General features: G+C 45.0%; 11 protein-coding genes and 2 long non-coding RNA genes across 37 annotated transcripts in view; 8 read left to right on the top strand and 5 right to left on the bottom strand.

Annotated features, from left to right (window-relative positions):
• Positions 1–8313: 8313 nt before the first annotated feature.
• On the bottom strand, positions 8314–16080 carry B3GNT9 (UDP-GlcNAc:betaGal beta-1,3-N-acetylglucosaminyltransferase 9). Its single transcript, XM_031615491.2, has 3 exons — positions 15763–16080; positions 11154–11196; positions 8314–10423 (listed from the first exon to the last, which is right to left on the bottom strand). Exon 3 carries the CDS (start codon positions 10357–10359, stop codon positions 9115–9117), a length of 1245 nt encoding a protein of 414 aa, XP_031471351.1. The 5' UTR covers positions 10360–10423; positions 11154–11196; positions 15763–16080; the 3' UTR covers positions 8314–9114.
• A 2542-nt stretch (positions 16081–18622) lies between these two features.
• TRADD (TNFRSF1A associated via death domain) lies at positions 18623–34235 on the bottom strand. Of its 2 annotated transcripts, XM_031615310.2 has the most exons (5): positions 34103–34235; positions 32547–32706; positions 27052–27329; positions 24411–24597; positions 18623–23478 (listed from the first exon to the last, which is right to left on the bottom strand). In XM_031615310.2, exons 2-5 carry the CDS (start codon positions 32686–32688, stop codon positions 23171–23173), a joined length of 915 nt encoding a protein of 304 aa, XP_031471170.2. In that variant the 5' UTR covers positions 32689–32706; positions 34103–34235; the 3' UTR covers positions 18623–23170. The 2 variants fall into 2 exon arrangements, with proteins under 2 accessions (XP_031471170.2, XP_090005830.1); XM_090149704.1 differs by lacking the exon at positions 34103–34235 and having other exon boundaries at positions 27052–27469; positions 32547–32682.
• On the top strand, positions 33086–38708 carry FBXL8 (F-box and leucine rich repeat protein 8). 3 transcript variants are annotated; one of them, XM_090149702.1, is made up of 3 exons: positions 33086–33609; positions 35503–35733; positions 36269–38708. In XM_090149702.1, the coding sequence occupies exons 2-3, from the start codon at positions 35570–35572 to the stop codon at positions 37242–37244; spliced, it is 1140 nt and encodes a 379-aa protein (XP_090005828.1). In that variant the 5' UTR covers positions 33086–33609; positions 35503–35569; the 3' UTR covers positions 37245–38708. The 3 variants fall into 3 exon arrangements, with proteins under 3 accessions (XP_090005828.1, XP_090005827.1, XP_031471416.2); XM_090149701.1 differs by lacking the exon at positions 33086–33609 and adding an exon at positions 34125–34192; XM_031615556.2 differs by lacking the exon at positions 33086–33609 and having other exon boundaries at positions 34228–35733.
• Positions 38709–38731: 23 nt separating this feature from the next.
• HSF4 (heat shock transcription factor 4) lies at positions 38732–55786 on the top strand. 3 transcript variants are annotated; one of them, XM_031615555.2, is made up of 13 exons: positions 38732–38865; positions 41151–41259; positions 42047–42174; positions 43078–43202; positions 44675–44750; positions 46238–46302; positions 47356–47455; positions 47742–47866; positions 49450–49674; positions 50361–50466; positions 50787–50852; positions 51882–51969; positions 53114–55786. In XM_031615555.2, the coding sequence occupies exons 1-13, from the start codon at positions 38743–38745 to the stop codon at positions 53308–53310; spliced, it is 1533 nt and encodes a 510-aa protein (XP_031471415.2). In that variant the 5' UTR covers positions 38732–38742; the 3' UTR covers positions 53311–55786. The 3 variants fall into 3 exon arrangements, with proteins under 3 accessions (XP_031471415.2, XP_090005826.1, XP_090005825.1); XM_090149700.1 differs by having other exon boundaries at positions 51863–51969; positions 53114–53232; XM_090149699.1 differs by having other exon boundaries at positions 38733–38865; positions 41077–41259.
• A 1246-nt stretch (positions 55787–57032) lies between these two features.
• On the bottom strand, positions 57033–71513 carry DNAAF1 (dynein axonemal assembly factor 1). Of its 7 annotated transcripts, none has more exons than XM_090149694.1 (14): positions 71202–71459; positions 70918–71054; positions 70445–70585; positions 69837–69972; positions 67743–67834; positions 66720–66941; positions 65899–66065; positions 65502–65623; positions 64762–64976; positions 63526–63771; positions 62850–62959; positions 60106–60174; positions 57882–58242; positions 57033–57577 (listed from the first exon to the last, which is right to left on the bottom strand). In XM_090149694.1, exons 2-14 carry the CDS (start codon positions 71051–71053, stop codon positions 57480–57482), a joined length of 2115 nt encoding a protein of 704 aa, XP_090005820.1. In that variant the 5' UTR covers position 71054; positions 71202–71459; the 3' UTR covers positions 57033–57479. The 7 variants fall into 7 exon arrangements, with proteins under 7 accessions (XP_090005820.1, XP_031470817.2, XP_090005819.1 ...); XM_031614957.2 differs by having other exon boundaries at positions 71324–71447; XM_090149693.1 differs by having other exon boundaries at positions 70918–71145; positions 71324–71433.
• Positions 71430–77771, top strand: HSDL1 (hydroxysteroid dehydrogenase like 1). Of its 3 annotated transcripts, XM_090149697.1 has the most exons (6): positions 71430–71605; positions 72075–72338; positions 72958–73190; positions 73822–74267; positions 75866–76093; positions 76869–77771. In XM_090149697.1, the coding sequence occupies exons 3-6, from the start codon at positions 72971–72973 to the stop codon at positions 76968–76970; spliced, it is 996 nt and encodes a 331-aa protein (XP_090005823.1). In that variant the 5' UTR covers positions 71430–71605; positions 72075–72338; positions 72958–72970; the 3' UTR covers positions 76971–77771. The 3 variants fall into 3 exon arrangements, with proteins under 3 accessions (XP_090005823.1, XP_090005824.1, XP_031470818.1); XM_090149698.1 differs by lacking the exon at positions 72075–72338 and having other exon boundaries at positions 73108–73190; XM_031614958.2 differs by lacking the exon at positions 72075–72338.
• A 2134-nt stretch (positions 77772–79905) lies between these two features.
• On the top strand, positions 79906–105101 carry MBTPS1 (membrane bound transcription factor peptidase, site 1). The gene is made up of 23 exons (XM_031614895.2): positions 79906–79995; positions 80964–81456; positions 82813–83070; positions 83483–83686; positions 84024–84134; positions 85368–85477; positions 85859–85975; positions 86938–87005; positions 87614–87716; positions 88482–88633; positions 89422–89583; positions 90149–90293; positions 91331–91519; positions 92142–92314; positions 93219–93334; positions 94972–95128; positions 95987–96111; positions 97499–97576; positions 100152–100292; positions 101960–102091; positions 102576–102702; positions 103387–103517; positions 104288–105101. Exons 2-23 carry the CDS (start codon positions 81270–81272, stop codon positions 104482–104484), a joined length of 3183 nt encoding a protein of 1060 aa, XP_031470755.1. The 5' UTR covers positions 79906–79995; positions 80964–81269; the 3' UTR covers positions 104485–105101.
• A 1040-nt stretch (positions 105102–106141) lies between these two features.
• On the top strand, positions 106142–109928 carry SLC38A8 (solute carrier family 38 member 8). 4 transcript variants are annotated; one of them, XM_090149689.1, is made up of 10 exons: positions 106142–106468; positions 106991–107189; positions 107258–107402; positions 107509–107613; positions 107781–107838; positions 107963–108158; positions 108190–108367; positions 108450–108649; positions 108757–108808; positions 109754–109928. In XM_090149689.1, the coding sequence occupies exons 1-10, from the start codon at positions 106175–106177 to the stop codon at positions 109848–109850; spliced, it is 1524 nt and encodes a 507-aa protein (XP_090005815.1). In that variant the 5' UTR covers positions 106142–106174; the 3' UTR covers positions 109851–109928. The 4 variants fall into 4 exon arrangements, 3 of the variants coding, with proteins under 3 accessions (XP_090005815.1, XP_090005813.1, XP_090005814.1); XR_016470814.1 differs by lacking the exons at positions 106142–106468; positions 109754–109928 and adding exons at positions 109232–109532; positions 109669–109685 and having other exon boundaries at positions 106780–107189; positions 107686–107838; positions 107963–108077; positions 108220–108367; XM_090149687.1 differs by lacking the exon at positions 106142–106468 and having other exon boundaries at positions 106780–107189; positions 107686–107838; positions 107963–108077; positions 108220–108367.
• Positions 109919–165141, bottom strand: NECAB2 (N-terminal EF-hand calcium binding protein 2). 6 transcript variants are annotated; one of them, XM_090149681.1, is made up of 13 exons: positions 164885–165139; positions 157933–157957; positions 136327–136435; positions 123928–123953; positions 121820–121917; positions 113261–113397; positions 112287–112492; positions 112123–112202; positions 111501–111557; positions 111279–111391; positions 111033–111110; positions 110629–110720; positions 110340–110510 (listed from the first exon to the last, which is right to left on the bottom strand). In XM_090149681.1, exons 1-13 carry the CDS (start codon positions 165077–165079, stop codon positions 110482–110484), a joined length of 1245 nt encoding a protein of 414 aa, XP_090005807.1. In that variant the 5' UTR covers positions 165080–165139; the 3' UTR covers positions 110340–110481. The 6 variants fall into 6 exon arrangements, with proteins under 6 accessions (XP_031470792.1, XP_090005807.1, XP_090005811.1 ...); XM_090149685.1 differs by having other exon boundaries at positions 112287–112405; positions 164885–165134; XM_031614932.2 differs by lacking the exon at positions 110629–110720 and having other exon boundaries at positions 109919–110510; positions 112287–112405.
• Positions 165142–169655: 4514 nt separating this feature from the next.
• On the top strand, positions 169656–177437 carry LOC149916106 (uncharacterized). Its single transcript, XR_016470884.1, has 2 exons — positions 169656–169829; positions 177191–177437. It is a non-coding gene; the product is annotated as an uncharacterized LOC149916106 (long non-coding RNA).
• Positions 177438–180656: 3219 nt separating this feature from the next.
• On the bottom strand, positions 180657–201056 carry OSGIN1 (oxidative stress induced growth inhibitor 1). 4 transcript variants are annotated; one of them, XM_090149678.1, is made up of 8 exons: positions 200690–201056; positions 200585–200617; positions 200372–200481; positions 187339–187441; positions 185526–185662; positions 184985–185176; positions 184563–184654; positions 180657–183923 (listed from the first exon to the last, which is right to left on the bottom strand). In XM_090149678.1, exons 4-8 carry the CDS (start codon positions 187421–187423, stop codon positions 182933–182935), a joined length of 1497 nt encoding a protein of 498 aa, XP_090005804.1. In that variant the 5' UTR covers positions 187424–187441; positions 200372–200481; positions 200585–200617; positions 200690–201056; the 3' UTR covers positions 180657–182932. The 4 variants fall into 4 exon arrangements, with proteins under 4 accessions (XP_090005804.1, XP_090005805.1, XP_031470979.1 ...); XM_090149679.1 differs by having other exon boundaries at positions 200585–201056; XM_031615119.2 differs by lacking the exons at positions 200372–200481; positions 200585–200617; positions 200690–201056 and adding an exon at positions 191404–191536.
• Positions 201057–221797: 20741 nt separating this feature from the next.
• Positions 221798–224962, top strand: LOC149916105 (uncharacterized). The gene is made up of 3 exons (XR_016470813.1): positions 221798–223374; positions 224423–224667; positions 224758–224962. It is a non-coding gene; the product is annotated as an uncharacterized LOC149916105 (long non-coding RNA).
• A 6724-nt stretch (positions 224963–231686) lies between these two features.
• LOC149916104 (uncharacterized) overlaps positions 231687–232086 on the top strand; it is a gene marked incomplete at its 5' end in the record, with an annotated part of 6695 nt that continues 6295 nt past the window's right edge. The window contains 2 exons of the mRNA XM_090149610.1: positions 231687–231780; positions 231913–232051. Coding sequence (XP_090005736.1) covers positions 231687–231780; positions 231913–232051 — 233 coding nt within the window. The remainder of the gene's footprint in view (positions 231781–231912; positions 232052–232086) is intronic.

Genomic DNA, 232086 nt, shown 5'->3' with positions numbered 1-232086 from the left:
AAGTAGCATGTGCATAATACTTGGTTGTAACATTTGCACTACATACACTTTAATTACTTGATAAATGTTTATCTTCACTGAGGAGCATCTGTGTACTGGGCGTGAGTGGGGTGTGATGGTTATTTAATGTACGCTGCGCATAAAGCTTATTTATACAGTGGATGGAGTTGATCCAGCTTCCTGCACTAATACGTACTTGATGTGCTGAAACAATTTTTTTTCTGCCATGGCTGGTTTACTGATTTTTGTTTTTTTTTCATATGCAATTTCAAAAAATGCAATTCTGGAAGAGGTTATTTCTGTGATCGAATTACGTTTTAGCGACGAGGTTTGACACAGTATGTCTGGAAAAAATGGGTGAAGAAATAGCATTGCCTCATATCCATCCCTTCCCAATCCCCTTTTTTTCCTACTGTTTCCTTGGAGAGAGAGAGAGAAGTTGTATCTAAGAGAGAGAATTCCCCGAGCTCTGCCATCACCACAAACACCTTTTCTGTCACTTTTGATGTACGATTTTAAGTTATGCCAAAGGTTTAGCCAAAGACATCCTTCTTGTTTCACCTTCCTGTACATAGGCGCTAACTGCACACCCCACCCCAGCAGACAGGACATAGGCTTCTTTCTAGTTGGGAGATGCTGCTCGCAATGTGTTATCCCAGGAGGATACTTTAGGTTTATAGTTCTTTTATCAGTCTTATCTGGGGGAAATAGGTGGTCTGTCTTTGAAATATTGAACCCTTTTTAAAAATGGACAAGAGAAATGTATAATTTTATCCCATTTTTAATATTTTGGTGTAGCAACTTGTGATACATAGATGACAATTTTGTGAGTTTTACTATGTGTGTACAGATTTTGTAAATATGACATTTTTGTAATTTTAACTCCATGTACAGTGTAACCCTGTATAGTTTATCAATGAATGCAAGATAGGAAATCGAATGTTAACAAGTTTTGGATCTCAGACCAGTAGCAGGGATAAATGTGGTGTGTGTGTGAGACGTTCTTTGCCATTTAGTCTTCCTGTATACTGTGATACTCTAAAATGTTTTGCTAAAGCAAACAAAAAAAAAAGGCACGCGGGGAATCTAATGGATAAGGAAAAAGTTACTGTTTACCTTTATCCCTAGGTGTCACTCCTGTTGAATCCCTGTTCAATCTGTGCTGTCTCCCGTGATCATTGCTTGCTAAGAAAATTCTATGCCTCAACTTTCCTTTAGTTTCCTCTCTAATTTTAATTTCATTTTACATAGCCCTTCTGTAAATTAAATGGAATAATAATGAGCATGTACACTGTAAGAAAAATAAAACAAGACTCTCAGTTATTATTTTTGTGTTAAATACAGTTACTGGGTGTTTTTGTAATAAAACCATGGATGTTCCTGCTTTTTTTTTTTTTTTTTTTCCCCTTATCAGTTAGTCCTTTTATTTTCATGCCTTTCAGGTGTGATATTTGAAATACCTTACTGGCATCCCTCCTTTTACAGCCCATTCTCCAAAGCAGCAGTACAGATAGGAGCATACGTAGCAGCCTTTGTCTCAGCAGGCACCTGAAACAGAATCACCAAGGTGTTGTTACTTCCCTTGAAATGGGGGATGAGAGTCTTTACAGTGCTGTAAATAACTTGCACTGTGTTTAATGAATGCTGTCGTTCCACCTACATGAGCTTTCAGGTATTTCCCTCAAATGGATCAAGTTTAAAGGCTAAACACCTTGTCTAATGTCTGCAGTGAGAAGAGCAGACCTGATTTCTCCTGCAGCTTGTTTGCACCTTGAGGTTCTTCTGCAGAGAAGCTGAGAGCTTCCTGCAGGGCAGGTGCTTCTCCTGCAGGTGGAGAAGTGCTCAGTTGTGCAGCCTGCCCTCCTGGAATGTGAGATGGCTTTGGTCACGCCGTGCTTACTGTGCTCTCAGAGAACTTTGGGATCTCTGACTGGAGATGCTGTGGGCACTTATGTTCAATACTAAAACATGATCGTACTGCTAATAATTTCAATAACTTCAATAAATCCTTTTCTAACAGTGACTTGGTTTTAGCTGCAGGAGGAGAAATTCTTGATGGAGCAATTTGAGCAAAGGCTACGCAAATGCTTCCAATGTCCACCAGCTGTAGTTCTCCAGGAGTGGGAGGTCAGGACTGTATAGCCCAAGCTATTTAACAGCTTCAGTGCTCCCATTTCACTTGAGGTACTTGGGTGAGTCAAAAAAAAATATATATATATATATATACACACATATATATAGTAGATAATTAAATGTTCCTTCTTAATAACTCAGAGACTTCTCAAGGTCGATCTTGAAGCATGGAAGAAAACTTGCTTTGAAAAATCTTGCTTGGGCACTAAGAAGAACACAGCTCATTAATTTAGCGTGAATTGTTCTTATTTCCTTTGCTCCCTGTTGTAGCCTTTCGATTTGCTGGCAATTTCTTCTGTAAGATGAGAGAGCTTTTTGTCCATTAGAAGATTACCCTGGCCCCTAACCCTGTCTTTAAGATCTATTAAGAGCACTTTGCTGTTTTGCAGAGCTGGGCAAGAGGAGGAGAGAAGGAGTCTCCAAAGATAATTTATCAGTGAGGAATGAAAACACTTTCCCCTCATTGCTTGGGTTTGGCTTGTTCTTTTTGGTTTCAATCTGCAGTTTCCTCTCAGATGGGTATGGAGAGAGAATGTAGGACAGCTCCTCTGGGTCTTGTTCACTTACCCTTTGTAGGTGCAGCTGTTCATAGCTTGTTTGTCTGAGATGGTTTGCTTTGTTTTCCACTGTCTGGAGTAAGCTAGGCCAAGCAGTGCCTGTACAGATGCCTTAGGGCAGCTAGTGTGGAGCCCTGAGGCCTTGTTAGCATGAAGAGCTGAGGAGCAGTGGGGCACTAATGACAAGTTCAAAGTGCTGGGATGGAATGAGAATAGAGCCTGAAGGTGAGAGCGCATGCACACGTTTTTCTGCTGGGCTTTGAACATTGCAGTGTTTTCCACAGTGTTTCACTTGTTTGTGGTTAACAAAGCTGATCTTGGAGCCCTTCTGGCTGGAGATGAAACTGACCTTCCTTCCCATGCCCATAGGACTGCAGGCAGTTGCTGATCTCCTGGGAGTGTTGCAAGCAGTGCCACTGGATATCACCAGCACCCTCTGCTCCCAAAAACAGTTTCTGTCAAGAAAACTGAATATTCTGTTGTCAGGAACTGCTGCGCTTCTAATTCTTAACAGATTCTTAAAATGAGCCAACAGTGTGCTAGGTGGCCAAGAAGGCCATCCTTGCCTGCATTAGAAATAGTATGGCCAGCAGGAGCAGGGAGGTGATCATCCCCTGTACTCAGCACTGGTGAGGCCGCACTTCAAGTACTGTGTTCAGTTTTGGGCCCCTCAATACAAGAAAGACATTGAGGCCCTTCCAGAGAAGGGCAACAAAACTGGCGAGGGGTCTGGAGCACAAGTCTTACAAGGAGCGGCTGAGAAAGCTGGAATTGTTTAGTGTGGAGAAGAGGAGGCTCAGAGGAGACCTCATTGCACTCTACAGCTTCCTGAAGGGAAGTTGAGGAGGATGAGGAGGGGTTTGGCCTATTCTCCCAGGCAACAAACAGGACCCGAGGAAATGGCCACAAGTTGTACCTGTGGAGGAGGTTAGATTAGACATAAGGAAGAACTTTTTCTCTCAGAGTGGTCAGGCACTGGAATGGCTGCCCAGGAAGCTGGTGGAGTCATTGTCCCTGCAGTGTTCAAGAGGCTTCTGGATGAGGAGCTATGAGATATGGTTTATTAACTGGTAGCAGTGGTGATGGGAGGACGGTTGGACTAGATGATCTTGCAGGTCATTTCCAACCTTGCAGTTCTATGATTCTATGATTTTGCTGGAATAGCTGTCAGGTGGTATGTGAGAACTGATTTGTGCATTAAGGTCATTCACATTCCATCAGAACTATAAAACAGAACCTTTTGTGGGGCTCAGTAACTTCACCAGAGGTGATCCATCCTTTTAGGGCTGGCTGGGCACTTTGCTGGCAGAGGAAAGCAGGGGTGCTGGAGCCTGGTTTTGGAGTTGTGAAGATACAAATGTTCTGAGCTAGCTCAATTATTTCATGTTAACTTTTGACCCAGACACCTCAGCTGTTTTCCCTCCTATAGTGTGGTTGCACTGACACAGAGGCACTCTTCTGTGTCTTGGCTGATCAAACACAGCTTAGCACACCACATGCAGCCAGGTGAAAATGTTGCCACCTGTGTTGTGGGGTTAATGCAATACACACCAGCTCTGGTTTGTGCTTTTTATGCAAGGTATGGCCCAGGATGTTCCAGAGGTAAGGTAAGGGTGAAGCAAAATAAGAGGCAAATGAAAATGAGGCTTTCTGAAAAATGGAACTCTTGAGCATAAAATAGCATCAAGAGTTAAGGAAGTATGGGGCCAGACTTGAATTCTTTTAACGCGACCTTTTCCATCCCCTAATTCATTCCCCTGTAAATGCTATTAGCTCAGTCGTTTTAAAGTACATGTATTGTAGTCTTGGAAGCAAGTTTTAAGTGTCTTAACATTTCAGACCTATGTCACAGATTCCTGCTAATGTTTAACCTTTAATTCCATTATTACTACCCACTGGAGAGTGTTTAATACCAGTCTCACACACACACCAAAAAACCAACCCCGTAATGACTACAAATAAGCATTCCCATCAAGTACATAATCAAAGCAGCCTGAATCACTTAGTTCCCTCTTCACCTCTGCTGGTTTGGGTGAGCTGCAGGAGAGCCTTGGGACGGCCAGCGCTGGTGGGGAGCTGCTGCGGCCTTGGAGGGACTCAAATGCACTCATGCTTTGGGTTTTAGTTTTCCCTCTCATTCCTCAGTTCAGTTTTCTGTAAGGCTGAGAAAATGATGGGAGACTGAATTTGAAAGTTCACTCGTTTTGACCAATTTCAGTGGGCTTAGCAGCATCCTTAGGGAAATGCATGGGGCTGACTTTCAGGGCTGCTGAGACCTGCAGCTCCAGCTGGAAGATACAACCCAAAGGTGCAGCAGTTCTTCAGACTGACATTCTTCACCTCCGGAGCCTGCAGGTCTCTCAGTGCTCTCTGGGCAGTGTTCTTGGTTCTCACATTCAGCATTTAGCTCTGAGATGTTCAATTATTTTTTTTTTCTGCTTGATGTTGCAGTTGGGCTCTGCTTCTGAGAATCTGCTGCAAGAAGATGAATAATTAAGCTGCAGACAAGGAAGCATGGTATTTTAGCACTCCATTGCTTCAGAGTTGTCCTTGGCTTTCTTTTTTATGGTGTCTAAGCCAGCAGTGGCCTGATCTAATGACAGATCTTGGCATTCCCTACCAGTTTATGCCTTCAGAGATGCGTTCAGAGGTGCTGAATGTGAGGCTCAAGCCAGCTTTGCTCCTTATAATGACCAAATCTGGCTGCTTATGTACAGTAGGAAAAAAATGACTTGTGTGCAGGACTCTGGGTTTCAATAAAACGTACCCTACTGTGCTGTGTTAGCTTCGGAGTCTGCCTGCTTTCCTTGCTACTGGTGGTGCCCGCAGAGGAATTTCTTATGTTTTCTTTTCTCGTCGTGGGTTATGGTAATGAACGGAACTGCCAAGCACGGCTTTGCATGAAGCCCCACCTGGTGCAATGAATTAGCCACTTCATAAACCTGCCCCGAAATTTCCTTCTGAAATGGACCGTTTTGGGTTTCCAGGAGGTGTCAGGAGGCTTTGCAGAACTCGAGTTGATGAGATGATCTATATTTATTCTGCAAATTTTGCTGTGCTTAGAGGGGTAAAGCAGAATGGTCACTGCCTGCTTTTTGTGCACTTAATGCGGGAGTTAATGGGTCTTTGTGCTCTCCTTGCAGGCAAAAAAAGGTTTGTATGGGAAGTCAGGCTCTTCATAGGAAATGCATAGTTAGTTCCATTGCTGCAGCTGAAATTAGGTACTGGAGTTTGTGTCTGAGCACCTGGAGGTAACAGCTTCATTTCAGAGCAGCATTTCAGTATTCCTCCCATGATCAGTGCTGCCAAAAGATTGGGTCAAGTGTAAGATTTTAAACGTGTTTCCTCCTTGAGCCTGTCTAGTCTATTTTTAGCACTGTAGTTGCTGTAAGTATCCCAGTTTTCCCTTCCTGATGCAAAGCACACAGCAATGTGCTTTTTATGCATCTTGCAATCTCTGCCTACAAGGAAGATAACTGATCTGTCCCTGTAAGATGATCTTCTGCATGCTCTGCATTTCCCTGACAAGCTCCACCAGAGCATTCAGAGCTGAGGATCCACACCTAGGAGCTCTCTTCAAAAAGGAGGACAGCAGAGGATCTTTCATCCTCGTTCTCATACACACCTAGGATCTTAGGGCTTTCTGAAAGAGAAGCTCTCTAGTCAAAGGCTTTTTGCCTGCAGTGACAGTAAGCAGAATTTAATAAACTGCAGTGGGTACAGCTCTGCCCTCTGGTATTTCCTCAATGCATTACTTATGCTGGCATTTGGGGTCTGTAAACTTCCAGCTCCACTGCAGAAGCAAATGGAAACTTTTAAACTGGGTTAAACGGGCCTTGCAGCAAAGACTGGCAAATAGAAGCAGATGTACCTTTCGTCAGTAACATCAGATTTATGCTGATTGGACAAAGACATGAGCTGTTCTACAGACAGAGGCAATGCAGGAAGCAGCCTGCCCTAGGCCTGTTTCTGCCAGCCACCAGGAGTGTGCCAGTGCAGGTGGCTCACAGAATTGCAGATGGGAGGGGTTGGAAGGGACCTTGGATGTCATGGAGTTCCAGCCCCCTTGCCCTGGGTAGGGCTGCCGGCCGATGAAGTGCTGTATTAAACTGCTGCTTCGATCTGGGACAAAATGTGTTCATTGGTGCTGTGCTGTGGGCATGCTGTGGATCTGAAGACGTTACAGAGGGAGGAGTCAAACGTTACTGCATCTCCGAGCTCCGAAGGAAGATCTTAATAAGGATTGCTGAACCTGACTGGCTGCTTTGTAGTCACGAGGTAAGCTGTGTTTATTTTTCTAGTGTTACCATCAAGTGATGTCCAGCATAAGGAAAGACTTACCAAGTTGTCCAAAACAATGAATACTGTGTTTCACATTGCTGCCTTCATGAAAAAGATGTGTTGGTTGTGTGCGTGTGGAGATGTACTTGATACACTCACTCTGACAATTGGAGGCATGCCTGCATGCTGTCCTTTAATCATGCTATAAGGAATTTCCCAGGCTGTAAACTAACCACAACACATTTCTCTACAAACTCCTAATTCCGTACATATCGCACATGGTAGCAGATGGGTACAGCTGGCATTCACCCACCAGTGAAGCTCTGGCTCATTCCCACATATTACTCCTTGTGCAGCTCATGTGAGAATTCTGTATTTCAGGATCTTTCCTGAAAATACCCTTATTCTGCTTATGGCCCTTTGATTCCTACGTAGACAACCTTTCCCTGGAAATACATTATTGTAAGGCTTGAACTCTGAAGATGAAGGTAACATGTAAGACATTACAAATATCAGTAGGTATGACCAGTGTGTTTTCCTTCATAGTGTGCCCAGCTGATACAAGAACAAAGTCAGCCTACAGCCAGATGAGAGGAAGGATGTGCCCAGGTCTGAATGCATCTGTACTGCAGGCTCTGATGAAATTAAAGCCGCTTCCCGGAGATTTACGACTGACTGCCATTTCCTCTGAGGCTGTGTGGATGTGCCCTCCTGGTGAGGGATGGCATCTGGAGTTCTCTGAGGGATGGGGGGGAGGAGGGTTGTTGAGGGAGAAGAAATTACAAAAGGATTCGCAAATACAGCTTCAGAGAGGAATCCAGTTCTGAGGGATGTACTGTTTGATATCCAAGGAAGGGATGTTCCTTTATGGTAATCTGCTGCTAGAAAAACAAATTGCTTTGAACTACTGACTGTTCTTTGAAAGGCTAAGCAGCCTAGCGTTCTTATCTGATACTTAAAGTACTTATGAAGTTATAGATTAACTGAAACATGGAAAGTCCTTTACCAACAGAAAGCATACTGGTGGGTTTTTTTTCCCCAAAAGTTTAGAAAGGCTTTTATTCTGAAGCCCTTTTGTCTGAAGAGTGCTTTCTCCCTTCACATGACACCCACAGCAATGCTGAAAGTCTTGGCTGCTCTTTGCAGTTGACAGTACACCAGGAAAAGCACTGAGCTCCAGAGAAGCCAGCCCAGTCCACTGACAAGATTTCCTTTAGTTTGAAGAAGCTCTCAAAAGTGATGCAAGCAGCAGCTCTGTGTGTTTTTCACCCTCACAAGCAAAAGGCCAAAGGATCTCTCCAGATGCAAGCTTTCCGAAGGTCTGCATTAGACAGTGAGAGAGAGATCGGGTGCTGCTGGAAAGCTGTGAGTTTTCACGGAGTGCCAATCAGCACAGTGTAGAAAGTCTGATCTCCCTAAAGTGCCAAAAGATGGTCCTCTGAGTCTTGACAGTGTCAGCGGAGCACGAATTTGAACTCATGTTGCTACAAAGAATGCTTCGTAAATCCATCCCTTCCCTGTCATTTACCCACCTGTCTTCTGCTCAACTGGCCTGGTCACCCTAAGCTTATTTTCTTCTAGTCCATGCTGTCTGCGTCAACTCAATAGCTGTTCTTTTCTGGGGCTTACAGAAAGCCAATCAGGCAGTGATAATTTCATCTGAGCACCCGCTGAGGACAGCTGATTTCCTTAACTCTAGTTAACCATGTTAGTTTGGTTGTTTCTCATTGAGTCTGAATAACTCCAGCCCTAATCAAGGTAACAAGCTGCCAATGATCTCTGTGCTCCTTGGCTTCATCTCTTTCCCTCATCCTCCTTCCATTTTGCACATTTCTAACACTGCTGAAAAATCTCCGTGGATTGCGTTTTGCAATGTCTGTGCACAGCGATCTGCTAAGCACTACTGCAATTCTAATAAATAATAATAAATTAAACATATCGTTATGATTGTTCGGACACATAAATGGAGAAGGATCTACATGGTGTGTGTGAGCAGATGTGGAATTCTGGCAAATTCCTGCCATAGTTTGTCTTGTAAATAGGCTGCACTAAGATACTCCTAAAGTCTTTTCATTTGGCTGCAAGCCCTCCAGGTTCCCTTTCTCAGCCAGTTTGCCACTTTTCTGCTGCCAGTCTGCATGCATTAACTGAGGGGTGGTGATGTCTGCATTGCAATTTGTGCTTTCCTTTTCCACTGGAAAGGCTTCTTCACTTGCCTCTTCTGAGTACAGGAAAGCCTTGGGCTGTGGAGCAGGTTCCACATGAGCCAGATCTCAGCAACTTTCAGACTGTGAACTACCATCAGGTCCTTGTAAAAACAGGGGTCAAATGTCTGTAGGTGTGGGGCCGCAGAAGGCTTGACAATACCAAAGGTCTTGAATCCTTCATGCAAAATGGGTTTGAGGCTGATTCTCTGTAAGCACATGCCCAGAAAAACATCATCGATGGGGAAGAGTTCTACCTCTCCACAAGCCCTGGACAGCTTCCTCATCGTGCAGCTGGACAGCAGGAAACCTCCTCCGCCTGCATAGGCTGGGTAGATGCTGAGGCCATACATGGTCTCTGGGATGTAGTATTTACTCTTCCGGGTGCGGATGGGACGGGCATTGTAGATGATGTCCCCAACGAAGAGGTCCTCAGCGGGGTTGTGTCTCTCGAGGAAGTCAACAATGTTCTCGATGTTAACAAAAACATCAGCATCACCTTTAAAAATGAATTTCACATTGTGGCAGAATTCAGCAGCCCAGTTCAGGAAGTGGATCTCCTTCAGGGTCAGGTTGAAGAAAGTGTCCATGAAATCCCAGAGTAAAATGTCCCGGTACGCCTGACTCTCCTGCTGCATCAGAGTTTCCCACGTTGCCAGTGATGTCCTATTCTTTGGTGTCCCCAGGAGGAATACTCTCAGAATCTGCTCCCCGTTCACCAAACCCTCCCTGCCCCAGGTTTTCCGGACAATCTCTCGTCTGTCAAAGTCTTCAACTACTGATTTGATAGCAATGAGCAGAAAGGGGCCACCAGGTATTCTCCTGCATTTTTTGGGCTGGTTAATGAGGAGGTTGAAGTTCCTGTTGTCCTTGTGTAGGAGGTAACGCTTGAAATTGAAGGCAGAATCGGCTGATGGGGCTGGGGTCTGGACCCTGCCATTAGCCACTTCTGTTTGTCTAGTGATAGGAATTAATGGGGGTCTGGGTACTGTTGCCTCAGTCGGTGTGGGTCTCCAAGGTGCTCTGGGGTCAGAGAATATTCTCTGTGTTACTGAAGGCTTCTTCTGTGTCAGCTCCTTGTCCCCTTTGGGGGCTAAATACTCCAGCTGGGTGTAGAGCAGTGAGCAAAGTGCTACCACCAGGAAAAGGGTACAGATCGCATCCCCCTTGAGATGAACTCTCATTGTCCCTGCGGTCTTCCTGGGGCTGCTAAAAGCTGTGGCTGAGCTGTCCAGCACAATCGTCCATCTGTAAGTAAATGCGTGGCATGTCAGCAATGAGGATTTACAAAACCAGCCTGCAAGTTCATTTTACTTATGCAAACACCAGGGCACGTTAAGGAACTCACTGAAAGACACACAGGTCACAAACCTAACACAGATCTCGGTGCTGTAGCTGTGACTTGGGTAGGTAGGTGTTCAGACACCCCAACACCCTGAAATACAGCATGAAACCAGCCCTTTCTCCCCCCTCCCTCTCTGCTGAGTGCTTTATACCATTTCAGAGACTTCTCCAGTTAGGAAGGTGGAGAATAATGGACAACACCATGCTTCCAGAAGTCTTTAGACTTCAATTTCTTCTGCCGTGGTCCCTCGGTGAATGGGCAGATGTTCTGCGGCAGCATGTCTGGTTGGGCCATCACTGAGTTCTTCCCTGAACGCAAAGTGAGCTCTCCTGAACCAGCTATGATCTGTGCCTTCAGAAGGAATGCATTAGGCACGCTCTTGAATGCACATGGGGCCTCTTTACCGCCAGTAATCTTTATAAAATATTAAACTATTCTGAATAATTTCTCTTCCATTACTAAGGTTGGAAAGGCCATGCTGCCTCTGCCAACTTGCTCCTAACCAGTAAGTGAGAAGCGTGCAGATAAATCCCAGTGCACAGAAACACAGCAGAGACTGGCATTAGGAATGCTTCATTTGCACATGAGAGATGAAGCTGCCCTGTGCTATGCAAGATTTGATTCCCCACTTACGCTCTTCCCAGAGATCTTCTGTCTTATTCGATCAGTCCTTCAGCTGCAAGGAAAAAAAGAGAGTTAGAAGAAGGGGGAAAGCAGGAGGCGAATCTGGCTCAGGGGAAGAGCTGTTGGTAGCCTCACACATACGTGACTACATATCTTGCCCGTGCTGTGTTAGTAAAAAATATCTTTGAAGATATTACAGTTTTCTGTTATCATCTTTGAACTAGCTGAAGTTCAGCTGGCTGAGTGTTTGTGAGAGCACTGCTTCTTGGCTGGATTCTGGCCTCAGCCAGGATCCCCTTTAGCTCAGTGGCATCCTTTTTCAGCAAGTCCTTTCTCCCTGTCATGGGTTGTATCACTGGCTGTGATGCTAGCTGTGAATTTTGGGTTGGCCATAAGATAACCTTTTTAAAACTCAAAATGAGATGGACAAGCCTGTAATTATGAAGCAGGAAACCAGTGGCACAGCGTTACTCCCAGAGATGTAGTCAATGTGAAAAAGGCAAGTTGATTTCTTGGCTATTTCCATTGCAGTTGTTAGATGCAGGTTTCTTGGGGCTCTTCATTTGAACATTTTTTCATTGCTACTTGACCCTGTCTCCAGTTTACTCTTGAAGTGAAGAGCAGTTTGTCATCCTATGGCACCAGTTATCTTTTCCCCAAGCACAGCTTCAACATATACACTAACCTCTGCATTGCCCCCACTCTTCTCCCAGTGTTACTTTCACATGTGGTTTGCTTATGCCCCACTAAGGCTCTTTGTGTCCCAGGTAGATTTAAAATCATTTTCTCCCAGCTCTCCCAAACTCGCATGACTTGTGCTAGCAGGGTATGCCATCACGGCACTCCAGAGTGAGCAGATGATGCGCAGCTCTGGGCAGGATGGATCTTGGGTGTCTCTGCTCATCTCTTTCCTCATCTTGACAGCAATTTTTTCCCTCTTTCTATACAAAAGTTTGATCTTATTTCAGATGTCAGGCTCCAGATGGTAATTAGGGAGCTGGATAAAAGTCCTGGCTCTTTCCCGTGTTTAATTTTGTCAGCTACGGTTTGGAATGAAATAATGGAACTCATGATTTCCATGACTTACAGATTTATCCTGCCAGCATCTCCAAATCTGGCAAAAAGGGCCCGCAAAAGAAGCCAATAAAAACCCTGAATTGTTTTAAGCCTGGGCTGATAGCCCAGATTTTCTTCTGTGTTTTCATTTATTGTAAGAAAAGAATCCGAAACAGCGATTTTCATGCTGAACTGAAGCAGTTCGGTGCTGAACATCCAGCCTTCGAAGCGATCCCTTGATCCAGTGATGTGGGTTTCCCAGTCAGTGATAGTTATTTCCTTCTTCTGAGAGAAATGCCCTCAGTCATCACACAGGTGTCATCTCTGTGCTGTCCCTGAGTTCAGAGCAGCTGATGTCTGTGGCAGAGACTGTCATGTCCCAAAGCCAAAAGGGTTATTCATCCTCCTTGGCACCGGGGGCGAAAATAACAATAACAATTACAGGGCTTTCAAAGTGAGCAGGAGATGTGTGATGCCAAACAATAGAGCACATCCTTATGCCACTGGCCTGATGAGTGGAGAGCCCAGCTGCAGCGATTCGGGGCAGAACAGGAGGGTCCTGGCAGAGGTGGGGCCAGAGGGGTGGAGGTGCAGGGCAGGAGGGCTGGGGGCATGCAGCTGCTGGGGCAGTGGGGAGAGCCGGGGGGACCAGCTCCTGCTTTTTGTATATTTGAAAGATTCTGACAAGTAGCCAAGGGAGGCTGCAATAAAAAACTTTTAAAAGATGATTTAAAAAATAAAACCTGCTCGCCCTTCATTCTCACTTGAATGACGTGAAGCTTTGGGCTCATCCTGGAAATGTTCTTCTCTTGCAGCGGCTGCCACATCTCCATTACTTGGCGCTTCTGCTCACACGTGGGGAAAAGCCTTTGGATGCTGCTCCTGGATCTCAGTCACGATGGCGTGGTGATTCTGGCACACTGCTTTGCGCTGGAAGAGTGGTGACTCAGCCTGCTCGGCCTCGGGAAAAGCAGCTGTGATAGCAAAGCAAGCTGCAGATGTGCTACGTGGAGTAAGGGGATCCAGAACAGCCAAGCATAAAGGTGGTCAACCCCAGAGCACGCTGCCCAGCAAGTGTTTCCACCCAGGTCTTCTCCCTCTCTGCTGGAAGATTTGGGTTGTGCAAAGAGAGGGGCTGGGCTGCTGATGGAGATGCCCTACCTGCTTCAAAGAGCTAAATGAAGCGCTGGGGGCTCTCTGAATTTCTGCAGTCCTCAGAGGAACTTGGAAAATCTTGGGTGTTGTGGGTGTTTTGAGGCAGCACTTGAGATTTGGGCTGTTTGTTTTTGCTTTGTGTTGCTTGAACCTGTTTGATGGGAACAGCACCCAGCGCTGGGCTCTGCCAGCAGCAGGGTTGTCCCCCTCCCAGCTCTTTTGCAGCAGCTCTCATTGCGTGTAACTGAAGACCAGAGAACAGTTTTAGGAACCCGACAGCAACTGCACAATGTCCACCGTGAGCAAACCTGCAGGTGGGACTGACGTGGGCCTCCAGCAGAAGGAGAGCATGATGCTCTCTGTGCTTCTCTGCTCCATCTCCTTTGTCAGCTCTGCCCGCTGAGGCGGTGGAACCGTTCCTGTGCCACATCTGCCCATGTTAAAGCCATGCAACACCTCTCACCTCCTGCTTATGGTGACACTGCTCTCAGCCCAGTGCTGCTGTTCTGATGTGGAATTCCAGCCCCCAGAGAACCTCACAACAAATCCTGTGGGAAGAGGCAGTGCTTCTTGGTTCCTCAACCCTGCCTCATCTGCCAAAGTGACACTGGCCAGCTCTTGTGCTGGTAAACCACGTGTCCTGGTGACCACGTCCTGTATATCAGGTCCTGAAAGCGCTGAAGACCTCTGGGACCCCAGAGGACATTTCTCAAATTTCTGGGCTGTTTGGCAGCTGTGGGGATTTCAGCAGCAGCTCACTTGACACAGCAGGTTATTAGATTTTCTATTCTTCTTTCAGCTTCTCCCCCCGTGCTGCCCCTCCCCTTGGCCCAGCTCTGGGAGCAGACTCTCACTCCACGCCAGGCAGACGAACAGAGCTCCCATTCACAGCACTGCTCCCAGGTGATGCTGCCTTTCCTGCAGTCCTTCCTCTCCTGCTCACAGCCACGTTGGCCTCCAGCAGCCCATGGGGATGCCAGGAGCATCCTGGGCTCCTTGAACCTCCTGCTGCTTTGGAACACAGCAGATTGGTCTCAGTGCAAGTCTCACGCAAGACTTCATTTTGCATCCCTTGGGCGTCTGGCTCTGTTGGGTGCTGCAGGAAAACATGAGCACCCAGTGCATGAAAACATTTAGTAGTTTGGGCTGGTTGTGCAGCCTTTAAAAGGAAAAATAACAGTTCTGTGTGTCTGACTGGGAGAAGAAGCACTCTTTATTTGTTGTTTGGCTGTCATGTAACAAACTCTAGTTCTGGCATTACTTCTTTTTTGTTCTTGTTTCTTTGATTTAGTTTGGCACAAAAAAAAACCAAAAAAAGAAATCATCAAAGCGAATGCTGTTAGCGGCCTTGGTGCCAAACAAGCTCTGTGTGTGTGTGTGTGTGTGTGTGCGCGCGCGCGCCTGCCTGCCGCAGGATAGCTGTGGAGAGTCCCATTTGCAGCTCTAGAATTAACAGTGGTGCTGAGCAATCTGAGCGTCTTGCCCAGAAGACGGGGCAGGCTGAAACAAAGAGACACCCTTTGGCACATTGCTTAGCACAAAGCCCTACAAAAAACAAGTAAGAAAAACAGTCTCTATGCTGCCTAACCAGAAAAAAAGCCAGTCTCATTCCATTCTGAACTCCCTAAACAAAGTGAAAGCAGGTTTAATTAGCTGGATGTCTCAGAAGAGCTCTCCTAGGGGTTGGGAGCTGGAGCCAAGTGAAGGCAGTGTGAGGCCACCCGGTGCCCATGAGCAGGCAGCATCCCCACTGCTATGGGGCAGGAGCCCCTGTTTCTCTCCCAGCCTGCCCCAGTGCTGCAATGTGGGGCTCCATCGGCTCCTGTCTGACCGCTCCCATTGTATGACAGCCTCCTGCAGCCCGGCCTGGCGGGGCACGAGGAGATGGTAGATACACGGCGTTGGTGTGGCTGTGGTGTCACACCTGGACGGCACTGTGAGAGGCAGCTCCACAAATGGGCTGACAGGACGGCACGAGCTGCCGAAAGTTCCCGCAAGTTGTGCTCAGCAACTTCCTGCCTCATTCTGCTCTTTCTCTTCCAATTTCCCACGTTTCTCTCCCAGCACGCAGCCATGAGAGCCCAGGGAGAGATTCCCGTCCTCTCGCAGGAGAGAAGCAATTTTCCCGTGCATCGCGCTGTGGCCGCGGAGAAACCCCGGCAGCCGTTCTCTAAAAGCCCCAAACTCTGTGTGTGACAGCGACCGGAGACACGCAAAGAGCGGGGCGAGGGCTGCGCGTTCGGAGGCTGCGATGGCACGTTTGGGGTTCTGCAGGCAGACGCGTCTCAGGAGCCACAGTGCAGAGGGAAGAGCTGGCAGAGGGGAGCGCGGCAAAGAGGAAACGGGAGAACTCCCATCGCTCGCGGCACGGCTCTGCCCCGATGGAACGCACGCAACGTCTACTTACATCCCATTTGATAGCGCGGATCCCGCGTCCCCTCGGTACCGTCCCGGCAGCGAGCTGCCAGGCAGGCACATCTGGATGTAGTTAGCGGAAGACATTCTTCAGCCTTTCAGCAAAACCGAGGCAATTCTGGCCGAGCCAAGCGAGGCTCTCCCCTGCACCCGCGCCGCGCTCACGCTACCGCCCCCCCCGCACGTCCGCGTGGTGCCGGAGGGGCTCCGCCCGCGGGGTCCACCACGAAGGGCACCGTCTGCCCGAGCGCGGTGGGGTGGAAGGAGCGGCCGCACCGCGGAAGGAGCTGGCGGCGGACCCAACGCCGGCACGTGACCGGCAGCTGTCCTGCGGCACAGAGCGCAGGGACGGGCTGGGGGTCCCCTGGGTTCTGCTCTTTTTCTGGCTAAAGCAACCAGGAAAAAGAAAAAAGAAAAAGTTTTGTTTTTTTTTTTTTTAAATTGTAACCATTATTTTTTTTTAATAGGATTTTTTCTTTCCCTCCCACAATTTGGCTTTTTTGTTTGTTTGTTTTGTTGTTGTTGTTGTTGTTTTTTTTAAATCCCGTTATGATTATTTACCTCTGCAAAGGTTGCAGAAACTGAGGTTGCGTTCAGGCCAAGAAGGAAACTCAACCTGGCGTTTGTTCCTTTATTTTATCAGGGAAGTGATGGGAGGGGATGGAGAGCTGAGCAGAGGCTGAAGGCGGATCATGGAATCCCGAAATCATTAGGGTTGGGAAAGACTCTAAAGTCATCGAGTTCAACCGTCCTCCTACCACCAATATCACCCCTGCCCACGTCCCTCAGTGCCACATCCCCACGGCTGTGGGACACCTCGTGGGACGGTGACTCCCCCCTTCCTGGGCAGTTGTGCCACTGTCTTGTCACTCTTTCAGAGCAGAATTTTTTCCTAATAATCCAACTACACCAAACTTCCCTGAACACCAAGCTAACATCCCCACCTTCTTCTTATTATTTTAAAACTCTGAATTACTTCGACACAAAAAGGTTTTAACAGGAGCTGAGTCTGAATGGTTGTCACCACCTACCCAACAGCAGTTTCTGTTTCTGTGTCTTGGATTCTCTGTTTCTGCACTGGACACACTGACCCACTCATCTTCACTGGGCTGGAGAGTACCCAGTGGGACCTCCAGAGTATGCCAGCTTTTTGTTTATGCCAAGCTTTTCATAAAAGTGTGGTTTTGAACTATTTGGTTGTTTTAAAAAAATCCCTGCGTGGCTGAAGGTACCTCCCTCTTTCTCCTCTATTGCAGCAGCCCCAGCCTATCTACCTTTCATCCCTCCCCTGGGTGACAGTCCCGGAGGTGAGGAACAGACCGGTGTCCCTTGCTCGGAGCTGTGTCACTCTGTAACAGTACTGGGTCGATAATTCGGTCAGTGGTGCTGTGTATGCAGTGCCTTTCTGCCTGCCGTAGGGCAGAGCCCTGCTGCCCATCACATCCCTGGGGGAGCCAAGCTGTGCCGCTGGGAGTACAGCACAGTCATAAATGAAGGAGGGCCGATCTTGGGATTTAAAGCACTGTCTGAGGTTTCAGTGTGTCAGAGTCAAATACTGCTCTGCTCCAGTTCATGGCTAAAGGAATTTCCCCGAGTGCAGCTGTCAGGTCAGCCCATGGCTTCCTGTGCAAACACACTGCAGAAGACGGGAAGTCCAAGCGCAGCAGCTTCCCTGCAGTGGGCTGCTGCCCCTGAGAGCACTGACCACGAGCGGGGCCCTCTGGGGCAGCAGTGGTGCTGTGTGCTCGGTGCAGCCCCACAGATGTAGCAGCACTGGAGGGAACACGGGCAGTGCTGCCAGATGGCACTTCGGGGTGAACCCACATGAGCAGGCTCACCCATGAGTCGCTTGAAAATCACAGAATCACAGAATCACAGAATCGTAGGGGTTGGAAGGGACCTCCAGAGATCATCGAGTCCAACCCCCCTGCCAAAGCAGGATCCCTACACCAGGTCGCACAGGTAGGCGTCCAGGCGGGTCTTGAATATCTCCAGAGAAGGAGACTCCACCACCTCCCTGGGCAGCCTGTTCCAGTGCTCCGTCACCTCACCTAAAGAAGTTCTTGCGCACATTGGTGCGGAACTTCCTATGCTCCACCTTCTGGCCATTTCCCCTTGGGGAAAAAAAAACAGTCTGGCCTCGCCACTTTGCCCCCCACACCTTAGATATTTATAGACCTGGATCAGGTCCCCTCTCAGTCTTCTCTTCTCAAGGCTAAACAGACCCAGATCACTCAGCCTTTCTTCATAGGAGAGATACTCCAGGCCCTTCACCATCCTTGTGGCCCTCCGCTGGACTCTTCCCAAGAGATCCCTGTCTTTTTTGTACTGAGGAGCCCAGAACTGGACACAGTACTCCAGATGAGGCCTTACCAGGGCAGAGTAGAGGGGGAGGATCACCTCCCTCGACCTGCTGGCCACGCTCTTTTTAATGCACCCCAGAATGCCATTGGCCCTCTTGGCCACAAGTGCACACTGCTGGCTCATGGCCGACCTGTCGTCCACCAGGACACCCAGGTCCCTCTCTGCAGAGCTCCTCTCCAGCAGCTCATCCCCCAACCTGTACCGGTGCATGCGATTATTCCTCCCTAGGTGCAGGACTCTACACTTGCTTTTGTTAAATGAAAACGCCATGCTGGCTTTGCTGGGTTTTGACTTGAAATTGCAGCCATGAACTTTCAGGTGGGCACCGGCCTTGGGGCAGGACTCTATTCTGCATCCATTCTGCATCCAGAGACTTCAGCTGGATGCTGCTGTGACAGCTGGTGGTAGCTGGTGAGGCCAGAACTTCAGAACCCTTTTCTTCTCACCACCATATGAAGTGTTTAAAAAGAAAGTCTCTCAGGCTCTTTTTGTCAAAAGTATATGTTTATTTATAAAAGAGGATGGAAAAATAGACCAAAGTGCTTTTTTTTTTTTTTTTTTTTTTTTTTTTTCCTATAGAGGACAGTACCGTGGAGGCTGAATGTCCCAGACCTGAGTATGCATGGCTTTGCAGCCCACAGCTGCAGATGCTGATCCCAATCTGATGCTGCATATTGTGGAAATTTGGAAGTAGAAGGTCAGCAAGGGATTTTTCCACTGATGACTAAGGGACCTGACCACAGATCTCCAACTGATTTAAATTAGTCAAACTCCTTCACTGGCTTTAAAAGTTAAGCCCAGTGAAATCCAGAGAAGAAAAAAAAAGGTGCAATTTTTTTACTTCTGGCCTTAAAAACTGCCTCACCAGTTGGACCTATTGCTGTGCAAAAGCCAAGTGGCCAGACTCAGCTGTGGGAAGCAGAGCACCTCACCAACCCCACTCATCCGCCCTGCTGTGTTGGTCAGACTGAAGAAACCTCCTCCATCCCCATTCCAGCACTGCCTCGGATTCAGATGTGCAATGCCACGGGTTCGTAGCTACGTATGAAGTTTCAGTTAAACTAAACAAGTGAGTTTGGGGCCCCTCAGTGCCCTATGTGCCATGTTAGGTTCCTGCTCTGAGGTATCTCTGGAAAGGCAGAGCTGACCCTCTGACACACTGGGATGTCTCCTCTGTGCTGAAGCAGATTTTTCAATGAATGGCAAAAAGGAAAAAAAACACAATTCCTTCACACGAGGAGAAGAACTTCTGCCAGAGCAGCTTCCTCTCCAGGCACTCTGACTTCCCCAAACAGGTGGTTTCCCTCACCCTACACACCTTTTGATCTTAATGTTGTCCAGATCTTGATATTTTCTGCTGCAATTTCCCCCAGTTGTGAAGCAGATACAGTACTGAGACTTCCTGTGAAACTTCAGGAAACCATTTTAGCTGGGGGCTCACCTGAAGCTCTGTAACCCACAGTGCTCAGACATGAGCTTCCCATTCTGCATTAAAAACAATCCACATATCTGCCTCTGCAAGTGTATGGAGCCCTGGAAAGTGTTGCTGCAAGCAGTCGACTGGCATTTGTTTTTAATTTGACTTGCTGTGAAAAACTGGAAGTGAATTTTGTTATTTCTTTTCGATCTGGCTCACGATTTTCCAGTGGTTCCAATCACTAACATCAAAACCCTGTCCTTTTTGTGTCAGCTCGTCCATAGGCAGCTGCAGCGTGTGAGAACTAAAGCTGGCAGAAAGCACCTTCCCTGCCCTGCTTTGATTGATCAGCTGGGATGATGCGCAGGCTTTTTCAGCAGTGTATTAAAATCTATGGTGTGTTCTTCACCATCACCCAAGAGGCACAATGCTGGCCTTTGGCTGGCCCTGTCCTGCACAGCAGTCCGATGTGTTCCTTTGTGCCGTTTTACACCTGGGTGCTCCCTCTGTTCACCTTCTGAGCAACCTCATGTTAAAGTCTGCACACTTTGACTTCCACTGCCTCTTGCTGCCCAGCTGTAGCTCCACTGTGCCAAAACAACTCGCTCAAATCCTCCTTTGGATGCGTTTTTATTCCTTCTGGCAGACTGAAAGGAGCCTCCTTCAAATCTGAAACACTGCTAAAACCACAGAAACAGTCTGCACCACAACAAAAGCCCTCTTGGATCCTTCCCTGGACGCATGTTTTGGCCTGGTTTCTGCTCTTTGTTTTATTTTTTGTCTATCATTTCACTTTTTACACAGAACTGATAACTATCTTCATTTGCTTTTAATATTGTGGCCCGGTTTGATGCATGTTTGATCATCTCCCCCAGCAGTATTTTTTTCAGGCATATCTACACATATGGGAAGAGTTGCCATGGGATGCGGCCCAGTCCAGCTGCAGCTCTGCTCTCAGCCCATCTCACATGCTAGACATCAGCTGATCAGCATAAGTAGTACTGAGGGAGGGTCACCTGCATGTCTTGGCACCTGAGTAGGGGCAGTGTGCAACAGCTTTGCCCAGGAAAGGAAGAAAGCCAGCGCCCAGCACTGAGTGCCTGCTTTCCAGCAAGTATCCCCAACATGTTATTCTTCCTCTGGTCTCACTCACTGCATTGCTATCAGAGGTAAAGATTCTAATTTCTTCCACAAACCTCTGCTAATGTTTTTTGTTTGTGAGTGCTCCTTCCTGTCCTGTGTGCTGTAAGTCCCCTTGTCCTGGCATGCTGGTGCACAACAGCTATAAAATCTTCTGGATAAAACAGGCCCAAGTCCAGAGTCATGCCCTAACCACATGTCAATTCGATGCAAATGACACTGGGTTCTCACATCCTACAATTTGTCTGTTTCATCACAAGGCATCTGTGAAAATTGCCTCTATGTGCCAGATGACACAGAAAAACCCCAACTCTTTTAGCAGGAAGGAGTCTGCTTGAGACCAGAATCAAATGTGCATTGCACATAACATACGACTACTGGTGTACCTGATTTCTGAAAAGAAGGAGCCAGGAGCTCCAGCACTTAATGGCACTTTAGGGAGGGAATCTGTGAGTAAGAGGAAACACACAGGCCAATTGCTAGCAGAGGAATAAAATGCACAAGGTTTGCATTATAAAAAAAAAAGAAAAAAGCATTCATGCTTAGTGCTCTGTAAGTAAGAAAGTTTTTGTACTTGAAGTCGATGCTGAAGAATGAGCCTTTCTCATTTGGAGTGCTAAGAGATGATATAGAAGCTTTTATACACCAATGAGCCACTGCCTTACCATTGTGCGAACACTGAGCACGTGAATATCGATAGGCTGAGAACTTAGAAATATTCATTACCAATGAGGCAACAGACTGTGCATAGATCATGTTTTCTGAAAAGCCATTTGTTGCAAAATAAAGAGCAAACACTGCTGCTCTTACAGTAACTTTCAAGTTTCTGATTTTTTTTTTAATACCATTGGCCAGGTGGGCTGCTGCCAAACAGAGTTTCCCAGCCAGGGAAAGCTAAATGCTCCAAAGTACAGTCCCACTGCAGCCTAAACTAACAAAGACCAGCATCACTGTGCTGGTCCCAAAAGGAAACATGGCAGAGATACTAATTTTCTTTTGGGAGAGCACTGGTACTTCTGGAAGGGAGAGGACAGGACACGGAAAACATTCTTCTCTGTCTGACATAACTTCCACCACCCTCCCATGGATGGGAAGGTCAAAGAGGAAGAGAGTTAACAGAGGCATCTAAGTAAAACTGTATTAGTAAAAAATAAGGAATATGTCAAAACTGGTTGTTGTGCTTTACACGACCTGTGTTGAGCTAGAAACTTGTTGCTCCGTGCTTTGGTATAGGCAAAGGTATAAGCTCTGCTCTGTCGCAGCCTGCATCAACACACCAAGGGACAGCAGGCTTATCCCACTGGAACTGAAAGCAGGAATCAGCCCTGAGTTTTGGGTACTTTCTCTTGTAAGAAATATTTTGCCCTCAAAAGCAAGGCAGGTAGGTCCAGCCATGGGACCTGATGCCCAAGTGTCACACAGCAACAACACTGTTGTTATTGGAAAGGCTCTGTGCAAATCCTAACACTCAAGATGCACAAGCGAGTAACCCTCTCTGGTGAACTCAGCAGGCCAAGGACAGGTTGAGCAAAGGCACTGGCAGCCAGCTGGTTGGAGAGGCTTGCTCAGGGGGGTCTGGCTGGTATTTGATGCTGCAATGCACCATACAGCAGCAGGTTCAATCAGTGACCTGTAGGTAACTTGCTGACTCTAAGGCTGTATATTTTTCTTGCAGCACTGTGTTTTTCTTTTCACAAACTCCTCCAGGCTGGTGAGAAGTGCTAGACGTGAGGCAGTCAATATATTTTTGTACACCATAGTCCTGAAAGAGCTGGGAGTCATTCTCTGAATTTGTGCTTATCCACTGTTTGTTCAGCGCCTGAAGTCTGTTCTACAGCAGCAATCTTGTGCCCTGTGGAAGATGATGACTGCCTTAGGTAAAGGGGAACCTTCACGTGGTGAGATGTGGGAAGGAACGACACTGGGGTAGAGCAGGACAGGTGTACTTGCTGCAGATGGTCCTCATTTGAATAACAAAGAAAACAATATAAACTTGACTTTTTTCCTTTTTTCCTTTGTCTTTACATAGTTTCAAGCCTGAAGGCATAAATATCAATATAAGACAATATATTGCAGTTCTCCAGGTGATGGCCCTGGGCCACATCTGAGAAACAGTGGCTTTGCTTCCCAGGGAAATTCTCTGAGATGCCTTCCTTGCTTTTCACCTTCTCCCACCTTTTCTAGGGCTTGTTAACTTGCCTGGCTGCTTCTCTGTGACATTTCAGTCCTGAAGGAGGTCAGGCTGAAAGCCTCTCTCAGTGGTTCACAGGAAAGTGACATCTACTTCTGGAAACAAAGAAATAAGGAACATCAGAGCCCCATGTTGGCTTCTGGGAGCACAGAAACTCTGCCCAGAGCACTCCCTTCAGCACATAAACCTGCAGTGATTTTCAAGGCATTACATTCCCAGACGCTGGCAGCAGTCTCATACACTAGCTAAAGCAAGAAAGCCCTCAGCAATGTCACTACCCTTTGGGCTCTAGGAGTCATCCTCATTGGAATGAAGGCCCAAGAGCTCCTCAGACAAGCTGGTGAGACCATTTTCTTCCAGAGCAGCAATCAGTCGTGCTATCGTTGCCTTCTTCCCCTCTGACTGGATAAATCGGAGAAGCATCTGATAAGCTTGTTCATAAAGTCCCTCTCGGTCGTATTCGTGGGCCAGGTTATCAATGACAGGATCTCGCAGGGCCCGGCAGTTCTTCTGCAAAGAACGGCCCACTTGCTTCCACTTCTTGGACACAAGCTTGGCAAATTTCTGGTGGTCATCTGGTGTGAGCGTTCTATTGTCTGAAAGGAACAGAGGGCAGATTAAATATAGGGTTTCATGGCTGATGTGATATAGGCAGGGTCAGTCCAAGGTTTGCTCAGTGTTCTATAAAGCTGGGAGACTGTTCAGAACTCACAGTGCATTGTTAGACAGCTGTGCTGCTGCTCTGCTTGTCTGCTGGTGTTTTAACACCTGGCCAGCACTGTGTTAGAAGCAGAAGTGCAAGTGCAGTGAGGCTTGCTGCGGGCAGGGGCTTCTGCACCCTGACACAATCCTCTAACACTGGAAAGAGAAAATCAACTGAGCAGCACCAATGGCTTGGGTGGCACCTACCTGCTCCCAGCTGTCTGCTCTGGCATGTCTGGCCTCCTGTCAGGCTCAAACCATTTCCCCTCCAAAATCCTTCCTTGACATCAAGGTATCTGGGCTTGTCCCTACCTAACAGGTTTTTATTTTTCTATTTTTCCTGGACTTTGACAGAGCTCAATTTTCTTTGACAGACATCCTCTTTGTTTCAGCCTTTCAAAAGCAACTCAGACCAAGCCCCCTGTTCCCTGGCTACATATCCTTAAAGTACTGAAATGCAGACATGAGCTCTCTCCTCAGCTGTTTAGCACTGGGGACTGTTCACACACCTTAAGCACACTTGGAAAAGACCAAGCTGATTTCAGACTAAAACTGCTACACGGGACCATCTGAAAGCTTTTTGCAGTGGACATCGCTGGAAACAGATGGTGTACTGCAGGGAGCCTGGACTAAGCAGGCCAGCAAGCCACCCCAGGACAAAAATAAGCCAAGGCCTGATCTGAAGGAGTGTAGCATTACTATTGCAACTCCTTCTCCACAGGATGCTGGGAGATCCTTAGTTTATCCGAGGTAGACTTCACCACATGGTGACATTAATGTTCCCTTCTGGCCTTTGAGATTCACTGGCTTAGTTCTCATTACTCACCAAACTGCTGTCCCTGAAAAAGAAATGTGACTTGTGGGGAAAGGGGGCTGCCTTGAGAAGGTAGAGACAGGGAGTTCGGTGACATGCAGTCCTTGGAAGGCATGTTGTTGTTGATGTTGTGGTGAAGAATCAGGCTCTTGAGGCGTTCCTCCAGCTCTGTGATCTCCTCATCCCGCAGGCGGTCAGGCTGTAATGCAAACAGCATTGATGATTTATGCCAGGTTCACCATCTCACAAAGCCGCAGGTATTTAGCCGGAGGCAGGTTTTCAGTATGGCTTAAGATCACAGTGTTGAGAGAGAAGCAATGAGATTGCTATAGCTTGTGTTGTAAATTGGACAAATAAGATAGCCTAATGGAGTTCTGGCACAAAGTCTGTGCTTTTCTACCTGCAGTGTGATATGAAATGGGCAGTGTCCCCCTCCTGGGTCTGTCACATGCATCAATGACTACTTACCAGCTGCACAAAACTGTTCCTAGTCCATGTTTATTTTCAGAAGCCCACTGCAAGAATTAAGGCTGTAGAGCTTCTCTGATTTACTCCACATGAGAGTCAGACCCACAAAATAGGGTGAGCTGATATAACAGCTCATGGCCACCAAAGCAGGAGCTCCTGCTACTCTCCTTCTCCCTGCCTTCCCCTCTTATACTTAAGTGTTGTTCCTAGTGTCTCCTGCAACCTCTTCAAGCCAGTTCTTCTTGCTAACCGAGATAAAACAGATGTGATATCCAAAGAGAAAGTAAGGAGAAATGGGATAAGAAAATAATGCAGAGCACATCTGAGCAGTCAAACTCGGCGAGTGCTCTGACTCAGTTTCGTGTTTAAGCTCGCATACAACAGGTTGGTACCCAGCACTGCCCTGAGCCGGTGACTTGATTTTTCTGGCTGCTGCGCTGGTAGGCAAAGGTCAGGCTGAGTCAATTCTGGGGAACAGACAATAAGCCCATTTCTCTTGTCCAGTCAGCTAATTCAGCAGAGCGAGGGAGCAGCAAGCAGAACTTGAAAGGGTGTGTGTTATCACACGTTTGGTCCTGGTCCTGTTTGCATTTCATCTCTGCGCTTGCAGAAAAGCAGCCTGTCAGAACATACTCTCGTGCCTGATCTTCCTGTGGAGGCAGAGACTGCCTGATCCTAAGGACCCCTGAGAGGGAAGCAAAGCTGTCAGATATTGGTAGTTCCAGGTGGGAAAAAAAAAAGAGGAGAGGAAAAAGGCAATAAGCTTAATCACAGCAAGTGCTTTGGTTTTGTGGTAAGATGACAAGATCCCACTGTTAGAATCATAGAATCACAAGGTTGGAAAGGACCTACAAGATCATCTAGTCCAACCATCCACCCATCACCACTGCTACCACAGTTACTAAACCAGATCTCGTAGCTCCTCATCCAGATGCCTCTTGAACACTGCAGGGACAATGACTCCACCACCTTCCTGGGCAGCCATTCCAGTGCATGATCACTCTGAGAGAAAAAGTTCTTCCTTATGTCTAATCTAACCTCCTCCACAGGTACAACTTGCGGCCATTTCCTCGGATCCTGTTTGTTGCCTGGGAGAAGAGGCCAAACCCCTCCTCATCCTCCTCAACCTCCCTTCAGGAAGCTGTAGAGTGCAATGAGGTCTCCTCTGAGCCTCCTCTTCTCCACACTAAACAATCCCAGCTTTCTCAGACTTGTGCTCCAGACCCCCCACCAGTTTTGTTGCCCTTCTCTGGACAGGGCCCCAATGTCTTTTTTGTAGTGAGGGGCCCAAAACTGAACACAGCACTCGAGGTGCGGCCTCACTAGAGCTGAGTACAGGGGATGATCACCTCCCTGCTCCTGCTGGCCACACTATTTCTAATGCAGGGCAGGATGCCATTGGCCACCTTGGCCACCTGGGCACACTGCTGGCTCATGTTCAGCCGAGCATCAACCAACACCCCCAGGTCCCTTTCCTCTTCACAATCATCCAGCCACTCGTCCCCAAGTCTGTAGCACTGCATGGGGTTGTTGTGGCCAAAGTGCAGGACCCGGCACTTGGCCTTGTTGAACCTCATCCCATTCACCTCAGCCCAGCAATCCAGCTTATCTAGATTTCTCTGAAGGACTTCCCTCCCCTCAGGCAAATCAACACTACCTTCCAGCTTGATGTCATCTGCAAACTTACTGAAGGTACACTCAATACCTTCATCTAGGTCATCAATAAAGATATTAAACAAGATGGGCTCCAGTACTGACCCATGTTCTTGCTAGCAGGATTAGCCAAAGTGTGAGATGAGATCGACTCTAGATATCATCCTTGAGAGAGAGACATTGCTGTCAGAACAGCTGCCTGCTCCTGCTGGCAGCAGATGCTGCGTGTCCCCACTCTGTCACAAGCTGTTTGTGCAGCGCGTGATGTTTATGCTCGTGCTCATTTTAGGGACAGTTACCATTGCTGAGGATGAGATGTGTGAGGCAGGGGAGAAAGGTAACTCTGTGGTCCTTGAGAAAAGTGCCCAGATCTTTTCTGGGGAAGGACAGAGCTGTTCTCCATATTACAGTTGAGAGCTGAAGGAAGAAGTTGACAGCCCAGCACACAGCAGCAGAGCAGGTTTTGCACCCACTTTGCATCCTGTGCTACTGCTTCTCATCACTGCTTGGCTTCCCTCCCTCTCCCATTCACCTTTTCTCTGTAGATGCACTCCAGGCAGCGATCCTCATCCTTCAGCATGTTGTCCAGGTGCTCATTGCCAGCCTTCAGCTCCATTTCTAGAGGCACCGTGGTCACCGCCAAGGAGAGCTGGAGGTGGTTCTGGAGGGACTTCTGGAGCAATCCTTCTCGGTAACTCTGCAGGAAGCGGCGGCAGTTCTCCTGCTTGCAGAATTTGAGCTGGACTATCAGGTGTGGGTGGCTGCAGTGCACTTTGAGCATGTCCACACCATTCACGCTGCCGGTGGAGTCTGGCAGGGAGAAGTGAGCAGAGTCACTATCCAGGCACGAGACAGACAACCCAGACCCACTCCCATCCACCACCAAGCCTGCAATGGAGTAGCTTTTGAATCGTCTTCTCTCTGTGATAAAGTCCTCTGGGATGAAAAGCCTGTATATAAAACCAAGAGGAAAGGATTAAGTTTTTGCTGCCCTGTGACCATGAATCCCTGCAGCGTGGCATCCAGCGGAAGCTATTTGGTACTACAGCCCAGGTAACTATCCCAAAGCAGCCCACCGGGGGACGTTTTAAGTTCAAGGTTCTACTTCTAGGGCAGAAATGGTTAGATTAAAACAGTACACAACAGAGATACACATTTTATACAAAAAAAAGGCACAGTTCAGTTCAGTTCTGAGCCAGATTTCTGTCCCCATTGCTGGAGTTTCAGGCAGTGGTAAAGGTCCTGGAAGGAGACCTAGCATTTCTTCCCCAGCCCTGTGCCCACAGGTAGCTTCTGGCTTGATGCTTTCAGTGCATCTTGCAAATGGCAAATGACAGACCCAGCTACATGACAGACCCACCCCCAAGAATTTTGGCTGTCATAGAGGACGTCATTAAATTTCTTTGCACAAAGAATGAATTCACAGTAAAATGTCAGTGAGGACAAGGCAAGGATGTACCTTCTGAAGCCAGTGTGGATGGAGCCTGAGAGACATGGACAACAGAGGGAGGTCAGGCATTCATCCTTCCTTCTCCCAGCAGAGCTTAAATTCAATTAGCTGTGCACACTGACCTTGTCTTCTATGCTCTCTCTTGCAGCACTGGCCTGCGGGAGGTTGGCTGCACTGCTTCCGGCCTGTTGCTGGACAGAGCAGTAAGGATGGATCTGCTCAGACTGCCGTTGTATCAATGATTTCTAAACCACACATCATGGCATTATTTAAATGTGCCCAGAGGAATACTTAAGGCAAAGCAGACCTGCATGTTCTGCATTAGCTAGGACAAATGACCTAGCATTTAAAAATCTGTGCTAACAGTGGTATTACAGGCTTTACAGACTGCTGGTTGCATCAGAAGCTTTAGTTTGGACTAGATGCATAACTTGGACTATGTACTTAGGAGAAGCATTTTAATTCTGTTCAGGATTGCTGATCAGAAACGCCCTTTTATTTTTATTACTTCCTTCATGCTTTGTGTTTTATGCGTGCTAATTAAACAAAAGCTTGCATAACTGTGCAAGAGGGCAGCAACTTCAAAAGCAGCTTCTTTCTGAAACTTCTGACAGCTTCAGATTTCATGTCCTTTTTAGGTACGAATGAGCATGGCAGCATTTAGCATTACTGAGAGCTTTCCTTTAAATGTGTGAGCAGATGCACATTCCAGTGAAACAAAGCAGGCATAAATTGAGCCTAACTGGACAACTCTGTTGGGCTTCCTGCTGTTTCACATCTTTAGATGTGGAACTGGCCTGCACTAGACCAACTAGCCAGCTTTGCTAAATTGATGACTGCCAGAAGAAATTACATTATAATTGCATAAACCCAGTTAAACACTATGACCTCAGCTGTATGATAGGTAAAGAGCAGTGTGATAGCGGTTCTAGGTAAATATGATAAACTCTTCAAATTACTATTAGTCTACAGTCAGCTTGGTGCAAATGTAAGCAGAGAAACATACTTTTATGGCTATCTGTATCTGAAGACCTTTTTTTGATGTAACTAGGGCTAAGTACAACTGATGTTAATGTAATTGTGCCTGTTAAAGTCAGAAAAAAACTTCTGTTGGCTATCACTCATTTAAAAAATAGCCTTCAAAAAAAGGAAATCTTGTTTCTGTAGCAGAAATCAAGTATTTTTCATACCAACTGCAATCCTCCTACATAAATGTGTTTAAGTAAACATTCATAAAATAGGATCATTCACAAGACAGTTCAAGTTGGAAGGAAGCCCAGGAAGTCTCTAGGCCATCCTCCTTTGCAAAATAGAGTCAGTTCTGAAGTCAGACCAAGTTGCTGAGGGCTTTATCCATGCCAGGAGAGAGAACACAAAACTGGGCAACTGTGTCCTCGAGAGGAAAATGTTTGACCTGTTATCCAATGTCTACCTTGTTTCCATTTATGCCTGCTGTCTCTCATTTCCCACCTACTACCATCAGAGTGCATCGTTCTCTCCCTGCTAGCCTCCCTGGAGGTACTGGCAGGCTGGTGGCAGGTGCTCCCCAAATCCTTCTCTTCTCCAGGGTGAACAGGTCTGGCTCCTCAGCATCTCCTTACCAAGCATCTCAGTGGCCCCCTGATGAACTCGTTTCATGTTATCAATGTCTTTCTTGTACCGCAGGGCCCAAATCTGGGTGCAGTATTTTAGATGTGGTCTAATGAGTGCTAAGCAGAGAGAAATAATCATTTATCTTGATACACTGTATTTCTGGGTTGCCAGAGTTCATGTTTAGCTTGCTATCTACCAAGAGCCTCAGGTCCTTTTCAATAGAGCTGCTCTCCAGCCAGTCCATCCCCAGCCTGTTCTGCTGCTGGGGTTCCTCCTTCTCAAGGACAGATTCCTTTGCTACTACTGAATTTCATAGGATCCCTGCTTTCTCATTCCTTCAGCTTGTCCAGATCTCTCTGAATGGCGGCCCTGTCCCTGAGCATATATTGTCTTGTGCCCACTCTTCAGGATCATCTGCAAACCTGACAAGAGTCATAGTCTGAAGAGAGATGCCAGCCTTTCTGGGTAACAGGGCCTTCCTTTCTGACTTGGCAGCCTCAGCAGACGACAGATCTTTCTGAGCATGAATACAGACACTAAACCCCATGCTACTGCTGATCATAGAATGGCTTAGCTTGGAAGGGATCTGCTGGCTCATGTCCTGCTTTTCATCTACCAGGACCACCCACATCCTTCTCTGCAGGGCTGCTCTCAATGAGTTCTTCTCTCAGTCTGCACATTGCCCCAGCCAAGTGCAACACCTTCTATTCTGAAACACCTTCTATTCTATTTTATTATGTCAAATGCCCCACTCAGCTTGGTGTCATCTCCAAACTTGTTGAGGGTACACTCAATCCCACTACCTCTGTCATTGATAAAGATGCTGAAGAGCACCAGACCCAAGATGGACCACTAGGGAACACCACTTGTGACCAGCCTCCAGCACAGACATAGAGCCATTGACCAGAACCCTCTGGCTGTGACCATTCAACCAATTCCTTATCCACAGAATAGTCAAGCCTTCAAATCCATCTCTCTCCAACTCAGAGATAAAGATGCAGTGCGGGACTATGTCAAAATCCTTGCACAAATCCAGGTAGATAACATCAGTTGCCCTTCCTTTGTCCACTGATGTTGTCACTCCACTATAGAGGGCCACCAAATTCATCAGGCATGACCTGCCCCTAGAGAAGCCACACTGGCTGTCTTGGATCACATCTAGCACGTGCCTTAACAAGTCTCCCAAGAGGATCTGTTCTATGATCTTCCCATGCACAGAGATGGGGCTCACTTCCTCATAGTTCTCCAGGTCTTCCCTTCTCCCTTTCTTAAAAATGGGAGTGATGTTTCCCTTTTTCCAATAACTGTGGACTTTGCATGGCAGCCATGACTTTTCATTTATGATGGAGAGCAGCTTGGCAACCACAGCAGCCAGTTCCTTCAGAACCCTGGAATGCATATCGTCTGGCCCCACAAACTTGTACAATTCAGATTTGTGAGGTGGTCTCTGATTTGCTCTGCTCCTACAGTCGTAGGGATTTTGCTTCCCTGACTCCCACCTAGAAGTTCAGTGACACAAGAGGTGAAGGAAGCCTGACTGGCAGTGACAGCTGAGGCAAAGAACTTGTAAAGTACCTCACCCTTCTCCATGTCTGAGGAGGCCAGTTCTCCATTCTCCTTTACCAGAGGGGGTACACAGTCCTTCATCCATCCCTTCCACCCAATGTATCTGGAGAATCCCTTGTTGTTTTTCACATCCCTTGCCAAGTTTAATTCCACCTGTGTCTTAGCTTCCCTGATCCCATCCCTTCACATCCACACAGCATCGCTATACTCCTCCCAGTCCACCCATCCCTGCTTTCACAGCTTGTACTTTTCCTTCTTTCCCCTCAGTCACAAGGAGGGTGGACATGGTGGCTATGGAGCAGATCAGCACCATGCTGAGCCAGGCAGCCAACTGCTGCAGCAGCAGTCTGATGACTGTGGTCACCTTAAGTCCTACAATGGCCCCAGACTGCAAATCCAACTCAGTGTTGCTCAGGTCAAGGCAAGTAGCACTCATGAGAAAGCCTGGCCTTATGAAAGCCCAGAGCTTGCAGAAGCTGAAGCAAGAGTACACATCTTGTTCTTGAGAATGGAGATCCTGCTGTTCAAGTAGGTGGTGGAGGGCTCCTCTGAGTAGGCGTCCAGGGGCTGCAGTGGATTCCTGCTGGGTGCTGATGCCCGGCATGGAGCCATTCTGATAGGATGCTCTCAAGTCTGTGTCAGGCGTCTCCAAGACCAAGCCCTGCTGGTGGCCCAGGGATGGTTCCTGCTGGCACCTCAGCTGCCCCCACTCCTACTCAATGCCACCACGGCCTCATGCCCCATTTGGTGGCCTACATCACCACCACCTTGCACACTGATTATGAAATGTCTTCCTTTTTTTCCTCTCCTTCGTCCCCCCTGGCTCACCACCCAACAGACTATGTGAGAGAGCTCTGCATAAAGGCAGGAATCTCTTAAGCATAAACTGACTGTAAACCTTTGGAGAGTCTTCTAAGTAGCCTTTTAAGGAATAAATAAGCACAGACTGTGGCTGATGCAGAATCCTGATATAAGCTGAACACTGCAGGCAAAAGAGAAAATGTTCCCATGACTATAATCCATCCAGACAGATTAATAACTCTTATCACTCATGAAATGGGCACACAGCTGAACACACCTGAGTGTTTCTACAGCAATGAGTGTATGCTGATTAGATGAAGAGCAATAGCTGGACATATTGCTAACCCATTTCAGTTATGAGGGAGACATGTTAGTATGAATGGCAGTGAAGGTTTTGCATCCAGTTGCATACAAACTCAAATCACAGCCTGAAATTGTGAAAGAGAAAGACTAGATTGCATGAAATTGCAGTCATCCTATCTGTTAGCTGTGTCTTGGGTTTGCAGAGTAAGCACCAGAATTCCTTTCCCTTGAGTGGGGGATTAAAGAAAGGCTTGGCATTGCTATGTGAAGACATGAGACTTTCAGTTTGCCAATATATCAGAGAGGATGGGTACCTGCTAATGCCAGCTTCAGTGCCTTGAACACGCAGGGCTTCTTCTGGGAGCTTTCATAGAGATTTGGCAGGATGATAGTCTTGCACGTTGACTGAAGGAAGAGGTAAGCACTGCCAATCCAAGGAGTGGAGCTACCTGCCATCTTCAGCACCTGTATCAGCTGAGAGACCACAGAATAAATGGCCTGACATGAGGAGAGCATGAGCATGAAAAGATTACGCAGATTTGCCCTTGTTTTTTGAAGGAGATGGTGGTGTTGCTGAAGCAAGAATACTCTTTAAGGAGTTCACTGTTATTTTGTAAAGAACAGCAAAATGGAACCTGGTGGCCCGAAAAATTGGCAGCTCACAAAGCTCTGCATTCATTCTCCACTGGATTCCGTTTATTTATAGTCCAAAAATACTCCATGGCCTCATTTCTCCCCAGCACAGTAAGATTACAACCAAGATGTACTCTGGGATTGTAGATCACAAACTGAAAGTTGATTTATCTAAAACTTTACAGCAAGAAGGTGTATCAGATCATCCTGACCTCATGTGCAGCATCAGTAATCCCCATGGCCACTGTAAGGGCCTTGCTCTCTGTTTACATAGCTGTTGGGAAGCACGCATGTGCTCCAGAGACTCCAAACCTGCCAAATCAGCAAAAAATAATCTATGGTGCAAGGCCTCCAAAATCCTGAGAGCTACAGCACAGCAAGAGAAGAGATGCACAGAGGCTGATGCAAATCGTAACCGCAGCAGGATCCCATGTAGGAACCACACGATACTGCAGAGCTGCTGGCACACACAGTGCAAGCGCACAGCAGCCTTACAGGCCTCTCACACAGGCTGGGAACCTTCGTATTTCTCTTCATCAGCGTCAGTCAGGGACTCATAACCTGCTCCTAATAAAGCACAGCAGCCACGCAGCGCCCAGCAGTGCTGCCTTCACCCTGCTGCTGTCACTGTGGACTTCGACCAGCCCTGAGGCCGTAAGGTATTGGAAGGGGGATGGAATCAGTTTGGTCAGACAAACCCTTCGTGTGGTTCAGTGGGCATGCGGGACTCTTGGCTCTGCACTGGTAAGCTCTTGGGGATAACTCTTCATTTTAGGTCCTAGCTCTTTTATGATTCCTCTCCCCTTACAACAGCGCGTCCATCTCTCCATTCTCACCGTGCCCGTGCCTCGCTGGCCAGCTAATACAATCACAGGATAGTTTGAGTGGGAAGGGACCATAAAGGCCGTCTGCTCGCACTGCCTGCGCTGAGCAGGGACACCCACAGCTCCATCAGTGCTCACAGCCCCGTTCCCTGACCTTGGCTGCCCGCAGGGATGGGGCAGCACCAGCTCTCTGTGCAGCCTGAGCCACTGCCTCACCGCCCTGAGCGCGAAGAACTTCTTCCTTAGCTCCGATCCGAATCTCCCCTCCTTTAGCCTGCAGCCATCTCCCCGTCCTATCACTACAGGCTCTGCTGAACCGCCGCCCCCCACCACCGCACGGGCTCCCCCTCCCCGGCGGCCGCCCCCCCGCTTTCCCCCCCCTCCCTGCCCCGACGGCTCGGGGCGGCCCTTACCTCCCGCCGCCGCCGCCGCCCGGCCTCGGCGCCGCCGCTTCCGCCTCTGCGCGGCTGCGACGGACGCAGGGAGGCACCGCCCGCAAAGGGGTGAGCGGGGGAACCCCCCGTTGCGCTGCGGGCGGCGCGCTGCGCTCGGCCCCCTCGAGCCCCGGTGCGAGCCGCTCGGGGCGGGTGGATGGAGCACAGATGGGGGCGAGGGCTTCGTTGTCAGAGGAAACGACAACAGCAACAGCCGGCGGGCTCCCAGGAAGGAAGCGGGGCCGAGTCCTTCGGCCGCTGTCGCTCGTCGTTGGGGGAAGGGAAGGGGAAGCGCCGCTGTCGGTGCGACGATGGCAGATAGGACAGCTGCCGTGCGCCGCATCGCGCGCTGAAAAGAATGAGTCACGCTTCAAAGCGGCGAATTCTTGAAAAAACGCGGCCTTCTGCTCCGCTCGGAGTTGTGCCGTTTTGCATCGGAGGTCTCCGGCAGTTAAAAAGCGTGGCGGTGAAGTACTGCTGGGGCTCCGTGGCCTGGGGCCGCCTCTGGGATTCAGGCAGGCTGTGGGACGCGGCCGTTCCCCGGCGCTGTCCCAGGAACGGGAATGCTTGCAGGCCGCGCTGCTCTGCCGTTTAAAAATCCTGCTCTTGCTCACGATAGGGATTGAAAAGCTGTCTCGTGTCGGTGGTTTTATGCGGTGGTTTTAATTTAAGCAAAAAAAAAAATCTAGAAAAGTGGATGAAAAATACCATTATGTTCAGATGTTATCAATCTCAGCCTTTGTCCCAGGTGTTTATCGCTCACTTAGAAGGTCAATCAAAATGTGCTTTCCCAAGTCAGACTTGCATCAGTGGGGCTGATAATGAGTGGATTAAGAGTAATGAAACATTTCTGTCAAGCCGCCACGTCTTCTTACAGGCAAGGGTCACTGCAATAAAGCTGCCCCACTCTGCTCTGGGCCTTTTGTTTCGCAGTCGGTACAAAAATGGATGTGTGGGGCTGTTTTCTGTGTAGAGCTTCTGCTTGCAAAGAGGTTTTTTTCCCTTCAGTTTGAGAAATCTGTCTCAGCTTTTTGCATACCGGTGCAGCAGCACTAGAAAATTCTCTTGCATTTTTATTTCTTACAGTAGCAAAGTCCTTGCTGTGGGAAAATGCACTTTTTTCCCTCCAAAGCCTTGATCTGACATCTTTAATACTTGAAGAGTATTTCCCGACTACAGAGGCTTGGTTGGAAATAGTGTGCAAACATTCAGCCAGTGGATTTCCTCTATTTTTGTGCTGAATTTCAAAATGTGGTGAAGTTTCAAGTTTAAAATAGTGCTGACCCCCCCACCCCGTGATCCATTTGTATTGGTTTGACTTTGTATGTAAGTACTAAATATCTTCTTTTTTATTATTATTATTATTTTTTTTTTAACAGGGTTGTTTGAAAATTCACTACAGTTTTGGAAGTTTCCCCAATTTTTGAACCCAACTGAATCAGCAGCATGCTTGCTCCAGCCTCTGACCCATGGAGCTGCATCCCAGAGGAAATCCTCATCCAAATTTTTTATTACCTTTCTCTTCGAGATAGATACACAGCCTTCCAGGTGTGCAAGCAGTGGGCTGGGGCTGTTTCTTCCAGCTCCGTTTGGCATTTCACGGAGATCAGGTATGAGGAATGGGTTTCTGAAGTGTGAGCATCTCTGCAGGTGTAACAAGAGCATTACGTATCAGTGCATGTGGACGATTTACAGTGCTGTGCTGTGACAAATAATTGATGTTAGCCATGATTTGTGGATGTTGCTACATTTCGTGACTAGCATTTCTTTGTATAACAGAGAAAATGGTGTTATGCAGTGTGGACTTTTATATTAACTGCTGGTGATGATTTGGGTGCTATGGGAATTATTACATTCTTGGGTAAGTTCCTTCAAGTTGCTCCTTGAAAACAGCAGGAGACAAAGTTATTGGGTAGTCATTCTCATGGTGGCACTTACCTCACCGCTGGTCTTTCTGGAGGCTGACGCCTCACTCCCCCTCACTTGGTCAGAGTTTGGCCTTACAGTGACTTGCCAGGCATCTGGTGAGGAGAAATGTGCGTGTGATCTGTTGGTATTTGCCAGAACACAGTGAAGGAGAGAATCTGCTCTGTGTTTGCTTGGTTTACCTTCCACACTGACTGACCTTTTGTTTTACCCTTCCAGCTGTGATTCAGAGGATGAGGAGGGCATGCTGCAGAGCCTGTGCCAGTTCCTCAGCCAAATCAAACACCTGAAGATTAGATTTGACCAATCCAAAGAGGTCAACCGCAGGAATGTGACACGCATCTTAGATGTGCTGGCAAAGCAGAACCACAAGCTGCAGCAGCTGTGCATTGCATGCCATGGGGAGAACCCCTATTTCTACTCTGGCCAGGACATCCTGCAGAGCATACGGAATATGTGCAATGCTAACAACCAGATAGATCTTCAGCATATTGATTTTCGAAATATGCCCTTTACTCTCGATGGGGAGCTTGTTGAACTCCTAGCTACCACCAACCCAAACTTGCAAAGTTTGTTTATCAACAACCGCACCCTGGTGTGCAACGTGGCACCAAACACCGTTAGGAAAGTTCTCAGTGTGTGTCCCAAACTCTCAGCCTTGGGGGTTTACTATGCCAGCCTGTCCAGTGATGTATTTCTGGAGCTGCTCAAGCCAGAAAGAGCAGCTTTAACTCATTTAGACATTTTCTGTGAGCGCCTGGACAAATATATCCCAGTCATCTCAGAAGAGCTGTGGGCTGCTGTCAGGCAAAAACATCCTCGACTCTGCGTAGACCTCGAATTCGATCATACGGTCCCTGGCTGCACAATACCACGGATCCTAAAGCTGAACATACCTGTGAACACGCTGCAGCTGAACACCTACAATTACATGGTAGATCAGATTAGGTTTGTCACCCAGAGCTACAGCAGTACTCTGAAGAAGCTGATGCTACAAACCACATCCTCGGAGGACTTGAATTCCTCGCTAGTAGAGCTGGCAAGGCACTGCCATAATCTGCTGGAGATCCACTGCTACTGTGTGGTCAGCAAGGAGGTGGTGGAAGCGTTCCTCACGCATTGCCCCCATCTGAAACAATACACTCTCAAGGTCACCAAGGAACGGCACCCCTGGAAACCAGTGACAGTTCGGTGACCGGGTCACTTGTTCAGCAGTTTGTTGTTCTCAGATGGCCATTCAAAGAAATTGAACTACCTATTTTTAATTTTTCGTTATTGGAATGGGGATGACAGGTCTTTTCTCTTCTTTGTGTTCTCTATTTAGCAATGTGGGAATGCCGAGTTCACTCTTTGTGGAATTTTACAGGAAATCATAGTGAAATTTAATTTTTATGTTATGTTTTAGGCAAATCTCAAAGTCAAGCACATCGCGTCAGGCTCCCAGCAACTATTTAGGCTGACAGTTAAGGAAGTGACAGCTTCAGTGCAGGTTTCTGTGTCCATCGGGGTCCTTAGCCACGTGGGTTCACCTATAGCAACAGGCAGTGGTCATCTGATGGAAAATGCCCTCCAACCTTGGTAATTTCTCTTTTGGCATTTCTGTGATGATGAGCTCTCCTGGTATCCAGGTATCAGGTAACCTCCACTTTGTAACGGTCTGAACAGGATCTGAGTTATGTTAGAAAATGTAAGTGGGAGAAAAAGCGCTTAAGAAGGAGCAGTGATAAGTTCATAAGAAAAGGCACGTAGCCTGCGAGTACCCTTCTCTGTCCTTTCTTTCTCAGAAATGCACATTTTCAGGTATTTGAATGCCTTTGGCAATGACCTATGCTTTCACTGCATTGTTAATGTTTCTTAGGAGAATCAACAGCGTTTACAGTTTTTCCTGTCTCAGTCAGCAGCAAATGGCAAAGATATCATGCGTCTGAATTAGGATGAGCGTGGTGGTTAGTTGTGCCAAGGATTTTGATGAACTGTGATTTGAGGAGTAGTTTCAGATTTTAAATGGTCCTGGCATACAGCTCCCTTTGCAAGCAAATATTTAGAGCAATCTAAAGGATTTTGAGTGATAACAATAAAGGCATATTTTCTCATAGTTACACGTGTAGCTGTTTTCATCAGCCACCTTTGTCAGCCAAGAGCTAGATCAGCTCTCCCAGCAGATGAGACCTGTAGCCAAGCCAACGTACAGTTCTGCCTTTTCACAACCTTGCTGAAGACATGCAGCTCTGGGCTCTTGGTCAGGCTGTGCTCACCTCCACCGGCCAGCCTTTGGGGCAAGAGAATTCCAAAATAACAACTATGTGAGTGTTCAGACAAAGGCGATGCAGCAGTACTGAGGCGTCCCGCAGGCTCCCAGTGGGTGGATTCAGCCCGCAGCCTTGCTGACCTCCCAGTGCAAGGTGCACAGCACGTGTTCCCTCTGCATGACGCTGCGTATTTATTCACAGCTCTGCGAGATCGGCTGCGGTGCATTTTCATTCTGTGTATTGTTCTCTGGGGCTGGTGATGCCATTGCATTGTGCTGAGTTTTTATGAGGGAAAGCAACACTGCTGATGTGACTCCCAGGAGCCTACTTTCTACTGGCCCGGGATAAAATTCAGTGGTTCATTCTCTGTCGGACACACACGCGTGCAGGGAGGCTGGCATGCTGACAGCGATGGGGTCGGTGTAGCTGGGACACTGGAAAGCTATGCAGGATTCTCCTGGCTCCCTGGTGATGGATGGCTACTCCAGCAATGTGCCGGCCTTCCTAACCAAGCTCTGGACGCTGGTGGAAGATCCCGAAACAAACCACCTCATCTGCTGGAGTACGGTATGTGCAGCCAATGCTGGGTTTCACTTTGAGTGCTTTAAGGGGTGTCTTAAAACCGAATCCTCTAAAAAATCCAGACTCTTTAGGAGAGAAAAGTTTTTCACCTTGCTTCAGTTCCCCAAAGTTTTCTGGAAAATGTGCAAAGCTATCACAGGATTTCAGTGATGGCTGGCTGATTTTACAAGCATCTCTTAGAAGCCTTTCCCCAGTGCTGTGCTAGCAGGCAGTAGGCTGCCATAAGGAGCCCTTGGACCACAAGCTGAAACATAAATGGATCTCAGATTGGCACTTTAAATTGCCCAGCATTTTGGAAGAACTTCGCTCACCTTTTCAGTTCATGTGATGGGTAGTGATGTGTGTATATTTGTCTGTACCACTCCTCTAGTGATAGATTGCTTTGGTTTGGCTTCTTATTTATCTCAGGGGCTTTAATTTACTTAAGTGCAATCAGTGGATAAAAATTATTAATCTGTCCCTCTCATAAAGTGTTTTGAAACCACATTGTGCTTTTGGCCTGAGTAAGGCTTGCTGCAAATGATGCAGTGATTTGTCTCCAGCAGGCAGCTATCAGATCAGTTGTGTGCATGAACATGGCCTCTGAAAGAAGGCATCTATTACAAAAGCAGATTTAAAAGGGGGGAGAAAAGCCTGAAGCAGTATTTTTGCCCTGTGCTCGTGTCCAGTACAGCTTTCATTCAAAACCTGAGATGGAATTTAAGCTGTGTTGTTATCCAGGGCTTTCCGAAGTTGGCAGTACATGGCCACACCACTTGGAACCACTGTGTTTTGAATAAGGACTTTCTAACTAAATATTAGTATGTATAAGCAGTCCCCTCTGTGTTACATGTGCAGTATTCCTGATGTCGGTTTCTGATCAGCTGTTATTTTGGACCTTCCATCACCACGCTCTGCTTTCCTGCAGCCAGATAGCTGTCTTCTTGGGTAAGATCTGATCTGCTAGATCAGAGAATCATAGAATCAGTTTAAGGTTGCAAAAGATCTCTAAGATCATCTGCGGATATCTGAGATTCCATGTTGCATCCTTTTTCCTGTCAGTGCTGTTAGAGCTGAGGGGCTGAGGGCTTTGCTAAGATTTCTGGACGTAGTCAGAGCTGTTGATAAATAGGACCTCAAAGGAGTGATGGAATAAACTGTCGCATAGCAGAGGGTCTCTGCCCTTGGGTCTGTCAAAACCGGCTGGGACAACCATCTGCCAAGACAGAGGGGCAGATTGTTAGTGAATCTCCTAAGCACTTGGCCAGTTTTGCTTCTGCTCTGTGTGGCAACGATCAGTGGGAATGACCCTGGTGATGGTCAGAGGGCACTGTTAAGGCAAGAAGCAAGGTTGTGTGTTGTGAGCATGCAGGGTTAATTGCTAGAGCAGGCAGAAGAGCCTGAGCACAGCGGGAGTTGGCGCTATATGCCAGTGGGGGTGTGTAGTGGGTGGTGGGTGCACAGCGGGACCCAGGTGAAAACGCATTGCCAGTTCTTCTGTCCCCTAAGAAGGTGATGTGGATTTGTGTTTGCAGAACACTTCAGGGCAGCTGCAGCACGGTGTGTCCACCAGGCAGGAGGCCAGCAGGGAAGGCACGTGGGCTGCAGTGTGCCTGTCTGTCATTGATCCCAGCCTGGTTTGCTTTGTTTTGCAGTCACAAATCCTGGTGATGCATCCTCAGAAACAGCGCTTTTAGCAAGTTAAAATGCATGTTGCTAGCCTGAACTGTTAAAGCATAACTGCTAAAACCTTATGCCACATTCAGCCACATTTGTGGCTGCCCTTGTGACTGTGTGCTTTCAAAAATAACTCAGAGAAGGCGTGAAGAGCTTCTGCATTCTTGGTAACAACAAGGATTTCACGTTTTGCTGTGTTCTTGTGCCATGTCTCCAGGCAGTGCTCCCTCCAGGGCCGCTGTGCTCTGGAGCAGATAGTTCACAGACAGACCTGTGTCAGCACCTTCATCGACTGTAATGGTAATTTCCGCTTTCCAAGACCTTCTCCAGACACCAGTGTCTTTCTGTGAGGTCTACACAAAAAAAAAAAAAAAGAAGCAACAATCCTGAGCTGTGAGCACTTGGGATGTAAAAGCCTGTAGATTTTTTCTCACACCTGAGGCTCTGAAAAAGCAGTCAAAAAGGATCAAAAATGTGTCTGTGCCAGAACTGAAAGAGGAACATCATTCACTGAAAGTTGTCACTCTTTGCCTGTTGTAGGACCTGAGGGAACCACCTCCTCCTGGCCTCCTCCTGCAGTCTTCTGACTGCCTCTGTCCTTATTGCCTTTGCAGAATGGCACCAGCTTCCATGTGTTTGACCAAGGACGTTTTGCCAAAGAGGTGCTGCCCAAGTATTTCAAACACAACAACATGGCCAGTTTCGTCCGGCAGCTGAACATGTGTAAGTTCAACCAGCATGGGTCTCATGGGATACAGGGAGAGTGAGAGAAAGCAAGGCTGGGATGGGAAGCATGGAAAGGAATTGTAGATAGAAACATTGGGAGCCCATGTATACACATTACTGTGACATTATTGATTTTGCCAACGAGAACATTCCTCTTAGACCCCTGGGAAGTGAAAGTCTTCTACAGAAGATCTGTAGATTCTTCCATAGATTCTAGCATGACATTTCTGTTAGATAAGCTGTGGCTAAGAAATTTCAGCTACCAGGTTCTCTGCTTTCCTTGATCAGTTTAATTGCCATATGGGGCTTTTTCTGGCAGCTCAGTACCGTGAAAGCTCCCTCAGAAACAGCTTCCTTTGAGTGTAGTGTGCCCACAGCTTGTCTGTTTTCACAGCCATATTGCTCAGCTAAGGTCGGACAGCATTTCACCCAGCAAACCATGCTAATTGCACACAATCACCGCTCAGCAGAGGTTTGCACGTGGCTGTTAGCAACACCTAGACCATGTTTGTATGAAATATGCATCTTCTGTGATAGTTTTCTGAAGTGTTACTTTCTTTCAGTCACTACTCCGTAAGTTCCTCAATAAAGTTTTCTCTTTGCAATTTAAGCATGCAGTAGCACTGTTGTTAATACGAGGCCAGTCTTGAGCAGGTGTAGATGTGATGTAGAAACCCTTGTAGAACTTCAAAGAGATATCCAACATAGATTTTCCTCACTTCTGGTGGAGGCCAGGAGGAGAGCATGGGCCCACTGACTCTCCACCCACACCCTTTCCACGCAGATGGCTTCAGAAAGGTGGTGAACATTGAGCAGGGGGGGCTGGTCAAGCCCGAGCGGGACGACACTGAGTTCCAGCACCTCTGCTTCCTGCAGGGCCATGAGCACCTCCTGGAGCACATCAAGAGGAAGGTGAGGGGCACTGGGCTGGAGGCTCTGTGATTGAGACGTGTTCATTGCGTGGATTCTGCCACAGCTGCTTTCCTCTCTTGACAATTCTCCAAAGGCAGATTTGGTTTTTTTGGAACACAGACTGGCATGCTGTGGACTGCTTGGCGTAATTCAAACATCACCTTGCAATGTGGTTTCTAGCCTGGGTTGTACATTCAGCTGTTGACAAGGGTCCTGTGAGCGCAGGGCTTGGCTGTCACCAGCTGTTGGCTTGTTTTGCTCCACTGCCCAGTGCCACAGATCTTTGTGCTGTGCAGCCAGGCTTGCTTCTGACCGTTCTGTCATTTTGAATCAGCGTCTCTTTTTCTAGATCAGTATGACACATCTCTTCCTGGATCCCCCAGCACTCCCCTCCTGTTGCTTTAGAAGCAATAACCTACTCCTGCCACCTGTTTACTGTCTTCTAACTTGCTCTTAGCCTCCAAGAAGGGCTAATTGACTTCAAGAAAGTTACCTATTGACTTCAGAAAGCAACTACAACAAAAACATCCTGGAAATCCAAGTGTAATATATCAGTTCAAAACAGTTATAGTTACATAAAATTGTAACAATTAATCAAATGACCTAGTTCCGCGCGTTCCTGTTCCTCAAAGTACCTTTTTTTCCGAGTTGATTTGAAGTACATCCCTAGTGGACAATATCCTACTGCCAACAGCCCTCTGTATGGAAGCACTTTTCCTGCTCTTTGCTGCATTTTATTTCATTGGCCCTTGCAGTAATACCCAGACTTCTGTGAGCACGTTGCCTCCCCATGTATGCCAGCATACCAGTCTGGCTTTGGGAGTCCTGCCCCTGAGCCACAGCCATTGCTCTATCTGTCCTTCTAGTGCTGGTGAAGTCCACTTCTGCCTTTTTCTTCCTTAGGTGTCAGTAGTAAAAAGCGAGGAGACCAAGATGCGCCAGGAGGACCTCAGCAGGTTGCTGTACGAGGTACAGATCCTGAGAAGTCAGCAGGAGAACATGGAGTGCCAAATGCAGGACATGAAGCAGTGAGTTGAACCCTACTTGGGCTGCTTCTTTGCAGGCATTTGCTTCTTGAGAGATGGTCTTTGGGAATGCTTGAAAGGAGGAGCCTAGCACAGCTGCCTCTGAGGGAGCACAGACTGAGCTAAGAATCTTCTCTTTGCTTAAATATCCTAACTTTGAAAAAATGAGTTTGTGTTATTTATGCATCTTCTTAGCAGTAAGTGTGAACAGAACAATTGCTGATACAGGGATGTTACCTTCAGAGTGCTGCATGAGGACCTGCTGCATCTGAACAGCTGACCTCAGTTTTGGTCAGAGGGACTGAGATGATAACTTGCGGATTTCTGTGCAGAGCTCCCAGTGAGCTACAGCATACAAACTAATCCTTAACCTCTCTGTCTTCTATGGCAGGTAGACATTATCTCTTCATCCATATTTTCCCTTTACAGATGAGATAAGCACAGAGGAAGCCACACAGGAAGGAAGAGTATTGGAGACTGACACAACTGTGTTTCCTCCAGATAGAAGTGAAGGCAGAGAGAGATATGTGACACAATGTCAAAGCTAGGAGAGTCTTTGGCAGAAATGCAGTGGTACCACATTCAACTATTTAAAGCCAGAAATCTATCACTGTTATCCTCCACATCCAATACATGTGACCAGCCAAAAGAATGTAAGGACACGAGAGCAGCTGTAGCATTTACATCTCTGGGCCCCTCTCTCTGTTGTGTAAGAGCAAGAAAGGTGTGTGCTGCACTTCTTGCATGTGGTCGCCTGACCTCCCAGCCACCTGAATGCGATAGCTCATCCTTTAATCCTTACTCAATTTATAATGCTTCCCACACTTGGCACGTACGTGAAATCACGCTATGAAGTCCAGGTACAGTCGAAATAAAAGAAGTTTTCCTCTAGGCTTGTTTCTTACTTAATTTTTAGGGAATTCCATCAGGGACTCCTGCTGTCCAAGCTACTATATAGGGGTAGCTACTTTGCTATTTCAAGCCACAGACCTTATCTTCCCAGCTATAGCATCAGTCCACATTAGGAAGATTATTACCACCCAAAGGATGTATAATGGAAGTATTTATAAATTATAACTATATGATAGGTTTTGCTGGCCTCATAGTTTTTCTTGCATTCATACACTTGAGATAAATTTGCTGGTGAAGGCATTTGCAGCACAGAACTGGCAGGGATTCAGAGTTTGGCCCAAAAATTTCACAAAAGAATCCAAACAAACATGCCCTCCTACTATCCTCCCATACATACGGTGGCTTCTCTTTACTTGCTTTTCCTCCAAATTTTGGTCTGTAGTTCAGAAATTGGGGGAAAACAAGGAAAAGAATCATGTGGCTGTGGCTGGAACATCTGCAAGTACCGAAGTCTGCAGTGACCCAAAGTGAGACTTTGCTGAGCTGAGTGCTGTGCATCGTGGCAGCACCATGGACTGTTGGGATGTTTCTGTGCTCACAGGACATTTCTGTTTCACTTTCAGGCAGAATGAAGTCCTTTGGAGGGAGGTTGTTTCTCTGCGGCAGAACCACTCACAGCAACAGAAGGTGATCAACAAGGTAATGATCATACAAACCAAAACTCACGTGGACTGCACAGTGTGTGTCCTTCTCTGATTTTTCTTGTCCCATCATCTTCTCCACACTCTGATACCACAGTATGTGTGTTTTCCCTTCTTTCTAACCGCATGATGTTCCTATGTGTCCTGTGGGCAATGGTCATTAACAATGCATGGAGCAACTTTTGCCCTAAGATTTTCATTTCACTGCCAGGCCATGCTGTGATGTTAGAAGTCACTCTTCCATTCAAGTCTTGAGCACAGCCCTCACTGACTGCCCCGTGTGATACCATCCTTGTTCTGGTGGTATTGGCCCTGATTGCTCTGTACAATACCATCCTTGCTCTGGTAGTCTTGATGCCTTCAGGCTTCCCAAGCCTTTCCTCCCCACACTGCTAGCACTGAAGCTGCAGCAGCAGAACTGGCTAGCCCTTTCCTCAATGGTAACCTTCAACATTTTGACAATTTAAAGGAGCTATCTCCCTTAAACTCTAGTGTGATCTGCTCGGAAGAGGCCTCTCCAGTGGTTCCAATATGGTGCTGATGTGACATGATGTGCATGTCACGTTTCTCAGTGCCCCCAGAGCCACATTCTGACCCTCACGTGGCATCAGTCATAAGACTAAATGGAAATGCATGAGGCTGTCCAGCCTTCCTCCAGCTCTGAGGCCAGACCAGCCACTCTGCTTGCTGTAGAGGCATTTATGCAACTGTTTTGTTACATTTAGCAGTGAGTAAGAGGCAGCTGTGGTATATCGTAATAATGCTCTCTTTGTTAGGAGGTCAAAGCAGAGCTTTAGCTTGAGCTGACCTGGGAAAACGTTGCTAAGTGATTCCTCTCCAAAGCCATCCTGCATCGTATTTGTTGTCAGTTCTATCAGCACTGAACTTCACAGGGCTGAAACACTCAACCAAAAGGGCAGAGACCTCCCTCCAGGGTCCAGGATGTCCTCTGGGAGGTTTCTTCTTTCCCTTGCAAAGATCTTGTTACATTTCATGGAAGGCTTTGAAGAGGCCAAGTTTCACTCCAGGCCTAGGAATCACACAATCATTAAGGTTGGAAAAGACCTCTAAGATTATCTAGTCCAACTGTCCACCTAGCACCAGTATTGCCCACTGCCCATGTCCCTCAGTGCCACATCTCTGTAGTTCTTGACCACCTCTGGGGATGATGGCTCCCCCCAAACCTCAGCAGCCCAATCTATTGTTGCTTGTGTACCTCCACATGCACGGTGCCTTACTGGATCGGGCTCCCAGAGTTCTGCATGCATTGGCACGAGAGCTCTGAGCACGTGCAACCTGCAGCCTTCGTGCACAGTGGACTAACATCCCAGAGTCCCGCTTCAGTCTTCCTCCTGCAATTTGGATCCCGTATTTCATGGCTGCTCCTGGCTTTGGGGTGGTGTCAGGAGGGAGGGATGTGTGAGATGGGAGTGAGGAGTGCTGAATCACTGCTGATTAACACCGGACTGTGATCTCTCCTGACAGCTGATTCAGTTTCTGTTTGGCCAGCTCCAATCAAGCCCTGGCAGCGCTGGGATAAAGAGGAAGCTGTAAGTACCCTGGTGTGGGGCGTGCACATAAAGCTGCCCCCTCGCTAAAATCACAAGCTCAGCTCGCGCAGGCGGGCGGTCACCGGACCGGGCACCATGGTGATGGGGAATGAATGGGCTGAACTGCCGAGTCAGACCTGCTGACATGCCCCATTCAGTGGCCTGTAGAGAATCACCGTGTCAGCTTATGACCTCTATTTGGGAAAGATGGGAACAGTCACCGGTGGGAGAAGAAAAGGCAGGGCCCCCGTGTTGGTCCTACGGGCAACCATTTTCCCACTTGTTAATGGGAGCAGGGCTGGGCAGTTGTCATAGACCGCTGCTGCGAAAAAAAAGCAAACCATTAGTGAGACTGTGCTGAAAGGGGCAGAAGAGCACAGAATGATTGGCACAGCAAATGTGTTGGCCTCTTTACAAAGAGGGATATCACTGATACAAGCCAGCTGCAGTTTGCACAGTGCTATGCTTCTACTTCCTTGGAAACACTAAGGTCCGTCTCCAGTGGAATGTATGTGCTGGTAGCACTGTGAATACCTGTGCATAAGGCTGCAGAGCAGAAGTCCAGAATGGAAAAATGTATAATGTTGCTGAGGCATAAGGCTTTCCTCACTGCAAGTTACAGAAATCTATTAAGCTTGTAAATCATTTCAAAATTATTTGTGCAAAGAGGGGCCCGGGGACTCTGCAGGGGTGTGTGCTAAGCTTCAAGTTTGCATTCTCTGCAGCCAGCTCTGACTGTAGGGACAGGTATTGCCATCATTTCTTCCTTATGTGGGAAAGAAGTTGTGCTCTGTATATTTCACTCTCCTCTTGCAAGTAAGACCCAAACCTTCTTTTCTCTGCATGGCTGCTAAAGGCCCTTTTTAATGGTGATGTCCTCTGAGACCTGAGCTCCCCTTCCTGCTCTGTGACACTGAACACAGGCGTACATTACAGATGAGGAAATAAAGAGCAGCTGGGAAACCCTTGGCTGAAAGCTGTTGCTTGTATGAGCAGCCAGGGACCGGCTGGTTGGTACGTACTGGGACAACAAACCTCTTGTTTCTCTTCCAGGCCTCTGATGCTTGACAATGGGTTATCAGCCCCACAGGTGTCCAAGTTCAGCCGGCATTTGTCTGCAGACGCCCTCCATGATGCCTATTTCATACAGTCGGTGGGTGTACTTCAGGGGATTTCTTTGGCCACGCAGGGAGGAATGTCTGAAGCAATAGTATGGTTGCTAGAGTAAGGAGCTTGGCAAGAGTGTGGCAGTGAAGAAGCGAAGAGGTTTGCAAAGCAGAGTGGCATTCATTAGGTCCTTGCTTGGGTAGGAGTTCTGGAAGATGGAGCTGGATGAAACCAGCAAGCTGCCTTTCCCCTTCTGGGGTCCGTGGAGAACCAGCTGAGGCTCTTTACTGTGTCAGAAAGAGAAACGTGTTTTCCTTTTGCTTTCCCCTTAGCCATCAACAGAACCTGCCTCCTGTTTGCACAGCCCTGCGGTGGCTGCAGGACCCATCATTTCCGACGTTACTGAAGCATCACCATCCAGCATAATAAATATGCAGTCCCCTCCTGATAACGACAGGTAAACGTGTTTGTGTGTAAAACCAAGGAGAATGGGGCATACTGGGGCTTGCTGAGAAAGTTTCCTCTTAGCTTTGACAAGGAGGAAACTGAATCAAACTGTACATCTTTCTGCTAATGAGAACAGAAGGGTTGCATCATGACTTCCGACATTTGACATCTTTTCTGTGAAGAGGTCCCAGCGACTTAGGAATTGAATGCAGGGGCATTTTAGTGCTTATCTCTTCCTGTCACAGACGTGCAGTGTATTTGGGGCTGGTATCAGAACAGCTACACGATGTCAGTGGAAACTATGCAGATTGGTGAGTCGTGGAAACAGTTTCTCAGGCTTATAGGCAAGAAACTGACCCTAGGAACTGCCTGTAAATCCACCTAATAATTGAGAACATCCCCACTAAAGTAGCTAGAAGCATTTAACCAGCTCCAGATAAAAAACTGTGTGCTGAAAGGCCTTTCTGAAGCAGAAGGATCTCAGCTAATTTCTGAGTGCCATCTGGCGGCCTTTGATCCGCGCTGTGTCTGTGCGGCTCCTCAGGAGTGTGACACTACAGCAGCAACGTGAGCTTCCACCACAAGAAGAAAAGATGACCTGAAAACAAATGCTGGGGAAGGCTGTGTAGTGTCACATACCATCCCATACATGGGACTTGTTCGTGCACTGTCTCACAGTGGAGCTGGTCTGTCAGGGGTGTAAAATAATACAGTTTGGTGCGGCTTCCCATGCCCTGTGCCTGTTGGTCTGTGTGCCGTTGGCTGCAGCTGTGCATCTTCACAGGGAGCTGGATGGTTTTCTGTCAGTGGCACAGAGTAAGTTTTGACGTGGGAAGTTATAATGTTTGAGCCTCCAGTGTCATATGTCTGGTAGGAATAGCATGGAGTGTTCCCACTTCAAAAAGACAAACCTCTGCTTCCAAACAAGTAAGCGTCTGGCTGGGGCTGTCAGACCCCAATAGCTTCTGTTCCAAATCCTGACTGGCCACAAGGTCCTGACCTGTGTCACTGAGATTTCTGGATAGCTCACTGGTCCAATGCTGGCTCCAGATGGTGAGATCTCACCGATCCCATTGCTGTTTCCAGGGTGGAGACTTCTCCTTAACTGTAGTCCCTCTCTAGCTAGTGCCTGCTTACCTGTAGTGAGTCCAGTACTCATCTGAAGAGTGATGAACATGTGAAAGTGTGTTTTCTGTATTTGCAAGACAATCTACTGGGTAAATTCATGATAACCTCGACTGATGTAGTGACTGAAGACATTCCAACTGAGCATGTTTCTGATCATAGAATCAAAGAATCATAGAATCGCCAAGGCTGGAAAAAACCTTCAAGATCATCCAGTCCAACCGTCCACCTCCCAACAATATTTCTTACTAAACCATGTCCCTCAGTACAACATCTCAACATTTCTTGAACACCTCCAGGGACGATGACTCCATCACCACCCTGGGCATCTCATTCCAGCCTCTTTACAGCCCTTCTGTGTAGAAGGATCCTTTACTGCATAGCACTTCCCAGATATTAGCAGCTCCTGCTGCCCTTCCCAGTGATGTGGAGCAGTGTGTGTGGAGCTAAGTGTTGTCTCCGCCGCAGGGAGAAGTGCCTCATGCTGATCAAGGAGGAGCCAGCAAGCCCCAGGGTGAAGGCCACCACTGAACCTGACATCCCACTGTCTGGCTGCCGGGCCTGCCCTGAGCCCCCCGTGCTCCCAGTTGCCATGGTGCAGTCTGTCCTGGAGGGCAAAGGGAGCTGTGGGGTGGCCCCCCCAGGAACCTCACAGCCCCCTGAGAGAAGAGGCAGGAGGGCACTGCTGGACAGGTGAGGAGAGCTGCAGCCCTGTGTTCCACAGATTTTCCCATTACTGGGGGAAGGGGAGGCTGACTTTAATCACATGCAGCTGGTGAGCTCTGTCCTGCACCCAGGAGAATTCTCTCGCTTGTTGGCTGTCATGCCTGTGCCCTTCATGCTCTACTGGGGCATATTTCTGGGATTAATGTAGCTGAAATGATATGAAATGAGGGTGACAGTGGGCTCTTAGACTTCTGAGATCCCCAAGTCCAACCCCAGCCCACCCCCACCATGCCCACTAGCCATGTCCCATGGCTCAGTTCAGCTGGCTGCCAGCTACACCCCCAGATCCTTTCCCTCTGTGAAACTTTCCAGCTGCTCTGCCCCAGCCCTGTAGCAATGCATGGGGATGTTGTGACCAAAATGCAGAACCCGCCACTTGGTCTTGTTGAACCTCTTCCAATTGGCTCAGCCAGTTCCTTCCTCCTGACTTGATGTCATCTGCAAACTTACCGAGGGTGCACTCCATCCCTTCATGCAGATCATCAAGAAAGATATTGAACAGGGCCAGCCCCAGCACCGACCCCGGGGGAACACTACTCATGAGTGATTGCTGGCTGTACTGAACTCCATTAAAAGATATGAAAGCCTCTTGGCTCTGCTTTGTATCCATGTAAGCCTTATCTATGGCAATGTTTTCTCTCATCTTTCCTCAGAACAGATATTTCAGACCCACTGGAGGGCCCCGACTGGAGCCTGGAGGGGCTGCAGCTGCTGCTGAGGAGCCAGCAGTATGGCCTGGAGTCTGCAGGCCTCCTGGATGTGAGTGCAGCCCTGGGCAGTAGGGAGGGACCTGTTAGGGCTGTGGGATGGATGAGGCTGTGGGATGGACGGGGCTGTGGGAGGGGTGGGCTGTGGTGCTTGTTCTTAAGTAGCCCTCTGCCACTGGCTCTGCTTGTTTCTGTTTCCTACGTCTCGTTAGGAGGTGCTTTCCTGTTACTGACACACTTTCCTCTGTCGGTGCAACTGAGTGAGAATGAATCATAGAGCTGTACCCCAGATCACAACTCCCTTCCCCACTTGCTCAATCTCTGCAAAATTGATGAGAGTTCCATGCCCTCACGGTGTATTTTTTCAAACAGGTCTTCAATCCCAACTTAGCAATGAGTGAGTGCAATTTGGCTGAAATGGAAGCCGGTCTGTCCCCGGTAAGAGATGGCTTTCTGAGATAACACCAGTGTAAACATGAGGCAGAATTTCCTGTAAGCAGAGCTCGGACCTAGCTAAGGAAATGCTATGGTGTAGCCAGAGCAGAGAGTGTGGTAATGCACACACATGGAAGAAATGAGAAGAAATCCAGTTTGGTGTTATTTGTTGGGAATTGATGTCGATGCAGACATTCCTAAAGTGAATATGGTGATTAAATAAAAAGTGAAGGAGATGTGAGGTTCCCAACTATTTTTCTGCCTCCATGTCTGGGGGTGGTTTCTTAGAGCCCTCCCTGCCAGTCGGGTGGGATACAGATTGAGTGTTTCTGCCGTGTCTACAGACATGCAAAGTGCAGTCTGCTCTAATGAAATGCCAGAATTCTCTAACCTTCCTTCATGATATCACTTGCCTTTGTAGGTTTGGGTTTATTAATTGAGAATTTACTAGGTAATCCCATTTCCTGAGGGCCTCTGCAGAGACAGGTAGTATTTGCAAGTCCTGCAGCAAGGGGAGGTCTCTTAAAATGGATTGCTGAGAGGAAGCCACAGTGCTCCAGTGCTTCACTCCTCATGTCCACTGAATTTTGCAACACCTAAGGGTGCAGCTTACCCTCAGCCTTGTAAGTCCTACAGAAAACTATGAGCGTACCAAAACTGTAATGTCTGCCAGCACATTGCACCTAGAAGCATAGTACAGCTGAAAGCTGGTTTTACGTGAAGATAACCACAAACAAATGGAAAGAAAAACACTTTCTGTGTTTGTTGCTGGCTGCAGAGGATGGTGGGTTTGCTTGGTGCAGCCACAGCAGCTCCAGCCTGGCCTCCTCATATGATGTGAGCTTCAGCACTAGTGGAGGATTGCATCTCTATCAGCAGATGAGTTTGGAAGCAGGGTGGGAAGCACAGCACACATTGCTGGCAGATGGTACACAGAATCAGTAAAGCACTGATTCTCAGAAGTGGCCTGATTCTAACAAGCTGCCCTGTCTTTGTATAACTGTACATCGTAGTTTGTATTTTTGCATCAAGATGCAGCGGCTCACGGTGGATCTGGAGAAGAATGCAACTGAGCTGAACTCAAAAGTGTTCAACCCATCGTTCAGCAATGCCTGCCCAGGTAGGAGCACTGGCAACTCTTGCAGACTTGGGGATGGGGTTGTAATTAAGGTGCTCTCACATCAGCAGCTGGGTGCAGAGCCCAGCACTAACCGTTTGCCACCCAGAGGGTCGTTTCACTTTCATGATTGCCATCAGCAACAACTACTGAGAAGAGGCAAAATATGGGAAATAAATTGAGATTTAACGTAACCAAATGACCTCTCTTCCTGCTTGGGTCCACATCAAATCTGCATCAATTTTGTTTTCTCTGCCTGTTCCTTACCACTTAGGAGCAATGTGGCAATCTAAGCGAACTGTTGGGGTGGAAAGAGCTGCATGGGCCTTGTGTTTCCTCTGGCTTCTGCTTCAGGGATGATCCCATAGCTGCCACCAGCATCTCTCTTTTCCACCAGACTTTTTTTTTTTTTTTTACCACTCCTCAAGGGAAATGTTCAACTGAACATCCCATCCCCCCTTAGCGATTCTGAAAAAGTGTGTCATTGACTTTTGGTATGAATCCAGAAGTGTTTTCTTGGCCATGGAATAGTGATATATTATGATTTTCATGTATTTGTCTGGGCTAGATCTGAAATAAAGTTCTGTTAGCTTTGTTCAGGTGCCAGTGCCACCTGATCCCAACATCTGCAGGGTTTTGATGTGTAATTCATGGACTTCCATCGTCCATCTTAAGCTCAGCATCTTACATGAACAACAAAGGCCCAGAAACACTGGAGAGAATTAGAAGAAGAAGAAGACTGAGGCTGAACAATACAAGGGGAGCATCTCTTGTGTGCAAAGCCTTTCTTGCCCACACAGCGTGTGATGCTGGAATAACAAGGCAATTGGTGGAGGTCTCCTATTGCAAAAGCAAGGAAAACAGACTGTTCTAGAGTGAAAGAAAAGCGTCTCTTACTTCTCAACGTCTCCTGTAAGGCATCTCAGTGTTCAGGCAGGACCCAGATAGGCCACCTGGAAAGAATTCCACAGATTTTGATGGGCTTTCGACTCCCCTGGACTCAAGCTTTTCCAAGCACTTTTTGCCTAGATCAATGTCCTTCCCTTCCTAGTGCAGCAGAAATTTGCCCCTTTTCAGTGCTACTTTCATAAATGCTTTAATGTGCCTTCCAGGGACTGAGTTTTCTGTTGTCTATTTGCATTTCTAGGGAAAGATGTCCTTCTTGAAAGCTCCCAGCAATTCCTCACTGACCGGCAGTCAGTCTTTGGAAACGACATCATTAGCTTACATGAAAGTTCATCGCTGTATATTCCATCTGAAAACATGGCTTCCTATCTGTCCTCCGTGGGTGTCCAAGGGGATATCCCCTTAAACCTGAGCTCTTCGACTGATAACAACCAATGATGTCTCTTCCAAGGCATCATCTCCCTCCCACCCACCCAAGCATCCACAGATTTGAATGTAAAGAAACAACAGCGACTCAGAAACCTACGAGAGAGTTGTTGTGCCCTTTCTTTTTGAGTAGATTGGAACGGTCAGTAGCTGTTGCACTGCACACCCTGTCCCTGGCTCTCAGAGTTTGCCCAGGATCATAGTTTTAGAACAAAATGCTGCTTCTGGTGCTGGTTCCTACGTGGAGCGGGAATGTGGTGGGAGCTGTTTTTCTTCAAAATGCTTTTACAAGTGTCAAACTTTTTAAGAAAATGGAAGTGAAAAGTAGCTTGAAAGTTCATCAGGAACCTCACAGAACAAAGCAGTCCCAACTGTGGGATGTTAATAGGGCAGCGTAGGTCAGCAAAGAGATGCATGACCCTTCTGAATGCCATTTTTTCAGTAGAAGATTAGTTTTAAGTGCCAGACCAGTGCTCTAAAAATATTCTATTATTACCTATTTTCTGTTTTTGATGGGATGTATTTGTGCCTCTCCCCTGTCTTCCCAGAATAAGCAGGAACATGAAGCTCCCTCAGGGTGTGCTGAAGATAGTTTCTGAGTGATCCCTCCAAAGAGGTGTCTTTGGCTCCCAGGGGAGCTGCAGGCATCATACACCCCACAACATCCCATCCTGAGTTGATGGTTGTTGGTTATTTTCCCCCCAGTTTATCTTCCGTAATGTAAAGGCAGGGCACCCCATGCTTTAATTCTTATAATAAGGGATGGAATCTTCTGCACACACAGTTTTTTATTTCCAAAGAGGACTGATTTATTCCTAGTTTTTGTGCTGGAGAAATACTTCATGTCCAGTCCAGTGGTATTTCTCCTTGGCCTTGACCTCCTCTATTTCCCCTGGAGATGTGTCTGTAGGTTTATTAATGTATGAAATCTGATGAACTGGTTTAATTGATTTGAGTCCCTTTTAAGAAGGACTCTCAGCTTCAGGTACTTTCTCAGTGTCCAACAGAGGCAGAAGAGTTACTCCACCATGTCCCAAAGACTTTTCTTCTGCCTTTTGTGCATCTGAAACCAGCTCCTACAGGCTCATTTAATCTTCCTCTTTCATGTGGTTTCTGACAACTGAGTTTCTCAACAAAGCAGAGCTTTGTTTTTTATTCTGTAGTTCTAATGAGAACGTATTTATCACAGTATCCTCTAATTGAGTTGTTTTTCCTTAAGAAAGCTACCCAAAAGCAGCAGGACAGACCCAGGAAATTCACCTAACTCAGGCCTTCCAAGGGCTTAGGCAGGGAGGTGTAAGCCGTGCCAGCACCATTTGAAGAACTGCTCTGCCAACTTTCACTACTGTGATGGTTCTTGGTACTAAACCATATTCCTGAGCGTCTAGAATGGTCAAGCAGCATCCACCCAAAAATAGTTGATCAGATGAACGTAGGCTCAAAATGTCCTAAATAAGATGTACGCATTTTAAATGGACTTTCCTGTCACAGCCGTTTGCTCCATCCATTTAGCAGCGTGAGCAGATGGGAACAATTCAGAGACCTCATTTTTGCCAGCTGGCTGCTATGAGGGGTGATGACCACCCTGGAGGCACTGTTTTGGCAGAGTGATGTTGTGAGAACTTCTGAATTAATTCCATCCACTGTTTGTCTGTTCAGGACTAAGGGAAAAACCTGGCAGCCCCCACTGGCCTGGTATTTAGATGGTGTTCTTGAGCATAGCATGGACAGTGTTTCTTTTTTGACAGATTTGTGCTTAGAGAGTCCATCTAGATCAGCCCACTTGGCACTGTACTTTGTCACTTCCAGCAATGGAGGTCTATTGAGTTGCAGTCCGGTTGCTTCCTTTCTCATGGGAAGCTGTGTGGTGTCTCTTCTCACGTGACAGAGTATGTTATTCTCGTTCAGGTTTTATGTCTTTCTTTGAACCTTCAGATGCTCAATTCCCTCATGTGAGCACTGAATGTATACGGGTTCAGTAAGGTATCTGAGCACGTGCATAACTTCAAACTTCTGAGCAGTTTTCCGCTATTTTTATGAAGTCTGTCACATGCCTGAAGTTGGACACGTGCATGGATGCCTTACTGGAGTGTCCATTTGTGGATGAAACACGAACCACCTCAGGAGAACTACTTGCAAGGAGGGGCAGCCCGAGCTGTGAGGGCCTGGCCCCACCTTACACTGCAGCACTTCCCTGCGGTACACAGACTGCAAGCACTGTGAGCAGCCGCTCCTGAGTGGTTCCTGGGATTTTCTTTAGGCTTTTTGCTCTACTGTCAACATGAGCTTGGATCTTGATGGAGAGAGGGTAACCTCCAGGAAAGCGTCGAGAGCCACTCCTGAAGAAGCAGGCTGGCGTTCCCTGGCTTGTTACATTGTTAAGTTTACTTGAAGATGATGTGCTGAGACTGCGTGTGTTTGGTGGTTTTTTTGCACTATGCTGTACATTTGTAAAGTTTTACAGAAAACAATAATTAAATACGTTTCCTTTTTCTCAATTAGTCTCATGCTGGCATTTTCTCACAATTTCCCCCTTACTCCTTACTCATCTCCCCCTTCCCATCTGAGGGGACTGGTAAGTGAAAATAACTTTCTGAAAGTTAACATTCGCTTGTGAGCTGATGCACTGGCTGACCCACTGATGGACTGTGATCATCTGTGTTAAGACTAATGCTCAGCTTTGTAAGGAGAAGACTCCTGTACGGCTGCTATAAGGCAGGCCTGCTCTCCGCAGGCACTTGCTCACCCCTCGCTATTCCTGAAGACCAAGGATTTTCACAGCATGCCTTTACTGGTGACAACTGGAAAATGGCTGAAGTTAACGTAACTGTGCCATCATCTTCCTTTGGCCATGGTTGTGCTTTGTGGTTAGCAGCAGTCCTCTCACCACCAGATGGCACCTAAACCCTAACTGCTTTCAACAAAAGCATAGTAACTTTTCCTTGAAGTGTGCATGCCTGCAAAGTCTGTTCCATTCTGTTTACTACAAATTATCACAGATTTAGACAAATATGAGAAAAGACATTCAGCTAAACTTGGTTTAACAAAGTCATCTCAACTCCTCACATTGCCATTGTTGATTCTATCATAATGTCAGTTTGTGAGGGTGAAGCCACCTCCATTATCCTGCCACTTAGCAGTGTTCAATAACCACTTTCATGCTAGGAAAATGTGAGCAAGAATGCCACAGCAACAGAATTGGCCCAGAGTTGGCCATTTCTTCAAATTATTATTTATTATTATTACTATTACTGTTGTTATTGTGGTGTACAGAGGAAGCACCACCCTCCAGTGATTCTCACTTCCTTGAATTTTGTTCTCTACATCAGAAGGAAAGTAAAAAATAAAAGGAGGGGGGGTGTGAGGAAATAGAACCCTTCAGGAGTTGCTGCTCTTCCACTGCACTTTGGCACAAAACTACCACTGTAGAATAAAAGAGAAGCTACTGAACAAATAATTCCTTTAGTCTGCTTTTCATACCAAATTTATCTACCACTGACTGGCTGGCTATTTTTGTTTCATCTTTTGTCAAAAGAAAAAAACATTAAAATGGCAGTCATCAGTAGATGTTCCAGCACAGATTGCCTTAAAAGGTAAAATCATATTTTCCATGCTCGGACATTATTTCTGCATTTGTTTTTGTGTAAACTATCACAGTGTCTTTGGATATTTGACCCTTAAAATCTTGGTTTGTCATTAAAGTCTACCCAGTATGTCGTGTATTGATGAGATGATAGCTTACAAGTAGAATCTTTATTTCGTTCAAATGACAGAAATGTGTTACAATATGGATTGAAACTAAGTAACAAACCATAAGTTACAGAAGAAACAGAAGATTTCTGGAAGGATGCAATGAAAAAGAAAGAACAGAGTGGAATTCAACCTTTAAACTGAAGTGCCCTCACTTTTACTGGTAGTGCAGCTGGAAAGCTGCCCCAAAGAGACAAGCACATTTGGAAGGGGGAACATGAGGCACTCCTTACCTGCCCTGAAGGTCATGTGTTGGAGCAACATCAGTTCTGAATGACTGAAACACTCATGTTTAAGGCAATGGGTTTTTATAATAAGTGTAAGGTCTGCTTTAACAAGCAGTTCCATTGCTGAACTTTGCATCTTGAGAACAACTGTACGCGGTCAGCCAGGCATGATGCTCCAGATATGATCTGTTGTATTGAAAGCCATCAGTTTAATCCCCTCTCACTGTCCATGTCATCATGGGGTTCATGAGAACACTCTTCACCTTCAGTCAGCAACTGTACTTCTCCATCACTACTGTTCTCTGTTAAAAGGCAAGTTAAAGGCAGGTGAAACTCGCTGGTGATTTCTAATTCTGGAAACAGAAATGTAGAGCCCAGTTTTTAAAAACCATTTAGATTAAACTCAGCAATGACTCATGTAAAAAAAAAAGAACATTTTAATTTTTAATTGATTGGGATTCCTATGTAAATAAAAAGAAGAGGTGATTGTTAAGTAATATTGTGGACTTTTTTTTTTTTTTCCACAAGAGCTCAACACAAGCTTAACGTTAACGTATATGTGCCACCCGTTTTTCTCTATGATTAATTGCATTGCTGTTATCTTACCAGAGCAAGCAATGGTGATCTTCCTGTCCCCTTCCCATTGGCTGGGGACATCTGCCTGACTGCAGACTGATGACAACAGTAGGTTATCAGTAGGTTGGGTGATAATCTCCTGTACCAAGACTTTACTGGGCTTAGCTGGTTTGTCTTTCTCTGAATAAGAAGGCTCTGTAAAGAATTCTTTAACAAGGGGTCTAAGGCACTCCTTTTCTTGCTCTTTATAGACCTTACGCACATCTGAAAAAATGGATGTTGCAGCTTCTCCTATTGAATCCTCAAATGTAGTTTTATTGCTTTCCTCTAATGCAGAATCACCATCATTTGTCATTTCAGAAATTATTTCAATCTTTCGGTGATATTCTTGCTGCAAAGGTAGAAAATGTAATTGAAAATATTATTATGTTAGATGTAACAACAAAAATAGGTAAATATCTCTTGGATCCATACATTGCTGGTCTTGATGTGTTTTTCTGCCAAAATGTACTGAAGATCTGCTTCATAACCATAGTTCTGTGTTTTTGTTCTGCAAACTGATCTTGGGTTAACTACGTCACACATTAGCTGTGAGCTGACCATAAGCTACTAATCATTCATAAAAGAAAATATCATATAGCAGCAATTCAGCAATAGCAATAGAAATTCAGTCTCTAGAAGTCTTTTCTTTTCCAAGTCATTGCACCAAAGTGAATATAAAGATTATATTAAAAAACCAGAGGATCCTAATCGAGTAGACCAGAGTAGCGCGGCCCTTTGATTTACACCATGCTGGTTAGTATTGAGCCAACCTGAACACAAATTTCTTTTTATATCAGACTGAATAAAAACAAAAACCCAAAAGTATATACTTCAAGAGCAAGTCACTGACAAGGGCAAGAGGATTCATGGGCTCAGATCTATTATTTTACCTTAATCACAACAAGAATTTAACTTTGACACTTCCAGTGCTCAGGAAATGACCTTAATTAAGAGGCTACGGGAATTTAAGGTTGGATTTCTAGGAAATACTACTTCTCTGAAAGGGTGGTCAGGCACTGGAATGGGCTGCCCAGGGAGTTGGTGGAATCCCCTTCCCTGGAGGTGTTCAAGGAACGTTTGGATGTTGTGTTGAGGGATATGGTTTAGCGAGAACCATTGGTGATAGGTGGATGGTTGGACTGGATGATCTTATAGGTCTTTTCCAACCTTAATTATTCTGTGATTCTGTGATTCTGCTAAAAAATTTATTCTGAAGTGGAGGGTTTAGGCAATAGAGCAGTAGGACCAAGACCAAGAGGTCTACATTTCACCACTGTGAGCAGTGCTTGCATGACTTACTTACACAATATACTGAACTTTGCTAGGACTTACCAGACACTGGCCAAACAGAGGGATCTGACATCTTTAACTAACTGCATTTAAGAACCAAATGCCTTGGGGAGTAGGGGAGTTGCCAACACATGCTTTATTAATCTTCTTTGTTCTCTGCTCTATTCCTTCTCTTATCTTCTATTTAACTGGAGGCTTTGTTGGCCAAGACATTTTGCAACATCGGTACAGCATGTAACCAGAAGAGCAAATGAAACCCATGCCTTACACAAAATTTTACAAGTCCCTCCAAGCTATTGCAGAACTGCATACTCTATCAGCCTACTTCCAGCACAGCAGGTATGAGCCCCCATCAGCACAAGAATCAAAGCTGTGCTTTTAATCTTTGTTGTTTTATTTTTCTTTTTCCTCTTCTGTTTCTGTCTATAGCCTTGTCTAACAGATTAGTCTGATCATGCTAATAAGAGCATGGACCAAGTGGACTGGCACTGCATTGTGTCTCTACAGTTTAAAGCGAAGCAAAAGAGTTTTGATCTCGTATTTTAAGTTGAAAGGTTTGCTTTTGTTCAGCAGTAGGCTACCTGGACAACCTATTCAGTCCTTTGCAGCTTATTAGTACTAGTGAAGTATACTTTATGAATAATCTTCATTTAAAAACTATATTATAAGAAACTAGTTTATTTAACTGTCACATTTCTTGATTTTAGTTTTTCATTCTCCAATTTTTGCAATGCAAAATTAAAAAAAAATCAAATTAAAAGAAAATTTACAAGAGGATAAAGAAGATCTGCCTAAACATCCATTTTAGTTTATAAATACACAACTGATTGTATCTCCCAAAACAGCATTTCACAACTTAGATTACCTTCCTTTTGCAAAACATCAGCGAGGCAAACTTCAGTGATACAATTAAGGATCTTACCTTTTGAATAAAGATTTCCTCTTCTGGAGTCAATTCCTTTCCATCTATGTCTTCTAAATCAGGTAGTTCCTGAAGACAATCACAAAGTCAGTGGGAGAAGTTAGCTCAAGTGAATAAAATATGACATCTTTATCTCCCTGGGAATATTTTTAATACAGTGCTGTTACAGGTAAGGGGCTGCAACTAGAAAAACTGGACTGTCATGCTGTCCAAGACGACAGTTTTCTGTGTTAAACATGTGGGAAACAAACAATTCATCTGTTTCCAGAAATAGTAAATGGGAAAGCGTTAATGCCAAGTGGAATGCTCTTTTCTACTATTCTGACTATGAAAAAAAAAAGGGGAAAAAAAAAAAGCAAAAAGAAAAAGAGGAAGAAAAATAGATAGACAAGAAGATGCTAACAAGATTTTAAAAGGAAATGTGGTTTACGTCTCTTGCCTGTCTCTTATCTATCAATAGACTTACTCTTAACTGTAATTCATCTTTTTGGTAAAAGCCAAAACAAGATCTTCTGACTTTCTGAAACAATTTCTCAGTAAATTCTGTTAACATAAATACAACTAATAAAACAATGTTTTACTGCGAATACCATGTAATTAAGGAAATGGAACTGGAAACTTGCTGAGAATTTTTTCCCTCAGACAGGATCAGTTCTTTCAGGTTTCCATTAGAAAACATTTTCTAAATCACATGCCAGTTGCTGACAATGAAAGCAAAAATAGAGGGTAAGATACAAACTGTCAGGTAGAATGTAATACCTTTCTAGCAATTTCTCAATGCAGGCTAATGCTGGTAAAAGCACCTCCTTTAGTACTGTTTTAGAGCTGACTGGTTTTGTATAGCTATTCACTTGGCACAGCAGCATCGGGATCATCTGATCTGCACAGTCTTGTATGTGAAGACTGTTACAGAAATAAAACAAAACTTCTGTTTCCTGATGTGGTTGTGGCTAGTAATGTCCTGAATTCACATCGTTTTAGAATAAAATAATGAAAAATGCATGCATTAAGATTTGGAGTTATTGAGGTTGGTGTCAGAAGGAAAATAGCTGTTAGTTCAAACACTGCCGAAGATTATGCATGAAAACCAGTTTGTGCACGTTTGACTTGTTTCTGCTCGACAGAGGGACGTCAGATCCACTGCACTATAAATCTTCCCCCACTCTTCTCACTTGTATTACTACTGAGACCATCCACGGACTCCAGTATACGAATAAAGAGTACAGTGCTTCTTCTGAAATTCTCATTTACAGCATCTTCAAAGCCATCCCCTGCTATGTCAGTGCTAAATGTCTCTGGAAAATCTGCAATAGCGTAAGTATTGGAGGCTGCTGCCAGAAGCTCCTGACATTAAATATCGGTTGTAGAACAGCATAGCATAGAACACTGAAATGTGTATTAGTATGAGATTTGTTGGGTTTTTTTCCCCTTCTGTAGAATTACAATATTCCTACTTCTTATGTGATGAAAAAAACTCAATGTAGGCATGCTGAAGCATTTCTTTTATACTGTGTTACACAATGGTGCCATACAGCACCAAGAAAAGAGCTTGTATTTCAGCCCTGAGGGTTCTGCTTATGAAAATCATATTGTATATACTTGGAATTGCTGCCAGTTCTCTCCACTATCCTTGTTAACTCTATTATCAAAAACACCTGAATAGGAAGATGCAGCAATAAGCCCTTACTGAAACAATGAGTTGAGCCTTAGAGTAATAGGATGGTTTTTTTTCCTAGAACATTAAGAGCACAGAAGAGATGTAACTGACTTTTCTACAGCATTTCAGAAAGAATTTACTTAGCAATGTTGCACAAGAGATATTAAGTACTCTGGAAAATCGTAAACTCAACAGTTTGCAGTTGTGTCATAATCTGGCACTGGCAGTAACTAGAATACATTAAATAATACTCCTTGCGCTCAAACTGTATTTCTCAGTGGTCACACATGTCTTTGTGGCTAAATGTGATGAAATGCTTAAATGTTTGCAACATCAGATAGAAATCTTAGAAAACAAGAATACATTAGAAATGCTAATCCTTTATTACCTACCCAAAACATGCAAATACTGCTTTTCTTGGAAATATGCTTGTAAGTTTTATTTTGAGAACTAATTATAATATCTAATATTAGGCTGCACAGAGAGGTTGTGGATGCCCCATCCCTGGAAGTGTTCAAGGCCAGATTGGATGGGGCCCTGGGCAGCCTGGTCTAGCATTAAATGAGGAGGTTGGTGGCCCTGCATGTGGCAGGGGGTTTGGAGATTCATGATCCTTGAGGTCCCTTCCAACTCTGGCCATTCTGTGATTCTGTGATCTAATATTACCAGCTAATGTTGACAATAATTGGGTGGCTATGTGTTCCTTATGTTTTTCCTATGATTGTTTCTCTTTTCAAATGAATACTTCATTGAACTTTTCCTTAGAAGGACATATTTACTCCCTAGATTCTTTCTATTGTGATTTCTATTTTTCACATGAAGGCCCTTGCTAACTCTCTCCACAGAGAATTCACAGACTTAGAAGTTCAACTTTGGGCTGTCTAATAACCAAAGGACAAAACAGACTTCAGTAACACTAGAAAATTCTTTCCATTTAATTTTTTTTTTCTCCTACTTTTCCTAATAGTGGGCCTTTCTTGGAAATCTGGCCATATGTTTTATCTAGCCAGGATGTAAAAGGAATTAATTTGGGAATAGACAACAACCAAACCAAAATCTGAATCTAATACTTGAATCTAATACATACATCAAGTCGAAGTTTCTCTGGTGTCTCACATTTGATCTGTTTGATTTCAGCATACTCAGCCAGTTCAGGAACCACAGCCCTTTCAGAAGCTGTCTTCTCTCTTGGAAGATCTAAGAAATAAAGATAGCTAGTTGAAGAGTACTAGCTGAATAAAAGACTTTGTATGCTGCAACAGTGAGCACTGTACAGGCAAACAGCCAAATCCAGTGCTTTGTCATAACCTTGGTCCCCTTTACATTTCATAAATATTTGTACTTTTCAATAATGCAATCCTATATTCATGTAAAAAAAAAGTATTCTGTGTGTGAAGGCACAGAGCTGTCTCTGAGTGATGCCCAGCTTTTGCTGGAAGAAATACCATACAGTCTGTGGGAGCCAGGGAAGCTTTTAAGCTCTCCTATACTGTCATTATGTTTAGCACATATGAGAAGTAGAATTCCACTTTTATTTATCAGAAGCTGCAGACTGGGCACTCAGAATAGTTTTATTTGTAATATTAAAATAATATTTTATCCAGAATTACTTGCTTTCCAGCCCATTGCTATGGAAATCTAATAGAATGTTCTTAGCTATGAATCAGTTGGTTGGAATCACAGGAAAGGGGAGCTACACTGAGTCTGTTTGGCTTATCATCTGTACTTCTCCAGTTGGTTTGATTCTTCACTCTGTACATTACCATCTATCTTTCTGTTGAAGTCTGAACATTTGTAAGAATTTGATTCACGTGCACCTTCAGAAATCTTTCCAGATGGGAAGTCAGTGTTATCTCCTCTGCCTGTTAGGAGTGTTATCACATCATCATGAGCATCAAAATGTTCGTTTCCAAATTTCTCTGTCTTCTCTTGAGTTTCTTGCTGTTCTGATAAATTTGATATCTCTGATGTACTGTAATTTTCATCGTTACCTGAATTTGCAGATGCTCCTATAGAAGAAATGAGTTCATTAGCACTGCTGAGTTAATCTATTGTTACTTATATAAATATCCAAACTGCATATGGTCTTAATAGCATAGTCCAAAATACACATCAAAAGCTCCTGGTTGCTTGAGCAGCTATTCACAAATCAGCAGTCTTCCTAGCATTGTGGGTTTTCCCATCTCAGTTCCCCTACAACTACAGTTTTCCAGCAAGATCTCAGCTAGAGAGTGCAATACAATAAATAATAATGCTAATTATGCTAAATTTGAGAGGACTCACCACATTTAAAATATATGCTTGCACATTTTGATGATCAGTATCAACTGCTGAAGTTATCATCTACTTTATGCAATCTACCAGCTTATTGCAAAACTTCTACTTGTTAGTCAACCATGTCTGACTTCAGAGCCTGTAAAATGTCAAAACGTACCACACAAATACTTCTCTACAGGGTAGTACTCCCTTATCACTTGGCTTCAGTCTTGTTTATCCTGAAGCATGCATGATGTCCTTGAAAACATTAGGCTGTGGATTATCAGTGGTCATAAACTTATAAATTTATTCTATCTTGAATAATGTGACAGAAAAATTAGTGGCATAGAAAAGGGCAGTAAATGAAACCTTAAGTAATTAAAGACCTTCCTCAAATTCCCTGCATTACCACTGCAGCGGATAGGCTCTAGGTTTAAGCACTTACAGTTAAAACAGCAGCACAGGGGTACCTGGAAGTGGACTTCTGGTTAAGGTGGGGTTGTGCTGGAGCCCCCAAGTGCCTGAATCCAGCTCCATTCTGCATCTTAGGGAAATACAGCTTTTCAGTTGCTACCGACCTCCACTCATGAATACTTATAATTGCAGTATATATTTTATAATAAATTATAATTGCAGTAAATAATACTGCAACTATTATTGCCCTGACTAGCATCTGCTTTCTCTGGTGTAGATCACAACAGCTGGAAAAGCTGTGGCAAACATCTAAAATATTAACCACAAACCTTCTATGATGTCTGTTGCACCTTCATTTCCATGTTTTGCACCTGCATCTCTTTCTTCTACATATTTCTGTGTCTTCTTTTCCAATGCTTTTTGCCTGATTGCAGCTAAAGCATCAATGCTATCTTGGATTTTTTTTCTCTCTCTAGTTTCCCATTTTTCCCTTTCTGCCTTCTCAGCTTCAAGCCCTCCAACAGCCCAGGCTTCTGCACAGGCTCTATCGAAAAGAAAAGAGCTCACTGTAATACAGCCAAAAAGCTCATTGCTCTGACAGAAGAGAAATTTAAAATAGTTTATAACAGCACAAAGTATTTTCAACAGAGAAAAGGAAGATAGGAACGGCAATCCTTTATGGAGCAGGGCTTCACCTGCATCTTTTCTTGCAAGTCAAACTGCAACATAAGAAATAATATTATCTAAGCATGAGTGATTACAACACCAGAGATTCATCAGGAGTTATGATCATGGCTCTGCTTTCCCAGACACCTGCTCAGTTTCTGTTGAAATTATGACTCGATTCTGCAGTTTGCAGACATTCTGTAGAACAATTCTGTTCAATACTTATTATTATTATTTTTTTTTAAGGTATGTAACTCTCTAGTATAATTCTACTGTAATGAAAGTTACCTGCCTGCAATAAATTAAATCAGTCTTCTTTTTTTTCCCATGAAAATATTTATAAAAAAATAGACATAGGATCATTTGAGCCTTACTGCTGTGCAAAGATGCCTCTGCTTCTTACCTATCCTTTGGGAATACTGGTCTGTCATCCAGATACGTTAGCTGTTTTAGTCGAACAGTAAGTGTTTTTCTATAATTAGTGATTTTCTTAATCACTTGATTTCCCATTAAATTCAGCACATGCTGGAGAAACACAAAAATAATTTTTAAAGCTGAGCTGTGAACAAACTAACAATCTAACAAACAAAAAGCATACAACTTGGATACGCACTGCCTCTAACCTTTCAAAAACAAATGGTAAATAAAACAGTTGCTGTAAGTAATCTACAAAAGGGCTAATAATGTTTAATAACAATTATTTTAGATCAAGACCCATTACATGCTGGACTACTTGACAAAACAACTTCATAGGATTCACTCATATACTTAATCCATACCCTCAGCTGTATTTGACTTACCAAATTAGGCATTGTCTCCAGAATAGTTACAATATTTGGATCACTTAAGTTGTTGTGGGAAAGATCGAGGACAGAAATACTTGGGCATTCTTGCAAGTGTTGTATGTCCTCCACTGTTTCTAACTTATTGTGAGCAATCTGCAGAGTGTTCAGGACTTTTAGACAAGCTGTCAGACAGAAAGAAAACAATGAAAGGAAAGCTGAGAGTCACTGCTTTACAGAAGATTTTCTGGAGCAAGTAGAATTTTCAGCGTCACTGTACTGAAACATGGGTAGCTTTTTTCTGAGTTTGTTGTTCTGCTTATACGTTTTTTTTGGCTATGCCTCCAAAGGTGCTTTTTTCACCTCAAGTTATTTGTTTTAACACTGGTTGGTTGTTGTTAATTCATGTTTCATACTAGTTAGTTACACAAAAACTTCTGGTTTAGATTACTCTTAATGTACATAAAAGAAAATATATACTTTAACAGATGTAAAAGATTTGGTATCACATCTGCAACTGCCAAAGCACATTGTAACTGTAAAGTAAATGGTAAAACACAGATTGACAGCCTGTCTGCAAAACAGGGAAGTACCGAGAGGAGGAAATACTAAACTGTTCCAGGTCTTTGTATTTAAGTAGTAACTATATGTTTTCTGTTTCCTCATATATTTAAACTGCAGAACTGTTAAACTAAAATACACAGATTTTACTCTTTGATAGTAGCCTTGTGGACTTTTGTATTGGATATTATAGTAATAATTTAAAAATGAAACTACTGTCAAATTTTATGACTATGGGCTTCTTGTAACTCAAAACATCCTTCACCAGCAGTCCTTACAGAGATTCTCAATAGTCTTGACATAGTTGTTACTTAGATTGAGGGAATCCAGCTTTTGTAAGGATTCCAGGTTTTCGATTTTGTTAATTAAATTGAGCTGCAAGTAGAGGCAGCGCAACTCTGTCAGAGCCTCCAAATTCTCAATTTTTGTTAAGCCATTGCATTCCAGCCACAAACACTTCAATCCAGTATACTCTTCAAGATTCTCCAGGCGGCCAAATCCTGCAGAAAAAAAGATGTTTCAAACTGAAATTGCATTGGCTAAAATTAAGTCATTCAAAGCGTAAATTCATTAAGCCAGTGCTGCTGAAACAGCCTGTGAGAATACCTGCATTAAAATTGATGGTAAGACTTCTAGCAATTTAATTGGCCCATTAAGGGAGAAAATGTACCTACAAGGTACCTATTCTGGTCTATATCTTGTGGAGCAGTTTAGATTCTTAAATACTGAGAAAATAGTAAACATAAAGTCAAATGTTGAAGATAGGTTTAGCATGTTGTGTTTATTTAAAACCATTCTCATGCCACCCTGAATAATCAAAAAAAACTGCTCAGAGATCAGAAAAGGGTGACCTGTTCTAGCAACTTTTACTTTCAGTAGTATTTGAGAACATACAGCATGTGTTTACTGTTGTTTTGTCAGTGCAGAAGTCCCAAAATTTGGTAAACAACTTTGTTACACAAACACATTTAAAAATAAAATATATGAATGTAAGTTAGATCAGTATTTTAAGACATCACTTCTCAGAGGCTACTGTTTTCTAAAAAACAGTGTCTCTTGATTCCTATCAATCTTTTGAATGAGTCTACAAAATGAATAAGGCCTATAATCAGTTCATTTTTCTACCTTCATATTTGCTCATTTTGTTTCACAGTTATACTATTATATCAAATTAAATTATGTTTCTCATTTAAAACAATGTTTAAATACCTACCTCACTTTAGTGAGCCATAAATTAGATTTCCTGCCAGAACACAGAATATTTAGAGTGATACATCTATACAATCTTGTACATGGCTTACCTTTATAATGCAAGTAAAGTGTATCATTTAAGGATGGGGTCAAGTACAATTTGTGCTGCTTACAAATGTCTTGCAGAATCTTTTTTGTCATTCTAAAAGAATAATAGGAAGCAGAAGCAAAAAAAAGTACTTCAGCACACATTCTGCTATCTTTTATAAAACAGATTTCAATGCAAAATAATTAATAGTTCTTTTATGCAAGAGAAATAGCTACGGCGTACAAGACTACACTCAGAGTGAAAAAGCTCTAGATTTTTTTAGATTTGTTTTCCATTCGTACCGGCCTGAAGTGTGTAACCAGGCTCTTCCTACTTCTGCTATAAAAAGAGAATGTAGGTAGGGTATGAGAGAGTTCATCTTCTTTAAAAAGAGCAGCATGAATTTTTGTTAGACTGGTTATTTCTTCTTCTGTCCTTTCCTCCATTTTTTGCTGCTTTGGTGCAGCATCTCTGCTGGTATAGTCAATAAGCAACACCTAGGACCCTGAGTCACCATTTCAAACTAGAAAATCAATAGTTATCAACCTAACATTTTGATGAAAGACTGACAGTCGGTAACGTTTTAGCACACCACTTTAATTGGCTAGGAATGCCAGAGCAGAAAATGAGTAGCATCAGTTAAATGGTAATTACTTAATTCTACTCATGAGAGGATTTATTCAAGTGAGAACCCAGAAAAGGATACCAAGGGAAGCCAAGGGCTACCGATGTGCAGGGACAGGGATAAATTTGCGGTTATTGGAGATCCTGTTCTAGAGAGCACTGAACTGACAGTTCCATGGAGGTGGTAGTCCTGTAGCACAAACTTTACAAAGAATAACTGGATACTGTTTTTGGAGGCCAGTCTACACAGCTAAACACAATTTTAGCATAGGGAATAAAATTGGGAACCCATCAAGAAAATATATAGTAAAACATTCTAAAGCTGAAAATACAGATTTCTTCCTGTTTAGAAAGATTAGATTCTTTTAAAACAAAAATCACCCAAAATATAACCTGTAGTAGATATCCTCCACTTAAAGAAATGTTGCAATAGATGGATATTATATGATCCAAAATTATTTTCCACTTCCAAGTCCCTTATTAATAGCCTGAACTTTGCATTTGTGGTCTTAAGTATTTGTAGGACTAAAACTTTTAACAGTAAGACTTCCTTGGCAAACAGGTATTTTCAAAACAAACAATGCCATGAGTAAAGGCAGTGAAGGTGTACCTTTCACGATGAACTTTTAGAGATTTTTCTGTTAGATATAGTTACTTACCATGCTGTAAAAGTCAATATTGCTGAAGAACAAAATTCTAATGCAGTAAACTGACTAGTTCTTGGGGCAATACCAAATATGATTGTCAGCCTGTTAGTGCTCTATAGGCTGAAATAAATCTCTGAAGGAATGAAAGATTTATAAATGTTGAGCAAAATCTCTAAAACATACTGTTTTCTTGCATTGTGAGCCCAAGTATGTTACTATACACAATGTACATGCAGCGTATTACGCTGATTTTCATGGAGCTATTTAGAGTAGCGTTTAATCAAATCATCAGCATCCTTAGGCAATTTACAGAACCATAAAATGTGTTCCTTAAGAATACTAATTATCACGTGCAGTTATTGCACTTCTGACATCATTCCTCATAAGAATTTAATTTTGATGCATGCCAGCCTGATTAGCCTGGGATAATGAAGTTACCTATCCAACTTAGTTCCTGGTAACTTGGAGGGCCTCTGTCCCTTCACATACCTCTGCCAAAAATTGTCCTGACAACTGTAATATTTACATTGAGATGAATTAATACAATGCATTCTTTGAATTCATACTGAGAATTAGTCAAATATGCTCCCACAAGAGTTTGCAGAAATTTGTCCAAATCCATTAAATAGACTACATCATACATTTAAAAGGTAGTTTGCTAAATAAAAAAGAAGTATAGATGCTGGAAATATCAACAATTCCTGAGTTATTGATTAATCTCAAGTTCATCTTCAAAATCATTTTCCAGAGTTAAGGTTAACATGTAGAGAGTGAGTGCGTGAAACTCCTACTGATTTCAGTGATGCCAAGGTTTAAATAAAAACCATCAATAAACAATATTTTACCTCACACAGCCCCCTTTTTCTTCTGTCTTTTGACTGAATGAGCTAGTTACTGACTTGTGATCACCAACCAATTTTTGTTCATTCCGTTGATCTGCTCTGGATGTACAGTTGATGGCTTTCTCTTCAGTTTTAACATCTTTGTGGTAAGAAAACAAGTTGCAGTTCAATATGGGTGGAGTAATATTGTGTCACTTTTCCAATCAGTTCAGAGAAATACTGAAAAGCACTTGAATATGAACTTCAAGAAAAGTTGCGTTCTAACCAAGATTTTTGCAGATCTTTTTAATTAAAATAAGCTCAACCTTCTATAGGAGACAAAATACAATAATAACTACTAACAAAATAAACTGCTGAATTATTGCATTTGTTTACATATGAAAGTCAGGCAGGACACTTAAGTCTTATTATAATGTACAGTGAGAATACAATACTGGCACCAATGTTTTATGATCTTGGACATCTACTGTATATTACATGTAATTAGCAACAATTAGAGTTAAACAAGACTGCTAAGGACTAATTTACATGCTAAGACTACTTTAACATGTAAAGATAATGGTGCATCATTCAACACAAAAGCTGTTTGTCTTGCTCTTCCACAGATTTACCTTTTTGTACTTTTTGGAGGGTGTCTCCAGTGCTATAGTCATTCAGGCTGTCTTTACTCTGCCTCTGGCCAATTGCATTTTCAATAGTTTTCTCTTCAGATTCTTGCTCAGAACCTTCTAGTTTTGCTTCTGGTCCTGACACTTAAGAGACAGTGCAAACAAGATGATTGTACACGGTCATTTAAATGTGACTTTAATTAAAAAATTAAAGGTAAGGCCGGATGTATGACTTCAATACATAAAGTGTACTTCCAGAAAAAGAAAATTCAAGAAACAAGGAATGTCGGCAGGGGGTGGGGGGGAAGGGCCGGTAAGCCTCAGTTACAGCAAGATGTTCAGTGAATTCAGCGAGGGAAAGAACAAATCCAACAACAGACTTTTATATACTCAACAACAGCTTTTTCTCAGCTGCATGGACTCAGCTCAGTAACTGCTCCCCTGTGCCTCCCAGCAGGACAGCTGGCAGAGCTCACCCCTGCTGACAGGACAGCCTTCACTCCGTGCGTGGGCAGCTTCATTTCCAGTGCTGCTCAGAGTCTCTCCCAACAGCTCTGGCGCAATGACTGCTCCTTCGTGGCCTCCGTCCAAGTCTCTGCTGTGTGACAGCATTCTGAGATACGAGATTTAGACAAGCCGTGTCAGGCCGCTGCGTGGCTCACAGCCCTACCGCCAGACACTACGTCCAAAAGCTACGGCAGGCCCTGTCAGAGGCAAAGGAGACCGGAACGAGCAGATTATGAAGCGTGGGGCTGCTCACCGGGACGCACCCTGCCGACGTGGCGCAGACCCCCCTCAGCACAGAGCAGCACAAAGAAGGCTGACCGAGGCGCTGAGAACAGGGACCTGCAGCCCTCACACAGAGCCCTCCGTTCCCTTTACCTGCCCCCGCAGCTCGGCTTCTGCCGGCAGCAGGGACACGGGTGGATGCCCGAGGCCAGCAGCCCGTCCGGGCCCGGCCGCGGGCAGCAGAAGCCGCACACCGAGCGGGAAGGAAGGGACGGGCGGACGGGCAGCCTCGTAACTCCCGCACCAACGGCCGCCGCCCAACGGCCGCCACCTCCATGGCAACGCCGTGCGCGCCCATAAGGCCCCGCGGCGGCTGGCGGCGCTCTGGTGACGGAGGCGCCGCGTCGGCGCGCGGGATCGCTGTGCTGCGGCGCGGTAGGGCCGGGGCTGGGCCGGGCCGTGAGCTCAGGCTGGGGCAGCACGCCTGGGCCGCTGCGCTGCGCGGGGAGGAGGGGCGAGCGGCGGGCTGGGGGGCTGGGGTCACGAACTGGGACTAAAAACGTGGCGTTTCCACGATTTCTTACAATCATAGGATGGCTCAGGTCGGAGGAGATCATCCAGTTCCAGCCCCACCCAGTGCCACCCCACCTCGGGCTGCCCGGGGCCTTGGGCACCTCCAGGAATGGGGCACCTGCAGCTTCACTGGGCAGCAGTGCCAGGGCCTCCCTGCTCTCTAAGTGAAGAATTCCATCCTCGCATCTAAGCTAACTCTCCTGTCTTTTAGTTTAAAGCCATTCCCCTTGTCCTATTGCTGTCTGCCCATATAGAAAGTTATATGCTTATAAGCTCCCCTCGAGTTCTAGAATACTGCAGTGAAGTCTCACCAAAGCTTTCTCCTCTCCAGGCTGACCAAACTTGGTTCCCTCAACTTATCTTCACAGGAGAGATGCTTCAGCCTTCTGATCATCTCCATGACCTCCTCTGGACCTGCTCCAACTACTCCATATTCCTCCTGTACTGGGATTCCCAGGCATGGGTGTAGTAGTCCAGATGGGATGTCATGAGGGTAGAGTAAAAAGGGAAAATCCCCTCCCTCACCCTGCTGTCAGCCCCCTGTTGATGCAGCCCAGGATACCATTGGCTTTCAGACTGCAAGCACACACTGCTGGTTCGTGTCCTGCTTTTCATGTACCAGGATCCCCACATCCTTCTCAGCAGGGCTGTTTTCAGTTATTTCTTTTCAGGTAGACGTTCCTGGCATTGTGCTGACCCAAGTGCAACACCTTGCAATTGGCCTTGTTGAACTTCATTAGGTTCTTGTGTGCCCCTTTTCTGTGCCTGCACAGGCTCTCTGGACAACAATGCTTCCTTCTATGGTGTCAGCTGTACTACTCTTCTCAATGTCATCAGCAAACTTGCTGATGATGGGCTTGATAGAATCAAATTGATCTTACTCTATATCTGTATTTTGATATTTGTTGCTCATGTTCTTCGTGGAACCTTTGCCATATTTTCACATCTAGAGGATTTAATGTGTTTTTTCTAATTATAAAGGGATCGTGTTTTTTTTTTTTTTTTTTTTCTTTTTTTCTGCTAGAAAGTACTGCTGACTGATTCCTGAAGTTGCTCCACTTCTATTATTTTTTGTGTTGCATCATCATTGATAGGTGTGAAAACTATTTCGCAGTTGCCGCTCCCTGGTGTAGCACACTTGGAATTGCTGAATCTCAGGCATTTGAAAAGGTTGAAGAGAAGATTATAATTGCCTGTGTCTTTTTCCTTTTAAGACTTCTGATCACCATGGCTGCAGTGGATCGCTTCAACCTGCTGTACAGAGAGATCAGTCATTCCTGCAGTTTTTACGTTGAGGCCCTGGCTATAGTTGGAGCTTGGTACACAGTCAGAAAATGTCTGACTCTTGTGTTTGACACTTACAGCATGCTCAGGCTTCATGTTATTCCAAAGCTGGTTGGTGAGATTGATATTGTCAAGCGGTATGGAAGATGGGCAGTGGTCACTGGTAAGAGACTGAAGCAGTACATTTGTATATGTTCATATGATTTGCTGGATGAGCTCAGAAGCTGGGGTCTGTATTAAGTCAGGCCACAGCTGCAAGGTGAAAACAAGTTAATTTGTCTGACTAGTGATGCTTGTTCTGCACCTTAGTAAATTCAGTTCCACGGGAGATAGGTAAACTCTGTGTGTTGACTGTGAAAGAATCCCAGACCAACTTTTCTCAGAAATCGCAGGGTATATCCCAAGCACGTATAAGAACGCATGAGGATGTGTAAGCAATCATGGAGCTGGCAGGCAGACCTGGTAGACAGAGGTGCAACCGATGTTCTGTTTTTGCTGTGAGAGTATCACATGCTCCCTTGCTCAATTTATCAAACAATTTAAGTCCCACACCTGACATCCTCTCCTTAAGCTTTTTGCTGTTGTCATAGACAGTATGAAACCTGTATTCATGTGGGATTGTAGAAGGTTGCTGATGAAATGATTATCTTTAGTGTTGTGGTTTGAGACAAACGTTATCAGTGCCATGTCATCTTCAGAGAAGGGAATAAAGCTACAGTTAAAATCTCTGTTGTAATAGAAGACTGGACTGGTTCTGACTTTCATCCTGACACTTTTTTGTCTTTTAATTACAGGTAGCACAGATGGTATCGGGAAGGCATATGCTGAAGAACTGGCCAAACGTGGTGTCAATATCATCTTAATCAGCCGAAGCAAAGAGAAGCTGGAGGCTGTATCTAGAAACATATCTGAAACCTATAAAGTGGAAACAGATTTCATAGTAGCTGACTTCAGTAAGGGGCGTGAGGCTTACCAAGCCATTAAGGAGGGCCTGAAAGATAGAGAAATTGGAATTTTAGTGAATAATGTAGGACTGTTCTATACGTACCCAGATTATTTTACTAACCTGTCTGAGGATATGCTGTGGGACATGATCAACATAAATATTGCCTCTGCTAACATGATGGTGCATATCGTGTTGCCGGGCATGGTAGAGAAGAAGAAAGGTGCAATTGTGAATGTCTCCTCTGCTTCCTGTTGTCAGCCAACACCAATGCTAACAATCTATGGAGCCTCTAAAGTAAGTTGGGCTGTGATGTTTTAATAGTATGCACTGAAGAGTAAAAGCATTATAGACTGTGGGGTTTGTTTTGTTTTGTTTTGTTTTTGTTGTTGTTGTTTTTTTTTAAAGCACATTTAGAAGAGGATATCAGAACTCCTGAGAAAGTTTTCTAGGTGTTTTTTTTTCTGCATATCACGTGTTATGTTGCAAACTTTCCCTTACCAGTAATGGGCTTTGAACCTACCTTGCTATGTAGGTTATGTGTGAACTTCAGCATAATTGTACTTCTAGGGGAAATGTCATCTACCTTGGAAGAATGATGTATGGGCCAGTAGAGGCGATTTTATGACCGACTGGAAGGCTGAAGAATTTGTTCGCTCTTCTGTAGCTGAGCTATGCAGAGATATCTCAGTGTACTTGGGTACTTGCAGACTGATTATTTGGTAGCAAGAGGGATTATATTCATGCACAAGCCACCGCTGTAATGAGAGCTATGGCAAAACAAACAAAAAAAAAACTCACACCACAATGCTTCAGCTAATACTAACTAGCAAGGTGGAGCAGGCAGCTTCTTACAGTATTGTCTGTACAATATCTGGGGAGAAAGGAAAAAGAACTTCCAGACAATTATTCCTCGGTAAAGCCAGCCAATAGTGAATAGGGCGGTACAGAGAGGTGATGCTAAATATATGAATGTGCATGAGGATGCAAACTTTGGCAGGATAATTTGCCACTTAATCCACAGAAGCAGGGGAAATAGTGGAAGGATCTCTTCCAGATCCAGCTGTCTCAACACAGCGGTTATTGCTTTGGGCAGATGGTTGCTGCCCTCTGCTGGAACCCAACACTCAAACAGCCTCATTCCAAGATCGCTCTTGCGAGGAATGTAGATGGTTTTACTCCAGGCAGAAGAAAGTACTTGCTATGTATGACTCCTTGCTGATTTTCTTCAGAGTGGAATCTGTCTTAAGATTCCTATCTCTCTGTTGCAGAGCATCTGTGCCTTGGTGATGCTACCTGTATGTAGACCTGAGCTACATCAAGGAATGGAAAAGAACAAAAACCAGAAGACTACTAAAAATTCTTACTTTAACTAGCATCGTTAATCTAGATCTGAGATCAGTAGTTTAAAGCATGGTCTATGAACAGTTACTTAAGCTGTTAATGAAAAGGGTACAAGTTGCTCTAGCTTCCTAAAGTTTTTTAGGAAGTTTGTTTAGCTGTGCCTGAACAGCTTAGGGTGTTCAGAGTGGTTGATTTGCTTGGTTTTGGTTTTGGTTGTTTTCCTAAAGTAGGTATAAGAGCATTTGTAAATGATGTTTTCCCAACAGTGTTTTTGGAAGGCCATTTGGGAGCAGAAACCCCTTCACTCGCAAATCGTTCTCTCTGAGAAATGGCCATGTAGCACAGCCCTAGCTTCAGCATGGCATCAGTGTTGTTCTCCTGATGAGACTGAGCCAAGCTAATTTCTCATCCTGATTCCCAGATATCAGGCTAGTGCTTTTTCATGTTTCAAGTATGCTACAGCTTTTCTGTAGTTTTAATAAAAATCTGCACTGGACTTCATTGTAAAAACAAACAAAACTGAATATCTTTTTCTGCTTTTGTTTTTCTAGGCCTACTTGGACTATTTCAGTAGAGCATTGTATTATGAATATGCTTCAAAAGGAATTTTTGTTCAGAGTTTAACCCCATTTGTAATTGCTACAAAAATGGTATCATGCAGTAGTGTTACATCAAAGAGATCTTTCTTTTTTCCTTCTGCTGAAGAGTATGCACGTCATGCTATTTCTACCCTTGGGTTATCCAAAAGGACTCCTGGTTACTGGAAACATTCAATAGAGGTAAAGGAATTCATCAAACTACTTAATGTTTGTCAGGAAAAAAAAAATAAGCTGTTTCGTTCCTTAGGAGCCTGAATGAAACTATGTCAGTGTTCTGGAAAAGTACAGCATATGCCATAGGACTAAAGGCATTGTGCAGTGTTATCTCACTCATTCCATTTAAAAGAACACGCACTCAGCCATGATTGTTTTTAGGATTAGAATACAATTGGGAATTGGATCTACTACAAACAAGAGTAGCTTCTTGCTCAGTGTTAATTTATGGGGTGTATTTCTACTTTGGGGTAGGTAAGGAAGATGGAATAATGCAGGAAAAAGTGCACATTCTTAACCAAAGCCACATGGATGCAGGTTCTCTGTATGACTTTGAATTTTGGGGAAGCTGGTGGGCTCTTACATCACCTTATGACATTACCTAGCTGATTGAGCCAGAAGGTATTGAAGTGTGGATTACTCCAAAGTAAAGACAAGAAACAGGAAGGATTTGTGAACTAAAGAAAGTAGGCAGTATTGCTGTTGAACAAAGTGCTTCATTATTTATTTGCAGAACTTGACCATTGTGCAAACTCCATACGCCTAAGTATGTGAACACACTCCTTCCAAAATGGCTAAATAACCTTACATTCAACTACTTAAAAGTTTTAGTTGCTTGTGTTCAAACAAGTATTGTACTTTAGTGGTAGTTTGAGAAACTGTTTATTTAATGGAATATATCTTAATCTGCTTGTTTCTTTCTTCTTTCTCTCTTCCCTTATCACCCTGTGCTTCTCCACAGTTCACACTGGGTGAACGTCTACCTGAATGGATCTGGGCATGGTTTGCACAATACTTCTGCAGAATTATACGCAAGGAAGCTTTAACACACAAAGCAAAATAGGAATATCCAGATGTTCAGTATAAATGAGTACAGGAATCTGATCAGAGTGCTACAAAATGGTCAAGTGAATCCTGGATTTACTGCAATTTATCCATAACTTGCTTAATAGTGTAACTAGTGTTACTTGTAACAATAACCCAGACATTAGAAGTCTGGATCCTACATCACTGTGCTAAGTTGCTCCTCCTCTGCATTCCTCCAGGACAAAGAGTTGATCTTGCATAGGTTAATCTCAGTTCACTTTGTTTGTAAGGTAATAGGACAGGAGCAGATATAACTTTAATTCTGATAGTAAATGACTGCCTTTTGTGTAGTGGTATGTAATCTTGATTTGTAATGTCAGCATAATTTGTGAATTCTCCAGCTCTGGTGATAATGGGCCCAAAACAAATCATGTTGTTTTGAAAAGACAGTCCTAGTCAATCAATATGCAGTTTATGAGTCTTCTGGTCTTTTCATGGCAGGTACTTGTATGTTTTAAGTGCAAATATTGTTGTTTTCGAACAGGGTACTTACCATACATCTTAATTTTGATAAAGTCATACTAATTTGGGGGTCGTTTAAATGACAGAAAAGGCCTTACAGAACTGCAAAGGATTTCAAAGATAACGTGTTTTTTCTTTCTTATTCTAAGTGTGAATGCTCTTGACCACGCTTTAAATATTCCTTCAACAATCCGAAACGTGGCTGAAGAATTGAAACATTGTAAAAATACATTAGCTAGGGAAAAATAACAAAGAAGTAGTGTTCTAAGAACAAAGGTTAGTTTCATATGACAATTAAAAGTTACTGAAGTCATGATTCTGTATGGCTGTTTTTATTTATATAAAAATGTGTGTATATATATTTATTAGATGTCATCTAGTATCACACTATTTGTATTTCTTGTAGAGTCTAAATTTCACAGCTATCCTTTCTTTGAACATATTTGCTGCCTGGAACAAGATGTATCTTAAGATTCAGAACATTCGTTCTGTATTTAATATCATCATTAGTACTGCTTCTATAACGTTACACTGAAATATCAAAATGATGAAAATAACTGTGCAGTATTTTATACACAGCACTGTCTTTAGGATAGAGCTTAGAGGCTCCTGTCAGGCTGTTGCACCTTTAAACAGATTCATTTCCCCTTAAATTTTTCAGAAAACAGTTTTTGTCTACCTTCACAGCCCAGCTGTGAAGAAATGAAACATCTGGGCAAATTTCCCAACGGCTGGTTGGCATTGTCCCCACTGCAAAACTGAAGTCCCAAAATTGTAAAGTAATGCCTCTTAGCTTCCACTGAGAAATATACAACAGATAGCTACAAAGAACACAATAACTCTGTTTGACAGAAAATTCTCATCTATAAAACAAACAAAAAAAACTTTTTCCAACATAGGTGCTGTCATTAGCTCTGCATTTTTTTGGTCAATGAACAAGAGACTCCATGCTGCACTTTTAACAACTTGCTCTAGGGGTGGTGACCACTGATGAAATGTGCCACCCACCCCTCACTGTGCTACATCCACCCTGTGGTTGCCATAAACATTCAGCAAACATCAGTGAATGTTGGTGCCATTTTTTTTCACATGGAGGGATTCGGTTGCATCTCTATGCCTCATCTGCACTTCTATGTCAGGCACCATTCTGTCAGACTGCCCTTCTGCTGCCATCTGTCACATGGCAACAACATGTAATGGGATATTGGTGGGAAGATTTGACCTCTGCTGCCATACCATCAACATCTGCCTCTGATGTTATGGGACAATAACTTAAAGTAGATGGCATTACTTTTGGAGCAGCTCTGATTGTGCTCCAGGCAAATAGCGTGCAGCAGGTAGCACATCTGCACCTGAACTCCAGCAGCACTGCCTGGGTGCTGGGCTCAGTGCACTGCAGGCGAACCTGCAAGCCAGCCTGGGAAGACAAATAAACTCTGCTCTATTGAGGCTCAGGTCTTCTGATCCTCGAGTGGGATGAACTCATTTCTGCTCATTTCTGTCTGTACAGCACTGCTGGGGGCACGCCTCAGTGCTGTGCTGAGCGCTGGGCCCCTCAGTGCAGGAAAGACATGGAGGTCCTGGAGTCTGTACAGAGAAGGGAGCGGAGCCGCGAGGGGTCTGAGCGCAGCGCTGTGGGAATGGGGTGGGTCAGCGTGGAGAAGAGCAGCTGAGGGGAGAGAGAGCTCATGGCTCTGCAGCCCTGAGGGAGGCTGTGGGGAGCGGATGTCAGCCTCCCAGGTGACAGCGATAGGGTGGGAGGTGGTGGTGTCACTTGAGGGTCAGGTTGGGTATTGGGAACAATTCCTTCTCCAAAGGAGTGATGCAGTGGCACAGCTGCCCAGGGAGCGGGGAGTCGCCGTCTCTGGAGGTGTCCCAGAGCCGTGGGGATGTGGCACTGATGGACAGCTGGGGTTGGACCTGAGAGAGCTTTTCCAATTTAATGGTTCTGTGATTCTTTATCACTTGTTCGCACTGCATTCTTGCAGCCCAGCACTCCGCTTTTTGGGGGAAGGAGGGAGCGGGGCTGACGGGAAGTGGCTCGTGCTGTCGGCTCATGCTGTCCGCAGCTGACCACACTCTCAGCTGTTTGTTTCAACTTATGTTGTTAGCACGCAGTACATCTGCAATGACTTACTGTACTTGAAAATGTGACTTAAAGAAGGCCGGGTGAAAAATACATTTTTTTTAATCGAAGACTTAAATGCCGTTATGAAGCTATTGCTGTATTCCTAGTGGGGCTTGCTTTGTCACTCCCCCCTACCAACAGCATATCCTAACATTCCCTCACAGGCATTAAACCCTGTTCAGTCATGCCCTCAAACACGATAACAAAGAATTATTTGATTTTATATTTATTTTCAGTACGCAGAACACAACTTTCCGCTTTTCGGTAAGACACACCACCACTACGCTGCCCCACACTCAGCAGCGCACTGCGCATGCGCCCGCCCCTCACGCAGCGCCCGGACTCTCGCGAGAGCGCCGAGGTAAACATTGCACAAAATGGCGGCGGCGGGCCCGGGGGCGGCTCCGGCACGGTGAGCGCGGCGGGCGGGGGAGCGGGTGGGACGGCGGCCCTGGCGCTGCTTCGTGCCCGGTGAGGCGTTAACAGCCCCAGTGGCGGTAGGGACTTACGGTGTGGCCGCCCGTGCCGGGCACTGCGGCCCGCGGGAGTGCTGGGCAGTGCATCGGGCTGTGGGGCAGCCCGGGCAGAAAGGTTTCTCTTCCTTCATCTTCTCACGGCCTTTCCACTGCCTGTTGCTGGTTCAGCGTTAGGATGCGTCGCAGTGTGTCTTGAGTTCCACCTTGGAACAGGACAGGAAGAAGCTGCTTCTCCATGTGAAAAAACATTTTCCACGTTGTTCTTTAATTTCTTGCTGTTACATTTGCAAACCCTGCCCGTTTTCTCAGGTGCCCGTGTTGTGGTTGCCACGGTCCTGCTCATGAAAGCCTGAAAGCCTTCTTTCATAACAATAACTTCTTTCAAGCATAGGAACTAAAAATCTGCTTGCTGTGTTGGTATTTCTTGTCCTTGCCAGGTGCAGGAATAGAGGTTCAGGCTGCTTCTCTTTGTGTCAAATTACATACCAGAGCACTATCTCCATGGTTCATGTTCCTGAGTAGAGAGAAATGACCCACCACCACGCTTCCTGAAGCACCTATAGACAGTTTCTATCATGCTTCATTTTGCTTTTATTTTTTCCTTGCATGGGCCTTGCGTGTCACTTGTTTTTATTCTGCTTCCATGAAGCAGAGAGTTCAGGGCAGTAGAGTTCAGTTCCTGTTATCTGCTTTATTGCCAAGTTAATACCTGAGTATCTCAGAGGTGCCTGGTGTGAACTAGAAAGAGACTCAAGTGTTCTTGAAAAGTTATTAAATGAAACGTGAGCAACTTTTTCTTTATTATTTCTAATGCTAACTGCTGAAGGAATCTGCCTGTTGTGCTTTTTCAGGCTATACGTTTTACATAAACGTGGATCTAACTATTTGCTGTGTTGTCTTGCAGGTCAGTTTGTAAACCACTTAGCTAATTCTTCTAGGGAGTTAACTCTGCTCTCTGAAATGGAGTACAGGACTCAGCTACCATATCGTGAGTGACCGAATCATTTAATACAAAATGGAGAAGAAACGTAGAAAGAAATGAACCTGCTTATTAGGCTTTACCTCAAAAGACAATGAAATCTGTACTTGCTTCGGACACAGCTTTAAGAATATCCAGTTGAATGGCACAGTGAAATCAGCGTTTTCTGAAATAAAAATGAACTAGTTTATAAAGAAGAAGAGTGTGAATTGAATATATGGAATTCTTGGAATGAAACCATTTTCTTCTATGACCATGAAGTTTGCAAACATCTGGTTTGTTCTGGTTGTTATTTTACTCTGTGGCAAAAAACACTTCAGTACCAGACTAGGGAATTCCTCTCATGAGGCTCAAATATGTCCTGGATGTTCTCGCCTGACTTTGAAAGTGGAGTTCACTTCGACAGTCGTGGAGCATGGTAATAGAGTTGAGCAGTAAAAAATAAATAAATCCATGTGTTGTTCAAGTTAATGTTAATGAATCATGATGTTTGTGCAATGGTAATATTCAGAGGCGCAGGTGGAGCTTCTAAATTATCTGCATTCAGACTGAGAAAGAATTTTATGAAGGTTCACGGTTTAACTGGACACAGAATTTGAAGAACAAGAAAAGAAAGGGGGTAATAAGGAGTACGTTAAAAGTGAAAATAGAGTATGGAGGTTCAGGTGAGCCAGAATGGTTACTTAGGTGTGGTTTCGTAGCTTTTTGTTTTGACACTCTCAGTGGAGTGAGAAAGACAAGGGGAAGTATGTGTGGTTTTGTTTTTTTTCTGTGAAAAATGTTTGAAAGCGATAATACATTAGTGGAAAAGTAGCAAAGTAAGTGCAGAGGGAGCAAATGAAAGGCAAGCTAAAGCTGGTATCAATCCTGAGAGGGAAAAGGATAACTGTAGAGAGGAGCAAATAAAATGGGTGCTGAATTGAATGTGATCTGCAGTGCTGAACAGAGCTAGCCACCAAAGTGTCAAAGGAAAGACAAATACCAGTGTATGAAGTGCAGTCTGTATTGGTGTGGCAGCTGTGTATACATGTAGAACTGTGGGATAAATGTAATATAGGTGTGCTGTATGAATGGCTAAGTGTTGTGGAGGAACGATGAACAATCGACACTGAACATTTGTAGTTCTTACAGAATGCACAGATGCCATTTTTGACATCTCTGCTGTGTTTGAAACTGTAGTTTCATGTAACAAACAAACTAATTTGACTCTATCAGAAGTCAGTGTCTAAATTGTCTTCAGTTTGTCATGGTAATAGATAATAGATCTGATCCCATAATGGAGCTGTGTGTGCGCCCGAGCATTCACACGCAATGTCAGTAATGGCATGTTGTCCATTAGCTAGCAGAGGGCTTGTTAAGGTGATTGTGGCAGTGCATGATGGGTCTGTGTTCTACCCACAAGTTACTAATCCAGATCGAGGGCTGGACTCTTGGGACCAGCGTTGTTCTCTGTGCATGTCAGAGTTGGTGTCAGTAATTTTCCTAAAACTCAATACGTTGTTCCCTCTCCTGTGCTCACCCCTGTCATTTCACTTTCCCATGCTATCACAATTCTGCCTTCATTTTGAAGACCTTTATCATATTTTAAGCACTTCATCGTGCAAAAACTGTATGTAGTACAGAAATAAATTTTAGGCCTGTAAAGCAAAAAGCAAAAAAGTGCCTCAAATTGTGATTATTTATTTTGAATAAAAAGGAAGAAATATTCAGTAACTTGAGTGCGTGAGTAAGCTGCTTTAAACATTGGTTGTGATAAACTGTACTCTTGTTCCAGAGTATATTGTGGCTTTTAATGGATACTTCACAGCTAAAGCTAGAAGTAAGTTTATTTCAAGTGCACTAAAAAGCAATGATATTGAGAACTGGAGGATTGTACCTCGCAACAACCCAGCCAGCGACTATCCGAGTGATTTTGAGGTGATTCAGATCAATGAGAAACAGAAGGATGGTGTACTGACGCTGGAAGATCATCCAAACATCAAGCGAGTAACTCCTCAGCGGAAGGTCTTCCGATCGCTCAAATATTCAGACTGTAAGTAATTTTTATGAGTTTGCATGAGATCTGCTTTGGAGAATTTAAGACTGGCTTAGCATTACACAAATGAAAAGTGCCCTGCAGTTTTTCTTTAACTTAAGTAGTCTACTCCTTTGCCTTTGAAATTATCGAGGTATCTTACTGTACCTTTCTAAAAGCGTGATGATGAATCCATCTACAGTGCAGAGACATTTCTTCTGCAGTAGTCAGTTAACAGTTTATTGGCCTCTATAGTAGGAAAAATTGAAGCTTTCACTAGCATTGAAGGCATTAATACAACTGGAAAAAATGGTTACTTGTTTAAAATCTTTGCCATAACAGCTATGATGTGGATACTTGCATAAACAAAATTTTTGTGTGTGTTTTTCTTCATACTTTTTTTTTTCTTCTTAATCTTAATTCTGTGTAGCTGATCCTATGTTTCACTGCAACGAAACCAGATGGACTCAAAAATGGCAGTCGTCTCGTCCCTTGAGAAGGGCAAGTCTTTCTCTAGGTTCTGGCTTCTGGCATGCAACAGGTCGACATTCAAGCAGGCGTTTGTTAAGAGCTATCCCTCGCCAAGTTGCTCAGACTTTGCAGGCAGATGTCCTCTGGCAGATGGGTTACACAGGTATGCTGTTGTTTGTTGGCTTAAGGAAAAATTACTTGGCTTACATGTATTAATCTCATTGGATGCCAGTTCCATAAAGGTTAGCAGTACTTTGTTTTGAGGTACACTGTTACAGAGTGCTCTTTGTGTGTGTGTGTGCATACTGTTCTTAAGAGGAAGTAGTTCTGTTTAGAATCTTTGGTTGAATTTCTGAAATGGAACAGGAAGTTTGCTTTAGAGCCACAAGTTAGTAAGTCTGTGAAGTGTGTAGTACACTGAACATAAAAGTTTTCATTCACTTGACTGAACATGTTAGTTATGAAGCTGAATCAGAAAAATCAGTCCTTTGTTGTCATAGGTGCTGGTGTAAGAGTAGCAGTGTTTGACACTGGACTGAGTGAGAAACATCCACATTTCAAAAATGTAAAGGAGAGAACAAACTGGACTAACGAGAGAACCTTGGATGATGGTGAGTTACTGTGTGCTGTTTCATACTGTAAAACTACTGTTGCTGATGGGGTGGCAACACATCTGCTAACATTTATTGAAGCTGTGTATCTTGAGATTTTAAGCTTAATTTTGCAGTATCAGGAAAGTTTTGTATGCTATCAAATTCAACAAATAATATAAAGACTCCAGGAGGATGTTGCTTGTGTCTCCCTTAAATCATATGTGGCATCTCATAGTACTTTTGGAAGAATGTTAGAGGAAGAAAAAATGCATTCTGCTGTTTCACAATGCGTTTGTGTTTCCATACTTAGAAAGAAAAATATTTTCCTTCTTCACTGTGCAGTCCTAAGCTAATTTGAGTGTTGGGAGCTAGCTGTACTGTTTTTTCTAATTTATATAGTTCTCATCAACAGATGCTGTGCTGGCTCATGCCAGTCAAGATTCAGAAAACCCTTTTATTTTTTGCAGCATGTTTGTGTTTGTTTTTCATGTGTCAACTGTAACTTGACCATATGCTTTCATAGATATTAATTTCATATGGTCTTAGTCAGTGCATAAGCTGGCAATTTCATGCATTTAGCATTCAGTGTATATGCATATCTTGCTTGGCCTTTAGTGCATCTCCATAGTTACATCATGCATGGTATTTCTTTGCATTGTGGTTGTGATGGCATTCTTTTGTTTGCACTTTCTAGTAGTACTGTGCCCAGATTGTTACTGGGCAGGCAGATGTTGAGTGTGTAAGTATAGTGCAAGCAGTCCCTGAAAGCAAAAGGCATGTTATTTTTTGAGGAGAGTGAAAAATATGCTTTCTTGTCTAATTTTTCATCCTTAACAAAGTGTGATTGTTGCAGAATTCAGATAAAAAAAAATCTTCTAAGAAGCTTACATAAACCTGTGTTGGCCTTGTATCTTATATTCGCCAAAATAATTTTGTTCTCTCATTATTGTCTTGTGTTAGTCTTGATGTCACTGGCAGCAATTAGAAGAGAGTGTATCACTCTGGGTTTCATCAGCTGGTTGTCTAGCTAGATAGTGCTGGTAGTTCTGACTCAGTACTAAATTTTGTCTCAAAACTCAGTACTAAAATTTGTCTCAAAAAGATGAGGATTGAACCATGTGTTTGCAGTTTGTTCTAAAGTCTGTTGTATTGATGTGATTTTATTATAGGTGTTGATTAACAATGAAAATGAATAAAAATGAAATGGTTTGGCTTCTAACATCTCGTTTTGTTACCTTCTGTCTGTGATAGGTTTAGGCCACGGAACTTTTGTAGCAGGTGTGATAGCCAGCATGAGAGAATGCCAGGGGTTTGCTCCAAATGCAGAACTGCACATTTTTAGAGTGTTCACCAATAACCAGGTAGCTGTTTTAAAGGTGTTTTAATGTATGTCTTTCCAGATAAATAATCCTTTTCTTGGGGAATGCTGCTTGTGCTTGTAAATGTTGATATATTTTCTTATTATGTGTGATACATATACTGTTTTTTCTATCCAAAAGGTTACCAAAAGATTTCTTAGAGTTTCCAAATCTGGTATATTCTTCAGAAATTATATGTGTGGAAGTCTCATCTGCGTAGTGTTAAAACAGTCTCATAAATATACCGAGCACTATAAATCCTAGTAGACCAGTGTTAGTTTTGTGCTTTATTTTTGTGTTGTTTCACCTCGCTCTGAAGCCTGTACTGTCATGGAGTTGCTGGATTTTCCAATGGTAGTTTTTACTTTCTTCTTTCTTACGTAGGTCTCATATACGTCTTGGTTTCTGGATGCCTTTAATTATGCAATTCTGAAGAAGATAGATGTGTTGAATCTAAGTATCGGTGGGCCAGACTTCATGGATCATCCATTTGTTGACAAGGTTAGTATGAGGAAGGAAAAGCTCCCATGGCCATGTTGTTTGTATCCCTGGACTTGCAGAGCTGCTTGTTTACCACAGCTCCTGATAAGTTCTGGTTCCGCAGTCAGTCCTGAGGAGTTTCGCGTGCATGAGAGAAATTCTGTTCAGGTGTACAGGCTCTTAGGTATATCTTCTGGGAATGGTAAAAAAGAAACCAACACACAAGTATTCACAGAGCTGCAGAAATATGCCTTTTTACAAAATGCTGCACATACTGCCAGGAGGCATGACTGACAAGCAGGCAACTAACTAGAGCCCTAGTGGAAGAAACTTAACTGAAATCCAGCCTTGCTTTTTCAAATCTCTGCATAATTAATTTATCTCATGCTATAAATGAAAATATCGTTAGGAACAAATAAGTAAGAAGTACAGATAGTCGATTCAGCTTTGTAATTAGAGACTTGTTTCAGGTTAAGATGGAATTAAGTATTTATCATTGTGTCGTGGTTCCCTGAATTGTTGATATGTACTTAAAAATCAGTAAGTGAATTATGTTAAAAGGACAAAATCTTTCTCTGAAAAAGGTAATAAGAGTGCTTAAAAAGTTCTTTTTTTTTTTTTTAATGAAAATCTACGTTGAAATTTAATTTGACAGTGACTTCAGTACTCACCCCTGAGTAGTTTTTGGAGGGAATTATTTGATTTGTGCTTCTGGAGTGTTTTCTTACAGGCAGTTTTTTCTTTGATGCTACCTGAGTAAGTACAGTTAGCAGTGAAGCTATGATGGCTGCTATTGATCACGTAATCTTAAGAATTGCTGGCACTTAGTACTATATATACCAGTGAGATGTATTTGTTTTGTAAGTCTCAGTAAGAGAGGTAGACCAATCAGTTGCTAACGTCATGCCCCATGCAGTTTGTGTTTGTTCTCAAAGTCCCTTCTTCGGCAGCAGAACATTATTAAAAATGTTTATTTTTTGTAGGTATGGGAACTGACAGCTAACAACGTGATCATGGTCTCTGCTATTGGCAATGATGGCCCATTGTATGGGTAAGTTTCAGAGATCACCTTAAAGAAAAACAAGTACGATGTTTTATGTTTTTGAAAGTAGTTGTGCTTGGACTGGAGGGTATTTTCTTCTCCTTTTTGCTATGATATATTTGTAGAAAGTGACCTAAGTCTGACATCCTCCTCTGTCTCGTCGTTTGCCTTAGAGTGCATTTTTGAATTAGGTGACTATTTTTTATTCAGGCAGTGAAAAGAAAAAGGAATGACAGAACTTTGACTGATACTGCTGCACTAGTGTAAGCAGACATCTTTGAGTACACATAAGGCTTAAAGAATGCAGAATGCTCAAGCCAGAATGCTTAGCGGTGTATTTCTAAAATAAATACCTAAAATCAGATTTTGTTGTGTCTGGAAGAAAAGTAGTTTGGTAGTCTGAGTTCTGGAGTTACTAAGTGCTTGAAAAGTTGCTTTTAGTCATAGAACATAACAATATCAGGTAAGACCAAAATTTGTTTCTGTGCGGGTTAGAAAGAATGGCTGACAAAAATTTGATGACAGTGTTTCTGTTTTCAGTATAAATTTATGGCTTTAATGGTGGTCTTAGTTTTTTTTTAGTAATTGTTGTCTTGCTAACTCTCAACTTGTTGTAGGACTCTCAATAACCCTGCTGACCAGATGGATGTGATTGGAGTAGGTGGCATTGACTTTGAAGATAATATAGCTCGTTTTTCATCTAGGGGAATGACCACTTGGGTAAGATACTTGCACAGTGGCCAGCTGCTTTTGTAGCTAGAATAATGATTTTAAAAAGGGAGCCTTTTTCAGAGAGATAATGTCATGCAGCTGATGTTTGTGGTATAAACAGTGATAAAAATTTATGTGGGATATCGGAATTGTAAGAGATTGATGAAAGACCTGAAGCAAGAAGCTTAATACTCATCATTTATCATTAAAGTTGATCACTTTTGACATTCTTGTTACACTTGTAAAGTGCCAAGTATCATTTGAATTACTGTGCCCTGTGTGGGCAGATCTCTGCTCTTGTCCTTTGTTTTACTAGAAAACTCTTAGCCTTTCCAGATGCTATATGTAACACTGTGCATATTTGATATCCCTGTTTGCAGTTGACTGTTGAACTGAGGTTCATGTACTGCACATGTGATTTTATATGAGAGTGTATTGTGATCTTGACTGAAGATTCTGACTTATTTCTTTCCTTTGTGCTGCTTCTCATTAGCCGGTAGCAGAGGGACTATTGTTTTGTCAGTAGTTTCATGCTTAACTTAGATAGTGGGGTGTTTGTTGACATACCTTTCCTGGGTCGATATACTGAGGAGTTGCTGTTAATGGTTTGAGTCTGTCTTTAGGTGTTCCTTGATATTCTGTGATGCTGAACCCTAGCTGATTTAGTGATAATTTTACTTCTGAATTATTTATATTAGTTAGTTTAAATACTTATATGAAACAGCCAGTGTTCATTATGTATCGGGACACTGATCCATCCATTTTCTTTCACAGGAGCTGCCTGGAGGTTACGGCAGAGTGAAGCCTGATATTGTTACCTATGGCTCTGGAGTGAGAGGTTCTGGTATGAAAGGTGGATGCCGCTCTCTTTCTGGAACGAGTGTAGCATCTCCTGTAGTGGCAGGTGCTGTCACATTGTTAGTAAGGTAAGCCTTTTAATAACAGTGCCTTAGAAGATACTGGTGCAGGAGGACTATAAGAAACATGGTGTTCTTCTAACCAAGACATGATTGTGTCTGACTGGCTCTATCTTTCCTGGGGAAAACCTGAGGACTGTTTTGAATAGTTAGGTATTTGAAAATATAGCTAGGGAGAACAGTTTTACAAAGTAATTTTGTTAAATGTTTAATGATATTTGGTTTCTTTTGTCTTTCCTGTTGTAAAAGAACAGCTGTTCAAAGTAGGCACCTGTAGCTGATAACTATCTGAATACTTGTTTTATAGTATGTTTTATGGTTATTACCCAGTTGTGTAACTCACCTACTGCACACGAAAGAGTTTGAAAGGAAGGTAGGAGTTACAAGTTTCTGCTTTGTGTTTGTTGCTTTTGCTACTTAAGGATAAGAAATTTTTTTGGAAAAAATCTGTCCAAAACCTCAAATGAGCTATGCAACAGAAGATTGCGTTACAAGGGCTTGGATTTTCAGAATCTTTTACTTACCAAATAGAAGTATAGTGACTACTGGTCATGGAGCATGCTGTAAAGAGAAAAATTGATACAACATTGGTTTTCAAGAGAAGTGTCATAAAATTGTCACTCCTGTTTCCATCTTCAATGGTTGCAGTGAGAAATCAAGTAGATGTTGTATGCAGCAACCTAATTTTTATTTGCATTTTCTTTAAATGAAACATAACCTTAAGGCAAAATGTAAACAAGACTAGCGAGAAATTATAATGAAGGCCACCTGAAGTAACCCACTGTTTCCCATTTCAGCACAGTTCAGAAGCGTGAAATGGTGAATCCAGCAAGTATGAAGCAGGCACTTATTGCATCAGCACGTAGACTTCCTGGAGTCAACATGTTTGAACAAGGACATGGCAAGTTGGATCTTCTGAGAGCTTATCAGATCCTCAACAGCTATAAACCACAGGCCAGGTTAATTTTAATCCTCAATTAATCAACAGTACACTATAATCTGCTATATTTCTTTAAGAGAGCAGATGATGTGCATGTAATACAGTTGAGCAATCTATGCTTGTGCAACAAAGTGAACTTGTATAGATCTTACATGATCAGGAAGCATGAATTTTGACAGGAGTGGCAATGAAAAATCACTGTGTTTTCTGTCCATGTTAGAGCTTGAAGTCTTAGAGCTAAATTTACTTTCCTTTCTAGGCTCAGTTTAACTCTCTGGTGTTATTCATAATGCAACATAGAACAAAATGGAACAGTAGTTACATCTTAGTTTTCTAGAAGAACAGTGTCACCGTGCTGAAAAGTTTGTTTTCCTTTGTAGGAAAACAAAACAAAACTCAAATCTGAAAAAAAAAAAAAAAGGGGGGGGGGGGAGAGGGATGCATTTGAGAAGCGAGATGAGCTGTGACTGGCATGTTTTATCAGTAATTTTTTCATATGTCAGTTTTGTGTAGTGCCTTGTACTTCTACTTGTTGTTGTTTGTTCTTTTTTTGTTAAATTTTGCCTCCTCTATCTTTCCTGTAGTTTGAGTCCAAGCTATATTGACTTGACGGAATGTCCCTACATGTGGCCTTATTGTTCGCAGCCCATTTATTATGGAGGCATGCCAACCATTGTTAATGTTACTATTCTTAATGGTATGGGAGTCACTGGGAGAATTATAGACAAGGTAAGACTGAATGTTCTTCCAAGACTCAACTGTGTTCATAAAAGCTTCCTAGGAAGGACTATGTCAGCTCATAAATTTGATAGAACATATAAGCGTTCTCATCAAGTATGGCAAGAGCAGGGGATGCAGAACGTTTGGTTTTAAAGGATGCACCTGAGCTAGATTTGTCCCCATGAGCTATCTGCAGGTTCTGGCAATGCACTGGTTTAAGGGGCATGTAGTGTTTTGTCTTTGTAAATCCAGTTTTGACTGACAGGTACTTAAAAATCTCTTTATATTCTCTGCTAGCATTTAAGATCTTCTGGATCTTTTGTGTGAGCATAAGAAATCTCTGAAAAGGATCCTGATGTTACATATTATGACTCTTGACTTGGGTCAAGGTGACCCGAATGTGTTGACTTCTCGAGGCCTGCTGCAAAATCTGTTGCTTTATGCCAATAATGTTGAATTTGTTGATTGACTAGGGAGAATTTTTTTTTAAAGAGTAAACATAAAAGAGATACGTGAACTGGGAAAGTCTCCTATTCCATGACTCTAGCCAGTGTAAATGAGCTTAATTTCAACATCTTACTGTGAATCCTGAGGTCTTTTGGTCTGTTTTAGATTTAAACTTACACTTAAGAGTATAGAAGCTCTTATAACTACCTGATGGTAATGTGCTTAGAGACAGCCATTGTAATCAGTCTGAGTCTCTTACACCCATAACCATTTTTGTAATAGAAAGGAAATTTCATAACTTTGCCAATTTTTTTTTTTTTTGTATAGGATGGCAAAATGTTAAACTGGGTGCACTTAGTGTGCTTTTCATAGATCTTCCTTGAGTCCTTCCTCTGGCTCTGGATCATTAAGGGATCATGGGATCCTTCCCAGGCGCTGGATCATCAAGGCTGTCATGATTGGGTTCATGCAGTGTCATCACACGTATCTTTTGGGTTTATGTCCATTTTGAAATTTGGCATAATCTTCAGAAGAATGAGATTTGATGATTCTGACTGCAAATACTGTTTTACCAACGTTCAATTTTCTTTCTTTCACAGCCAGACTGGCAACCCTATCTCCCACAAAATGGGGATAACATTGAAGTGGCTTTCTCCTATTCCCCTGTGTTATGGCCTTGGTCCGGATACCTGGCAATTTCTATCTCTGTAGCAAAGAAAGCAGCTTCTTGGGAAGGCATTGCTCAAGGGCATGTTATGATCACAGTATCATCCCCTGCAGAAAATAAAGTTAGTTCTGGTTTGTTTTCTTTGGGAGGATGGGGGGATTTGAGGTGATGGGGAGGAGGGATGAGGGTGGTAGTTTTAATTAAAATTCCTTCACTGCAAGCCCTTATTTGTATGGGGCATCTCTGGTCCTGTAATGTGAAGCATAAGTTAGATAGTGATCAAAGCACTGAAAAGTACAAATAATAATCGTTACAACTGTGTGCAAGATTAACCTTTGAATTGAATATGCTTTAGTGTTTTTAGAAAACGTGTCTGTGAGATTTGCGTTTATTTACTATGAATTCTGAGTAATGTGTTTTGAAAAAGAGGTGACTTAAATATTGTTTTGCCAGTACCCTAGTTAACTGTTCTTGAGACTTCAAGATTTTGAACAGTTGAACCAAATTACAGTTGTAGCATATTTAAAGTATTTTATGTTCTGAGTGGAAAGAAAAGCAGTTCGAGTGTAGAAAACGTAGTAAAGTGATTTAAGGTAGAAGTCATCTCTTGTTCTCCTTAGTTGGTGGTACTAGTGAGTAAAAATAGAGTAGATACCTCCATTTTTCCAGTCTCTTACAATCCGCAGTTGGTGAACGTTTATGTAAGGGGAAATAATTTCACAGTGGTTTGTTCTGTCCTTCAGTCTAAGAACGGTGCGGAGCAGACTTCGACGGTGAAGCTGCCTATAAAAGTGAAGATTATTCCTACTCCACCTCGTAGTAAGCGAGTCCTTTGGGATCAGTATCATAATCTCCGTTATCCACCAGGATACTTCCCCAGGGATAATTTGAGGATGAAGAATGATCCACTAGATTGGTATTTATCTCAGGTTCTATTAAATCAGTATTTCTTGATTGCATGTTAATGATACCTAATAACGTTACTGAATGCCAGAGAGCCCTGACCTTATTCGGTGTGGTGTGGAAGTTTCTTTTATAATAAATCCATGAACAATTCTTAGCTTCTGCATGCTTTTTCTTTGTGCAATTTTTTTTTTTTTTATTATTGCTCTCTGTGGTTTTGATTCATTTAAAATGAAAATGCTTTTTAAGCATTTAGGATGCAAGTTTTTTTGCTTTCATGGTGTAAATTTTTTCCTTTATGCCCTGATTTCTCCTGGGAATTGAGGGGAACACTTAATTAGCCACTTTGGCATTCACTTATCAAAATAAAGAGTGGCTGACCTGTAGACTTTCATGGATGGAAAGGGAAAGCATCCAAATGTACAAAAAATGTATAAATGTAGATTAATTGGATCAGTGAACGAGACTCACTTTTGTGAATCTGCTTGGAACATGGAGATAGGACGAGTGGAACTTCCCTTCTGAGTTCCAGAAATTACAGGTCATCCTGTGTGCTTCCTTCAGCTAATAGTTAAAGCTGTTCTTACAGACTCCTCAGCAAGGAGGAAGTCCTGTGAAAAATATATTATTTTAATGCAGCAGTGTTCCTGTGTGATGCGGTGCAGGCGTTCAGAACTGTGCTTTTTAAGGGACATTCTCAATCTTGTAACTTTGACTATATTATTACCTCTGTAGCACTTGGCACGAGTGTTAGGAAAAAAATTGCAAGAGGAGATGGTGCTTGGAAAACCACAGACTATGGTCTGTGTCCTTTTAGAAAAGGATCTAGGAAATAATCTGTAATTAGAGGATTTAAATCAGGCTTCTGCATACCAAATTTGAATGTCTTCAACATTTTTCTTCTGTCTTTTCCTAAGGAATGGTGACCATATCCACACAAACTTCAGGGACATGTATCAGCACCTAAGAAGCATGGGTTACTTTGTTGAGGTTCTTGGTTCCCCATTTACATGTTTTGATGCAAGTCAGTATGGTAAGCATGTGTTATTTATATGCTAATGTTAATTAGTGTAAAGTGTTGCTGCAAGGGTTTACTTAGGAGTCTGTTGAATTAGTACAGTTCTCTGTTGTTATCTTGAAAAAATGAGGAGAGAAGCCCCTCTGTTTTCAGTTATGTGGAAGCAGAACTCTATTTTCCAAAAGATTTTTTCAAGTCAAAATGAGGCATGGGTGAATTATAGACTCAAATTGAGAATGTCCATTCTGTTTTTTTTGTTTGTTTGTTTTTGTTTTTGTTTTTTTCCCCTCAGCAGTGATATTTTGAAGCATCGGTATTTGTGGATAGGTAAAGCAGTGGGGAATTACTACATTCCTGCTATATGCTAGCAGACCAGTGTGGTTTGTTTCTTCTGTGTTTGGTTTGGAGATGTGGTAGATTTGCCAGGCAGGGGGCAAACTGTCTGTGATCTTTTCTGCTCCCAGGTGACCCTCTAATTGACTAACTCCAGTAGGGCCATCTTCTCTTCTGGGCTAGGATGTTCTTCAGTATATTGTGAAGAGAGGGTGCAGTCTCTTTACAGATTTTTAGTTCTAGAAATATCAGTGGTAGGCTTTCCTTTTTCTTGATTCTTCAATAAATATTGTACCGTTGCTTTCTGAGTTAGCAGATGCACAGCTGAAGACAGCATATATAAAAGCATAATGAAGTAGTTTCTGTCCTGAGACTCCCAGATTGTTGAAAGGGCATCACAGGGACAAGTCTGCTTTGCACGGGTAGTTTTGTCAACCACAACTCACGTTTCTGCTTAGGAGAATGGAGAAACTAGGAGACTAGAAAACTTGGCTTTTGGATTGCTAAAATTGACTGAGCTGGGATATGAGTGCTTTCTGTGTCTGAAGAGTGCAAGTAGGTAGAGGTTAGAGGGAAGAGAACAGAAATGCACGTGGAAGTGGAATAAATTTGTTAAATGAAATGAAGAAAAAACTGGAATAAAAGGCTTCTAATCACAACCCTGGTAAAACCATGGTAAGCCTTCATTAGAAGCAGTGGGTGGCAAATAATGTAATTCAGAAATGTTCTTAATATGTTTATAAATAGAATTACTTCAGAGTTGTACTTTCATGGGAATAGATTTAACGAAGCAGGGAAATTTCTTCCAATCTTACGAACCGTGCATCACGAATGACGCTTTGGAATTAGAATAGGTAGCAGGACATTCTGTGTGATTCTGGCATTTGCTGGCACCTCTGAAACATGAATGATTTTGTCTCTTCAGACTGCAGTTAGTATACAGTGACACTATAGTTAAGGTAGCAGTGAGCAGCAGAGATATCTAAGTCCAGCCCCTCTGCGCTCTGGCTTCTCATGGAATGGCTTGGGTTGGCAGGGACCTTAAAGATCATCTTGTTCCAACCCCATCATCCAGATCCTTAACTAGCCAAGATTTTTGTTATCCTTGAGAGTGGAAATTCCATCACCTCTCTGGGCAATCAGAAAGTGAAGAAGTGAAATGGCTTGATATTTAGGAGTAAGCTACTTGTTTGGTTGGTTGGTTTGTTCTTTTCAGTCATGCAGAAAAAGTGCAAAACATTCATTTGTGTTAACTTCTGCATGGGTTGCAGTGATAGTAATCACATGAGTGTGAACACTGTTTTTGCTTTTATACACAGGGACTTTACTGATGGTGGACAGTGAGGAAGAGTATTTTCCTGAAGAGATCACCAAGCTGAGGAGGGATGTTGATAATGGACTTTCACTTATCGTGTTCAGTGACTGGTACAACACATCTGTAATGAGAAAAGTCAAGTTTTATGATGAAAACACAAGGTATCTGTTTCTTTCATTTCTATGGGAAATAAAATGTCATAGAATTGCTATTGGATGTACTGTCCTAAAAATTTCGAATGTGATAATTGTATTTAATCACCTGCACTGCTTCTTATACTGCCTCTAAGAAGAAGTACCTCAGGAGTAACACTGACCTTAAGCTGCAAAGCTGAAGGAGAATACCTCTCTACTTTATTATTATTGTGAACCCCTCTCTTGGTAGTAATGTAATCTTTTAAAGTCCAAGAAACCATTTACAATAGAAAGAAGTAAAAGATTGGAGACTAGCAAAGAAAAATGGATATATTTTTACTTTGGAGAACAGAATAAAAAGCAAATGCAGCTTGCAAACTGTATTACTGTACTGTGCACCTGATACTGGAAATGCTCCTGTATATTATATAAAGGGAAATAAACTAATATCAACAGTGGTGAAAAAGACCCTTGTAATTAATGTAGTTGTCACATGTTTCATGGTAAGCTTGAAAGATCTGCAGCTTGTGAGCAAGTAACACTTTGCTTCATTAGAAATAACTAGAAGCAAGTGACACGACCATGAGTTTTGCTTCATCATTGTTGAATAGATAAGCTAAGACTGATTTTTTTTTTCCTAGCAAATTTATTTGGGAAACTGGAATGTACTGAGAACTTCGCACCATTATTATTACTTCTGTTCAGAAGCATAGGTATCAAAGAGGGACAGCTGCTTGTGTGCTCCTGTAGTTAAATGAGGCTTTAAAATACAGTTCATTTTTTAAGGATCTTGGAAAAAATCTACATGTAAAGGATTTTTTGTAATACAAGCTCCAGGAGTGTATTCTGTATACTAATAAACTCTGTTACCCTCTCTATTTATAGGCAGTGGTGGATGCCTGATACTGGAGGTGCTAATATACCAGCTCTAAATGATCTGCTTTCTGTCTGGAATATGGCCTTCAGCGATGGGCTGTATGAAGGCGATTTTACCATGGCAAGTCATGAAAGTGAGTACTGGAGTCATTGTCTGTGCAGCCTATGAACAGTACCTTGTTTGGAGAATAGTTTCTGTGAGGATCAGCTTGAATGAGAGTCAAGGGAACTGCTTTGGGAGTGAGCGAAAAGAGTTTAATAAGCATGCTTAAACGATTACTTCCTATACTGATTCATTTTCAGATGAGATAACAAATGTTCTGATTACATAGAATCATAGAACGGCCTGGGTTGCAGAGGACCACAATGATCATTGAGTTCCAACCCCTGCTGTGTGCAGAGTCGCCAACCAGCAGACCAGGCTGCCCAGAGCCACATCCAGCCTGGCCTTGAATGCCTGCAGGGATGGGGCATCCACAGCCTCCTTGGGCAACCTGTTCCAGTGCCTCACCACCCTCTGGGTGAAAAACTTCCTCCTAATATACAACCTAAATCGTCTCTTTCTCAGTTTAAAACCATTCCCCCTTGTCCTATTACTACTCACCCTTGTAAACAGCCATTCCCCTTCCTGTTTATACGCTCCCTTCAAGTACTGGAAGGCCACAATGAGGTCTCCCCAGAGCCTTCTCTTCTTCCCCAGGCTCAATAAGTCCAGTTCCCTCAACCTTTCTTCATGGTTGAATTCCACATGCAGTTCATTGAATAATATTCTTCAGGTATTGTCTGTATGTACTATAAACTAGTTGCCAGGATGAGGCTTCAGTTTCATTATGGTTTTACTGTTGTGGTTAAATGAAAATTTGAAATGGCAGAGGAAGAAAATCAGTGGGGAGTTTCCCCACTGATTTTTCCTTGGAATATTCCAATTTAGACATGTGTCTCAGCAGCTTGAGATACTTTATAAATTCCTATTCTTATCATCTTTTGAATTGCAGTATCCTGAATTTAGTATCCTTTACTATTTTCAAGTTCACAGGGCATAGGCCCCATGACCTAATTGTTTTCAGACTTTCTAGGTCTAGCTAATGTCCTTTTTTTTTTTCTGACCAAGTCACTTGATGTTTTCATGCTTTGTTTCTAAATCTCTGTCTTCTGACCAGTTCATTGGAATGTGTATGTGAACACAGAAGGCACCAGAACTGAGGGCTCTGTGCACTCTCCAGTATTGATTGAAGGAGACAAGTTCTCTCTATGAATAATGAACATTAGTGTGAACTACTGTATTTCTTTTTGTGGTTGGTGAAGCTTTTCAGTTTAAAAAACTGTCCTAAACAGAAAGGTTTGAAAATGAGGTGAACCTGTGCTTAGGAATGCCTTCTGTGTGAATGCATGTACAAAATACACAAATCCAGAGAAGATTTCCTGGGAGTTTTTTTTCTATGCCTGTTCTGACAGCTTACTGAGTTATGGTGGGAAGGTTTCATTTTTTGTCTGTAAATGCAATGTTGTGTTGTCTTTCAGTGAATTATGCATCAGGATGCAGTATCGCGAAGTTTCCAGAAGATGGCATTGTAATTGCACAGACTTTTAAGGATCAAGGTACGCATTTTCTTTTTTCTCTGTGTTTTAAGTTGTATTTTGTAGTTGAAAGCAAAGTTACAAAATCTAAAGGTGTAAGAACTGTGGAGTGAAAAATTGAAAGGATAGAGCTGGATTGAGAATGTACTGAAGGAGGCCTGGAGTACATCTTCCACAACGACAGGCTGGAGGAGCTGTCCTTGTTCATCCTGGACAAGACACAGCTCCAAGGGGACTTAATTGCAGCCTTCCAGTACTTGAAGGGAGCTTGTAAACAGGAGAGAGACTGACTTTTTACATGGTATGACTTGGAGGAATGGCTTTAAACTAAATGAAGGGAAATTTAGGTTAGGCGTTAGGAAGAATTTTTTTTACTAAGGGGATGGTGAGGCCCTGGCACTGCTGCCCATAGAACATATGGGTGCCCCACCTCTCGAGGTGCACAAGGCCAGGCTGGATGGGGCTCTGGGCAGCCTGAACTGGTGGGAGGCACTGTGCCACAGCAGGGAGTTGGAACTGGATGGGCTTGAAGGTCCCTTCTATGTCATTCTATGATTCTGTTACAGGTATTTTTTCATTTTGTCTAGTTGGATATCTAATAGGAAGCTGCAATATGGCAGCATATATTTTTTATATAGTTTAGTTTTTATACAGTACAGCAATATCCAAATGTATATATGTGGTCTTTTATTATATTTGCTATATGTAAACACATCTGTCCCTGTGTGTATTGTGTGTGTCTTCAGGGGGAAAGGATTGTTCCTTGTCCATGTTTCTCACTAATTGTAAATGATATTGAGCTATGTCCATCCGCAGAATTAATCCAGTCATTGCCAAATTTGGTATGAGTGTTTGGGTAGCTGTTGATCTAAAGATAGAGGTAAGGAGGATTTTGTTAGACAAAGTGTCTCCTACTGGTATCTCCTAAGGGAAATGTTTTGGGCTCATAGGGAGGCTTTACTTCCAGACTGGAGGAGTTCTCTGTGCTTATCCTTTCTCTTTAGTTTTATTGTAGCATCTTATTTATGGGGTAGTAATTCAGAGCTGTAATGGCAGCAGGCAATTTAAAAAAAAAAAAAAAAAGTTTTTTTAAGAGCCAGTGGAGACATTTTCTGGAATAGTAAGGAACTCACTCATGTGAATCTTTTGGAGAGATCCCTGAAATGCTGTATGATGATGACATGGTTATCTTAGTACGGGAGAAAAAGAGAGAACAGTGTTTGACAGATAGCCTGCTGCACCTGCTTTCTCTGTTGAATCCTTTTCATTTCAGTTCATGAAACAAAAGAGCTCTGTGTTTTGATTCTGCTCATTGAAGTCAGTGTAAAAAGTAAAGGCAACCTAAAATACCTAGCATTTGAAGCTAGTCATCTTGTTTTGGATTTCGAAATTAGAGATGGGAAAACTTTAATCTAAAAACGGCTTTCATTTCATGAAGAAACTGAAATGGTTCTCTTGCTGTTCATGGCAGCCTTCAGTTCACTGGAGATATAATACCTGTGAGATACAAAGGGAGTTTACAGCTGTTGCCCTCTCTGGGTTTTGCTGCACGCACCCATCCATACTAAGAGGCTTCCTTTGGTTGATTTTTTTCATCTTTTCCATTCATTGATTGTCTGAATTACCATAGTAAATGTTTCGCAAACATGTTTTAAGTTGCCAGTTTATTATCCAGTTATTTGCCATACTTTCAGAGACAGACTTGTAAATGATACTTCAAAAATCGCTGTCTGTGGTGGTGATGCGAGTGTTTCAGAAGAGGCTGATCTGGGGAGCAGGGCAGGGCTGGGTGCAGTGACAGCTGGCTCTACCTCCTGGCTGCAAGAGTGCCTGGGGCGGGGGGCAGCTGCAATTGGCCCAAGTGGGGGTGAGGAGTGGAAAAGTCATGTTTCTTTTGTTAGTTGGGAATATGTATCCTTACTAGACCATACCTTTCTTTGTTTATAAATTGAAAGGAAAACAGGCAAAGTGCAAGGGAAAGCAGTGCTGCAGAGTTGCTGAAATGCAAGCCAGGCAGGCTTTAAGGCAGGCTTCCTCTGAATTGCTTCTGTAAACAAGTTCAGTCAGAGCCCTCATCTCACAGCTGCTGTTAACAGGCAGGTGTCATAGTTCATGGAGTGTCTCTATTCTCTTTTTTTGTTGCATAGTAGATTTTCTTATAGCAGTAGATAGACGTGACAGCAAATTAGTCAGCAAAGAGCAATATGCACTGTGACGGCTGATTTTTAAGATACTGCGTGTAGCCTTCTGTAGAAGGGCTAAAACAATGTAAAACGGTTTTTAAGGCAGATCACTTTGGTTTAAAACTCGTTCATGAAAATATTAGGATTTTTTTTATTCAAGAACATTGAAGATAATCCATGATGAAAGTTCTTTTTTCAGTTCTCCACAGAAGTAAGAAAACATCAGTATCAGCGGAAAGCTTCATGATCAGGGTCTTGCAACAGCTTCTTTTTTACTGTAACATAGCTTTTTAAAAAAACACTTCTCATAAATGTGTGACATGAAGAGTAGCGTGACAGCATTTGTAAGTTTGCGGTGTAGACTAGCTGGTGTTTCTTCTTGGGCAATGAAATTTGTGTGTGCTTTGCTTTAGGTCTTGAAGTTTTAAAACAAGAGACTGCTGTAATTGAAAATGTTCCCATTTTGGGACTTTACCAAGTTCCTTCTGAAGGTGGTGGCAGGATCGTTCTGTATGGTGACTCGAATTGCTTGGATGACAGCCATCGACAGAAAGGTGTGTATGCTTTGACACTCAGGAAGAAATATTTTTCTTAAGCAGCCAAGTGTCCTGTGGATTAGCAACAACTCCCACCAGAAATAAGTCTTTTCTAGGGAATCTCTAAACAATTCCTGCTTGGTTATTATCTTGTTTCTGCAGAACTGTGCTGAAAATGGTGTAATGTGCAGCTGGAACAAAAGAATGGTGCATGTTAAATGACTTCTGAGGAGTGGGAGCATTTTCCCCCTGTACACTTCTGACCTGTTTTTCCGTTACAGATGACCTAGGTGTTGATTTTAATGTTTTCTGTTTGATTGGTTGGTTGTTTGGGTTTTTCTTCCTTCCTTGCAGTGTTTTTGTTTTCAGGAACTGTGAATGCATGCTTGAAGTGAAGAGACCATTAGCAGATCTCTGTGCTTTTTTCCTCATTGCATTTCAGAATGTTACGTAGTGCTATGAATTTTGTTTTGCAATTTCTCATCCCTTTGCAATGTTCTCTTCTGTAACACCATAGCAGTGCCTCCTCTGCATGCTGTAGTTTATTGAGAGCATTTAGCCTAAGTGAAGATGTGGAGCTTTAGTAGAGAATGGTGCTTTGTGACTTTCCTAATGCTGTTAAATTCATTGTGATCTGTGGTACAGGAAAAAGGGGAAGGCTCTTAAATCCTTCAAAGTTGGCTTTTAAGTTGTGAACCAGCCACATCTCCTGTAGAGACATCGGTTGCTTTAACTGAAGTAAATTCCTCACATTTGTGAATATAAATCCTTAAAATCTGATTGACCTCTTTAACAATCAAAGGGGAGGGACACCAGGATTATGAAGATTAATTCTTGTTCCCAGCCAAGTATTCCGTGGTAGGAGAGGATCTAAGAAAAGTTGTTTGCTGTCAGTGGAAATAGGTGATAAGATGTCATTCCACTTCTGAAATGGAAATTTCAGACAACTGTGATGTTAACCAGGTAGAGTGCTTGTTCACCAGGCCTGGCTCTGGACGGAAGGCAGTAGTTTTTCAGGAGAAAATGGCATTGAAATGCAAAGGAAAACTATGATGAAGTATATTGTGATGTTGGTTCCCAGACTGGTCTATCCCATAGCCGCTTTTCCTTTAGCTGAGATGTAGCCAGAATCTTTTCCTTTTCTTTTTTTAGTTTATTTTTTCATATTAAGCTTGAGAAAGCAAAGGAATTACAGCTTTCCACTGAAAACACTACCTAGTTCTTAATTTTCTTTGCAGGATTTTATTTTATCCTCTTAAAGGGTTGCTTCTCTTTTTCCATCATAAAAATGTTAATGAATAATAACAGAAGCTCTCAGCTCCCCATGTTTCCAGACTGGAAGGCCCCTTAATTTTTTCAGGGAGTTGGATGGCCTTGCCCAAACTAGAATTCCTGTATTTGAAACCTGCCATTTTATGACCAAAAAGCCTGATTTGGTACACAAGACAAGAAGGTATTTTAAGAGTGAATAGATTATTTTTGTGTCTTTGTATTGATGGAGGAGGAGTGGTTGACAGTTGCATCGTGCTGAAATTAGGCTTAAAACTTCAGAAGGGGAATAACAAGAATGAGAAACTACTTGTGCTTCTGAATGTTACGATACACTACTTAACAGTAAGATGAGCCATTTGAAATGTAACTTACTGCACATTTTGTTCTGGGGTTTGGGTCTATGAAACCCACAGATTGCTTTTGGCTCCTGGATTCCCTCCTGCAGTACACTTCCTACGGTGTGACACCTCCAAGTCTCAGCCATTCTGAAAACCGACAGCGACCGCCGTCAGGAGAGGGCTGTTCTCTCCCAGAGCGGATGGAAGGTGAGAGCCTTATTTATGAACAGAGCCTGCAACTGATGGGATGTCTGAGTGGAATTTAGAAAGACCCACACAGGCCTTTGACAAGAAGGTTAGCTTGGGATGAGCTCTGATGTTTTACTAGAAGAGAGCACCTTCAAGCTTTAGGGATCTGTAGTGTTACCATCATGGTTTGACTAAAGAAAATGTTCTGCTCATAGAACTATTTTCAGTGCCTCCATTCTGGTAGGAGGTATTCTAGTTACTGGCTACAGAGTGTGCATAAAATCTGGTCTCACATGCTGGCCAGCAAAACTTGGCTTATTGTAGGGGCACAGTCTTACTGTTTTGTAAGGTACCCTTAATTAGAATTAACAGTTCTAACTCTGAGATTTAGCTGTGAGTCATTACTGTAAATAGCTCCTGACTTTACAGCAGCTCCATTTAGCTGTAGGCAAATGTTGGGAATTGTATTTCTGACGCAGTCTGTCTCTGCTGTGAATCCCAGGTAACCATCTCCATCGATACTCAAAGGTGCTAGAGGCTCACTTGGGAGACCCTAAACCCCGTTCCCTTCCTGCTTGTCCTCATCTCTCCTGGGCCAAACCGCAGCCTCTGAATGAAACTGCTCCCAGGTTAGTATACATTTGTCTTAAAATTCTATTAGAAGTCTGGCTTCCAAGTTCAGCTGGAAAATTATTTGTTTCACCCGCTTTTGAAAAGGACAGCTGGAATTCCTTTCCTAGAGAAAGACGAGATTGTAAAGAGGAAATAGTGATTAATGCCACTTCAGTGAATAATTCTGACTCACCTGATAGTTACGCTGTATTTTGTGAAACAGATTTTAAAAATAGCTTCACAAGTCAATGCCTTTTTATGATTGAGTGATTCCAACTTAAAGTTCAAGGGCTTGCTTAAATCCAAAGTGCATGCCTTTGAAATAGTTTACTGAAGCACTTCCTGGGACAGCTCTCCTAACTCTGCCTTCCAGTGTATTATTTGTCAATCTCTTGGAGGTAAATGCGTCAGCACATAGTCCATACTTGTCTGCAGAGCTCCTAGTGGTAATGTCTGCTAGTCTGCATGCAAGAAAGACAGTTGCTAATAAATAGGTGTTGATCTAATTGCATCCCTGTGACATCTGAATGGAACTTGGGAGGCCTGTAAGCTGCAAAATCCAAAGAGCATATGGGATTATCATTCAGGTCCAAGTTAGTGAGTAGCTGGTAGGTTTCAGCTGCCACTTTCTATGCATGTTTCTGCAAAATTCCTTGCATTACTGAAGTAAGTAGGCAGACATGTCTTTACATTTCTTCTAGCAACCTTTGGAAACATCAAAAGTTACTGTCAATTGACCTTGATAAAGTGGCTCTGCCCAGTTTTCGACAGAACCGACCCCAGGTGAGACCACTGTCCCCTGGAGAAAGTGGAGCATGGGACATTCCTGGAGGTATGTACTGAAAAATTTGAAAGATAGTATTTTAGGTCAAGGGAATACATGATTTCCTTCCAGTTGTGGAAAAAAATGCAAATGTCAGTATGGTTGTGTTGTAAAAGACTGACGGATGAAGTCTGAGAGAAATATTTTTGCTCACTTGAAAGGAGCTGTATGTGGCATACAGAGAGGAAGATTCTGATAAGTGCTCTTTGGCCAGCCCAGGTTTGTTTTGGCACCAGTAGTAGACAGCAGTAGTTCCTGTCCTTGGGAGCTGTGATGTTAACTCCTGCTGATGAGAATTCCTCGTGTGAGCACACAGATGGAAAAGCAGAGTCCAGAAGAACTGGAACAGTGCTTTGGGGAAGGTGTTACACTAACAGCACTTGGAACGGCTCCTTACAAGCTTGGTGCTGTGTGTCCAGCTGGAAGCCTCTTAAAGCCTCACACATGTTCTTTTCTCAGTCTGAGTTGCAAGTCTAAATGATGCCTTTAAAAAGGAAGGGTTGTGTAACTTGTCCTCACCGTGTGCTAGCGCAATCTCCAGAGCAGCAGCAGAATCACTTCTCTTACAGCACGAGGAACAGAAGGTTCTTGTTATAAGGGAAATCTGGGTTACGTTTTCACGTTCCCAAGTAGGTCAAGGTGGAAATGCCGGTACTTTTCTGTGAAGTTAGTTAGCATCCTGTCTTATTTCTGCTAATCGGCCTGCAGTTGTTAATCTTCCTGTCTAAAATGTAATCTGATTGTAGCTTGTGTGGCAACAAACCTCTTTGGCTCTCTAGGTATAATGCCCGGACGGTACAACCAGGACGTAGGACAGACCATTCCAGTCTTTGCTTTTCTCGGTGCCATGGTGGTTCTGGCGTTCTTTGTGGTGCAGATCAACAAAGCGAAAAGCAGGCCAAAGAGACGGAAACCGCGAGTGAAGCGGCCGCAGCTCATGCAACAGGTTCATCCACCAAAGACGCCTTCTGTGTGAAAGCTCTCACTTGCCAAAGATGACCTCCTTTTACTGGTTGCTTTCCTGGATAGTTGATCACTCCCAGCAAAGGTGCAGCAAATGTGGTGATCGTTCTGGCGATATACATCTGACATCATCTCACAGTCTTTGGCTTCTGGAGAGAAAAAAAGGACCTCAGCTGATCATTTGTACATAAAACTGCAGCTTTAAGCAGCCATGCCCACCAAAGACTCGAACGCTGTTGAACAGGCTGCTTAGTCACTACATATCCCATGAGGGAGAAAATGGACCTTTTTTTGTAAGCTGACCAAACTAAAATTTATTTGTTTAGAGGCTATTTTCTATATTTATTGTTGGGGAGGGCGGGGGGCAAAGTCACTTTAAGGACCTCTGCTAAGGAAACGCAAGTGCATTTTTTGGATAGGATGCAATTTTTTAGAATGGTTTAACGCTGAAGAGTGTAACTTCATCAAAGGAGGGAGGGGGCAGGAGAGACTAGTACAAATCAGTTTGACATAGTTCCGCAGTTTATTTTTATAAAGCCAACTACTATGATGTTTTGTAATTTTTGGTCATGATTTCACCATTGTTGGTGAAGCAGATTTTCAATAAATACGTTATCTCTATGAAGCTGAGACAGAGTACTGCATGGCTTTCTTTCTGCTGCCTGCCAGAGAGAGCAAATTGTTGAATAGTGAAACCTTTCACTCCTTCTCTTCTCTCCCCATGTGTCTTTGTCCTTAAAACAAATACGCACCAGGGTGATGGGGATTTTGACAGTCTGAAACAAGGTTTATTCACACCTTTGTACCTCTAATGGCAGAGTTAGACCTCAGACAAAGGTAACTGCACAAAAGTACTTTTTCCATCGCAGACAGAGAGGAAGGGCATCTGCGAAGAGGCCCAGCAGTGGGTGAAGCTGCCAGCCCAGCATGTGGCTCAAGGCCTGGGGGCTGGGGTGCCACAGGAAGTGGGAGAAGGGGGAAAAAAGTGCCAGCTAGGGAGCACCAAGGTCTGCAGAAACCCCACACGAGGGCTGCTGTGCTAGTGTGGGAGGTGGGCTGAATCTCTTTGATTTGCCAGGAGGAGGGAGCCTGGAAAGCTTTGGTGCCTCTGCTTCGGCACTAATGAGGAGGCTCACTCCTCTCATCGCAGCGCTAATGAGAGATTACAGCCCCTGTGCAGCCTTGAGACCAGAGTCAAGTTGCATCAAAGCCCCAGTCCAAATTAAGAGCCTTTCCCAGTGGCTGGTATTTTACAGCCCAGTGGCCAATTTCTAGATCATAGAGGCCAATTATTCCCAAAGCCTTTGGTGTGCAACTAATGAAGGTCTGGAAGACCCTTTCAAATGGTTCTAAGCCCTGTAGGCAGCTGAGATGTAATGGAGGTGGCAGGCACAATTAGCCATCCATAATTCCTCCTAGCAGCTGATTAAAGTCTCTTTATCCATCTTAGCAAGATCAGAAGGCCACATACTTGGGAAATCAAAAATGCATTAGGGGCTGTCAGCTGGTGCTGGGGACCCTGCGCTTTGAGCCTGTAGCTGGTGACATGTATCGATCTCGCGGGAGCTTTTGCACAGAGCCATGGCGTGTCCACCCCTTTCAGGTGATAGGCCCCTTGTCCCTGGGTCCCCAGCCTGGGGGCGATGCCCGTTCCCTTGGGTGGTCTCAGGGGAGTCCCCCCATGGTACCTCCCTGCCAGCTCCATGGAGGCGGGGGTCAGAGCCCCGCTCCCGCCCCCACAGGGACGGCTGGAGGGGGACAGAGTGGAACACACTTCTCTGGCCCAGTCCCAGCCCAGTCCCCTCCCGGGCCGTTGGGAGATGGAGGGGGGTGAGGGCCGACCGCTGCTGGGGCTGCGGAACACGGGCAGCGCTGGGCTCTCCTCTGCTGGCGCCGTCTTCATCATGCTCAAGTCTGCGCTGGGTGCCGGGCTGCTCAGCTTCCCCTGGGCGTTCAGCAAGGCTGGGGGTGCCGTGCCTGCCATCCTGGTGGAGCTGGTAAGGGAATGGGGGCTGCCCAAAGGGGTGGCTCTGGGATGGGGATGGGGGAGGAGGATGGGGATGAGGACAGGGAGGTTGCAGTGTTGGCAGTGCCTGTTTGGGCATTCCTGGCTCTGCTGGGATCCTGGTGCCTGAAAGGAAGCTGAGGTTGTGGCAGAAGTGGGATCAGGCTGAGAGCAGAGGTTCAGCTTTTCACACCATGTTTGTCACCGGAGCTCTGGGACCCTTCCTGCTGCAAGGTGTGCAGAACCCATGTCAGGACAAAGGAAACTGCTGCCACCCTTTGCACCTCTTAGACCAAAGTCAATTTGTACCTCAACCTAAAGCACGATTTCGTCGTTGGTCCCCTGCATATCCTGAAAACCTCAATCCAACCCCAAAGGACCACGTAGAACCGTTTCTTCCCCGCCTCACCCTTCTCTCTGAGGCCTGCCAAGAGGATGGGTCAGCACCGGGGCTGACCCAAACTCCGTCTGCGTGTCCCCATGAGGGGCCGGGTGCTCCCGCTGTGTCCCGCAGGGCTCGCTGGTGTTCCTGGTGAGCGGGCTGGCGGTGCTGGGCTACGCGGCGGCGCTCAGCGCCCAGCCCACCTACCAAGGCGTGGTGCGGGCGGTGTGCGGCCCGGCGGCGGGGAGACTCTGCGAGCTCTGCTTCCTTCTCAACCTCTTCATGATCGCCGTGGCTCTGCTGCGGGTGGTGGGCGACCAGCTGGAGAAACGTGAGCTGCCGGGGGCTGAGGGGAGGCGGGCGCTGCCCGCGGCGCTGGGTGCAGCTGTGTCCCCGCAGTGTGCGACTCGCTGTACCCGCCCGGCGCGCTGAGCGACGGCTCCCCGTGGTTCGTGGATCAGCGCTTCACCCTCCCGGCGCTCTGTGCCCTGGTCATCTTCCCGCTGTCCGTGCCCAGGGAGATCGGCTTCCAGAAGTACTCCAGGTACGGCCGCGTCGCCCCGTGCCCGCAGACCTCCGCGCTGGGGTGGCAGCCCGCGGGTCCCCCGGGCCCTGTTCCCTGCCCGCCCCCGATCGCCCCGTCCCCGCAGCATCCTGGGCACGCTGGCCGCCTGCTACCTCACGCTGGTCATCGTCCTCAAGTACCACCTGCAGGGTGGGAGTCTGGGACTCCCGCAGGCCGCCCGGCCCCCCAGGTAAGGCAGCGCTGCCGTCCCCCTGACCGCCCCGGTGGTGGCACGCAGCCCTCAGCCCTCCCAAACTGGCAGGTGGGAGGTTCTGCAGAGGGCTGGCTGATGCCCCCGAGGTCCCCTCTGCCTCCGGCACCTGGCATTCTTTGCTCTTCTGCCCCATCGTGTCGCAGGGCCTCCTCCTGGGCCTCCATGTTCAGCGTCATCCCCACCATCTGCTTTGGGTTCCAGGTATGTCCCCACATAGGGTGCTGCTGGGATGGGTTCCCTCTGGGGAGCTGCAGGCAGGAGGTGTCCCTGGAACACCACTGTGGGCTGCAGCAGGAGGGGAGGTGGCCGTGCTCTCCCCTTGCAGTGCCACGAGGCCTGCGTGGCCATCTACAGCAGCATGCGCAACCAGAGCTTCTCCCACTGGGTGGCCATCTCTGTGCTCTCCATGCTCATCTGCCTCCTCATCTACTCCCTCACTGGTAACCCCGGCACCGCCGCTTCCAGTCCTGGGGGTCTGCAGGTCCACCCTCCTTCCCGCTGCTGTGCCCCACTCCTGCTGGTGGCATGGGGCACTGTTATCTCCACTCTGGTGACGGCCTGTGGCCACCTCCCTGCCCGCAGGGCTCTATGGCTACCTGACCTTTGGTGAGGACGTGGCCCCCGACGTGTTGATGTCCTACCCTGGGAACGACCCTCTTGTCATCGTTGCCCGCCTGCTCTTTGGTGTCTCCATTGTCACCATCTACCCCATTGTGGTTCTGCTGGGACGGTGAGTGGGTATTGCTGAGCCATCCCTACCTCCTCGGTCCCTCCCACATCCCCCCGCTCCCTAACCTGTCCCCACCACTCAGGTCAGTAGTGCAGGACCTGTGGGCACACCCCAAGCTCAGGGCTACACTTATGTCTGAGAGGCACGAGCGACAGAGCCGGGTGGCGTTGACCATCTCATGGATGGCCGCCACACTCACCATTGCCTTGTTTGTCCCTGACATCGGCAAGGTCATCGAGCTCATCGGTGGCATCAGTGCTTTCTTCATCTTCATCTTCCCAGGCAGGCACAGGGAGGGGGAGGGATGGGATGCTGCAAGGCCCTTTTGGTCTTGCTGCTGGGGGCTCTGTACCCACAAGGTTGGAGCTGAGCACCTGTGCTGGTGGCAGGGCTGTGCCTGGTGTGCATGACGGGGACACAAGCCATTGGGGCACCCAAAAAGTGAGTGCAGGGGCACAGGATCCCCTGGTTGATGGTTGGGGTTCGGGGTCCCCATGGGAATATATGCGATGGGGTGGGAATCCCATGGGGGAGGGAGGGAGGGAAATTTGGGGCAGCACTTAATGTGGGACATGGGGGCTGTGGTGGGTTGGAGGAGTTGGTGTGAGGGCATTGCCCAGGTATAGGGAGGGCACTGGGGGTGTGCTCAGGTATAAAGGATATGCATGGGCATTGTGGGTGTGCCTGGGTGTCAGGGTTGCCGGTGTACCAGGGATATGCCCACGACTTGGAGAGGTGCACACACAGTAGAGATGTGCTCAGGTATCGGGGATGTATCCAGGTGCCAGAGCTGTGCTCATACACTGGGAAGGTGTCCTCTAATCAGGGATGTGTCCATACATCAGGGATGTGTTGTGGTTTCAGGGATGTGCCCAGGTTATCAGGGGATGTCCCGTGTGCCAGGGATGTGCCTGCAGGGGTGACTGGAAGGGAAGGAGGGCCCATGGAGCTGGGACCCCACAGCCCCAGGGTTTGGGTTGGAGAAGCTGGGGGCCAGAGGGGCTAACTGCTTAATGAAGGGTGGCCCTTGGGTACTTGCTGGGCACCGTGTGCCCATTGCTGTGCCTGGGACAGTCTGGGGAGATGACACCCACCCACCCCGTTCTGTGCTCCTTGCCCACCCGCTGCTGGTGACCTCATGATGGAGCAGCAACACAGCCTGGGGGTAAGTGTCACACCTGGGGTGCTCAGGGTGGCACCAGCCACTGAGTCTGTCCCGGTGGCAGTGCAGTGAGGACAATGGGGATATCCCAGGGGGTGGCAGCCAGGCTTCTGACCAGGCATTATGTGTCATTGCACAGGGGCTGGAGCAGCATGGAACCCTGCTGAGACTGATCCCTGCTGAAGCGGGAGCTGTTTCCCACATCCCCCCTCGTGTCTCCGCAGGGCTGTGCTCATCACCTGGGGTGTCGTCTCTGTGCTGGGGGGCACCTTCGTGTGCGGGCAGAGCGCTGCCCTGGCTGTGATGGGGCTGCTGCATTGAGGGGATGTGTAGCTCCATGTCCTCCCACGTCCCCCACCACCCTATCCCAGACACAGCCACACTGCAGCTGGCTCCCGTCATGGTTTATTCAGTATCATCAATTCTGTTGTTCTATCATTAATAAATGCTTGGGTAGAGGGGGGGACACCTTGTGAGGCCCTCTCATCCCCCCATGGGGCTGGGCAGGGTGGGGCAGAGTGTGCACAGACACAGACAGACAAGCACACACAGACTTATAGACCCCGGGGCTGGGGGAGCAGCCACCCTGGGGCCTGCAAGGCACCCACCTCCACTCCACTAGGGCCCCATGTGCCCTGCAGATCTCCATCCCTCTTCCCTCCCCTCTGTTGGGTCTACCCATCAGAGACCCCAATACACACTTTCTGCATACCGAGGGCTCTGCTCCCACCATATCCACATCATCACCACCCCTTCCAAGGCCCCAAAGAGCCCTCCCCATGTAGGAAGAGGTGCCCCAGGAGTGGGGAAGCTGAGGGTGAGGTGCTGCTGAAGGGGGACAAGGAGAGTTCCTTTGCTGCAGACAGGTGACAATCACACTCCCCTCTGGCCAACACAATGGGGGGGACAGCGCCTGGCAGGGGGTGGGGGGCACAGCCAGATCCCCGCACGGTCAGTCTTGGCTCAGGGTGCACCAGGCGGCTGCAGGGGAAATCACTTGGAGTCACCCAGTGTCACCCCAGCACACATCCCTCCAGCTCCACCACCCACTGTGCTCCCTGCTGCCCAGGGGTTGCTTGTGCCCCCACCCAGGTCCTACCTGGCACAGCCACGCTGGAGATGGCCTCAGGCTGGCTCAGCGCATCCACCTTGACATGCTGGAAGCCCTTGCAGGTGGCACTCTGCAGGTGCCTGTGGTGTGTTACAGCCCAGAATCACCATCCTGTCCCCCCCAAATCATCCCACGTTCTGCTGAAAAGAAGCCGAATCTCTGCTCCCTGTGCCCTCCCCCATGCCCCCCCATCCCTTGACCACCCAACCCCACTTGTCCATCCAGCCTGCCCAAACCCTGCAGACACATAGGGACCTCCACTCCTGCCACCAGAAAGGGGACAACAGACCCTCCCCCACATGTCCAAGGCATCGGCTCAGCCGAGCCCTGCTCTCACCCCACTAAGCTTCTCCAACCCCTCAGCTGGCAGCTACCCACCCATCCCACTCTACCTCTTCCAGTCCTCCTCGGTCTCCCAAAACTCATAGATGATGAAGGTGACTCCGTCGGGTAGCTTGACTGCAGTCACACTGGCAGTAGTGGGGTGAGGGTGAGCTGTTGTGGGCATCCCCAGGCCCCACAGCCTTCCCCATGGGGGCACCCCCAGCTGTTGTCCTGGCAGCCACTGAGGGTGCCCCCAGTTCCCAGCACCCCAACCTTCCACTGACCCCATCCCCAGTGCCCCCCCCAGTACCCACTGGAAGCAGTCCCGCTCCCCGGCCACGCTCTTCAGGTACTGCTTCAGGGAGCTGCAGAACTCGCCCAGGTGCTTGTGTGACACCGTCATCTCATCCCGCACCAGGAGGAGGTACTGGGGGGAGACAAAGCAGCACATGAAACCCGATGTGTGCAGCATCCCACCCAGGGACATCATGTGGGGGCATCGTGGGGTGATGATGGTGGCACGGCCTCATGCTCACCGTGCAAGCTGTGCTCTCGCTGTCCGACAGCCGCTGGTGCAGGTCAAACCAGAGAGTCTGCAAAGGGGAAAGGGAGGATGGGGCAGTGTGTCCCTCTGGGTGTCCACTGCTTGGGGACAGCCACTGAGAGAGCCCTGGTGCAGGAGGAGTGTTGCAGTGGTCTGGGGGCAGCAGTGCCCCATAAGCGGAGAGGGGAATGGAGTCACCTCCTGCCCCGGATACAGTGGAAGCTTGGAGAAGCCCAGCCTTCCCATGGGAAGCACCAGATGTGAGCTGATATCTGGGGACACGTGGCACAATGGAGACCTCGGTGAGGCATAGGCCAGGGACCTGGCACATGGCTCCACATCAACCCATCTGCCCTAGAGTGGCCCCAAACTGCCAACACTGCATTCCTCCCAAGAGAAGTCACTGTCCCACACCTTTCTGCAAACCTCGAGGGTTTTGGAAGCACCTCCAGCACCGCAGTATTCCCTCTGCCTGTCCCTAGATGGAGTAACGCTGCCTCTGTGAGAGGCTTCAACTCCTTCATCTATAGGAACATGGAGTTTAAGCAAAGCCCACAGCACTCTCGCCAATGGTGGAGGTGGCCAGGGTGATGCCGGGCAAGCGCAGTCCCTACCTTGTCCTCCAGCCTGCCAATGAGTGCGGCCAGCCTGCCGATCTGCCCCTCCAGCCCGTCCTGCCTGGGCTCGGGGGCACCTGCGGGAACACAGAGCAAAAGGTGCCTGTGGGCATCCACCCAACACCTGGGAACGTGCCGCTGCAGAAGGTATGTCCACTCACCGCTCTGGCTGCTCTTCCCGTGGCCCCGGGGCACGATCCGGCCGGGGGGCGCGTAGCTGGGCACAGGACTGTCATACCAGGACTCTGTCAGCGCGAGGCCAGCTGGGCCAGGGCACTGCCTGCAAGGGAGCGGGTGCTGGGGATGGGCCGGGCACTGCTGGGCAGATGTTTCACAGCCCTCTGATTCTCCGCTTTTTAGGCCACCCCTGATGCAAGAGATCAGTTTTTTTGTTTCCCCTCCCCCCCCCCCCAGTGATTTTCACCGTGAGAAAACAGCTCCAATGCCTTTCATGATGAGTGAGGTCCACACACCAGAAAACAACAACAGTGAAGACTTTCAGCAGCTCTCACTGTTTCTCACTTCCTTCTCAGCACTCTCAGCCAGCCTGTGCTATTCCTATCTGCTCTGCATCACACTTTGCTGGAACCTTCCACAATAGAGAGATGAGTGGGGAGACACGCAGAGCAGTCCTCCCAGTACAATCTGGGGACACTGCAGCACCACAGCACCCATGACCCTCTCAGTTTGCATACGTCGGAGCCACTTGGTCAGCATCCCACAGTGCCCCCAAATAGGGCTGTTTGGGCAATGCTGCAGGTACCCCTTGGTATTTCAGCCCTGGCTAAGATGAATCTTGAAGCAATCTCCTCCACCTTCCTCAGGCTCTCCCCTGAGGATGGGGAACAGGGATGGGGATGAATAGTGATGTGATGGAGGTGAGAGTGGGAACGGGATGGGACTGAGATGGAGATGGAGATGGAGATGGAGATGGAGACATCGTGGGCTGTCCCAGCACGTCCCAGACACAGCCACCATGTCCCAAGGGTGGCTTTGCTCAGTGAAAAGCCCCGAGAGCTCCTGGGGAAGCTGGGAAAGGCAGCTGCTCCACCAGTTCCTCTTACAGGGCCATGAGCCCTGTAGAAGTCCCTCAAAATGAGACCAGCTGAGAAGCTGGAGAGGAACCATGGCTGACCTGGAGGGGTTGGTCTGCTCATCAATGGCGTCCACGGCGCTCTCCACCGAGCTGAGCAGTGACTGGGTCTGGTTGGCCGTCTCCTTCAGCAGGAAGCGGGTGACAAACTGGTCCACATTGCTGCCGCTTTCATAGACCTGTGTGCAGGGACAACGCAGTGATGCTCAGCTGGGTCTGGTGGGAACCACTGATAGATCAACACGTGAGGTAATGAAACTAACCTTACTTCAGCCCTGCTCCAAACAGAGTTCCATCTCACCTTGTTCAGCCTCAAAGAGGTTTTCAAAGAGATCTGTCCCAATTGCTTTGAATTGAGCAAATTATTTTTTATTTCTGTGTGATAGAGGCTCCCGCGGTAATCCAAATCCTCTAGAGAGGGGAAATAAACAATGTTTTACTGGTACAACTGATTTTCTTAAAGCACTTGGAGTCTGTTCACCAGCACAGCCCTTCTGCTGCTCTGCCACGTGCTCCTCGCACCTCCCACGGGCCACTGGCACAACTGGTCTGATACCAGAACAACCAGATCGACACCAGCACAACTCTACCAACGCCAGCTCAACCAGACTGACACAAACCCAACCAGACTGACACCAGCCCAACCAGTCCAACGCTGTCCCAGCACCACCCTAACCAGCCCAACACCAGTCCAACTGGTCTCACCCCAGCCTATCTGGGCCAACATCAGCCCAAGCAGGCCACATCACATGATGTTACAGTGTCTGATAAATAATTGTCAGTAGAAGAGAAAGGCAGGGTGGGGTGCTGGGGCCATACCGATGGTGACCACCTGGTGTAAGTGGGTAGGACAGGAAAAGCAATGGCAAAACCCCATGTCAGCTCAGGCTGCCCATTTCACGATAGCAGCCCAGCAAAAACATCCAGAAGATTCCCAGTTGTTCTTCTGTGCTGCTGTGAAAAGGAGCAGGTGTTCCCAAAGAGGGCTTCAATGGGGTGAATTGAATGGTTTTCAGTGGGAGGCCCCAGTCTGCAAGAACATGGCGTGGGAACATTTGCTAAGCATTCGGGTGGGGGAAAGGATAGATGCATTCCCAAATATTCCTGAATTTCTGAACAATCTCCCAGTAATCACACTCATGCTAAGGAGGGGGATTAAATTGACAAATCTCATCGGCAAAAACACATAATTGCATTTGGGATCTGAACCCATTTCTTCAGCATTTCCCCCTCACCGCTGATTCCTCCCTGGGGCCTCACACATGGGAGCCTGTGCGAAACCAAGGCATAAATACATTAATCAGGCACTTGAGCAGGCTTGGCTATAATTACAGATGAGTTTTGATTAAGCCCCAGCAACCAGCCCTGCTCTGATTGCAGGTGCTGGGGCAAAGGCTGAGCTGCGCACAGTCTCTGTTATGAGGCTGGAAACGAATTGATCAAATAAACCAGGAGCTGTGCTGCAATTTGCCCCCAGTTCCCTGCTGCCCTCCAGGACTCTATTGCTTGCATCCTACCAGCACCACCACACAATTTCTCATCAAATCAGGCACACGAGCCCACTCCTTTTGGAAAACAAAAGGTTTTAAAAAGGTGTGGACTATACATGTGCTTTGTGTTGGTGTTCCCTGCCCTGGGACACCAGATTGCCTAACGAAGTATAAAAGTAATGTTCAGTTCTTAATGAGCCACAAATCTCCCTGTGGTGTTTCCACAGGTTTCACCTGTAGAAGTGTTCATCCTGAGAAGCTTGTCTCTGCCCTCTCCTGCAGTCACTGGTTTGATATGGTGGTCAGTGAAAGCCCACAGCCCTGTGATTCTGCTGTCTCCAGGGGAAGAACTGGCAGCACTGTGTCTTTGTGGGTACAGGTAAGCCATCAGGTTAGAAATGAGGGAGCTTAAAAAGCAGCTGCTTGCTGCTGAGGTAAACAGCTGATTGCAGAGCTTTTAAATCCCAGTGTGTTAAAGGTGATTTCAGGATGATTTTCTTGAACTGTGCTTTTCAAAACCTGAGCAGCTATAGAGCTCTGGGTGCAAGGAATGGGCCAAGGGGCTCAGAACATCCCAGGGAGTGCTCCCTCACAAGGATGAATCCGGGTTGTTCCTCAAGGCCACCCTTGTTTCCTCCCAAAAAACAGTTCTTTACCTCCATTAACACCTCAGTGCTTTTGAGGCCACTACAGATATGAGCAGGAGTTCCACGTGGGTCTGAAATGAAAATCAATGATTTTTTTCTCTTTTCCCTTCATTTAACGAATAACTGTGGCCATCTGCCAGCCCAGCTGTGACATTTGCACTCAGGAGTGTGCTCTGAGCTCCTCGGCAATCCCTCCAGCTCTGCTGGAGCAAATGTCCCCTTTGGCATTGTAGAAACAAGTCATTAAGATGGCCAACTCCAGAGGAATCCTTCCCATGGTCTTATTAAAACATTCGTTAGCCTGTCGTAGGGAGATGTAATGAGATTTGGTCTTATTAATTCCACCCCGAAGAGATATTTCCTTCTTCTTTTGCCCAGAAAGTTAAAATATTTATGGGGATAATAAAATAATTGCTGCTTTGTGACAGAAGATCCTGGAGGGGTGTATCTCAGAAGTCTTCTCTTTTTCATCCAACTGGTTCATTAGTTCAACACTAGAAAGGCTTTGGTACCAGAGATGCTGTCCTGCTGCACAGCATTGTGCTAGCAAGCCTGGTCTGATGGTGCTAATTAGCAGCAGATCCATGTTTGCATTAGAGAAGTGAATTGCAGAGGCAGAAGTCTGACAGGAGATGCTGAACCTTGCTTTACGCTGTGCTGGGCTTCAGTTTCTCCTGAGACTCACCATAAGAATACATTTTCTCTGCAGCTTGAAATTCTGGCACAGATGAAATAAAGCACCTTGCCACCATCTGCCTGTGGAAACCCAGGCTGTAATTTTGGTGCCATGAGCTCTTGGACTTGCTGACACTGGAGACAAACCTCCCTTGCTGGGTGTCAAAATAGGTCCCCAAAATAGGGCTACAGTAACCATATTCCTGCGGATATCAAATGGCTGAAAAAGGAGATTGTTGATGTTGTTGAGCATCTAAAATGCCTCTCTGCTGGCATTTCTAAAGGTCACCATTCATCTCGTTAAGACTCCAGGATGTGAAATATAAATGATGCTCACGGGCGCTGAGAGCCCCGTTGCAGCTCTTTGCCTTGCAGAGCCTCAGCACTGAGCCCCAGCATTTCCAGCACTGCCTCTGGGTGACAGTGGCCAAACTGGGTGACATTTGCTGAGCTCAGAGACCTGGCAGCCTCTCCAGTTGCTAAGAACACTGACCCCAGCTGAAGCACACCAATAGGGCCAAGGCTGTGAGCCAATGAGGCTGCTCAAGCAAAACCACAGTCCTATTCCTTTAATTGTTTCTTAAAAAAAAAAAAAATCCAAACCAACCTATAGGAAAACCTATTGGCATGGCCATGAAGCAGCTCTACCCAACCTCCCCCTGGGTTGTTGCAGGCTTATCTCCCACCACCCAACACTTCACAAATCAGGCATGTAGAGCAATGCTGCCTCAGAACAGCAATTCTAATTCCACACTCATAATTGCCTGCTTTCTTCCAAGAGATTTTGTCTTGTAATTAGAATAACACCCAGACCTTCCTCTTGCTCCTTCCCCACTCCGCGCTCTTAACTCCCTTCAGAAGTGGAGGCTGAGAGCTGATTGCCTGGCACGTAATCAGTAGCAGAAACCTGAGGAGAACAGACACTGAAATATTTGATAAATGAGAACATTACCATATGAAAGACCCTCAGCCTTCCTGAAACAGGGGGAAAACAAATGAGACAACTGTTCAGATAAAAGGAACTATGGCACTGCATAGATTTAAAAAATAACGATTATAAATTCCTCCCTTATAAATCCCATAACACTCTGCTGTTGAAGACCTCTCTCAGACTGCATAGGTTCCCCTCTCCAGCTCTGTTTTGAGGCCGGGGCTGGGGGCAGAGGGCTGTCCCCAGGGGAAGGCAGGACCCAATGAGTACAGCTCAGTGTCACTCCTCTTGACACCTCCTGTCACTTCCTGCAGTGCCTTTCCTGAGCACTTTACTGCAGTGTCTTTCTCCTTGTTATTAGAGGAACTTCCCATATACAGCATACACATCTTGATACATAGGATGCCACAGAATGGCCTTTTTACACCTCGTCCATGTAGTTGCCCTCTGATCACACAACTTATCTGACTTCACAAGCAATAGCCTTCAGGTAGGAGGGAAGGGAAGGGGAATCATAGAATCATAAAACGGCTTTGGTTTGGAGGTGACCTTAAAGATTTTCTAGTTCAAACCCTGTGGGCTGGCTGCCTCCCCAGATCAGTCTGCCCGGGACCCCATCCAGCCTGGCCCTGAGCACCTCCAGAGATGGGGCACCCAAGGCTCCCTGGGCAGCTGTGCCAGGGTCTCACTGCCCTCTGAACAAATAATTCTTTATTAAAACCTAGATTTCCCCTGTTTTAATTTAAAGTAATTTCCCCTTGTCCTATCACCGAACACCCCAGTAAAATGATGGTTTTCCCCCTGCTCACTTCAAGTACTGAAAGATCACAATGAAGTCTTCCCAGAGCCTTCTCTACTCCAGACTGAACAAGCCCACCTCTCTCAACCTTTCTTCATAGGAGAGATGAAGTCATCTCTGACCGTCATCACGTCCTCCTCCACTCCAACAGCTCTGTCCCTCCTGTACTGGAGGTCCCAGGCCTGGACACAGCACTCCAGATGGAGCCATTCAAGGGCAGAGTAAAGGGGGACAATCCCCTGCTCGTCCTGCTGCCACCCCTCTGTTGATGCAGCCCCAGATGCTGTTGGCTTTCTGGGCTGCAAGCACACACTGCTGGCTCATGTCCAGCTTTTCATCTTCCAGGATGCCCACATCCTTCTCAGCAGGGTTCTTCTCCCAGTCTGTACTCATATCTGGGATTGCCCTGACCCAAGTGCAATACCTTGTTGAACCTCATTAGGCTCTCATGCACCCACTTCTGAGCCGGTACAGTTCCCTCTGGATGGCATCTCTTCCTTCTACAAGTCAAATACATCACTCAGCTTGGAGTAATCTGCAAACTTGCTGAGGGAAGACCCTACCCTACAGGAAGTCTACAGGGGCACAGTCAGCAGGATCTCCAGAGAAGATGCTCTTGTCTCTTGCAGTAAGAAGGGTAACATGAATTTTGCAGTCACAGAGAGGCAGAGGAGCAGTGAAGAAACATATTAGTTTAAAAACAAGCTCCAGGAGAGCCCTTCTCAAGCTGCATTCTCCCTGCTGAGCTTGGCAGCCTGGCTGGAAGTGGCACGTGGCCCCACAGTCTGGCAAGGAGAGTGCTCTGGATGGCATTGCATGGAAAACTGCTTTCTGCTCTGGAGCCCAAGCAGGAAAGCTTGGGAAGATTCAGTTCCTGCAGAAGTGAAATACCCCCTTCTGCTAGGATTTCTGTTGAAATCTGTTCGGAAATTCCCTTTGGAAATACTTTCTGGGAGGCTGAATGAATGCCTTGTTTCCTCTTAGATTATTCCTGGAAAATACAGCTGCACAACTTTTACAGAAATCCACATCATTTAGTTGTCTTGCTATACAATTCAATATTGAAATCATTCAGCATTTCTGAACAAAAATATTTCATTCAGATTACAGGTCATTGGCTCTCACCAACCCATTTCCCAGGTGTCACTGTCAGCCCACGTCTTACACAGAAAGGGAAAGCAGGTTTTAGTTAACATACAGCAGAGTATGAGAAACTATATTAGGTGAAAGCCTCTTCTGAAAGGAGAATGGGAGGGAAAGGATCGTTTTAAGGGATACTTCTATTGATTGTTTAACCTTGAGATGTCGTCACTGAAAAAAGAAACATCATATCTGGTAAATTTAATTTTGGCATGTAAGAGTTCATTCAAGAGCACTATATATTGCTGCTCTGGACTGTGCAATGAAACAAAACAAATGCCACGTCCCTCCTTTTTAGCACTGAGTACAGCAGCAGACGGTGCATGGTGTTGCCTGCTCCTCTGCAGGCACTGCTGCTGGAGAAGGTGATGGGTAAGCCACAACTGTGCCTAGTGCTGTTTTTTTCTAGATGTTAATTGCAAGGCATGAGGAGGCATAATTGGGCTCCGAACCAGCTGGCTTTGGAGGTGGGTGTTGGGGGAGTGAAATCAGATGCTCTGCTGAACTCCTGTGCTGGGTGAGAGCTGCAGCAGAGCATCCTGCTCACAGACCCCAGGGAAATCAGGCACACAGTCATTTCCTCAACAATGGAAAGGATACATGACAGCAATTGGGCACTGGAATGCATTGTATTTGCATAAATTAACATGACATAGCTAATTTCTGTTGGCCAGTCTATCTGTGTTTCAATAAGTTGCTGATGGATCAGCTGTTGCCCACTTAGAGAAAGCAGACCTTTATGATCTCCAAGTTCTCTTATCTGAACTAGGGTTCTTGTAGGAAAGGTGGTTTGGGTGCAAGAGAGGTGTGTAACATACCAACGCTTGGGCTTTCCAGTGACCAGCACAGAATAACAGAATGGCCAGGGTTGGAAGGGAACACAAGGATCGTGAATCTCATGGATCATGGATCCCTGCCACATGCAAGGCCACTTGGGCTCTGGTATTTGCCCACCATGCCATGAAGCGTCCTCTGAGGGTTGTATGAGAACATATCCTGTTGTTGGCTTTTTTTAGATCTCAGAAGTTCATTTCCATTCTTTCCAATTTAACTTTGCATTCTGCACAGTCATTGGCAGTCACTGAACGCAGCGTGGTCATCTCCGTATTGGAAGATAATTACAATAACAGATCTTGTTTTGCTGTATGAGACTTTCCACCGCCGAATCTAATTACTGCTGATACTTTATGAGCTCCTCCAGCACAAGATAATTGCTGCTTTCTCTTCTTATGAACAAGAAATAATCACTTGTCTTTTAAGGTGAGAAATACAAACAGCAATTAAATGCCACGGTTATTGGCCCCTCTGAGAGCACAAGGCACCTCTCATCAGGAATGTGGCAATAAGGAAGTCAGGCTTTGTGTATTTTTGCAGAGTACTGTTAAGAACAGGGGAGAGAGGGAGAGAATTAGGAACATTTCCAACTGCTCCCATTGGGCACCAACACCTCCCTGGGTGCGCTGCAGTGCACTGCTGTGTGCTGTCAGTCTGTGCGGCTCTAACAAACCTGCAGCCAAAGGGTTGTACAGGGTGAATGTCACGAAGTCTCTGCAATCCTGAACGTTTCTGTGAAAACATGTCCAGAATTAAGGCATTGCTGCATGTAATTAAAGTTGTCAGGATGCCTCTGCTATCTAAGTACTGAAGATGAGTTTCTCTCCCACCTAAACCAGCTTATTTTCCATCTTTCTGTCTTTATTTTTTTTCCCCCAGCTCCTTCCTTGTACAAAGTGCCTGTTTTTTGAATAATTCATTGATCGGGTTTGTATCACTTTGTTCACAAAATCACTGCAGGGGCTGATGTTTTTCATGAAATCCTAATTTGCCAGCTCCTTGCTTGCCTTCCGAAAACAGTGAGGAGCAGCACTGCTTGGTTGACAACAGGTAACAGTGAAGTGCTGGGGCTGCCCTCCTCCCGCCTGATTGTAGACATCTGTCCATTTGCCCCCCTGCCCCCAAGGGGCCTCGCGGCCTCCGGTGGGTCAGAGCCCATGTGCATGGTGCTCTGCATCCCACAGCCCCTTCCCACTGATCTCTCGGAGTGTGACATCTCAGGGTTAGGCAGATAACCTTCAGACTTTGCAATTAGGGCAGGTGAATCCCGCCCCAGGTCACTGAATCAAGGGGGAGAACAGTGGTCTGATGAAGGCAGTGAGTTGGGACTATGAACAACAGAACTCTTGTGCAAGTTGGTACCCTGATGCTAATATTTCTAATTTACAAGCAGGGCATGATGTGCAGGAAAGTATTAGTCATATGTATTAAACTCTCATTCAGAAGCAGCGGTGGAAGGCAATACCAACATAAAGTTGGAGTGCATTTCTGAGATTTCTATTAGCATGGTAACATGTATTCGAAACATTGTTGGCAGATCTGACTGCCAGAAAATTTACTAATAATGAATATAAATGAAGCGTGAGTAGAGCTAGCAACTTAATTAGGAAAAAAAATGAACTACTGCAGTTTCTGGTTTTTTTTTTTTTTTTCTTCCTCTCTTACCAGTGTCTGGTAAAAATTCACAAACATTTCAATCAGATCAGAGTCTGGTCAAAAGTGTTTGCCTTCCTTTTATTATAGAAAGACACTATTATAGAAAGATACTAATGAGTGGATCTGCCCTTCCCATGTGACCCTCCTCACAAACATCCAAAGAGATGGATTACAATAGAGCAAGGAAATCATGCTCTTTACTCTAAATGGGAAACTGCAATTTTTATGAAGAAGACATGGTCTTTGGAGTGTACAAAACACATCCAAAGTGCATCATGATATCTCTGATTTTGTGCTGGAACGTATAAGCAGTCCTTTTTTTTTAACCTCCACTCCTTCAAACACACAGTGCTGCCAACCCAGGTTGTTGGTGCATGGCTATATGTGAACGCTGCCCTGCCAAGGAGCAGGGCAGAGCCGGGCACTCACGCGCTTGGTGTAATCCATTGCCTTCAGGATGGAGAGGTTCAGAGTCTCCAATGAGGCCAGGACGTCTTCGTAGTCTCCCATGTGATCGGCAAAATAGTCTGGGGAAAAAGGACGTGATGGGAAGAGTGGATGTACCTTAAATCCGAGGCCACACAACACAATAATATCTATTTACTGGAGGAAAGGAAAATCAGGGGGTGATTCCAGGTGTGTTCGCACTCCCCAGGCCCTGATCCTAAGACACAACTTGCCCTGAAGGGATGAGAAGGGTTTGCGTGAAGCTTGGATTATGGTAAAACAGAGCAGCTGCCATCAAAAATGACGCTTTCTTTCTTTCCCCACTTCTGCATTTGAACACTTCCTCTTGTTTCCAAGAGAGAGAGGGAGATCTCAAGAGAAATTCCCTTGACAGCCAAAGCATCCAAGTGACAAACAGATTTGTCCCAGTGAGGACTTGGCCAGACATCCTCCCCCTGCATTCCCATCCCCTTCACAGCCCCACATCACAGTGCCACAGTGTGTCCCCACACAGCCGAGGGCTCCGCCACCACTGACTGCAGTGTGGTTTCATCTGTGAGCTACAGAAACCCTAAGGCCAATGTCTGCAGTAACCACAGTGTGGGGCAGCACAGGCACCGAATGAACCCTTTGGGTACAACTGACACACGTGGCAGCTGACAGCTTGGCACCACCAGCGCTGCTCCCCAGCACTCAGGTTGAGGATTCACACCGCGGTGACACCTCTACTGAATGCAACAAGAAATACATGCCAGGAAGCGATCCCACTAATTAGGTTCTCTTGGCTTAATTAGCAGTGCCTATAGCTGTTTACAGCCCTCGAGACATCCAAGGGGAAGAAGATTTTGGCAGAGACAGGAATGTCACAACGTAATTGACAGCAGCTGTTTGCTGCTCCGCTCTGAGCCAAGCAGCATGTTCTCACTGCAGCATGCTTTTTTTTCTTGTTCCTCTTATTATTAGTTTAGTTGGGGAAAAATTAAAAAAAAAGTGTATGTTTTTAAAGGCAGAGGAAAACTCTTCTTATAAATTCTGAAATAAAAAGGTACTTTTCAGGACAGATGAGCTTTTGTGGGCAGAGCACGGCTCTTGAGAGCACTAACGATGTGGAAGGAGAGTAGTGTTGACTTTTGCAGCTTCCAGCTGTGCACTTCTACAGACTTAGTTTTATTCACTCACAGAACACCCAGGGGCAGCTCCTTCTGCCCTGCACTGCACTGCTCATCTGTGGGAGACAATGGGATGCTGTTGGAGTGTGCACTGCCCACCATGGGATGATGTACATCTCCACTCCCAGAGCATGGCTTGTGTTGCTGGTCTGTTTGCTGTTGCAATGGCAGTGTATTTTATTTAAATTGGAGGTGCATATGCAATTGGGTGAATCTCCCTTTGAGTTCAAGGTGCGCTCAGCTATGCAAGCTGCCCTGTCACTGGAAGCCCTCTCGGGTCAGGGAGCTCCACAAGCTGCCCAACCTGTCACCCTGAGAGACACTGCAGCTTCCACTGTTGCCACACTGAGGCCTTATACTTAAAATAATTCTTGGAAGAGCATCAAGTACACCAGAAGTGCTGGGCAGTGGTAGGTATGCAGCAGATAATGCATATAGGCTGGACCTTGAACCTTCCCCCTGCTTCCCACAGGACCTAATGGTTCATCTCCCTCCTTTCCTGGCAGCTTCCTTTCCTGCAGAGGTATGGGACAAACATGACTATGGGGTTCTTTTTAGTCTTGAATTTGTGATTCAAGGGATGTGCACCAAGAAGCAATTTGGTCAGCCTGCTATGAGACACAGAGTTTTGCCCAAAGATAAACACATTACAGCTATTATACACTACACTCTTGTTTTTCCTCCTGTCTAAGAGGGAATTGGCACAGGCTGTCCAGGGATATGGTGGAATCAGCATCCCTGGAGATGGTCAGGAAGAGGGTAGATGGCACACTGAATGATGCGCAGTGGTATGGCAGTGATGGGTCGATGGCTGGACTACATGATCTTTCCAATCTCAATGATTCTATGGCAGGAGCTGATGTTGGCTTTTAAGAGTTCTCATGCAACCTTCCAAAGCGTTGTGTGTAGGGCTATACTCACCACACAGCTCCTTCGTGTCCACATTGCTGGAAGAGGGGAGGACAGCCAGGGAAGGGAGAAGGAAAAAAAGAGAGAGAAAAAAGAATTGAATGTACAGGAGGCAAGAGATACGCTCAGGTTTCTCTTAGGGTGAGCACAGAAATCAGTGTATCCTGGCCGCAGGAACTGCCTGCTGTAACCAAAGCCATTAGTAGCAGAACTCCTCCTGTGGTCCCATTTGCTTCAAATTAAAGTTTTCTAATTTTATTTTTCTAAATGATCAGCTCTCCTGGCTCTGCCCGGCACCCATCCAGCTCCTCCTCCAAATGAAATTATGCAGTTTCTTAACATCTGAACATTTGGTTTACCTAATGACATCCCGGCAGACAACCCTGGGAAATAAGGATTAGCAGCAAGCTCTTCGCACCTCTGATCCCCTCAAATTATGTACACAGTTCAAGCTGGAGAGGTGCCTGGAACGATCTCATAATAGAATTGTATTTTATCAATCCATTAATGTTCTGGGAAGTCAGCTCCTTAACTCAGCCCTGCTCTGATCTGTTAACATAAGAGGGTTATGGAAAGAGATGCTCTACATCCCACTCTTGATGGCAGCAGCCTCCCCAGATCCTCCTGAAGCAATGTGCCCGGGCTCTTCCCACCCTCCATGGGCTCAAGTTCTCCTCTAACAAACAAATAGCGCATCCCAAACTGGAGTACATTACTGAGAAAAACCCATCATTCTATCCCTGGGGTTTTGCATTGCAGTAATTATCTTTTGCTTCCAAAAATGATCATTTACTTCCTTGCCTCCTGCTATCATATTATTTAACTTAACTGTGTTTGAATTTTAAGTTGGTTGAGAAGCTGCTTTTAATTTTAAGCAATCTTGCATTAAGAAGAAGCCTAATTAAAGAAATTATTGAAGTCATATTCAGACTAAAAAAAAAATACGCTCAGTTGAAGGAGAAATCAAATCATACACAAGGATGGCTCATGGAGTTTCCCAGGATGTTCCCATCCTGCAGGAGCAAACCATATCACAGCTGCTGCATCCTCGCCAGGTCACTGTTAGGATTTATCACCAGCACCAGCCCTGCACAGATGCACAGCTCCAGAATGGTTTACAAGGTGCTCCTGTAGGTCACTGCCTCAGTTATGAACGGGGCTATCTGGACTTCTGCAAGACATGTGACATGGCTCCACGCAGCATCCTTATCTCTAAATTGGAGAGTGATGGGTTTGAACGCTGGGTTATTCAGTGGATAAGGAATTGGTTGGGGGGTTGCAGCCAAGGGCTGCTGCCAACAGCTCTGTGTCCAGGTGGAGGTCAGACACAGGCTTTGTCCCTATACTGGAGGCCACCTCTATCTAGATCCTTTGCAAAACAGTTTTCTTCAACTGAAACAGAAAATCAGGAAAATCTAAGTCTTTTTGATTTCAGGCATTTCTCTCTGTTTTCCCATTGGTGAGGCTGCACCAGGGGGCAGAATGGCCTTGCACCACCAAGCTTACAGGGATGTCTGCCCATAAAAGCAAAGCTGTACCTGGAAAAGCCTTTGTGTCCCTGGGTTAGGGACCAAATTAGGAGCCAAATGTGAGAGCTCAGCTCACAACCTCCAGCCTCTCTGCTGAGCAACCCAAGCCACGGAGAACTCGGAGAACTCGTTTGGTCATCAAAGGGGATGTTTATTGCTCACTCTTTATGGCTCACTGTCACTCAAAAACATACTGTGATAATTCGAACAGATAAATCAATTGGCAACAAGGAAATAGTTTTCCTTCTCAGGAAGCACAACCAGAAACATAATGGGAGTTCAGAAGTTGTAAATACATCAAAATATCGTCTTCACAAGGCATTTCTCATGCAAATAGCTGCCGGATGGGCTGCTCAAACATCACTCAACACCTGAGTCGCTTCTGCTGCAGACAAAACTCCCTTTGCTGGGGCAGATGAAAGGGTTTGTGTTTGCAGCTGCACGGTTTGGTTGTTCAGTAGCATCAGAAACTGAGATTTTCTGAAATAATGGGCTGCTTTCATTTCCACCTCCAATTCACAGCTTTGGGTTTCTGCAAAGCTTCAAACAAGCACGGAAAAAAATTATCCTCTAGTGTTAACCACTTGCAAATCTGATCCTCATTTAGAAGAGACTAAACAACAACATGCACAGTTGAGAAGCAGTGCCACATCTGACAGTGCACCTCCAGTCCCAGCAGGAACAGCACTTGGCAGTCTCCACACCTCAGAAAAGGAAAATATATACCCAGATGCCTTGTGATGGCTTAGAGGTTGACCATGGGCAAACTGCTGTGGGTGTTACTGTTGGCTCTCTGGAGATGGTCACCTCCACACTACAGGAAAGACGTGGAAGACCTGGAGTGTGTCCAAAGAAAAGCAACAAAAATGTGAAGGGACTGGAGCACAGTCCTATGGGAGTGGCTGAGGGGACGGATCAGTGTGGAGAAGAGGAGATCAGGGGAGAGCTCATGGCTCTGCAGCCCTGACAGGAGGCTGTGAGGAGGGGATGTCAGCCTCTGCTCCCAGGTGACAGCGATAGGGTGAGAGGTGGTGGTGTCGTGTTCAGAGGAGGTTCATGTTGGACATTATGAACAGTGCTCTTTCCAGAAGAGCGGTGATGCAGTGGCACAGCTGCCCGGGGAGGTGGGGGAATCACTGTCCCTGGAGGTGTCTCAGAGCCATGGGGACGTGGCACTGAGGGACATGGGCAGTGGGCATGGTGGGATGGATTGGTGTTGGACCTGGGGATCTGAGAGGTCTTTTCCAGCCCTTATGACTCTATGATTCAAAGTGCTACTCAGCCATCAAGCTACCGCACAGCCCAGGTTGGGTTCTGTGAGCAAAGCTGCTTGCTGCATCCTTTCTGCCAGGCTGGGAGATGCTGAGTTCAGCTTGGGTCAGCAGACATTCCTCAACAGTAAGTAGGACATGTGTGTTACCTGTTGCCGCTCTCTCTGCAACATTCGTTTTCCACCCCATAAGATGCTGCTTTGCCAGCGAAACCGACCCCATACCAGGTCGGGGCCAAATGCTCACACAGACCCCAAGTATAGGTGAAGCAAAATGGCGTTTATTAAAATGTAGCAGGCACTTAAATATTCTCGTCCCGCTTTGTCTACACCCCTTGCATTCACGCTGTCCTATCGTGGGACAGCACCTGGCAAGCCCTGAGCATAGGGAACCTGACCCCGTCACACACCGTCTCCTCGCCACGCCTACTACAGTTACCAGAGCTATTTCAACTTTGCAAAGCTGGGAGGCATAATCTGCAGAGCAACAGATCCCAAAGCCTGGACCTCGCCCAGACACCAGCTGTGTTGGTGCTGGTGCCATGCCCCATAGCTTGCCACAGGGCAGCTCCCACATCAGTGATTATGGATGTCAGGGGAAATCTCTTCCCTGTGCAATGACCTGCAATGCAACTGCATTTGGCTTGCAGCATTAATAAACCTCATAAAAATGAACCGGAGAGTCTATAAAACTTGCTGAAGAGAATCTCTGATGTTCAAAATCATCACAGATGAATGTAGAGTGGAACTCCCTGGCTCTGGAAAAGCAAAAATTATTTTACAAGGATTGCTAATGTCTCCTTGGAGGCTCCATCCATGCAGCTCATGCCCCTGTGTCCCTTCCATGGCCAGAAGTGAGGGCTGAGCATCACCAGCCCAAGGCCAGGGCACAGTGCAGACACTATGTTCTGGCAGCAATACTGCCTCTCCTGCTGGCAATAAAACAAACCCGGGCAGTGTTTCAGGGTGGAGAGTATTCATCACCATGCTGTTTCAAACATGCTCATCCAACAGCACGAAGTGTTGAGCTTCCTTTTCCTTTTAGGGAATAATTGACAAAACATAAACACTGTTTGCTTAGAGAGTTCTTCCTGCTGCTGCATTTCAGGGCCAGGTCAGCTCCTGGCTCCCTCAACACACTGACTGCTATACAGCCACACACATCCACCAATGGATATACTAATGCCCTAGTGCCAGCCTGCTCTGTGCATGCCTCACACACCTCCCAGAACATAATTCCTTACCCAAAACAGCAGACCTGTGTCAGATATAGGGTGGTGAGGACCCCAGCTGCCTTCCTCCCATCCTTGGAAGCAGAAGACAGAGCCACCACCACCTATCCCCAGTGCATTCTATACGCCCCATTTAATCTTGGGAGAACCACATTTTCCATGCAGTGAACAACAACTTCTGCCTCCACTTGGCCACAGACAGCCAGGACCTCCTACCTCCTTCGTGCAAAATTAGAACTCTCAAAACAGTCATAAAAACTCTGAGCATGAGGAAGGAACACAATAAAATGCCTGCTTACAGTGCAAGTGATGGCCTGGAAAAACAGATTGATGCTACATGCTAATTTACTGAGCCTGACCCTAAGCAGAGCCATCACCTTAAAGAAAACAGACATTTAGTACCACATTGAACTTTCTGAAGTCTCGGTGTGTGCCAAACCTCTAATAGATTGCATGTAAATCCTCCTTTTTTTTTTTTTTTTTTTTTTTGAATGGATGACTTGATTTTGAAAACATCACTCTGCGCACAACTGCACCAAAGACAAGAAAAGGCAGGTTTAATTGCAACTTCAGGTAACTCCCAGGAGGAGGGTTGACACTTTGACATTGATTAAGCCTCGGATTATTTTCCTGTTTGCTGCAGGGAACACCTTTCAGGAGGGGTGCCCACACTGAATACAGGCTGTGTGTTCCCTGCCTGCTGTGACTGCTCAGCTTCCAGCTGTGGAGGACAGGAAAGGGCTGTGTGCACCCATCTGATCAAATGAGAGGCTGCTTATCCATGGTTTTATCCTCATCTTATATATTTTTTAGCTCAATATTCAAACCAAAGCATTAAATGAAAACCAATGAAATACTTTCCCTATTTTTGGGCAGAGGGGTTCTCTGATTTTGCACAAACTGGTAATGGTATCAGTCACCAATCTTTTTTGGGATGAAGAAACATAGAATCACAGAATCACTGAGGTTGGAGAAGACCTCTCAGATCCCCAGGTCCAACCTCAGCCCACCCCCACCATGCCCACATCCATCAGTGCCACATCCCTACAGCTCTGGGACACCTCCAGGGACGGTGACTCCCCCACCTCTTGGGCAGCTGTGCCACCGCATCACTGCTCTCGGGGAGAAGGAATTGTTCCCAATACCCAACCTGACCCTCAAGTGACACCACCACCTCCCACCCTATCGCTGTCACCTGGGAGGCTGACATCCCCTCCCCACAGCCTCCTGTCAGGGCTGCAGAGCCATGAGCTCTCTCTCCCCTCAGCTGCTCTTCTCCACGCTGACCCACCCCATCCCCACAGCGCTGTGCTCAGACCCCTCGCGGCTCCGCTCCCTTCCCTGTACAGACTCCAGGACCTCCATGTCTTTTCTGTAGTAAGGGGCCCAAAATTGAACACAGCACTCGAGATGTGGCCTCACCAGTACCAAATACAAAGGGAAATGTGTAACACTCTGCCTGCTTCTGCTTGATACATACGCCTGTACTCACCGGATGTGATTTCATGAGATGAACAGCTCTCATTAACTAATGCAGTGCCACCCGCCACATGCCAGCAGTGCAATCCTCTGCACTCAGCCTTCTCACCTCAGCTGTCTGCAGTCTTATGGATGTGGGCAATACAATGCATTTTTTCTTGCTTTTTCAAATGTTTTCTTACTTTCTCAAAACCACAGCTGCAAGGAACAGAGGAAGGACTCTGAGCAGCAGAGATGAAGGTTAGGATCCACGGCATACAGCCTGCAGGGAGCCAGCAGGAGAGCAAAGAACACCCTCCTGGCTTTTTAACCCACATCTTTGTTTCTCATGTGCTTCTCCTGCCACTAAAAAAGATGATGTAAAGAGCCTCTCTCCTGGTTCAGCCTCTGGGCAGCTGGTGCTTCCCCCAGCAGCAGCCAGATGCCCTCACTCCTTCAGAGAAAGCACATGGATAAATACACAATGCTGGAGTTTGAACCAAAAAGCTGCAATCTCTCTGAATGCCTGCATGAGTCAAACGCAAGCAGCTGGTTAGAACCAGATATCTTAGTCACTTCTGTTTTTAAGGCAAGATCATGGTGTTTTTCTGTTGTCTGGAAAAAGAAACATCTGATGCAGAGCAGCCCCACAAAATATGAAAAATATGAAGTCAACTCCAGTTCCAGCTGGGAAACTGGTTGGTGACACTGCTCGTGATGTCAGCGCAGCAAAGGCTGCCCACAGTCCTCATGCTGCTGCTGTGTTAGCTGGGCTCTGCCATGCAGAGGCTGCTTGGGAATGCCTGGAGGAAGCATTAGAGATAGCAACATACACTCAAATGTCTTTTCAGATGACCTGCTGTGCTGTTTTTCCAGCTTCCTGTTCCTCCTGAGGACATTCCCAGTGAGCTGAGCACCAATGTTGGCACCAAGCATTCCTTAACTCCTAGGAGAAGTTCAGCATAGTGTGGACTATGCAAGAAAGTTGCAGTCACAGAGGAGAATGGCCTAGAGCTCAGAAACATCTTGTACAAAGCCCACCAAGTGCCCAGGCTGCTGAGAGCCAGAAATTAGATCCAGACATATAATTTTCATGCAATCATTTTGTCCCTTTCTGAAGAGACTGGAACTGTCTTTTGAATAGGTTAATCAAAATCTCAGCTGATTATGTGAGCTGCAGTTTCTTTCCCAGAGAGCTAATTGAGAACATTCAATATACAGAAATTGGTTTCAATGCGTACATCCATCCCTGCAAGCGTGGGCTTTAGCTTCCAGACAAAACCAGCACTACACTGAATCAGGTTTGCAATGCAAACAGCCAAGATTAGGGAAGGAAAAACAGGAAAAAACACTCAATCATAATGAACATTCCTTGCCCCAAAGTGGAAGGGCTTTCTGTTCAGATCTGGGAGGACAGCTCAGCCCCTCTCTGCCTCAGTGCCCCCTCATCAGATGGATGCAGAACTCAAGCAGGTCTATGGAAGACAAAGTGTGGGTGGTAACAGAACCAAGAAACACAATGCCAGGAGCGGGAGAAACCCCGGCTGCTGCAGAATGAGAGGTACCAGGGCTGTCCAGTACTGGCCGGGCTCTGTGCTTGTCAGGAACAGAATCACAGAATCACAGAATGGCCCAGGTTGGAAGGGACCTCAAGGATCATGAATATCAAACCTCCCTGCCACACACAGGGCCACCAACCTCCACATTTTATACTAGACCAGGCTGCCCAGGACCTCATCCAACTTGGCCTTGAAAACCTTCAGGGATGCAGCATCCACAGCCTCTCCGGGCAGCTGTTCCAGCACCTCACCACTCTCATAGCAAAGAACTTCCCCCTGACATCCAGCCTAAATCTTCCCTCCCTCAACTTAAAGCCATTTCCCCTTGTCCTGCTGTTATCTCCCCTTTCAAAGAGTTGATTCCCCTCCTGTTTGTAGGCTCCCTTCAGGGAGCCTTCTTTTCTCCAGGCTGAACAAGCCCAGCTCCCTCAGCCTGTATTCGTAGGGAGGTGCTTCAGCTCTCTGATCATCTTTGTGGCCCTCATGTGAATCCTCTCCAACAGCTCCCTGTCTTTCTTGCACTGGGGGCACCAGACCTGGACACAGTACTGCAGATGGGATCTCATGAGGGCAGAGTAGAGAGGCACAATCACCTCCCTGGTCCCTGCTGGCCACCCCTCTGAGCTGGAAGAGCACACTGCTGGCTCAGGTTGAATTTTTCAGCCACCAGGACCCTCCAGGGATTTCTCTGCAGGGCTCCTGTCAAGGACTGCTCCTTCCAGTCTGTAAGGAACCTCGTGTTCTTGAGAGGATGGACCTTGAGCTGATGCCAAGTTCCATTTCTGCTTGGGTTGTCCCTCAGTGGAACCAAAAAGCACAACTTCAGTTTGAACACAATGAACTTCTTTACAAGCTGTTCTGTGATGAATATTCAGAACACGTTTTGAACTCCTTTGCCTTCATCTCCATTTTCACCAGGATGCCTTATTTCTCATATACATCCCCAAATGGTTTTTGGACACCCCTCTCCTGGAGACCAGCAGCAGCTCAGATTCCCAGCAGCACCTTACTCCTCCCTGTCTTCTTGGATTATTGTAGAACACTAAGCTTCACAGTCCTACATGCTTGCACAGACTCCAACTTAAAACTATTTTGATCTTTGGTTATCAGTGCAATCAAACTATCAAAGAAGCAGAACTCATCCACACAAGCAATTATTCTGGTCTGGGAGCTTCTGGCTGCACACAGCACAGCAATTAGCTCCATGTCACAGCCGCACATGGCATCTCACTTCTGCTCATTAGCACTAACACCATCCTAACAGCTTCTGCACAATTTAAATTGCGCAAAATACAGATGTGTCTCATCTTGTTTGCTCTGCTGCAAGCAGCCTGCAAGCAGCTGTGGAGCTGCTGTGCCCAATAAAGCTGGGCACATCTAAGGGGGCCTTGGCACAGCCCTGCACCACAAGGCTGCATGCTGCAGGATTCGGTGTAGACAAAGCCCAAGCACTGTTGTTCTTGCATTTGTCACAGTCCTCCAGAAAAAGTAGAAGGCTGGGGAAGCTGCTAAAGGCTTCTGAGAAGTAGTACTGCTTCTGTTAATTATACAGCGTGCACGCTCCCAGCTTTTCTAGTGCTTGCCACTGGAGAGAAGAGCTCATTTAGAGAGGGTGAAGAGGATAAAGCAATTAAAAGAATAGCTGTAAGCCTAGCTAGGAGATAATGAATGGTAGTGCAGCAGAATGCTAATGCTGTGTTCTGGCTCCCTGTGAATGGACATGTACAGCTCATCGGAGGAGTCCTGCTCCAGTGCACACATCTCTTCCCAAAGACTCTCCTCTGCAGCTATGAAAAATGTATGTGATACAAAAGGAATTGTTAAAATCCCCTGCTAGGGCTAAATTAGTTTGGTTAACAGCCACACCTGACCTCTCCTCTTCTGCCACAAGGGATGAGCATCACTGTGGGGACACAGCCCTGCTGATGGAAGTCCATGGAGCACTGCTAGCCCACCACCAGGTCAGACCCCCACATCTCCCTCCTCCCTCCAGGAATGGTTTTATGGCATGGAAGAGCCCCAGGGTACATACAAATACAATGAGACACTTAGTGTTAGGACAGGATTAGGTGTCCCTCAGGGGAGTGATGTCCTTTAATATCTTCAGCAGTCACATTGATAGTGGCATCAAGCACCCTTAGCAAGTTCATGGACAACACCAAGCTGTGTGGTGCAGCTGATGCACCTGAGAGACAGGATGCCATCCAGAGAGACATAGACAGGCTTGAGAGTGGGCCCAGGAGAACCTCATGAGGTTCAACAAAGGCAAGTGCAAGGTCTACACCTGGGTTGTGGCAACCCCCACTATTAGTACAAGCTGGAAGATGTAAGGATGGAGCACAGCCCTGCTGAAAAGGACCTCGGGGTGCTGGTGGGTGGCAGCTGGACATGAGGCAGCAGTCTGCCCTCACAGCCACACAGCCAACCGTATCCTGGGCTGCACCCAAAGCAGTGCAGCCAGCAGGGCAGGGAGGGGATGTGCCCCTCTGCTCTGTGCTGGAGACCTCGCCTGGAGCAGTGAGGTACTAATGGAGTCTGATCCTTGGGTTGCACCACAGGGCTGCAGTGGGGCAATGGCGGCCAGGAGAGTTACAAGCTGGCTGCAGGGCACGGTAGTATTTTCAGAAGATCTGATATCAGAGGAGCTCTGTGCTGCATGAACTCACTCCCAGTGCCTGGGCACCTGCCTGGCTTGCACAGCTGTCCCCAGCCCCACGTTGGTAAGAGGCTGCTGCTTTCCTTGGGTGTGCAATGCATACGGGCACACTGTAGTTCTGGAGGCTGTGCCCTACAGCTGCCCCGCAGCTCAGGGAACATCAGGAGGAGTAAACAAATGCAAATAGCGCAGCATTTCCCAGGTGAGAATGATTTCTAAAGCCTTGTTCTGCAGCTAAATCAAAGATCTATATGAATATATATATTTAAATGTGTGTGCATATGTGCTTGTGCATTATACACATAATTTGTGCATTTCTGATGACATTGATATCAGTGGTAACGTATCATTACCATCCCATTAGTTTTCAGGCAATTCCCCACAAAGCACTGCCAAAGCCTGGGTGAGCAGCCAACACCACAAGTGACAAATCAATCCCTGGCAGCGTCTTGCTTTGCCTCCTACTTTGAATGGGAAGAAGGAAGGCTGAAGGGAGTGTTCACCACGGAGAGGAAAACACCACTTGATCATCTCTTTTCAGCAACAGCAGGATTCTGAATATAAGTTGCCAAAAGCAATTGAAGTATGTGACAGATTTTGCTGTTCCTACTGCCAGATGCAATAACCAGCATGGATGAGGACAGCAGGAGGGCTTTGCTGCAGATAGGGAATTTTTCTACCTCTGCCAACACTACACACCAAGAATGCAATAGCAATATTGCTGTATTTTGAGCCAAGAACTGACCCTGGAGTAGGATCATGGAATATGGTGCCATCCCATAACTGCATCTACACAAAGCCATGCTCCTCACTCAGGCCCATCCAGCCACATCACTGATCTCCTGGAGACTTTTCCAAGGCCATCAGGAAGAATGAAGTCCCACAAATCCCTTGGCTGCTTTTGGGTGTCTCATTTTGGTTCTGCGCTCTCCTAACTGCACCCTGCTGACAACCAGGTGTTGTGCTGGGTGCTGTGCTCCCGAAGGAACTACCTCTCTCTGAGCCATGGCTGCTCCTGCATTATAGGCCAACCCCATCTTCCACCCACCTGCCCAACTATTCTGCTTTCCACACCCTTCTCAACCAAACCAAGTAAAGACACTAGCACAGATATGCATTTTGTCTACACAAGTAAGACAGTTCTCCTGCTCCCAGAACTGCTCCAGGAAATCAAGTCCACATTTTGCAATTTAAGTGGCGATAGCAATTACTAACAATCAGTAGGAACATAACTTTCTTCATTTTCCACTCTAGCTGTAAGGTAGTTTTCATGGAAAACTTTTCTCTGTACACCAAGAAAACTCAATGAGCAGTATGAGATGGGGGAAGTTAAAAAACAGCGTTAAAGATGAATTAAATTCCTCTTTCAAATAACAAATAATTCAAATTCAAATGGCCTTTTGGAAAGATAAACTTCATATTGTCCTCACATGCCTCAGCTTAGGAGCCCACATTCTTTCTAAGCCAAATGCAAACAGGCATGCCTAGGTGATGCTATGGATATCACCTGGATAAACAGGCACACAGAGAAGGAGGCAGCATGCCTCATTCACCTTTATGATAGTAAATGTTATTGATGGCTCACACTTCCAAATCTCATGGCTCTAGTGTTATTTTTTTACACCAAAATCCAAGGCACTCGGCTGCTCTCACAGCATCAGCTGAAGAGGAAGCTTTGGAATAGACGAGTCATTCCCAGCCCACGTTAGTGACAAAGCCCCTGAAGTTTCTCTAATTAGCTGATGAGTAGTATGTATCACACGGGTGTCGGGCACTGCTGAGCTTGGTGGCCACTACACACACAGGTAAGGCAGGGTCTGGAGGCTTCGCTCACCTGCTAGGCTTCGTTCACCTATGGGCTCTGCAATTAACCATGCTATTATTTTTCCAAGTGCTTGCTGCACTCATTTGAAATAAGATTCTCTTTTCATCTTCTTTACTTTGGGTGGATTTTCTCTGGAGGAATAGTTGTCTCTCTGGAATATGACTCAGTATTGGCTTTCATTTGGATTTCTGAGCAGCCTCATCAATGCAGGCTTTTGAAGTATGATTCCTCTTGGAAAAAGAAATAACCCAGCAGGCTGCATCTCTGTGCACAGTGGGGGCAGCCAGGTGCCTCACTGAGCCTCATCTTTGGTGCACTGTGAAACCAAAGCACACTTTGCTGCCTCCCACCCATCATGTCCCTGTGGGACAGTAAGTGTTGTATTGCTGTGGGATTCATCCCCATGTCTGGGCTCTGTGCAGACAGAAGTATGGCCACGTAGGCCCAGAACAGGGCAAGGTGCCCACAGTGAGGACTGCAGGGCTGGGAGGTAAAGAAAGCAGTGCAGGTCCTAAATCCTCTCTATTTGCTGTGGGCAAGATAGATGGGCAGGGTGGAGCTCGCAGATTCACACTGTTACCTTTTACAGTGCAGCAAGGCTTTTAAATGGAATGGAAAAGCAAAAGGGCCATTTAAATGTCCTCCAGGTAACACTAAGCATCACTTCAGATATCACAGAGATCAAACTGCATGAAAGAAAACAGCCTGGAAAACAAAAACAAACAACAAAAAACACAAAGAGAAAAGGAGCCACCATGACAAGACACAGACCCAGCAGAAATGGAGACTTTGCAATGTTTGGCAAAAGGGACTGCATGCCTGCATCCCCTCTGGGGCACCCAAACACATTGCCCCAGCTCTGTGGGATGGGGGGGAACTTACTTTGTGTTGTCTGAGTCGATGGTGTGGAAGAGCTTCTCGAGTTCCTCCTCGTTGAGCGTCCCATCAGAAAAAAAGGCCTGGAACTCCTCCAGGGACAGCTTCCCATCATCTGTAAACAGCAACACACAGTGTGAGGAAGGGGCAAAGTGATGTGAAACCAAGACCTGTTCCCACATGGGATCTCAGAGGGTCTCCAGCTGGTTCTGCAGGACCTGTCCTGCAGGCAGGGCCAATACACTGCACGGGGATTTCTGGGGTCTCCAGCAGCAGCAGGGACAGCCACATTGCTCCCGGGTGCAGAGACACTGGCTGTTTGCAACTAATTGGGTTAATTAACCCAAAGCAAGCCCAAAGAGAAAGAGCTTGCGAGCTGCATCCTAAAATTTAATTACATAAAATAAATGGAGGAGCATTCTGCCTGCCATATGTTCAGGATGCTCACTAAGGGATGTTTAACACACACAGAAAGGGCCTGGGCTGGGCTTAGTGACAGACTCCGCAGTAACACCTGCATTCCATCTTCTCCAACACCAGACTGGACAGAAACGCAAAACAGCAGCTAACAAACATAACACGGCACATTTTGCTTCAGCTGCCAACTGTTTAAACACATAAGGGCTGTGTAACCTTAATGTTGTGCCTTTGCTTTGGCAGGGAGGTGGTGACGTACAGGATCCATCTGCCTGGCCATACGGGACAGCTCACAGTGCCTGCTTGGCAGAGCTGCAGCACACAAAGGAATCATGGAATCACAGAATCATTAAGGTTGGAAAGATCACTAAGATCATCAAGTCCAAACACCAACACATCCCCACCACATTACTGAATCACGTCACTCAATGCACATCTCCGTGTTTCTTGAACATCTCCAGGGATGGTGCCTCCACCTTCTCTCTGGGCAGCTGTGCCAGTGCCTTACCAGGTATCGGAAGAATGAGATTTTTTTCCCCCTAATAACCAACCTGAAAGCCCTCTGGTGCATCTTAAAGCCATCACCTCCGGTCCTATTGAAGAAGTCACAAGGCAGAGGTTTAGCAGTGCTCTCCTGGGCACCAAGACCTGGAGCAGCAAGCAGCAAACTCACTGGCAAACTCCTTCTCACAGGTTTGTGTTGGTGCCCCCTCCAGCCATGAGAACACATGGGGTACTTTGCCATCCTCACCTCCTTGTGGGGTGGCCCTGGAGATGGCTGCTGTCGGTGGGAAAGGTGCTCTGCTCCCAACTCAGACCAAAAAATAACCTGCAGCTGTAAAGATCTGACCACATGTCGACTACCGCCAAGAGCTCCGCCATTCACAGCCTCAGAAGTTTGTAGATTGGAAACGCTGACAACTTTGCAGCAGGAGAAGATATCATTTATTATTTAACCGAATTAGCTATAAATCCTGTCGCTGCTTTCTCAGGAAATGATGCTCAAGGACAGAATTAGCCAACTTACCACATACACCTCAATAATTCTTCTCTGAACTAAATAAGTCTGCTGTTCCTAAAACAAATTTGCATTGCTAAATGCTAACCCACTTTCGCCTGCCTGAAGTTAGAGTGGTGATGAATTGACTCTTGGATATCTGTTTAATTGGCAATTACAAAAGGAACACAGCAGGAGAACAAAATCTCAAACAACCATGGGTGAAAAGGGTATAATTTTCTGAGCAGAACAGTGTCTACAGAGTGCCCTCGGCTGCGTTCCTTCTCCAAAACATGAACTCATTTCTGCAGAAAGGTTGCAGAATGATGGTGCACCATCCCCTAATACATTCCACAGGATCAGGGCTCACTGCCCAATGAAGTTCTGTCTCAGAGCACTGGGTACTCAGGCACTGTGGGCTTCAGTCCAGCTTTGGGACACATGTTCAATGGCAAAGAAAAGACCCAAACGTGAGAGCATCTGGAAAAAAGTACTTTGTTTAATGATAGCAGGTATATGAAGGCAAAAAAACAAACCATGTGGTGGGGGGAGATATTTAAGCAAGTGCTTATTGCTCAAAATATCCCAGCTGGAGCAGGCAGTGGTACTTGGATGCTCTTGCATACGTGGATGCACAATGGTGATGCTCTTTTGCATTTAGAGGCTGCGCCCAGAGCAATGGCCCCATTCACACGAGTCACATCCACCTCTGCACACAGGACAAGCAATGCCACCACGGTGCTCTGATTCAGTGTCCTCACCAGGAACAAGGGCTGATCAACCCTGACTGGCAACGACTGCATGTCTGTTAGCACCAAGCTCAAAAGGATAGTAATTATTCTGTTCCAGGAGGTCTGAACTGTTCTGTACTTTTTGCTGCAAACCTGAAATCAGCACTTGCTCACCTCAAAGCTATGCTTCCTCATGAAGGGCAGGCAGAGTTAATCTCTCAGGAAATTCTTTATGTCGGCTTGCTCGGAAAGAGAAACTGTAAAGTCAGGCGACTTTTTTCAGTAAAGTGCTTTAATCTGAGTTTACAGCCCACTCTCCTGCAAAAGACTCAGTAAATGGTGCTGGGAAGATTCAGGAAAAAGCATTTTCCTTTACCTAGTTTCTTTCTTATAACACGTCTATTTCACTTTACTCCTCCTTAGCTTTTCCGAGGTTTATTTATCTGGTTGCAAGAGTCAATCAGCGAGCAGCAGCCCCACGGCAGCCTGCAGCTCCAGCAGCACGGGGTGGCAACGTCACAGTGATGCACTGCAACAGAATCACAGCACAAATCTGTGTGCTGAAGGCTTGTTGCAGCACCAGTGTGGGAATGGCCCCGTGGCGTTTAAGAACACAAAGACCTGATGGGTGAGTGAGGGATCTAGGAGAAGAAGGAGGTGACAGTAAATTTCATTTGTCTTTTTGAAGACCCCACACAATGTGAATAGGGAAATGTGTAATTTTGACTGGCAAACAGTACTGGAGACATTAATTCCCCACTAGATAACACCATCAGCAGCAGCCAGCTTAAAGCTGATTGTTCTTTAGTGCAGCTTAAATACCTGCCTGCAAACATAGAAGGTAAAAGCAAGGCAGAGTAACGAGGTCATCCCAGGGCTGCATATCTATAATTGCAACACAGGCTGGGAGCAGCATGATACTGGAGACAGCAGACAGGGACAGCTTCAAGGAGCTTGAGTGATAAGAGAAAGCAGAGGGGCTGCGTTGTAGGAGGTCAGATTGAAGTGGTGAAAATCCTGTGCAGGGAGGATGGTGCACACAACACCATGGACACGTCTGTGATAAGAGCCAAAGGAGATGCTGCGCTTCAGGAACAGTCTTATCAACAGCCACAGCAAAGCAAGATTGTCCTGACAGCAGCAGTGTCTGCTCTCACCGAGGGTGGATACATCTCTGGAACCTGCTTTTCCTGAAAGCTGTTATGAGATAGGAACTCTCCAGTTGGATGAGCGTCTTACCACCAGGAGCTCTACCTGCAGGAGCTCCAGTGGAGGCATTTCAGCCTTTAGAACGCAGTTCTGCTTTGGGTAAGAAGGGTAATAGAAAAAATTGAGACTCTGCACCAATCTCGTTAAACAAAGTAAGTATCTATCAGACCCAGAGAAACCACGGCCACTTTTTCACACGGATGAGCCGACTAAAGGCCAGCAACCTGCTGCACCTGCTCACTGCACCTCCAAGGGGCGAAACCCAGTCCTGTGGGTCAGCACCTGAGCTGTCAGCAAGGGTGAATGCCACCAGCCAGAAACCGTGTGTGCAGGCACCGAGCGACTGAGGAAAGAGATAACTGGGCACAGCTGCTCTGCAATCATTCCTCCTGCAGTGCACCATCTTCTTCGCACTCCAGCTTCTCAAAATAATTCAATCACAGGCGAAGGCCAAAGCGAATTTCCAGCCACACAGAGCCATCAAAGTTAACACTAACTAGGGAGAGGAGGGTGTGATGGAGATCATCAGGCTGCCTTGCGGGGGTTTTACCATTGCTCCATTTGTCATTGTAACAACCTGACGAGTCCGGGAGCAGCTTTGGTGCTTTCTAACCCATGCAGTCAGACTGTTCCCACCCACTGATGAAACGGGGGAAAATAAAGCCAGGGCATAAATCCTCCAAACTACAGCAAGTGTGTTGGCTGAGTATTTGGAAATTCACTCAGATATACAAAGAGTTTAAAGCAACTACAAAGTAAGATACTGTTTGCTAAGTCCAGTTGGAACTGCTCATATATTACCTAGCAATATTAGAAATACATTTTGTTCCTTATTTTTATTACTGTATGGTCACTAAAATGCTTCAGTCCTGCTTATTGTTCAAGCTCCAACAGAACTATGGGTAAGAAAATCAGATTACTGTGACCTGTGAACAAAAACAACTGCTCTTTTTTTTTCTTTCTCTGAGTTATGTGTAGGTACAAAAGCCAGCAAGCCTGGCTTCAGAATGGGACCTTCATCCACCTGAGGTCAGTGGGAGGAAGAAATTCATTGCTAGGATTATGGAAATTTCCTAGTGAAAAGAACGCTTTAAATGACTCCAAAATCACCTTACTGCTCATGGCAGTTAGCTGTCACCCAGCCCAGATCTTTTGCCAAAGGATGACACCAGGCTGAGTTATGCACACAGATGTCCTGGAGTCAGACTGGTGTTCCCACCACCACCAAGTTCTGTTTGAAGCACTTCTGTATATTTCCTAACGGTGGCCGTGGCCGCTGATGGGAGCAATGAGTTGTTCCCATACAATCCCCTCGCATCTGGAAATGTTTACCTCCCATTTCTTCTCTCTCTGCACTCAGAGCGTTCCATAGAGAGACATAAGTCACAAAATAGCAGAGGACACTCCTCAGACAGCCAGCCCATTCCGTCTCAAGTTATCTACCCAGCAACAAAGATCAGCTCTCCTTCAGAAACTTAAGGTATCACAGAATTACACAGAATCACAGAATTGCCAGGGTTGGAAGGGACCTCAAGGATCATGAATCTCCAACCCCCCTGCCACACGCAGGGCCACCAACCATCCCACCTAATGCTAGACCAGGCTGCCCAGGGCCCCGTCCAATCTGGCCTTGAACACCTCCAGGGACGGGGCATCCACAGCCTCTCTGGGCAGCTGTTCCAGTACCTCACTACTCTCTCCGTAAAGAATTTCCCCCTGACGTCCAACCTAAATCTCCCTTCCCTCAGCTTAAAACCATTTCCCCTTGTCCTGCTGTCACTCACCCTTTCAAAGAGTTGATTTCCCTCCTGTTTGTAGGCTCCCTTTAGGTACTGAAAGGCTGCAATGAGGTCACCCCACAGCCTTCTTTTCTCCAGGCTGAACAAGCCCAGCTCCTTCAGCCTGTCCTCACAGGGGAGGTGCTCCAGTCCCCTGATCATCTTCGTGGCCCTCCTCTGGACCCTCTCCAACAGCTCCCTGTCTTTCTTGTACTGGGGGCTCCAGACCTGGACGCAGTATTCCAGATGGGGCCTCACAAGAGCAGAGTAGAGGGGAACAATCACCTCCCTGTCCCTGCTGGCCACCCCTCTTTTGATGGAGCCCAGGATCCCATTTGCCTTCCGAGCCGCAAGGGCACACTGCTGGCTCATGTTAAGTTTTTCGTCTATCAAGACCCCCAGGTCCTTCTCCACAGGGCTGCTCTCAAGCACTGCTCCTTCCAGTCTGTAGGGATGCTTGGGATTCCTCCGGCCCAAGTGCAAAACTCTGCACTTTGCTGTGTTGAACCTCATCAGGTTCACCCGGGCCCACCTTTCTAGCCTCTCGAAGTCCCTCTGAATGGCATCCCGTCCTTCAACCGTGTCAACCACACCACTCAGCTTGGTGTCGTCAGCAAACTTGCTGAGGGTGCACTCGATTCTGTCATTGATGTCATTGATAAAGATGTTAAAGAGCACCGGTCCCAAGACAGACCCCTGGGGGACGCCGCTCGTTTCCAGCCTCCACCTGGACATAGAGCCATTGATGACCACCCTCTGTCTGCGGCCTTTCAACCAGTTTCTTATCCATCGAGTGGTCCACCCATCAAATCCACATCCCTCCATTTTGGAGAGAAGGATGTGGTGGGGGACCATGTCAAAGGCCTTGCTCAAGTCCAGGTAAATGACATCGGTCGCCTTTCCCTTGTCCACCGATGCCGTCACTCCATCATAAAAGGCCACCAGCTTGGTCAAGCATGACCTTCCTCTGGTGAAGCCGTGCTGGCTGTCACGGATCACACGCCCTTTCCTCATGTGATCAAGCATGTCATCCAGGATGATCTGTTCCATGATCTTCCCAGGCACAGAGGTGAGACTCACCGGCCTGTAGTTCCTGGGGTCCTCCTTGTTCCCTTTCTTGTAAATGGGAGTGACGTGACCCTTCCTCCAGTCATCCGGGACCACACCAGACAGCCACGACTTCTCAAATATGATGGAGGTACTTCACATCAAAACAAATTTCATTACAAAACCTATTTAGTCAGTTTTGTTCTTTTGCTTTCTGCTCTGCAGCAGATCATAGAAACATAGAGTCACAGAATTGTGGGATGGCTTGAGTTGGATGGGACCTTAAATACTAGAGATCCAGCCCCCAGCTGTGGGCTGGGTGCCCCCACCAGCTTAGGCTGCCCAGAGCTCCATCCATGGCCTCGGGCACCTCCAAGGATGGGGCCTCACTGCCCACTGAGCAAAAAAAAAGTCTTCTAATACCTAACCTAAATCCTTCATGTCCTATCACTATCAGACCATGTAAAAAGTCTTTATCTCTTTAATGACTTCTTCATTGGTGAGCACAGATCTAGTAATGCTTCTCTGGTTGGTCTGTCCAATACCTGGGTCAGAAAGTTACCGTCAAGACTCCAGGAGTCTCCTAGATTGCTTGCAGCTCACTGTGTTACTTTCCCAGCAGACATCCAAATGGTTGAAATCCCCATCAGGATGAGAGCCTGTGAGTGCAATGCCTGTTGTAGCTGAAGCAAGAAAGCGTCATCAACTGGCACCCCTTGACCAGGTGGCCCCAGCAAACAGTTGAACTTTGTTGGTCTGGTCCCTAATTTTAACTCACAAACTCTCAACCTGTTGGTGACAGTTTTTTGGCTCTTCACAGTCTATCCACTTCTTAATACAGAGGGCAACTCCCCCACCCTCCTTCCCTCCCTCTCTCTTCTGAAAAGCGTGTTGCTCTCGACTGCAGTGTTCCAGTTGTATGATTTGCCACACCACGTTTCCGTGATAGCAATTAGATCATAGCTTCCTAATTGCACTGTGGCTTCCGATTCCCCTCCTTATTTCCCACCCTGTATGACTGGTGCAGAGGCGTTTCAGCTGGATTATCAGCTGTGTAACCTTCTTGGAGGAGTTCTCCCAGATTCCTTTGGGACGAATCTGAGGTTTTCCCCTGCTGCTTCCAGAAGTGACAGCATTCCTCAATCCTTCTCTTTTACTTAAAAGACCATTCCCTTCCTGCATCAACTCTAGTTTACAGCTCTGGTGATGAGCCCAGCCAGCTTGCTGCTCAGAACATTCTTGCCCCTCCTGGTCAGTTGTGTCTCATCTGGTGTCAACATGACTGGTCTATCAAAGGATTGAAACTGTGTCTGAGGTTATAGTACCCAAAACCCTGAGCATGACACCATCCTCACAGCTATTCATTCAACTGGCCTGTCTTCTTCCTTCTGCCCAGTGACCAACCAGGAGGATGGAAGAGAAAACTAAATGTATTCCCGAACCCTTCAACATTCTCTCATGGGACATGAGGTCTCTTTTAATATTTTGTAATTTCCTCGTTGCAGCCTCCAGTGACCCCATTTGAATGAGCAGAAGCAGCAGACAGCAGTCCCCTCACTTTGTCATACTCAGTAACCTCTTGAAGTCAAAAATGCGGGCTCCCGACAGGCAGTAAACCTCTCTGGAGAGATTATCCAAGTGGCACACAGGAGCCTCGGTGCCTTGCAGAGAGGAGTCCCCAGCCACTAACATCCTTCTCCTTTCTTTGAGTCCTTGGTTGGATCAATTTAAAGTGGCTGCTTGTTCCTAGGTCTGATACCTTATCCTCATCCTGTCCTCTTTCCATATCCAGAGTCCTATACTTGTTGCTCAGGGGCACTTTGGGCCAAGAGGAAGACTCTTCCCTTCTGCTCTGAAAAGAAATGAGGGTCCAGTTTCCCTTGTCTTACACGTTTCTCTGGTCTGTCTCCTCAAAGTCTGAAGCTGGCTGACTTCCTTCCTTTGCACACGCAGCAGCTCTGGCTGGCAATCTTCGCTCTGGGACGTGGCCTGAGGAAAAATGCAGACTTCTCTTATAGTCAGACTGGACAGCTGGACCTCATTCACCAGCAATGCCAGGCACCCAGCAGTGCCCATTAGCATGCCAGCACAGTCACCGAGCCGCTCAGCCTTTATCTTCAAATCAAGCCTTTTGTCGTCCCGGAATTATAAGTAATTTTGAAATTAGTTTTAATGGGAGCTATAGATAGAAATCAGATGTAGGCTGGTAGGCAGGAGACATGCAAGAGGGATGGAGCACATGCTCTCCTGTTGCCTTTTGTTAAGGTTTTACTTCTTTTGATTTTCCAGATAACCCTCACCCTGCTGTAACGAGCTGATTTAAATGTGCTTTTTTTTCCTGCTCTCACTCCATACCTTGGCTTTGGATATTACACCATCGTTTTTCTGAACACAATCCACAGAAATTCCCATTCTTTCATTAATTAAATGCTGGGATCAGACTTTGCCAGTGTACAAACAGCCTGGTCACGGTCAATGCAATTGCTGCTTAGTAGAGTAGTAGCCTACAGACTGCCTTAAGCTATCAGTGCGCTACAGAAAAACAGGAGATGAAGTAGCTCAGGCCTGTTGGTAACTGAGCCTGCTGCAGCAATCCCAACAGCTGCACATTCTGACCTCCCAGCTTCCATTTAAGGTAACGTTCTCCCAAGAAAAGCTTGCTAAAAAAGAACAGAACCCATCTCCTGCAGTGCCTTAAAGCTAACTGTTCTGCAGGGAAAATTCGCTAGCCATGGGAAATATGCTAAAAGTCAATAGCAGGAGAAAATCTAATATTTGAGCAGGTATATCAGAATATTAAGTACCATAGCTGTTCGCTACCTGTTCAACAAATAGTTCATTTTTATGCATTAACAAACCATTACCCTCCTCATTAACTGCTGCTCTTTTCCTTCCTGAATGTGCAGATGAAGCACTAGAGCTGTTGGCTGTAGACAAATTAGCAGGAAATTACAGAGGATTACAGAGCTACAAACTCCTTGCTTTCTGCAGCCCCATGGAGCAATAATCAGATTGCACTGGCAGCACCGCTGATTTTCCACCCAGCTAACAAGCTGTGCAGGGATGAAGGCAGTCAATTAATCTTATCTGGAAAGCAGATCTCCCATTTGCATTCTCAGAAAGCAGGAGTTAGCCTCATGCAGTGCCCAGCCCCTTGAGCTCTTGAAAGCCAATGGTCCCAAACCCCTATTACAAAAGTCACAGGCTCTAAAACAAACTGCTGCTCCCGTCCAATGGTCCCTCTCCTATTGGTTCCTTTGTCCATGGCCAAACCTCCTCCAGGCACAGCTGTTTGGAGGTTTCCTTTGCTCCATGACTCAGCAGAGCCTCTGGATCCCATGAATTTGTAGGACATTTGCTCCTAAATTTATGCTCTCCCTTAAAAAAGCTTCTGACCCTCTCAGATATTTTCACAGCCAAATGTCTGCCCAGTGCCCAGCACCAGCCCTATGCCCAGCTCCAGCCCTATGCTGAGTTCCAGCCATGTTCTCAGCACCAGCCCTATCTCTGATAGGCACCAGTACTATTGTCAGTGCCAGACCTATGCTCATCATCAGCCCTGTGCCAAGCTCCAGCCCTATACCGAGCTCCAGTCCTATGTGCAGCTCCAGCCCTATGCTTAGCATCCCCTGTGACTCAGCCTGGGTGGGATAGGAGCCCCAGCTCTGCCAGAGGTATTTAATGTCTCTAAGCCAGCAGTGTGCAGACCTTTCCAGGCGCTTTCATCTGTTTGCTTTGCAAAGCAGCTGAGCACCACAGAAGTAGAGCATCCCTGCAGGGAAGGCACATCTGCTCTGGAAAGATTGCAAAGAGAAACAAAACAAAACAAATATTAATTCCTGCTCCAGCAAATGTAACAAGGACATCTTTAATCACATTCTTTCTCAACTACCTTTTAACAGAAGAGCAGCATTCATATCTTCTCTGTTTAATTTTTTACCAGTGGATCATTTCAAATTAGGAAAAAAAAATAAACAGGACCGTTATCAGGCTTTCCAGCTTTAAGCAAGTGGAAGGATGTTTCAATGCATTTTCCCCTATTATACATAAAACAGTATCCCATGGTGAAGAGCAGGAGCCTCTGCAGCACCAAACTGCAGGAGAGCCCCAGATCCCCACAGCTTGGCACAGCCAACTGCAAGGAAAATGCAAAAACAATCCCACAGAAATCCACCTCCTGTGATTTCTCACAGCAAATCGAGAACCACGGATACATAAACCCCCAAATATCCAACAAAACTGCTCGACTGCAGGCTTTCCTCTGCCCTGCTCTTTGGAATATTCATCTCTGCCACTGCTTGTTAAAATTATCCTATTGGAGAGCGAGTTTCAGTGTAGCCTTTGTGAATTTTTAATGTCCTGTGCTACTCAGCTTTTGCTGAATCCATGCTTTTTCCACAGAGCAGCACTTCCACATGCCTTGCCCTCCCCTCCCAGCACAGCTCTGTCCTCAGGCTGGACACAGGGAATGCTGCTTCCTTCCCTTCTTCCTCCTTTACCATTTCCCCTTGTTCTGTTATTGCTGAAGAGTCATCCCCTTCTTTCTTTCAGCCCCTTTAGATGCTGACAAGCCTCTCCCAGGTCTCCCTGCAGCCTTCCCTTCTCCATGCTGCACAGCCCCAGCTCTCAGCCTGTCCCTGTAGGGAGGTGTTCCATCCCTTGGCTCATTTTTGTGGCCTCCTCTGGATGCATTCCAACAGGTCCGTGTCTTTCTGCACTGAGCACTCCCATCTGGACGCAGTGCTCCAGGTGAGGTCTCAAGCACAGAGCAGAGGGGCACATCCCCTCCATGCCCTGCTGGCTGCACTGCTTTGGATGCAGCCCAGGATATGGTTGGCTGTGTGGCTGTGAGGGCACACTGCTGCCTCATGTCCAGCTGCCACCCACCAGTACCCTGAGGTCCTTTTCAGCAGGGCTGCGCTCCATCCTTACATCCTCCAACATGAAATGGTAGTAAGGGCTGCTATGCCCCAGATACAGAACTTGCACGTGTCATTGCTGAATCTCATGAGGTTTTCCTGAACCCACTGCTCAGCACTATGATGTTCCAGAGCTTACAACATGAATACAAACTCCTTTGAGCTTTCTTCTCCTTCCTTTAAGTTTGCAGTGCCGGGGCACACCAATGTGCCCATGTTGTGCTCTGTGGATACACTCTGAATCTTCCTGTGTTTCGGAGCTTTCATCAAACACTGCGCCTCCAGACTGGCTCAGTGCACAGAGGGGTGGGTGACCTTAGCAGGAGTGGTGAGCTGCTCTGCCACCTGGCTGTACGCACCTGAGATTTACATACATGTGTCTTTTTCATCTACAAAGAAAAGGACCCAAGGATGATATAGGGTATGGCAAATACAGTGCAATCTCTACAAAAACAGTGTTGCTGCAGAGGGTCTCAGTACTGTACAGATCTCCTGCAAGACCGGAAGCGTAGAGATATCAGTGGCCAAGGGGATTTTGGGCACTCCCCTGTTTGCTTCGTCCCAGCAAGACCCCACTGAGCAGATCTGAGGATTCTTTGTGATGCTGTTCCCTTCTGGGAAACCCCAGCAAACCTCCCAGGCAGGAGGCAGGCTGAGTGATGTGGGCTTAGGGCTTGGTACCACCTTTCATAGGAAACCTCTGATGGAAGGCTCTGATTTTGCCATAGGAGATAATGTGTTTACACCCTAAATAAAGAGAAGGTCTTCTCCTGGAACACATTGGCATGCTTCTGCAGAAAGGAGCTCACCCAGCCCCAGTTTCCTGCCTGCCAGCCCCTGCACCAACCAGCACTGTGCCGGGCTGTGAGGAGCGTTTAATCCCCATTCCTCTATAAAAGGATCAAAATGCTCAGCATGTTGGTAATTCAAAGGTTCAGCCATTCACCTTCCATGTATCAGAGCGAAAAATACACGCTGTGGGTTTGAAACTGGAATATTAAAACTGTAGAAGGTAGGAGGCAAAAGGGAAAAAACCCTGCTTCTACGATGCCACGAGGGACCAGTGCTGTTCTGTAGTGATTTATGATATAAGAAAGCTGCTCGCTTTCATGTTGCCGTGGTTATTCAGCCGCTTGCTGCATGAATACATTTGCTTGGTTCAGTGAGAGGCTCAGAGAAAGCACATGGGAAGGAAGAGATCAGCTCTAAGATCCAGAATTTCTGGTTCGTGATCTCTAAAACAAGGCAGATCTCTTTGCTCAGCTGATTCCTGCAGCAAAGAACCCCAGTCTGTGGACAAGGGAGGACTTCAAGGGGGAATGGTTTTAAACTGAGATAGGAGATTTGGGGTAGATAGGAGGAGGAAGTTTTTCAGCCAGAGGGTGGTGAGGCACTGGAACAGGTTGCCCAAGGAGGCTGTGGATGCCCCATCCCTGCAGGCATCCAAGGCCAGGCTGGATGTGGCTCTGGGCAGCCTGGGCTGCTGGTTGGCGACCTGCACACAGCAGGGGGTTGGAACCGGATGAGCACTGTGGGCCTTTGCAACCCAGGCCATTCTATGATTCTATGATGACTCAGCTGGAGTGGGCTGGATCCCCTCACCAGCCTTCAGTCCTTGCTATAAATGTTTTTTTTATCCCTGCTATCCCTGCTATGCACAGTCCTGCATTTATAACTTCTCCCACTTCACCCTTCCTCAAGTTAATTGCTACCAAAGTGTTTCCCCCTCTGGTTTTCATCTTGGAAATTCCTTTTGCAAGACCTGTGCTCTGCTGTTCCCCAGTTACTTGGTTAGAAGATGCAGGGAACAAACCTACAAACATGGCTCCTCCCTCTGCATGCCATCAATATTTCATCTTGGTTTCAGTCTTGTGCAAGTGAGCTCTTCCCATTACAGCACGCACCTTCCCCCCACTGCTTAACACGTACCAAGCACATGAATTAAAGCTGCTATCACTCCAGCTACAAAAGTATAAGACCCTTTTGCAAGTTGCTAGGTTTGCACTGAATAAAGAGCCCGGCACAGCCACATCTCCAGGTCCTGATTCCCATCTCTGTGAACAAAGCACAGAATGCTATCAGCTATTAATTCCCAACAGCTGTCCAGTGTGCAGCAAAACAGGGCCTGTGAGGGTGAATACTCTGATTTTGGCTAATCCGGGGCTGTTTGCTCATATAAATTCAGCCTAAAAAGGAAGGAAAATCAGCCTTGCTTAATGGAGTGTGACATGCTTGAGAGCCAGCAAAGCAGTCAGCTGGAAAGGAAACATCTTGTGATGAGCAAAAAAACCCTTTAGAAAGGAAAATACTTATTTTCAGAGTACGTCTGCTGGCCGACCAGGTGCCAAGCTGCGGCTGTGTGACAAAGGGCATCATCTCCCTCCCCACCGTGTGCCCCTAAGACAGTTATTCCTCTCTCTGCAGTCTATATTATCTGGGAAAAAAGAGTGAGAGAGATAATAGGAAGAAAGATATCCTGTGATTTATAGCTGCTCCTGGCCGGCTGCCCAAATGTAGGCGGCCAGAACATATTTTCTACAATTGTCTGGCAAAAAATTGTTAGGGAATTAGAAGGATTATTTGCAGCAGTTCTGGTTTCAATTTTTGCCTTATTTAATTTTAACAGCACTAATGAACCACCTTCAATAAAGGCAGCAGGTTGCAGCAGAACATAACTAGAGGCAAAAGCAGAGCCCCCCGCTCTGCATGGCAGCAGGGCGGGCAGTGGGAGGGCAGCACAGTGGTTTTTCTTCACCCAAGGCTTGAGCTGAAAGGCAGAGCAGAGCCCGACTGCCGAGAGAAGGAAGAAGCACTCCATTTGTACAGCAGTCCCAAGGGAAATCCATTGCTCGCTAAGGTTGTTCAGACCAACGTCAAGCAGTGAAACTGGATGCCACAGAGATTTAATAAAGAACCTAAAAAATGACTAACTTGAGTCATGAAACAAGAGAAGGCAGCAAGCTCTATGGCTTTCCTGCATGATAGATAAGCACACTGCTTGGCCCTGGAATGTGTCCAGAGAAGGGCAACAAAGATATGAGGAGTCTAAGCACAGTCCTATGGGAGCAGCTGAAGGAATGGCGTGGGTCAGTCTGGAGAAGAGGAGCTCAGGACAGAGCTCATGGCTCTGCAATCCCAGACAGGAGGTTGGGGGGAGGGGTCAGCCTCTGCTCCCAGGTAACAGTGATGGGACAAGAAGTGATGGCTTCAAGTTTCTCCAGGAGAGAGTCAGGTTGGATATTAGGAACAATTTCTTCTCCCACAGAGCAGTGATGCAGTGGCACAGCTGCCCAGGGAGGGGGGGGAGTCCTTATCCCTGGAGGTGTCCCAGAGCTGTGGGGATGTGGCACTGATGGACGTGAGCAATAGGTGTGAGATGTGGCACTAAGGATCATGGTTCAGTGGGCAACAATGGTGATAGGTGCACACTTGGACAAAATGATCTTAGACACCTTTTCCAACCTTAATGATTCTATGATTCTGTGATTCTAAGTTACCCAAAGTAGCCCCAGGCTTGGCAGTGTTTGGCTAAATCACAACAAATACAAATGTACCCTTGTGGCTCAGCCCTGAGAACCATTCAGCCCCTCCCTGGCAGCATGTGCTGGGCATGGCCACATATCAGTTGAGTCACCCAGACCTCCCATTTGCCCAACCACTACAGCCATCCATGTTAGAAATGTTTAGGCATTTTAAAATTTCATCCCTGCTAAAACCAACCAAAAAAACAAACCAACAACCAACCAAACAAAAAAACATGAGAAATTTAGCAGGAGGAATATTGATTTGCTAGATCTACCTTGGAACTCTTCTGATACAGCAACATGAGACAGTAATGAGATGGATGGAACAGTGCCCAAGGTGTCTGAGTTGCTAGCATCCATCACAGCCCTCACCCTGCTTTGTGCTGTCATTTCCAAGTAGAGGAGACTCCCATGTGGATGCCCTCCTCCTGCAGCTGGATAGGGGCTCATATCACCAAACCAATGGGAGAGACGTCAGGACAGCTGTGCACAAATACAGACCTATCTCCAAGAGAAATGCATGAATATAGCAAACATTAGGACAGGTACAGCTGCAGACCTCCAGGCCAGCTGGGAGCATCCAGGGATGTCCATGATCCACGGAAACCAGTGCAAAACCCACCACTTTTGATGACAAAGCTCATGTTTTTTTTGGCCAGAGATCTCAAGGAGCTCTGTAAATGTCTCACAATGCCCTTTGCTGGCTGTCATCATGCTGAGTAGACACATTTGCTGTGCAGCGTCCAATTAAATTTCTCAACTTTGGCTCCAGAAAAAAAATTCTTTTGAAAGTCCCCCTGACTAATTGAACAGACTTTCAAAGCCTCCTTGGGAAACCACGATCCTTTATCCCCACCCTTCACAACCTGTAACACAGCCATTAAATCACAGAACCACTTTCTTTTCAGCCTGAGGTATGTAATGAGGGTAACAGAAGAAAGCCTGCATCTCCCAGCACAGGGAGGGAAGAGAATAAAGACCGTTGCCACTGGGTTTCAATCCTTAATTGGTGTGCCTGAAAGAAGATTGGATCAAATAGTCCAAAACTGGCCAGGCAGAAGCAGCAACCCCTGCTCTGTGTCCTCGATGCCTTTGACCCAAATGCTGCAGTTTGTCTCTATCTGTGTGTTAAAGGCATCGAAGGAGGCTGGGTTGATGTTTGGGCACTGATGGATTGCTCCCAAACAAAAGCCAGGCCAGACTCCTTCCTCCCCATTTTACAGGTGTGCTTAGGAGTGTCTGGGGAAGTGGGCTTCATGGTGAGGCTCATTCCTTAAAAGATGTGCTCAGTGGGTGAAAGTTCAGAAGAAGCCACTGCCAAATTCTCTTAGCAATCTCCCATTAAGCCTGCCTGGGAATTAGCAGCAAGCATCCACTGCTCTCAGCTGACTCATAACTTGAGTAATGAGGATGGGCATTCTGCATGGCACCAATTAGGCACTCAGGCTGTCAGGTATTAACTGAAGTGTCAACAAGACACCTGCCTGGAAGGCCAGGTGCTCTACTTAAATAGAGCAATGTTTGCTTCACAAGTTTTCATGGTACTTTTTGTTTTCATCTTGGCAGGTATTAGCTTCAGGTGCAGGTCAAGAGTAACAATTTTAGGGAGTGATGGGAAGTAAAACTTTGCTCTGCAGAAATAGGCAGGAAATGAACAGTTCTGTTGTGGAAATTAATCCCATATGCTGACCATACCAGTGGCTGGAGCTCATAGGAGAGTTTCTGGGCTGCATCCAACCTTGCACCAGATAAGCGACCCATGGGCCCTGGTAAAAGCTAGACTGGTGTGTGTCAGCACACAGTGCAGGGATGTAGTCCTGACCCTATAAACTCAGTGTAAGGTCCGACCACTTGGCAGAATGAAGGCGGCCCAGCTCAATAAGTATAAAAAACCTTGATTCTAATATACATCTGCTAATGATGAGAGAAAGGAGTCCTAAAATTATTTCAGCTCTTTACTGCTGCAACACAGTGGGCGCTAAATATCCTCATACCTGTGCTGAAAGAAAAAAGCATCCCTGGAAGGGCTTGGTGGCACAAACATTGGGCAGTTACCATCACCAGGCTAGTCAATGGCAGAAATTAAACCCTGATTCAGTACACCAATTTCAAGGGTTTAAAGGGTGGGCAGAAGTACAGGATACATCTCGTGACAGCTTGTAGGGAAGGCCAGAAAACATCTTTCATAATTTTTGCATTCGCTCAAAATTCATCTGGTTGATAGCTTTGTTTATCACTTTGGGAACAGCGTGTCCTGATTTAAACAGATGTCATCTCTTCAAAGCCACATGTGATGAACTCAGCAAGGACTTGGAAGGATAACTAAATGTACAACGAAGAGAGCTAGGAAACTTATACTTTACACAGAAGTCTGAATAACTAAAAGCAGATCAAAACTTCCCCTTGCAAAAAAACATTGTTATGTAGTTTTACAAGGTGCTCCTTGTTTGCAACATGAAATTTTGACTATCAAAACGCAAGATGTTGGTTGTTATGATTTATTTTTAAGCAAGAAAAATAAATTCAGGCTGGTTGCTGGGTCCCAACAGTTTTAGCCATACTTCAAAAACTTAACTCATCACTGCATTTTTCCTCTTAAATGTGGGTGGCTGCTAATACTGCTTTTTATTATGCAAGAATTATAAATATTCTTACTTAGAACTAATGAATTAATTTGGATGCACCAGTGAGATATGAATAGCTCAAGATTTTCCCTGGGTGTGAGGAGCAGTAGTCAAGCAGCAGGTAATTACCCTGACCTGGAAGCTAAGTGGTTTTTGATGAGTAACTCATTAGGAGCAGGGACCACAGTGCTCTGAGAGCTCATAGTAAGAGCACAGATTGCAAAACAGGCACACAGTTGTGGCTGTGCAAGGAAGAGCTGTGTGCATTCGGAGGGTTATTAGCTGCAGATGGTTCTCCATCCTGATATGTAATATGGGGTGTTGCAGCTCTAGCCTGGAATCTTCTTAAGATGTAATAAGAGCAATTAAAGTCAAAGCCATGAGGTGTTTCAGTGCTGTATTATTGAGATCCCACCTGGTCACCACCATTCCAGTTCTGCATAAATGCGTTCCCTAAAAGGGTTTCAAGTAGATGGGGAAGATGGGGAGATAAGTACTTGTGGGAGATGGAGAGGTCAGCTTGACCTCGTCAACTCACTGATAATGAGGCTCTGGAAAGGAGACAAAGGTCTGAATAAACAGGGGTGTTTTGTACCTAGGCATAAGATAAACTCTCTGCTGATTTTAAGACTTTTTATGGAATTTGCTTGCTTTCTAGACAATGTATTGTTAGTGGAAATTTACTGAATACATGTGTGAGAATATAAAAAGGCTTGCTTAGAAGAATAAGCACGGGTACGGATACACATCATGATCATGATCATCACAGCAATAAAGAAATCTTCCTGGCACAAGAACCCTGTGTGGTGTTGCTAACTCACGACAAGTACTCCAAGTCCTTTAATAACTACGAGTAAAATTGCCATGCCAAATTCCAACTTAGTTGCCTTCTAAAAATGTTTCAATAAATTAAGGTAATTAATAATTGATGCCTGCTATTTTTAAATTCCAAACAACTCCAGAAAAACATTTTTGCCCAGAAGTGAGATGCCATAAAAAGAGATAGGTCCATGCAGGCTGAACAAGTCTCTTAGGCTTCCAGAATAAAGAAAGGACTAAGGAACAACTGCACCCGCTGCAGGGCATCAAGCAAACAGCATGGGGCACTTGGCACATGTAGTGATAAGGCAGGGGAAGTGCAGTGCGGCTCTGGGACCTTTGTCCCATTCTTCTAACCCAGAATCCCTCCTCTCAGGTGACATTATGACATATCTCAGTTCTATGGATTGAGGGGACAGCATTGGCATGGGGCATTACTGGCTCATTAGGAAGCCATTATCAGAGCAGCGCTGCTGGTTACGGGTGGGAGGAGGAGCTCTAAGAGGAGCTGGCACCATCCTGCTGCAAGCAGGGCTCCATGGTCACTCTGGTGTCCAAAGCTGTTTATGTTCCCTGCTGTGCTCCCTGCTTGTGAGCAGCAGACATGCCCCCATCATTTATAGCACAAACTCACCACACTAGGATATGCTTTATAAGTAAAGGTATTAAAGGCATAAATCTCCTTTAAGGAGTTCCTAAGTGCCTCTAGCAGATAGCTGTGGGCAACTATTTAAATGAGCCTCCTGGGATGGGAATGGGCATCACTCTGCCATCCTCAGAGGCTCTTAATCAAGGAGCCCTTTCCATCCACCTGCTGCTGCTGTGCTCCAGCTCTTTCTTTACAGCTCTGCTACATCCTCAGCAGGCTCTGAGCTGAAGGTCAGGTCAACAGAAGTCTGACACCTTCCTCCATGCACAACCAATGAATTTTTTAAAATTTTACATTCAGATTTCTTTGTATTTCATTTCCAAGAACAGCTGAAGGTGTTCAAGAGAGCACACACTGAATGGCTTTGTTCCCATCCATGTCTTCAAACACACATCTGAGTAAATTCCAGTAGATCATTTCTTATCACATCTACAACCAAGAGCAACAGGGTGGAGGTAGCAAGCTTACCTGTCATTGCAGTGAATTAATGGGGTGATACAGTTGTGTCCCTAGAATGCCACTGTCATTTTCAGCCACACTCATGCTGCCCTATCCCTTAGCAGGGTCAGTATCTGAGCCATCTTCCAAGACGGTGGTTACAGATAATTATAAAGATAACAGATACAAAACAGGGAAAGATGCCCTTTAGAAAATGACTTGATGATGCATTGCGTCAGCTTTACCAAATTACATGCAGAATATGCTCTGAGCAGAACTGATTGCATACTCTAGGAAAAGGTGCTTCCCAGAGATCCTGGGGGCAAGATTTATTTGCTAAAGGTGACACAGCCTGGTGTTATTTGCAGCAAAGTGCCCAGTCAGCTCTCTGGCCAGCTGCTCACATTACAACAGCTAATGGCAGCATCTTGCATTGATAGCACAGTGCTATCAAGATGCCCAGCCATGGGAGCCCCTGCTGCAGGGACCAGAAATTTTAAGATACGAGCTCTGTTTCCATCAAGAAACATTTTTATAACTAATCGTTGAAATTAGGCTGTTCTATCAAAATCAAAGCATCTTAATCTGAATGCTGCCATTAATTTGAATGCTGGGCTATTTATCTTGTAATTGATTAACAGCTTTTGGAAGAGAGTAGCAAAGTATGCAGTAGATAACTCAGATGATGGACAGCTCTGCTTCGTGAGCCCACAGCAAGATGCCTCCATTTTCCTTCCACATGCCAATTAAATGATTAAATATTGTTTTCCAGGGCTGGAGGGATTACATGGCATTAGGTGGGTTTATTAACAAAGAAGGAAAAACACTCCTGCACAGAAGGAAAAGATCATTCTGAGTGACTGACAGCCATGCCCCTCAAAGCATGTCTGGAGGTAGCTGAATTATTCACTGTCAGGTCATGGCCCAGTCCTTTGCCCTTTTCTCAGGCCATTTACCAGTTTCTCCAGACATCTCCAATGCATTCGTCACATCAAGATGGTCTACCCAGTCTGTTGCTCATATAGATGATCATAAATGTAGCTGTTGTCAATATGGAAGAGGCTGGAAGCAACTCAAACTGGTCAGAGAGACCAAGGCATCCTTCAATGAGCAAGAGCTGCTCCCTTACCTTACCTTAAGCACCTTAGCACATGTAGGCACTGAGTGAAATCACCTGCAGGCAGGAACCTCAGCGTGGCAGTACATGTAGAACCCCCTTTCCACTACAGGGGAGTTGGTCTGGATGGCCTGTAGGAGTCCCTGCCCACTCAAATGTTTCTAGGATAACATGCTATGGCATCTAATTCTATTGTACATGAATTAATAATTTATGGTAAGGAGCTTTGGAAGAAAGGAGAGGGAGAAGCTCTGCAATCCCCATGGCCGTGCTCCACAGTTACTACACCTGAACTGGCCATGCTGTGTTCACACCACACACACTGCTTTATGGGGCTGGAAGCAATCAAGATGCTGGAAAGAATTCCACATGTAAGAACTCTTGGCTGAGGGATTTGCACTTTAAATAGGACACCTCCTTAAGCTAATAGTGGAAGGAGTAGCATGGGAACTTGTATATGACAATTTCAACTGGAGATTCAGTCATTTAGCAAGTTGGAAGCAGGTGGAAATCTACTCAGCAGCACAACTGAGAACCCAAGTCTGCTGGAACAGCAGATGTGCACCAGCAGGACAGGACTTACATGACAATACCAGAGCAACCTGTACCCAGATTTGTAATTTTTTTTCAAATTTTTGCAAGGACTGTATGGCAAATATGTCACAGGAGATCCACGATTATTTAATACTTTGTGACCCAGACTCTCCACTTCTGAGCCATGCAAACACCCCTATCTGATGGTCAAAGAGCATCCAGGGGAGCACTGTGGTGCTGGACAGGTTCACATTGGATATTAGGAAAAAATTCTTCTTCCAAAGAGCAGTGAGGCAGTGGCACAGCTGCCCAGGCAGATAAAGAAGTCACTGCTCCTGGAGGTGTCCAGAACTGTGGGGACGAGGGCAGTGGGCATGGTGGGGCTGGGCTGGGGATGGGCTTGATGGTCTTAGTGGTCTTTTCTCTGATTTGTGTGCCCAGTGCATCCAGAACCAGGCTACAGATATTCACAGTGCAGGTTTATTTTGCAAAGCTGTTCCAAGATGAAAAGAACTGGTCCTTCATTTATCACTTGACTGAGGTTAACAAAAATATGTATGTTATTTGGAGACTTTTAAAATTGTCCCAAATTTGGCAGGTATTGCCGTGCAGACTTGCACACAGGTATCACATCTGCTCTAAGAATACCTCAGCCAAAGAAATGACAAAACCTATTTCAATGCTTAAACACCACCAGCGTCAGTCCCAGTAAGAAGGATGGCATTTAACAGTTACCATCTGGGAAAAAGAACAGCAATACTGACAAAAGTTCAGTGACTAAATGGTGAGACATGAATGTCCAGACTTACCATTTTTGTCAGCTCTTCTAAAAATCTGGAATTGAAAGAGAGAGAGAAAGATGCATTACTCAGGTGTTTGGTTGCACCCCCCAGACATCCATATGCTTCCTCCACCCAATCCCAGCTCCTGCTCCAGTGCAAAGGGCAAACACTCCCTGGGAAGCATCAGTGCTTTGGCTTTGGAAGTAACCAATAGGTCTGTGGTAGGAAGAGACTCCTAGCACACTGTAGTTTATAGCAGAACCCTTGTGCAAGGGCTGGAATCTTACAGGCTGCTGCCAGGAATGGCTGTTAGCACAGGTTTGGCCATAAATTACTGAAAAATTAAGATGCTCATAAACTGGACAGAAAAAAGGACAACATTATCATCATCTCTTCACATCTGACTCTATTCATTTGAGCCAGAGCAGAGATTTTACCTGTTCAAAGGCATTTCCCTGCAGAGGGAATAAAAGTACCAGCAGGACAGATCAGAGGCAGCCAGAAAAATGCAATCTCTTCTTTTCTGGGTCATAAAATCGTTACAGGAAAAAAAAAAAAAAGTCAGAGAAGAAACTGCTGCACATAAGAAACCCAAGAGACAAATTGCATTGCAGAATATGCTATTTAAATGCATACAGTTTAATTAAGCAACATTAATCATTCTTCTGCTGTAAGTGCTTCCTAGGCTGCACAGGGCTAAGTCAAAGCTGCTCTTTCTGGCACACTTGGGCAGAAGCAGGTACCTTCTGCTTCAGACGAATAGTGCAAACAGCCACATCCCAACCTTCAGGAGCCATACAAACCCTACAAGGTTTAGAGCTTGCCACCACATTTCTTGGGCTGACCATTTCTAAGAACAACCAGAAGTGTAGAGGGAAATCCTACATGTCTGCAGGCTCATGGACATCACTGAGGATATGGGTTTTGAAGGAGCAGGCATTGTTTTCAATGGGATGGAAGAATTAGTGGGCCAGTGGGACATCAGGCAGCCCCAGGGTTTCTGCACATACCACTTGGCCATGAGCACCATTCTCATGGAATTGATTGTATTCCTGACTTGGACGACCCATGTCCTTGATTTATTTTACAGGACCAAGCTGCTTAGCATTGCTGTCAGTGAGCAAGTTCTTCACTGGATCACTAAAATTTTGCCTAGGACAACGATAAAACAAGACACTAGAAAAGAAACCTATTCAAGATACAACCACCTGCTAGCATGGGCAGACGGCCCCATAGCAAGAGCGAGCATCAGGAAGCTGATGAAGATGTGATTTGCTCTGTGATGGCTTGCCAGTGCTGCCAAAAACGTTGCTCCTGCAAGGAATAAGGATTTACACTAAACTGTAAAACTAAAACAAACTGCACCAGCCACGCTGGAGGGTGCTATTTCCACAGCTGGTAAAAAGAAATTATCTAGCCCAAAATGTACTGCACTGAGCTTCTCCTCATCGGTCGTGTTACAAAGCTATCAGGGAAACTTCTGAAGCACAAGCTAAATTGCACAGTGAGGATTCCCACAGCATGGGCCAGACTAACCCATGTTATGGGATGTACTCTTGAAGTGCATGCAGTTCTCTGCCTGCAGCATACTTAGAATCATTAAGGTTGGGAAGGATTTCTAAGATCATCATGTCCAACATTCCACCTATCTATCTCCAGTACTGCCCTCAAACCACAGTTTGTGCCACATCCCCATGGCTCCTGAACACTTCAAGGGATGGGGACTTTCCCACCTCCCTGGGCAGCTGCGCCACTTCCTGTCCACTCTTCTTGAGAAGTTTTTCCTAATATCCAAATTGAACCTCCTCTGATGCAACTTGAGGCCATTGCCTCTTATCCTATCTTGCTCCATTTGCCAGGTGGTTAGATGCACATAATCACTATCGTATCTTGAGCCAGCAACATCTTTCAAGAGTTCCAATGGCTTTCTCTAAAATATACATTTTTTGTGGTGCTCTCAAATAGCTACTGCAATTATTTGACAGAAGAAAGCAATTCAAAACATTGGTGGTAATAATAAACTTTAAGTAAAATTGATGTTTCAAATTTAATCGCTCAGCTCTGATTTCTCAGGGCTCTTGGATGAGAAAGAGCTACACTGGAGGCTACTTGAGGGAGGTTTTCTTGGCAATTTCATTAAATTGACACAATCACTCCCCTAACAAGCCTAGGAATTATTGCAGGATTTGTAGAGTTCATTATTCTTTCAGCAGGTTAGCATGATGTTGATTTAAAATAGAGTGAAGCTGGGCCAGAATTGTTTCTGCTGATCTCAGTGCAGAATCGAGGACAAACAAGACCCATTCTCCTGGGTGAGGAGAGCCTGCAGGTGAGAGAACACCACCCAGAGAGACACAAAATCCAGGCGAATCTGCTCATGGTGTTCCCTCATCCCTATGCTGTTCCTCTCCTAATCTGGAGTTTGTCCTCATCTGGAGCTGAGACAAGGCTTTATGAACTCCCATAAAGAAATTCCTCTCCAACAAACTCTGCTATTCTTTCTGGTGCTAATGACAGAAGATAATGATTCGAAGTATTACTGCTTTGGACTGCATCATTACAGGCCGTCCTGCTATGGTCTTTCCCCACGCAGGGCAAAGGCCTGGCTGTTTCAGTAGGAAATACACTGTTGGCATGGAAACAGGTCCCAGTCGGAGTGCCCCTACAAAGCTGCAGAGCTGCACATGGGGCTCACAGCACATCCTCCTAGAGAGGAGCAGCTGACACCACGCCCTTGCCTTTCACTTCTCCTCTTACCTGCTCTGCTTTTTACTGCCTAGCTCTCAGAAATCAAGGCTGAAAGAGAGTGGCAGGGGTTGCAGCTGACACTGTTCTGTTTACAGTGCTGGTAGTTCCAACCTTGCACCAACCTTGGGTGCAGCCCATCATGGATGGAGCACGGATGGCAGAGATAAGTTAGTCCTCAGCAAAAGATAGAGCAGGTCAAACTAAAAGCTTAATCTGACATGAAGGCAAGGGCATTGCTTTCCTCAGGACTTCTCAAACTAAGACCATAAAGAGTGGGCCATGAGGCACGGAGCCACATTTGGCCAAGCCAGGGGCTGTGCACCCTCCCAGCAGCTTCACCCCAAAAGGAGCCAACATGGCAGCGTAACTGCTGATCCTCAGCACTTCCATTCAAAGTGCTTCCCACTTGTGTGATCAGAGGTGGTATGGACAGTGAGGAGGTGACTAAGAACAGTCTGTAACTAAGAACTGAAGTACTCCCAGACAGTGTAATACCTGTCTAGAAATTTCCCACATCTGGGGAGCCAATAATCCCAGCATGTATACTCAGTCACACGCAGCAAATACTGCCTGATATAGTTTTTTCCAACACCCCACTCCTATTTTCCCTTTTTGTAAGTTTTATGATACTTGTGGATCATCTCTGAAGTGGAAATGTCACTGTGACCACAGGTGGGTTGTGGGACCACCATGCCAATTTCAACTCCCTTTCAAAAGGGATTTCTTTCGCCTGGCTACAGGCAGAAACTGCCCACAAAGGGCATCTCAAGCAGCCCAGGAAGAAGACAGAGACCTCAGTCTGATCTCTTACAACCAGGTGACCTGCCTGGTGGATGAGGAAAAGGCTGTGGATGTAGTCTGCCTAGACTTTAGTAAAGCCTTTGACACTGTCTTCCACAGTATTCTCTTGCAGAAGCTGCAGCCCATGGCTTGGACAGGTACAGTCTTTACTGGGTAAAAAATTGCCTGGATAGCCAGGTCCACAGAGTGGTGGTGAATGGAGTTACATCCAGCTGGCAGTCATGAGTGGTGATCCCCAGGGGTCAGTGCTGAGGTCAGACCTGCTTAATATCTATAGTGATGATTTGGACAAGGGGATTGAGAACATCTTCAGTAATTCTGCAGTTCACGCCAAATTGGGGGGAACTATCGGTCTGTCTGAGTGTAGGAAGGCCCTGGGATCTGGATAGGCTGGATCAATGGGCTAAGGCCAACTGTATGAGCTTTAACAAGGACAAGTGCCAGGTTCTGCACTTCAGACACAACAACCCCATGCATCAACTAAAGGGTTGGGACAGCTGGAATTCTGCCCAGGAAGGTGATGGAGTCACCATCTCTGGAGGTGTTAAAGACCCATGGAGATGTGGCACTGAGGGACGTGGTTAGAGGGCATGGTGGGGCTGGGTAGGGGTTGAACCTGGGGAGCTGAGAGGTCTTTTCCAACCTTAATGATTCTGTGATTCTATATAAACATTGCCACAATCTTGTCTCAGAAGCTATGGTAGACTTCATTTATCTCCAGCAGCCTGGATGCCGTCAGTCCCACTCTGGGGCTCCTGATGACAGGGCAGCACTGTGCGACCTCACCGTGGGACACAAGTACCCAGGTGAACCCCTGGGTGACACCAGGTGACACTGTGAGCTCACCACTGAGCACATCTCCCATTCCATCTGCCACCATCACTCAAGATCATCTCTCACTCCTGGTTTCATTGCTGTCAGCTTCAAGAAATGCTAAGGACTTAAATGTCTTCCTCATTAGTCTGTTACCAGGTTTTCACCATTCCACAGTTTTAGCAGAGTTTGAGCTGAACTATTAAACATTATTCAACTTTTACCTAGAACGACACCAGAAAAATAAAGGGAAATTCTGGAGACATCCCTAAGCTAGGATTTATCCCTAAAGGAAGAGCAGCCAGGCTGGTGGCAGAAGACATTTGCTTCCCTTGGACCTCCTTCCTCAGCCCTTGCTTTCACTCCACAACATCCTCATTTTGTTTCTTGGATGCAAAGGGAGCAGGGAAGTTCTCACTGACCCGTTACCATCCTCATGGCCCAGAAGCGTCAGAACAAACACTTTAGTGATGTTGAGTCTAAAGAAATCCAGAACAGATGAGGAAGAAGTGACCGGCATGTCATTAGCATCAGAGCCGTCTTATGCAATTCATAGCCAAACCAAGCTTAGCTCTCACCTCAACTCATGAGGATGTTATTTAAACACAGAATCTGCCAGGGCTCTTCCTCTATCCCCTGAGGAGCCACAGTGCTTGGAGCTGGAACTGCTCTTCCTACATGCACACACAGCATGGAAGCTGCATGAGCTAATTGGAAATACCTGAGGATTACAGTGGAATCATTGTTACCTTTTGCTACCTTGTGAACATTAACACAAATGCACATTTTCCCAGTTGTTAAAGCTGGCTTTCACAATGCCCTCGAAGAGCCAGTTATAGTAAAGCCACAACTTACATAGAAGTTTCTGTTGTAGCTGGAGAAAAGTGAGAAACATGTTCTCTAGAAGGAGAAAAGAAAAAAAACCAAACACCACAAACCCTCAAACTTTACATTTCCAGAACCCTTTTCTGGCTCCAGTCCCATTGTGAAGGGGAAATGGGCTGAGGAGCCGCATGTTCAGCATTGTTGGAGGTCCCAATGGCTGAACCATTCTAAAAGCTGAGGGCTCATTTTCTCAGCTCAAAGTAGAATAAAAAATCCACTTAAAGAAAGTGAAGTTGAACAGATAAGGTACCGATTTTTTCTGGGAACACAACCCTAACTCAAGAATCTCTAGGTATCTAATTAATTTTGCTCCCTCCGTTACAGTTATGCTCCAAAGCCCACACTGCTGTAAGATTTCAGCAGGGCAGGGGAAAAAAAAAAAAAAAAAGAAAAAAACTTAACATAAAAAATCATACGGGTATTTCATTTCTCATTTTAATTTTTCCAGGCATGACCAGCCATCAGCGTTCTGCTCTTTCCTCTGCTTCTGGCTGCCCAATAGACACAGTTGACTTGCTTCATCTAGGGAACTGGAATACCTAGCAGCCCACGGTGCTCACATACTGGATGAGTTACAGACTCACCAGCCCATACCAGCACTTACAAATGGCTTAGAAAACACAAGGGCTTGCCTGGAAGAACTCTGGCTGCCTGACACTGAAGGGGTCAAAAGAGCACGAGTTATCCTTCATGACTGCCAGCGCTCCTGGAGCTTATTTTTGCATTCACAACATTTTATTTTTAAAGCTAGGAGATAGCAGAGCTGAGGATGCAAACATTTAATTACTAGACGCTGCAGCCAGAAAAGCCATGTAATTACACCATTTGCAGACCAGTTATTTCATCCCATTCTCCTAATTCACTTAAGCACAAATAACCTCACCAGCCCTCTAATCAGGAAGCCTATAAATACCCAAGTGGAGGCACCAGGCACACCCCTGTGTGTTCCCCAGACCCTGGTAAGGGAGCCCTGGATTTGATGCACCCACAGGCAGGCAGTACCGCCCTGTCAGGTACTGGGGTGCAGGAATCAGGGTGCACTCCAAAACCTAGGGAGTCAGGGGGACCCTCCTGCAAGCGATCTGTGTGACTTGGAATCTTGCATCCTCATCAGGTTGAGCTGATGCCAGTATTAAGAACTCACAGTGCATTCCCATACCCAGTGGTGGGGCGGTCAGGGGCTGCAGGACATGGGAAAGGGGATGCAGGACCCAGGGTGTACTCCCATGCTCAGACAGTCCAGAGGACACAGGAGCCCAGCCAGCCTGGGGGATGAGCAGAAAGGGCATACAGGATTGGAGCTGCATCTGCACCCACAGCGAGCCCATGGGGTGCAGTACCCATGGTATAATCCCAATCTTAAATTGCTCCCAGTGTGCAGGACCCCACATACAGCCAGAATAGGGGTGCAGAGCCCAGGCAAGGGGATGCGGGGTCTGGGCTGCACCCTATGCTCACAGGGTACGGGAGATGCAGGACCAAGCTGCACCCTATTCCTACCTGCCTCGGGGTGGACAGGGCAGGAGCCGGGCTGCACCCATCCGCAGCCAGCCGCGTATGCAGGACCCATGCAAGGGGATGCAGGACCGGGAAATAACCCCGATGCCACGCCGGTCGGGGGTGCGGGATGCAGCAGGAGGGCTGCAGGAATCCCAGTGCACTCCCGTGGGCTTGCAGGACCCGCGCTAAAGGGATGCCCGACCCCGAGCCGCGGGACCTCGGGATCACTCACATCGAGGATGACGGAGGTGCCCTTCCTCTGCGCGGAGGCTCCCGAGGTGAGCAGCTCCCTGTCGGCGACGCCCTTGTCGCTCATCCTGGCCCCGACCCAGCGCAGCAGCCCGTCCAGCCCGCGCAGCGCCGGCGCCGGCTTCCGCAGCAGCCTGTGCACGCCGGCCCGGCAGTACCGCGCCGCCTGCTCGCACATCGCTCCGCCCGGCCTCGTGCCGGAGCCGGGGCTCCCTCCTCCTCCTCCTCCTCCTTCTCCCCCTCCTCCTCCTTCTCGCCCTCCTCCTCCGCATCGCTGCCGGGGGCGGGCTCCTGCCTCCTCGCTCTGTGCTGCTCGCAGATTTTGGGGTGGGGGTCCCAGCACAGCCCTCATCTCCCTCCCAGAGCAGCTCTTCAGACGTGATTCTTGCTAGTAAACAAAACTTGGTTCTGACCCCACAGCCCAGAAAGCCTCTACGACGAACAGCCAAGGATGTCAGTTGGGGCAACGCTGCATCTGTAGCTGCAGAGCTAAGCGTGGTGCTCAGCCGAAAAATTCCTAATCCCATAGTTCTGTTTCACAAAGATGTTCACTGCTGGTACACTTGTGTTCACCTGCACAAGGCTTGGTTTTCCTGTGGATATATCCTGCACACCTAAGATCACAGAATCATAGAATAAGAGTCATTAATGTTGGATAAGACTTCCAATATCCCCAAGTCCAACTCAGCCCACCCCCACTGTGCCCACGGCCCTCAGTGCCACATCCCCATGGCTCTGGGACACCCCCAGGGATGTGGACTCCCCCCGTCCCTGGGCAGCTGTGCCACTGCATCACTGCTCTGTGGGAGAAGGAATTGTTTCTGATATCCAACTCAAACCTGCTCTGGCAGAACTTGAGGCCATCACCTCAACACCTATTACTGTTACCTGGGAGCAAAGGCTGAACTCCACCCCACCACAACCTCCTTCCAGGGATGGAGAAAGCAAGTACCCAGTGAGCTCAGACACAGGGATGCACTGGGGTGGGGGGCTTGGAACCCTCACTGGAGTCTCTAGGGACTCATGGGGACTTGGTGCCAGCTCAGCCCTTGTGAGCGCTGCACTTGGACACTGAACCCCATGCCTGTTGCCCAGAGAAGGGACAAAAAAATGCTGGCACCACTCAGACCCCCTTCACATCTTCCAGCAAATACAATCCAAGGCACAGCACGCCCTGGCATGCCCATGCAGCAGCTACTGGTGCTGATCTGTCCATAATCTTCATGTCCCAAGTGACAACAGCCTTTTCATGCTTTTGCAATCCCCATATTATATTCAGTGCTTCTTTCTCCTTAGCATCTGTCCGCTAAATGGGTCAGTTAGGCTGTGTTAATCACAGCCAGCCTAGCATTGCTGTATGCTCTTTGTTGCATAATTTCATAAGCAAAGTTCTTTAGATTTTCCTTTCTTTCCATTTACTCTGAAGATTCATTGCTCTGTTTGGAAGTCTGAGGCTATTTCTCTTCTTTTGTCCAAATCTTTTCCTGTTAATGTCAAAACCAGCTTTACCTCATTTAAATTCTCATTTTTCTTCCTTAGTGAATGTAGACTGGAAAAAATTTCAGCCACTCAAAGTGGAAGCAGCAAATGTTAATGGTGAGCTGGGACAGCAAGATGCAGGCTCAGCTCCAGGTGTACTGCTGGAGGTCTCCAGGCTCCTGCCACAGCCAAGGCAAAGCAGAAGGCAGCACCTGTGTGTGCTCTGAGTGCTGCCCTCATGACCCTCTCTGCACCATGGGGGTCTGAGCTAATGAAAACCTTCCAGCAAAATGTCAGCTGAGGCTTACTGATGCTTGTTAATGGCTGCTGGGATTGATCCAGCTGCTCAGGGCTGGGAGGGGGAATCAGTGACCCCACTAAGAGGGGAGTCTGGTAGAGCAGAACTGACACCCTACACAGGCGCAGAAGCACAGCTGGACCTGCAGTGCCCCGTTAGTCCCTGCACTGCTCTGTGGTTATTGCGAAGCAACATCAGGACTGTAGTGCTGTGGAAAGGCAAGCCTTTCCCAAATTACACTATGACACAGGCTAGTTTGTTTAGCAATAGGTTCAGAATATTAATTTAAGGACCAACGTATTAGTTTAGCAAAAGGAATCATTGAGTGCTATTTCTAAAACTTTCCATTTCAATTTTGCTCGGTGTGTGAACAGCCTTGTTTTTCTCAACAATTCTGCTTCACAAGCAGCACTGGAGTAAAAATGGACTACATTTATCTTTGCATCCACCAGGTGCATGGACTTTTTTCCTCCAATGTCACATATACTATTTTGGAAATTGTCATTACAACAAGCAATGAAAGTTTGTCAAACTGGGGGAAAACAGCTAGAGGTCAGCCAAAAGTCTCTGTGATTAGGCTGATGGTGGAAAAATGGGGAGAAAGTGAGTGGTCGTAAGACTGCCTTAGCTGCAACCATGTATTTGTAGAGGGACATTAACATACATTAACGAGTTCTTGGAAAAGAATGAATATGTATACCAATGTATTGCATATGTATGTCTTAACTGTTTAAATGCAGAACTTGAACTCAGAGAATGTGCATTTGATTTGTCAAGTTTCCTCCTATGTATTGTGAGGAATAAAGGAATGCCACTTTCTAAGACCACACTGGAGTTAGAGAGATTTCTTTCCGGATTCTGGATGACAGCTACAACCAAACTACCAAATAAACCCTCACAAAGCACTCAGCCCTCACTGCCACAGGGTCAATGCAATGGCAGAGACAGAAAACAACCAGGTCACCCCAGGAGGGTGGATAACCCCAGGATAACCCCAGAGAGGGTTTCTTTGAGAATGTCTCAGCCCACCAAAGGCCAGGCTGCCACAGGTGGGAGCTCAGGTTGTGCCTGGGGCCATTCCTAGAGGCAAACCTCACGCATATGGGGAGCTTCAGAAGTTGTATAAAACCTAAGTAACAGAAATCACACGGACTGAACTCACTGCTGAATAAAATCCCTGCAGTATCCTCATAACCCAATACATGAAAAAATCACTATTTTGTTTGTATTTCAGATATATTTTTATATTACATTTTGAAATACATTGTAATTTTTGCTGTTTGCAGAGATGAGGGGAAATAAAGAGATTTTCTAGCAGGAAGGCAAAAAGCCTGGGGCTGAGTGCTAGGAACAGCTCTTCTGCTCGGGGTTGTGAAAGAAATGGAATTTCATTTTATTTTATATTATTTCATTTTATTTTTGATTGCTTTGTTTAAGTATTAAGGGAGCATTACACAGCCTTGTTTTTCTGGCAGTTGAGATAATTAGCAAACCTAATTGCCCTTGCATAGAGTTGCAGGCCATTTACTTGCTAGAGCTTGTAATTTTGTAGTTACAGGAAACAAATATTCGACATTATTCTTGCATGTTTAGTACCTACAAAAGCATTCACATAAAGCAAATCAATGCATTTTCCCCCTAACATACGATTTAGTTCAGAACAATTGAGAATCCCTGGAAAAACTGAATCAATTTCTGATGATCTTTCAGTATCACTCTGCTTCTCATACCTGTGTTCCCATACCTCGTATGGGACAGTGTATAGTAGTCTGAAAAGCAGATTAATGAGGAAGCCTGAACTTTCACATCAATACATTTACATAAGACTATTTATGGGCATGAACACCACTTTAACAACCACTTAACAACAGTTAAGTTACTGTGCCTAAAAAAATGATTGTCTTTATAATTGACCTCATGAGTTTTCCATCCCTCCCTAACTGCTAGATAATGCTGTATACACTGCTTTAATGTGCAAAATGGGCCTGCAGGTGTACTGAAATCAGATGTAACAAGCTGCTTCGTGGCAAAAAGCAAGATGCAGGAATGGGCATTTCACACATTGCTTGTGCCCCTCAGCATTCATTCCCAAAGCTTCTCCTCTTTGTGTTTATGGGATTCCATTTCTCCAGACCTGGGTTTCCAGGAAGTGAAGCTATTTGTAAAACATTGCTGCATTTGCTGCTTTGGGATCAAATTCATGTAATTTAATTCATGTAATTGCCAAGATATCAGCAGGCCTGTGAGGCGGCTATGGACATCCCACCCCAAAGAGCTGATCTTGAGATACTCAGTGGTATCCCCATTCTGTAAGTCTCATTTCCTGTTAGGAAATCTCTCTGCCCTGTCGGTGTGTAGCACCATAAGGACATCTAGTGCCTAATGCTGATGTGGCACAGACACACTGAGTTACAGCCAAGCGTCTTTTTCTTATGGTTTAACTCCATGCAGCAACAAAAGGACCCATAGGGGCAGTTCTTGGCTGTTCTCCCATTCAGGTGTTGGCTTAGCTCATGAGGCAATGCCACAGGGTGGGTGGCAATGGGGGATTTGTGTCTTCATCCACCCACAGCTCCTATGTTCCTTTCCCACCTTGAAGCTGTCTGGGGATCAGCCTAATGCCCAACACAAGCAGAGCAACAGCTGACGATGCGTTCTGAGGATGGAGAACCTGACCTCAGCTGGCTGCCATCTCGGCTCTCTGCTTGGAGAAGGCAAGCAGGGCTTCTCTACTCCTGAGAAATAAACTATTTCTGAGGATAATCTGGGACGTTTGCAGCTGGGGAAAGGGTGAAATAAAGAATTCAAAACTGTCTCATGCAGATAAAAAGAATGTCAGCGATTTGCATGTGTGTACATCAGTGAACCCGGCTCACTGCAATTTTAATAAAATGCTCATCTGGGTGCTAAAGTATGCTGCCGTCATGAGAGGGAGCTGTGCTCCCGCAGAGCTGTGTGTCTGTGCCCTGCAGTGCCAGAGAGACCACGGATGGAACTCACAGGGCTGGGCTCCTCCAATGCACAGAAACAAAGCTCTGCGGCTCCAGGTGTTCCAGGGCCAAGAACCTACTCTGTGGCTTGGGGAAGGGTCGAAAACAGCACGGACAACAAAAGGTTTGGCTGGGAGGAGAAACAAGATGAAAACGTGCAGGTGGGTGTTGGGGTGGCCCAGTGCTTTCAGTTCTTACAGCCAAAAGCTTTGCTTCTCTCTGCAGATTAAGTCTGCTTTAAATATTCCTTGGGTTTCTAGCTGAGGGCAAGTGTGGTTTTTCAAAAGGAAAAGACAAAATGCTTGTTAAAAAAAATTCTAAACACTCGTCTTTCCAAAATAAAATGTCAATTTAAGGAAGCTTTAACTTAAATGCATCGATATTTTAAAAGTTGTCTTTCCCTTTCTTTTTGGACACTTACTAATATGTACTGACAAAACAGTTACAAGTTTATGAATAACTCTGGGCCTCCCCAGAATCACTTTCTCCACTGTCACCTGCCCCATCCTATTGCTGCCACTGCCAGTGGCCAAAAAGCACAATCCCATTCTGATCTTTCCATTGCCAGCTGTATCCCATCCCATACACACATGTTTTTGCTTTTAATTAGGGCCTGAATCATGTCCTCAAAAGACCCAAACTCTTTCCCAGCAAAAACCTGTCCCAACAGTTTCACCACCCTGTTCAAGTCTAAATTGGTGCCTTGGTTTTTGCAAGACAGCGAATAATCTCCCTGAAGACATGTCTGAGCAGTCTGGGCTCGAGTAACTGCATCACTCGGTGTCCAAAAAGCCTGATGGAGATCTTCCCATCACCTCCACACAAACACTGCATGCATCTTCAGCTGCTGGGACTCTGAATGGAACCATCAATCCAGCAAAGCTTCTGGCTGATCATGGAAAAAAAACTCAAAACTAACCACAAAAGCCGTATTGTGATACCTTTCTGATAACACTTTTTTTTTTTTTTTTTTTTTTTTTTTCTGGGTGCATCTGATGCTGGATAGATTTCAGTAGGAGGCAAAACAGTGTGACACACATAGGCAGAAAATACAGAGCTAATTATTTACGTGGCTTTTCCCATCAAAATGGCAGGAATAAATCATTGACATGAAACCTCGCTACTCCTAAAACCCTGAAGGGCTCCTGTGCCACCCAGATTATCTGAACTCATTGCATGAACTCATTGTCTGAAAAGAAGCTCCTTTCTGATTCCTTTCCCATGTCTCGTGATGGGCTGTGCAGGGCTCCAGCTGACAACCCACCAGCACTTTTTTTCAAGTGTCACTTCAGATTTGCAAAAGGTGGTTACAGCAAATAGCAGCATAAAGCCCACACCCACATCAATCTTAAATCACAGGTTTAATCACACCTCATTGTGAATATTTGTTTTTCCACAGTGGTGGGAAAACACTGCTTACAGACTTCATCCATTGGTCATTTTGGAGAGTTATTTGACTCCCTTAATTCCTGGGGAATTTTAGTGGGAGGCTCCCAACATACTTCCCCTGCTGCTTCCAGAAAAAAAAATCCAGTGTTTGAAGTTGTGTTTCTGCCAGGTATGCTCTCTGAGCAACAAAAGAGATGATATTCTATCTTTGTATGTAGGATTATGGTCCTAATCTATCTTTCTTCCTTCCTTTTTTTTTTTCCCCCCCTGCTACAGGGATGGTGCTGTCTTACTGAAGCACCCTCTTCCAGCCCTTATTTATGACTCTTATTCCTGCTCTGTGGTGCTGGCAAGCTCGTTGCTGGCAAGCTCCACGCAGGCAATCACAACATCTCTGAGAGCAAAACTTCCTTCAGAGCCACACCAGAGCCGCCAACACTCCAGCAGGCTGCAGGAAGTGCTGGGTATTCAAATAAAATACAAAGGCTTTGGCTAACAGAATAGCCCAGTGTGTTTCTGGGTCCACCTGACAAGTGAAGGCTTTCCTGGTGAGCTTTGGGGATATAGATGTATAATGCATCTGTCCTCCCTTTGAAAGCCTGTCTAACTGTGCTTGATCTTGTGAAGGTTCACATGCCATCACTGTGCACACCTCTCCCAGTTCAATGCACTTAGGTAATGCTCTGGCACTGCAGCTGCGTTTCTAGAAGTGTGGGCAGTGCCCTCCACTATTACAGCCAGGTAGGCGCTGCCAGCACGGTGTATTTGGGCAGTTCCTTCAACGTATAAACAGTGGTTTCCCTTAATTTGTATTGAAATAAAAGCATGAGCTTGCATCAGGAAATTTTTTGTTTGTTTGTTTATGCTTATGCCACCGAAATAAGCCTGCAGGAGGCCTGGTGCCCATTTTCAACAAAAAGCAAAACCATTTCCCAGCTCATTTGGTCCAGGCTTGTCTTCTTTGGGCCTTTCCCACTTGTGCTGCCATGCCAAAGACCATCCTTTAGCTGTCCTTTCAGGAGCCTTCTTTTTGTGGAGATGCTGCTTAGCTCCTTGTCACCAGGCGGGGTGGCTGCTGCCTCCTGCCACTGCATGTCAGAGCCAATCCCAGCCGGCAGTCGGATTCTCAAGGATGGACTATTTATTGAAAATGTAATTTCCATTTGTTATTTTAAGAGAAATCAGAATAGGAAAAAAAAAAGAAAAAGAAATAAATGAAACCACATTCAGATGATGGTTTCAGGGTGTGATCAAATACTTCAGGAGAACTCAGCTACCTGGGAGATAGTAAGGGGAGTTACTTGATTCAGACTGAAAAACGTTACAAGCCACAACTGAGGACAATAGCCCAGTTCCTTGTGGGAGTGGGTGAGAAAGAAAAGGATTCAAGCTGAAAAATGGCATTGAGAAAGTGATCCTGTTGAAGGAGCTGGGCTTGTTCAGTCCGGAGGAGAGAAAGCTGCAGGGAGACCTCATTATAAGCTTCCAGTATGTAAAGGGAGATTATAAACAGGAGGGAAATCCACTTTTTACATGGGTAGATAGTGATAGGACAAGGGGGAATGGTTTTAAACTAAAGGAAGGAAGATTTAGATTAGATGTCAGGGGGAAGGGAGGTGGTGAGGTGCTGGAACAGCTGCCCAGAGAGGCTGTGGATGCCCCTTCCCTGGAGGTGTTCAAGACCAGGTTGGTTGGGGCCCTGGGCAGCCTGGTCTAGTAAGTGATCTAGCAGTTGGCAACCCTGCCTGCTGGAGTGGTGTTGGAATCTGATGATCCTTGAGTTCCCTTCCAACCCAAGCTGCTCTATGATTCTATGATTGAGTCACCACTGTTATCTGCTTGGGCAGCCTGGTTCAGATTTATTAAATTAGAGGCTGTCAGCATGAGGTAACCAAAGCCAGTTAAACCACAGCTCTGTACATGAATAGCTATCCTCTGATCTCAAACCAAAATGATACTGAATTTCCATCTGCAAGAGACTGAAGCTACCTCATCACATGATTTGCAAGACCCATCCGATCAGAGAGTCAAAGAATTAGAGAAAGCTTTGGGTTGGAAGGGAGCTTACAGCCTCCCCCAGCCCCACCCCCTGCTGTGGGCTGGTTGCCCCCCACCAGATGAAGCTGCCTAGAACTCCATCCATTCTGGCCTTCAGCACCTCCAGGGATGGGACATTCACAACTTCTCTGGGCAACCTGTGCCAAGGCCTCACTGCCCTCTTGGTTGGAGATTTTTTCTCCTAACATTTAACCTAAATCTCCCCTTTTTTAGTTTAAAAGTGGAAGTGGTATTGGGATTAGGTGAGAGGCGAGGGCTCAGCTGAGGTGCATCTACACTAATGCACACAGCATGGGCAACAAGCAAGAAGAGTTGGAAGCCATTGTGCAGCAGGCAAATTATGACCTAGTTGCCATAACGGAAACGTGGTGGGATTGCTCCCATGACTGGAGCGCTGCAGTGGATGGCTACAAACTCTTCAGGAAGGACAGGCAAGGAAGGAGGGGTGGCGGTGTGGCTCTCTACGTTAGGGAATGCTTTTATGCTACTGAGATTGTGACTGGGGACGATAATGTTGAAACCCTATGGGTAAAGATCAGAGGAAGGGCTGACAAGGCAGACAACCTGGTGGGCATCTGTTATAGACCTCCAAACCAGGATGAAGAGACAGACGAGGTATTCTATAAGCAGCTGGCATGAGCTGCACGGTTGCCAGCCCTTGTCCTCATGGGGGACTTCAACTTCCCTGACATATGCTGGTAGTACAGCATAGCACAGAAGAAGCAGTCTAGGAGGTTTCTGGAATGCATAGAGGATAACTTCCTGATGCAGCTGGTCAGAGAGCCCACAAGAGGAACTGCCCCGCTAGACCTGCGGTTAACAAACAGGAAAGGTCTGGTGGGAGATGTGGAGGTTGGAGGCTGTCTTGGACAGAGTGACCATAAAGTGATAGATTTCTCGATTCATGGTGGAGCCTGGAGGGGGAACAGTAAAACTGCTACCTTGGACTTCAGGAGGGCGGACTTTGAATTGTTCAAGAGACTAATAGGGGGAGTCCCCTGGCATTCAGTCTTAGAGGGTAAAGGGGTCCAAGACGGCTGGTTGCTCTTCAAGAAGGAAGTCTTAAGGGCGCAGGAACAGGCTGTCCCCCTGAGCTGCAAAATGAGCCGGCGGGGAAGAAGACCGGCGTGGATGAACAGGGAGCTATTCTTGAGGCTCCGGGAGAAAAAGAGAATCTACTGCCTGTGGAAAGAGGGACAGGCAACTCAGAATGAATACAAGGAAGTTGTTAAATGTGTAGAGGTGAAATCAGAAAGGCAAAAGCCCAGCTTGAATTTAACCTGGCTGCTGGGGTGAAAAGAATAAGAAACTCTTTTATAAATACATTAACAGTAAGAGGAGGACAAAGGAGAATATCCACTCTTTGCTGGATGAGGCTGGGAATGTGACCACTGAGGATAAGGAAAAGGCAGAGGTCCTGAATGCCTTCTTTACGTCTGTCTTTAAAAGTCAGACCAGTTATCCTCAGGGTACTCCTCTCTCTGACCTGGTAATCTTGGCTGGGGAGCACACTAACCCCCCTGTGATTCTGGAAGAAACAGTCAGAGACCTACTACTCCAACTGGACTGCCACAAGTCCATGGGGCCAGATGAGATCCACCCAAGAATGCTGAGGGAACTGGCAGAGGTGATAGCCGAACCGCTTTCCATCATCTATCAGCGCTCCTTGTTGACTGGTGAGGTCCCAGAAGACTGGAGGCTTACCAATGTGACTCCCATTTACAAGAAAGGTCATAAGGAGGATCCGGGGAACTACAGGCCTGTTAGCCTGACCTCGGTGCCAGGGAAGGTTATGGAGCAGATTGTCTTGAGGGAGATCATGCAGCATGTGCAGGATGACTGGGGGATCAGGCCTAGCCAGCATGGGTTCATGAAGGGCAGGTCCTGTTTGACCAACCTGATCTCCTTCTATGATCTAGTGACCCGCCTGGTGGATGAGGGAAAGGCTGTTGATGTAATCTACCTAGATTTTAGCAAGGCCTTTGACATTGTCTCCTACAGTATTCTCCTGCAGAAGCTACAGCCCGAGGCTTGGATGGGGATGCTCTTGGCTGGGTGAGGAGCTGGCTGGAGGGCCGGGCCCAGAGAGTCATGGTGAATGGAGTTAAATCCAGCTGGCGACCAGTCATGAGTGGTGTTCCCCAGGGGTCGGTACTGGGGCCTGTCCTCTTCAGTATCTTTATTGATGACTTGGATGAGGACATCAAGTGCACCCTCAATAAATTCGCAGATGACACCAAATTGGCTGGAAATGTGGATCTGCCTGGGGGTTGCGAGGCCCTACAGAGGATCAGGACAGGCTGGATAGCTGGGCTGAAGCCAATGGGATGAGGTTCAACAAGACCAAATGCTGGGTCCTGCACTTTGGCCACAACAACCCCAGGCAACACTACAGGCTTGGGGCGGAGTGGCTGGAGGACTGCGTAGAGGAAATGGACCTGGGGGTGTTGATTGATGCTCAGCTGAACAAGAGCCAGCAGTGTGCCTGGGCCAATGGCATCCTGGCTTTCATCAGAAACAATGTTGCCAGCAGGAGCAGAGAGGTGATTGTTCCCCTGTACTCAGCACTAGTGAGGCCACACCTTGAGTACTGTGTCCAGTTTTGGGCCCCTCACTGCAAGAAAGACATTGAGGCCCTGGAACGTGTTCAAAGGAGGGCAGCAAAGCTGGTGAGGGGTCTGGAGCACAGGCCTTATGAGGAGCGGCTGAAGGAGCTGGGATTGTTCAGCCTGGAGAAGAGGAGGCTCAGGGGAGACCTTATTGCTCTCTATAACTACCTGAAGGGAGGTTGTAGTGAGCTGGGGGTCGGCCTCTTCTCTTGTGTCATTAGTGATAGGACCAGAGGGAATGGTTTCAAGCTACGGCAGGGGAGATTCAAGCTGGACGTATTACTTTTCAGAAAGGGTGGTCAGGCAATGGAATGGACTGCCCAGGGAGGTGGTGGAGTCACCGACCCTGGGGGTGTTCAAGGAAAGACTGGATGTGGTGTTGAGGGACGTGGTTTAGTGGGAGCTATTGGTAGTAGGTGAACGGTTGGACTGGATGATCTTTTAGGTCTTTTCCAACCTTGGTGATTCTATGATTCTAAAACCATTCCCCTTTGCCCCATCTCTCCATGCCCTGATATAGAATCCACATCATGTGCTGTCTGGAACCAGTTCTGATTTGTGGGGACTGTGGGCTGTGCCTTTGGAATCAGAAGCATGTCTGTAGCGCAAGGAGCCCTAAAAGTACAAGTGATACATTAGAGGTTAAAAAAATTAAATACATCCTCTGCCTCCAGTAATAGAAAACTTCCATCTCAGCAGAGGTATTCCCATTCACCTCTTCCATGTGTTTACACACCTCTAGTCACCTAGAGTGGTCCTATCACTCTTGCTGATTTTTTCCACCTGAAATAAACCCCAAAGAAGTCAATAATTCATGAACTATCATCCTGAGTGTTAGGGGATCAGAGGAAGATTGAATGGTATTTCTGCATTGTAAACACTTAAAATTTGTTCTTTCAGTCAAGAGCCTCCTTCTAATCCTGGCAAGATAAATTCAGGTTCAGACAACACTGGGACTACTCGCAAAATGATAGGAAGAAAGGCAATTCATCCCTTATCATATTCGACCAGAGTAAAAATGTATTGATCCAGCTGTGGGCCTCCTCCCAGAGCCCCCTTGGTTCTGCCCCCAGATTGCAGCAAGAGCTCCCCTGCATATCTGAGGCATTTCTTTGCCACATGTTTGCAACACTTGGTGGAGGGGAATCCATTGCATTGTTTAAAGACAAGAGGAAAAAAGTCTGTTGTTGGAAATGGATGTAGCAGAATGAGGAAGGTCACAAGGGCACGGCAGCCTGGGAATGAGCTGCTTCCACGGGCCTCCGGTCTGCTCCCTTTGTTTTGGGGTGAGAACTATTCAAGTGGCCAGCTCACATCCAGCTCTGCAGTGATGTCACATCCACACTGCTCAGCAGAAGAGATGCTTGGAGGATTACATCAGACAGCATTTGTTTATAGGGCTTTATCTTAGACACTTGCTTCTCCATCTTCCTGAAAAACATTTATGTAAATATTTATATTTTCAGGAACAGGATCACACTTCTGGACACCGATCAGCCCAGCCACTCCACTGCATGTCTGCCAGAGCTCCTCTGCATGCCTGGTGGGGACTGTGACTGAGATGAGCACACGTGGGAAGTGCTGCAGGCCCACACTGCTACCTGCATTTCTGGACCACTCTGGTCTCTGGTCTCCACTAGTAAAGATTGTTACTAGTGCAGCAAGCTCTTCTTTACTGACAGAATAAATGCACAGATAATGGTGACTACTACACTGAAAGATTTTGTAGCTGAGAATTTGCTCTATCAAACAGTGCTATTGTGTTTTTTGTATCTGTTGTAGCTTCCACTGAAAAAAATAGAAGGCATTGATTTTGGAGTGACCCAGACAACTTTGGGACTTCAGCTTTGCCATGGGAACGATGCCAGCCACACTTTGGGAAGTTTGCCCAGGTGTTTCATTTCTTATTCTGATGCTGGGCTGTGAAGGTAGCCAAAAACTGTTTTCAGGAAAGTGTACTGAGAAAGGAGAAATGGATCTGCTTAAAGGGGCAGCAGCCCCATGATGGCTCTGCCGCTCTCACGGCCGCCCACTGCCCTGTGTGCCGCTGGAGGGCCACGGGGTCAGCACTCAGTGCTGCTGCCAGGGGACTTCCTCTGCTTCACAAGAGCATGGGATCATCCAAACCAGAACTTTGCAGGGCAAGAAGCTGATTCTGGTGGAATGCAAATCTGGAAGGGGAAATGCTGGCTGAGAAAGGGAACCAAAAATCCACTAAAAAATCCCAGACATCTCAGCATTTCCCACAACATCAGAGCGCTGTGTCTGAGTCCCCAGCATGAATCTCTAGGCCTTGCTTTCTGCCTCTGCTGAAAATTTCTGAGAGTTCTTACTTCCACCTCTGTGTGTGACAGCAGGAAAATTTTGCAGCTGGCATTTTCTGGGTAGGAAAGCCCTGAGCTGCACTTCTCTCTGTAGTGCACTTGATTGGATCGCTGTACTGCTTAAATGTGCTGCTTTCATTCAGCAACCTGAACCAGCTCAGTTGTGTTCCAGCTGGCAAAGTGCTGCCAAGTTGTTCTCTCTCTTCAGAATTCTCCTTTGCTCAAACTTTGCTTGTTTTGCACCCAGGTCATTCGGGATGGTGTGAATCACGTGTAATCCATTCATACCAACCAGCTCCCCCAGCTCCTGTGCTGCATGGCTCATTCACTGCCTTCATTCCCTGGGCAGTTGCCAGCCGTGCTGTGCTGAGGGCAACGCTTAGAGGAAACTCTCATGAAAAGGAGTTTTGCAAACAGGTGCTGGAAAGGGCTCAAGGAAAATTTTGATTGCAACATTTGGGCTTGCAGTGGGGAGCTTGAAGAGATAGGGTATTTCTAAGCAATCTCATGCTGAAGGCTGTGCAGAAACACTGAGCTCTGTGGTGGCTGTGCGAGGTCAGCCCCAAAGGCATGGCACTGGGATGGGCAGTGCCTACAGAGCTGCACAGAGCCATCTCTTGGGCATGGACAGTGATCACCATAGAAATGCTGCCCAAACTGCATTCCTGGAGCACAGCCCAGAGTTTTGCGGCCCAAAAGGAGCATGACAGCTGCCTGGCACCCGTGAGGCCTTTTGGCAAGCCTTGCCCTGAAGGCTGCCAGCCCCAAAGCAGGAGGGCAGCTGCTGCATTTGCCTTTTACCCCCATTTCCAAAAGCTGCAATGCAGCACAAGCTGAGCATTACTGCGCGGCCCAGCCAAATGTCACAGCAACTTGGGAGGACAGACCTCTCTCCCTTTCCATTACTTCTCTTTGCACTCTTGTGATGCCCATCCTGCATCTTTTCTTGCCTCCTTCTCCTTGCTGAATGACAAAACATAGCCCATGCATCCCTTTTGCTCTCCAGACAGGATAGTCCTGCAAGGGATGTGCTAATGTGGTGTTTTTCTGGGGTGAGAAATAGATTTTACAATTCAGACCTTAGGGCGTACCAAAACCAAGCAATCCAAGAGACAGAGGCTGAGCGAAGATGGCTCCATTGCTGCAGTGCTGGGAGAGACCTCATGTGTTTAAAATGTAAAGTCAATTTCTTACCCCAGAAAAACACCCTTTTTAAAAAATTATTTATTTTTATTGTATTTTATTATATTTTATTATATATGTATATTTACATACAAGTTCCTAGTTCTCATTTGAAAGATAAACCAGTCACTTTCTGAGCTCTGAAAGTAATCCGTCCTCTGAGACCTCTGTTGACTCCAAGTTACAGTAATACTGGATAGCTTGGGTATTAGTGCCAAACTGCAAATGAGGTTTGCTCTGCTGGGCCAGCTCTCAAACAGAAATGAGTGTTTCAGGCCCCAAATTGTGTCTGTGGTCTCATAAAAAAGCAGAGCTCTCCCTGTTCACCAGTTTTCTATTTCGTTGCCATTAAGGGAATGATCTCATCCTGCCCTTTGTCCTCTGGTTGTTTTCCTCCCTGATAAAATGTTCGGCGGGCTGAGCGTGGCTCAGATTTGGAGACACTACTCTAACACCCCCAAATCCCCAGTTGATCACCACCAGTTCCTGTACTCACTCACAACCACTTTCCAGCCCTGCTGCATCTCCTTGCAAAACCCAGCTCACATTTAATCATTGTCCCAGCCAGCGATTCCCCAGCCTGGCTCTGCTCTGATAGCAGCCAAACCCAAACCAGCTCTGTTTACCCATGTCCAGGCTGCAATCAAACACCCCAACTGTGTCCCAGTTCCTTCGGTCATTTCCCCAGCACCTTTGTTTCCAGCAAGTCTGTGATGTGAAAATTCACCTTACGCTGTGGGGTAAACCTTTAACGAACAGTGCTGCTGCCTGCCAGGCAGGGATTTCCAGCTGGTCGTGATGCTGGCGTGAGATTCTCTCCTTACCATCCTGCTATAGCGTGGTCCTAACACCAGAGCCATCAGCTGCACTTCCAAGAAATGAATGGAACCAGCAGAAATTGGGCTGGAAAATGAAGTTCAGGCTGCTTCATTTGCAGAAAGTTCAGGGAAGCTGCCTGTGTTGTGCCTCTGTAAATGGGGATATTAGCAGGTCTCGGAGCCAGCCATAGAATAGGTGGCTGCGTGGAGCTTGCAGTGTATCAGGATGCTCTGTGGGCCTTATGAGCAGAGCTGTCTGGCCAGGACTGGCCCGGGTAGAGCCCTGAGCTCTAAAAGAAACAGATGTATGGCCAAAAAGTGTGTGCTGAACAACCAAAGGTGTCCCCATACCTACTGAAATGAGATGATATCTTATTTTTAACGAGAAGGATGCTCCGCTAAGAATTGCAGGGTACTGTGAACGTGCTCCAACATCCCCTGAGACCTTCACCAAAGCCAAAAGCAGAGGCAGCACGTTTGTGAGCACAAAGTAAATTGCACAACATGAGGTACCTGAGTTGAGACTTGTACAGTCATTAAGCCACACCCAAGAGTTTGTTTAAAACACATCAGCCCTGACTACAAAGACTCATCAGTACAAGAAAAAATAAAAATAACAACACACTGTTCTCTTTATTACTGTGTTGAACTTTAACTCCTTGTTGTTGTTCAGGTGGTGGCAGTTTCCAGTGCTGCTGGGCAATGCCAAGAATCTCAGCATGATGGTGTAAAGGAGGCCCAGGAGGGACCGTCCTTGGCCTTGTGCCTGTCACATGTTGTAGGCCAAGGTTACCAATGAGGTGAGTCCCACACATAACAAAGCGGCCATCTACTGACTCCCATGGCTGCTGTTTTGGAGCAAGATTTCATATTTGTCTCCCTGGATACAGAGGGCTGAGTGAGGCCTGGGTCAGCACCACGCAGCCTCGCCCCAAGGGCATCTCTCTGTTGATGAGCAAAACACTGCTTTGCTCCTCAGGCCATCTGACATCCCTTGGGGCAGAATGCAGCTATTTCCAAAGCACCTGCCGTGAAAACCCTTTTGCAATCCTAAGCAGGGCAGGCAATTGGCTCACCCCTCCTGAGCAGAGGAGTCAGCTATTTGCAGCACGAGCCCTTGAAGCAGACAGCTACCCTAGATAGGAGCTCCCTGGTGCAGGGCAAAGTAGATCACAGTAACATGATATGGGATGGGGAACTGATCAGCACAAATGCTGTAACTTTGATTCCAGTGATGGGAATCTGTCTGGATAAGAGGAAACAGCAGGTAGCTGGGAAGAAATCAAAGCCTTCTAGGCAAGAACAAAGTGCTTGGCAAATAGGTTGGCTTTGTAGTGTGGCTCAGCCACACAGAAGGAAGAGGGTATTTTAGTGAAATGTACTCAAACACACAAAAATCTGGCGTTGTGCTGCTACAGAGGGGAACAAGGCAACGTTCAACATGCACATCCCAAATCACACGCCAATTTTTGCCAGGAAGCTGATCATCTTGACTTGGTCAGAGATTTAAAGTCAGAGTTAAAAGCAACAAACAGAATAAGTCTGAAATAACTTTACTGAAAAAATATTCCATTGAAGTCAGTGGCAAAGGCACCCAAGTGTGATACAGTAACACTACAGACAGGCTCCTCACACATCTCCCTGCACAACTGGAGGCTCATTCACTTCAGAACAGCCACTGTCTCCACGCATACAGGTTTCCAGTGCTTTGTGAAGCATCCTGTCACATCAGTGAGCTTCATTACAGTGCAGGGGGCAGAGTGCCTTTGTTTTAATAACATTAGCTATAACTCTCATCTTTTTTTCTAAGAGAGCTACAGAAGGCCTTGCAGGACTGTTGGGAATGCTCTTGGTAACACAAGGCATCATTCCCACCCATCCCCAGCTCATTCAAAACTCTGATTGAAAGCATGTAGCAAAATGCTTTGTCAATTAAAAAATTTCTTTAAGAAAACCAGTATAAAAAAAATCAAAATATTTACCATAAACAATCAAAAAGTGACAGTGCCATTTCCCCTTAATACACAACATTATTATTAGATGACATTATGTTAGAAATTCACACTACAGTACATGACATATTGCTTTTCTCTGAAGCACCCTGCAGCAGAAGCCCCACTCAGTGCCTGGGCAGAGCTTCAAGGCAGACCAGCAGCTCCCATTTTGTTCTGCTGTCTCTGCAACGGCTGTCAAGAATTTGGCCATAGCAGAGTTAGCAGAAGAAGCTGCACAGTGGCAAACTGGATGTTTGTAAAATCAGTGTCACCACTTCCCAGAAGAAGAACAAACATTACAGAACTATTGAATAAAAGGATATTATATATTACATGTTGCTGGTGTCATCAATGAGATGATACATTTTTGGCTGTATTTCTGTGCCAGTTTATTTGCACTTCTTCCAGTGAGTTTTCATCCAATAAGAACATATAGCTGAGCCACAGGAGCAATCAAAACCGCATTGGCTTATCTTGCTTCATCACAAACACTGGAAAACTGACAGACGCAGAGCTGTCAGCCTGCTGTCTGGAAGTAACTGACATCAATTCTTCCTCAATTCAATTTTCAGAAACCGGGAAGGTATTAACACAGAAGAGCTACCTTACCCTCCACTTCTCCAGGAGGAAGGTTCAATGCTCCTGCTGCCTACATCCACAGCTACGTAGAAAAGGAGCAGAATATCCTGGGAATGAAGTTACTGCCATGAATGAAACTCACTCTGTTTGGTGACGTAACCTTTCCAAATAACTCAGCAAAAACTTAGTAAAACTTTGCATAATCCTGGAGAATGGCAAGAGTGGGCTTCTCATTTAAGGATGTACATATTAAATTCTCTGAAAATGGCAGTAACCCATTCAGACATTGTTAGCATAGGTGGCCTTTTTTGTTATGGAGGATTTTTGTTTGCTTTCCTTAAGAGAGAGTTGGCAGCAGCCAGAGCCCCACCCTGCACAAAGCGTACAAAGTTATCTCCAGCTAGAGGCCCTAGAGCATAAAGCCCTTTCTCCTGAGTACATTCATAAGTGAACGGGTCAATATCTATGGGATTCCTCTTGGGATTGACTGGTTGGTCGCTGTCCATTGCCAAGTCAATTCCATTATTTGGCAGAAAGGAGAGGCTGGGATTTGAACCGGTTAGAACAAGAGCCATGGAAATTTTATAAGCTTTCTGGCAGCCATTCTTGTCTTGAAGGATACACTTCTTGTCCTTGCCAAAAGATAGTACGTTGTGCTCAGGTAGGCTAACATAGCACTCATAGGGCCCCGCACAAGCAGCTGACTGTTCTTTCATCATCTGATGGACCTTGTGGTATTCGGGGTACATCATTTTGGGTAGCTGGTTAAAAATAAGACCTGGATCACTGACTCTTCTCCGAAAAACATGAATTACTGGAATACTACAGTGGTGAGCAAAAAGAATCGCATCAGCAGCTGTCAAACCAGCACCTACAATCAAAACTGGATCTGATGTGATACCAATACTGTTGTTTTTCACTGCTTCCTCTAGAGCAGAGAGCTGGTGATGGACATAGGAAAGGTTCTCTCCTTTGACCTTGAGCCAAGTGGGACTATCATACGTTCCTGTAGCTAAGACTACGTTCTCTGCATAGACAGTGAAGGGCTCCTTGTCACCTGTGACAGTTTTGACAAATCCATCCACCTGAAAGACCTCCATATTCTCCTCACTGAAGTTCCAGAGAGAGTCAGTCTTCTGTAGATCTTCTTGTGCATGGCTGGAGATGCTCTTTGCACTCATTTTCCTCACAGAGGTTACAACAGTCCCACATCTAAAGTTCTTCTGCAGCCCTTTCTTCGTCACATAATGTTGGTAGTATTGAGCAATGTCTTCTGCTGTAGCTCTATGGTTTCTGAGGCCCCTGCAATGTATTACAAAGGTCAAGCAGCAGCTAAGTAAGAGCCTGGAATTTCTCACTTCTTCCACTGAATGTATCCTAGAGCCATCTAATCTGTTACTACCACAAGAGGCTTATCTATTTTCCCTGACTTCAGCTAAGTTATTCCCAATATATAGAGCTAGTAATCAGATTTGGAGGTTGTTGGGCAAAGGAAAATTTTTAATACAAATCTCAGCCCTAAGAACATGGTTACTCGTTCACGCTTTTCTTTCATACATCTCACTGCTATCCCACTTTCAATTACTATACTCTAAGGCTTCAACTGTTACAGAGTAGAAGCATCTGAGATGCTGTGGAGTAGCTCAGATCATTATATTCATCATTAGGCTCAGTAGCAATAGCCATAGAAGTCAAACAGATCAGAAGAACTTGTACTCTGAATATTGCCCCATTGAGTATTTAGAAGGACATATTGCAACCAGCACTCCAGCTTCAACTGGAATCACTTAATGCAGGATGGACTTTTGATGGGGACAGTGACCTTTCTCTCAGAAGAATTATCCATTACAGACAGGTAGCTGCATTCAAGAAATCCAGTCCACTTCAGGTTCCCAAATAGCCTCTGGATGCTTGCAAAAAATCAGACCACAGGTATCTCACCTTTTCTTTTGCTTTAGCCAGTCTTTGAACTGGAGATCTGGAAGTCCCATCCATTCCCCTCTGCTCAGGGTAATCATTGAGCCCTCAATAGACTGGAACAAGAAACAGTTAAAGAGCTTTCAGTTATTTAATGTAAGAAGTGAAATGTAACTCAAGTTTCAGTATATCTCACAACATGAGAAGCCAATGATTTCATCTGATGCATTGGCATGGATGAAACCATCCATTTTCTCCAAAAATAGCAATTAACTGGAAATATAAATGCCAGTCCTGTTCACCCCTTTTAAAGCTCTTTCACCTCTTCATACATGCAAAATCAAGCATGGGTGAGCAGCATATTGGAGCACCTTTAACGCTCCAGTCAATGCATTTAGTTATTTTATAACGTACAGATCTAAGCAGTTAGGCTTTGGTTCACATACATGCCAGGCACCTCCTGGAGGGTTCTTGCCAAGAACCAGGTGGGGGATGGCTCTGTCAGTCTCGTGCCTCCAAGTGAGCACAGATTCTGCACTCACACCAAAGTCCGTATCAGGTCGCAGAAGGGTATCAAACAGAAGAGCCACAGGGCTATTGGATCTTCCCTCTAAACCTTCAGACAGATACTCCAAATCCTAAAAAGAGATAGATCAGATGCTCAGAATGTGTGTCCTGCCAGGCAGCAAGCTGTTTACAGCGGCTCTACTTCCAGGCAGCATTTTTGGAGTTTTGTGAAGTTCATTTAATTGTACACAGCCCCTGTTACTGTCTGAGAACTTTCTTGAGGATTTTAGCAGTGCTGGCACTTCACACGAGGGAAATTTGGACAACTAGAATGCTTTGCTTAAGACTCATTCTGTCTGAGTGCTTTCTACACACTCTGAAAATTCAGATGAATTCATCACTTACAATAAACCCCCCCAGAGCGCTTCATAATGTTGATAAACAGTTTCTGCTAAGAAAGCAATTTGTCTTTACACAAACCTGGTCCAAAATGGACACATCCGCTGCCTCCTCTAGTTTACTCTGAAGAATGGGATGAGGATGAAGAGAGTGTCTTTTGAAGTAAGGGGTGTAGCCCGACAGCAAATATGAGAGACAGATTCCAGAAGGTCCGTTCCCTGAAGAGACACAGTGGAGATTTTTTTACTCCTGCAGACAGTACAGCCCTTTAAGAAATGCTTTAAGTATCCTGACCAAAGGTTAAGATACACACTTTTGACACAGGAAAGACTTTGTATTTTCAAGCTACCAATAACCTATCGGACATAGCTGGGGAAGTCTGCCCTCATGTACCCCCTTCTGCTCCCCAGCACCATCTGAAGCTTGAAGTCTCTGGCCTGCTGACAAACTCAGTCACTCCTCATCAGCTTTAAAGATCTGGAAACTGGTCACTTACTGGAATCAGCCCCAGTCTGTACTGCAGGCAGTCTGTTAAGGAAAAAAGTCTGCCATGCCAAGAGTGCCTCAGAATACAGCACTTCTGACTGATTGCTGGATAGCTGACCTCCTCCTGCAGACAGTGGAAAGACTGCAACTGCAGAGCCCAGCAAGAGCAGCCTGTGGAAACTTTTCACATGGCCATTCTCCAGAATGTTTAATATTTCACAGTGCCTGCATGATGAGCTGTCAGCCTCTCTGGCTCATAGTTGCTCACTACGAAGTGACTAACCAGCATTACATAATGCACTGATGATGGAGGGGAGGGGAGCTGAAGTGACACAGCAGCCTGCAGCAGGTCATGTTGACACAGTGCCCGTTGCTGTGCATGTGAACCACTTGAGCAAAGGCCACTTCTCCAGGCACCAGAGATGGGGAGGCTCAGGCTAACAGAGACCTGAGCTGTGCAAAGAGCTATGCCTGCCACAACTGGGGCCAAAGTCTGCTACAAGTCAATGTTTGGAATATTCCACTCCCAGGAAAGTTATCCAGAAATTAAAAGCAAACTAAATTGCAGCTTTCATGGAACATTACACATTTCAGCTTGGTCCTTTGCTTTAGGAGGTCCCTGAGACAAATTTAAGCACTCAAGTGCACAACACTTGAGTATGCATGTGTAGAATTTACTCTCCGAACCATAGCTAAGTTGGATATAGATGGTCATAAGCACAGCTTGGGGTCCAGTGCCTGTGCTGGAGCACAGCTCATGGTATCTCTCACCACCTATGCTTGCTCACCTTGCACTACACACCTTCACTCTCACAAGGGGTGCAACACAGTTACTACATAGCCTGTTTTTAAAAACTGATGACAAACAGCAGCTTGTTACCATTCTGTTCAATTTTGTATAAAATCAGTATACATCCCAAGAGATTCATCATGATTAAAAAAAAAATCTTAAAAAAAACCCAAAACTTTAACAGCATTTGTAACACTTCCTAAACAAATAATGGGAAACAAAAAGAAAATATGCATATATACAAACCACCCACTCAACCCCTAAATCAAGCACTACTAATCAACTTTCTGTGAAGTAATTACCTAACAGTGGGTCAGGTAGAGCAGGGTTCCAAACCCTTCTAAACACCTAACAAATAGAACAGCACGCCCAAATAAACACAAGTCCAAAAGTTTATCAAATTTGTTCCAAGAAAATAATGATAAAGAAGTGCTACTGAATACCTGGTTCCCTACTTCTTACCACTCAGATTTGGTTCTGCAGGAAGCTCGGCTGTCGGAGAAGAGCGCCAGAAATGACGGCCAGTTATTTCTGGTTTGAGTACCATTCTATGGAACAAAAGCTGAAGACAACAAGTCCAAAGCAGTAATGCGCTGGAGAACATAAGATAAAGCTTACCTATGATCAGCACAGGAATTGGCTTGGATCCACTCTTGTTTTGGTGCCTGCCCAATGCTGAATACATCTCCCTGTCTGGAAGCATTCAGGCCCAGGAGCCAACCTGTTGAAACAGAACAGTTCTGAAACATTTCTGCTTGACGAAAAACTGTGACTGTCTCTAGACCGCAGCAGAGAGCTGATCCAAAGTGTTATCCTTCCACTGCACATCATCACACTATGCTTCCACCCTCAGGACAGGACTACTTATCTTCTCCCCTTCTTAGAAAGGAAAGGACGATTCCTAGATTATATCATAGAGAAAGGAGAGGACTCTTATCTCTCTCTCCCACATGGCCTTCAGTTCCTTCAGGACAGCTGGCGATGTCAGTAATGCTCTGAGTGCAGTACCTGACATGTTGCAGCATGTCAATGAAAACTTCAGTTCTGCCTCTCCTACGTGGAAAAGGACTATTATCATGATCCTCATTCATCACCAGTACTTTTCACTTCTTACAGTTGCACATGCATTTACTAGGAAGTCCCCTGGCTGCAGTTTCAAACATGAGCTGCTCCATTGAGAGAGAACTCTTTGAGAAGTGCTAACTTGGTTCCTGAACCTGTGGATGCCCTCTTAATTCATTTTCCAGAAAAGAGTTTCAAGTTTGAGAAAGTTGAGAAGTTTGAACAAAATATGCAGCAATATTATCTTGGAGGCTACGTTGTCATGAGAGTGGAATGTGCAAAACATCTGATTTTGTTATGAAAATACTCACTGGATAGGGAATCAAAGGTTTGTTTTCATACCTTTTTTTTTTTTTTTTTTTTTTTGCCATTTCCGCAGGGATCCCATGATGTTAAATAACCACTTTTAGACTACACTGTCTCTACTCTATCTACTCCAGGAAAGACAGAAGTTACTTTTACTACAGTAAAATAGAGACTTTCAAAGTTCAGCAAAAGCTTTTGTGTTATCCTCCAGAGGGTAGCCTTTAAAAATGTTACTCTCATTTGGAAAGTTAGGACAAAACCCACTGAATGGCAGGAATCTGTTCAGCAGGGCATGCTCTCCACACCCCTTCCAAGCACAGCAAGATTTCTGGCGAGTGCACTGCATGCTCCCATAAGGTCTGGCACATCACTGCCTTTGACATAAGCACTGCAGCAGATGCCATCCTACAAACGCCATGCTCCCCTTTAAGCCCGAGATTTACGTCACCAGCAACTACTTGAATGCAGTAAGGCCCCAGTGACTGAATGAGCAGCCAGAAAGCCACTGCTAAGTTTAGGATTTGAAGAATCCCAAGCTTCAGGAGAAGACTTGGGTGCATTCACCTGCAAGGATGTGACAGTTTGGCAAGCAGCAGGACATGACCATCCCTGGGCTGGAGCGAGAGCTATTCCAAGAGGATTGGCTTCATCCAAGTATAGAGAAGAATGTAGAACTAGCAGCTTTGTTCAAAGTTTAGCATCACAGTTTAATAACACCTACTTACTGCTTACTACCACCTCACTATTAATTTAAGACATTCTTATGCATTTTGTCTGAACAACATAAAAGACATAATAGCCATGCCTTCAAGTAATTTCTAGCTTTAAAGAGAGTTGGAAACTCCAGTTCTCAGCTTAGCTGTGACCCATAGGTAGATGTATATACTACAGAAGATGAATTTCTCCATATGTTGCATCCGTGTGGGGTATGCATCCATCCCTTTAGGCACACTCCTGTACCAGGAGCACACCTAACTGGCCCAGCATTTTCCCAACCTTTTGGGTAAGGCTTGTCACATGAACCAAAACCTGTGAATATATTGCCAGATAATTCTCTACCACAAAGCTCCAAAGTCAAAACTAGGAGAAGCCAGCACCCATGATGATCTGAGGCATCAAAGGGGAAATACAGTGTTGCAACCACTAAGTAAGATGCTCACTTAAATCAGTCTAAATCACAGCACTTATCTGGCAGAGGTTTGTTTCTTCTCCATGGTAAGAAATAATTACCTCTCTGTGGCTGCACTGAATAAGATAAGTTCTTATTTTTTCCTAGCATCTTTCCTCTCTGTGAAACTACTGGGAATCTGAAAGTGGGAAGCAAGACCTCTGGAAGGCTTCTGCTCCTCAGCAGTCTGCAGCAGCACACATGGGGAGACTGCGTGCACTCTGCACCCAGTGGTAATCCAGCAACATCTGTGAGATATTTGCTGGAAGCAAGGCTGCTGAACCAACCCAGCTCAGTACACAGCAATGGTGCCAGCAGGAGCTGGAAGGAGCCCGATAGCTTGTCATGCCTGTCTACGCCAGAGCTTTTCTGGGAGAGCCTGAACAGGACAAAAAAGGCACGGGACGTCAGTCTGGCAGCCTTGTTTGCTGTAGGGGAAAGTTGCTTGGCTCCCAGCCACTGCTCCGTGCCACTCTACCGCACCCCAACTGCAGCACAAAGCCAGCAGCCTCGGGCTTGGTGATTACTCCTCACGTCACCCTCCTCTTCTGTTCCCTATCTTTTGGGCACATGAAAAAGGAGCATTTGCTGGAATCAAACTAAGCCTTAATGGCTAAACGAGCACAATTATTATTCTGATGAAATTCCTAGATCAATCCACATGCATGACCATTTGTAGCCATAGTTTTATTCAAGATGTGAATCTTGTTAGGGTTCACAAAACCCTATTATGACCATTGTAGTGTGACATCTTCTGTTGCCTGAAGTTTTTATGCTGGACAATTCTAGCAGCACAAAATTAACTATCAGATTTGCTTCTGTTTATCCTACCATTTAGAAATGTCTCATCCACATCCTAAAGCTACCATTTCCATAATTTATAGTTAATAAGTCTCCTGCTTAATGCAAAATGCTGAACCTATTGACACCTACTCTCATTCTATAGGCTACATGGTTGACTTTGGGGGCAAAACTGTCCAGAGTATCAAAGGTATTTTTTGTTCAGTGTTACTTGTAATGGCATGGAAAGTTAAACGTGTTTCTTTTTTTTTTTTTAATTATTTCATGCACAATTTCATAGCTGGGAGACTGCATATACTACTCATCAGTGCAACAGATGAAAAGCTGTTCTTGCAGAGACTATTGGAAAGCACACTGAAGTTCACGTGAACTCTATAAAGCTAGTTAACTGAATGCAAGCTTGAGCTGCACGGGAGACCCAAGCTTCAAACATTCAGTCAGTTTACTGACACCCATCACTACTCAGGCTCCTGCTGCAGGCTTCCTACTTTAAATGAGTGTTTTTCCTCCTCTCCATTTGGGAGAATGCTGCAAGCTCCACAATTCATCTCCTTGCTGCTTCCAACACATTCCAGCGTTGATGTGATGTTACATAATTGCTCAGTCTTGGGAAAACTTCCAGCTCATCCTGGACCAAACTCTGCATACCTTCCTGACACAGACTTGAGCCTATAGGGACTAGAACTCTGAGTGGAGCCCCTGGTAGCTCCAGGGCAGCTCTCAGGCTGTACAACTGAAACAGATGTTAAGTGAGCAAAAGAAAAAGCAAAGGCAATAGAACTAAGTCCTCTGTAGCAGAAATAAAAGGTCAAGTTAAATCAGTCAGCTGCAAGCAATTCTCCTTATAGCATCCGTGGGACTTTTGCTCAAGTAAGAACCACAAAGCATGGCCTGTACAACACAGAGAAAGCTTAAAAGAACAGTGTCATTAGTATATGGAAGCAATAGAAGAGACTAGCACTGCTGCTGTGATACTCAGGTTGAAACAAGAATGCTATCAAAGAAATACAATTTCCTTTACCTTGATTTCTTCATCAACTCATCCATTTCATCAATAGCTATTTAAGTTCTTCAGTGCTTTTAAGAAACAGAAATCCCAATGCTTTTTGCATTTTGTACTTTCCTGGTAACTTTTAAGTTTTACACTTTCCCACAACTTTCAGGAGTCCTTTCCCCCACTTGCACTCTCACTCTTGCACAGAAGGCTAGTTAGCTCACAAACACAATGGAAGCCCTTGGAAAGAATCAAACTTATAGCACAGAAAAATAGCACGTTTTCCTAGAAACATCCCTGCGACAGTCAGAAAGCACCAGTACAACAGGCAGGGCACTTACAGCCTTCTTACCTTTACCTGCAGGTCTAGTGAGAAGCAAGCTCTAGATGGAAATGCCCGTAGAGCTAGAAAGCTAACCAAAGTACAAGCCTTAACACTGCCTCTGCTCTACGACAGCCGTTTAAATATAGTAGGCTACCGGCACTAAATGAGAGGTGGAGCTGCAATGAATGGAGGAGGAGCAAGGAAAATACTTATAAGCATGAGTCAGCAGGAATATTGCCCTTCCCAGCTTGTGAATGAATGGTTCTGAGTAACTTTCCTTTCTTTAGTGATGTTCAGCTGACTATGACTTCAGCAAAGGCAGGTTTATAGGACCCATGTATGGCAGAAGAAGAAATCTGCTCATTTTTAGCCTTTAGGACAAATTAAAATCTGACATTTTAATACAATGTAATGCTTCTTGTGGCAGAACTAGATTTTTCCTCTGTATCAAAAAGAGCATTAAAAAAAAAAAAAAAAAGGCTAACTGTAGGAATTAGTTATAGGATACCATTGTATGCTTTAGAACTGCTGATCTTTTTGGCCACAAATGGCAAGGGAACTTTTGATGATTTTCTACCTACTTTGGGCAGTATTTGTGGTTTCAGTTTCATCTTCCGTTAAGAAGCAGTTCATACACATGGAGACAACGTGTACGAGAACTGCTGAGTGCACTGCCAGACAGGATCCTGCTATGTGTGGGAAGTGTGAAGTCACCCAGAGCCACCAATATCAACTTACATGCATCAAGTTCAAGAGGAGTAAATGACACAGTATTCAAATGCCTTGCTCTATTTCTTCTACTTTCCCCATTTTTCTCTAGTATTTAATATTATAATAATGTTACAATACACTTCCTCTGTCAGACAGTTCCTAAGTAGCAGCCTGTAAGATTTTGGTGGAAGTATTCTGTATTCAACCAAGGTATTTTCATTAGCATCTCAGGGAAACCAGATACTATCAGTTTCCAACAGGGCGGTTGGTCTTATTTTTTTGTTCTGAATTCCATGAAGGAAGAAAGCTGCTGACAGGGCCGCTGCTCATCAGTGGCTCTTAAATCAGGAGTCACTGCTTAGCTCTACTCAGTATTTTGAGTGTCACTTTGCAGAATTCAAAATGCAATCTGCATTCAACATGTATTGAGCTTGGTATTAATCAAGTACAGACATATGAGAGTTTATTCAACAGAAGAGTATCTCCTAGACCTCTTCTACGCAGAGATCCCTGATCTGAATTTTTATTTCTGATGTAATCATTTGAATTAAACTCCTTACTTCAAAGATTTTTTCTTTCCACAATGTGGTATTAAAGATGAAAACAACTCTTGAGAAAATTCTATGCTCTTAAGACCCACATCAAAGTGTGATGCTGTGTAACATATTTTGATTATACCAGAATCATGTTTTTGACAAATACAAAGCCATTGACTCCTCTCATAATCCAACTCCGTAAAATAGTATGCTGAACTGAGGGGATTTTGTTTGTTTCTTTTTCCTTAAGGTCTCTTTCAAGTTGTCTGGGCCTTTGTCCACGGTAGCACTTGCACAGTACCATTAAGTAACTCATACTGATATTTTTTAACATGAGCAAAGGCATTTATATGCATAACCCAGGCATATATTTATTGGCAGATAACAAACATGATCAGTATCAGTCCAGACAAATTAAATTGCCAGAGAAACAAAGGCATTTGTTAGGATAGGTGACTTAACAACTGTCCTGTTATTAATGTTTTCAAAAGGTATCTTTAATATATTGCCATATTGCATGTTCAAAAGTTTCAGAACAAACATGTTCTAGTCAGTACTTGCTCACAGCATAGATGCAATAGGAAGCCATTCAATGGCTTGACAGGCTTTATAAACAGTAAAACCAGGAATACTTGTGTGTGCACATCTGCAGAAATAAAAATTGACCTCCGCATACAAGATGAGATGCTCTCTTCGTTTCCCACTAGGTTTAGGAAAACTACAATCTCTTTAACATTACATCTGCTAGAAAGACCAGGATGTCTTTCCAAAATCAGTCTGTGTTATCTGCACTTCCACTGGCAACCAGCCTTTGATCTACAAAGGTATGCTGTATTTTCTTCCTTACTCATTGTACGCAGTATCATTCAGATTAATACGTGCCCAGGAAGTAAGTTCTTATGTAGGTCTCCAGCATGACTTTGCATTATCTCTGTTCATAGCTGTCTGTGAGCATGCATTCAACAAGCAGTCCCAGCTCCCTTCTGTGTACAAACTGACAAACACACTATGCAGCCTCTTTAGAGGGCTTCAGATTTTTCTAGGAAAAAACCGTCCCAGCAGTCCACAGATGCCTGCACTGAGGTATCTGGCACTGCGCTCAGCTCAGCGCCAAGGACTCCACATCTTTGTGTCATGTGGGACAAGTAGACCTATCCGGCAAATAGAAGATCAAATCCAATTTTGTACGGGCTTCTCATTCTCCCTCTTCCAAAAATAATACAGTAACTTGTAGCCTCTAACAAACAATCCAGAAAAAATACTAATCCAGATTAAAACATGAAATGATCTGGCCAAAGCAATATAATGTTTATGTTACAGTTTGTGAAAAGTTTCTAAATGAAAGTTGGTTTTTTTGAAGCGAAGACCCATAACATTACAAACTGTCTTCAGATAACATAAAGAATCAATTCTACCTTCATCTGTACAGGCAGAAACATGGAGGTAGAGGGCTACACTGGCTTCCACATCAGCGAGCCTTCCACATACTGCAGCAGTAGAGGGGCAAACGATTCCTCATCAGTGTGCAGAGGGGAATTCAAAACATGCTGTATCACACTTCAGTCCTGGCCCAAAAAGGTTTGGGGCTGCTGGGACAGGGACAGCCTTCACTGGGAGCTGCTCACTTTACCTTCAAGTCATACCCTACAGTTCACAGTACTGCCAATCATGGGTGCATTTGTTGCCAAGGTCTGTTTGTTTTCCTTTTGGGCAGCTATGATACAGTTCCCAGAAGAAGTCAATATCACCTTAGACCAAGGTAAAATGCAAAAAACATGCCAAAAAGCATGAGCAGACCTGTAATGCTGTTCTTTTTGCGCCTGTTGCAAAGGGTTTCCTTGTTACCAAGTGACTTAACATCTCATGTCACCAAGAAGCTATGCTCACCCACACCCTACAGGTGAAACCTGTCAGATGGCCCTGTTTCTACTGCCTTCTGCTTTGGGGGAGCAGAAGGAACAATGCTTCCCCAGTGTCAGAATGTGTTGCTTGTCCCTCTGATCCTGACAGCTGGTGGCAGGATGTGTGTCTCAGAACCTCTCATACCACCCTCCCCTCTGGCCAGATGTAAGGTGCCAGATTATCACAGCACACTACATTGTTTTGCATATTAGAACTTCATGTTCTGCTGGTTTTCAGTAATCACAGGAACACTCCCAGTGTGATCCTCTGGGTCACAACAGTGCTTTGATGCTTTGGTGTTTCTTTAAATTACAGTTAAAAAAAAAAAAAACAAAACATTAAATTCTGCATGCCTTCTGTTTAGGGGAACTTTCTAAGCACTTCAGTACTTCCCACCAGCCTCTCCATTGCAGATGAGGCAAAGCCTTGCACAAATATTAAAACATTTGACCAAGTGTTTCAGTTCTCTGTGATCTCCATGCAGTATCTGAAATCTAGCTTAACTTCTGCTGCCAAAATGATTGCCACTTTTACAGTGGAAAGTTTTCACCTACAAAACTCTACGTTAAATTACTTACCAAAACTAAAACCTGCATATTTAATGATGATAAATGGTGTCACATTGGTACTCAAACATTTTACCTTTTTTTTTAGAGTCAGACAAACTAAACCCACATTTGACACCAACAACACAATCTGGACCTCATTTTGCAAGGAAAAAAAATAATCCAGCAGGATGTTCCCTGAAGATGTCCTGGCAATCTATCAGAAGGGGCAGGCTGTGGCCACACCGTCTCTCACAACAGCTGGATCTCTGATCTCTGATGTGCACTGTTTCGCTGGATGACTTGAGTACGGAAGCCATGGGGAAGACAGAGGATTGCTGGGATTGATAAAAAACAAACAAACAAACAAAAACCAGCAGCTCAGGCAACTTTGCAAGGGGAGACCCAGTTCTTGTGACTTCCTACATGTGTTTGTGCATTCACATGGCATTCTCTAAAGAAAAAATTGACCCGGAGCTTGTGCCCTAGTTTTCTGTGCCTCTGTCATGGCCACATCTGTCCTGTATATATGCTTTTTTTGGCAGTATTTAGGCAGCTGAGTCCAAGAGGCGAGAAATAAAAGTTCACCCTATTCACCTGTTGTTCAAAAGGATATTGACCTTCTAGTCAGATAAATGATTGAAATGGTTCTGTCTAGTGCCCTTGAAAATTGTTTGAGGAAAATAAAGATCAAAACCTTGTATTTTGCTGGAACTATTCTAAAAATAATGACTTTTATGTTTTTTTCCCCTGCCCTCAGCTTGAAGTCATTATCTCCCCGTCTGTTCTCAGAGGGTGGTCTTCCTCAAACCACGGGAGCAAGCCAGTCTTCACTGTCCAGAGGCATCTCCCACTTCCACCAATGCCTCATCTGTTAAGAAATAAACGTGGGGAAGTGAGAATGGATCACACCACCAGAAGGGCTACGGAGCTTCACTGTCTGCATTTACGCAGCTGTACCTTCAGCAACTGCAACCAAACTTTGTTGGGGCACTCCAGTGCTTGCTGAGAGCAACCTTCTTTACTCAAGCTAACTAAGGGAGCAGTAATAGAGAATGTTAGCAGAGATCTAGCTATGCTGAACAAACCCCCTGAAGAAGATATTTCTAGCCCATACAAAACACTCCACTGTACTGTGAAATAGCAGTGAGTCGTTCACAGAAATACAAAGAGTCTGTGTACAGAAGCAATGTGCTGGATGGCTACTCATGTGTTTCCCCTAGCCAAGCTCTAGAGAGAGGCCAGGGTCACTGTCCTCTCCCCTGATCGCAGTGTATGGTGACAACAACCAAATCCAGTGTGCATTGTACCTCCCAGCACATAGGCTTCCTTTCAAAAAATGTAGGCTGTGAAGAGGTGCAGTCCTTTGGCTTAAGGAATGTGGCCATCCATGATTTCTGGGACCAGGCCTCTCCTGAATGGTTGTTCCTCAGTACAACAAGCAGAGGAAAGCTCAGCTCCCATGCGTTGCACTCAGAATTCTGATGATCTCAAGATGGATGAGGTTTAGGGAAAAGGTAAACACATGCACTTTCACTCCAAACAAACAGCAGCTATGACCTGGACAAAGATTAAACTGCAGATGAAGCTGGTAGGAAATTTTCCTCTTATCTTAACGTCAATATATTCATAAACATTTACAAGAGTGCAGGATAAGAGGATGGGCTGAAGACAGCCTTTAATTTCTGCTGTGCTACAGTCAATGTTCAGCCATGTGCTCTCTATCTATACTGGTACTTGGCAACAAATAGCGGAGTATAATTGCTGCTGCATTACATTATGATGTGCCAGACTGAGCAGCCTGGAAAGCCTACACCCAAAGCACAAAATACCCCACAGAAGGTAACATTCCTGCTTTCCTAACAAGAAAAACTAACAAAGAACCCTTGAAACAAGAGCCTCTGAGCACTGGATGTATTTTCTGTACGTTTTCTCTCAAGGCAAAAACAATGAATATCAAACACAGGCAATTCTAAACTGGGAAAGGAGTAAGTAGTACTAGGAGCTGAAATAGCCAACATGGTAGACTTCCTCAAAGAAAAACAGGCATTTCTGCAGCAGAACACACCAGTTTTGTCTGTGGGGGATGAGCAAAGGACCGTGCTAGTTAACCCACTACTTGCTTAGCAGCCTGCAGGATGACGTTCATCATCCTCAGAACAGCTGATACTGGCTGTGAAAGGTGGATGCTGGTCAGATCCAGTTCACTAATTCTGATGTACCTGACTGCAGCGTTTTATTTCCCCTGTAACTTTAAAAGTCTGTAGGAAGTTCTAAGAGATTTCAGAACTTTAGCAAGTCCCTTCCTTCACACAGGGCTTGAAGGCAAACTGAAAAATCAGCTCAAGTAATACATCCAAAATAAGTTTCTTAGGGCCCAATTTCCCTCTCACAAGAGCAATACATGCTGCAGTGTTGACTGCTAGGTGTGAAAGTTAAAGTCCATTGGAACTGCTCTGCATAAAACTGGGCAAACCGGTATCTTTTCCAGAGAGAATCTTATCACTTAGTCACAGTATAACAGTAATGCATTAAAGTACAACAAAAATATTTCATAGGTCAAGGCTTCCCATCTGTAACTGTTGCCTAAACTAGTTTAAGGAGGCTGGAACATGAAAGGAGCTGCCTTCTGCTGTAAGACAGCACGTGCTGTTTTGCAGTACCTGGATGTATTCTGGAGTCACATTGGATGTGAAATATTTTCTGTGAATTGGCACAGTGAATTTGCAGTAAAAAGGCAGGATGACTGCACAAGAATAAAGCTATTCAGTAATGAATATATTTGTGTCAGAAATGGTCTGTGCAATTCCACATTTATATGTTAATTGTCCATTTTCACTCACAGCAGAGGTCAAAACTGAGCATAGGTCAATGAAAAGCAATAATGCAGTGCTGCTGTGGTGAGAAATTCCATTCAGCATCAAGCAGAATAAGAACCATGATGGCCCGAAAAGCTCATTCAAATCGTTTTCTTAGGAATGTCAATGAAGGTGTTCTCCCAGCTCTTCCTCCAAAGCTATTTCACTAAAATTTACTGTTCCTGCTTCGCATGCAATTTTTTGCTCTTGGTCTGCTTTTTGCAGGTCTTGCCTTTATAAACCAAATAGCTATTTCTAGGCTAGTGATGAGAGACTCCAGATTAGTCCTACACCCTTACCAATAATGATCACACAGAAAGAACATATTTATGAATCACTTGCATTTTTGGCAGCTGTCAGACTGACTGCAGCATGCCCCAGTTTTTCTGCTTATCTACAGAGAAACTGCAGGCACGAGGAGGACGTACTTCTGATTCTCAGAAGTCAGTACTTGTCTGGATTGAAAATGATAAATTGGAATGATCGAATAAAACCTCTACCAAAAGAGCCTGATGACTGCATGGGTATCCAACCTTTGGAATACCTGGGCCGCACTGAATAAAGAGTTGTTGTCTTAGGCTGCATATAAAATATATAATATAGTTAACACAAATAAGTGATAACACTTTTTTCCCCCTTTAAATTAAAACGTAAAAAAAGAAGGCAACATGAACACAAAGCTAATGGGATATTATTTGACCTTGTTTTTGTTAAACTAATGCATCAGTATGGTTTGATGGAAGTGTTTGCAATTCTTGGCGAGTTCCCAAGGTGCTCATTATTGATCTAATTTTTCTCTTTCTGCTTCATCCTTGAAAAGAGTTGTTCACAAACGTACATACTGCCCAAAAGCGATGGTGCAAATAAGGCGGGATTGTGAAACAAAGCATGTTTCTCTCTGGTAAGATTGGTCGTATGGAAGTCTAGTAGAGAGACATGGTCACATTTTTCTTTGAGTTGAATGTCTGATTGTAACTCTATGCATTCCATTTGAAAATTTGCAGGCAATATATTTATTTGTTTATAATATATTTACAATACATAAAATTGTAAATATATTTATAATATATTTATTTATTCTGACTTATTCCCAAGACATAAACTGTTCCATACCTTCTATCAACCTGGTTTGTCTCCTCTAGACCTCTCCCTTTTTTCATATCCTGCCATGATAGAAGGAGTGTAGCATAGAGTTCTCTATGGACAGGTGAGCTATAGGGTTATGCAGCACTGGATTTTCTTTGCTGCTAGCAAGCACTGAGCTGATGCTCTCACAGGAGTATCTCAGATGACCTCAGATTCAAGTTCAAGCTAGCTCTGGCTGAGCTTCCTCATCTGGACTTGTGCCATAGTGTGAGACAACACATAGGAATTGGGCAAAAGCGTGAACTTATATCACAGAATCACAGAATCACTAAGGTTGGAAAAGACCTATAAGATCATCCAGTCCAACCATCCACCTGTCACCAATGGTTCTCATTAAACCATATCCCTCAACACAACATCCAAACGTTCTTTGAACACCTCCAGGGTCGGTGACTCCACCACCTCCCTGGGCAGCCCATTCCAGTGCCTGACCACCCTTTCAGAGAAGTAGTATTTCCTAATATCCAGCCTGAATCTTCCCTGGCGAAGCTTGAAACCATTCCCTCTAGTCCTATCACCAGTTACACGAGAGAAGAGGCCGACCCCCAGCTCGTTACAACCTCCCTTCAGGTAGTTATAGAGAGCAATAAGGTCTCCCCTGAGCCTCCTCTTCTCCAGACTGAACAATCCCAGCTCCCTCAGCCGCTCCTCATAAGGCCTGTGCTCCAGACCCCTCACCAGCTTTGTTGCCCTTCTTTGAACACGCTCCAGGGCCTCAATGTCTTTCTTGCAGTGAGGGGCCCAGAACTGGACACAATACTCAAGGTGCGGCCTCACCAGAGCTGAGTACAGGGGAACAATTACTTCCCTACTCCTGCTGGTCACACTGCTTCTGATACAAGCCAGAATGCCATTGGCCTTCTTGGCCACCCAGGCACACTGCTGGCTCATGTTTAGCCGAGCGTCAACCAACACCCCCAGGTCCATTTCCTCTACACAGTCTTCAAGCCATTCCACCCCAAGCCTGTAGCGTTGCTTGGGGTTGCTGTGGCCAAAGTGTAGAACCCGGCATTTGGTCTTATTAAACCTCATCCCATTGGCTTCAGCCCAGCTCTCCAGCCTGTCCAGATCTCTCTGTAGGGCCTCGCTACCCCCAGGCAGATCGACACTTCCAGCCAACTTGGTGTCATATGATAATGCAGAAGCACTGCACAGTTTGTTTTTCAGACCAATGCAGTCACCCACGTGCCTGAAAAAAAGCTGAATGGAAAGCCTTGGAGACTTTCTGAATGCTTCTTGTTCACAAAGAAACCTCAGTAAAATTGAAGGGCATGTGTGGGAGGAAACATATTCTCACCTTGTACATCAGGAGGGAAGTGACCTTCAGTAAACACAGCAGAGAAGCACAGAGAGCTCATGTTGCACTCCATACCCTGGTCAGATCTCGATCTGCTCTTATTCCTTCACCTGGAAAAAAGTATATACAAGAAGAGCTTATGCAAGGTCACTTCTGGGTTTGCATAAGAAATGGCTGCTATTTATGCATATTTGAAAGAGATGGAGTACATACAAAGCCAGTGGATGGACTGAACCCTCAGCTTGCCTGAAAAAGACAGAGGATTTTAAGCAGCATCAAGGTAACACACATGACCTCCAAAGTACTTCCCACCATTACCACAACTGGTAAACACTGCCAAGGATGTTGAGCCTGGGAGAGCCAACTGTTAAATGTGTCTGCTTCAACACTGCAATGTTAAATACTCTTTGCATGCAGGCTTCCTGGGAAAGCAGCCCTTCCTGATGACCTTTCTTCTGAGTTTTACTTCTCCATTTCAGGCTAACAATGCCAACTAAGTCACTGTGGTACTATTTCACCCTCCATCTGTTGCCTCTTAGCCAACCTTCCCTTGTGGTCTACATTATATCCGCATTCTTCTTCCCTGCAGTCTTTCCCTACCTTTTTCTCACTCCTATAAAGCCCACTGAGCTACATTAAAAGCCTTTCTGCTTGTGATCATGGAAAAAAAGTCAGAAAACATATTTATATAAATCTCTCGGTAACAAAAATGAGCCATGTGGCACTTCTCAACTTGTTTGTGTTTGATGTCTTTGATAGCTGTAACACAAGCCTTAATTCCTAGATTTTTTTTTTTTTTTTTTTTTCGCCCAGTTTACAATTAAAAATCATGCAAAGGAACATGCTTTCTTTCTAAAAGGAATTTTCATTTTTGTATATAATTTCGCAAAACCACTACCACTAGTGCATGAACATGCCTGGCACTTTAACTGTTCAATTCAGCCTGCAAATATTGAGTACAGCTATTTCAGAAAGTTAAAAATTGCACTTAAGCAGCTTTGCAAAGTAGCAAGAACTTTCACTATCAGTCTTGAAAGGTTTCCTAAATTTCTTTCCTTTTCTGTCTTAAGGATTTTAATTTGAATTTGGGTATAAGTGTGATTTCAAAAGAACCCGTGTCTGAGGGTAGGCACGTGATCACGTGCTTCTGCTGAGGAGTGGTTTTGCTGCAGTGCTCAGTACGAAGAATATACTCAAGTTCATTGCTGAATCAAAACTTCACATCAGGTCAAATGTTGGAGTCTGACAGAGTGTCACATAGATTTGACTGTCAGATGAATGTAAAAAAACTTTTGTCACTGTGTAATAGGACAATATAGGAACAACCTATGAGAATGTGTTCCTGCATCTTTGTAGACCCCTTATTTCTCAGTTTCATGTCTCTCCAGGACACTGCAATTCTCTCCAGCATCTTCTACTGAAAATTTGCATATTTTTTCCATATGTGAGTATTAAAACAAATCCAGCAGTCTATTGGAGCAAGTTGGTTCAACTTAGTGTTAATACTATTTGCATGCCTCATTTATTCCAGAGGCATGTTTGTCCCACTGGTTCTGATCTTATCTTTACCCTGTACCAAGAAATGACTTCCATGAACTTTAGTAGGTCATCCTGTTAAACATCTATCCACTCTCTCCCACTCTTCCTAACCATCTAGAAATAATAATTAACTGAATGTGCTGGGAAGTGGGTGGTGATTTCACTATCCAACTCTTGCTATGTATTTCAGATGACTTATACATTACAACTATGCTAGGGGTTTTTTCCCACTACAGAAGTCCCTACTCAGACTTACCAAATGATTTTTCACTGTTCTTTATTTCTTTAGCGAAGAAGCAGTATACATTTTTAGATTTGTAAAAACAGGCTTTGTGCCCTTGCGCATAGGTGTGACCCCATCAAAAGCAGCATGCCATGAAGCAGAGAGCTTACATCTATGACTGTTGGGAAATGGAACAACTGAGTCAGGCAGAACTCCATGCCAAACCTCTTCTACTTTATATCAACTCCAATCCTTTAAACATTCTGCCAAAGTCTTTGGAAGTCTGCTGCTCAATAACATACTTTGGGAATAGTATTGATATATTCAGCGGAGCAGAGAAGATATTCAAGCAGCTTGCAACAAAGTGTTTTGCACTGTGAGAAAGTGCCTAGCACAAGGCAACAGGTTCACTGGTTGCAGCTGGCAGAAACAGAAAAAGAGCCTTAAGGAAGGTAAAGCCAACTCCTGTTGATCAGATGCAGCAGCTCTTTGGAGGAAACTTGCAGGCTTCAGCTGCAACCAGCTTCAGCTGGCGGCGGGATGTGTCACGTCACACATCCTAGCCTGCTGGGCATTGCTTGTAAGGAACCTCTTTAAAAGACTGGGAATACAGATCACAGCATATTGCATTGATTCTCGGGAAGTCAGCAGGTTCCCCACATCCATCTGATTTAAAAAGAAAACCTAGCAGCTTTGTTTATTTAAATGCCTCAAAAATGTTTTGAAAGAGGCTCAAAACCCACATGAAGGCTAACGTGTTAAAACGAGCCCGAAATTCAGGTTTAAGAGTTTCATTATAACAAAGGCTCCTATTAGGTATCCAGAAGGAGGGAGTTCTTTCTGGCTGAGAGCTGAGTATCAGTGAGGGATGGAAGGAAGCATGGTACCAAGAGATCGCTGCCAGGATTGCACTCAGCCATAGCCAGCTAGTCCCTTGCCTTCACAAGTACATTTTTCATGAAAACTAGGTTGTTTTTCCTCTTCATTTAACTTCATTTAGAGTTGAGCAAGGCAGCTGTCAGGGGATAAACCAAACATTTTTTCAGCTTGTAAATACAGATCGTACATGTTAATTACCCAGCTCAATGTTAATTACCCAGCTCAATCTCCTCATCTGAAACACCAAGGAGAATGAGGTTGTTGGTGGGAGAAGGTGCCTGCCAGCATTCCTGAAGACTTACTTTTGGAATATCTCTTGTTTTTAAGGGAGGTCTGGACCAAACTATGTTGCATTAAATGGAAAGGCCTAATGAAGCAAAGGTAAGCATCCCAATTAATTTCAAGGTCATTTGGAACAGTCTTCCCGTATAATTATTTTGATGCTTGTAATATAGTAAAAGACACCAAGAAAACAATCTGAAGGGCTTTGGAAGAAACCTGGCAAAGCGGATGTCAATCAAACTAGGATCACACTCCCTTTTTAGTAGGCCTTCGTATTTCCTAGAATACATTTGCTGTAAGTGTGGAAAAATACAATTAACACTAAATTATAAGTGAGTATGTAAGTGTTTTCTAGAGCTCTGAGCTGGTCCAATCTCCTTCTACTTCTAACGAGGGAAAGCCCAGAAGCTTGTCCTCCAATTCATGTCTGTAAATAAAACACAATTAACACCAATGTCTCAGAAAAGAAGGATAGCCTGTGGCTCTGTGGGCTGTACATCCTGCTCCATTTCTTTGGGATGTGTTTGTTTTTGGGCCAATCACTACACCAAAGGCATCTATTTAGAGAACTGAAAGGAGATGTGAAGCTACTCAAACAGTAATTACCCAATCCTATGTGACGCAATTAATTTGTGAGTATTAAATGTTTGTGCAAAACACTGAGTTAATAATTGTAACAGATTCTAGAAACCATAACCTGCCTGTAGTTGTATTTGTTGCAGCTTCCTTTCTCACTGATAGCTGCAGGGTTGGCAACCCCTGAAGTTCCAGGAGACTGATAAGTCCATGCTAACCTTTCAGGTCTGCGGCTTTAGATCACTCTCATTCATGCTGACAAAGCCAGCCAGCCATCCCTTACCCACAGTGACAAGGCCATGTCGCTTGTCCCACTTCCTCCTCCCTGTCTCATCTTAACAGTCCACCACCAAGTTCATTTACCTTTACCCTTATTCTAACTATGCTGTTCAGAATGTTTTATTAGACCTCAAAATACCAAGCAGTGTCTGAAAATCCTTTTCCTATTATAAGCCAGCTTTTAACTTCATGTCACACACAGTGATCAAACAGGGAGTGTGCATATGGAAGTCTCATTGCCATGGGTAAGTGACAACCAGCTATTTCCGACAATTCACTTTTCAAAACTTGTTCAAGATGACTCTCATACGAAGCTCAGCTGCAAGAAGTACAGAACTCAGACAATAGCACCTACAGGCTCACAGCAAGTTCAACAGTAAACAATGAGTTCCAAAAAGGATTTATAAAAGCTTTCACTCTTGTCATGGATGAACTCAGTTGCATTCTTTGGTTGTAGCTCCCTGGATTTCTCTGTTCACTGTCCAACAGTCCCAAAAGCACTGTGTTTGGCAAGCGGTGACAATACCACATTCGCCCTGTAGTGACAGAGCATTGATCCGCTCATACTGTGCCTCTCAGAGCACTTTTCAGCCATGCCTAGATATTAGAAGTGTTAGCATAAATGTAGGATTTGATTTTTAAAAGCAATGGGTAGAAAGATTTAGAAGTTTTGCATCTTAACAATCATTCATTGAATAAAATTTTCATTTCCCAATCTTTCTGTTGAAAGTGGGAAAGATACGGCAGAATAACAGAACACAGCTATCTGAAACCAAGTTCACTTTGTTAACAGCAGCATGACCTGAGGGATGAAAAACAGATCAGATATTTGGGTTATCTCCAGACTTCAGTGACTTCTGGTTACTCACTTGAGCTCTCTGAACTTCTCTTCTGATTGCAGTTACATTGCATGGGCGTGGAATATTTTTCAAAGCATGTTTGTACAGCGTTGAGAAGAATCAGATTACAATCCCTTTTAGAGCTTCAAAAGCTAATACAAACAGTTCAAACAATCATTTCTAAAGACCTGTAATGATTAACATCTGACTTTTCATCACATAATTAGAGGCCTTCTTTTCCAAATACGTAAGTATACTTTTTCATGATTTTGGATGACTAATCCAAAAATCCCAGCACTTGGTATATTGACATCAGAATATAAATTGAACATATTCCAGTATTACATTTCTATGGTTTCCTGAGGGCTTTTAAAGTTATATACAGTTACATTTGTATTGAATCAATACAATTTGTTACTTTACATAAAAAATACCACCTTGTCTTTCTGCGGGCATTTCATGGTCATCTCTAAACCAAGCACAGTTCTTGTGAACTCCAGCTGACACACTCAGATAACTCCTGGCCACACATCTGTATTAAGTGGTGTACAGCCATACCTCCTGAAGCTTCACAGCAAGACTGACCCACCAAATTTAAATGGAGATGTCCAAGGAAAACAGCTTAAGGTGAAGGTCTGACTGAGAGTATGCAATGTGACTGCCATCAGAGGCTCTGTTCCTGGAGATACAGGGCTCTGCTCCGATTTGGATCTGAATGCACTGAAAAAACATCTCAGGCAGCATGTTATGTGTGATGTAGTATGCTCTCCTGGACAGTAATACAGAGCAGATTGCATCAGGATGCTGAAGTGCCATTTTGAGGAAGGTCAGCTACTGAGCAACACCAGCAGCCAAACTAGTACATATTGAGGTGGCTCTACACATGTAAGAAGTACTTTCCACATGCAAGGCACTAAGCAGACTTTGCTTCTGAAATAATATAGCTGTAAGTAACAATGATGGAATGAATCCTCTGCCAGCACTCCCCCATCACCACATTCACAAGAGAAGAGGTTTTGGTTCTCTAATACAAGACATTATACAGACAACTCCAAACGATGTAGCATAAGCCAAGAAGAGCTAGGATAAAACTTGCCTAATGAAATTCCGAGTTGCTCTTTTTCCAATATTAGTCTTATACCAAGTTTTTATTTTATTTTTTACAGTATCCAAATATATGTCATTATAGTGTACTGCATTGTCATTTGGGTCAGAAGTTTTCATTTAGATACTCTGTAGATGTGTTCTCTGAGATCCTGAAGTGCACATGCTTCTTCCCACGTTTGAAGTGCAAATCCATGCTATGAGTTGAAGTACTTTCCTTCTGGGAGGCAACAAAACACAACAGAACTCCAACTGACTCTTGGTGGCACAGCACACCATGCTGCCAACACTGGCTGCAGCAGTTCCTGCAGAAGGTAGATAGGAAGGCACACTATTATTGCACAGCTAACAAATATCAGCATGCATTGTGTAACAGGAACATCATCTGAGCTTAGACTTTCATATGTCTAATGAGATGTGCTTTAAGACAAGGGGAAAACGCCTAACTGCTCCTGTCTCAGGAACACACAGTTAAAAGCTACACACTGCAAAGAAGATAAGAATGTTCCAGAAAAGAAGAAGTATCTTTCCATTTTACTTACCTCATTTACTTTTCCCTACTACAAGACAGAGCTTATAGAAACCTTATAACATTCCAATCCAATCAAGAAACTGTCCATTTAGCTGGTATCAGTGCTGTTTACGCATAACGATAGGGCATAATATTCTGATTTCTAGATATATAAACCACAAGTTATTCCAAAGATAAATGATTTGTTTACTATTGATCCTATGGCAATGTAGTGAAAAGATCCGTGCGTGCTTTACATTATAGCACTTCAGGATTAGCTCTGTCTTTCACTTCTAAACCACTAGAAATACTTTGCCTTTTAAAAGCATAAGAACAAAGACCCAACCAGGAGATTTAATTGCAAAGCTCTAATTTCAGAGATTATGCCCTTGCTGACGTTATGTACCCATATATTTGCACCCTATTTAGTGTAACTGACTGTTATGATACACAAACACTGTTCCCTGAAGCTTGACTTCAGCTCTTGCGAGTTCCCACTTTGGCAGCTCCACAGAAAAGGATTATGCATGCAAGACGCCTGCTATTAGCCAGAGAGCTGAAGCAAATATGCAAAGAGAAACACACAGGAGAAGTATATCAAAAACTAATTCAAGAAATATCCAAATAATTTGTTTCAATTAATGCTTATATTTAAAAATCAAGTCAGCATTGCATTTATAGTGAAAAAAATGTCATGAAAGGGAACGTAAATCTCTTGCTTGCTCAGTGAATTAAATCTCATCACACAGGTTTAGACTTTGAACAATCTTAAAACCTCAATACAAAGACCATTAATATACGCTGCTTTCCACTGTTTATCCCACAAAGCCATGATGTAATTGAGGACAGAGCTCTCATACAGTGGCTGGATGACACAAATCATAAGCAGCATTAACAGCTCAGTTGTTCTGTTCCTTTTCCTGCCGCTCATTGCTCATCCTACCCACTCTCTGTCCTCAGTTGCATCAAAATACTGTGGGGACAATCAATTAGAATTAGGATCAAAACCCTTGTGATAAAGAAAAAAACAATTTTAAATGCCAGAAAAACAGACATCCTCTCCAAGCCAATTTTCCTTGCCTGCAATTCACTTTGCCTTTTGGCTCCAATGACAGTACTGAGTCATCATAGCATGAACTAGGTTCTTACATTACTTTTTATCTCATGATTTATGTTTATCACTTCCTAGCTGATTAAGAATGATGGAAGATGAAGGTAGTTCATGAAACTCAATAGCCCTGTAGATATAACGACCTTGAACACTGATCTGAAAACTTCTATGACTAGATCCATTTTATAGGCACCAAGCAATGGAACAGGGCAGGCCAAGAAAGACAGCTTAGAGCCAGTAACACGGCAGGTCCATGGCCAGGAATTCAACCTACAGGTCAGCTCCAGTGAGAATAACCAAGGCCAGGTACAGACTAGGCACTACTAAACAGGCCCACAGCAGCAAGGCCATGATGGGCAGCAAGACCCAACACCTGGCACACAAATCAGCATCATTCACAGCTCTTTGGGGGAGCAGAGCCCCAGCAATGGGATTATATGAGTTCCTGGGCCCATGGGCAGCAGCGTGTGGGATAGAGAGTGCATGTGAGGCTGCTCAGGCCATTTGCCCTCAGGTTGCAAAAATGATCCCTATTAAGTTACGGATACAAGAACTACATCATGTCAGTAAGACTACATGAATGCTAAAACTCATTTATCCACATCAATAATAAGCATCTTCGGGAAAATGAGGCTAACTTTGCTCCTATTTCTGCTTCTTATTGGATAAATAAGCAATTTTTATCTCTGTGGTTATTAATCTGAATTGCTTACAAGCATTGCTGTTCACCCTAGGCTTTTAATAGTTATTATGTATGTACACATACATTCTACGCATGTACTCACACATCCTACACATGAAATAACTAACATCAAATAACTAACATCTAACTTAGGCTCTCTGGCCCTTGATGAAGAGCCAGTGAAATCAGCAAAAGTCCTTTTACTCAGTTCAATAGTCTGTCTCATACCTTTGTATACTCAGTGAAGCTAAAGGGATGAAAATGGAAGAAGTGTAAGAATAGCAGGAGTTATTAAAGGGATAACTGCAATTCAGCCAAACCAGATGGAACTGCCTCCAAAACAACTCTGAATCTCATGGAGAAAACTGACTATGACAGTAAGCACAAAGATCAGTTTATCCTATGTTCATCTCATGTCACTTAGAGCCAGTTTTCTTTTGCATGGAATAGAATCACAGAATCATAGAATCAGTAAGGTTGGAGACACAACTAGGATCCCCACATCCAACCCCAGCCCACTCCCACCGTGCCCACTGCCCTCAGGACCAAGTCTCCATGGGTCCTGAACACCTCCTTGCCCTCATTTGCTATTAACAGGTTAGCATTCACTACTTCCCCACATCACACTCCCAATAGGAAAGCAGAATACTAGCCTCTTACTGCAGCGCATTTTATCTTTCTCTGGGCAAGAGGAGCCTGAATTTAGTTGTGTAGCTTCCTGTTATAAAACACATAAAATAAGGTTCCCATGAGTTTCTCACTGATGTGTCCTCCAGGCGAAGCTGGTCCAGAGAGCACATGACAAGGCTACCAAACACTCACATCTCTATTATTCTCAAGGGAGAGAAAATGCCTCAAGTCTCATGTGAGGGTGAGCTTCTCCCTACCCCGTGGTATAGCCCTTTGCACCCTTTCTGTCACCATGAATTCCTCTGGCTCCATCATCCCACTGGCACCTCCAATAGTCCATCTTCTTCTAGTGACAATACATAGGAAATGAAAATTAGTAGTGGTAGCAGTAGTAATATTCAGGGAGATGCTACCTGGATACCATTGGAAGCACTGAGCAGCAGCTTGCACAGCGTGGAGTCTCAGAGTAAAGTCTTCTTACAGACATTGACACTGAGACCCAAGCATTTCAAAACGTACCTAATTAATGTCCGTTTCTTCTGGTGCTTCTCTGTCGAATTAAACTGTCTTTTGCTCTTACGAGCTTTTCAATAATCTATGAATCTGTCTCAAAGTGACAACTTTGACTATTGGTGGAAACAAATGGTGGAACACAGCTTCATATTCTCTGCTTTCAGTTGTGCAATGTATTTGCAAGGTGAACGCTCCTCCAACTCCACCAGAACATCCTTAGGAGATCTGCCTACCTCTGACAAGGAAATGGAAGACCATAAGAAAGTGCATATTCACAGAGAGCCCAAAGACTATATTAATTTGTATTTTTCAGGTGGCAGAAAATGTTCATTAATCAAGATTTATATATTCACTTCATCTCATTGGAGAGAAAAAAGATGCTTCACGCTGTGCTGGTGAGACCTCATCTGGAACACATCCAGATGTGGAGCCAGCCTGAGAATGGCTGTGTAACAGATACAGCTTCCAATGAGCTTAAGTGACTTTTCTTCAAAGGGCAGCTTTAAAATGATCTCTGCCTTTTGTTCTGAGGAAAATCAGTAGCCACCTTCTTAACCTTCTAGTCTACTGACTTGAGCACAGTATATAGATGTATTTTTATCTGCCAGTGATAGGCAAGATCATGGATTTTTGATACAGAAGAATTCTTCCATTCATTCCAAACAAGACAGTTCCTTTAGCGATCACGCAAAGATATTTGGAAACATAGAATCCATCATGTGAAAAAGCTGTTTTCCCATAGAATCCAAACACTTAAATAACTCCAAATAAAATTCCTCTCTCTGCTCAGATTGGCTCTTCTTTTTTTCTTGTAGCCAAACATTCATTTATTTAGGAATTTTATTTACTGCCTAATAAATATTTACTGTACTGGAATCTAAAATATACCCAGATTAGTGCTCTGATCTAAACAGTCAGTGTCCTCATTGTTTTCAAAGACCAAAGTCCAAATACAAGTACTGCAGAATTACACTGAAGACGTACTAATGACAACGTAGTTATGTGGAAGTAGTGAAAGAGGAGAAAAAATTTTCTGCAGAAATTTAAAGAATGAAAAAGTAATTTAAGTCTGTCTTTCCAAGACACTGTTAGATAACTGGAGGCAAGGGGATGGGAGGAAGGAAGAAAAAAAAATGTAGTTTTCTTGTTCCAAGTTATTCCAAAACTACATATCCTTGGAACAGTCTGAATAACAAATCCCCTCTGTACAAAATTTTTCTGGCATCCTGGTCCAGATTTGCTTCTACTCTCTCAACTATGACTGACAGTCCTCTCATGACCTACATTCTTCTAGTCCCTCACATTGCTAAACATCTGACTCCCATTTACAAAAGCAAAATCTCATTTGTTTTTTCTAATTGCTGGAATGTGTCAGACGCTGAGAATACCAACAGGCTCTAACTGCCCTCCATCAGTTTCATCTGCAGCCTCAACCCGCATCACCATCCCCCTGGTCTAGGGACTGCTTTTAAGCTCCAGGACTTTGTCTGAACTGTGCTCAGCATAGTGCCTTACTGGTCCTGTCCTAATCTCAGCCCTACTCAGCCCTGAGGAGCGGCTGAGGATTCCCTCAGATGGGATGGGTCAGGGCAGAAAAGAGGAGCACAGGGAGACCTCATGACTCTGCAAGCCCTGAAAGGAAGTTGTGGTGAGGGGGGTCAGCCTCTGCTCCCAGGTAACAGTGATGGAATGAGAAGTGACGGCCTCAAGTTTCTCCAGGAGAGGGTCAGGTGGGATATTAGGAACAATTTCTTCACTGAAATGGCGGTGAGGCAGTGGCACAGCTGCACAGGGAGGTGTGGGAGTCACCGTCCCTGGGGGTATCCCAGAGCCGTGGGGATGTGGCACTGAAGGATGTGAGTGGTGGACATGGTGGACATGGGCTGGAGGTGGGTCTGAGAGGTGTTTTCCAACCTTAGTGATTCTATAATTCTCTGCTTGGGACTTGGGTGATGATCACCAGAGCTACTCTGCTCCTCTTGTTCAGGTACGGCAGGACTACAGCCTTTGCTGATGACACTGCTTCTCACTGTCCCTTGCACAGCATCCCACTCTTGTTTCTCCATGGCAGCAAGCTTGGACAGTAAATTATAAGCAGCACAAGTTGGTCTTTAGGAGTTGAGCTGGAAAATAACAAAAGTCTTCCAAAGGAAAGGGAGCTGATGAGAAGTAACCACAAATCTTTCTAGGCAACTCAAGCACTGAGAGCAGGATCAACCTACTCCGCATCACCAATTTACTTGTTGGTGGAGTTGAATGCAGAGCTGGCATTCCTCAGTGGGCTTTGCTCTGTGTCATTACATTTCTAGATATCCAAGCACTTACCTGCTGGTGAATTATGAGAGAAAGCAGTTGGCTAATAAATAAGTCAAATCTGAACACTAGACTGAAGTTTCTCGGTCCTTTTCCACTAAAGCACAATGTAAACTGTAGTGTGTTACCCTCCGGCTCGCCCAACATCACTGAACAGTCTTATCTGTAATAGCTCAGGACACAGAGTGTTAGTTCCATATGTACGTGTAAAATGTCACTTACAATCGTGAAAGATGCAATCTTTCACTATATGTATTATTCTTTAATTCACATCCCTTTAAGCGCTCCCAGAACTCACCTTCCAGCACTTAAGCTTTATCACCAGAATTCATTGCTTCCTATAAGCCAGGATATAAAGAAATATTGTCCTGTAATTCCAAATAATTCTGACATCCTGCTATTTGGTCCAGAAACAGAGATGCCATGGACTCATAACTTGTGATTTTAAAAAATACAAATCCTTCTGGTTTACATTTGAGGTACGTACAATCTTGCAGACAACAGGTGAACTAAAAAAAAACTCTGTCCAAAAGTAGCTTAAATAAGGCTGCCCACAGATGCACTTTGTTACTATTTCTTCTAGAATCACAGAATCACCAAGGTTAGAAAAGATCTCCATGATCTGCCCACCTACCACCACCATTTCCCAACTAAACCATGTCCCTCATTACAACACCTAAATGTTTCTTGAACACCTCCAGGGACGGTGACTCCACCACTGCCGTGGGCAGCCCATTCCAGTGCCTGACCAGCCTTCTGGAGAAGAAACTGTTCCAATACCCAACCTGAACCCTGATGCAACCTGAGGCCATTCCCTCTAATCTTACTGCTAGTTCTAGCTCAGGGCACAAATTTAGGATGTTAAATACACATTTGAGCTTAACCTCAATGACAGTATAGACTTTTTCCACCTGATATGATATGCACTGGATGCCAAAAAGATTTGAGTATATGTTGTTTCAAAGCAAAACACCACAAATCCCTAGCAGGAATAAAAAGGTCAATTCTGTGGTGAATTCTCTGCTAAATAACATCACTGAGTTGCATAGTCACCCTATAATTACTGTATGTTGAAAAAATAATATTGTGACGTATCCAGCTTCACTCCAAGATCTCTGCACCATAATTTCTTACGGTTTCTGTAAGTTGCCTTCAGATCCTGTCCAAAATCTATCCAGAAACCAGAAAAGGAATCAAACAGTGATTCATTCCCAATTCCAAAACCAACCCACACACTGTTTCTAGGTAATTAATATACAGAAAATAACGTAGATCGTGGAAAAGAAGGGAAACTGAACTCTGTGATCCACACAAAGATTGGAAGAATTAAGACTGTTCATTCCAGAAAGGCAGGCACTTAGGCATGATAGTGAATTTAAAAACATAAAAGGCTGCGGCAGAGCTCTGCACAGGATGTAGTGCTGTAACATCACTGCAGAGCTGTAAGCAGGGCGCTTGGGAAAACTTTCACAGCAGAGCGAACCATGTAACAGATGGCCTGGAACAAACTGCCTTAGGGGGCTTTGGAGACCCTGCTTTCTGAAAGCAGGTTGTACTCAGAAACACTCAGATTTACTGATCAGTTTTCCTGTATCTACTGTCTGTCTGTATCTACTGATGTGTCCTGGTCCATGTGGATGGATCAACTTTCAGACTATTGCTCTAAAACTTACTTTAGGAGCCTGGGGGGAATCACAGAATCATAGAATTACTCAGGTTGGAAGGGGCCTTAAGGATCATCAAGTCCAACCGCAGCCTAGCCATAGTACCCTAACTCTAACAACCCTCTGCTAAATCCTATCTCCAAGCACCGCATCCAAATGCTCTTAAATACATCCAGGGACGGTGACTCAACTACCTCCCTGGGGAGCCTATTCCAATGTTTAACCACCCTTTCTGTAAAAAAGTGTTTCCTAATGTCCAACCTAAACCTACCTTGGTGCATGTGGTGCCAAGATCAAGTAATGAGGATCAGATATGTTCCACTGATTCTGCTCTGACTATATTGCTACTTCTAAAAGCAAACTTCTCAGAATTTCTCAGACTTGCAGTTGAGGTGCTGTCCTTTACATTGGTGACACTGGCGTAGCGCAGTACCTTTAGACCTCAAGTATTCTGCTCAGTCACTCAACTGAATACAATTGAACACAATACTAAATTATCCACAAGTACATTTTAGCCTGGATCTCATCTGGATGGAAGACCAAAGTAAAAACAGAGACTTCCTCATGAAATGATGATGGTGAATCAAAGCAAAAAAATGCGGCAGTAAATAGAGACATTTGGGCCTCCCACATACAGAAATCCAGAGAAAGGCTTTGGAAGAGCTTCTAAAGATGCACCAAGGGGAATTAGCAGAGTGGACAACTGGAGCAGTAGGTTTCAAAACAGTGTGTCAGCATAGTTGGAAATCTTGAGGACAAAGTACCACTCTTGGCCAAGTGTTCATTGCAGACTTTGGCAAGGACAACTACTGACTGAGGAAATCGCTCACATTTTTTGCCTCACTTAAGCAGTAACTAAAATATTAAAACAATGCTTTATTAAAAAATAAAAATAAAAAAACACTGATCTTCTTTTACAGCTCAAGTTATTCCTACATGCAAGATTCTGTGTAAAGCATCTGAAAGCACATAAACCACTTGGATGCTTCCCAAAATCTCATCTCTCCATAGGTCTGCTTTGTCAGTGCAGCAGACAGCTGAACACTTCATCTGTTCCAGACTCTCCGTCTGACAGAAACCATGATTGCAGCACATATCTGATGTAACTTACTTGAAAACATTGGCAGGTTTTTGCACTTTTTGCCATTCTAAATCTCACTCCATTAGCACTGCTCCCCAGCCTGTGCTGTGTTAGAGGTTTGCTTTGTAACTGAGAGACAGTTACATAAAGGATTTTACAACTCTTTTCTTAAAGCATCAGATGGGAGTTTATCTAAGGTGCTTAGTTTCTTAAATAATTAGGAACAGAATAGACTACAATGGAACAACATAAAGGACTATTAAGGCCAAGGACAAATGCCAAAACCCCTCTAGAATATAAAGAGTGCTTGTGTTAAAGATTTCAGGGAACAGCTTGATTTTATTTATTAACTGTAGGATTTTTTTCCTCAAGCCAACACTGATGTGTGATGATAACATGCAAAAAATCTACAGGCTAAAATCTTTCCAGGAAAGAGTTGTACAAGCTTTATGTATAAAGTTATTATTGATGGAATCAATCTTCAGTTCTGTTTAAAAATGTTCAGCTGCCACTGAGTTCAGCAGGATCTGGAATTAAGGGAGATTTACTCCCAGTATCCATTGCAAAACTATTTTTAAATCCTTTTCACATTGTTTTCTAAGAATAAAAGAGGATACAAACCTCTTCTATTTGCACCCCTGTTCTGCTTTTGCTTTTTTTCAGGTCACTGGAGTCTTGCATTGCTCCCCACCCTGCTCTCCTAAGTCTATGCATCTTGACTGACCTCAATGCAGAATCAGAATCACCCTGTTCTTTTTTACTGCTTACCCCTTTATCATTGTTCTTACATGATTATACCTGGGAACAGAGAGATCTGGTTCTGTGCTTTTGTTACTGTTCCTTTTAATGGATAAAGGTCATTTGTTACGCTTTTCTATAGAGGAAGATCACTGCATTTCTAAAACCAGGGCTAAACTGATTAATAACCCTGATAATACTCCAGAATTACCAAAGCAAAAAGGAATCACTCTTTTTTTTAAAGGATGGAATAAAAATACTGATTTACAGGCTTGAATCTAAAGTTAATAAATCTAAAGTTAATCTAATAAATCTATTTAAATAAGGAAGGGAAAAAAAAAAAGAGAGAGAGAAGCCAGAATGTCACATTTCTTCATTATTCACTAGTCTGCAATGAGTGAAATTATTTCTCATCTTGACAAACATCCTGGAAAACTTTCAGATGCTCACGTTATTGAATCCATATTACCACATGTGACTCCACATCTTGGACTTGTTCTGTGTCACCTCACTTTGGAATGGTGCAGAAGTGTTCCAGGGCTCTATAAGGTGATTGATGCTGCAGAATGGGTAAGCACCCTGAAAAGGTGTAATGTGTAGAGAGTAACTGGATGGCAAATTTACAGCATCTTTGTTTACAGGTTTGAGGATTTCCAGTGTGGAACTGGGAGCTGGAGCCTTCTGAGTGCCCTGTTTCTAATGAAACACACCAACCTGGGCTGACTTCTCTGTAAAATCACTTCTAGTCAACTCTGGGTGTTAAGAGTGAAAGACAATATGAAAAAGCTCCATTAAACTCATATCTCTATGAGTTTCAATGAAACTGTGAAGATCAATTTTTTGCAGGGTTCTGCAGCTGCTTGGAGTACAAGCAGTGTGTATATATATAGTCCATCTTGTGCTTTTTCTCCATTTCCAAGAAACAACAACAACAACAAATCAGAAAAATGTTTACTTGCTTGAAATCCCAATAATTCTTGTGAATGAGAAATCGTTTTGTTGAGACCCACCAAGCATTGGGCAATATTTATCCCCAAAATGCCAATGAACTGCTGTACAGCTGATGGTGCTTTGTGTTCTGCTAAATTAAACTTGCTGTTAATATTCTTGCAGGTTAAGTCAAAACAACAGATCTTTCAAACGTAAGTACACCTGCTTCAGGATGAGGGCATCCCTCCTTACACTAACAGAGAGGTTTCCAAGCACAGCAGTGTTTTCTGGAGCGAGTATCTCACAACTCAAACCACCCTCATAAAAACACCGACTGTTAGGGAAGCTGAGGCCCACGTCCCTGCGCGGTGTGCCTGCAGTCACAGCCCGGAGCAATGGCAGAGGAACCAAGGCCGGAGGAAGGCGTGATTTCACGCCCTACTCTTTACCCTCAAGGCCACGACTCCCTGTCGGGGCACACGAGCAGAACCCCGACCGGCAGCAAATGGCAGCGCCGCGCCTGCAAGCCCGTGTCCACGGCACGTGACGAGGAAAAAACACGGGTCGCTTACTTTCGGCTCTTGGATCTACCTGACCATCTGCGAGCACGCAGCCCGTGCGGTCTTACTGCACCCAGCAGCCGCTCGTTCTGCCGCACCGTCAGCAGCAACGTGTAAACGCGTCCGTCCTCCCCTCTTCTTCCCACCTTTGACTCCGCTCTCTCCGAGGGGCCCGGTGCCGCACACCCGGGCTCTCGGGCCGCGCGCCGCTCGCTGCAGGAGCGCAGCTCTGCGGTCCCGCACTGCCGCCGCGCGGTGGAGCAGCGCCGCCGAGCTGCGGGCCTGCGCTCCGTCCGCTGTGAGGGCGGCGGTGGGCAGGGCGCGGAGCGGACCGGCCCGACTGCGATCCGCAGCCGGGGGAGCGAGACCGGCCGGCTTGGGCTCGCGAAAGGCAGGTCCTGCCCGAGCAGCCTCGTCTCCTTCTGCGAGCAGGGGACGGGACAGGCTGTGGATGGAGTCTGTCGTTACTTTAGCAGAGCCTTGGATTGCCTCCCACAGGGCTCTCCTGCAGAAGCTGCGGCCCGTGGCTTGGACAGGTGCACTCTTTGCTGGGTAGAAAACCGGCTGGGGGGCCGGGTCCAGAGAGTGGTGGTGAATGGGGTTTCGTCTGGGTGGGAGCCAGTCGCACGTGGTGCTCCGCAGGGGTCAGTACTGCAGTACTGGATCTGGTACTGTTCAGTATCTTCATTGATGATTTGGATGGGGGAACTGAGTACTCTCCCGTTACGCTTGCCGATAACACCAAGCTGGGAGGAAGTGTGGATGTGCCTGGGGGTAGGAAGCCCTACAGAAGGATCTGGACTGGGTGGATTGCTGGGCTGAGGCCAGTTGGATGAGCTTCAACAAGATCAAGTGCTGAGCCCTGCATTTCGGTCACAAAAACCCTAAACAGCACTGCAGTCTTGGAGCAAAGTGGTTGCAGAGGAAAGAAATTTGGTGTGTCAATTGACAGCCAGCTGAACACATCTATGATTCTAAGTTACTACTTTCTGCCACTGCCAGTGACTTCAATTCAGCTGGTAAGAGCAGAAGTATCTTAATAAATAAAGTAAGTAATTTTAAAAAGGGCTAGGGTTAAGGTTAGGGTTTGATTCCCTGGGGGATAACTCACAGAATCACAGAATGGTTGGGGTTGGAAGGAACCTCCAGAGATCAAGTCCAACCCTCCTGCCAAAGCAGGTTCCCTACACCAGGTAACCAGGTAACTCCTTCCTAGTCTGCACACCGAAAAGCAGGCAAACATCTCTATTTATAGAGGGAATACATGTGTATTTATGGTACAAGGAGTGGTTATTACAGTTAATTCTAGAAATTCATTACAATATTCCACTCCTATTCTACTCCCCAAACTACACCCCTAACTAACGGCCCCATATTGTTCCCATTGTTTGTGCTCAATTGCTCTTAGAATTTTAACCATATAACAGATTAGCCCTTTTTTTCAATGCCTGCAAAACATTTCACCCTTGAGCCAAGCAATATAATCCAAATCCTTTTAGAATGCTTTGTACTTCTGCCAGCTTAGCACCAATGTTTGCAATGGTCTTCAAAGCTAAGTGTAAAAATATCCCAGAATGTGGGATAAATAGATTAACTTATCAATAGCAAGCAAACATGTACTCTGTACCATAAATACATGTAGTCACTGAGCATTCCTGAAAGTTTTCTTCTAAATTAGTTTCAGATGTGCTAGTGAAGCTCCTGCTCCTGTTTTCCTGCAAATCTCACTGTTATTACACTGGTTTTGCTAGCACTTTTTAACTCAAACTCTTGTATTTCTTTGTATCATTTCACCTTCTACCAGTTTGTTCAGCACTGCTCCCTAACCCATGGGTATCTAACCTTCTGGCTGCTTGGCCTGCACTGAGGCAGAGGAATTGTCTTGGCCCGCATATAAAATATGTAATTGTAATATGTAGTTAATATATGTAAGTAACAACACTTCTTTTTTTTAAACTATTTGGTTTTTACTAAAAAAAAAGCCACCAAAATTGGGTGAATCTAATGCATAAATGTCTGGTTGGATATAATTGTTTGCAATTCTTAGTAAGTCCTCAAGGTGCTCATCAGAAATTTCTGGTGAAATTTCAGCCTTAGACTGGATTGGGTTGGAAGGGACCCTAAAGGATCTAGGATCATCTAGTCCTGCCCCTGCCATGGGCTGGATGCTCCCCCAGCACAGGCTGCCCAGGGCCCCATCCAGCCTGGCCTTGAGCACATCCACGGATGAGGCACCCTCAGCTCTCTGGGCAGCTGTGTCAGGGCCTCACCACTGTCTGAGGAAACAATTTCTTCCTAACATCAAACTTGATTTTCCCCTCCTTTAGTTTAAAGCCCTTATCCTATCACTATCAGAACAGCTAAGAAGTCAGTTCCTTTCCTGCTTATAAGCTCCCCTCAAGTACTGGAAGGCTGCTGTGAGATCTTCCCGGAGCCTTCTCTTCCCCACGCTAAGCAAACCCAACTCCTTCACTCTTTCTGCATTGGAGAGGTGCTCCAGCCCTCTGATCATCTTTGTGGCCTCCTCTGAACCTGTTCCAAGAGCTCTTCTTTCCTGTACATGATGCCCCAGGCCTGGACACAGTGCTCCAGATGGGAGTTTACAACTCTTTGAAGAAATGAGGTAACTCAAGGAAAGAGGGACCAAACTTGCAGAAAGAGAAAATAATAACCACGCAGCATAGCTCAGCAGAGGAGATGATGTTCTCAACACGCGAATTGTCTGTTAGGGCCAGAAACAAACTGTCAGCCCTCTGCTCTATTTTTTTAATCGGTGATATTCCTTATTTTCTGTTGTATTTATGCAGTACTGGCAAGCCTCTTGAGTTTAACCTTTTAAAGAGTGCCTATAAAAAGGAAAAATGATTATGCTACAGTACATGTTTTTAATTAATGCTGAAAGGGACAGTTTTTGCTTTTAGTTGAATCTAAAAAATGGGTTCCAGATTCTCAAAATGAAAGTGGATATTTTGCAAGCCTGGCTACGATTTACCAGAAAATCCCAATGATGAAACAACAGGAAAATGATTTAGCCACACTTTTCACAACATTGAAAGGATGAGAGAAAGAAGTAGTGGTAATGTGGTGTGCTGGACAAAATGAAATTACAGTGGGGTGCAGGAAAGCAAAATAAATCGTCTGTCCGTGTAGGTTTTCAAGAGAAGAGTAGACATACTGAGGGACACGGTCAAGAGCTGTCACAGCCAATGATCTTAGTGGTCTTTCTAACCTTAAGGATTCTATGACTCCATGATTCTTATGGATATAGCACTATGAATTTAGTTTATTTAAAGATAAGTCAAGCTTTTCATTCCCAGAAGCTGCAAAGGGAGCTTTCTGGATGCTCCTCTGTCTACCAAGAGCCCTGGGGACAGCTTCCATAGTCAGTCACTTGCAGTGTTGTCTGAGCACCATGCTCATGTCAAATCAGATTCTAATTATCCTTGCTGTGATTTTATCTAATGACTGAAGTTACTGTTGCACAAGGGCAAAGCCTGTATCTCTCTGAGTGTTAGCAGACTGCAATGCACTAACTCCTAGATCAGGAAGACAGTAACTCATATGAAGCCTGCTAGAAACTATTTAGAGAAGACTGTTTTCTTCAGATTCTTCCTCCATAGCTTTTCACTTGCTGAAAAAGTTCCTCTAAATAAATTAAGACTGTTTCAACTAGAAGGACATCACAGACATGAAACTTGCAGTGTCTGTGAAGCACTCTCTGTGCAAGGAGAGAAAAAAAACAGAAAATTTTTCCACCAGTGTGTCATAATTTGTTTTTCTGGGAGGTTCACTAAAAAAAAAAGGAGAAGAAACTTTGAGCGTTAACATTAGAGACAACAGGCTGACAGGCCCGTTTTATCTCTTCAGTCTAGTTTCATGACAATAGGTATTATATGTAATTTAAAAGGTAATCATTTTCAATCTGACCAAGTTAAAGTTTAGCTGAAAATTTCTTTGCTGGCTCTCTGCATCTTGCTCTGCAGCCTGGAGAGAACAGGCACTCAAAGGAACATATCTCTGTTCTAGACAACCCTATATCCTTACAAAGTCATACTACACAGACTTGAAGATGCTAGTATAATAAATACGTATGTTCATAACAATGTTCAGTATTTATTATATCATATGGTATTTGAGTGTGGTCTTTTTGGTAGGAAGAAAACCAGCTCCTACTGATGGAAGTGCATGTACAGACCTGAGCAAACTGTGGAAATCCCCAGTCTAGATGGCAATGATAATCTTTAGAATCATGATTAGAAGGCAGAGATATTTTTATATAAGAACTTCGTTGCTCAACCGTGAATATACCCTTTTTTTTTTTTCCTCATTATTTTTATTACATTGTTGTGTGTATGACTTCTTAATCAGGAGGTGACAACAGACAAATCTCTGGAAACAAGCAAACTGAGCAAAAAAGAAAACAATTCAGGCAGTAATATTTTTCTCAGTATTTGATTTGAATATTATGTGTATGAAAAACAAGCAAACACACAAAAGCAAACAAACCACCAAAAGGATCCTGCAGTTCATTGTTTTTAGTGAAGATTTCACATATTTTTTTCAACAGGTCAGTGCTTATAATGATGTGGTTGAAACTCTTTAGTAGTTCATTTCTGTTCTTACAACTGTGTTTTCAGTTATTTTGCAGAAAGCTCTTCCCTAACACCAAAGAGTTGTGCTTACACAATCTGCCAGTTTTGACTTGGTTTAATCAACTTTATGTAAAACAGCACCTTTTCCACATATCTTAACATCAAAGAATATCACTGCATAGTGCTACCAGCTTTTTCAGTCAAGCAGTTCTTCAGGAGACCAGTTTAAGGGAGATGTTTTTAAATGTGTATTTTAATAATTCATTTTCAGAGGCCATTTCCACCTGGATGACCAGATATTTTTGTTGAGAGCCTCCTAAAACCTCCTTTGTTTTCTTACAAACTCCTGGGTTTTTAATGAATATATTTACTAGGGTTCTGATTTGGCAACAGCAGAATGAAAGCTAAATCTCATACTTCACCTCCTGGTTACTGCAGGATCTGTTAAAACTGCAAGGGCTGATGTTTTCATTAATAACTTTGAAAGGATCGAAGTTTCATAAGTAGACGTTTGCTCATAAAAACAGCTGTTTTCTCTTTAGGTGCTCTCTCTTCACACTGCTTACATGATTTATGGATTCTAGCCCAATTAAAAATGTTATATGTTGACTAAGGCTTCTTTGAACTGCACAGAGCAGTGACACTTTAGTTCAAGGCTGTTGAGAAATAGAGGTAAACTCTTTTTTTTTACATACTTTGTGTTATTTGGCTGATTTCCACGAAAGAAAAGGAAGTACTCATCTCCTGGAGTGTTGGACTTGATTCCAGATTGGTGTGCAGATGACCAAATTCAAAGAATATGAACTCAATAAGGTTGGTTTTGGCAGAGCAGTTTCACCATAAGGAGAGAACTGAAAGTCTGTTGACATTTACTGGAGCAATTCACAGTTCTTTTTTCATGTCACTAAGTGCAAGAGGACGATAGGTAGAATTGATTATATAAACATTTAAAAGGAAGTCAACAGCAATTTGCATCTTTCAGATGCTTTTAATGTATCTGTTGCTGAAGATTTGAAGGGGAAAAAGTAAAGTTCCACAATCAAAAATTGTAAATGAAAGCCAGTATATCTCCAGAAAAAGTACCATAGTCATAATGCCTTCACTGAGTGAGAGGAGAATGATGTAGGAAAGAAAAGCCTGACCTACTGACAAATATTTGTTACTGCTGAACTTCACACAAACACCCATTTAAGGCCTGAAGAATGGGATGAGGAGATGATGGGATACATTAATTTGAAGACAGGATGATATATATTTAAAAAAAAAAAAAAAAAACAGATGGAAGGAGGTGTAGGATTATGACTGAAATAGGGGAATGGAGAAGAGAAAGTGAAGGATGAGTGCAAAAGAAAAAGGTGAAAGAACAAGGATATGGTTTTCCAGCTAGATTCTGGTGTTCATACCCAAAGATTATGAGCTAATCTCCATACAGGGAGAACTGGGGAGAATAAATCAGGAAGAAAGGCCATAAAGTCACTAAATAGTTAGGAATAGTTTGTGGGCTCCACCCACTTTTTTTAGGGCTGCTGACTGAAAATCGTCACTTGGACACCAACCCCTCACCATTTACTAAAGGCAAATGGCATCTAGAGCAGTATTCTAATCTTCCATTGAACAAGAAAATGCAGAATTCTTTCTTAATTTGGGACCATAGTCTCACTGACTTAAACTTAATTTGACCTTACATTGGTATAAAAATGTTGATACTGAACATCTTGGATTTTTTAGAATTCCTTGCTTGATTTCTTATGCTTACATTTTCATGGTTCAGCATTGTCAAGTAGAAAAACACAACACTCAGGACCAAGCAAATTGAAGAGCTTGCATTTTGCTTGGTATTTGCAAAGGCTATGAAAGTCTGCTCACATTCTCCTATATCCCTGTGCTACATGTTGACAGGAAGGTCACCCATCCAGGCCTCCGTCATTTCACCATAAGCCTTACTGGAACTCTTTAGGTATGTAGTTGATCTGGAGGTTTAGTGTTTCTCCACCCTGTCTTACTACTGCGTAATATGTCATGATCCAAAACCAATCATAAACTCTTGGGATGTGGTCTAGTGTGCCTTTCCACAAAGCACTGAACACTCTATTGTTCACAATTACAGGAACTATAAGTTTTATGATACTTGTTTAAGATTCCACTATTTAAAAAAAAAGGTGTTGAAAAGCATTAATAAATTTACGTGGTGCCCTTAATCAGCAGAGGTGCTAGTCGCTGTTAATTTCATAGAACCTACCTGCAGCCAGTAGTTGCAATACTTTTGTTTAGTCATTTCCATAATGACAGATTGAGCTCATGAGTGTTTTCCAAAACAGCATGGCATGAGTGTTTGAAGAAATTACTGTCTTTAAACAAAAGAATATATAGAAATGGGAAGCTTTAGTTTATCTGTTAATTCGTGGAATGGATATTATGATGTTGTACCTTGATGTATCACCTTAGAATGGGCAAGTTAAGTGCCTGATTGGAATTATTTTCTGAAGCAATAGAGCTATATCATCATTGGCTACACACGGGCACTCCAGCGTAGTTTTGTGAAGGTGAAATAATGAGCACTTGAATCCTGCCAACCTGAAGCATAACAAATATTTAAATATTCATGTCTTACAAGAGTTCTTGAACATCCAAAGAGAAAAAAAAAAATGGCACCTCAGAACCTACATTTCCAAAAATTATTCTGTACATAACTGGCATAACCAGATTGAGAAATGATGATGGAAACTCTCCCATCCACTATCAGATCGTAGTATTCACTGAGTATGCGTCAGAGCCTTTGGTATTTGGGTCATCTGAATGCTTCAGTCTCCTGATACTGTCTCATTCTTCTGTTGTGCATCCTTGCTCTATTCATACTTTGTCTTATGCTGTGGCCCTCCTTCAATGCTGCTACTATTAAAGCTCCCATTTTATTTTACATTTAAATGCAACTAAATTCATTCTGATTGTTATGTGTGCCCTAAACCACAATACTTTTTTGACATCATAATTATTCCTACTTTCAGGATGTTAATTATAGAATCATAGAATGGCTTGGGTTGGAAGGGACCTCGAGGATCATGAATCTCCAACCCCCTTGCTGAATGCAGAGCCACCAACCTCCACACTTAATACTAGACCAGGCTGCCCAGGGCCCCATCCAACCTGGCCTTGAGCCTCCAGGGGTGGACGGGGCATCCACAGCCTCTCTGGGCAGCTGTTCCAGCACCTCACCACTCTCATTGTAAAGAGCTTCCCCCTGATATCCAAGGTAAATCTTCCGTCCCTCAACTTAAAACCATTTCCCCTTGTCCTGCAGTTATCTACCCTTGTAAAGAGTTTACTCCCCTCCTGTTTGTAGGCTCCCTTTAGGTACTGAAAGGCTGCAGTGATTCACCCCACAGCCGCCCTTTCTCCAGGCAGAACAAGCCCAGCTCCCTCAGCCTGCCTTCATAGGAGAGGTGCTGCAGACCTTTGATCATCTTTGTGGCCTCATCTGGACCATCTCTAACAGCTCCCTGTCTTTCTTGTACTGGGGGTTTCAGACCTTTTTTGGTTAAGACCAAATGTGTTTGCATTTCCTTAATACTGTCTTAGCTTGCAAGTGAACCACAAAACCAAGTTCAGATGGAAGAAGCAGGTGCTCTGTTTTTTTGTGCATTGCTATGGATAGGTTTTAAAAAATATATATATTAAAATATATCTTTTGAATAGCTTATAAATTTTTTTCACCATTTGCTCCTTGAAATCTCAAAGGATAAAACTTCTGTTTCTGTCTTTCAGTATGAACAAATTGAATATGTATATGTGAAATAATGAACTGTCAATTCTTGCAGTTAGTCAGATGCTGTCTTCTGTGTGCATTTCCAATCATGTAATTGTTGCATTCCCTCAGTGAATATGGAATCCTGCAATCATCTTATGTGCTCTTCAGATTACCTCCTTGTTCATTCTTGTTCCCTCCTGCATATGGTTCGGGATCTCACTATCTTTCCCTGTCCTTGACAGCAGTGCACAGTCATTAGGTCTATCATCTCAATTAATCCTTGCTGGAGGGCTTTATTCTGAGTATTTTACCCAATTCAAAACAAAATAAAACAACAACAACAAAAAAAAAACCTACTTCTCACAGTCAAACTAATTTTTTTTTTCTCTAAATACTGAATTGGATGTGTTCCTTGCCCAGTATTTATAAATTTCCAGAATATGTGAGAGACTTTAAATTTCCCTAACTAAATTAAGTGCAGGTAAAACAGTAGTAAATTTCCTTATCAATTAACATGTTCAGTAGTAGCAAGAAATGTTTAATTAATTCACATCTGCACTAGAAATTGTCCTGTCTGTTTCTGGTTTCTCCAAATAAAATAAAAGTTTTGTTTTAGGGTTGGTATTGATTTTTTAAAACTGAAAACAATGCTGGAGAGAAGTAATCAGATGTGGAATTGTTCCAGCACTCCACTTCCACAGCATGTGGCCCTCTAAAAATACAGAAGTAACTCAGACTGTTTGTGTTAAAGAACATGCTTTAAATTAAGTCCTTTGAACTGTCTGTAAAACTTTCCCTAAGAAATTTCTTTAATTAATTGTAAGGACTTTTATCAGCAGTGATTCTGCAGTTGTAGAGTGTGAGCCTGACAGGCTAGTACCCTTAATAAGGGAAAACATTATTAATGAGTGCTTGATAGAAGTGTAGACTATACAATGAAGGTATTGTTGATAATATTGAAGTCAAGGAGAAAGTGGAAAGTGGATTCTGTGTCTGAAGCAACTTGCTGCAGGACCTTTTTTTCCTGTTCACCTGCATCTCATCTCCCTTATATTAATTTCACTTTCAAAAGGGTGTGCTGAACAGAGAAAGTTGATGCTGTTTGGATTGCTTTGGCTTTCAGGAAATAACACACTGTGCTTGAAAGCATGCTCTCACTTCCCCACTCTCAGTGTGCTTCCTCTCAAGCTCCAGAGCGCAGGCCACATGATTTTTAGATAAAAGGGACTTTCCCAGCATCATAGGAGGATTAGGTAATTGTTCAGTGATTTTTCCCCTCTCTGCTTGGTGGTGAAAGTTTGGCCCAAATCCACAGGTGGTTACCCACTGAAGCTGTTTTAAAGATGGGCTGTACATAAAGGCACTCTGCGTGGAGTGGGAAGTTTGAATAAATGTGGTCAACCAAAATGTCTGCTTTGTCCTAAAGTCTCTTCTCTTTGCCTAGCAATCCCAGCTTTCAGTATCAAAGTATAAGCCCAAAGCCTAGCAGGAGCACAATTAGGTCTTACAAAGTTGTCACTAACTTCAGGTTTTCTGGATCTTTGACATTTTCTAGCCAAGCTTCCTGCTCAAAGCAGGAATACTGGCAGTGCTCAGTCAGATCAGCAGTTGCTTTGTCCAGATGAATCCAGAAAATCTTACAGGACAGAGATACTAAGGCCTGAGTGCTGCATTCCAGTGCTGCATTACCCACTTGGTGGAAAAGCTTGTTCTGGTTTAAACCTCAGAGGTAGAAACATCTTCCTCTGCCACTGGTGGTAAACTGCCCCTATGGAGAAGAATTTGACTCTTCAAAACTGATCTTTCAAGTGGTTGTAGACGTGCAGTAGCCCACCACTTAACCTCCTCCTTTGCCTAAGAGTAGCTCTCTCAACCTGTTCTTCTATGCTGTGTGCTCTTGGGCCACAGACAATCTAGGTGCTGCCTACTGCATCCTCTCTGATTTCTCAACATATTTATTTGAACCATTTTTTGTGTACTGAAGCATAATGGATTCTCTTTCTATGACTAGACTTTTAATAATAGTCCTGTATGCAATTTGCTCCATTTGTGATGAGAAGCATGCTGTTGGCTCATCATCAGTGTAGCTTCCAGTGTAGCCCCCATACCTCCTTCAGCAGGGCTATTTGCCAGCCAGTTCATCTTTATTCCTTTTCAAATGAACATCACTCCCATGCTTACCAATCCCCTAACAAAATAATGGCAGTTTTCATCCTCTTTTAAGATCAAGGTGACTTACAGTGCTTAAGGGGATTTTATACCTGGGATATCGGTTTGATCGACTGCAAAGATGATTGTTGGCTTCAAGCACACCTATGATTGGACCTGGTACAATACAGTATTTTTCAGTGTTATATGATCTTTCTTTTCCTTTTGGGGTTTCTCAATGTGAGGGGAAAAAAAGCAAAAATTTGACCTCTTTTTTTCTGTCTCATTAATTACAGACAGCTAACAAATCAATCCAAGCAAACACATCTTCAGTCACCAAGGAGTTACAGTGTGTATGTCCTACCAGGAAATTTTAGATGTTTGCTGGCAGCCAATGAAAGGCAAGATAAACAATGCTGCTGACTCATGAACAGGAAAGCTCCAACTGTGTTCATAGCAGACTCACACTGGGTATATGCAGCAGCGTCACTACAACACTGGACGTCTTGATGCTTGTATTTCTGAAGGTAAGTTGCTGTTTGCTTCCAGTTTCTTCTGTTTGGGCATTTGAATGTTAGTTTAACTTAGAAGAGTTTCTCACATGCTACGAAAAACATCTTCACTGCAAATTATTTTTTAGAGTTACCTTTAAAGTTAGAAACTTGATATAAATATAAGAAATAGGAAAATATTAGGAAAAAACTTCTCTGAAAGAGCAGTTATGCAGTGGCACAGCTGCCCAGGGATGGGGGGAGTCCACATCCCTGGGGGTGTCCCAGAGCCGTGGGGATGTGGCACTGAGGGATGTTGGCAGTGGGCACGGTGGGCTAGGGTTGGACCTGGGGATGTGAGAGGTCTTCTCCAACCTTAATAATTTGGTGATTCTATGAAATGGTTTTATAGTCATCTCCTTCCTGCCCCTAACCACTCGGGATGATGACAAAGTTTTTAAATAATGCAAAAAACCTTGAAAAAATTATTAAAAAAAAAAAACAAAAAACATTTTGAATTGGGTTCAAGAGGAAAAACGTTCAGAAGAGCAGAACTATTGGAAAAGATACCAAACTTATCACCTGGGAGTTAGAGTGAGACTGTTGTCTGTAATTTCATTTAACAGTACCATATTATTAGTCCCTCCAACTATTGTAGCAGCCTTATTATAGCCCTGGATAAATAATAGAACTCTCATTTTAGATGCTAAAATCAAATCAGTTTGAGTTCAAGTTGGGAAGCAGATGTACAAATCCAAATAAAGGAACAATATTCTTCAATGCGATGTGCTTTGTAACAAAGACATAACTGGTTTTCATTTTGTTTTCACAAATCACTAGCTAAATTACATTTTGCAAATAAAAAACAGGAGCTGATAGCTTTTCTTTTTATCTAAATTGTGAATTAGCAGTAGCTTAAAAACTGTTACAGCTTTACTTGATTCCATTTCAAGTAGAAACATTTTGGAATGATTTAGGTCCCATATCTGTTGTACGGGCTTCTCTGTGCTATGTTTGGAGTTGTTAGTAAATTATTTTGATTATTTAAAGTTTATTTGTTTTATTATACAGCAATATGAGACAGATATTTTTTTTTCTGCCAGCCTTCTGATTGCCTCATTTTTACTCAGGATTTGTAGATTTGCATGGCTTGTCTCTGCAATTTAAGGGATAAGTGGCTTATCTGGAAATTTATATTAATTCAGAGAAACCTTTTCTAAGTGTGTGAGACTACTAACTTGTCTTCCAGTGTCATATCTAAGTGAAATATCTAAGGTAGTGATTGCTTTCAAATTACAGTAATTTTAAAAAGTAAGTAGTTCAACTGTGTTGACATTAAAATCAAACAGTCTTGAAGCTGAGCTGGCCAATCAGCTGCTGTACTTTTATTTACATTTTGATTGTAGTTAGATGAGATATTGAATAATTGCCCTTTTTTCATAAGAATCAGGAAAACTCTTTCTTTCTAGCATTTAACTGTTAGATACTAATTTGTTGTCTATATAATTCAGTATCATGTTAAAACATATTATTAATAATGGCTATATATTTCAAAGCGATCAGATAGAAACAATAAGCAATTATGTAGCACTTCACAGCCCTGGATGGCAAGTTAAGTCCTGAGCACTCTTCTACAGTTAGTGTAATTTTCCTGTATCTGTAAGGAATATCTGACACTGAGTAGTAAAGGGAAGGCTTTAGGATTGGGATAGGGTTATTCAGTGTGTAAGAGGTGGCACAATGCCACTGGGCTTTAGCAGGAGTGAAAACAAACAGGCCTAAGAACTTTTTCATCATTCTTTTCTCCACGTCAGCGTGTAGTAGCCCAGGAGGATTTGATTAGCTGTACCTTGTCCAGGAGAGGCTCAGGCTTTGCATTGAAAGCAATTTCAAATATTTTGTGGAACATTCACATCTCTGTGAAGCTGCTGACCAGCAAGAACACTACAGACAAGTATGTATCTCATTGACTTGCTGCCCATGCAGTGATGGTACCAGTACCAATCATGACGTGCTCAGGTTCATCCAGTCCCTAAACACCTCTCCATTCCTGGAAATCCCCATTCATCAAGAGGCAGCGTGGAGGCAGTTATATTGAGAAATAAAACCTACTTTTTTTTTTTTTTTTTTTTTTCCTCTTCAAAATTTATAAAAGCTGAGCTTATTCCTGAAGTCATTATGTTTACTGTAATGATGTCTGCAGACCCTGACCAGTGATACTTGGCATGCCATGCATGGTGTAACTTTTTCTGGAGGACCTGGAAGAGATTTCAGTTGAAGCTTGTCTAAACCAGCAAGTGCATGTGAAGGAGCAGAGCAGTAGGATGAGAGAGGGATATATGTCAGGGTTACAGGGCAGGGAGATGTGCGTACATGTACAAGTTACAAAACCAAACCACAGTAGCTGTTGGGCTCCACCTAGCTGCTGCAGAATTCCACGTGGTGACAGAGGCAGAGAAAGTTTCCAAGAATAGCTCCAAGATACTGTTGTTGAGGCAAGATGAAGGTATTTTAGGGAATGCACTGACTCTGTTTGTCAGAGATAATGATGTGCAACAATGATCTAGTTAAAACTAGTTAGCTGAGAATATTGCAATTATAATATCAGTTTCTGAGGACAGTATGGCGAAAAACTTGATTTTTAAAATCCAGCATTTCACATCTTTCTCCTCCCTTTGAATTCCAAATCCTGCTTCAAACTGTGTTCTAATGTTCATAGAATCATGGAATCACATAATGTTTGTGTTAGAAGGATATTAAAGCCTAGTTCCAACACCCAGCCTGGCCATGACCACCTCCAGGGATGGGGCACCAACAGTTCTCTAGGCAGTAATGCCAGTGCCTCACCACCCTCTGAGTAAAGAATTTCGTTCTAACATCTAACCTAAATCTCCCCTCCATTAGTTTAAAGCGATTCCCCCTTGTCCTATCACTGCCAGACCATGTAAAAAAGTCAGTCTCTCTCCTGCTTATAAGCTCCCTTCAAGTACTAGAAGGCCACTGTGAGGTCTTCCTGGAGCCTTCTTTTCCCCAGGCTAAACAAACCCAACTCCTTCACCCTTTCTTCATAGCCCTCTCCATGCTCCAGCTCTCTGACCATCTTAGTGCCCTCCTCTGGACCTACTCCAAGAGCACCACGTCCTTCCTGTGTTGGGGGACCCAGGCCTGGACACAATACTGCAGACGGGGCTTCACAAGGGCAGAGGAGAGGGACACAGCCTCCTGTCTCTCCCTGCTGCCATCCTCATTAATGCATCCAGAGTTCTTTCACATTATGTTCAAAAACACAGTAAACATGGTATTGCTTAATTTTCTTACAGTTGTTTGGAAGATGATATAGTATTGGTTTTAGTGATAGAATTGTATTAGCCTGTATTCAGCCACATAGTTCTCTCTGATTTCTGCAGCCTACAGGATCCCATCTCTAGCTGAAATTCCCTCCAGTCTAAACTGCCACTCGCTTTTGCTATATTTTACAGGGAATGGAAGTTGCTGTTTCAGGATATAGCAAATATCAGATGCTGTAAGTCTGAACATCTCCTGCCTTGTTTTGGGATTTACCGCTAGCAGAGACTGGTGGGATAGTGACTGCAGATCCGTGGATCCCTTCACTCACTCATCCATGAGGTATCTAAGGTCTTTTGTGACAAAACTAACTACAAACTAAGCCAAAAGAGAACAACCGTTATGTAAATTACGGACAGTAATCACTGTCATAGTCAGTCTGCTATTTGATTCAGTGTTGTATTTTTGTTTACTGTCAAATGAAAGTGTGAATAGTAACAGTTTCACCATACGCAAACCTGTACTTTGTGTTCTTCAGCATCAACTGTACCCAGATCTTTCATTTCCCTTACTCATAAGGATCCTGTCAGATGTAGCTGAAGGGCTGCATTACCTACACAGCCTTCAGCCTGCTGTCTGCTACTGCAGCCTGAAACCTTCCAACATCCTTTTGGATGCACAGTGCAGAGCCAAGGTGGGAATTCTTAGCCTATACCTTTTTAACATAAAAGTCAGTGATTGCCCTACGTGTTTACTCTAACAACTAACATTTAGTTTGAGACTGAGGCACTGTTATTAAAACTTATGTTTTCTCCCATCTCTGTAGATAACAGTCTAACCAACTGGAGGCATCAGAAACAGAAGTCAGACCTTCAGAACTGTCAGAGAAAATGCCAGGATTTAGTGTACATAGCTCCTGAAATACTTGAAAGAGGTCCTTCTTCACAGGAAGGTGATATTTATAGGTGAGATGGATTTCTAAGAGCAAGTAATACTTTGT

This window comes from Phasianus colchicus, chromosome 13 (genome assembly GCF_987193195.1).
Source record: "Phasianus colchicus chromosome 13, bPhaCol1.hap1.1, whole genome shotgun sequence".
Classification (NCBI taxonomy): Eukaryota; Metazoa; Chordata; class Aves; order Galliformes; family Phasianidae; genus Phasianus; species Phasianus colchicus.
Note: the sequence above shows the minus strand (reverse complement) of the source record. Positions and strands in the feature narration are given on the sequence as shown.

Coding starts and splice junctions, on each gene's coding strand:
- OSGIN1 (XM_090149679.1), bottom strand. CDS start 187,423: ATGCTTCCAGACAGGGAGATGTATTCAGCATTGGGCAGGCACCAAAAC. Junction 185,663..187,338: donor AATTCCTGTGCTGATCATAG/GTAAGCTTTATC, acceptor GTGTCTCTTCAG/GGAACGGACCTTCTGGAATC. Junction 185,177..185,525: donor ATGTGTCCATTTTGGACCAG/GTTTGTGTAAAG, acceptor ATCTCTTTTTAG/GATTTGGAGTATCTGTCTGA.
- TRADD (XM_031615310.2), bottom strand. CDS start 32,688: ATGGCAGGTAGCTCCACTCCTTGGATTGGCAGTGCTTACCTCTTCCTT. Junction 24,598..27,051: donor AGTGCATCTACAGAGAAAAG/GTGAATGGGAGA, acceptor TTTGCATTACAG/CCTGACCGCCTGCGGGATGA. Junction 23,479..24,410: donor TTTTCAGGGACAGCAGTTTG/GTGAGTAATGAG, acceptor TGTTCCTTTCAG/ACAATAGAACGCTCACACCA.
- NECAB2 (XM_031614932.2), bottom strand. CDS start 165,079: ATGTGCGAGCAGGCGGCGCGGTACTGCCGGGCCGGCGTGCACAGGCTG. Junction 123,954..136,326: donor ATCGACTCAGACAACACAAA/GTAAGTTCCCCC, acceptor CCCCTCTTCCAG/CAATGTGGACACGAAGGAGC. Junction 110,511..111,032: donor ACCGAGGAGGACTGGAAGAG/GTAGAGTGGGAT, acceptor TTTCCCCTGCAG/CCGCCTGGTGCACCCTGAGC.
- B3GNT9 (XM_031615491.2), bottom strand. CDS start 10,359: ATGAGAGTTCATCTCAAGGGGGATGCGATCTGTACCCTTTTCCTGGTG.
- HSDL1 (XM_031614958.2), top strand. CDS start 72,971: ATGGCTGCAGTGGATCGCTTCAACCTGCTGTACAGAGAGATCAGTCAT. Junction 73,191..73,821: donor AAGATGGGCAGTGGTCACTG/GTAAGAGACTGA, acceptor TTTTAATTACAG/GTAGCACAGATGGTATCGGG. Junction 76,094..76,868: donor ACTGGAAACATTCAATAGAG/GTAAAGGAATTC, acceptor GCTTCTCCACAG/TTCACACTGGGTGAACGTCT.
- HSF4 (XM_031615555.2), top strand. CDS start 38,743: ATGCAGGATTCTCCTGGCTCCCTGGTGATGGATGGCTACTCCAGCAAT. Junction 43,203..44,674: donor CAAATGCAGGACATGAAGCA/GTGAGTTGAACC, acceptor TTTCACTTTCAG/GCAGAATGAAGTCCTTTGGA. Junction 44,751..46,237: donor AACAGAAGGTGATCAACAAG/GTAATGATCATA, acceptor CTCTCCTGACAG/CTGATTCAGTTTCTGTTTGG.
- SLC38A8 (XM_090149689.1), top strand. CDS start 106,175: ATGGAGGCGGGGGTCAGAGCCCCGCTCCCGCCCCCACAGGGACGGCTG. Junction 106,469..106,990: donor CTGCCATCCTGGTGGAGCTG/GTAAGGGAATGG, acceptor TGTGTCCCGCAG/GGCTCGCTGGTGTTCCTGGT. Junction 108,159..108,189: donor CTGTGCCCCACTCCTGCTGG/TGGCATGGGGCA, acceptor CTCCACTCTGGT/GACGGCCTGTGGCCACCTCC.
- DNAAF1 (XM_090149690.1), bottom strand. CDS start 71,507: ATGGAGGTGGCGGCCGTTGGGCGGCGGCCGTTGGTGCGGGAGTTACGA. Junction 66,066..66,719: donor CAAGACTATTGAGAATCTCT/GTAAGGACTGCT, acceptor TCTGTCTGACAG/CTTGTCTAAAAGTCCTGAAC. Junction 65,624..65,898: donor TGGAGACAATGCCTAATTTG/GTAAGTCAAATA, acceptor GTGTTTCTCCAG/CATGTGCTGAATTTAATGGG.
- MBTPS1 (XM_031614895.2), top strand. CDS start 81,270: ATGAAACCATTTTCTTCTATGACCATGAAGTTTGCAAACATCTGGTTT. Junction 85,976..86,937: donor ATCATCCATTTGTTGACAAG/GTTAGTATGAGG, acceptor TATTTTTTGTAG/GTATGGGAACTGACAGCTAA. Junction 100,293..101,959: donor TGACAGCCATCGACAGAAAG/GTGTGTATGCTT, acceptor TGAAACCCACAG/ATTGCTTTTGGCTCCTGGAT.
- FBXL8 (XM_090149702.1), top strand. CDS start 35,570: ATGCTTGCTCCAGCCTCTGACCCATGGAGCTGCATCCCAGAGGAAATC. Junction 35,734..36,268: donor TGGCATTTCACGGAGATCAG/GTATGAGGAATG, acceptor TTACCCTTCCAG/CTGTGATTCAGAGGATGAGG.